The sequence below is a fragment of the Schistocerca serialis genome, chromosome 3, assembly GCF_023864345.2.
Source record: "Schistocerca serialis cubense isolate TAMUIC-IGC-003099 chromosome 3, iqSchSeri2.2, whole genome shotgun sequence".
In the NCBI taxonomy this organism is placed as follows: Eukaryota; Metazoa; Arthropoda; class Insecta; order Orthoptera; family Acrididae; genus Schistocerca; species Schistocerca serialis.
The window spans coordinates 106,922,104-107,210,461 of NC_064640.1; the positions used below are offsets into that span (position 1 = coordinate 106,922,104).

General features: G+C 42.9%; 1 protein-coding gene across 9 annotated transcripts; it reads right to left on the bottom strand.

The window, feature by feature from the left end:
* Positions 1-13,529: 13,529 nt before the first annotated feature.
* LOC126469786 (protein tipE) lies at positions 13,530-240,651 on the bottom strand. 9 transcript variants are annotated; one of them, XM_050097031.1, is made up of 3 exons: positions 240,546-240,651; positions 230,093-231,135; positions 13,530-17,412 (listed from the first exon to the last, which is right to left on the bottom strand). In XM_050097031.1, the coding sequence occupies exons 2-3, from the start codon at positions 231,067-231,069 to the stop codon at positions 17,349-17,351; spliced, it is 1,041 nt and encodes a 346-aa protein (XP_049952988.1). In that variant the 5' UTR covers positions 231,070-231,135; positions 240,546-240,651; the 3' UTR covers positions 13,530-17,348. The 9 variants fall into 9 exon arrangements, with proteins under 9 accessions (XP_049952988.1, XP_049952991.1, XP_049952987.1 ...); XM_050097034.1 differs by having other exon boundaries at positions 230,093-231,143; positions 240,556-240,610; XM_050097030.1 differs by having other exon boundaries at positions 230,093-231,143; positions 240,491-240,600.
* Positions 240,652-288,358: the final 47,707 nt, after the last annotated feature.

Genomic DNA, 288,358 nt, shown 5'->3' on the forward strand with positions numbered 1-288,358 from the left:
CGAAAACTTTTCACCGGTAGTGTAGACTCAGTCGTAGGAAACCAGATGCAGACTTCGCTTCATTGGCAGGATACCGGGAAACTGAAGTCAACTTACAAATGAGACTACTTACAAAAAACTTTCTCATCTTAATATATTTTCCACATGTCTTAATCCAGTCAACTGGCTGGCTAAATTTATTGTTCAATTCACTGTTCTCATTTCTTATTTTATTGTTCACTGTATTATTCTTTTTATTTTTTACTTTAATATCCATACAAATGGTCGTCTTAATGTGCTATTGCTCCTTTTAATGGCTCTTATCACAGGCCATTTTTACTGATCATTCTACGGCCCATTCCATCACACAATGTGCTGTTCATTTTTCTGCATATTTTATATCTATTTTACAACTAATCCACTTGAACTTGGTGTACATGTTTTCTTAGCTCCTCATCTGGACTAATTTAAATGACCAGTGCACAATAAATGTCAAATGTTTATGCCAAACGATAAATAAATAAATCTTAAAATATTGCTCACATGTGCAGGACCCGTACCAAATAGGACTAACAGAATATATTAAAAGTATGCTAGGAAGTGCAGCACGAATGGTTGACATACAGGAAATCGTCTCTGAGAAGCTGGAAAACCTTATCTGGCAAACGCTTGAAGATAGACGCCAGCTGTACCGCGATACCTACTTATAAAGTTTCAGGAACTAGTATTATGGGAGGAATCTAGGCATAAACTCAGGTGAGCCGAGAGCAATAATGCGCTGTTTCGTGGACTTGGGTAGGCGCCCCGGCCTCGCATCGAATCCGCCCAGCGGATTAACGACGAGGGCCGCTGTGCTGGCCAGCGTGGATGTGGTTTTTAGGTGGTTTTCCATATCCCCCTAGGTGAATACTCGGCTAGACCCCACGACCCACCTCACTTACACGACTCGCAGACATTTGAACTCGTTCGCACTATTTCATGTTTACACTAAACACAGACAGCTGGAGTACACCGATTCCGTCCCTGGGGGTACAGGGTCGTGACAGGAAGCGTATCTGGCCGCCTCATCAATTAACCATGCCAAACCCGATCGTAACCATGCCGACCCTGCAAAACCTGCGGGCCAAAGGCACAAGCAAAAGAAGAAGAAGAAGAATCTAGACATAAACTACAACCCCGCCGCCTCCCCCACTCCCCACACATATCGCTATTGTGGAGACTGCAAAGACAATTACAGTGCCCACAGACATCCAAGCAAATACTATTCCCGATCACCATACACGAATGGAACGGGATGAAGCCTTAATACACTACTGGCCATTAAAATTGCTACACCACGAATATGACGTGCTACAGACGCGAAATTTAACCTATAGGAAGAAGATGCTGTGATATGCAAATGATTAGCTTTTCAGAGCATTCACACAAGGTTCGCGCCGGTGGCGACACCTACAACGTGCTGACATGAGGAAAGTTTCCAACCGATTTCTCATACGCAAACAGCAGTTGACCTGCGTTGCCTGGTGAAACGTTGTTGTGATGCCTCGTGTAAGGGGGAGAAATGCGTACCATCACGTTTCCGACTTTGATAAAGGTCGGATTGTAGCTTATCGCGATTGCGGTTTATCGTATCGCGACATTACTGCACGCGTTGGTCGAGGTCCAATCACAATCCACAATATAGAATCGGTGGGTTCAGGAGGGTATGCCTAATAAGGAACATCGTGCTGGACCCCAACGGCCTCGTATTACTTGCAGTCGAGATGACAGGCATCTTATCAGCATGGCTGTAACGGATCGTGCAGTCACGTCTCGATCCCTGAGTCAATAGATGGGGACGTTTGCAAGACAACAACCATCTGCACGGACAGTTCGACGACGTTCGCAGCAGCATGGATTATCAGCTCGGAGACCATGGCTGTGGTTACCCTTGACGCTGCATCACAGACAGGATCGCCTGCGATGGTGTACTCAACGACGAACCTGGGCGCACGAATGGCAAAATGTCATTTTTTCTGATGAATCCAGGTTCTGTTTACAGCATCATGATGGTCGCATTTGTGTTTGGCGACATCGCGGTGAACGCACATTGGAAGCGTGTATGCGTCATCGCCATACTGGCGTATCACCCAGCGTGTTGGTATATGGTGCCATTGGTTACACGTCTCGGTCACCTCTTGTTCGCATTGGCGGCACTTTGAACAGTGGACGTTGCATTTCAGATGTGTTACCCCTTGGCTCTACCCTTAAAAAAATGGATCAAATGGCTATGAGCACTATGGGACTTAACATCTGTGGTCATCAGTGCCCTAGAACTTAGAACTACTTAAACCTAACTAACGTAAGGACAGCACACACATCCATGCCCGAGGCAGGATTCGAACCTGCGACCGTATCGGTCACATGGTTCCAGACTGAATGAACCCTTCATTCGATCCCTCCGAAACCCTACATTTCAGCACGATAATGCACGACCGCATGTTGCAGGTCCTGTACGAGCCTTTCTGGATACAGAAAATGTTCGGCTGCTGCCCTGGCCAGCACATTCTCCAGATCTCTCATCATTTGAAAACGTCTGGTCAATGGTGGTCTACTAACTGGCTCGTCACAATACGCCAGTCACTACTGTTGATGAACTGTGGTATCGTGTTGAAGCTGCATGGGCAGCTGTATCTGTACACGCCGTCCAAGCTCTGTTTGACTCACTGCCCAGGCGTATCAAGGCCGTTATTACGGCCAGAGGTGGTTGTTCCGGGTACTGATGTCTCAGGATCTATGCACCCAAATTGCGTGAAAATGTAATCACATGTCAGTTCTAGTATAATATATGTATTTGTCCAATGAATACCCGTTTATCATCTGCATTTCTTCTTGGTGCAGCAATTTTAATGGCCAGTAGTGTATCATCCATGGTCTCTAGTAAAGTACATTTACAATTTGCTTACTTTCTAGACCTAAAAACACTTTGTTACAAAAGTTGTTGATTCATTTACGGTATTTTATGTCCGATTTTCGCTCGTATCAGGAAGTGTCAGTTGCTTGCATATTTCTCAAGTATCTCTTTCCCCTACTTTCTATATCTTCAACTCTGCCACTACTCCTTCATTCCACTTAGATATTAAATAAATATATGAGATCATAATTAAACGACATACTATAAAAATGACAAATGGCAGATGACGCGAATATTTTTAGATCAAGTGGAGGCCAAAACTAGCTGTTACGTGGGCATCATGTACCCACACAAAAGCACACAAAGGCGCTTTTAGCCACAAGTATGTAAACAGACGGCAGTCATTAGACATTGCGTGGAGTTTCACATAAAGAAATGTGGGATTTGGCAATAATGCAGCAGTGCCAAACGAGGCAACACCTGCAAAAGCGCAGTCGGACGACGCTTCCTGATATGAACGGATATTGGACATAAAATACCGGAAGTAAAATCAACATGTTTTGTAACGAACTGCTTTTCTATATAGAAAGTAAACAAACTGTGAACACGTTTCATTGCAGACCGCTGATGCTGTTTGATATCAATAAAACGAAACGCGTTTGGTGACAAAATACGCGCTTTCTTGTTGTTGCACAGACGTATTTAAAATACCTTCTACAATTATATTCGGTCTTAGCAAATTTCTCTTTTTCGGGAACACTCTTTTCGCTCTTTTATTTTTTTGCTTTTGCCAGTCTCTATTTTGTACCTTCTCTACTTTGGTCATCGTCGATTATTTTGAAGATTAAGCTTATCCATGTTTAAGAACCCGTGACTGGTTGTTCTGTCTAAATACAGAAAACTGTAACCAGTCACTTTTTTAACATACTTGTTTATTCTATAAACCGGTTTTCAAACCTTTTCGGGCTCATCTTCAATTAGTCCACAGGAAATTACGTTACCATTTGATAGCATAATGCTGAGTGCTGTGACAAGAAGATGGAACATGTTTTAATGTACAAGCATTAGTAGTGTTTATGTAACACATCACTCGCTTTTTACAGGATATGCATTTAAATCCCAATAGTTACGAAACCTGGCCAGAATCCAGCACTTGCTGTACACCTGGTGCTTCCTACAAAGATCTTCATACGAAGACATAACGTACTTTGCTCAGGGACATTATTAGTATTTGTTTGCGTATAATACAGTCTATGTATGGGCAAAATGTTAGTCAAAATTCATGTACATATCAATAGCTGCAATTCTCTGCAAATATATAAAATTTTATTTTATTTTGTTTTTGGGCATTCACCTCAACCCCAGCTTCGATTAAAAAACCCATAGATCGACTGTATTACACGCGAACAAAAACTAATAATGTCGCTTAGCAAAGTACATTATATCTTCGTATGAATATCTTTGTAGGAAGTACCAGGTGTACAGAAAGTGCTGGATGCATGCTAAGTTTCGTAGCTATCGGTATTTGTATACATACGCTGTGAAAAGCGAGTGATGTGTTACCAACTGCCGGCCAGGGTGGCCGAGCGGTTCTAGGCACTATAGTACGGAACCGCGCGACCGCTGCGGTCGCAGGTTCGAATCCTGCCTCGGGCATAGATGTGTGTGATGTCCTTAGGTTAGTTACGTTTAAGTAGTTCTAAGTTCTAGGGGACTGATAACCTTAGAAGTTAAGTCCCTAGTGCTCAGAGTCACTTGACCCATTTTTTTGTTACCAACTGTCAATCAAAATGGAAGCTGATAGATGGATAACAATGGAAAAAGTCGCTCATACTGTCACAGTAAGGACAGAATTCATTTTTGTCCCCAAAAAATCCACATAAACAATACATCTACATCTACATCTACATTTATACTCCGCAAGCCACGCAACGGTGTGTGGCGGATGGCACTTCACGTGCCACTGTCATTACCTCCCTTTCCTGTTCCAGTCGCGTATGGTTCGCGGAAAGAACGACTGTCTGAAAGCCTCCGTGCGCGCTCTAATCACACTAATTTTACATTCGTGATCTCCTCGGGAGGTATAACTAGGGGGAAGCAATATATTCGATACCTCGGCCGGCCGGTGTGGCCGTGCGGTTCTAGGCGCTTCAGTCTGGAATCGCGTGACCGCTAGGGTCGCAGGTTCGAATCCTGCCTCGGGCATGGATGTGTGTGATGTCCTTAGGTTAGTTAGGTTTACGTAGTTCTAAGTTCTAGGCGACTGATGACCTCAGAAGTTAAGTCGCATAGTGCTCAGAGCCATTTGAACCATTTTTTCGATACCTCATCCAAAAACGCACCCTCTCGAAACCTGGCGAGCAAGCTACACCGCGATGCAGAGCGCCTCTCTTGCAGAGTCTGCCACTTGAGTATATTAAACATCTCCGTAATGCTATCACGGTTACCAAATAACCCTGTGAGGAAACGCGCCGCTCTTCTTTGGATCTTCTCTATCTCCTCCGTCAGATCGATCTGGTACGGATATATATACACATATATATGGAATTGTGGTCCATCTTCTTGTCACATAGACAGTACCTAGCATTACGCTATGAAATAGTCATGTAATCTCCTGTGCCCCATCCGAAGATGAGCCTAAAAAGTTCTAAAACCCGTTTATGGAATAAAAATATATTTCAAAAAACCTTTGATAAAGGTCGGATTGTAGCCTATCGCGATTGCGGTTTATCGTATCGCGACGTTGCTGCTCGCGTTGGTCGAGATCCAATGACTGTTAGCAAAATATGGAATCGGTGGGTTCAGGATGGTAATACGGAACGCCGTGCTGGATCCCAACGGCCTCGTATCACTAGCAGTCGAGATGACAGGCATCTTATCCGCATGGCTGTAATGGATCGTGCAGCCACGTTTCGATCCCTGAGTCATCAGATGGGGACGTTTGCAAGACAACAGCCATCTGCACGAACAGTTCGACGACGTTTGCAGCAGCATGGATTATCAGCTCGCAGACCATGGCCGCGGTTACCCTTGACGCTGCATCACAGACAGGAGCGCCTGTGATGGTGTACTCAGCGACGAACCTGGGTGCAGGAATGGCAAAACGTCATTTTTTCGGATGAATCCAGGTTCTGTTTACAGCATCATGATGGTCGCATCCGTGTTTGGCGACATCGCGGTGAACGCACACTGGAAGCGTGTATTCGTCATCGCCATACTGGCGTATTACTCGGCGTGATGGTATGGGGTGCCATTGGTTACACGTCTCGGTCACCTCTTGTTCGCACTGACGGCACTTTGTGTTGTGGATTGGCAAGAGAGCCAACCCACTATGAGAGGAAGCCGAAAGGCACGCGTTTTAGCTCACGTAGGCTGGCGTGAGGTCTGTAACAGGTCAAGGAAATGAGACTAGCAAAAAAGGACGTAGCTGTGGAATACTTAACTTTAATCCATAAATGGTGAACATCGCTCTTGACGGTACATGTTTTACAGCATCATTAGTAACTGGTAATGGCGCCTTGCTAGGTCGTAGCAAACGACGTAGCTGAAGGCTATGCTAACTATCGTCTCGGCAAATGAGAGCGTATTTTGTCAGTGAACCATCGCTAGCAAAGTCGGCTGTACAACTGGGGCGAGTGCTATGAAGTCTCTCTAGACCTGCCGTGTGGCGGCGCTCGGTCTGCAATCACTGATAGTGGCGACACGCGGGTCCGACGTATACTAACGGACCGCGGCCGATTTAAAGGCTACCACCTAGCAAGTGTGGTGTCTGGCGGTGACACCACACTTTGAACAGTGGACGTTACATTTCAGATGTGTTACGACCCGTGGCTCTACCCTTCATTCGATCCCTGCGAAACCCTACATTTCAGAAGGATAATGCACTACCGCATGTTGCAGGTCCTGTACGAGCCTTTCTGGATACAGAAAATGTTCGGCTGCTGCCCTGACCAGCACATTCTCCAGATCTCTCATCCATTGAAAACGTCTGGTCAATGGTGGCCGAGCAACTGGCTCGTCACAATACGCCAGTCACTACTGTTGATGAACTGTGGTATCGTGTTGAAGCTGCATGGGCAGCTGTACCTGTACACGCCATCCAAGCTCTGTTTGACTCAATGCCCAGGCGTATCAAGGCCGTTATTACGGCCAGAAGTGGTTGTTTCGGGTACTGATGTCTCAGGATCTATGCACCCAAATTGTGTGAAAATGTAATCACATGTCAGTTCTAGTATAATATATCTGCCCAATGAATACCCGTTTATCATCTGCGTTTCTTCTTGGCGTAGCAATATTAATTGCCAATGTGGAACAACGAGAAGCACCCTCTTCCATGCTCTTTACAGTGGTTTGCACAATATAGATGTAGATGTAGATCTATTCCGCTGCTTGTAGCTAACCGGAAGAGTCACACTTTATATCCGAGATGGTAAAGTTCAGAGGTCGGTGTTGCACCATACCTTCAGTTGTTCATTGCCATTGTATGGACACCTCAATGTCACATATTGACTTAAGAGTGTCCTGCGCAATTCCTGAACGTTAATTCGTTCTTACACTTACCGTTTGCATGATGTTGTGGCCCCCAGTATCCTGTAGAAAGTAGTTTCCTATTGTCTTTTCTTTGACATGCAAAAATTGTATCGTTATGATTCTGTGAATCGAGGTACATGATCCAGTCACATTAATATGACCACCACCTATGTTCGACGTCAACGTGCAAGAACCACTCACAGACAGCAGGTGCAGCACTAGCAGTGGCTGTCGTTGTCAGAGCCATTTATCTGACGCCAAGAAGGGCATGATCATTGGCTTTCGGGCCAAGGACAGAAGCATTTCCGACGTGGCTAAGTTTGTAAACTGTCTGCTTGCTGCTGTGGTTAATGTAAATTATACCTTGCATGAAAAAACAGCGCTACAGGAAAGCGGCGCCGAGGGAATTGTGGTCATAGATGACAGGGTTGAAAGATGGCTGCGAAGATGTGTACAGCCGAATAGACTTGCAACTGTTGAGGACCTGACCGCCCAAATTAAACAAGGAACTACCAATAGTGTCACCTCCACGACCGTCCAGCAAACGTTGTTGCGGATGGGTTTCCACAGTATCCGTCTGTTTCATGCATCCATGCTGACTGCTGTTCGTCGACGACAAAGGCTGGAATTTGCATTCCAGTATTGCAAATGGACGCGCACTGAGTGGCGACAGGTGGCCTTTTCAGACGGATCACGTTTTGTGCTCCATCGGACAGATGGCTGTTGCTGTTTTCGGCGTAAGACGTCTGAAAGCACACAAGGTAGGACCGCTATAGTCTGAGAAATGTTTTCGTGGTGGTCTTGCCATTCTGGAAGGCACAACCGGTCAACACAGGTATGCTTCTGTCCTTGGGAACCATGTTCAGCCGTACATGCAGTTCGTTTTTCCTCGGCCGATGGCATCTTTCAGCAGGACAATGTAATGTGTCACACAACTCGCCGTGTCCTTACATGGTTGAAAGGGCACCAAGATGAGTTTACCGTACCCCCCAGGCCACCAGACTTCCCGCATTTAAACCCAAAAAATGGCTCTGAGCACTATGGGACTTAATATCTGAGGTCATCAGTCCCCTAGAACTCAGAACTACTTAAACCTAACTAACCTAAGTACATCACACATATCCATGCCCGAGGCAAGATTCGAACCTGCGACCGTAGCAGTCGCGCGGTTCCGGACTGTAGCGCCTAGAACATCTTGGCCACCGCGGCCGGCCATTTAAACCCAACTCATAATGTATAGCACCACCCCGATTGGGCTGATCGCGCGACGAATCCTCAGCCGAGAACCGTGGCGCAACTGGCCACGGTACTGGAATCAGCATGGCTCCACATCTCTGTCGGTACCTTCCAGTACTTTGCTGACTCTCTCCCTATACATCTCACAGCGTTCCGTGCTGCAAAAGGTGGTTATTCAGGTTTTTGACAGGTGGTCACTGCATAGTGCAACTAATCATATAGGTTTCGCTTTTATAGTGGAACTGATTTCTGACATAAACACATCAACAAAAGTTCCGCATCACCGTTTTACTTCGAAATTCAAAGCACAGAAAACAAAAATTGGAATTGGATTGGACAGTTTGGGGGAAGAGACCAAACAGCGAGGTCATCGGTCTCATCGGATTAGGGAAGGAAGTCGGCCGTGCCCTTTCAAAGGAACCATCCCGGCATTTGCCTGGAGCGATTTAGGGAAATCACGGGAAACCTAAATCAGGATGGCCGGACGCGGGATTGAACCGCCCCCCCCCCCCCCTCCTACAAAATTGGGTCTGAGACGTGTGTATATATTAATATACAATGAGTCCAGGTCACCAAATCAAAAGTACAAACATTTGTGTAATGACAAAATCGTCTGTTTCCCATGGGATTTTTTCACAGCACTCGTGAGTAACATCAGTGCTTGGCATAACGTCCCTTTGCTCCGATGCAGGTTTAAAACTCTCATGGCATACCATCGATAAAATCATGAAGCTAGCAGAGGTCCAAACTGTCCCACTCTTCAAAGAAGAATCTGCGTAAGCCGCCCAGAGTTCGTGGTCGTTGACGATGACCAAAAATAGCTTGTTTCAATAGTCCCACACATGTTCGATTGGGTTCAGGTGCAGGGAACAGGCAGGCCACTCCATTCTGGAGATTCTAGCATGCTAAAGAAAATTGTTCACAGGAACAACACGCTGAGTACCCGAGTTATCATCTATCAAGATGAAATTGTTACCAAAATGTTGGCGGTACAGTTCCCGGTATTGTAGAGCAGTGAGACTGCCCTCAACAACCACGAGAGATGATAGTGAACCCACGTAATGCCACCGCAGCTCTGCTCCACGACCACCATGTTGCACACGCAGGACACCGTGTTTGAGGTCTTAGATATTACCGGGTTGTCTCCGAACGCATTGTCTACGATTATCAGGGTGTAAATAGCTGCGAATTTCATTCGTAAACAACACCCGACGCTAATCCATTCGGCATGATTTCTTACCCATCTATAATGGAGCCCATTGTGTCGAGGTGCTCACCATGGTCGTCGAGAATGGAGGTTCGCATCATGCAGTTTGATGGTATATATGACGTCTTGTGACCTCTTCGAACGCCGAATTCAGTTCTGGAGCACTCACCCTACGGTTCCTTTGAATCAAAAGTTGTAGATATAGATCATTCTGAGCACCTGTCGGACGTGGACAGTCTGTACCATCTAAGTCCTCAGCACTACCTGTGAAATGGAAGCGATTGCATGTCCGCATCACGTCATGTTGACTCCGATACACACGTTGAGCAACTTCTCTGGTTGCCAAGTCTTCTGCACGCAACGTGATGATGGGGATCCGATCACTGGTAGCGATTGTCCTTCGTGGCATGACGGATGTTCGCTCTACTGCTCCACAGACGTTTCTAATGCGGCCCTGTGAATCTTTACTTTCCACTGTAATGCTGCAATCCGTTCGAGTGTACTGTTCTACTCGTAGATTGCGCTCATAGTAACAGTGTGTAAGTTTATAAACAACGTCATGTGTGTCTTTCCGACCGGTACAGGAACAGTTGCAATAGCAATACACCTGCAAGGCATATAGGGATGATGCAAAACTTTTGTTGACGTGCGTAAATACTACGATCCATCTCCGAAGCACCTCAAAAATTCACTCTAGCACTTGTTGGGTACAGAAAACGGGCCTCATTCGCCGAGTAGACTTTCAGTTAGTGCGGTACATTTTATCAGCATAATGTCTTATGTCCAGAAAACAGCGTTTGACGTGGTCTGTTGAACCTTCTCTCTATGAATGTGTTACGTCAACATCCTGGCTAAGTTATATGCCATTGCGAATCATAAAAGATATCTTAGCAACAGTTATCATGTCCAACGAACTGCAACCCCGTAAGCTATAGCTAGACCTGTGTGTGCGGCCACTCCGACCTATCTGCATCAGGAGTGAGCACAACCGAATTGAAGAAAGCAATAGCGTGGAGTAGTTACTCGAATCACTCAACGCAGCAGGAGGCGAAATGGGCATACAGGCTGTATTTATAGATGAAGCGAATTTATTGCTCATTTTGTAAAGGAACTTAATTTTTTTGTTCTGCAACAACAGTATTATTGTTAGCAGTGTGTGTACAAATTGAACAGAGATAATATTTAAAACTAACTATTGTAATGATTATAAATTAAGGATGAGTGTATGGTTATGAAACCAAATGACAATAAAAACGACAAAACAAAGTTCTAGCTGCAAAATCAACCACTAAAGTGCAACCAACATTAGTTCCATTATACTAGCGAAGCGATATCGCTCAATGCCTAAACTACAAATTTGTAGAGAACTTCTAAAGCCTTTTTTGCACACGAATACTTACCTGGGCGATTATAAATCCAATTTCCCATTGCGTAATATCTATTCTGTCACCTCATATCGCCGGTTCAGTTGTCACTTCCCGTGCGATATAAGGGAAATAACAATTATGACAGTCATAAATATTATGCCGAGAGTTTGTCTTTCGTCTTTTGCGAGTTCATTTGGTGTGGCTGAATCTGAGTTACAGTACATACAGACTCTCTTATCTTTTGCAAGGATAATAATTGTGCTCCAGAACGTCTAGCATTTTCTGAAACGTAGGCTGAAACAGGCTATCTGCAAATAGAACAATAAAGCCAAAATTCGGTAATGAGCCCAGTAGTCGAGCATAAACTAGCTGAAAACAGCTCAAATAGCATTCGGAGACTAAATAACGTATCATATGTTGAGAATCTTAGCTGAGGAATTAATTATTTTTTCTCTTGATTTGATATTTGTCACATTGCTTATTCATTTTGGAAACAAATGATGCTAACGCAAAATGTAGTAAGTCAGTGGAAAACTGGGGACGGGACATGAAGTACAAATATCTTAGAGGTACATGATGCAAAAAATTTAAACTGGGAAACTATAGCTAATACCCAAAAAATGAAGATGAAAGGTCAATAAGCTAACGTATTCAGGGGTGGGTCTAATATATAGTACATTAGGCAAATTGTACCTTCGCACGAAAAAGTAAGTATAATCTGAGTTTTAAAACTTCGCCTTCAGCGAAACACAATGTTTTCTCTTTCCCAAATTAAATACGCAAACATGGAACAGTGGCAACTTGAACTTTCAACCTTAAATTATGTGTGGAGTTGACGTCTTGTACCTCACTGTTAGAACAGTTGGGGATGAAAGTTACCAGCTCCCAGTACATTTACTTTGTCTTTAAATTTATCCTCAACAATCCATTCGAGTTTAAAACTAGGAGTGATATTTGCAAATACAATACCAGAAGGAAACATGATCTAAGGCGATTTGTAATTTTGTTACAGCGTAGAAAATATATGATTCCATTGGCAGTATCCATGCAGCTACCTACAAGGAACTGAATAACTGGTTAATGGAAAAATACGCACTAAAACTGGAAAATAATTGAAGATATACCATAGTCAACAAATAACCTTATCAATTTCTTATGAGAATGATTTCGAAGGCTACTGGGCATATTGCCACTTCACGGTACTGTACAGATAAAATAATTTTCAACATAAATGTGTAGTAATTGTGGTAATAGGTTTACTGTAACAACAAATTATCCTCGAGACCACTGTGAATTTTTCATGACCATACTAGTTATGCAAATACTTACCCACAAGAACGTAGGTGTGTTTGGCGGGACGCTGGTTCATCGAGCTTGGAAATCTCAGCGACTGTGTTGTTCCTATAGTGTAGCTCGAACTCGCTTGTGTATGTGAAAGATGTTTGGGTGTTCGCATTACGCAGAAATTTTACTTTGCTGAAGAAGTAATGCCTTCAAGTCACTAGTAACTTTTAGTCCAAAGAAGTTCGAAGTAAAAGGTCAAGGTACCCTCTGTCACGCACTTTACAGTAGTATGTAAAGGAAATGTAGATAACATTGGAGTTTTAGTTGGGTTCAAGGAAGGTATATAGCAGTTTTTGAATGGAAAAATAGATTAATTATTAATCAATTAACATCAGAGTAAACAAAATGAGAAAATAAAGGAGAATTATATTATTTAAGAAGTAAAATCACACTAAATGTTTAAATTCAAGTACCAGGATTTACTTTGTATTTTACTTTTCAGAGTAAATTTTGAATCCCATTTCCCCAATGAAGTTGAATGTAAACGTGTAAGAACAAGAACGCTGAAAGCATCTGAGGCGTGATCTCACAGAACAAAGTTTAAAAGTGGACGCTCTGATGAGGCATAATCTGAGTCATCCAGGAATGGGTGAGAGGAGTGGATGTGAAATTGCCTTAAGGTAGCAAACATAAAAATGAGTGGAGGAAACTGTTTTGGATATAGGGTTGAGACAGGAAGGCGTAAGTTAATGGAAACGGTAAACTGTAAAGTATAGATACAAGGCTGACAACTAAAAGGAAATGATACTGGTGTTAGGAATTGAAAATTTCGTGTTTGTCGTGTGTGTCTTGTGACACTTTCACTTTAGGCTTAGAACATACCTTTGAAGACAGTGATCACATTTATTTCAGTTTTTCAATTTTTAAATATTGTCATTGCTTGAAGGCCAAACAACTTCCATTATAACGATGAAAACATCATGCATTTGAGAGACAGCAGTCGTTAATATTTATAAAAATTCATAACTCAGTCTGAAAGAATGGCAATTAATTTATTAATAACAATATGCAGAATATGATTCCTTACAAAAGCGAACTTACAAGTAACAAAATTTTCATAGTATAACCATGTGCCAGAACAATAAAAAACATTTGGACTTGATGATGGGCATAAAGGTACATATTATGTCTCCTCAGGATAGCAGGCATCCCATTTACAAATGCATTATGCACGATATTGCTTTAGTAATGAAGACCACTCAGTGGCATCCCCTAAACTCTATAGAATGATAAAAAAGCATCTCTTTTTTTACAGTTCACACACACACTGAATAACTGGTTGGGGAAGCTTGTACCATCATCCATAACAGCTTCGATTTCTGGTGAATTTCCAGTTAATTGCGAACTCATACTTCTGTTGTATAAAAGTACATCAAAAAATTTGTGATTGTTATATTATATTGCGGAAGGAATTACATCACGACCTGAGATTGGAAATATAGATGTGTACAATATAGAAAGAAATACACATTCTTGAACAAAATAAAACTGGGCTTTACACTAGTTTGTTTCATATGTTTAAATGAGCAACCTCTGAAGTTGCAAGGAAACAAAATTAATTTTCATGATAAAGTAGTCACTTCCAAATTAGAATACGTTCTCACATATAATGAATGAAAATAAAAGCTAAGTTGCAGTTACATAGTTTTCTATCGAAAACAATTCAAAAAAGAAATTCAAGATTAATCGGAGATATTGTACCTTTCTGCAGCATTCTGGTGTTAAATACATAAATGATACCATACAATCTTCTGGTGTTAAGAATCACATGCAAAGAGATCCAGATACATTGTGGACTAGTCTGGAGTTGCAGTTTATCAAACTGATTATTAAGTACATTCCATTTTCTCAAGAAACCAAAAGTTAAATCATGACATGAACGCATAACTGCAGATACACCAGAAGTCGTTACAGAAGTATACATTCTCATTAAAAATATTTCAGTGAGGTACTGAACGTAGCTACATAGTTAACAATTCTGTACTGTATCTTAAGCTCCAGTTCCGAAATTGACTGAAGCTGGAAATTGACCTCAACAGCAAAAATGACTCAGCTGTAGTGGTGTGTGGAATGCATTAGCAGAAGAGATTATATCATACAAAAGACTCCACTTCAGTTCCAAATATCAAAAGATATATTAAAAATAAAGGTAGCAAAATTCAACCAACAATGCAAGCGTCAACAACTTCATCAGAAGTATAATAATGTATTGCATTAGCCACATCACTTCCACGTCGTCATCCTTACATGTGCATAGCTACTACCATTCGCAAAATTCAGTGAAAATTTAACGTTCTTCTATTGAAATAGTGAGTATTATTTGCATTCTGTGAGTTTAAATAGACAAGATTTATTGCACTGAATCTGTCACGTTGGCATTGAAGAAGCGGTAGTCACAACACTAATACCACAAACTGGACCACATGTTTATTTAGTTCATAGAATACATTTTTCAGCCTTCTCTTGTGTGGTATAAACATTTTTTGTCGAAAGCTCCACGTACGTTGAATATTGTTCATTAATTTATATAATATGAGTTATAAAAAGCTAATATAATATATTTCACCCGCAAATTCTATGGCTTGAATCCAGAGATAATAATGACCTGTAATCATTTTCCAAACTTCTTTAAATGTCACTCCTGACAGGTATAAATAGTGTTTTCTGACACATGACTCACTTTTGTTCTACTATTATTACTGTTTTCTGGGTCATATATGCTCTATGAAGTTCTAAAATTCTAGGGTACTTAGCTTATTTCACAGCCAGCTGGGTGTGTTTCGATGCACAATTTTTACAGCTATAATAAGGTAGAGATAGTTACAAAAAATTTTTGAATCCATTCCCAGTTTAAGAACGCTTCCATAGAAACAAAGATACGCTCCCATATTTGTGATAAATTATTTTTTCGGAATGGTTAAAAGTTATTAAAAATGAAAACGTTTACAAAAATATATCATGCAACAATGCCACACAGTTTAAGGCTTTCTCAACACAAGTACGTTTCTTAATTTAGAAACAGCATAGCTAGTTGAGATAATTACATGAGAAATGAATTTCAAATTGATTTGCCTGTTACTATTAAGTGCACAAAAATGAGTGAGATGTGACACTACCTATTTACATTTAATTAATGAGAGCTGTTCTAAAACGGATTTCCGGTATATTTTTAATGTCTATTACTTATATAACTATAGAACAACGTTTGCAAAAGCCTATTGCTTCTATTAGCAGCACAACTAGATGAGATTCAGTTAACTGTTTATATTCATCCAACTATTCTGTCACATTTCTTACTTTGTACAGCAACAAATTCTTGCCACTGTTTTGAAGAGATTTGTAGGATGCAGCTCTGGACGGAATTAAATTTGTATTTAATTAAATGCTTTGAAATGAAGCCTTCATTGCAATTCAACAGGAATTATAGAACGATTAAACCTCTATCATAAGCTAAAATTTCTACTTCTAAGATTGCTTTACACAGTGAATTAGATTTTATTTATGCAAAACATTTATCATTGGAGAATGTTACCAGTGGGCGGTGTCAGTCACATAATAATTTCTAGCTGCTAGTTGGAGATCTGCATAATATACTAGTTTACCATTATTTGCTTACCATTTTTCTAATAGTCACACAGAGTATTTTAAACTGTTTCTAGATCACAGACTTTTTTGTCCTTACTCGATTCAGTGATGAGTAGTTTAATCTTATTTGGTGCTTAAGTTTACACTGAACAAGAGCTACTTATCTAAACGTTCCATCGAGATTGTCAGAGATAACTTCATTTCACTTAATGAAAATGATAAACAACAGATTCATATAAAAAATTTGTTGTTGGGCAGGCTTTGTTTTATGTTACTATAGGAAAACTGTAAATATTTGTTACTAAATCATACATGGCATCAAAAAGCACTAACTGTTACATTACACTTATTACAACAGCATCACTCAGTTTCATCATTCGACTTGTAATTAGTTTTATGTCAAAGCACTTTCATGTTGCTTGATATATATGCAGTATTGCAAGAGTTCGTTGGTTGCATCAATACTAAAAAGCTACAAACTCATCGCATAAAATTATTGTTTCAGTTGTTGATTTTAAAACATTTGTGATATTTACCATTTATGGAACAGTTTCAACAATTAACAAACCAGCACTCTTCTTATAAAGTACCAAAGTTAAAGATTCTGAACGACAGCAACATAATACATCACTCATTAGAATATGTGTTTATGGATAAAATATTTCACTATAAATCATGAACGTTGTGGGTTTTTCTCTCCACTCTTACGACAGAATATGTTCAACAACATTGTAACAGATGTTTCTTTGAAAAACATTGCTTCAGAAACCACTCAACTTGTTTGTTTCCACACAAATATTACAAATACAATTGCTAACTTTAGCATGAAAGACATTTTGAAAATATAACAATATGTCCATTATTTAGCAAGATAGCACCTATAGCAGTATCATCCGACAAAGTGACCAAACATGATTCACATTACATTCCTTACTGTGCCGAGAAAAATTTTGTATTTGGAAAGATAAACTGATTACTTATGGTCAGTAACGGAGAATACGGTCTTCAAAACCACTTCCCCCCCTAAAAAATAGAAACATGCAAAAGTGTGTCAAAAATTGTGTATTAGAACTCCTTAAAATTAACCGAATGAAATAGGTATGAAAGACGTGTCAATGAAAGAAAATTACTGTGCTCTCAGCAAGAACCTTCCTTCTCAATCGTTTAGTCTCTTCTGTGGTGTCTCACTCATTTTGGAGTGCTTGTCCTATACATCTGCGATGGGGCCGCCTGGAGTTGGAATACTAGTCGCCATCGTCTTTCCAAGGCTCCTGTAACCAAAACAGTAGTAAATCAATAAAAAGGTCTTAACTCAGAGAACAAGGTCATGATTGTGTAGTATACACAAAAAATTATAATTTTTTGTACTGGATGAAGTCGCCAAAATACAGTGTCTCAATTGCTTAGCACATACTATCTATTATTCTCATCATATCACATCAAGACCTCCATCTTCATGGAATAGAGATAGCACTTACAGAATAAGGTAAGTAATCCATAGATTTAATGAGCTGACACTCTCCCTTGGCGTTAGTAAGCATACAACATATCTGATAGTTGAGGACAAAACCCACTGGGTTCCTGCCAATACCTTGAGTTTTGACAGGTCAACCTCCAAAAGTCGAAAGTGCTTCTGTTGCAAGTAGCACCCGCATGTACACACGAAACACATACGTATATGTATAGGTATTAATCAGGAAAATAAACGGTCAGTTTGGGTGGCACAGAGAAAAGCAGTAATACTGCGACGTATTAATTACAGTGTGTCTATGTAGGCTAGGTGCAATTCTCTGATGGTTTACCATTAAGGTTGGCAATGTTGTGATGAAGGACGTTATAAATCGTGCGAGACCTTCTATAATCAGCATTTTCTCTGGTGTTGTGGGTAAGGTCAATTGAGGCACTGACATGGCAAAAGTAGTAACAGCCTTAAAGAAAACTTTTCAGGGAAACCAAACAACAAATGGTTCAAATGGCTCTGAGCACTATGGGACTTAACATCTGAGGTCATCAGTCCCCTAGAACTTAGAACTACTTAAACCTAACTAACCTAAGGACATCACACATATCCATGCCTGAGGCATGATTCGAACCTGCGACCGTAGCGGTCGCGCGGTTCCAGACTGAAGAGCCTAGAACCGCTCGGCCACTACGGCCGGCTCCAAACAACAAATTTATGGTTTCGTTTCCACTAACATTATTACAGACTGCTTGGAATGGGAGGCATAGACTCATGCTCCGTGCTATAAATAACATCTGGAAAATTTGGCGTGTTTTTGTCTATGAAATCCGCTTTCTGTATATTAAACATTCAGAGCCACTCCTTATCCAAAGTCAGAATTAAGGTTATTTGAATTTTATGGACAAATTTTCTGGTAAAATGCGTGACACTTCTCATCAAGGAAGTTCAACGCAGATGATAAGTGTTTTTACCCCGGTGATCTTCAGATATTTGCGCTCCCTTTTTCTTCTTCTCTGTCACAATGTACAGACATTCGTCTGATAGCCCCAACATATTTTTAAAAGATCTACTGCAAACTTGCTCATGGCCACTGTCGGAGGGTAAGCAGTATGTGACAAAAACTTGCCTCCTACTTAAGGTTCGATCATCGTATTTTCCTTCTCTGAATATTCACGATATGAATGAGACTCATTCCTTCTCTGTACATCAACTGTCTCTTTCCAAAATTCTGTACGGATTTCTTATACTCTCTCAAGTTAATTCACGACACTTGTACTGGCACTTATACTGTATAGTGCCTAGTAAAGAATTTTTTGTATAAACGAAGTTGCTTAAACACACACTACACAGTAAATTAAGAGTAAAGAGTCAGTAATTTCAATTTACCATTCTAAATGGGGGAGGTTTTGGGGGCATACTGATGTAGCAAAACAGATCTGTATCACAATTACTTGTTACCAACACGTCTAGACGTGCTCTGTTGCCGAGACTTACTACCTTGTCTGCGCCAACAGCTCTGCACATAACTACTTACGCTATCTATCAATTACGTTTTCAGCTAAGTTTGATTATATCTAGACATACTACCTTCTCCGTGCCACTGGCAGGCCCACGTACTATCTTCTCGATACAAAACCTGAATATTGGAATTTTTGTCAGCTACGACTATTCATATGTCGATGTCTCAGTTGTTGGATAGGATAAGATGGCAGCGGATGTGTGAACTTTTAAATTGCAGAAGTGCTGCTTGTAAGGTGACGAATGATGAAGAAGGTGCACATCAGATGTGTTTACTATAATGTTCAAATGGCTCTGAGCACTATGGGACTTAACATCTGCGGTCATCAGTCCCTTAGAACTTAGAACTACTTAAACCTAACTAACCTAAGGAGCCGGCCGTGGTGGTCTAGCGGTTCTAGGCGCTCAGTCCGGAGCCGCGCGACTGCTACGGTGGTAGGTTCGAATCCTGCCTCGGGCATGGATGTGTGTGATGTCCTTAGGTTAGTTAGGTTTAAGTAGTTCTAAGTTCTAGGGGACTGATGACCACAGATGTTAAGTCCCATAGTGCTCAGAGCCATTTGAACCATTTTTTTTTAACCTAAGGACATCACACACATCCATGCCCGAGGCAGGATTCGAACTTGCGACCGTAGCAGTCGCGCGGTTCCGGACTGAAGCGCCTAGAACCGCTCGTCCACCGCGGCCGGCTACTATAATGTGGACAGGGTTTTAGGAACAGTACGAGGGCTACAAAATTTTACAATGGAGGTTTGGACAGAATTTCAGTAAGAAGATTTCGCATATGAGGTCATGTTTGATACGAATAGTCGTCTTGGCTATTTACTGTCTTATGACGTTTATGTCGTTAGAAAAGGAACCTTAGCTCTAAAATGTCAAGAACGGCTAATAGTCCATAGCTTTATTGAATGAAAAATACGCTACAAATGCTGTAGGGAACCTGCAGAAAACCTAGAGCAGGGTGATCGGACAGATATTTATGGCCCCTCCACGCGAATATAAGCTCATTGTCTTAACACGTCGATCGCTGCGAGGCCACCGCCGTCCGCATGCTCTACTCTGGGAGTACAGCATATCGTTCGATATTGTGTAGAGTTGCGAAACAGTAAGTTCAAAACGTTGAACAAGGTATGTACCTGGTTTCCTGTAGACCCCGGCAAGAAGTACAAATTAATGCACAGTGCTGCACTATATCTCGTGTTGAACAGTGCGTAGCGTGTGGCTACCGGTGGGCACACGGCGTAGGCGTGAACCTCAGCGTGTCTGCCGGCGGTCTCACGGGAGTCAACGTGTTAACCATTACATCCCGCTCCGTATATTCGTGACGATTCACCAAACAGCATGCACGTACTGCGTCTCCGACGTCCTTTGCAACTTCATGCGTGGAAACGACCCGCTTGGTGTAAGTACCGGGTGGTTATAATCGAAGTTCAGCTACTCACAGACGTCCAGTGTGGGATGTAATTATCGTATGGCAGCGAAACGTGGTAGGTATTCTAATGCGTTAATGCTGAAACAATTTGCGCTGGAAAACAATTAGTTCCAGTTTTGGCCACCACGCGCAAATCTGGCGCTGTGAATGCAAGGAAGACGCGTAGGACTGTTTCCATATGTAATGGACTAGGGATGGGACATGGGCAAGAAGGTCAAACAAGTGAGAAACGCATAATGTTAATTTTGTTATTAGCCAACGTTTGCACAGTTTTGTTCAATACGAGCACCGGGGACGTCGACGAGATGCCGTACAGCACCAGACTTGCAGTTGGTGGCCAAAATTGGAACTAACTTCTTTCCAGCGTAAATCTGTTCCTCACCGACGGATTAGCGTATCTACCAAGTTTCGCTGCCATAAGATAATTACAGACCACACTGGACCTCCATGATTAGTTGCACTTCAATTATAACCACCTGGTATTATTTCAGTTGCATGGCTAAAGACTCTAGAAATGTCCGATAGACTGACAATTCACGGACTGGACCTCATTCTGTGAATGGGATTAGAGTGTATGGCGCCTGTGGCATTGTATAAGCGTTGTATCGTCCATGGTTTCCACGATATAGGCCGAGCGGCATAATTCAGTGAACACGGAGCAGAAGAACGTCAGTGAAATCGTGGGTGCGTAGTCCAAAGAGTTAGATAGGTTTGACCAACAATACCACATTACTTAAGAGATGACGTCTGATGTAGAATGTACAGTTATCATTGTTTTTAGGCGAACATGTTTTGGACCAAGGTTCTCAGGCAGTGTTTTGTGAGGAAACAAGAAAATAAAATGTTGATTAATGGAATTGCACAACTGAAGAACTAGCGGAAGTTTTTAAAGTCTTGGAGGTTTCAATCAAAGTACAATATGCGAACGACACTCTCCTACTGCAGATGTTATGACATATCTCCAGAGATTACTGCTAAAAGTGAGTTCTGCTAGCCAACAATACAGATTGAAGGTAAATTAAAAAAAAATTAATACTAATAACAGAACTCAAGGGCATCGCTAAGAGAAGAAAAACGTTGCTGTTGGGGGGATACAGTGGCACAGGTATATAGGAACATGAATAAATCTTGCGTTTCGTGCTACAGTCGTAGAAATTAAACAGTTTTTCAGAATTAATAACTGGTTGATAATAAACACACTAAAACGCAAATTCTGTTGAACGATATAGAAACATTACACTTAGAAGACGAAATTTTTTTAAAGACTGAAACTTAAAAACCGTGGATATATTGAAACAATCCTGCTAAAAGTTTTGGAAGAGAAGGTCCATGAAAGCGACTGTCCTAAACGTATGTGAAGGAAATGGAGGTTACAGAAAATCGATGCAAATAAGAAAACTAATAGTCTAGTTCACAGCATGAGAAGAAATCTTTCGTTTTGTACTTGTAAATTATAGATTTCAGCGATCAGTCGTACTATTTAAATTTTATTGTGCAGATCTAGATTTTGGCTAGAAGCTAGCCATTCTCAATGATATTATTTTCGCTCAATGCATGTAATTCCCTGTTGGTCGGGCTTCATCCACAGTTCAACTGTGGATGAAGCCCGACCAACAGGGAATTACATGGATTGAGCGAAAATAATAACAAAATTTAAAAAGGACGACTGATCGCTGCAATCTATAATTTACAGGTCAATATAACAGTCGCTGAGTGCAACAGCTTTCTGAATGGAAGGTAACCTGATGAAATCTTTCGTTAGTTTTAGAGACAATGGAACGCAACTAGTGTTTTCTTCGGTAATAATTTTTATTCTTACAACAACTGATCGATACATTGTACGCATAGGAACAGTGTAAACAGAGGTAATGTAAGCTGAACAAACAAATCACACTTCATTTAGGACAACTGGTAACAACCATTCTGGATGCATCCCATCGAGATAACACAGTGATACGCTCAGGAGTCATGTATGGTTCAGAAACCTGGAGCATGAGTAAACGAGAAAAGGGAAAACTGTTAACATTTGAAAGAAGAATAATGAGGGAGATATGAGGCCGATCTTAGATGAAGGCGAATGGAGGGGTAGAAAGAGTAAGGAAATCTGCCTGTTGATACAACAACGAACAATCCTACAGATGCAGGGGGCGGGCCATGTAGCCCGTATGCCAGAAGGAAGACAAGTGAAGAAAGCACTTGAGGTGAAACCAAACAACAGATGTCCCATAGGACGACCAAAGTAGCGCTGGATGTACGACCTGACCAAGGACCTGCCAACTCTGGGGACTGAAGACACCTGGAGGAACCGAACACAAAACAGAAAGGAATAGAGGCAGTCTGGGGAAGCAGCGCGTAGTCTTCAGAACCTGTGACTGCTGAATGTGTGTGTATGTACAGTATGTGTGGAAAATTTGGAAATTTGTGGTAAATTCCTATGGGACCAAACTGCTGTGGTCATCGGTCCCTAGGCTTACACACTACTTAATAGAGCTTAAACTAACTTACGCTAAGGACAACACACACACACCCATGCCCGAGGCAGGGACGGGGGGAGCCGCGCGAACCGCGGCTATGTATGTGTGTATGGTATACTCAGATGTCAACTAGCCCGCCCGGTTAGCCGTGCGGTCTAACGCACCGCTTTCCGGGCGGGAAGGTGTGCCGGTCCCCGGCACGAATCCGCCCGGCGGATTAGTGTCGTGGTCCGGTGTGCCGCCCAGTCTGTGGATAGTTTTCAGGGCGGTTTTCCATCTACCTCGACGAATGCCGGCTGGTTCCCCTTATTCCGCCTCAGTTACACTATGTCGGCGATTGCTGCCCAAAACTGTCTCCACGCACGCGTACACCATAATCACTCTACCACGCAAACATTTGGGGTTACACTCGTCTGGTGTGAGACATTCCCCGGGGGGATCCACTGGGGACTGAACCGCACAATAACCCTGAGTTCGGTGTGTGGCGGCGGTGGGGTGAGTGGACTGCTGTCGCCTGTTGTGGGGCTGTGTACCACTGAGGGCTACGGCGGGGATGAAGCCTCTCCGTAGTTTCTAGGTCCTCAGTTCAATACAATACTATACAATACAGATGTCAACTAAATCGTTGTTATATCTATAGAATTTTTCGGTAAGTTACAGCATATTACTAGGTGAGGTATGCTGCATGGTCAATACTTGAACCTTCCTTATGTATCAGGTATTAGGCAATTACGGCTTTTTAATTGGAATTATGCACTTATTTTTTACGGGATTCGAGAAAAGAGTACTACAGCAATATTACGCTTGTTACTGTTTCCAATGCAACCTTTCACAAAAAGATGCAAGCAGGTGAAAATATCCCCAAATCAGCACTGTTGTGCAAACGAACGGGTGGATACAGACATATAAGAAGACCTTTTAATACCTGGAAACGTTCTCTCTGCAGGGATCTTCAGTATATGGATATAAACTGAGAGGAAACTGAAAACCAGGCAGCTGATTGGGTTCGCTGGAGGAAATTAGTTGCTTGATATCCAACTCGGCATTGGAGAAACTACGTTTAAGCCCATGTGTGCTAAAAGTGAAGGCTAGGAATATGAGCGCGGATCAGTCCGGGAACTTAACTTCTTTGCTCTTTCCCCAGACAAAATCTGACTTCTTGTTAGGATTAGCGAGAGATGATTTCGTCTACGAACGGCAGTCACATATCTTTTAAGCGAGTTTCACCTTCGGTATGCATTCTCAAATCACGTTTATTTACTGTAGTATTTAACATTTAGAAACTATTTGCTTTTCAAAGAGGGAAGAGAGTGGTATTTCTCAAGTAGAATCACCTAATCGAAAAGTCACATCTTTTTAGTGGCATATTAAGACAACAGTTTATAAAGTGAAGATCACAAGCATCTATTTCTGTTATCAGCTAAGGAGTGTAAAGGACGAAAACAGATCTTCACTGTGCGACAGCTACGAAGCTTAAGCGAAATGTGCTAGAGAAGAAAATTTGTGGTAAGATCTTATGGGACCAAACTGTTGAGGTCATCGGTCCCTAGGCCTACACACTACTTAAAGTAACGTACCCTATGGACAACACACACACCCATGCCCGTGGGAGGACTCGAACCTCCTATGGGGGGAGCCGCATGGACCATGACAACGCGCCCCAGACCGCGCGGCTATTCCACGCGGCCTGCTAGACAAGGATATATATTGTGTAGTTACTTAACATTAGAGCCCAGCAACAATAATATCTCATATCTGCATGAATAGACCCCACGGAGATTTTGTTAATTCTCATAACTGTAGGAATGTAATTCCTGAATTTCTGGATACACTTTAAGGAGAAAAATGAAATCGAATAATCTTACCGAACGAGGTGACGATACAAAATAGTAGCCGGCCGCGGTGGCCGTGCGGTTCTAGGCACTGCAGTCCGGAACCGCGGGACTGCTACGGTCGCAGGTTCGAATCCTGCCTCGGGCATGGATGTATGTGATGTCCTTAGGTTAGTTAGGTTTAATTAGTTCTAAGTTCTAGGGGACTGTTAAGAAACCTGGCTAACACGAGAAAGGACTTGGTGTCCAAATACTCGTCCGTCCATATTAATTCAGGTTTTCCGTGGTTTTCCTAAATTTTTGCGACTGAATTGTTTCGTTCAAAAGTGCGCATCGAGCGTCCTGCCTCATCCCTACTCCAACCAGAGGTTATGATCCGTCTCGACATACTTTATCGCCAACGTTACTTTAACACTCCAATTTTCCTTCCTTTTTCGTATTACGGTGAAAATAGGCGTAAAAATTGTATTTTCCGCTAAAATACCTTTTTTAGATAACACGCCAGGTTTTTACTCATAGAATACCTCCTGAGACTGAGATTCATTTATTGTTGATCTCTGAATTGTGACCGAGCGGTGTGGCGCAGTTGTTAGCACACTGGACTCACATACGGGAGAAGGACGGTTCAGACCTGTGTCCGTCCCTCCTGATTTAGGTTTTCCGTAAATGTCGTGTGACTAGGGCCTACCGACAGGCAGACCGTTCGCCGGGTGCAAGTCTTTCGATTTGACGCCACTTCGTCGACTTACGCGTCGATGGGGATGAAAAGATGATGATTAGGACCCAGTCCCTGAGCGGAGAAAATTTCTGACCCAGCCGGGAATCGAACCCGGACCCGCAGGATTGACATTCTGTCGCGTTGACCATTCACCTACCGGGGGCGGACCTTCAGGTTTTCCGTGATTTCCCTAAATCGCTTCAGGCAGACGCTGGGATGTTTCCTTTGAAAGGGCGCGGCCGGTTTCCTTCCCCATCTTTCCCTAATCTGAGCTTGTGATACGTCTCAAATGACCTCGTTGTCGACGGGACGTTAATCCTAATCTCCTCAGAATTGTGATATCAGACGTGGAGGTAACTGAGTGATAAATATATATATGTTATTGTTTTGCTCATCTTATTTTCATCACAGGGTGTACTGCTTGTAACTCCGTGGCTCCTGTGCCAAATGTGGTGCCTTGTGGACTGCAGTGTTTCAGTATGATAACATATGAATACGCATTCCACATCTAGGAATTTACTGTATTTTAAAGTGATCACAACCCGTAATAAACTTCACTTTACTTAAATAACTGTGTAGTAGTCTGGATTTTGTATAAGAAATAGCAACAATGACATGTTCTGTAACATTGCTGTTCACTGCTGTTCATCAAGAAAGGTACATGACGTCGTACTGTCAAAGATTTATACCAAACAATTACGAAAAAAATTAAGTTGTAATAACAGCACAGGCGACCCAGTACATTATTAATAAAAATAAATGTCTGTTTTTCTAATGGTGAATTGTGTGTGTGTGTGTGTATGTGTGTGTGTGTGTGTGTGTGTGTGTGTGTGTGTGTGTGTGTGCGTGGGTGGTGTGTGTGAATGTGTGTGCTTTAGAGACAAAGAGGCAGACAGTGAGAGAAAAAAAAGAGAAAGGAAGAAGCGACATATACATTAACTTTAAGCTGCCTACGACAAATCTCAGCAAAGCGCTAGAACTGAGCAACTACAGTTACTTACAGTACGGGGATGCGACTGAGCTCACGTTTACAGCATTGTTGCTCAGCGATCGTTTATCACGCTGCAAAAGTTGTATCTGGCACAACGACAGACACAAACAATACAAAATGTACAATCATGCGCACATTTAACACATAGCTCTCCTAACGTGCTTCATAGGTTAGTTAAGAACAGCTCTTGCGGGACACAGAACAGAAGAACGTACACTATACTATAACGAAAACGATAATACAAAAAAATACTGGGAATAGTAGCTGAACATCTTAAAATAACATAGTTGCGTTTATCTTTGAGGTTCTGACTTTGTTTAGTGTGTGAGTGATACATTTAAACACTAGTAGCTAAAAAGAATAAATTTTGTACTTACGAGGTTATCTGTAATAATAAAAAAGCGACATTACTTATAAAGACTCAAAAATAAAAAATAAATCTACAAAAGTGTTTACATAATTTCGGACATACTTAAGATGACACAGCAGAGAAAGAGATAACAGGTAACTATCTAATACACTGAAACCACACAACAAGCATAAAAATCAAGCTACGACATCAAGCTTGCATACACGTTACAATTCTTAATAGAAGAAAAGAAAGATATAGGTTAGAAGTGACAGCCGACTGGAAGTCACAACAGAAAATGTAGTAACAACTGGAATTACGAATTAACTAAAGATCAGCTACGAAGTCCGACGTGGAAAGATGCTGTCTTTCGTACAGTTGCGATCACGACCTACTGTGTGAGCATGACAAACAGAAATAACTACAGTCTGTACACTGGTCTAACGCTCAGCGTTATTTATCTGCAACATCCACCTTTACTACTGAATACAATTCTTTTAAATATTGGCCAGAAGTGTTTCGGCTCATTTATTTTTGAAGTAACCTCTGTCTTAGGTGTGTGTGTGTGTGTGTGTGTGTGTGTGTGTGTGTGTATGTGAATTCCTAAGGGACCAAGCTGCTGAGGTCATCGGTTCCTAGACTTACACACTAGTTAGACTAACTTACGCTAAGGACAACGCACAAACACATGCCCGAGGGAGGATTCGAACATCCGGCGGGAGGGGCCGCGCAATCTGTGACATGGCACCTCAAACCTCGCGGCGACTCCGCGCGGCAGTGTATTAGGTAATACACCATTAGAATGAATACACTGAACAGAAAAATTAAATATTCGTTTTGTAAATAAAAACCACATTTTCTTGCTGCAGTGTATTTTATTTCTTTCAGCTGTGTTTCGCCTTTTACTTTAAGGTCTCTTCTGTGGACTTTAGAATGATATAATTTTATTCTAATATGCGAGATTTGTAGATTATGAAACAAAACGAATTTACGAAACGAATATTTGTGTGCTTGCTCCGGATGATGGCCACACAAACAAACTTATTAAGTTACAGATTTTTTGACATAGTATTTAGATTGGGTTTTCGGCGTTTGCTTCGGTTTTTTGTTGTAAATAACTTTTGAACTTTTTCAAGTTTTTCTAATTTCAGTTATACTGATGATACGTATTTTTATTCAACGAAGATTTGCTCAAAAGATGCACCGGCGCCAATAAGCAAAAAGACAACGAGAGATTGAACGCTGTATCGAATCTGTTTATATTTATGGCGGTTTTCAGCACCTTTATGTGCACGTATACGAACATTTCATTTTTTATAACTTCACATATGACAGAGACATTAATCTCTTAGCGTTTGCAGTCAAGTAGTCTGTCTTAACTGTGTTTTGGTGTCAACATACACTGCTGAGTAATCTTTTATATGTCATAGCTACAACATGTTTCAGCAGGGACGGAGATGACAGGAACATTAAAAGTTTCTAAATATTAAGTTTTGTTAAATGGCTTTATTTTGTCATTTAGTTTTGTGTGCTGGTTATTATTTATTTACCGGGTGAAATTTACAACTCTCAATAAATCATCAACACTTTGAAATAAATTGACAATAGTAAATACATTTTAGGTGGTCCAGTATTAAGTTACTGCAGATCATACCAAATTTTCTAAAACATTCAGCGTTAATTTCAGTTTATTTTAGTATCTTTTGGGAACATGTTTCGTTGTTCGTTTCGCATGGAACTATCCAACTAAAACCGAATAAATATAATTTTAAAATACGGATATGTGGCTGTTCTATTACTCATCAAGTTCGATTATCTATGAAAGTCTGCATTTGTCTAAAATCGATGTTTCAAGATTAAGGGGAAGTTGCGATCGAGGCAGATCAAAAAATGGAATTGTTTCACATAATTTGCATCCCTGAAGTATATGCTTGCCGTACGATTTTTTTATTGTGAAAACGCTTTGGAAGTTACAGCGTGTTGAATGGAACCGTGCGCCGACAGAAATAGGAGCAGCTGTAGGCGCTCGATGAATTGGCTCAAGAAAAGATTCGACCAGTATATATATTTTTGTCCAATGAAGATATGCTTAAAAGATGCACCAGTGCCAATACGCTAAATCACGAGAGTTTCAACGCGTGAATTTCCAAACTGGTACTGAAACATCTTCATTGTGGGGCAAAGACTGTTGAAATAGCAGCATACATAACTGCAGATGTATTAACGAAAGTTATTCATCTGTTCTGAAGATCATAAATGTGTTAGGAATCGTCATGGGGACGAACAGCAATACCTCAGCGGAGTTATTTGACAAGAAGTCTGCCTCCAGACCTGAGTGTTCAGCACGGCAGAATGCAATGCAAGGGGCCCGGGTTCGATTACAGGCCGGGTCGGAGATTTTCTCCATACGGGACTGAGTGTTGTGTTGCCTTCATCATCATTTCATCCTCATCGACATGCTGGACACCGAAGTGGCCTCATGTAATAGGACTTGCACCAGGCGACTGGTCTATCCGACGGAAGCCCTAGTTACATGCACATTCCATTTCTGACACGAAACGTGTGGCCGCCGAGGAGCAAGAAATGTCTCTTTGTTAAAAGAGCCCGCATGAAAAAATACAGAATCAAATTCAAAACAAGAGCAGGTCTGAAGAACAGGAAGAATGCCTATATGGTACAGCGGTAGCAGATTAACTGTAAGTTTTAAAACAACGTATTTTGTTACTCCAAACTTTAAAAGCGTTTTTCTCGAAACAGCATTTTTCAAAGCCTCGACAGATTAACAGATTCATTTCATTACTTTTTAAGTGAAAGATAATTAAATACAGGAGATCTTCCCGAGAGCTTTTTTGTATTCGAATTTTAGATATATTTTTTTAAACATTTGAACTTATGAAATGTGTTCACATATTGTGAATGTATATTAGCATCAGCTACTTGTGAAAAATGAAAATTTCTGCCAGACCGGAATTCGAAGACCGATTTCCCACTTGCCATGAGCCGTTGACTCAACCACTTTGGCTATCCGAGCACGCCCCCAGTGCCAGTCCAAGCCTCCATACGTCACGCAGTTACAATCCAAATGCTTGCCCATTCGTGAAACTAAGCATAGGAAGACCAATACTATTTTGTTAAAAAAAAATGGTTCAAATGGCTCTGAGCACTATGGGACTTAACATCTTAGGTCATCAGTCCCCTAGAACTTAGAACTAGTTAAACCTAACTAACCTAAGGACATCACACACATCCATGCCCGAGGCAGGATTCGAACCTGCGACCGTAGCAGTCCCGCGGTTCCGGACTGCAGCGCCTAGAACCGCACGGCCACCGCGGCCGGCTACTATTTTGTATCGTCATTTTAGCCCCGCCAAGTGTGAGTATATAATTAATGGTTAAAGTGTCTTGTTTACGGAATAACTGCATTTATTGCAGTACAGTGTCATACAGGCATGCATGCATGCATTGCTGCATAAACACTGTCGCCATTAATGACATTTGAACTTAGAAAAAATGCCAAGAAGTTATCATGATTTTGAAATAGCTGCAATTTTACTTTATCGAGGTAGTTTTAAAAACTACATCATGATGCACTATCCCCACAGATTCATTTTATTTTAAGAATTTTCTGTTTTTATGGGTTTCAGAAATAGCCATGAGTATGTACAACGCTTCGCGCAAACCAGTCGCATACTTTCACAAAGGCTGCAGCCACCATTTTTAACCTTTTACAACGTAACAAATTTCCTTTTCACACACATATATATGTATAGTAAATTGGTAAAGCTCCCATTTTAATATAAACAATTCTCGTATGAAAAATTCTGAACATCACCCATTTTTCATGCCTCTCGACCATAACCTCCCCTTAACGAACCTAACTACGTCAGAAGAACAAATGGCTGGAGACTCAATACCACGTAACATGTATGACCAACAGATTCACAAGACCCATACATGAGGCAGTATTTGGCATAAAGCTAATCGTTTGTCTGAATTATATATATATCTTAATACACACGGTACTTGCAGAGTCATATTTGCCAGTGAAGAAGTTGTTGACCTGACATGCGTTCTTCCCTTACACGTCATCAACTTGCAAATGAAAAGTTTCAATAAAGAGATGAAAATGTGGACCGGAGCAACTCGCGGTAAATGTCTGGATAAGGTGATTAGTGTGGCTTTTGCTATAGAGCTACTGCAGTGTGGACGTATGAGAAATGATGTGGCATATTTACATGTAGTCCTTCTCAAGTTTGCATATTGTTTCATTTCACTGCTTTAAATTATTTAATTGAAACTCTAAATTTGCACTTCGATGACGAATAAGGGAAGCAAGTACCACAACACAGCAACTTCTTCTTTGGGAAATATGAGTCCGTAAGCAATGCATGTTCAAATGTGTGTGAATTCCTAAGGGACCAAATTGCTGAGGTCACCGGTCCCTAGACTTACACACTACTTAAACCAACTGATGCTAAGAACAACACACACACCCATGCCCGAGGGATGACTCGAATCTCTGGCGGGAGGGCCGCGTAATCCGTGACATGGCGCCTTAAACCGCGGCCGCACTGCATGTCTCAAGATGTTTAGCCTTTTAGGAAATACTAGCTCATTTATCAGTCTTGTGTAACTGCTGGTGATAACTGTCTGTTACATGACATTTGACTTGTGCTTCTGCAGTCTTTAAAATGGTTAATCTTCAGACATAGATTTCATACAAATACCGAGCTATACACATAAACGATCTTGATGGGTGGCAGAACAGAAACAACTCTGTGTTTTAAAATCATTTTTGTTTGGTTTTAGCCGTTCGAGCTAAGTACTTCACTTGTCGGATAGACTGATAAATCTTGAACAGCAAACAGTCGAAGAAAGAAGAAATATATTTCGCAGAAATTTACTTGTAAACATCAAGAAACGATTTATAGAGAAGACTGTACAGGGTGTCACATATTCCTACAGAAGGCAGTATTGGTCAAAACTAGAACTAACTGTTGAGTTATGGGCCATTTCACTTTTGACGAGTAATGTGTAATATTCGATGGTCGATGCTGTAGGCCGTCTTAGTGTCGTAGTTCATTGCGCACTGGCATAGTAAATTACCACAATATATACGTGTGGGCAAGTGCAAATCCTCGAGCAATCGTGGAGTCAAGACATCAGGATTGCTTCAGCTTCAGTGTATGGGCAGAAATTGTAGGTGACAGACTCATAAGGTCATACACTTTACCAAGCAGTTTAACAGATTTTTTTTTTTTTTGTTTGTTTGTGGTTTTAGGGCGCAAAACTTCTATGGTCATTAGCGCCCAGCCCGTGACGTAGGAAACAGGAAAAAAACGAAATTTAAAACCAGCAGCAATGGGAACAAAGTCATAAAATTTGAGAAACTAAAGACAGAAGGAATGCTTAAAAATCCACTATAGAAAGGGGTTGGTTGTCCCTAAAAAAAAAAAAAGCTTCAAATGACTGACGTCATTTCACTGTCACTAATAAACTGGAGAACGCGGTCGGCTGAGCGCGTGTCATCTGCTAAAATTGACGATAGATCAGGCGATAGCTGTAGACGGGAGCGTAACGGATTAAAATAGGGGCATTCAATTAAAAGGTGTCTGACCGTCCACAGCTGAGAGCAGTGGGGACAGAGTGGGGGAGGATCACCGCTTAAAAGATGTCGATGGCTAAAAAGACAGTGCCCTATCCGGAGTCTAGCTAAAATTACCTCCTCCCGACGACGCGTTCGGGAGGAAGAGGTCCAAGCGCAAGGAAGGGCTTTCACTTCCCGCAATTTATTATGGGGAAGTGTTGACCAATGCGCATGCCATAAATGAGCAACTTGGCGACATAAACCGCTCCGTAGATCGGTAAACGGAAGCGACTGAATAGCTGGCCGAGGAAGAGAGACTGCAGCCTTGGCCGCTATATCGGCCGCCTCATTCCCACAGATACCAGCGTGTCCCGGGAGCCAGAGGAACGCCACCGAGACGCCCCCCAGGTGGAGCAAGCGCAGACAGTCCTGAATCCGGTGGACCAGAGCGTGCACAGGGTAAAGAGCTTGGAGACTTGGGAGAGAGCTGAGAGAATCTGAGCAGATTACGTACTGTATCCGCTGATGGCGGCGGATGTAGTGGACAGCCTGGAGAACAGCGTAAAGCTCCGCAGTATAAACCGAACACTGGATGGGAAGCCGAAAGTGATTTGGGGTGTCGCCAACAATATAGGCACTCCCTACACCTAACGATGTTTTCGAGCCGTCGGTGTAAATAAATGTGGCGTCCGTTCTTTGTGCACATAAAGCAGCAAATGCCCGACGGTAAACAAGTGTAGGGGTACCATCCTTGGGAAATTGACATAGGTCTCGGAGCAAGTCGATCCGGGGATGGAGCCAAGGCGGTGCTGTACCCCAAGTTGTCAAGAAGGTTTTAGGAAAGCGGAAGGAAAGAGAATGGAGCAGTTGACGGAAGCGGACTCTCGGGGGTAGTAGGGAGGAGGAGCGGCCTGCATACCCTACATCAAAGGAGGCATCGAAAAAAAGGTCATGGGCTGGATTAGCAGGCATGGAAGACAGATGGCTAGCATATCGACTCAGAAGGACTGCCTGCCGATTGGACAGCGGAGGTTCAGCAGTCTCAGCATAAAGGCTTTCCACAGGGCTGGTGTAAAAAGCTACAGACACTAAACGTAATCCACGGTGGTGGATAGAGTCGAGACCCCGAAGAATAGACGGCTGAGCAGAGGAGTAGACTATGCTTCCATAATCCAATTTCGAGCGCACTACGGGGCGAAGAGGCGGAGAAGGACCACTCGGTCCGCTCCCCAGGAGGTACCATTCAGGACACGGAGGGTGTTAAGGGAACGCAGACAGCGAGCCGAAAGATAGGAAACGTGGGAGGACCAGCACAGTTTTCTGTCAAACATAAGACCCAAGAATTTAGCGACGTCGGAAAACGGAAGGTTGACAGGACCTAGATGTAAGGAGGGCGGAAGAAACTCCTTACGTCGCCAAAAATTAACACAAACGGTCTTACTGGGTGAGAAACGGAAGCCGGTTTCGATGCTCCACGAGTGGAGGCGATCGAGACATCCTTGAAGACGTCTTTCAAGAAGGCTGGTCCGTTGAGAGCTGTAGTAGATCGCAAAATCGTCCACAAAGAGGGAGCCGGAGACATCAGGAAGGAGACAGTCCATAATTGGATTAATGGCGCTGGAAAACAGTACAACACTCAGCACGGAGCCCTGGGGTACCCCGTTTTCTTGGGAGAAAGGACGGGAGAGAGTAGTGTTCACCCGCACCCTAAATGTGCGCTCCGCCATAAATTCGCTAAGAAAAAGGGGCAGCCGGCCTCGAAAGCCCCAAGAGAACAGTGTGCGGATGATGCCTGTCCTCCAACAGGTATCGTATGCTCTCTCCAGATCAAAAAATATTGCTACCGTTTGGCGTTTCCGGAGAAAATTGTTCATGATATAAGTGGAGAGAGCAACAAGATGGTCAACTGCAGAACGATGCTTTCGGAATCCGCATTGGGCTGGTGTTAAAAGACTGCGGGATTCCAGCCACCAAGCTAAACGGTAATTCACCATACGCTCCAAAACCTTACAGACACTACTCGTGAGAGAAATGGGGCGATAGCTAGAGGGGAGATGTTTGTCCTTTCCAGGTTTCGGAACGGGAACGACAATAGCTTCCCGCCATCGCCTGGGAAAGGTACTGTCGGTCCAAATTCGATTATAAAGGCGAAGGAGGTAACGCAGACTATGGGTTGATAAATGCAGCAACATTTGGACATGGATACCATCCGGTCCTGGGGCGGAGGAGCGAGAAGAAGAGAGGGCATGTTGGAGTTCCCGCATGGAGAAAACAGTATTGTAGCTTTCGTGATTTTGAGAGGAGAGAGCAAGATGTCGCACTTCCGCTGCACGTTTCTTCGGGAGAAACGCTGGCGGGTAATTTGAAGAGCTCGAAATCTCAGCAAAGTGCTGACCCAATGAGTTAGAAATTGCGACGGGGACCGCTAAGGTATCATGCGCGACAGTGGGCCCAGAGACCGGGGAGAAACTAGGCGCGCCTGAGAACCGTCGAAGCCGACTCCAAACTTCCGAGGAGGGAGTGAAGGTGTTAAATGACCTAATAAAGAATTTCCAGCTTGCCTTCTTGCTATCGCGGATGACGCGACGGCATCGCGCACGGAGCTGCTTATATCGGATACAGTTGGCCAAAGTTGGATGGTGACGGAAAATGCGAAGAGCACGTCGCCGCTCACGTATTGCGTCACGGCATGCCTCGTTCCACCAAGAAACTGGGGGGCGCCGGGGCAATTCGGAGGTGCGTGGTGTTGAACGTTCCGCAGCTGTGAGAATAACGTCGGTAACATGTGTGACCTCATCGTCGACGCTGGGAAAGCGACGGTCATCGAATGTCGCTAGAGACGAAAAAAGTGTCCAATCGGCTTGGGCAAACTTCCAGCGCCGCGAGCGCATATATGGCAGTTGAGGCTACAGTCTAAGAACACATGGAAAGTGGTCACTCGAGTGTGTATCATCAAGGGCGAACCATTCGAAGCGCCGAGCTAGCGGAACAGTACCGACCGCAAGGTCCAAATGAGATAAATTTGTCGTGGAAGCAGACAAAAATGTGGGGACCCCAGTGTTGAGGCAGACTAGATCCGCTTGGTCGAAGACGTCTAGCAATAGTGAGCCACGTGGACAAGGATGCGGAGATCCCCAAAGCGGGTGGTGGGCATTGAAGTCCCCAACCAGCAAATAGGGGGGTGGAAGCTGATCAAGAAGATGAAGGAGATCAGCTCGTGCCATTGGTGTGGACGATGGAATGTATACCGTACAAAGAGAGAACGTGTATCCAGAAAGGGAAAGACGGACGGCGACAGCTTGGAAGGAACTGTTTAAGGGGATTGGGTGATAATGGAGAGTATCATGGAGCAGAATCATGAGTCCTCCATGGGCTGGAGTGCCTTCAACAGAGGGGAGGTCATATCGGACGGACTGAAAATGAGGGAGAACAAAGCGGTCATGGGAACGCAGCTTTGTTTCCTGAAGACAGAAGATGACCGGCGAGTAGGATCGTAAGAGGATCGACAATTCATCCCGATTGGCTCGAATGCCGCGGATATTCCAGTGGATAATGGACATAGGGTGAACAGAAAACGGAGGAACGTGACCAAGGGTGCTGTCAACTCAACGACTGCTCAGAGCTTGCGACCGACAGCATGGAATGGCATTCAGTCGAAGGCAGAAGATCCTGATCCATAGGTTGGTCAGGAGCAGCTCCTGCCACCAGCGATCGGCCGGTTGACCGGCCACCAGCAGTGCGCCTCGGCGACACAGAAGACGGCCGTGGGCGATTTCCGCCAGGTGGTGCTGTAGATGGGACACGCCTTGGCGGAGAAGGAGAGGAACTGTGTTTCTTCGTAGCCTTCTTGGAAGTATGATGTTTAGATGAAGGAGGAACCGATGGTTGTGAAGTTGCGGTACGTAAAAACTCTTCACGAGAATGCTCTTTTTTCGGAGACTTGGCGTCTGACTTTTGGGCTCGAGATTTAGCAGAACCCGACGAAGGGTGAGCCATTGAGTGGGCAGGCGAAAGTGGTGAGGTTGAACGGGCGATCTTTGCGCTGGCCGATCTGACGACCATGGTACTAAAGGTGAGGTCGCAAGTCTGCGTGGCCGCCTCCTTTGTTGGCCGAGGAGAAGCAAGGACAGTGCTGTATTTTCCTGTCTGAGGCACGGTGGGCTGTCGGCTGGCGAATAATTTTCGAGCAGCAAAGGTCGACACCTTTTCCTTCACTCTTATTTCCTGGATGAGCTTTTCGTCCTTAAAAACGGGGCAATCTCGAGAGGAAGCAGCGTGGTCACCCATACAGTTGATGCAGCGAGGGTATGGAGGTGGACAAGCACCCTCATGGGCATCCTTGCCACACGTAACACATTTGGCCGGATTGGAACAGGACTGGCTGGTGTGATTGAACCGCTGACATCGATAGCAACGCGTAGGGTTTGGGACATAAGGGCGAACGGAAATTATCTCATAGCCTGCTTTGATTTTTGATGGGAGTTGAACTTTGTCAAATGTCAAGAAGACAGTGTGGGTTGGAATGATGTTCGAGTCAACCCTTTTCATAACCCGATGAACAGCCGTGACGCCCTGGTCATACAGGTAGTGCTGAATTTCTTCGTCAGACAATCCATCGAGGGAGCGTGTATAAACGACTCCACGCGAGGAATTTAAGGTACGGTGCGGTTCCACCCGGACAGGGAAGGTGTGGAGCAGAGAAGTACGCAGCAATTTTTGAGCCTGGAGGGCACTGTGTGTTTCTAACAACAGGGTGCCATTCCGTAATCTGGAACAAGACTTTACAGGACCCGCAATTGCGTCGACACCTTTCTGAATAATGAAAGGGTTGACTGTGGAAAAGTCGTGACCTTCGTCAGACCGAGAAACAACAAGGAACTGTGGCAACAATGGAAGAACCGTCTGTGGCTGAGACTCAGTGAACTTACGTTTGTGAGCAGACATAGTGGAAGGTGAGGAAACCATTGCGGAAGAATCCCCCATGATTACCGGCGTCTCCAATGGCGCGCTCCTCCCTTGTGGGGGCCCTCACCGAGGGCACACCCGCCTTAGGTGATTGTTCACACCTCAGGTCACACCTCCCGACAAACGGACAGAGGGACCAATCGGCACTTTCGGAAGGTATCAGCTCGGGTAATCACCCCTCCCTGGGCCTGGCCGTTACCAGGGGGTACGTACGTGTCCTACCTGTCTACCCGGGGCGGGGAATTACGCGTTACCCCGTCACCGGCTACGCATGGAAGTGCGTGGGTCGGCCTTCAGACACGCACAGGGAGGAAAAAAGAGAAAGGGAAAGGGAAAGAAGAGGGGGTCTCAAACGCCGCAGCGGAGAAAAGGGCAAGGAGAAGAGGGAAGGAAAAGAGAAGGACAGAGGAAGGACGAGGACTTGCAAGTGTAGAAAGCAAGGAATTTGGAACAGTTTCGAGCGTCCGTCTCCGGACATAGGCAAAACCATACTCCCAGAGGGGGAGAAAGGGAAGGAAAGAGCCAGAGGTGAGGGGGGGGGGCGAAGATGGTGGGACGGGGAGGGATGCGGAAAGGGAAGGGAAGGTATGCAGCCCGGAAAGGAAGGAGGGCCACATTAGCTCGGGGTCCCGTGCTCGCTACGCACGTGTCCACAAAAGAGTTGTGGACCCCCTGGGGGGGGGGGGGTTTTAACAGATGTATCACCTGTTTTTGAACGATGAACTACCAGCCGCATTGGAGAAAGTTACCCTTGCGAAAAAACAACGCACGCAGTTTATGCGCGATGGGTCACCCAGCCATTTTATACGGATCGTAAGACAGAACCCACCGCAACATTTCATGGGCGATGGACTGGACGAGGACGTCCGGTAGCTTGGCCTCCCCGTTCACCGGACCTGAATCGCTTGGATTTCTGGCTATGGAGACATTTAAAGGTATTGTTGTAATTCCAGAGACAGGTGCAGTTGAAAGAGTACACGATTTACTGTGAAGATGGGCTGAAGGATGTGTCAGGATGCATCGACAGAGTATGTATGTATAGTCTCCTAGTCTCACATTGCTGCATAAATATCTCCGGTGAAATTTTAGTAGCTTCTGTAAAATATTTCAGTATACTTCTTTTCTATTGCCCGTACCTAGTCATTCTTTCTGCTCCAAATATTTGACCCATTTTCTTAGGTATTTATGTATATACAAAAAGATCAACATAGGGTCTCCCTTGTTCGCTCAGTGTAGCTCGACGAATATACTGGGTGTCCCTCCTACGAATCATCAGGCTCATTTTCTCTAGTATTTCGGTGCATATTTACAATTTCGCATTTGTGGTGTGTATTTGAAAAACCCCAAACAAATACTGGTCATCATGTCTTTCATGCGACGCCTAGTGTCGACGGAAAGCGTCGGTCTACTTGTCGTTACGGTCATAATGATTTTTAATGCGGGATTTTACGAACCCATTCCATGGACCGGTTCCAAATTAGTCTAGCGCGGTATTCGTTTTGTCGGTGCGTGTTAACAGGGACAGTAAAACTGGAAGAATAACCAGTACTCCAACAGCAGCTGGGTAGCACCCTGGCCCGCGATGACTACTACCACCACGCAGCAGCGCGTTCAGTCGCTGCTGGTGATCTGGTTATTCTTCGTGTTCTAATATCACTGTTAATATACATCGATAAAACGAATATCGCACTAGACTAATTCTGGACCAAATTCCGCTTAAAGTATCATTTTATTCATAACGGGCACAACCCTGCGCTTTCTGTCGACACTAGGCAACGCACCAAAGAAGTGATAAGCAGTATTTGTTTGGTGTGACTCCAGTTACACATTACAAAAACTGAATTGCAAAAATCTGTTGAAACACAAGAGAAAATGAGCCTGACGATAGGAGGAACACGCTGTGTATATATATTACCTTGGTGACTGTGATGACTAGACAAGTTTAGTGCTACTTGGAATGGACAAAGTCTTGAAACGGGGCTATAAATTTAACATCAACAAAGATAAAACTAGGATAATGGAATGTGGCCGAATTAATCAGCTGATGCGGACGGGATTAGATTAGGAAATGGGGCATTAAAAGTAGTCTATCAGTTTCGATAAAAGGATTGAAAAATAGTTAATATAAATACAGAAAACTGCAACCAGCCACTTTTTTGAAATATATGTTTATTCCATAAACGGGTTTTAGAACATTTTCAGGCTCATCTTCGGATGGTGCACAGGAGATTACATGACTATTTCATAGCGTAACGCTAGGTGCTGGCTCTGCGACAAGAAGATGGATCATGTTTTAATATATCGCCACGAGTATTGTTTATGTGGCATTTTCGGGTCCAAAAATGAATTCTGTACTTCTATTGTATTGTATTGTATGTTAACCGGGGGCCTAGAAACGACGGAGAGGCTCCGTCCCCGCCGCAGCCCCAGTGGACCACAAACCCACGACGACTACCGCAGTCCACTTCAACCCTCCGCCGCCCCACACCGAACCAGACTTTCAGGGTTATTGTGCTGTTCAGCCCCCGGTGAACCCTACCAGGGAACGTTTCCCACCAGACGAGTGTAACCCTTATGTTTGCGTGGAAGAGTAATGGTGGTGTACGCGGACGTGGAGAACTTGTTTGCGCAGCAATCGCCGACATAGTGTAGCTGAGGTGGAATAAGGGGAACCAGCCCGTATTCGCCGAGGCAGATGGAAAACCGCCTAAAAACCATCCTTCCACAGACTGGCCGGCTCACCGGACCTCGACACAAGTCCGCCAGGCGGATTCGTGCCGGGGACCAGGTGTTCCTTCCCAATCCGGAAGGCCGTGCGTTAGACCAACGGCTAACCGGGCGGGCATTCTGTACTTACTGTGACGGTATGGGTGACTTTTCCCATTAGTATCCATCTATTAGCTTCCATTGTGATTGACAGTTGGTAACACATCACTCGCTTTTCACAGTGTATGTATACAAATACCCATAGCTACGAAACTTAGCAAGCATCCAGCATGTGCTGTACAACTGGTGCTTGTTACAAAGTTCTTCATACGAAGATATAATGTACTTTGCTCAGAGACATTATTAGTTTTTGTTTGCGTATAATGCAGTCGATGTATATGGTTTTTAATCGAAGTTGGTGTTGAGGTGAATGCCCAAAAATAAAATAAAATAAAGTTTTATATATTTGCAGAGAATTGCAGCAATTTATATGTACAAGAATTTTGACTAAAATTTTTGCCCATACATAGACTGTATTATATGCAAACAAAAACTAATAATATCCCTGAGCAAAGTACGTTATGTCTTCGTATGAAGATCTTTGAAGGATGCCGGCTAGGTTTCGTAACTATTGGGATTTATATGCTTATCCCGTAAAAAGCGAGTGACTTGTTACCAACTGTCAATCACAATGGAAGCTGATAGATGGATACTAATAATAAAGCCGCCCACAATGTTGCAATAAGTAAAGAATTCATTTTTGGATAAAAAATGCCGTATAAACTCTACTAATGGTGGTACATTAAAACACGTTCCATCTTCTTGTCCGAGAGCCAGCACCCAGCATTATGCTATCAAATGTTAACGTAACTTGCTGTGGACTATATGAAGATGAACCTGAAAAAGGCTCGAAAACCGGTTTGTGGAGTAAACAAGTATTTTAAAAAAGTGACTGGTTACAGTTATATGTATTGAGACAATACGCAGTCACGGGTTCTTACGGTATTAAAATATATTATAAGCTTAATCCGCAAAATAACCGACGATGGCAAAAGTAGAAAGGGTATAAAATAGAGACTGGCAAAAGCAAAAAAAAAAAAAAAGAGCAAAAAGAGTGTTCCCGAAAAAGAGAAATTTGCTGACACCGAATGTAACTGTTGAAGGTATTTTAAATACGTCTTTGCAACAACAAGAAAGTGCGTATTTTGTCGCCAAACGTGTTCCGTTTTATTGATATCAGACAGCATCAACAGTCTGCAATGAAACGTGCTTACAGTTTGGTTTGCTTTCCAGATCGAAAAGCAGTTCATTACAAAACATGTTGATTTTACTTCCGGTATTTTATGTCCAATTTTCGTTCAAATCAGGAAGTGTCGCCCGACTGCGCATTTTGCAGGTATTCCCTCGTTTGGCACTGCTGCATTATTGCCTAATCCAACATTTATTTATGTGAAACTCCACACAATGTCGCATCACTATCATCTGTTTACGTACTTGTGGCTAAAAGCTCCTTTGCGTGCTTTTGTGTGGGTACATGTTGCTCACATAACAACTAGTTTTGACTCCCAATTGATCTAAAAATATTCTCTTCATCTGCCATTTGTCATTTTTATATTATGTCGTTTAATTATGTTATCATATATTTATTTAATATCTAAGTGGAATGAAGGAGTAGTGGCAGAGTAGAAGATATGGAAAGTAGGGGAAAGGGATTCTTGAGAAATGTGCAAGCAAATGACACTTCGTGATGCGAGCGAAAATCGGACGTAAAATACCGTAAGTGAAATCAACAGCTTTTGTAACAAACTGTTTTTAGATCTAGAAAACAAGCAAATTGTAAATGTACTTCATTAGAGATCACTGATGATATTTTCTGTCAATAAAATTGATGTATCATTGGTTTACGCCTATTTAGTCAGCAACACACATTACATCCAAGTTATGCGGTCAGCCGGCTTCCTAGCAGACGATACTCGAGGGCTGCCATTGTGCACTCGGCCACCAGATGGCAACCGAATCGCCACCAGAGGACGCTTGCCCCTTGGGCCTCTTTCTTACGCCGACCACATGACAGGAAGCAAGACAGATTGTATTTTGCCGCCGAGGGCTGTACTTACAGTGGCGCAAGGGACCTGAGAGGCTAGATCACTCAGAGTGAGTCCCGTGGGCCAGGCGCCGAATGCTGCTGCATTTCAACAATCAGGAGATGACTCCAGAGCCATCACCACGTTGGCACCGCCATTAATGCCAGCCTTCGTTTCCTGGAACCTCCACTTGGCCTTCCTTAAAAAAAACGTAGCCCCATTCTGGTGACAGGGAAACGGACTTTTAGTATTTCTGTCTCTGTTTTTAAAACCAGCTTCGCTGGACCTTACAAATTTATCGTTCTAAACTTTGACGTTGACTAATCCCATCTCGACTTTGATTCGGCACTAAGTCTGCAAAGACTTCAATTCAGAACTCTTTGTTTTTCACCAATAAAAGGACTTCTGCCTGAAGCACTGTTTTGTTTCCAAATCAGAAGTTTTTACTTTGTTCATGACTATTTTAAAATTGATTTTCGAGAGGGAAGACTGTGTTCTCTTATCTCAAAAAACTTTGTGTTCATCTATAACTGAACCTTAACTTATTTACCACCTGCAGAGGATACTTTAAAAACGAAGTGCGTTTGGTGACAAAAATACATACTGCCATGAAGCTGTACAGACGGATTTTAAAATACCTTCAGTAATTAATTATACATCCAGCGCAAACGCTATTGCCATAGAAATAAAGAATTTAAATTTAAGTGTTAGGAGTCTTTTATGAAGGTACCGTCTTGACTGTAGCCTTGTAGGAAGGAAAACGTGCAAAATACAGAGTTCGGACACGAAGAGAATGGAAGCTTCTGGAATATGGTGCTCCAAAAAATGCTGTAAATTAGATGGTTAATTCGAATAACTAATGAAGAGGTCTGAATTATTGAGGAAATCAACTTGTAGCAAAACTTAGTCACTCTAAAGAAACTTCTAAAGAAAGAGAGATTATTGCATAACAGGTGTAAAACATAACATACGGCTAGGTATAGCGAGGTGAGCACGTTTGGCTGTCAAGGTGGAAATGCATTAAGCCTTCAACGAATACCGTAACAGAATATTATCGAAGCATCTCACACGAAACCCAAAGAAATTCTGATTACCTGTAAAGGCTGTTAGTGGTACCAAGGTTAGTGTCCATACACTCATGGAAGAGACAGGAACCGAAATTAGGTGTAGCAAACCAAAAGCAAAAACGCTGAAGTTGGTCTTCAGATATTCCTCTACAAGCGAAAATCCAGGAGTATTGCGCCAATTTATTTCTCCTACTAGTGCAAAGAGGAGTGATAAACAGTTGAAATAGCTAAATTTGGTCAAAACTCCAGGGATCAATGGAACCCCTATGAGATTCTATATCGAATTTGCGCATGGGCTACCCCTCTTTTAACTAAAATCCACCGCAGATCCCACGAATTAAAATCTGTTCCCAGTTGTTTGAAGAGAGCGCAGGTTACACCAGACTACAAGAAGAGTAAAAGAAGTGATGCACAGAGCTACTGACCAATATCCTTGACAATCACTTGCTGTAGAATCTTAGGTCGTATTCTGAACTCAAATGTAATGCCTTTCTCCATGCCAACCAGAATGGATTCTGAAAACATTTATCTCATGAATCCTCACTCACAATTCTCTCACATGACATCTTGAAAGCATACATCAAGGCAATGAGGTCATTTCTCAGTTTCCGAAAATAATTTCTCTCGGTACCACACCTACGCTCACTATCGATCTTACGATCAAATGGGGTATCATGTGAAATTTGTGTCGGGATTGAGGATTCATTGGTAGGGAGGACGCAATATGTTATTTTGAATGGAGAATCATCGACAGAAGTAGAAGTAACTTCGGGTTTGCCCCAGGGATATGTGGTTTGGGCACTAGCTGTTCATTTTTTGTATCAATGACCTCGAGGAAAATACTAATAGTAACGTCAGACTTTCCACAGATGGTGCATTTATTTATAATGAAGTATAGTCTGACAAAAGTTGCACAAGTAGGCAATCATATATCGATAACTTTCTAAAGTGGTGAAAAATAGGCAACTTGCTTTAAATATTCAGAAATGTAAAACGGTGCATTTCAAAAAAGAAAAAAAAATTACGTAGTATCCTACGATTACAAAATCACTGAGTCACAGTTGGAATTGGTGAACTTATACAAGTAGCTGGGTGTAGTATTTTGTAGCTATATCAAATGATACGATTATGTATATTCAGTCTAAGTAAAGCAGGCGGCCCACTTCAGCTTACTGGCAGAATACTAGGGAAATGCGATCAATCTATAAAGGTGATTGCTTACCAACACTCGTGCGACCCATCCTAGGACAACAATGTTTATAACTGAAGACAGTAATCAGCAACAACTAAGGTTTAAAAAATTTACTTAAATCAAACCATTACCATTTACAGTTTGATTACAGATCCATCTTCAGATGGCTTTTACAGGTTTCCTTACTTTCCTGCGGGGTCCCCGTTTTGTAGTTGTTGTTAGTTTTGTGCAATGGTGTATATTTTTGTACGACAAATTTGTTGTGTATTTGTGTTATACATCGTAAAGCTAACACATTTTTGTACATGCACTATTTGAGTACTGGTAAATAGAATGGTGTGTGTTCAAGCAATTCTGAGTGAATTTGTAATAAATGCGAAACCTGTAGTGATTTACCTTAAATAAACGTCTTAAATCATGCTTGTGGTTGATTGTTGTCATAAATGATAAACCTTTAATTGTACTGCACTAACGGTTCTCAGAATACCTACTTTAGACAAGTTAGCGCCATCCTAGAATACTGCATGAGTGTGTGTAACCTGTATCAAATAGTACTAACAGAGGATATTGAACATATACAGAGAAGGGCACCACAAATGGTGACAGGTTTGTTTGACTTATGGAAGAGTGTCACAGAGATAAGAAAGTGAACTGGAGAGTGTTGAGGCGCGACCCAAACTATCCCGAGAAAGCATACTTAGTTTTCAAGAGCCATCTTTAAATGATGACTCTAGGAATGATCTGCAGCCCCCTATGTAACGCTCCTCCAGGGACCGTACGAAGAATATTAGATTAATTACAGCACGCACAAGTTAAACAGTCGTTCTTCCCGCGCTCCATACGTCAATAGAACGAAAAGAAGCTCTAATAAATGGTACAGTGGGGCGTACCCTCTGCCATGCACTTCACAGTAATTTGCGGATTCTGAAGTATATGTAGATGTAGACTAAAAGAAGAGATCTGGTGCTCATCCTGAAGCATCGAGGATTCGTCAGTTAATGGAGGGATGTGTGTTTGCGATAGTGTGGGGGAGGGGGTGGCTGTGTCAAACAGCACACCACTAATACTGTATTCCAGTCTTAAAGGATTCACTGTGTCCTATTCATCTGCGTAAACTTACATTTTTACTGCTTTTACTGTTCTGGTTTTACTGTTCTGTTTTTACTGTCCTGATTTTAATGTTCTGTAAAACATTGCACCAGCCACAACGCAGTCCCATTGTGAATGCTGTTCTCGAATACGTGATGAGTTAGTTGACGTTCGTGAGCAGCTGCAAATCCCCCTGACTACTGTCACACGATTGGAAGCTGCTGCGAAAGGGTTTGTCTGGAGGACCCCCGAGAGTGGAGTACCAGAGATACCAAAGGTACCCAAGTACTATCCTCTCCTGTGGGTTCTGTCTCCCTTACAGGAATTGGTGATGTATCACTAATTTTCCACTTGACTGTAAGTGTGTGTTAGCACAGGGCCATGTGCCATTACGCTGGAGACTGGAACCAGAAGTTACTCAGTGTGTTATACACGTCCCCCTAACAAACAAGCTCGAAGGGCTGACTTCCACTGAAACTGAAACTGGACCAGTGAGACTCACGTCACCTATCAGAAAATCTGTCGTTCTTGTGTCCAGAGGAGGCAAACGTAAAATTGTAGGACCTATTAATCTCCGTCAGTTGAAACGTACGGCTAATAATGTTGAATTACTTAAATTAGATTTATATGGTAATTTAAACAATGTTACATGCATTCTTTTCAAAATACAGTATGTCGCATGTAAGAATCATTGCCCATAGTTGACGCATGGGCGTTGCAATATAAAATACTACAATGTTGTTCGTGTGAGAGAAGAATGATTGGTTTTTTCAAGTGAAATGCTCTAAAACAGTTCCTTTTGGCACGAAGCACATTTAACAGTCTAAATCCCTGAGGGCAAAACTTTCACATTCCCTTTGACCCATACTCTGGCCAGTGGCCAAAACTGTCATATCGAACATCATTCACTGGCACAGAAGCTACTATTTTCTTCTTCTTCTGGACTTGTTGTCCGCCTTCTCTTCCCAGAAAACATCAGTCAATTTGCAACGTCACAGGTAAGAATTAGTTAACAGTCGAGTAGTAATTCACCTCCAAGATTTCATCTTTACGTTTATCAAAGAAATTTTGGTGCACAGTATAAAACATCTCCGCAAGATCGAATGAAATTACTACACCAGTAACTGATGCTGACCTGGCACGGTGCTTGCCAAAGATGTAAGTTATGCAGAAACCTCGTGCCAGAGAGAAATGAATATATCTAGATCAGAGATCTTAAACGTTGCTTGGAACCATCATTGTCCATCCAAGAACGAACTTGAAACATGTCGAAAAAACAACGTGCAATTTTAACGTTGCTTGAGACCAATACTGGCCAATAACGGACTAAAGGATAGGAAGAAACACCAAGTACACTCATTGTGTATCTTTGGGGGCGTCATTAAACATGTTGAAGATGCTATTCCTGCAGCCACTGAGGAAGCAGGGTGCAACCAACTACAGATTGTGGCCCATGTCGGAACAACCGATGCCTGTAGTGAATGACAGAACTGTAGGATCTCCCTAAGTAGCTAAAATGTGCATTACACATTAGGGGCTGTCACCCAGGTAGCTGACGGTGTGTGGGGTGCACACATGGCTCCTTTTTTAGATTAGGTGATTCTCCATCCACACGAGATAACAACAGCTATAGGGAACACCGAATTGTAAGCATTAGATCAAAACAAATGCCCACTACAGACGAGGGAATTAAAATTATAGTGATTAACTACCAAAGCATTCATACCAAAGTACCATAGTTGAAGCCCTCCTAAAAAGCAGTGGAACTCACATAATACTAGATACTGAAAGCTGGGTAAAACACGAAACTGATAGCTGTGAGATTTTTGGGACATTTTAAGTGTGTTAATGTTAAACAGGAGTGATGTATTTGTCATATAAACGCAAATTCAGCGAGACGGGGATTGAAAGTTCATGCGAGATTGTCTAGGCAAGGCTCCCCATAAGGTTTGGCTGAACTTACAGTAGGAACCTCCTATCGACCACCAGACTCACCTCCAGATGTAACCGAAAACTTTAGAGAAAACCTAAGTTCGCTCTAGTCGGTAAGTTCCTTAGTCATTCTGTCAGCATTGGAAGAGACTTTAGTCATTCAACAATCAACCGAGAAAATTACAATTATGTAAGTGGAGGGCGTGACAAGTGGTACTGCGAAACATTACTAAATGCTTTACATGAGAACTACATAAAACAGATTTTTCGGAAGCCCATGAGCAATGGAAATATATTTAGATCTAATGGCAACACATGGACATGACCTCTTTGAGGATATCCACATATAAACTGGGATGAGTAACCATGAGACAGTTGTAGCAACAATGATTAACAGATTAGGAAGGGCAATTAAAACAAGTAGAAGGATTTACACGTTCAGCAAAGTAGATATAGAGGTAGTAGTATCGTTTCTCAATAAGGAACACGAAATATTTAGCTCTGAAGAGGAACATGTAGAAGAACTGTGGCTCAGATTTAGAAGAATAGTTGACCAAGCGCTTGATAGGTATGTACCTAGTAGAACAGTTCGTAATGGGAGGGACCTCCGTGGTGTACATTCACTGTAAAGAAACTTCTAAAGAAACAGAGACTACTGTATAACAGATGTAAGACAAAGCATAGGGCCATAGATATGGAGATGCTGAATGAACACGTTTGGCTCTGAAAAGGGCAATGCGTGAAGCCCTTAACAACTACCGTAGCAGAATTTCATCGAAAGGTCTCTCACAAAACGAAAAAAATCTTGGTCACAAGTTAAGGCTGTTAGCAGCGAAAGTTAGTGTCCAGACTGTCATTTACGAGACAGGGACTGAATCGAGGGTAGCAAAGCAAAAGTAGAAACGTTGAATTTCGTTTTCAAATGTTCCCTTAAAAATTAAAATCCAGAGGTATCGTCTAATTCAATTCTCGCCCTTCTGTAAAGATGAACAATATAGATATTACTGTTAGTGGCGTTGAGAAACAAATGAAACCACTAAACCTGCACAAAACTACAGGACCATATGGTATCCCCATCAGATTCTATACCAAATTTGGGGCTGAGTTAACCGCTCTTTTAACCGCTGTTCTTCGTCCCAACGAAGAACAGTGCCCAACAGTTGGAAGAAAGCGCAGGTCACACTTATCTATAAAAATGGTTGCAAAAATGATCCACGAAACTACAGTTCAAACTCTCACATGACATTCTGAAAGTTATGGATGAAGGTAGTCAGGTAGATGCAGTATTTCTTGATTTTCAAAAAGTATTTGACTCAGTATTACATTTACCCTTATAATCAAAAGTACGATCGTGTGGTGTATCAAACGAAATTTGTAATTAAATTGAAGAGGACGTTGCATGTTATCTTCTATGGAGAGTCGGTGCCGGCGTAGAGGTAACTTCGATTGTTTATGAAATAATTTCTTGTGTTTCATGAACTTTTAATTAATATTTAATTGGTACGACGCGTTTCGGCAGCATTCTGCCATTATCTGGTGCATACCTGTTGCATGTTCATTAAATTAGTCTGACGTTTGATTAGGTTCATTAGCCGTGTGTGCCTGTGACATTATGTGTCGAAACTGTTGAGCAGCGATGTGTTGGTTACTGTCCTATGTGTGCCAGGCAACTAAATTTCCAACAAAAATGGTTGTATTTCGACACATAACCTCATTGGAACACACAGAAAGTGAACCTAATCACACTTCAGATTAATGTAAAGTACTTGTAACTGGAATGCACCTGATGATGGCAGCATGCTGCCGAAACGCGTCGTGCTAATCAAATATTAGTAAAAAGTGGCTGAAACAGTAGAAATTATTTCATAAATTTACAATACAGTCTCAGCCCTCATAACATTCCGTATAATATGGCAAACTTAAATTTAGCTTCGGGTATGCCCCTCGGATGTGTGTTCGGACCCTTCCTGTTCATGTTGTGTATTAACGATATTACAGACAATATTAATAGTAACCTCAGACTTTCCGCAATTGGTACATTTATCTATAATGAAGTACTGTATGAGAAAAGCTGGACAAATATTCAATCGGATATCGATAACAGAGTGGTACTAAGCTTGACAACTTGTTTTAAATTTCCGGATGGGAAGTCAGCAAAGCATAACTGAAAACTATGAACCCATACAGATGCCAGAGTATAACAATTTGTCGGGATATGAAATGGGACCATCACATAGGCTGAGTCGTAGATAAAACAAGTGGCGTAATTCTTTTCATTGATAAAATCAGTCTACAGAGGAGACTGCTTACAAGTCATTCGTCCGAAACACCCCACAACATTGCTCACGTGCGTGGGAACCGCAGCAAGTAGGATTAACACGGAATATAGGATTAACACGGAATATTCAACGTTTACAGTGAAGGATAGCACGAACGGTGACAGGTTTGTTTGACCAGTGAGAGATGCTCACAGAGATGCTGAAGAAATTGGCAGATACTTGAAGATAAACGCAAACTATCCCGAGAGAACCTACTTACAAAGTTTCAAGAGCCGGATTTAAATGTCGACTGTAGGAATATACTACAATTCCCTAAATATCGCTCCCGTTGGGATCGTGAGGACAAAATTATGTTAAATATAGCGGATACAGAGCCACTTAAACAGCCATTCCTTCCGCACTCCAAACGCGAATGAAACGGGAAGAAGCCGTAAGAACTGGTACAAGGGAAGCAACTTCTGCCATGATCTTCACAGTGACTTGTAGGGTAGGAATGTAGATGAAGACATACAAGTATGACTGTAACTGGCTTTAGTATCATTTACCTAGAAACAAGTGACTTGTCTAATGGTTCAAATGGCTCTGAGCACTATGGGATTTAACATCTGAGGTCATCAGGCCCCTAGAACTTAGAACTACTTAAACCTAACTAACCTAAGAACATCACACACATCCATGCTCGAGGCAAGATTCGAACCTGCGACGGTAGCGGCCGCACGGTTTCACACTGAAGCGCCTACAACCGCTCGGCCACAGCGGCCGGCTGACTCGTCTAATGTTTGTTTTCTGTAATGATAGCAATTTGTTAAAGTAACGTTCATAAGTGAATTTATTATTATATACTAGCTGTACCTGGCCACGCGTTGCTCTGTCTCAGTCTGATTAAATGGGAAATAAGATAAAGAGAAAGCACACATTTCTAATACGTTTGGGAATTGGATATAGGTCCTAATCTCCTTCTCCCCCTTATCGCTGTCCATTTCCTCCTCCTCCCCCCATCTCCCTGCCCATCATCTCCTCCCCCCCTCTCTGTGTCCATCTTATCCTCCTTGCTCCTCTCTCTGTCCCTCGTCTCCTCCCCCCTCTCTCTGCACATCTCCTCCTCCTTCCTCCTCTCTCTGTCCCTCATCTCCCCCACCCTCTCTCAGTCCATCTTCTTCTCCTTCCTCGTCTCTCTGTCGCTCATCTCCTTCACCCTGCCTCTTTTCATCTTCTCCTCCTTCCTCTTCTCTCTCTGTCCCTCATCTCCTCCCCTTCTCTCTGTCCATCTTTTCATCTTCTCCTCCTTCCTCCTCTCTCTCTGTTCCTCATCTCCCCCCTCTCTCTGTCCCTCACTTCCTCCCCCTCTCTCTGTCCATCTCCTTCTCCTCCTCTCTCTCACCATCCACTTCTGCTCCCTCTCTCTGTCCACCTCTCCCTTTCCACTCTAATTCATTTCCCCCCACCCCTCTGTCCCTTTCCTCTCCCACCCCCCTTTCACCTTGAGTCTCGTTTATTGCTATTGCATATTCAGATTTTACAGCAGTTTTGCAATGATAAGCCGATAAGCCACAAATGCAGTTTTCCTCTTTTCTGTTAGAACCGTCTGTGAGGAAGAAAACAAAGCCGCACAGCGTTGGCTGTACAGCTTGGGTTTAAAAATATATCTAATGAGATAGAACATACACTGATGAGCCAAAGAAACTGGTATATGCATGCGTATTCAACTACAGAGATATGTAAACAGGCAGAATACGGCGCTGTCGTCGGCAACGCCTATATAAAACAACAAGTGGCTGGCAGAGTTTGTAGAGCGGTTACTGCTGCTACGATGGATTTAAGTGAGTCTGAACGTCCTATTATACTGGGCACACGAACATCGTCGAAGTAGCGATGAAGTGCGGATTTTCCCGTACGACCATTTCACGGGTGTACTGTGAATATCAGGAATCCGGTAAAACATCAAATCTCCGACATCGCTGCGACCGATAAAAGATCCTGCAAGAGCGGGACCAACGACGTCTGAAGAGAATCGATCAACGTGACAGAAGTGCAACCTTTCCGCAAATTGCTGCAGAATTCAGTCCTGGGGCATCAAGAAGTGTCAGCGTGCGAACCATTCAATCAAATATAATCGATATGGGCTTTTGGAGCCGAAGGCCCACACATGTAGCCTTGATGACTACACGACACAAAGCCTTACGCCTCGCTTTGGCCCGTCAACATCGACGTTGACAGCCGGCCGGAGTGACCGAGCGGTTCTAGGCGCTTCAGTCTGGAACCCTGCGACCGCTACGGTCGCAGGTTCGAATCCTGCCTCGGGCATGGATGTGTGTGATGTCCTTAGGTTAGTTTGGTTTAAGTAGTTCTAAGTTCTAGGGCACTGATGACCTTAGAAGTTAAGTCCCATAGTGCTCAGAGCCATTAGAACCATTTTTGAACCGACGTTGGACAGCTGATAACTGGAAACATATTGCCTGGTCCGATGAGTCTCGTTTCAAATAGTATCGAGTGGATGGACGTGTCGGGTATGGAGATAACCTCATGAATCCATGGACCCCGCATGTCAGTAGCGGACTGTTGAAGCTGGTGGAGGCGCTGTAATGGCGTGGGGCGTGTGAAGTTGGAGTGATGTTAGATCCTGATACGTCTATATATGATTCTGGCAGGTGACACGTGCGTAAGCACCCTGTCTGATGACCTGCATCCATTCATGTTCATTGTGCCTTCCGACAGACTTGGGAAATTCGAGGAACACAATGCGACGCCCCACACGTCCAGAATTGGACAGAGTGGGTCGAGGAACACTCTCCTGGATTTAAACACTTCCGTCACTCACCAAACTCCCCAGACATGATCATTATTGAGTGTATACCGGATACTTTGCAACGTACTGTTCAGAAGAGATCTTCAGCCACTCGTAGTCTTATGGATCTATGTACAGCCCTGCAGGATGCATGGTGTCAGTTCCCTCCAGCACTACTTCAGACATTAGTCGAGTCCATGCCACGTCGTGTTGCGGCACTTCTTCGTGCTCGCGGGGGCCCTATACATTATTAGGCAGGTGTACTAGTTTCTTTGGCTCTTTAGTGTATATCGGAGAAACAATCTGTTTAATGGTTTAAATGCTCCACTATCGTAGCTAAAACTGTCTGCAACAGAGGAAACAAAATCGCACATTTTCACAGCAGAGCATTTTCTTTCTCGCAGTCAGTGTTAACATAAAAAGTGAACATTATCGTTTTAAAAAAATGCAAGGTTGTGGCAATCTGAATGCTTAAATCAGTAACCTTTAAAAGTTGAAATAAATCGGTCAAGAATTTTTTGAGATTTTTGCTCACAATTTCACTGTTATATATTTTATGTATATATTTGCGTATTATGTAAATTAAAAACACATATCCTACATTCGTCCAAGCATTTATTAGAGTGACGTGAAAAAATTTGCAGTAAATGGCTCAAGTACTTTGTGAGATTGTTTGATAACAATATTTTTTATTTATTTATATATTACATTTATTTAAAAGCAAGTATATAAAACATGTGCATATTCGAGTGGAACGTTGTGTCAAAATTTCAAGTCAGTCGACCGACCTCTTTTCGAGTCTCGCGAGCACAAACTCACACGGGCTGAAGTTTTATGTATAAAGAAGATGATGTCATTTGAATACGAAGTCGGACTATATGTGGCTGTGAGAATGTATCATCAGGCGGATGAAATAATAAAAAAATGCTCTACCGGCGTAAAAGTAGTGACAATAGATCAATAAAATTCTGTCAAACTGGAACAGAACGGAAATAAAAATCTAATCATTTTACAACCCATCAGATATGTTAGTAATGTATTCACATGTTCGGGACGTGGGTATAGCGTGTCGCATGTCAGCAAGGACGTTTTTTGTTGCCACGACGACGACCTAACACGCGAAAGGATCAATACCCGCCCACATAAGTTTGTTGGATCTTTTTATGACGAAGGCCATGACTCATTTTATAGGGGGAAGATATTCGACACAAGAGAAGAATATTTGTTATTTGTGACCACTGACAAATGCAAAAGTAGAAACATTACAAATAAAAAAATAGTTTGAAGATTCTATAACAACCAAAGCAGTGCAGAGTGAAATTTGAGAAGCAGTAGACGAATTAACAGGCTGATAGAAGTAGTCGAAGATGTAGAACGCATTGAGAAGGCCAAGACACTATACATAATTTAACAGGCGGAGACCTACAGAAAATATCACAGGCAGCAAAGTCCCAGTGCGATATTTTAACAACAGAATCCACAATGGATATTTATTTGTACATAAAACCACCAATTTATGAAACATGTAGTTCTTGATACTTTCGTGATGAAAGAATGCAACCGAACGTCAACAGCAAGCGAATGTAGCAGTGTGGAAACTTGATCAAAAGTTAGCGTGAAGAAAAATGCGGAAAAGCTGTCACTGTATTAAAAAAAAGTGCGTGGGTATGTTAAATGAAAGTCTGAGACACGATTTATTTTATTAGTTAAATTGACCTAAAACATTATTGTATTTCAACGTTGTATATAATGCCAAACTACGACGTCTTATTAAGTTCATGAATTCCTGCGGAGGAAAGAAGGATATTTTCTTAGTCTGAAAAGAAATAAATAAACTCATGTGAGGTGTGGTATATGTTTTCATTTTTTTCTCTCAATGGTCCTTTGAGCTGATCAAAGTAGCACTGATAGACGGAAGTAGATGGGAACACAGACCCATGTGATTCGTGGATGAAAATGACGCCCAAACCTCAATTACTCTACAGCCGCATCTATTGCATCGGTAGTACAGAATATTCCGTCATTGTTGTAAAATGACAGCCGACCACAATAATCAGTCCCGCTCCGATTCCACTGCAATACAACGCAAGTATGTTCGGAGATGTGAATGTAGTGTCCAGTCTATATCTGTACTAATATACAGGGTTAGTCACTAACTATTGCCACCAAGAATAACTCTGAAAGTATGATAGGAGCTGAAAAGTTTGTGGGACAAATGTTGCATGGGACAACGGGGGACATAATATGACGTTGGTTTTTTGTTGCTAGGTGGGGTCGCTTCAGAGATATGAAGGTCAACTTTGTTTTTTTTTAAATGGGATGCTATAGTTTGGTACTTATATTCTGATAGCGGCTATCGAGACGAATCCAATGATGTATAACAGTAAGGTCTTTGAAGGTCAACGAAGGTCAAAAAGGTGGCATGAACGTCCATTTACAGAAGGTATTCGAAGTGATGATCATTGGTATCAATGCAGTGTTGCAATCTTCTTATCATGGATTCAGTGGCATTCCTTATCACATCGGCACTTATCGAAGTACATGCTTTGACAATTCTCACTCGCATATCTTCAGGTGTAGTTGGAACGTCTTTATAAACAATGTCTTTTACGAATCCCCACAAGGAAAAAAAAAAAAAAAAAAACAGAGGCGTCAAGTCTGGCGAACGGGCCAGCCACGACACATCTCCTCCGCGTCCAATCCAATGATTTGGGAATTGTCACTGCAGCTCATTTCTGACCATCAGCGAAAAATGTGCCAGACAGCCGTCGTGTTCGTACCACATTCTGTCCCTTGTTCCTTAGGTATTTCTTCCAATAACAGACCTAATGTTTCTTGCAGGAATGTGTTGTACTTCCTATCACTGAGATTTCCTTCGATGAAATAGGGGCCTATAATTCTGTCCTCCAGAATCCCACACCATATATTCACCGACCACGGTTTTTTGTTTGCAACTTGCCGCAGCCAACATGGATTTTCAGTTGCCCAATAATGCGTGTCATGCAAATTAACATTTCCATGATTCGTGAATGAAACGTTGTCAGTAAATAAAATCTGAAGTTGAGCCCATGGGCAGAATTCTATGCGACGCATACAATCCGTACCAGTTAATTCTTGGTGGAGACTGATATGGTAAGGATGATATTTATGGCGATGCAGAACACGGACAACACTACCTTAGCTCATGCCAGATTCCCTTGCGATTTGACGCGAACTAACACAAGGATCTCGGACAACAGTGGCAAGAGTACCAACTTCCGTTTCCTCGTTAGTAACTTTACTTTGCCGGATATGTTTCCCATGCGTTAAAGATCCAGTTGTTGTCAATTTATCATACACATATTTAAATGTACGACGCTCTCACCGAATTTCGCTGGCATTCTCCGTAAATGAGAAGCACACTGACTTGTTCTTCGAGGGAATACCTCATTCACATTCGCTTGATTCGACGATACTAGTCTTACCGTTCCTATTAGTGTTGTATTGTGAAACCGTCGGATGGTGTTTACATGTCAATGGAACGTTAGATGGATACGCCGTATTCAGCGAATTTTTACTATTTGCACGATTTACGAGAGAAAATTGTGGAAGCATGTGCTTCGATAAGTGCCGAAGTGCTAAGGAATACCACTCAATCCATGATAAGAAGATTTCAGCACTGCATTGATACCAATGGTCATCACTTCGAAGCCCTTCTGTAAATGGACGTTCATGCCACCATTGTGACCTTCGTTGACCTTCAAAGACCTTACTGTTACACATCATTGGATTCGTCTCGATAGCCGCTATCAGAAAATAAGTACCAAACTAAAGCATCACATTTAAAGAAACAAAGTTGATCTCCATATCTCTGACGCGACCCCACCTAGCAACAAAAAACCAACGTCATATTATGTCCCCCGTTGTCCCATGCAACATTTGTCCAACAAACGTTTCAGCTACTATCATACTTTCCGAGTTATTCTAGGTGGCAATAGTTCGTCACTCACCTTGTATATAGACAAGTCGTTGTTTGTTGTTCTTGCCACAAAAATCGAAAAGCAGTTGACCAATTAACTTTATATTTTTGCACGACACTCTAACAAACGTTCGGAAGGACATAGGCTAAACATATTTTTAATATACTTGGTGCCGGCCGCGGTGGTCTAGCGGTTCTAGGCGCTCAGTCCGGAACCGCGCGACTGCTACGGTCGCAGGTTCGAATGCTGCCTCGGGCATGGATGTGTGTGATGTCCTTAGGTTAGTTAGGTTTAAGTAGTTCTAAGTTCTAGGGGACTGATGACCACAGATGTTAAGGCCGATAGTGCTCAGAGCCACTTGAACCACTTTAATATACTTGGTATACAAGTACACGACTGGCGATTAAAATTGCTACACCAGGAAGAAATGCAGATGATAAACGGGTATTCATTGGACAAATATATTATACTAGAACTGACATGTCATTACATTTTTACGAAATTTGGGTGCATAGGTCCTGAGAAATCAGTACCCAGAACAACCACCTCTGGCCGTAATAACGGCCTTGATACCACTGGACATTTAGTCAAACAGAGCTTGGATGGCGTGTACAGGTACAGCTGCCCATGCAGCTTTAACACAGTATGACAGTTCATCAAGAGTAGTGACTGGCGTATTGTGACGAGCCAATTGCTCGGCCTCCATTGACCAGACGTTTTCAATTGGTGAGAGATCTGGAGAATGTGCTGGCCAGGGCAGCAGTCGAACATTTTCTGTATCCAGAAAGGCTCGTACAGGACTTGCAACATGCGGTAGTGCATTATCGTGCTGAAATGTAGGGTTTCGCAGGGATCGAATGAAGGGTAGAGCCACGGGTCGTAACACATCTGAAATGTAACGCCCACTGTTCAAAGTGCCGTCAATGCGAACAAGACGTGTAACCAAAGGCACCCCATACCATCACGCCAGGTCATACGCAAGTATGGCGATGACGAATACACGCTTCCAATGTGCGTTCACCACGATGTCGCCAAACACGGATGCGACCATCATGATGCTGTAAACAGAACCTGGATTCATCCGAAAAAATGACGTTTTGCCATTCGTGCACCCAGGTTCGTCTTTGAGCACACCATCGCTGGCGCTTCTGTCTGTGATGCAGCGTCAAGGGTAACCGCAGCCATGGTTTGCCAGCTGATAGTCCATGCTGCTGCAAACGTCGTCGAACTGTTCGTGCAGATGGTTGGTGTCTTGCAAACGGCCGCATCTGTTGGCTCAGGCATCGAGACGTGGCAGCACGATCCGTTACAGCCATGCGGATAAAATGCCTATCGCGATAGGCTACAATCCGACCTTTATCAAAGTCGGATACGTGATGGTACGCATTTCTCCTCTTTGCACGAGGCATCACAACAACGTTTCACCAGGCAACGCCGGTGAACTGCTGTTTGTGTATGAGAAATCGATTGGAAACTTTCCTCATGTCAGCACGTTGTAGGTATCGCCACCGGCGCCAAGCTTGTGTGAATGCCCTGAAAAGCTAATCATTTGGGGGTTTGGTTGTTTGGGGGAAGAGACCAAACAGCGTGGTCATTGGTCTCATCGGATTAGGGAAGGATGGGGAAGGAAGTCGGCCGTGCCCTTTCAAAGGAACCATCCCGGCATTTGCCTGGAGCGATTTAGGGAAATCACGGAAAACGTAAATCAGGATGGCCGGTCGAGGGATTGAACCGTCGTCCTCCCGAATGCGAGTCCAGTGTGCTAACCACTGCGCCATCTCGTTTGGTGCTAATCATTTGCATATCACAGCATCTTCTTCCTGTCGGTTAAATTTCGCGTCTGTAGCACGTCATCTTTGTGGTGTAGCAATTTTAATGGCCAGTAGTGTATATACTCCCATGTAATATATAAAAGGGAAATGTGTTATAAAAATCTGGAACAGTTCTACGATTTATTCCAAAACTATACGTGATACTCTAATGAGCATTCGGACATACATAGGTTATATATACTTTTAAGTATATATGATACATAAATACAGATGTAATGTGCAAACAGGAAATGTAGCTCGAAAAGTTCTGGGATGATTTACTTCAGAGTTTTACGCAATAATAAAATTATAAACAGCCGACCAGTTGCAATGGATAAAGAAATTCTTTACCTAGGTTTCGACAAATATAAATTTGTCTTCTTCAGAGGGTAACAATTTTACATTAGTAAGGTCTAATGTACCATCGCCGTTTTTACAATTGTCGGCATAGATCCATGTGACAAAAATATAATATATCCCTGGAATTAGGGTTTGTCACGTTAATATAAAATAGCTCATGGATCTTGCAGAGCTCACAACCGAGTCGGTTGCGCTTAAGAAAACATTAAATGTGAAAGGATATGATCACACTATATGGCATTGTGTAGTGCGCGAAGTAGAGAAACAGTTTGGGGACGATGGTTGTTTGGAACAGCCTGCAGTGCACATTGTCGTCTATGAGGCAATGGTTTGTAGACAACAATGTTCCTTAAATGGTCTGGCCTACCCAGAGTTTCGACCTGAACTAATGGAACGCCTTTGAGATGAGTTATAATGTCAAGATTCGCTCCAGATTCCAGCGGACAACGTCACTGCCTTATCTGGTTTCGGTTGTTGAGGAAGAATGGGCTACCACTTTTCTGCAGACATTCAGACAGCTCAGTGAAAGCGTTCCCAGCAGAGTTCGCTCCGTCTTAAACGCGAAGGTTACACAACCTCATATTTATATCCATTAATAGGTATACAGGTACTGTTTATCACATAAGGTATATCACCATATCCCAAACTCTTCGATTCTCTTATTTTCTACTTTCCCCACAGTCCATCATTCACCGAATTAATAAATGTTGATTTTACTGCTGTTGCTGATTATTTCTCTCTTACGTTATTCTTGACGTTTTTTGAGTACTCTGGTACATGTTTATGTTATAGTTGGAATTTACAGTGTCTGTGTAGTAATAAAAGAAAGCAATCGTATGGAAACTGCACACAGCGCTTTTGAGACGGAGAAAATAAACACGTCCAAAAGTGAAGAAAACTGTGCAATTTATTTACGATGCTACATTCTTGTATGCTTATTTATGTCATTGTGCCTTAATACGCTCAACTTCAGTAATAAATCAACTAAAAAGGGGAGGCCGCCAATTGTGAAATTCAGATTCGATTCATACTGCGCATAATAAAAGCCCATGGCCAGAGGTGTAATGTGGCAAAGCACCAAGATGCACTTCTCAGCAGTTGTCGAGAAAATCGACAGTTAAAAGAAACCGTTGCGGTGAAGTACTCTCTACGATTAACAGCTTTCTACAGCGTCGTGGCGCAGCGATAAGCGCTCCGGTTCGTAATTCGAAGCTCGCCGGTTCGAATCTCGCGCCATCCAATTTTTTTTATTATTAGTTTTTTGTAATTCAAATATATATATATATACATACATATATATATATATATATATATATATATATATATATATATATATAATTCCCGGCAATCAGTTGCAACAATTATGCATATAATAAGTTGTTGGAAGTTGTTTGTCGTGGAAAAACTGGCGACTTCGAACATCATTATGTTTTCCGCAAACAAAGTTGTATTTCACAAATGTTATTAATTTTCTTCATAATGTTAACCACGTATAGTTAACGGAAGACGTAGAAACGGTATTCCGAAACGAATACGTATAGCGTAAGTCAAACGTTCGAATTAGTATAGAGACCCCACGAACACAAATTTGCTGCGGCATGTATGAAATATAAACTCCGTTACTCGCTCGTTACACTTGAAGGACAGGTGTTGAATGGGCCGAAACGAGCCGCCGCATAACAGCGTAGTTGCCTGCAAACTTCGAAAGAAGGTAGATGCGGTCCCTAGCGCAACTTATAACATCGTCGAAAATCAGTGCGGACGGGAGAGCTTTGGTACACCCTTTTAAAAAAACGAAAAATGGAAGCGGTACAATTGGGGAGCGATCCGCCTTCACCAACATGCATAAGCAATTCATTAATAGTATATATATATATATATATATATATATAAAATTTGCATGTCGCGAGATTTGATCCGGCGACCTTCGGATTACGAACCCGAGCGCTTACCGCTGCGCCACGACGCTGTGGAAAATTATTAATCGTAGAGAGTATTTCACCGCAACGGTTTCTTTTAACTGTCGATTTTCTCGACAACGGCTGAGAGGTGCATCTTGGTGCTTTGCCACATTACACCTCTGGCCATGAACTTTTCTTATGCGCAGTATGAATCGAATCTGAATTTCACAATTGGCGGCCTCCCCTTGTAAGTTTAGCTTTGTTTAAACGACATAGCTCAAGAAAATCCTTCTGAATGTCTTTTCTTATTTCAGGAGTGGATTAATTCAGTAGAGCAAAATACTAATTGCATCAGGGGACAATAAATAAACTGAAAAAATATTTTGTCCATCCTCACGACGTGCATAGCGTTTTTAAAAATCTGATAAACCGGCTTCAGTACTCTTTTGACCACTACATACACACCTGCGTAACCGAGATAAAAGTAAAACCTGACTGTCAGCGCAGTTCAGTGGAATGCACCATGAACGGGACGATGTGGTCTGTCTAAACTGTTCAGTCTGCAGCGTATCTCAAAGGGTCATTTCAAGCTTAGACAGCGCGCCTGTTGTCTCTTGTCGGCAGGAAGGAATGTCAGCACGCGATGTTACTGGCCAGACCGGTGCACACAACTACAACGTGATTCGAACATTTAACTACAACCGTAAGGCACAAAGCAGTGAAGATCTGCCTCTTAATGATTGCCTACGATCAACAACAGCTGATGACTGCTACCTACAAATTAAGGGTCCGAGCTACCACGATGGGATTGCAATAGAACCACACGTCAAATGTAAATAGAGCGACGGTAAGGACGCCAGATCTGGAGGAACAAGGTTCCAATTCCCGCCTGGCAAACCAGATTTAAATTTTAAATCGCTTAAGGGAGCTCCTGGGTAGGTTCTTTGAAAACAATATCGCCGATTTCATTCCTAACCTTCCCTACTCCGAGCTTACGACATTATCATCGACGATATGTTAGCCTCTAATATTCCTTCGTTCAAAAATAAACAGCAAGTAATTTGGAGGAGTCAAGCATAAACTATTCTCACAGAGCTATTTTTACTAAACATAAGACAAACGAATTGATCAGTAACGAATAAATTAATCCTGTAAGTTATTAGTTTAAGTAAGTAAATATTCGACACATTTATATCGTTAGATATGCTCTGCGAATGTGTGGAACGGGGTACTTTTTGCTGTGTCAGTTGCTACGTTTCCTGCTGTTCCATCTCTGGTGAAACATAGGAAGAGTGACTGCCTATGTGCCTTATAAGTCTAACTTTACCTTCACAGCTGTGCGGAATCAAAACGTAGAGTGCCGAGGAATACTTGCAGTTCCCGTCCTTAAAGACGGTTCTTGAAATTTTTAAATAAATTTTTATAACGCACAAAACATCTTTCTTCAGTGTTTGTCAGTTAAATATATTGTCATTTATGTTAATGTTTACCACAGATCAAAAATACCTGTCACCATTCGTATCGTCAGCCTTTGTACAAGCTTGATGTCTTCTGTTATCTCCGCTCACTTGAGCAGTATTCCAGACTACGTTACACACATGTTTCGTGTCTCATTAATTGCGTAGACTAAGGCTACTTCATAGCCATTTAGTTGCCAACGTTTATAAAAGCCTAATATTTAGCCTAGATATGTTGCTGCAATTTCACTCCGACCGAGTTTTCTCATAGATAAATGCAAATGGTTCAAATGGCTCTGAGCACTATGGTACTGAACATCTGAGGTCATCAGCCCCCTAGAACTTAGAACTATTTAAACCTAGCTAACCTAAGGACATCACACATATCCATGCCCAAGGGAGGATTCGAACCTGCGACCGTAGCGATCGCGCGGTTCCAGACTGAAGCGCCTAGAACCGTTCGGCCACTGCGGCCGGCAGATAAATGCATCATACGAGGAAAGTTCGAGATTTCAACTAATACTATTCACATCATCATTTACGTATAATAAGAACAGTTATGGGCCAGTTATCTTCCTTCGGGTACTGCACGTATTACTGCAGTGTCTTTAGATGTATCTTTATCCTAGATTACGTGCTTTATCTTCAAGATATTTTCAATTCACTCGCAGTTCTAATTAGATATCCCATGCTAACACTTTTCACTTAATTAGACTTCAGTATCATTAAAAGCCCTCAGAAAGTTTGAAGAAACCGAATCGTCCTGGTTACGTCTATCCAATGCCTTACAACATTGTGTGCGAGAAGTGCGAGTGCATGAGTGTAGTTCATTAGTAGCTCCCCGTCTGTAAGAGGGGAGTTGTTGTACACAATAGCACACTTCAAAAAATTAATTATTTATGCTACGCGGACACGGTTGCTTATGCTCCGCGCATACAAGTTTTTAGTTTCTTGTATTTAGTCCACCACACTACCCTTAGACTCAAGACCTTTCCACTAGGCCACAATCGGGAGGAGAAAAACATTGTAGCTCTTTTTTGAATCACTGTAACTCGTTAACTATTAACTACAACTAAATTGTTGAGAGGTTTATTGTGTGTTTTCTGTCGACGACAAGCAAAGATTACATCGTCTTTACCCTAAAATACACGTGTGTAATAGCTCATTTCATCGTGTAACTTTGAAGTAAACGCTTAAATTTTGTGTGTGCAGCGTGTGTATGGGGCAGAAAGGGACATTTTTCGGCACCATACAAAAACAACGGAAAGCAATGTTCATAACGGTGTATCTTCCAGAGTTCTGGTCGCAAACTCGGCTAATGTTGAATTTGACTGATCTCATACGGAATTCTATTTGATCGTTTCTCGCAGTTAAATGTGTCACTGTTTTTAAGTGTTCTGTGTTAATGTACAGTCTTTGATTGTTGACGAGAGGCAGGGATAAACAAACAGACCAGTATTTACGTAAATTCGTATGGGTCTGTAGGTACATAGGAGAGAGTCGGACAAAGTGGCCAGCTAAGGTATTTCTATTTTCTAAGCTGAGTGGCAATAGATGGAAATGAGCGTTTATAATCTACAGCTATCGAGGTATGATATGGAGCAATTTAATCACCTTAGGGTCAAATAAAGTGCTTGATACAATTCAATTTTCACAAAGTGGCAACATGGCCACTTTGCCTTAAATGAGTGGGCTAAATGGCCACTTAATTTTAAACTAATAAATGAGGGATGAAAAACTGTTTTGCATATTTTTGTTGTGAAACATGATTCGAATTAAATTATTTTCACGTTTCACAAACAAATGTCAAACTGGGTTCCTCAACTCCTGTACAGAGTTCGTGAGCTCAGAGGAAGCACATATTTGTATTTTAATCCACTGATCTTCTGGCTTTGAATATGAAAATTTTTATTCGCAGTACATGCACTCTGTGTCTCCATCTTTGTCATCAAAAAGAGCTCTTCTAGGTTTCGGATTCCTGCTTTTCGCACTCTTCTTTTTACTGCCTTCTTCTTTGTCGATTTCCGTCTTTCCTTTTTTATTTTCTTTTTCTTGTCTTTCGTTATTTTCCGCTTCTTCACTTCTGAGCCCTTCTTTCGGGCGCTGCTTTTACTCCCCCCCCCCCCCTCCCCTCCCCTTTTACACAAAGCGGCCAGATGCCACTTTGTCGTATTGACGCTTTTTAAACGAAAGCTGTATACCCTCTGATAACATGACCGAACTTTCAATAACTAAAGTAGGATTACGGAGTCAAGAAAATACACTTTCCATATAATTTCATTAAAAAGACGTAAGTCACAGTCCCTCTCCATAATAAATACACAAACAGGCATCAGGATAACTAAAAGCCACAAAAGTTATTATAACTCTGAGGTGCGACACAGCAAACAGGTTAGACGTCATGTTGTGACTGGGCCCTCCAGAGAGAGTAAGTTAAGGCATTTTCCCCGCGATGCCAGCCCCTCATAGTCCCCGGGGCCCCAACAGCCAGCCACTTATTCCACCATGGCCGCTTTGGCTGGCTCTCCCCAAACTGACATCGAATTGTATCTGGAATTGCAGGCTACTCGTACTCATCAAGAGATAACGTAGTACGCTTTCCTGAGCAAAGTGCTTGACGTCACTTTCATGTCGAGTTCTCTAAAGGAAAAGTGGAAAATGAAGGGAACGTACAGTCGACAACGAGGTCACTAGAGATGGGGCGTAAGCTCGGGTTGAGGAAGCAGAGGGCAGGAAATCAGTCATTTCATTTCCAAAGGAATCCTCGCAATATTTTCCTTAAGAGGTTGAGAGAAACCACAGAAAGCCTAAATCTGGATGGCCAGACTAAGATTCGAAGCGCTATCCTCCCGTGTGCCAGACCAGGTTCTTACCACTGCGCCGCTTCGCTTGGTGAGTTCATTAGGGGCAGAGGGCAGACTCAGTAGAAGCAGACCGAGTTACCAGCTCATTTTCTACATAAAGTGCTTTATAGATACCAAGGGGGCATCTAAATCAGCCGGATGCTGATTTGAACAATGATACATCCTAACACGAATCGTCCAGCACAGCAGTGTAACTTTTCTCGTTTATTTCCGATTGACGTCATAAAAGATCATCGGAAGAAAGGCCACTAGTTTTGGATTTATGAGAACGTATAAAGGAACAGCTAAGAGCGCTAGACCTACATAAGAAAGACAACCACGGATTCCTACTTGAAAGATTTCACGAGATTATTAATCGAATACTTTATGATACAGATACGTGAAGTATATTCTAGTAATGCAGACATTGAGGCTAGTTCTGTTCAAGTGTTACCGCTAAGAGGATGTCAGTGATCTGACGAATACACACATCAAAAAAAATTTAGCATCATCTCGGTTCCGAGAGTTCCGGAATCTGTACAGAAAACTGGAATAGAGATTAACATAAACTTCATTTGCGCCCTTTTTATCGCTCATGAAAACCACACATTGCATGTTGTACCACCGTACAGCGAGACCTTCAGTGGTGGTGGTCAAGATTGCTAATACCCAGTAGCACATCCTCTTGCATTGATGCATCCCCGTAGTCGTCGTGGCATACTATCCTCAAGGCAGTGTTGGTCCAGATTGTCCCACTCCTCTTCGACGATTCGGCGTAGATCCCTCCGAGTGGTTGGTGGGTCACGTCGTCCATAAACAGCCCTTTTCAATCTATCCCAGGCATTGTCGATAGGGTTCATGTCTGGACAACATTCTGGCCACTCTAGTCGAGCGATGTCGTTACACTGAAGGAAGTCATTCACAACATGGGCACAGTGGGGGCGCGAATTGTCCATGAAGACGAATGCGTCGCCAATATGCTGCCGATATGGTTGCATTATCGGTCGGAGGATGGCATTCACGTATTGTACAGCCGTTACGGCGCATTCCATGACCACCAACGGTGTACTTGGGTCCCACATAATGCCACCCTAAAACAGCAGGGAACCTCCACCTTGCTGCACTCGCTGGTCAGTGTGTCTAAGGCGTTCAGCCTGACCGGGTTGCCTCCAAACACGTCTCCGACGATTGTCTGATTGAAGGCACATGCGACACACATCGGTGAAGAGGACGTGATGCCAATCCTGAGCGGTCCATTCGGTATGTTGTTGGGCCCATCTGTACCGCGTTGCATGGTGTCGTGGTTGCAAAGATGGACCTCGCCATGGACGTCGGGAGTGAAGTTGCGCATCATGCAGCCTATTGCGCACAGTTTGTGTCATACCACGACGTTCTGTGGCTGCACGAAAAGCGTTATTCAACATGGTGGCGTTCCTGTCAGGGTTCCCCTGAGTCATAATCCGTATGTAGCGGTCATCAACTGCAGTAGTAGCCCTTGGGCGGCCTGAGCGAGGCATGTCATCAACAGTTCCTGTCTCTCTGTATCTCCTCCATATCCGAACAACATCGCTTTGGTTCACTCCGAGACGCCTGGACACTTCCCTTGGTGAGAGCCCTTGCTGGCACAAAGAAACAATGCTGACGCGATCGACCACGGTATTGACCGTCTAGGCATGATTGAATTACAGACAACACGAGGCGTGTACCTCCTTCCTGGTGGAATGACTGGAACTGATCGGCTGTCGGACCCTGTCCATCTGATAGGTGCTGCTCATTCATGGTTTTTTACATCTTTGGGGGGGGGGGGGGGGGGGGGGTTTAGTGACATCTGTGAACAGTCAAAGGGACTGTATCTGTGATACAATATCCACAGTCAACGTCTATCTTCAGGAGTTCAGGGAACCGGGGTGATGCAAAACGTTTTTTGATGTATGTGAAACAGTTAACGCTAGTACAATTCATCATACTATAAAAGAAAACAAAACATTCGAAACAGTAGTCGATGTTTCGACTTACACGCAAAGGCCTTCTTCAGGGCTGCAACACTACTCCACTCATCGTTGCGGGTATGCCTTAACCGAGAGGTGTCTAACATGAGACTAATGCAGGTGACAACGTATGCACTGTTAACCACGGAACAAAGTGGCACAGATGTCATGCCAGCTACATTGTTTTATCTGCTGCGAAAAAATGACACTCTCAGCTACAGACATTAAAGCAGAGAAAAAGCTATCATCTGGATTTAATAAATGGAACGCGACAGTGTCACCGAATAGTGATATCTGCTGTGGAAAAATTTGTCTTGATGTTGAGTAAATGTGAGATGTGCAATGTGGTTCACGCGCCGAGCATGAATAACGAGTAGAAACCACGTAACAGCTAAAGGTAGTATTATCATCTCACATGAAGCACGTGACCTAGCTAAGTGTTGCCGAAGCGATTTCCTCTCGACTTTTTCCCCACAAAAGTTCTGGCGGCTTTCTTAGACTTTGCCCACTAGTTTCAAGAATAGAATTTTTTAATGAGAAATTAATGGAACATAAATTAGAATTTCTCTGCGAGTTCGATTACATAACTTACATGACGAGAGAGCACGAATTGTAAAATTTATGGCTACCTTCATCATGTCAGTTGACGAGGGCCATTTTACACTCACTAGGATGTCGAAATAAGTGGGCCAGGATGTGCTTAGAATCAGGTGCAAAAATAGTATTGCATGATAAGAACTTTGGCACAAAGGTATGTCTGAATGTGACTTTTCCTGTGTTTTCCTACACGGTGTGTACAAACGAAAGAGGCGAGTAGCGGGCAATGAAAGAAGGACACAACCCTATAAATGTAGGTCCGGAAACCAACGGTTCCCCCTGTACGACGTATGCACAAGTGCACTCACTCCAATGTTACAGCGTCAATGTCTTTTAAGACTACGTTTATTTCGAAACTCCGCAAGTGAGGCGTAAATTACATTACTATACAAAAGTGATAAACTTCTCTCGTTTGATTTAATTATCAATTCGGATAGCTAAGTACTGTTAAATAGCGCCTCGACAATAAGTGTATCGGTCGTGACACGCCAATACCAAGGCCCCACAGGTCACCCCGTTTGAAGCCGTTGGATGTTTTTATTTGGGGACATTTAAAAACTTTGTTGCATTCCAGACCGGCTGACAGTGTCGACGAACTCCGGGAACGAACTGCGGATCGTTGTCAATGATTTCGGAACACGCAAGGGACTTTTAACATGTACGATAATCGATTAGGAGACGTAACTTACATGACAAGAGAGCACGCGTTGTAAAATTTGTGGCTACCTTTATCATACCAGTTGACGAGGGTCATTTTACACTCACTAGAGTGTCGAAGTAAGTGGGCCAGGATGTGCTTAGAATCAACTTTTATTGCATTATTTGTTTAATAATTTCCTAGCAGCAGGTTTGGCGGTGACAAGATAGCAAGATGACAACAAAAGCTATACAGTTGCGCACACGAAACAGATCCACCCACCAACTCTCTCTCCCTCTCTCTCTCTCTCTCTCTCTCTCTCTCACACACACACACACACACACACACACACACACACACACACACACACACACACAGAGAGAGAGAGAGAGAGAGAGAGAGAGAGAGAGAGAGAGAGAGTGAGAGAGAGAGAAAGACAGAGAGAGGGAGGCAGAGAAAAAGCTAGAATCCGTATTTAACAATGGCGCTAGACACGCCTTACTGGACATGTGGAACGCTTGTTATAATATATTTGTCCTTAAATGTATATCTGCAATGTGTATCCTCAGGGATGTACTCATGTGTGTACGTACTAAGGCATAATACGTCCATGGGGAAAATCATTCATTTCCGAACCTTGTTTAGTAGGATTATTTGCTTGTTTCACTGTCTTGTATTGGCCCATTTAATTTGTATGTGTAGCAGTAAAACACGTTGTATATGTTGGGGGATTCTATAAAAGAGTGCAAAAAATAAACAAGTTGCACAGAATCGGGGTAAACTAGTCCAATGGCATTCTCAACTTCGAGAATAGAACATATCATTCCGCACCATGCAACAGTATCTCCAAACGAAAACCAGAAACCTCAAAGGCAAGCGGAAGATCGGTGCACGAGATTTTGTCTTGTTATTTCTGGCATTCCTGCTGTATAAATCCCCAGATTTTCGGTGCCAATGTCAGGTTGACTAAAACCATACAGGACATAACACCACACGACTGAAATGTCAAATCATTATAAAACGAGACAATAGCGGATCAGCAGTCTGTTTTCCTGCTCTCATTTATCAAGAACAGTTAAAATGGTCCGCATGCTCACTAGGCTATAGCTTTTCAAGACACCAGTGCAGACGAATAAACAGACCGCAAAAGAGAACTTGATGACTGGCCAATGACGTCAAATACATTATTATCACTTTACGATCAAGTAAGCCAATTCTATGACTGGTAGACTTGTAAGCCCAAAGAAAGCCACTGCGAATGGATCGAAACGTCGGCTCTATTTTCCATACATTGTTCTATTTTACAGTGTGACGCATAATTACACGCTAATACGATTTTATTCGAATCGTTGTTGCATTTAGACTCTCGCTCCGGCCCCATGTGATGCTGTTAACTATATATATATATATATATATATATATATATATATATATATATATATATATATATATATTCACCGTGATGTTTTGAGAGCACTGAGTAAGAAAGATACGCTAGGACTTAGGCCGTCTAACACAGTGGGAGGTGGAATAAAGCCTTTTCCTCTAATCGTGCATCCAAGTAATGTAGCTCTGAAATGGTTGCGTACACCCTCTCGTGAAGTGGTATACTGACAGTCTGCAACCACTCCTATTGACTCGCACTAGCCCCAATTTACACAACATAAACAAGCTTGTACGTAAATGGCTGCATGTACAATGTAGTGCTACGGGCATATTGCCTACCCCTCTAAAATAGCACCAAGGGGACCACCAAAGCTTAACGTCCCAATACGACGGACATATCACCCGGCTACGGAGGCATGTACAGCCACAGTTGATGTAAATTGTAGTGATAGTAATATGCGCATATAAAGATAGCGGTAGTATTGCGTACACAAGGTATGAAAGGGCAGTACACTGGCAGACATGTCATTTATGCTCAAGTGATTCATGTGAAAAGGTTTCCGACGTGATTATGGAAGCACCAGGGGAATTAACAGACTTTGAATGCGGAATGATAGATGGAGCTATACGCATGGGATATTCCTTTTCGGAAATCGTTAGGGAATTCAATATTCCGAGATCTACAGCGTCAAGAGTGTGCCGAGAATACCACATTTCAGGCATTATCTCTCACCATTGACAACGCACTGGCCAACGGCCTTCACTCAGAGACCAAGGCCAGCGGTGTTTTCGTAAAGTTGTCAGAGCTAACAGACAAGCAACACTGCGTGAAATAATCGCAGAAATCAATGTAGGACGTCCGAAGAATGTCTCCGTTAGGACAGCACGGCGAAATTGTGCGTTAATGAGCTATGACGCGAATGCCTTTGCTAAAAACACGATGTCGGCTCCAGTGCCTCTCCTTGACTAGCCACCACATCGGTTGGCCCCTAGATGACTGGAAAAAATGGCTCTGAGCACCATGGGACTTAACTTCTAAGATCATCAGTCCCCTAGAACTTAGAACTACTTAAATCTAACTAACCTAAGGACATCACACACACCCATGCCCGAGGCAGGAGTCGAACCTGCGACCGTAGCGGTCGCGCGGTTCCAGACTGTAGCGCCTAGAACCGCTCCGCCACCCAGGCCGGCGCGACTGGAAAACCGTGATCTGGTCAGATGAGTCCCAGTTTGAACTAGTAAGAGCTGACTGTAGGGTTATAGTGTGGCGTAGACCCCGCGAAGCAACGGACCCAAGTTGTCAACAAGACACTGTGCAAGCTGGTGGTGGCTCAACAATGGCGTGGGCTGTGTTTACGTGGAATGGACTGGGTCCTCTGTTCCAACTGAACCGATCATTGACTGGAAATGGCTATGTTCGGCTACTTTGCGAACATTTGCAGCCATTGATGGACTTCATGTTCTCAGACAGCGGTGGAACTTTTATGGATGACAATGCGCCATGACAACGGACCACGGTTGTTCGCAATCGGTTTGAAGAACATTCTGGACAGTTCGGGCGATTCATTTGGCCACGTAGATCGTCCGACATGGATCCCATCGAACATTAATGAGACATAATCGAGAGGTCAGTTCATGCACACAATGCTGCACCGGTAACACTTTCGCAATTATGGACGGCTATAGAGGCAACATGGCTCAGTAATTCTGCAGGAGACTTCCGACGATTTGTTGAGTCCATACCGCCTCAAGTTGCTGCACTACGTGGGGAAAAAGGAGATCTGACACGGTATTAGGGGATATCCCATGACTTTTGTCACCTCAGTGTACGCTGAAGTGCGTAGAGACATTACTGGAAGTTAAGAAAACTAATAAACCGAATGGGTTACTTAATGCAGTGAAATGCACAATGTACTGGCGAAAAAATTTGAGTGCATCGTATTTAAGCTGATTTATCAGACACATTTTATATCTCAAAATGTCTGGTACAGTAGAGTATTGTCTATATGGTGTTCCTTTCAGTTATGTTGACCTTTACAGAACTGACCTATATCTAGACGAACTGTGAGGTAGTTTCCTTCTTTCGTGTCGAATGTACTTCACAAATATGAAATCGGCATACACACTCAAATGCATTTACAGTATTCATAGATTTTCTAGAATGAATATGTGTCCAGGTTCGAGTCCCGGTGTGGCACGCAGTTTTAATCTGCCAGGAAATTTCATTCATCGGTTTTATCGGTTTTATTTGTGCCTGTCTTAATGATGTAACATGACTAAATTTATTAAATACTACACTGTTGTTGTTGTGGTCTTCAGTCCTGAGACTGGTTTGATGCAGCTCTCCATGCTACTCTATCCTGTGTAAGTATCTTCATTTCCCAGTACCTACTGCAACCTACATCCTTCTGAATCTGCTTAGTGTATTCATCTCTTGGTCTCCCTCTACGATTTTTACCCTCCACGCTGCCCTCCAATACTAAATTGGTGATCCCTTGATGCCTCAGAACATGTCCTACCAACCGATCCCTTCTTCTGGTCAAGTTGTGCCACAAACTTCTCTTCTCCCCAATCCTATTCAATACTTCCTCATTAGTTATGTGATCTACCCATCTAACCTTCAGCATTCTTTTGTAGCACCACACTTCGAAAGCTTCTATTCTCTTCTTGTCCAAACTATTTATCGTCCATGTTTCACTTCCATACATGGCTACACTCCATACAAATACTTTAAGAAATGACTTCCTGACACTTAAATCTATACTCGATGTTAACAAATTTCTCTTCTTCAGAAACGCTTTCCTTGCCATTGCCAGTCTACATTTTATATCCTCTCTACTTCGACCATCATCAGTTATTTTGCTCTCCAAATAGCAAAACTCCGTTACTACTTTAAGTGTCTCATTTCCTAATCTAATTCCCTCAGCATCACCCGAATTAATTCGACTACATTCCATTATCCTCGTTTTGCTTTTGTTGATGTTCATCTTATATCCTCCTTTCAAGACACTGTCCATTCCATTCAACTGCTCTTCCAAGTCCTTTGCTGTCTCTGACAGAATTACAATGTCATCGGCGAACCTCAAAGTTTTTATTTCTTCTCCATGGATTTTAATACCTACACCGAATTTTTCTTTTGTTTCCTTTACTGCTTGCTCAATATACAGATTGAATAACATCGGGGAGAGGCTACAACCCTGTCTCACTCCTTTCCCAACCACTGCTTCCCTTTCATGCCCCTCGACTCTTATAACTGCCATCTGGTTTCTGTACAAATTGTAAATAGCCTTTCGCTCCCTGTATTTTACCCCTGCCACCTTTAGAATTTGAAAGAGAGTATTCCAGTCAACATTGTCAAACGCTTTCTCTAAGTCTACAAATGCTAGAAACGTAGGTTTGCCTTTCCTTAGTCTTTCTTCTAAGATAAGTCGTAAGGTCAGTATTGCCTCACGTGTTCCAGTGTTTCTACGGAATCCAAACTGATCTTCCCCGAGGTCGGCTTCTACTAGTTTTTCCACTCGTCTGTAAAGAATTCGTGTTAGTATTTTGCAGCTGTGGCTTATTAAACTGATTGTTCGGTAATTTTCACATCTGTCAACACCTGCTTTCTTTGGGATTGGAATTATTATATTCTTCTTGAAGTCTGAGGGTATTTCGCCTGTTTCATACATCTTGCTCACCAGATGGTAGAGTTTTGTCAGGACTGGCTCTCCCAAGGCCGTCAATAGTTCCAATGGAATGTTGTCTACTCCCGGGGCCTTGTTTCGACTCAGGTCTTTCAGTGCTCTGTCAAATTCTTCACGCAGTATCGTATCTCCCATTTCATCTTCATCTACATCCTCTTCCATTTCCATAATATTGTCCTCAAGAACATCGCCCTTGTATAGACCCTCTATATACTCCTTCCACCTTTCTGCTTTCCCTTCTTTGCTTACAACTGGGTTTCCATCTGAGCTCTTGATATTCATACAAGTGGTTCTCGTATCTCCAAAGGTCTCTTTAATTTTCCTGTAGGCAGTATCTATCTTACCCCTAGTGAGATAAGCCTCTACATCCTTGCATTTGTCCTCTAGCCATCCCTGCTTAGCCATTTCGCACTTCCTGTCGATATCATTTTTGAGATGTTTGTATTCCTTTTTGCCTGCTTCATTTACTGCATTTTTATATTTCCTCCCTTCATCAATTAAATTCAATATTTCTTCTGTTACCCAAGGATTTCTACTAGCCCTCGTCCTTTTACTTACTTGATCCTCTGCTGCCTTCACTACTTCATCCCTCCAAGCTACCCATTCTTCTTCTACTGTATTTCTTTCCCCCATTCCTGTCAGTCGTTCCCTTATGCTCTCCCTGCAACTCTGTACAACCTCTGGTTCTTTCAGTTTATCCAGGTCCCATCTCCTTAAATTCCCACCTTTTTGCAGTTTTTTCAGTTTTAATCTACGCTATGTGTGAGAAATGAGCGAATATAGAATGTTCCTATCCACGGCGTACACTAAAATGCCGCTTGGTAAACTGACGAGGAATGATTATTTCGCACTGTGTCTTTTCACTACATGCTGCCATGTGGTCTACGTGTGGGGCTATCACAGTGAAGTATGATTAATGTTAAGCAGGTGACTTGTGCTGTGGTGGCTCGCATAGCTCCATTAGGCCCCGGTGACTTTCGTCCGTCACTCTGTTCTTTTATTCCTAGAAAAGTCCGCGTGATTATGGAGGTGGTTGCAGATCATATGCTCTTTGGAGGAGATAGGTCAACCAGAACATCATTTCATCCATCGTATTAGCTGTCGACGAGAAATTAGGCAGAAAGAAAAGAAAAACGTCGAAGAATTTCATGACATCATATGAGCGCAAAAGCAAATTTGGAGATGAATAGTAATGTACGAAACCTTTTAACCGCGAACATTCTAAATTACATCTAACGGTGACTTTTATGCATATACACAGATAACAGTGGCCATTCGGTTTTATCCATATTTCCACAGGCCGGCCGGTGTGGCTATGCGGTTCTAGGCGCTTCAGTCTGGAACCGCGTGACCGCTACGGTCGCAGGTTCGAATCCTGCCTCGGGCGTGGATGTGTGTTATGTCCTTAGGTTAGTTAGGTTTAAGTAGTTCTAAGTTTTAGGGGACTGATGACCACAGATGTTAAGTCCCATAGTGCTCAGAGCCATTTTGAACCATATTTCCACAACGAGTTTCAGAAGACTATACCTCCAATATCAAGTGGATTTATTTACATTAATAAGAGAGATGCAATTTGACAGACAATCTTTTTAGGTAACTTGTGGCAGTGTCTGGCTGTGGAGGCAGAAATATATCACAGTACATGGCTCAAGGTTATGTGGCTGCTTTGATTGCATAGGTAAGTAACAATGGAAATCAAAATAACTTTCAATGGTCACAGGCTGCTTTCCTGAATCATATTTACATTACACACACTTCATATGAACTGAAAAAAGGAGTGACTGTGTGATAAGATCTAACGATTACAATGAGCGTTTCATATAATAGAGACAAATATCAAACTATTTTGTCATCATCTCTCTCTCTCTCTCTCTCTCTCTCTCTCTCTCTCTCTTCCCCTCTCTGCATATGTGTGTGTGTGTGTGTGTGTGTGTGTGTGTGTGTGTGTGTGTGTGTGTGTGCTCGCGCGCAGAGACTGAGAGAGCTTAGATGGGCTGTTGTGTGTTAGACTGGAAACAAAGTTTAATAAATGCTAACATATTGCAAAGCTGTGATTCCAAATGTTGGATACTGGTTGTGAGGATTCTAATGGGTGAACGTGTTTAATTATAGTGGAGAAGTGGCCATATTAAAACATATTATTAGACGACGTATATTAAGAAATTTCTTCTATAAATTTTTTCTATAAATAATATACGCACAAGACTTTACAAATAAGCTGACAGGCGATACAAAATGGTGATGTACAGGTGTATCTCTTGTGTTTTTACCGTAAGTAGAACTTGAAAGATGTATGTTTGGAAATACATCAGCTTAGTATGAAGGAGGAAAGTGGCGTGTTTGTGTCTTTTTGTCCATTAATAATTTAAACAGCTTCTAAAACAAAAATAATACTGCCGTACATATTCATATTTCTATCATTTAACGTGGAATCAGTTCCTTTTTATTTGGTTTAATACATACCGATATTTTGTCATTTAACATGCAATCAGGTTTCCCAGTCAGAGAGCTTCGATATCCAATGAATAGCTACTCTTTCTCAGTGTTGCCATACATTCTTTGAATGTAATATTAAATGATCTGCCTGTCTGATGAATGTAGAAGCAGTCCAATTTTAAACATTCAATTTTGTATGAACCTGCGTGGTTCAGTACGGCTGTTGTGATGCTGACCTGATAAAACGTCTAAGCAAGTTTGTGTTCTGCAGTGAAAGATGTGTGAATGTCTTTGTGTTGTATGATATTTACGATCTGGTATGAAATATTTATGAAAAAATGGCTTATGAAGGTTATATTCCCCTTGATTTTTATATTGTGGGCTAGCCAGCTATATAATGTTTACCATGATAAAGGATAATGTACATTAATTTGAAGTTTATCAGAAACCCCCTATGACACACACAGTCATCCACAACTCTTCTTATTACATCACAGCACACAAACTGTGAGAATTTGATAGAAGGTATACAGAACAGCCCAGTCACCATTATATGAAGAGAATTTTAGTAAGGAGCTGGAAATAATGAAACAGACATTGATTGAAAATGGCTACAACAGTTCCACAGTAAACACACTGAAAAACTCAACCTTGTCCAGACTAATATAGCACAAAGAACGCACACATATTACGCATAAAATCTTCTCCACAATTAATTTTCTTGGAAATATTTCACACTAGACTGAAAATGATCTAAAACGCAAAGGTAACAGGATATCCTTCCTCTCCCACACAAGTCTGGGCGTGAAACCATGCAAGTGTGTTTAGAATACAAAGAGGTGGATAATTTCGTATTAGGTTTAAAGAACATGAGATAGGACTGTGAAAAAAAGCACACATTTGAAGAAGTTACTCACTTACTTGAATCAAAATATAATTTTTTTCAGCGTAAATTTCAGTCATCAGTTGCAAATAAATTTTATTATGCCTTTACCGGTTTCGATAAATTAATTTGTCATCTTCAGTAGCCTAGCATAGGTTTGGCAGATGTCAATTAATTTGTCAAAACCGGTAAAGCATAATAAAATTTATTTGTAACTCACGACTGAAATTTACGCTGAAAAAAATTGTACTACAGTTGCTGAAATTTACGGCCATGAATAAAATAACAAAATATAATGTTGATAACACAGACGTCAATATTCTACATGTCCAACCTGAAACCAAAAATATGATTCATTTTTTCTGCTTACGTATGCAATGAAAGCATCCACACATCTTTGGGCCATGTATGAAAATATTTTTTATTTATTTCGCCGAAAAATCTTTCCTTACGTTTCCCAGAAAGGTTGTATTTCGTATGAACAAATCGTTTATGTCTTTTCATTCAAATAAATCAATCTGATAAAATCGATAAAATCCTCAAAAAGGCATGGTGTGAAGATTAATAAAAGTGACTTGTTATTTCAGCTGGTAAGAGAAGTTGTAGAACAGAAAATGCACATTAATAAGGTTACGAAAAAACTCTGCTCCAACCATCGTAAGTGTTTGTCCCACTCGCGAATGATGGAATTGGATGAGCAGTAAAAAGTTCGTTAAAAAGTCAGGATCCATCTGACGCAACCTTTATCATACCCTAACTTCGCAGGTGGAGGACAGGGCAACAAACATTTCGTAAAGGGAAGATCTTTAGTTACTATTACTGTAGAACCTACTACAAATTGTGTCTGTTCACATATTAGGTGGTCGGTTAAGAACCATCTATGGACAGTATCACAAATGTAACATCCCACCAAGGATGTTAAAGTCGCTTTCCAAAAAAGTTCAACCTAACGAGTGGTGGTAAGCAAACTACAGTATATTCCAGGGAATATTCAGTCCTTGTTTACTGCAAGCAGTGGTAGAACTGCATCATCGGAGTCTGGAGCGCTCAGACCATTATGTAAGGAAGAACTGGAGTTTCTTAAATCTGCAGTGACTTCTAAACACCAATGCTCTCTTGAAAATTTCCAGATTAAAACAGTTATCGAACGTATCAGTAAGATTTCAACACAGGGAGCCAGAAACATGGATAGGAATGCACGCTATGATTTATCAAAGAAAACCTGAAAACTAAGTTAAACAAAACGCTACAATGCTCTATGCGGCCTGCAGTGACACACACACACACACACACACACACACACACACACACACACACACACATACCCCCACGAACATTTGTAAATATTGCGACTCCAACACAATGGATATTATTTCTCTCAGACAAATAAAAAATACACATTAAGCTATCATCAGAGCACATGCAGCCATCATCAGCGTCATAAGGAAAGCTAGAAAAAGTTAAGTAATTTCGAGAAATCTTGGAACATAAGGCATAACACACACACAAGCAATGTTTGAAATTACTTGCAGCAGACTTAAATACACAAACTGGCAGAGCAGTGAAACCCAAAGCTTTCGTAGGTGGTTTCCCAGCACACAAACAAAAATGGTGAAAGGCTTATAAACTTCGCAGACAATTTTGTTTGAAACTACTGTAACATTTTTGCCGAAAATTTCCAAAGGGGACGTAAATCTAACGCGAATGTAAACCCAACGCTGCCTAAATGCAAATTTATGGTCAGATTAGTTGGATCGTTCGACACCAGACAAAGCTGTAGATATATCATAAACAGAAGTGTAAGAAATGGATCAACATAGAATGAGACCACTCTGTATCAGAGAGTAAAACCAAGTTTTACCTCAACTGATCGAAGTCAAAATATAAAAATGTTCCTGTAATTGATAAAACATTTTTCAGATAACGTGAAAGAATCGGTAAGATGGCCAAAGAAGAAGAATATGCATATTGCAGACCGTTGCACGTGAAGTAGCAGTGAAATATATACTTAGAGTGTGGAACACATGAAAACTTCGGAACAAATATATTTGTGGAGATTAGAAAGAAAAACATCCAGAAATAAAAAGATACACGATTAAACTTCATACAATAAAAAAGGAGGACCCATTTTCAGAAGCAATAACAACACTGCAATTAGTAAAATATTTTGCTCCTGAAGAACAGTGTGATAGGATACTAGGCAAGATGTAGAAGATGACAGGTAAGAGCTTACACAAAATTACCAGCCCATCATCTCACCTATACAAAAGAAGGCCGGCAGGGATGATGGCAGCCTCCTGCAACCAGAAAATTCTTTCAGAAGCACTTTTGAACGTGACAGGAAAACAGGAAGAACACACAATCCATGGAAAACAAGCCGAGTTCAGGTAAGGCAGATTTTGTCCCGGAGAGACATTCAACTAACAAACATATCTTATTATTAGAGCAGCGTATAACCTAAACACAAGCGTTATCTTCCGTTAATAAAAATCATTACGATGCCGTAGACAGAAAGAAGATATTCCTCACATTAAAAATGTTAGAGATAGAAGAAAAAGCAGAACATTTGTTGAACAAATACTCTCAGTTAGTACATCAAGAAACAAGTTTTTAAACGAAATTACGAAACGGTGAAAAAAATGAAATGAGCGTATGGCATCGTTGGCCGGGAGGCCCATCCGGGGATGGTCGGCCTCCAAGTCTTCTTTCAGTCGCCACCACATTGGGCGACTTGCGCGCTGGTGATGAGGATGAAATGATGATAACACAACACCCAGTCCCCGAGCAGAGGAAATCTCCAACCCGACCGGGAATCGAACCTAGGCCCGCTTGCATGGAAGGCGTGCACTTTACCACCCACCTAAGCAGGCGGACGAAACGATGAAAATTAAAACAGGAATCCAATGAAGTGATGATCCCATACAGATCCGTTTCAATTCGGTATTTAATTAAATCGCAAATGAATAGGAAAAAGCACTGTAACTGAAGTATACTGAAGGACCTATCACTACTCGTCTATTTGACCCCGAGTGGTAAGTCACTTGTAGGTCTAGAGGTCCTGTACAAGGAAGCAGAAACCTGGGAGATATCAAGGTACTACATTCATCCCCTTACAACAACTCAGATGTGTTGCGTCCTATTGAAACTGAAATTGAGCCAGTGTGACACATTTCACCAACAGGGAAACCTGCTGTGCCCAGTGTCACAGGGAAACAAACCCAAGTGAGATACGAATGATCAGCCTGAAGACTCTTTGTGTTAGCCTGTAGGCCTCCTGTGAACATGTTGAAGATATTTTCACGAAATTTCAATGTCTAACTTTCCCCTCTGAATGCGAAAATATTTTGTTGGCGCCATCCTACATATGGAGGAATGATTATCATAATAAAATAAGAGAAATCACGGCTTGCACGGAGAGATTTAAGTTCAAAATGGTTCAAATGGCTGTGAGCACTATGCGACTTAACGGCTCAGGTCATCAGTCGCCTAGAACTTAGAACCAATTAAACCTAACTAACCTAAGGACATCACACACATCCATGCCCGAAGCAGGATTCGAACCTGCGACCGTAGCGGTCGCTCGGTTCCAGACTATAGCGCCTAGAACCGCACGGCCACTCCGGCCGGCGAGATTTAAGTGTTCGTTCTTCCGGCGAGCTGTTAAAGAGTGGAACGGTAGAGAAATAGTGTGAAAGTGGTTGATTGAATCCCTGCCATGTACTTGAGTGTGAGTTGCAGTGTCGTGATGTAGATGTAGATGTAGATGTAGAGGCTATCGGCGAAGCTATTGAGAGAAGAGACTGCAACCAGCTACAAACGAAAAAATGGTTCAAATGGCTCTGAGCACTATGGAACTTAACTTCTGTGGTCATCAGTCCCCTAGAACTTAGAACTACTTAAACCTAACTAACCTAAGGACATCACACACATCCATGCCCGAGGCAGGATTCGAACCTGCGACCGTAGCAGTCCCGCGGTTCCGGACTGCGCGCCTAGAACCACTAGACCACCGCGGCCGGCAGCTACAAACGGTGGCGCACGTTGGAAGGAACGATGCCTGTCATTTGGGCTCTGAGTCAAACATGTATCATTCCAGCAACTGGCAGAGAAGGCTGACAAGACCAGCTTTATTCACGGAATTTCAATGAAGCTCATAATCTACAGCATTTTCCCAGTACTGTTCGTGGCCCACAGATTCCGAGTACAGTGGAAGGCCGGAATCAGAGACTTCGAAATGTCTGTGACAAGCTATTCTGCAACTTTGAAGACGTGCGCCACAGTGTTGAGAAATTAATGACCATTTAAATGATGTCCTTTTCAGATTAGACGACTGGCAATCTAGTCCAGATAATGATAGCTGCTGGAGACCCCAAAGTATTTGTGTGTGATTAACGAATTCCTCTTAGATGTGAGACTATTAAAATCCTAGCAATGAACTACCAAACCACTTGCAACAAATTCCCAGAGTGCGATGCACAATTAAAAACGCTGTAGAGCTCACATAATACTAGATACAGAAATGTGACGAAAACCCGACATTGACAGCAGTGGTAAATTGGGGTAAAACGAAATATTTGTTGAAAGGATAGACTAAGTGGAAATGGTGATGGCTTGTTCGACGCAGTAGACCAGAAACTGAGACCCTCCGAGATAGAAATTAAACTGAACATCTTGTTTAGGCGCTGGTCAACAGCGTGTACGAATCTTACAAAATGCATTACACTGTGCTGTCTGTGATAATGGTATGCGACATCCCGAGGGATGTCCCATCCAACAATGCCATACAACTTTTACACTCCTTTACATGAACGTGGAACTTCTCGCAGGAACGGCTACTCGGAGGCGCAAATAAAACTCGCTCTCAGGACAAATAGCTGGAAGAAAAAGGAAAAGACGACCTGGACAAGCTAGCTTGAAGGTGGTTCGCCGCCTAGGATGCGAACTTAAGATCACACTGTGCCCCAAAAAAGATCCCTTAAGACTAGAATAGAAACACCTGGTGCTTATGTCTTAATGTGTCAGTGTGGCCACCAATGCACAGGCCAAACGCAACGCTGCACCTCGTGCAGATGTGCAGAACACTCCAGGGAAGACCGCCTCGGTCACACAGAGAAGTCGACGCTCGCAGAGCAGAGCATCACAAATGGGGAGACATACGCTCAACTTTGAAGAAACAATGGTGTTAAGTCGGTCCAGGGATTTCTTAGATTCCGTAATTGAGGAAGCTATAGACATCTAGAAAATAGAAACCAGTTTCCATCTCAGCTCCACTTTGGACAAACTAATATCAACAATTCGCCAGGAGCGTTCCATGAGTAGAGCAACAGATGGGCGGCCTGGAAGCCCGACGCGCGGTCACTCACCCACAGCCTCTACCCCCACCATCTGGAACTCCCGTCGCCGCGATTGGCCAGCCTCGACTGACTCCAGGGAATGAGAGGAGCGACTCGGTACGTGAGCGTGAGACAAGAACTTGTCAAAACATAGCTCCGAAACGAACATATTCCTCTGCTTACTTCCCGAAAATAATTCATCAGACTCACCAGCAAAAGCACATTCTGAATGCTGACATGCCAGACTCCAATTCACGTAAATTTGCGAACGCGGACGACCTGCTCATCGCATATCAAAGCAAAAATTCGACAAAATGCCGAAAGTATTGAACACCTACTACTCCAAGTGTAATCTACATTTAAACCGTAAGAAAACAAACGGCACCATAATGGACCTTAACAACAGAGATACAAATATGAAACTGCTGCTCCCTATGGATGGCCAAGGCATCAGGCCACAATACTAGGGATTGTAATTCGATCGCACTCCGACGTATATCTCACATTTAGAAGATACAAAACGGAAACTAAAGTTACTGAAATCTGTCATTCCGTTTAGGCTGTTCCAAAAATCTTTATTCTTTATATATCACGATTGCAATTTCAACATTTTGTCCACATCATGTGGTCCGGAAGCAATCAGTCTCCACGAAAAAAATCACACGAAGTTTACAAAGTAGACCACGAAGAAAAATAAGAATGTACAATTACTTACATGGGGCAATGGTACCCACTTCACAACATGAAGCTCTACGTTGTTAAGTGGGTATCATTGCCCCACGTAAGCAATACTACATTCTTGGTTTTCTTAATCGTCTAATTTGTCCGCCGCGATAGCTGCGTGGTCAGCGTGACGGATTGCCGTCCTACGGGCCCGGGTTCGATTCCCGGTTGGGTCGAGGATTTTCTCCGCTCAGGGACTGGGTGTTGTGTTGTCTTCACCATCATTTCATCCCCAACCGGCGCGCACGTCGCCCAATGTGGCGTCCAATGTAATAAGATCTGCACAAAGGCGGCCGGACCTGCCCCGTAAGGGGCCTCCCGGCCAATGACGCCAAACGCTCATTTCCATTTCATGGTCTAATTTGAAAACTTTTTGTGGGGGATGATTGCTTCCAGACCACCTGATGATGACAAAATGTCGGAATTGCAATCGTGATATATAAACAACACAGATTCTTTTTTTACAGCCTAAGCGGAATAACAACCTCCAGTAACTTTACCAATATTCTGGACTCAATCCTTATCATAATTTAGAAACTTGTGTCCCGCAATGCTATCCTGTCGAAACTGGCTGGAAAGACGGAGGGTTGTCGAACGAGGGAATTGAGGACTTCAGCGCTAGCCCCTGTCTGTAGCGTAGCAGAATATTGTACACCAGTCTGGATGAAAGGTGTACACTAAAGTCGACGTCCAACTGAAGGAGACAATGCGGAAGATTTCTGGAACACTCAGGGCCTGTCCATGTGTCTGGATCCTGGTCCTAGTAAACACGGTGTCTCCCGAAATTGGGCGATTACAGTTAGCTACAAAAGCATACTGAAAAATCGTAGGAACACCAGAACTCGCTATACATCAAGACCTCGCACCTACAAACAGACTTCAATCTAAACCTTTTGAACGAACAGGGCCTATCATATAGTCCTGGATGTGAGTGCGCTGAAATCCAATCAATGAGCCAGTTTAGTGAGTGTGAAGTGCATGGCTGCGATGCTGAACTGAAGAACATACACAGACTCTCCGACTCTGCCATAGAGTGACTAAAGAATATTTGTAACGTAGTGCAGAATTATAAGAACATTTGTAAAGATTATTGTAATTCAGGACAAAGCTATAAGAATATTGTAGTTAATACATGGCGCTAAGCATTTAATGTGATGATTGCCTATGCAAATACCGAACGAGTAAGAAATAGTAAGTCACATATTCAAGCGGAATAACAACCATGTTAAGAAACAAAAGCTGAAATAAGCCAAAATGAGCGTCAGGAGAGCAGTGCGAGAAGCGTTCAGTGAATGTGAAAGCAAAATTCTGGCAACCGAGCTGACCAAAAATCCAAAGTAGTTTTCTGTCGGCCGAAGTGGCCGAGCGGTTCTAGGCGCTTCAGTCTGGAACCGCGAGACCTCTACGGTCGCAGGTTCGAATCCTGCCTCGGGCATGGACGTGTGTTAGGTTAGATAGGTTTAAGTAGTTCTAAGTTCTAGGGGACTGATGACCTCAGATGTTAAGTCCCATAGTGCTCAGAGCCATTCATTTCAACCAAGTAGTTTTCTCTTACGTAAAAATTGGTAAGTGGTCAGAAGTTATTTACTCAGTCGCTCAGTGACCATAATGGCAGTGAAATGGAAGATTACAGTGAGTATGACGTAATACTGCGTCGTATTAGTCCTGCGTTCAATCATCGTACGAACGGCAGATATGGAGATAAGTGATGGCGGAATAAGAATTCAACTAAAATCGTTCAACAGGAGAAAGGCAACTGGACCTGTGACGATACCCGCAAGATTGTACACAGATTATGCGAAGAGAACTTGTTTCCTTCTAACAGCAGCTTGTCGTAGTTTGCTGGAGCAACGAAGAGCATCAAGCGTTTGGGGGAAAAAAGCGCAGATTACTCCCCTTTCTCGCAAAGGATTGTCAGACAGATGGACACAATTAAAGGCATATATCACTGACGTCAACATGGTGTAGAATCATGGAAAACGTTTTATACTCTTGTATTATGACCTTCTTGGTAAACGAAAATTTTCATAAAAGTCATTATGGATTCTGCAAACAGAATCTTACAAAACTCAGCTGGCTCTGTTCGTTCACGAGATTCAGAACGCCGTTATCGACGACGCTCTGGTTCCTTCACTTACGCAAAGTTCCGTGCTGTGAATTGTCACTGGATTAGGACTCGCCTAGCACATGTAACTCATCACGTCGCTCTGAAAAGGATGAAATGAACAGATGTAACAGTAATTCCACGAGTACTCCAAGAGAATATTATAAGGCTCTTACTGCCTACAATATATACGGTGTTCCATTTATGTTGATCATATCAAATAACTTTTTGTCCTTGTTGATCGGAAGTAAAATAAAAAAATCTCTCAAGCATATGTTAGTCAGCTACAGGATTGTAACTAGTATGATTAACTTTCTTGTAACTTTGTTCGTTACAGCAATACGCCTTTTTTAAATATCATCATATAATCTTTATTCGCTAGCAAACTTCCTCTCCTCAAAATAAGTTCAAAAACGTATCACGTTTTCATGTAATCACAAATTCCACTAAATGATAAACACAAATGGGGCTAGTACTGTGGGTGCAGTAAGGAATATAACATTCAAAACTACTTAAAGTGGTGACCATCGGCAGCGATACATTGGTCCACGATTTGGATGAAAGAATTCAGAGTTGCTTCCAGCCTAGCCTGCTGAAATGAATTACAAGTAAGCACGATAGGGTCCTGCCCGTTCTATCGAATTGTTGCAATATCTCGATGGACAACACCTTTTATGCACCCCCAAAGAAAGAATTCCAGGGAAGTTAAGTTTAGAGACCAAGTAGACCAATCCATGACCAATCTATCTGGTAGGATACCTTCGAATCAGAACACGGCGTGCACGCAAGGAATTATATGCAGGACATTCATTGCGTTGGTACCAAATAAGCATTCTGCTTCTTAGTGGCACTTTACCAGAAGACGAGGAAGAAGTCGTGTGAGAAATCTGGCATACGTCCTGCCGTTTATTTTACCATTTCCGAAATAAGGCTCAATAATTATAATATCAAGTGTCCCACAGCAGATACTAACTCTCCATTGCCGCTGATGCGTCATCTCTCTAAGCCATCGTTCATTTTTGCTGAACCAATAATGCATGTTATTGTGCTTCTGGGCAAAATGTTATTTGAAGTGGTCAAAATAAACTGGACACTCTGCATAGGAAAGATGAAGAACAGTAGCAGCCAACCTCGTCGCTGCCCGCTAGTGGGCGTTTCAACTTTCACGATGGACAGTAGGGGCTTTAAAAATATTTTTTTTTGGGTTTTCACAAAATTCCCTGTGACAATTTAAGTTTCAAAATATATGTTATTTGTATTGCTCACGCATAAATTTGGTTCATCTTACGTAAGTGAAACTAAATGGGGCTATAATACGAACGCAAACAAAAGAGCCTCGACTCCCCCCACATAACTCCCATCTCCCCCCACATAACCCAGCAGCTGTAATATACAAGTAGAGCTGGTAGCTGGCGTCAATCCCATCCCCAACACAATCCACGACGCGCGAGAGGTAAGCACACACGACGATGCACGGTTCACTCTCTTTTGTTTGCTGTTGCACTGATCGCTACGAAGATTTATGGGCGGCCGCTGTGACCGAGCGGTTCTAGGCGCTTCAGTCCAGAACCGCGCGACCGCTACGGTCGTAGGTTCGAATCCTGCCTCGGGCATGGATGTGTGTGTTGTCCTTAGGTTAGTTAGCTTTAAGTAGTTCTAAGTTCTAGTGGACTGATGACCGCAGATGTTAAGTCCCATAGTGCTCAGAGCCATTTTTTTTTTTGAAGATTTATGAGAGTGAGCATAGGCCTAAGCTTCAAAGAAAATATTGTGAAATATTGTGAGCCAATGTTTCAAAAAAAAAGAAATATGTTCGTGGCGATTTGCCAGAGTGTCTGAAGATGGGTTTCATAGAATCTTTTGTAAACAACACCATCTAGCGTGTTTATTGTGTCGTAAGACATTAGCCAATGAGACAATGAAGCCAAGTCAATTGTAAGAACATATGATAAGGATAATCCGAGTGAATGTTTTCAGGAAAAACACAAAAAGGTTCAAAATCGTTCAACAATCGTTGCACCATTTAAGGAACAACATGCCGTGAATGAGAATGGATTAATTGCCTCTTACCGCATTTCACAGTTAATTAGAAATTGGAGAAACTGTAATAATGTCCTCTGTAAAAGAATTCGTCTGAACAGTAATGCATCATAATATACATGAAATTTTAAAAACATTACCCGTAAGCAACAACATATTAAAGAGACGAATTGAAGAAATGGCAGTTAATGTCGAAAAGAACTGTAAGATTAAAAAATCTTCATTTTCCACGCAAATGGACGAGTTCTGCCATTGCAGATAACATTGCGTTATTGATGGCATATGAACCTAATTTTTTTGAAAACAATGCATTGCTTTTTATTAGGTTAGTTTTACATACAGAAGTTCGGTGACTGTCAAAGCGCGCAGCCCTGGAGGATTGTATGATACTGTCATACAAGTTTTGGAAAGTGAGACCAATCTGTGTCAACAGTTAAAAACAGTAAAGAATGATGTCTTTTATTTGTCAGATATTTCCAAGAGATTTAATGATGTCAGTTTGCAGTTTCAAGCAGCCAATAGAGTCTTATAGGTTGTGAAAGTATTGTGTCATTTTTTATTGACATACTTGAACTACTTCGTTATAATTTACTAAAAAGAGAATTTTATAACTTCTGTGAATTATCACCCATAAAGGATGATGTAGTGCCAGATGATATTGACAGTTTCAGTAACCACCTCAGTAAACTTAAACCGGAAATGGAAAAATAATTTGAAGATCTATGAACGGATGAAAAACCCTTTTACCGCAAATACTGAATAGGCAAATACAACTTGCCAAGAAAAGCTGTTAGAAATGAGACATGATGGAGAAAGTAAAGATAAATTCGATAGTGGTGTATATGATAAACTATAGAAAAATTTAAAGAAATAAGTCTATTGTCCAAATATGTGGACAATGATACCCAGTTTATTGATACCTTTCCCTAGATCACATCTCGTGGAGTCAGGCTTTAGTGTTAGTCATACTATGGCCAAAGAAAGAAACCACCTGAATATTTGCGAAAGAGATGTATGTTTGTCCCTAGCAAAAGTTTGAGGCAGATATCCAATATTTTGTTTGGCAGGGCACTCATTAATAATTTGCTTACATAAATGTATCATCACCGGACTTAATGGTTCCATGTATTCTTCCAAACAAGTATTTTATAAGTAATTATTATTATATGCTTTAACTTGTTGTTACTCTACTTTATAAATTTTATAAAGTAAAGTTACTTCCCTTCTTTATAAACCAGCATTACTGTGAAACCAGTGAGTGGGTTGTTAATAAATTTTATTGCTGACAGAGCTACAAAAGTGGGCGGTAGTTATAAGAAAGTTTACTACCCCTGATCTAGAGGATGTCGTCAGAATCTGCAGGCTGTTCACGACCTGTGCTGTTGTACCTAGCATGGTTGCAACGCCAAAAGACTGAAGCAAAATGCAGGAAGAGCTGCAGCGAATGGTCGATTGGATAAGGACTGGCAGTTCACCCCAATGGAGTCCCATCACTGTTCGATTACGTTATTTTCGATACATGACTGGAAACTATAATAACCGCAAAACACAGAGGAGTAACCATCAGGAGCAACTTAAAGTGGAATGATCACATAAAACTACGATGGCGTGCTGAAAAGTAATGCCTCCGAATTTTTTTATTCTGTTCTCAATATCGGTTGAGGTATTACATGTCATGTTTATTACTCAGTCTATTTTTCCGCTTCATTGACGCAAGTGGCAACCCTCTCCTGCTAAAGGGCTCCGAATTGTAGCGTGTAACGTATGGGTGTGTAACGAAACTTTTACGGCGTGAAGTCAAGCGCCATCACGCCAGTCGGGAACGACAGAGAAGAGAAGGTTGTGAGAAAGAGTCAGCCAGTCACACACTGAGAGAACCTCCCTTCAGGACAACAACGCGACAGCAGCGGCCCCTATGTGAAGAGGACATAAGCGCCGCGACCGACTGGTGACGGCCCAGCTGAACAGCAGCTTCAAGATTAGCAAGTTCAATAGCAGCGTCACTTCGCTTGTACACTCTATGTAGCACAGACTTGGTATTGTTTCTACTGAAGAAGATAGATTATTTTGTATGTCGCCCTTTGCTTGCGACACATCTGTGTAATTGCTAAGTTAAGTGTTGTAATTTTCTTTTTGTAATAAAACTCATTTATACGATTTGTTTGAATGTTTATCTGGTTACCCGAGTATGCAGGCTTCCTAGACGTCATAGAAACTACGTCGGTGCGTGAGAAACAGCATACTGTAATCGAGTTTCTAATAGCAGAAAACGTGCCTCCAATTGAAATCTGTAGAAGAATGTAAGCTGGGTACGATGGTGGTAGTATCGACATGAGTAATGTGCGACTTTGATTGGTGCGTGTTCGTAATGAAGGAAACGATGGTGCTGAGCTCAACGTGTGTGGCAAAGCTCGAAGTGGACAGGTGTCTACTGTAATGCTACTTCAATTACGTAACCATTACGGCACCTCATCTCAACCTCTCGATACCAGCAATATTCTACTGTGTTTCTGTAAAGTAGTTAACATATTTCTGTGACAACATTCAGATTTGATTTCATTAATGTAAAGGTACTTCGATACATCGATATGTATATATTGCAATGATATTATTCTTATGTGTATTCTTTCTTTTGTCACTATGATCTTTGACGTACTTGTAACTCTGATTTTTGGGCACGTGAGCGGTTATTAGGGAGTCAGGCTTTGGTCGTCATGTTAAAAAGACGCAAATTGTAGTCAATTTATCAAATGTCAACTTAAACAGTGAGGAAGAAATTTTCAAGTATGTTTTATATTGTGAAGTGATGTTTTGGAACAAGTTACGTGAAACTGCAACAAAAGTAATTAAAAAAAGAAGTGTAACTTACATTCGGAGTGCTGATTGCTTTTTTACATCACCATTGTCCTAACTTGCAAAAGTTTAATCTTCAAGAATGGTTTATTAAACACATCTATAAAACTTTTGAATATCGCAGAATAACACCTAGGCCTCTTTGCATCCGAGCTTGGAATCATCACTACCTAGATTTTCGATGATTGAGCCATGAGTTCACAACGAGACCAGCGTGGGAAACACGAAAAGATGAGTGCCTAGTTTATCCGTTATTTCAAGAAGTGACTTTATTAACTGTGCTCTAATGACACCTGCCACATAATATAACTTTGTTGTTGCCCGAAAATGCAATATTTAGCAGCGTGAGCAACACTACAATCATAATTAATTTTTGGCCTTTGTTGTGGTAGGGTTGTTAGACTACCGCAAGCGACAAGAATCATCGGAATCGAGTTGATGAACTCATCTGAGACAGTCGTTGGTTGACACAGACACAGCTATTGGGTAAGTGTGGCATATCACGAGAGAGCGTACATACTATCATTGCAGAATTGTGATAGAAAACTGTGCGCAGGGTGGATGCCTCGATTGTCTCTGATGAGTTCATCAATCCGATTACAACAGGTCTCGCTGGTTGACATACTACGAGCTCTGTCACATACGTTGAGGTTAACACCACCATTTCCGTCATTAGGAGCACGAACAACCCAATGTTGGACATTACTGATGTCGAAACAGTCTCAAAGTACACAGCTTTCATTATTCTATGGGTTTCAATTGGAGGTACGTTTTCTACAGTTAGAAACTCGATTGCAGCACGCTGTTTCTCAGTCACCGACATAGATTCGTTACGCACCGTCGTGTTACACGCCAACATCCGTCGCGAATCGGGAAAGACGCCCGAGTAATACGCATGACATGTGATACCGCAACCGATAATGAAAACAACATACATATTTTGGAGGCATTACTTTTCGACAAACCCTTGTACTTGTAGGAAAAGCTGATGCCAGGCTGAATTTCCTTGGAAAGACCTTAAGAAAATGTAATTAATCCACGGAACAAGTGGCTTAGCGGATAAAAAAACCCTTATGCGTCCGTTTCTTGAGTATTGCTCGTCGTCGATTCATTTAGTACACACAGATTGTAATTGTAATACTCTCCCGAAAGCGAAAGACATTTTACGACTGCAGTAACACATCCTCGACTCTCTCCATAGAAACCGACCGCTGTGGCCGGGCGGTTCTAGGCGCTTCAGTCTGGAACCGCGCGACCGCTACGGTTGCAGGTTCGAATTCTGCCTCGGGCATGGACGTGTGTGATGTCCGTAGGTTAGTTAGGTTTAAGTAGTTCTAAGTTCTAGGGAACTGATGACCTCAGATGTTAAGTCCCATAGTGCTCAGAGCCATTTGAACCATTTCTCTCCATAGAAGATAACGCTGCACTGTAGTTAGACGTCAAAAATTAAATCTCCTATAATAAATTGGTTAATTCGATTCCCTCTCTCAGCCCACGTGTCCCACACTTTTCTGTTCACCCTCTAGTCGGCACGGTACGAAGGTGTAACTGAAATTTTGAATCCAGTTTTGCTGTAGCGATACGATTTTTGTTGCGTACTTCGCGAAGTGCTACCTCATAAGGACAAAACGATTAGAACTTGTTCTCCAACATAACATAGTATTTATTTGTATCAAACGAATTAATGAATTTTGGCACACATACGAGTAACTATGAATATCCTTCAAATAGATTCGGGATTAAATGTGCAGATTGAAATTGTTTAATGTAGTTTTTTAGCAATTTTAGGCAAAATTATTTCGAAGTACGTTAATCTAAGCTCGTAAAAGAGACAAAGTACGATGTATCAACTGATATTAATAACTGTGCTGATAGTATTGAAAATGTGATTGACAGTCGATTGCAGTATGTCAACAAGCTGCTTTCATTATTTCGCTGAAAATTATCAGTAACTCAAAATCATCTTACTGAAGATAATTTCGGATTTTATGCTGAATGAATCTTTTCTCATACGAATTGTAACTTTGAAATTGGAAATTTTTCAACACCATTGTCGCACTTTCCATGAGATTTTTCATGTCCCTATAAAAATAATATATAGGGTATTCTACAACTCATATTAAATACCTCTAGAAATTCTAGATGGAACATTTTCAATAAAGTTCTGCATAGCAACATATATAAGAACATAATTAAATAAACTCACTTTTCACCTCTCACGCTAATATAGGCATTTTGACGTGATGATCTACAAAACATGCTACTGGTGTACGGTACCATGTTACATAATGTAACCAAACACTGACGGAAGTACAAGCATAGTTCTTTCAGGTTTCCACCGGATTTTTTCACTTTATATGCGGATTTATATCAGAATATCATCTTGCGTATTGTCAAATGATTCGAACTTACTGATGTTAGCTGAATTCAATAAAATGCAAGTCAAACCTGATTACTTTTGTTCATGACCCCAGAAACGTGACTGTAATTCATAATACGAAAAGCAATCCTTTCTCTGAGGTAATTCGGGCAACGTTCTCAACGTACTTGTTTTCTGCCGCCTCCGTGGCCATTTGAACATAGGTTTCGTAAACAAGACTGCTAGTTTTCTCCAACAAGAAACAAATGTAAATACAGATCTCTTGAGGACCAAGCAAATTTTCTGCCTCGACCTACCCTTTTCCTAAAAGCTGTGTCGAGTTTGTCTCGGATGGGGTCTAAAAAATATGCTAGTGCACCATGGTTAGATCGTGATCATATGACGTACAGCAATGTCATTAATTCCGATGCAGTAGAAAAGGGAGATGATTTTCTTTTCCTCACACAACAGAAACGGACCGTTATCGACCGTTTATTCCCATGTAAAGCATTATACAGGGTGTTACAAAAAGGTACGGCCAAACTTTCAGGAAACATTCCTCACACACAAATAAAGAAAATATGTTATGTGGACATGTGTCCGGAAACGCTTAATTTCCATGTTAGAGCTCATTTTAGTTTCGCCAGTATGTACTGTACTTCCTCGATTCACCTCCAGTTGGCCCAATTGAAGGAAGGTAATGTTGACTTCGGTGCTTGTGTTGACATGCGACTCATTGCTCTACAGTACTAGCATCAAGCACATCAGTACGTAACATCAACAGGTTAGTGTTCATCACGAACGTGGTTTTGCAGTCAGTGCAATGTTTACAAATGCGGAGTTCGCAGATGCCCATTTGATGTATGGATTAGCACGGGGCAATAACCGTGGCGCGGTACGTTTGTATCGAGACAGATTTCCAGAACGAAGGTGTCCCGACAGGAAGACGTTCTACGCAATTGATCGGCTTCTTAGGGAGCACGGAACATTCCAGCCTATGACTCGCGACTGGGGAAGACCTAGAACGACGAGGACACCTGCAATGGACGAGGCAATTCTTCGTGCAGTTGACGATAACCTTAATGTCAGCGTCAGAGAAGTTGCTGCTGTACAAGGTAACGTTGACCACGTCACTGTATGGACAGTGCTACGGGAGAACCAGTTGTTTCCGTACCATGTACAGCGCGTGCAGGCACTATCAGCAGCTGATTGGCCTCCACGGGTACACTTCTGCGAATGGTTCATCCGACAATGTGTCAATCCTCATTTCAGTGCAAATGTTCTCATTACGGATGAGGCTTCATTCCGACGTGATCAAATTGTAAATTTTCACAATCAACATGTGTGGACTGACGAGAATCCGCACGCAATTGTGCAATCACGTCATCAACACAGACTTTCTGTGAACATTTTGGCAGGCATTGTCGGTGATGTCTCGATTGGGCCCCATGTTCTTCCACCTACGCTCAATGGAGCACGTTATCACGATTTCATACGGGATACTCTACCTGTGCTGCTAGAACATGTGCCTTTACAAGTACGACACAACATGTGGTTCGTGCACGACGGAGCTCCTGCACATTTCAGTCGAAGTGTTCGTACGCTTCTCAACAACAGATTCGGTGACCGACGGATTGGTAGAGGCGGACCAATTCCGTGGCCTCCACGCTCTCCTGACCTCAACCCTCTTGACTTTCATTTATGGGGGCATTTGAAAGCTCTTGTCTACGCAACCGCGGTACCAAATGTAGAGACTCTTCGTGCTCGTATTGTGGACGGCTGTGATACAATAGGCCATTCTCCAGGGCTGCATCAGCGCATCAGGGATTCCGTGCGACGGAGGGTGGATGCCTGTATCCTCGCTAACGGAGGACATTTTGAACATTTCCTGTAACAAAGTGTTTGAAGTCACGCAGGTACGTTCTGTTGCTGTGTGTTTCCGTTCCATGATTAATGTGATTTGAAGAGAAGTAATAAAATGAGCTCTAAAATGGGAAGTAAGCGTTTCCGGACACATGTCCACATAACATTTTCTTTCTTTGTGTGTGAGGAATGTTTCCTGAAAGTTTGGCCGTACCTTTTTGTAACACCCTGTATACAGGTCCCCTCGATAACCTCTAGAAGCGTGTAATAGGAACTGGTAATGCCCTGTATGTACCGAAAGAATCGTCCAGTGCCGGTTTTCAGATTCTCTAAAGGTATTTTCAGTTTTGGTTTCGCACAACATTGAAATATGGAAAGGTCCTGATTGCACAGTTCTTTATTAAGCGTTACATGCTTCAAAATTTCGTCATCAGATTCAAGATTTAAATCAAACTTAAGTACAAAGCTGACGAAAGTGAGCACATCGACTGAACGTAATACAGATCTCATCTCATATAGGCATATTTGACAGTGCCATTGTCTATTCGAAGAGTTATGCGCTAGTTCTCTTCGAATAGACATCGGCACTGTCAGATATACCTATATGAAATTAGATCTCTATTATATTCAGTCTATGTGCTCATTTTCGTGAGATTTTTACTAAAGTTTAGTTTAAATCTTCAGTCTGATAATGAAATTTTGAAACACGTAACGATTAATAAAGAATCATGCGATCAAGACCTTTTTGTATTTAAAAATAGCGCCAAATGTGAATGGTCGCCTGCCTCTACCAAGGATGTATTTCTCCACCAAGTAATGGACTTCTGTTTTCGTTTGGGAAGTGGGAGGAGGGAGAGTCAACCTAAAAAAATATGCTTAGGTGTCAATGGGAAGCGTCGTTTCGGTTCTCATACTAAACGAAATGTTGTCTAAATTGTACATTTTTGTGATCAGTTGACAGAGCGGTATCAAATTACTCTGGAGCGATATCCAGTTTAAGAATATTTATCGGTTATCATGCGAAAACGCATACCAAAGATAGTATTACAAACAGCAGTTTAGTATCGCTGCATTACCACGCACTGTGAAGAGGTTGAGAAGACAGTGAATCGCCGCACAGTAACCTATCCCGTCGCACCTGGAATCAATGCAATCCCAAAATTTTGTTTATAATGAGAATTTCGTTACCACTGGATACTGTACGTAGAGACTCAATAAACAGTCTTTCAGTGGACGACAAAAACAAAACTGAATGTCGAGAAAATCCGAAAAAAAAGTGCATCTGATGACTCTGACGGGTAACAACTTGTGACTGCATTAATATTTTTTGAAAATAACGATACTTAGGGGGCACGACCAAATTGCAATCTCAGAGCATGCGTGCAACAGCATAATAGCAGTAACAGATTACGGTTACAGCGAGATGGCGTACACATAGATCTAGCAGCCGTCCTTCCTGTGTGACCGGAAAAAGGGAAAGAAAAAAGGATGTTTAGAGTTAAACGTGCCGTCAATGTCGAAGTCATTAAACACCGATCACATGTAATACTTTAGTTGTGATATAATTATGTGAGACGAAGCAACTTCTACCTCAGGAATTCAGAAGTACACACTTGACGAGAAGCGGAAACGAGTTGGCACGCACGTTTCATGCATTGGCTGCTGTTTTAGGAATATTCACAGGAACTCTCAGATAAGCTGAGAGTTACGGATATTAAAGTTATATTAGTTTAGTTGCTTAGCTCGTCCTGGCAACACTAACACGATAACAGGCGCCATTGGTACTATAGCATGTGAATTTTATCGCCACTGTGAAAATCCCGCAGACGGGCGAACGTAGACAAGGGAATTGCAGGGGGGTAGGCGAAGGCTGTTGATCTTCAAAGTTTTACAGAGAAGGAGAACGTGTCCATAAACCCTACAAGATTGTATTAACAGTTTAGAAGTTTAGAAACAACCAGTCAGGTTGTTTTCCGATAGGGAGTGGGAAAAAGGTGATTGCTGAATGAGGAGGGAAGAGTACTGGGGGAGGAAAGAGAGACTGGTCAGACAGGAAAGTGGCAGTTGCCGAGTGTGTGCGGCCGACGTGAGATTGAAGGTGCTGTAAAATGGGCGAACGAGAGCAGGGTTGGGCAGAGAGCTGCCATCCGACAGACACAAAGGTAAAACTTGGAACAGCTGCACGTTTGTTAGACGAATGTGATTGGCTGTAAAGTGCTGAGGCATTCTAGAGTAGAGAGGACCGTAGTAAAAGAGAAGTGAACAGCAGAGCTTTCGATTGCACACTGGAGAGAAACGCACCACAGCTTTACTACGTTTCCTGTACTGGGGTAGCGTTCGTAAGCGTGGCGAAAACTGGATTATATTTTACTAAATGGATACGGATTTTATTTGTGTTAAAGAAGATAAAAGTTACCAGAATGAGATTTTCACTCTGCAGCGGAGTGTGCGCTGATATGAAACTTCCTGGCAGATTAAAACTGTGTGCCCGACCGAGACTCGAACTCAGGACCTTTGCCCGCGAAAGGCAAAGGTCCCGAGTTCGAGTCTCGGTCGGGCACACAGTTTTAATCTGCCAGGAAGTTTCAAGATAAAAGTTATTTTGTAGTGCTATTTCTGTTCATGTGTTTCGTTCTCTGTAGTTAGTCTACTGTCTTAGATTCCCTTAAGCTTTTTTGTATGTTTTATTGTCAACTCGATAATTTCCCTGCATTTATGCGATCCAACGAAAGAGCCGCAGATTTTCACGACTGAAGTAGTCAGAGGTCCTAAAAAAGTCTATAGCTCACACTTCTTAACTCATTACTGCATTAACGCTTCTTAGCAAAATTTATGGTACAGTCACAGTGTTGTGTTGAACACCATGAAGAAGACAGTGTAGCCGTTGAGGCCTCTATAAGGTTATTAGACACTGATTTGTCAGGGGCAGTTTAAGTTTCTATGCTAGAGGCTACTTGGCTTGTCTGTTGTGATTTCCAGCACTCAGTGGGGGACCGTGAACTTCTGGAATATTTGTATTATTTTCTTCTGTCAAGTTACGTCTTACTGACTTTAGTTCTGGAAGTTTATCACTAATCTTGCGCTTCACTTGCTGCAGTTATAATTTCCTCCATGTGATATTCTCACTCATGTCTCCACACACAGTCCACTCTAATAGCTGATTGTTTGTTTCTCTTTTGCTGTAAGTCTACAGCCACATGTTACCTAAAGAGTAGTAAACCACAGCTGTCTCAAAAAATACGCTTTCATGCAGCAACCCCAAACGCTTTTCCCATTCATGACTAACAGCTGTTGGCCTAATGAGTAAGTGTTCACTGCAGAGGGGACGCCAGAGCTGTGTGGGACTGTCTATTGATCGTCAGCGAGACGCGGGGGCGTGCGAGCCAACACATCGTGGCGCCCTCGTGAACTCGACGGCACTCACCCAACATTGCTTGACTCCAAGCCTTGTGAAAGCGTTTGCCTCGTTCTTGTTTTAATTTATTTCGTGAGAGCTTGGAGCTAGGTCACCGTCCTAATTAGTTTTTGACGTCGATGTAATATTAATCTTGTGTGATGCATTGACTTTTTTGAAGACAAACCAGCCAACTTCGCTTTTACCAAAACAAAGACAGTGAACGTAAAATTTACACTTCTTAACACATTCAGAACACTTCTTAGTGCAACCACTGGCCCCTTAAAATAAACCATACACATATCTTGTGTCCCATAATATACGTAGTATTTCATAAAATCTTCTCGCATGATCAGCTGAGTGGTGGTGTCGTATTGTCACTACGTTTCGATTAGTTTCGTATCCATCTTTGACATGAAATGGTTCAAATGGCTCTGAGCACTATGGGACTTAACTTCTGAGGTCATCAGTCCCCTAGAACTTAGAACTACTTAAACCTAACTAACCTAAGGACATCACACACATCCATGCCCGAGGCAGGACTCGAACCTGCGACCATAGCTGTCGCGCGGTTCCAGACTGTAACGCCCAGAACCGCTCGGCCACCCCGGCCGGCTTTGACATGAAGATGATGGGTAATAAACTCATAGAAAAGTTGCTACAAGACGCCACCGGGTTCATCACCCGAGAAGATTTTATCACTGAAATACGCCGAGAAAGCCTGCAATCACGTTCACGTAGTACTTAACCGTAAATATCGAAGAATAGTTTTCTCCTTGTCTAGGAATGGTTGTAATCATTTTACAAAACACGAAGCCACAGCTCTTTGAGTGAGGAATGAACGAATGATGTATGCGTGCAGAACTGGTAGCTTAGTATCTCCTCAGAAAAGTGTCGGGTTACAAATCCAAATTTTCTGAGTTCGAATACAGCTCTATCATATACCTCTTCTTTCCTCTTAATGACAGTTTTACAGTGCCAAACAACTATGTACATAAAAAATGTTACAATATGCTGTAGTTGAGTTTACATGTTTGACTATTGTTTTCACTGTAATTGGATAGATAAATTGGTCCACAGGCTTCCGATAGAGCCGGCCGAGGTGGCCGAGCGGTTCTAGGCGCTACAGTCTGGAACCGCGCGACCGCTACGGTCGCAGGTTCGAATCCTGCCTCGGGCATGAATGTGTGTGACGGCCTTAGGTTAGTAACGTTTAAGTAGTTCTAAGTTCTACGGGACTGATAACCTTAGAAGTTGAGTCCCATAGTGCTCAGAGACATTTGAACCATTTGAACCAGCTTCCGATAGTATCAGGCCTAAGAAAACACTTGGATGTTTCAGTTAATCATATAACATGCAGAGATCTGACCGCTTACTTCTTATGTATTAAAAATTTGGTGCTTTTAGTATTCTGCTACTGTTATACCAGAGCCACCGGGATTTTCAGGTAGAACGCTACCACACGTCATCACGATGGAGCGTTTGTTTAAAAGGAGAATATATGAGCCTTCAGTTCCAATTTTTGATCCAGCCATTCTCACTGTACGGCACTAACGAATATGGAACAAAGCGTCTGCGTCTACTTGGGTTAACTGCTCAGAAGATCAGCAGTCTAATTTTAGAGAGAGTCTACGAAAGACAAAAATTTCATTATTCATGGTGTTAAAAGGCATAACATATCAGCAACCCATCTCTAAATTGATCTCCCTCAATATATACTGATAACCTCAATGGGAACTTGGCAATACCAAAATGTCCAAATGTGTGTGAAATCTTATGGGACTTAACTGCTAAGGTCAGAAATCCCTAAGCTTACACACTACTTAACCTAAATTATCCTAAGGACAAACACACACACCCATGCCCGAGGGAGGACTCGAACTTCCGCCGGGATCAGCCGCACAGTCCATGACTGCAGCGCCTGAGACCGCTCGGCTAATCCCGCGCGGCTGAGCAATACCCCCAACATGGTGTTTCTTTGGCCGAGAACATCTACTTCTTCGATACATCCGAATAGTACACCAAAATGAAAGACACAATGATGTCCATTGTAAATTAACAGCTTCACCAGACATAATGTCTGGTATCACGAATATGTGAATGGTAGCACACCTCTACCATTTGAAGAGAGAACGAGCACACAAGTGTCGGAAAGAGAAGATAGCAACGCAAAAGAGAACTGCACAGGGAATGATAACATTCAGCACAAGATAATATGTACAAAGACTTGTACTGCCGAAAAGTGACCGTGCAGTTGCAATTAGAAGCAGTCTGCAAGCAACACAGTCCGACAGGCTTCAGGGATTCCAAACTAAAATAGATGGCTTGAATGATTCAATATCTTCGAGAACGTGCAAAAAGTAACACCTATGACTCTTTTATTTGAAAATTCTTAAAGATTTTTAAATAAAACAGACGTTATTAACATTCCACGTGTTTTTTTCTTCATGTCTAGATAGTTGCAGCTCTGTACTGCAAATGATACTGAATTGTAGTGTGTAACATGGCAGTGTTAATGTAACTACATCGGTGCGTGAGAAACAGCGTACTGTAATCGAGTTTCGAATTCGAAGAGTTCGTCCACATATGGAACATCCTCTCCCTCAGCATGATATTTGGAACATTCGGAAAGCAGAATGGCACAAGATTTCCAGAAGGTCGAGAAGCACGAACGAACTAAGTGAAAAAAAAAATCTTACGCAAATCGCGGGCGAAGACAGAGAGACTATTCACAAGTAAGAAGGAATCTGCGTAGGTTAACTTCAGCAAAAACCATACCTATCTTTGTTATTTGGCAAAGTATTAAGCGAATACGTCGAGACTTGAAGAGTGACAGTGAATAAGCGCTTCCGAAAAAAATAGTAGAGTGCTTTCTGTTACGACGGGCTCCATTAAGGCTGACCAACTTAAAGAATATTCGAAGAAGTATTACATGACTGTTGTAGAACTTAGCCGATATAACTATTTAATAGTTATATCCTTAGTACTACGAATAAATTCATCTTTGACAACACCATGCAAAAAACATCTGTGAAGTGTTTATAAACATGCTTGTGCAAATGTACATCTTGAATAAAGTGACATGTACTAAAACGACAGAGAAAAGAATGTTTACCGGTACTAAAACGTTAAAAATTCTTTCCTTGGATTATGTGGTAAGTATACACTTTTCATTTTCCACTATTTTGCACATACACTCCTGGAAATTGAAATAAGAACACCGTGAATTCATTGCCCCAGGAAGGGGAAACTTTATTGACACATTCCTGGGGTCAGATACATCACATGATCACACTGACAGAACCACAGGCACATAGACACAGGCAACAGAGCATGCACAATGTCGGCACTAGTACAGTGTATATCCACCTTTCGCAGCAATGCAGGCTGCTATTCTCCCATGGAGACGATCGTAGAGATGCTGGATGTAGTCCTGTGGAACGGCTTGCCATGCCATTTCCACCTGGCGCCTCAGTTGGACCAGCGTTCGTGCTGGACGTGCAGACCGCGTGAGACGACGCTTCATCCAGTCCCAAACATGCTCAATGGGGGTCAGATCCGGAGATCTTGCTGGCCAAGGTAGTTGACTTACACCTTCTAGAGCACGTTGGGTGGCACGGGATACATGCGGACGTGCATTGTCCTGTTGAACAGCAAGTTCCCTTGCCGGTCTAGGAATGGTAGAACGATGGGTTCTATGACGGTTTGGATGTACCGTGCACTATTCAGTGTCCCCTCGACGATCACCAGTGGTGTACGGCCAGTGTAGGAGATCGCTCCCCACACCATGATGCCGGGTGTTGGCCCTGTGTGCCTCGGTCGTATGCAGTCCTGATTGTGGCGCTCACCTGCACGGCGCCAAACACGCATACGACCATCATTGGCACCAAGGCAGAAGCGACTCTCATCGCTGAAGACGACACGTCTCCATTCGTCCCTCCATTCACGCCTGTCGCGACACCACTGGAGGCGGGCTGCACGATGTTGGGGCGTGAGCGGAAGACGGCCTAACGGTGTGCGGGACCGTAGCCCAGCTTCATGGAGACGGTTGCGAATGGTCGTCGCCGATACCCCAGGAGCAACAGTGTCCCTAATTTGCTGGGAAGTGGCGGTGCGGTCCCCTACGGCACTGCGTAGGATCCTACGGTCTTGGCGTGCATCCGTGCGTCGCTGCGGTCCGGTCCCAGGTCGACGGGCACGTGCACCTTCCGACGACCACTGGCGACAACTGTGGAGACCTCACGCCCCACGTGTTGAGCAATTCGGCGGTACGTCCACCCGGCCTCCCGCATGCCTACTATACGCCCTCGCTCAAAGTCTGTCAACTGCACATACGGTTCACGTCCACGCTGTCGCGGCATGCTACCAGTGTTAAAGACTGCGATGGAGCTCCGTATGCCACGGCAAACTGGCTGACACTGACGGCGGCGGTGCACAAATGCTGCGCAGCTACCGCCATTCGACGGCCAACACCGCGGATCCTGGTGTGTCCGCTGTGCCGTGCGTGTGATCATTGCTTGTACAGCCCTCTCGCAGTGTCCGGAGCAAGTATGGTGGGTCTGACACACCGGTGTCAATGTGTTCTTTTTTCCATTTCCAGGAGTGTATTTTCAGCGTTCGACTTACGAAATTCATAACATAACATTAAACCTTTTCGTGACAGCAATATGCGTTTCACCTCATTCAGGAGAAGAAATAAAACATGTACTAAGTGCAAATTACACCTGACGATGCATCGTGTAGTTAATAATACACGAAAAAGTTGTGACTGAAGGCGTTGTTTAATTCATACCTCCAAAGAATAGTCTCTCACCCAGTGGGTTGTTGCATCGAGAGTGTCATGTGAAATGCTTTGCATTGAGATCACTACACATCAAGATTTTATCAAATCGTTCATATATCGCCAGGAAGTCCTCTACAACGAATTGCCTGTTAAGGATGAAGTACATGGAGATAAGCGTGATGTGGCCATAGGTAGTAGAAATGGTGTTGCAGGTGGCTTCAAGGATTTCCAGTGCTGGGAGATTAATCGCAACGTAACTTTATGCGGAACGGAGGTGTGTTTCAGTAACAAACATAGTGTCTACGCGATGAAATAGGATACATTCTTCCAACTCAGTCTCCTTATCTGAAACTCCATTGGCATTAAGTATACAAAGTGAAAGGTCCCTTAACATGGTGAGTCTATGGGTCGGTGCAAACGGTGCCATGGCTCTTTCGAAGAGCGCCATCAGTTTGGAGATAATGCCTGGTGCTTCGTTATTTCAAAGTAGTCGTAATTGTGGCAAAGATGCTCCGTTGTTGTAAATTAGAGAGCAAGTCAGAAATGCTTGAGAAAGTCTTCAAAAGTTCGCTATAGTGGAAGGAGGACTGTTCTTGTGAAGCTACCGTTGGTGGTCGTCGTCCTCGTTGCCACACCGACTGTCTCGTTGAGGAGGCTGCCGGAGCCTGGCGGTTGGGAAGTCCATTGTACCGTTCATGAAGGTGGTGGAGTTGTTTTCGCCAGTTGCTGTTCTCGTACCTGTGCGGTTTGGCCTTGGGTCGTGTAGGTGCGCAAAGCTTAATGAAACGTGCTACAGACTCTCCTAGTGGCTGCGTCTTCTTCGCCGCAATTTGCGCATGTTGGTTTTTGAGTTGAAAATTTCGTACAATTCTGTGCTTGGTGGTGACCTTCACATGCGACACATTTGATAAGAAGTGAACAGTAATTTGCAGTACGGGAATAGCGCTGGCAACGTTTACATTGTGGAGGACCCTCCTTAGATTTGTATGTTTCCGCTTTCACTTTCGTGTGAATGACATGACGGATGTTGTAAATCAAGTCATTCGTTGGGACAGCAGGGAGTGATACACAGTAGACTGGTTGGCGTTAATCTATTTGTCTTTGCGTCCCTTGTCTTCTATTGTTGTATCACAGCTTGTGTAAAACCAATGGCATGCAAACCAGTCTCAACTTGGTCTAGCGTAATTTCGGCCGATGACGACCTTGAGCAAAAAAATGGCTCTGAGTACTATGGGACTTAACATCTGAGGTCATCAGTCCCATAGAACTTAGAACTACTTAAACCTAAGTAACCTAAGGACATCACACACATTCATGCACGAGGCAGGATTCGAACCTGCGACCGTAGCACTCGCGCGGTTTCGGACTGAAGCTCCTAGAACCACTCGGCCTCTGCGGTCGGCGACCTTGAGCCTCTTCTCACTTAGAGGATGGTGTGTAGAACGGAATTCTTGCGTTCTGGAAGAACTGCAGTGCTGTTCGTTGGTTCACCATGTTTTCGAAGGGGTACTTAATCTGATCCCATTTATGGATGGCCTTAATTGGTACAGCCACACGTCTCCACAGATCGGAGTTTAGTGGAAGATATTTGCCCATGTGCTGTATGGTTACTAGAGGAATTTTCGTCGATGGAAGATTAGGAGGCTATATTGCGGCAGAGGTTGAAGGCTGTCGTGCATCTTCCGTTCCTGGTTGAGGCGTCACTTCCATAAGTTCACCCTGTACTTGCAAGGGGGCGAATTGGTTGGAGACTGGCAGTGGAATTTGCCGCTTGGTGGCATCATAGATGTCTTGCGAGTTCGTCTTTCGACCGGTTCGTTTGTTTCGGACAGTTTTAGATCTTTCGTCTTTGGCATTGCCCGATGGATGAAGAAGTTCAGAATCAGATTCGGTGGTTGGTATTGCTGAGTGGTCAGAGTCAGAACAGTCACTGGCGTGGTGTCTTGGCCGTCCGCTGTGATCGAGCTGTTCTAGGCGCTTCAGTCCGGAACCACGCGGCTGCTACAGTCGCAGGTTCGAATCCTGCCTCGGGCATTGATGTGTGTGATGTCCTTAGGTTAGTTAGGTTTAAGTAGTTTTAAGTCTAGGGGACTGATAACCTCAGATGTTAAGTCCCATAGTGCTTAGAGCCATTTGAACCATTTTCGTAGTGTCTTGGCATGCTTTCGTCGCGTCTAGCGGCATTATCACGCAGCAGTTGGTCTTGCCTTCTTCGATCGTCGTTTGTTATCGCAGTTCTCGGTGCTCTTCAGTCAGTGTAATGTCGATAGATAGTGGAGTGTGTGTTCCTAGAGTGACTGTCCTTTCTGTAGAGCTGTGGCGGGTTCCAGACATCGATCGCTGACATGGAGGCCGCTGCCGGAGCCTAGGCCCTCCGTTGTTGTGCGTTTGCGCCATTCCAGAACATGCCTTGTCTGTGCCTGGGTCGTCGTCGCCGAATTTCCTTCCTCCATGGCCTAGGACGTCGTTGACGGGCGGTCGATGGGACCGCTGGTGAGACAGGCGCCGCCAGACGGCCATAAACCGACCCCTGGGAGCCCGAGGCGGCTGCCTCGGCCGCGCGCAATCTCCGATCCGCTCGCTTGTGCATCGGGTGCTCGAATGTCCATTTCTTGTCACCGCGGGAATGGAATAGTTGGGCTTGTCACGTGACTGTAATGTCTTCAAGCCTTGTTCTGGCTGTCAGCTCGACAAGGCGCCCTAAATGAGTGCATTTGATAGCGGTCGGATCGTAGGTGCTTGTCGAATGAGAGACTGCTTCGCCGAGGTCGGTATGTTGCGAGTACCTCGATTAGTGGGAAATCACTGCCTTGGGCAGAGCTGGTACTGAGTTTTACTTTCTTCATTTTCTCTCATTGTCATCAGAAACACAAACATGACACTTTTCTCCACATGCACGCATCACAGGCATCTAAACAGTACAATGATGCGTGATGAAGCCAACTCTTCATAGTGTTGTGTACATATTCCCACTAGAGCGCGCCCCGCTAAGCACAACAGTGCAGGCGCAGCGCTCGTCCGTCTCCGCACTACGAGATGGTGCTGCCTTAGAGACGGACCAAATTCTGCTTCCGCCGATCCGCGTATGAATATGTAACGCAGCCAATGAGATTGCTGCTAACATAGAACCTTTTCTCCTCGTGGATCACACTCGCGCAGTGATATCCGAACGCACGAGGTATTATAACGAGTGTACAGACCTCCGATTAGTCAGTCTGCATTATTATGCATTTGTCTGTACCAGTCTGCATTAGTCTGTACCAGTCTATAGTCAAGTTTCAGTCTGCACCTAAGAAGATTATCATATTCCTGTACATAGCCATGAAGATAAATGTATAGACACTTTGTCAAGTATTAGAGATATGTGAGAATAAGATTAACGTACCAAGACCAAAGGAACTTCAGATTGTCAATTGTAAACAGCATCCAGAATCAAGTTACGTAATGTATGCTTTTTATTATTTTAATAAATGTGTGTGAAAATTAATCAAGTTCTGTTTAAAGTTGGTCACCGTCAATCTGCTACTCTAAGTGTGCAAGTGACATTTCTATGTCTGACCTAACGGCAGAAGATAAACACGCCAGGATAAGTCCACGAGACATATTGCTGACACTCGCCTGCTTCGTTAGAGCGACAAGTCAAATAATCTGATGGTGTGTGTACTGAAGGTCTTACAGTATGCACACCACACATAGTTAATGTGAATAAAGAAACACGTCCAGCCATTGCCGACTTAAGCGGTAGGCAACGTCTCAACCAACACTGTAATATAATATAGTATTGCCTAATTTTGTTGCTTCAGTCTTCGTATTTCATTCACGAAGACTTCAACTTGCGTCATAGGTTAGATTATCCACGTCTTCTTTGCATATAGTAACTTCTTCTATCCGCCTGTTTACCAGACATGTCGCAGACTGAATCTGACTACTTATCATCACATGACAACTGAATTGTTAATATCGTCTTTAGTAAGTATCTCTGAAATACTTAACTGATTAGAATCCACGTGGCAAAATTAAATCTGACACACACACACACACACACACACACACACACACACACACACCCGGAGTGACCGAGCGGTTCTAGGCGCAGCAGTCTCGAACCGCGCGACCGCTACGGTCGCAGGTTCGAATCCTGCCTCGGGCATGGATGTGTGTTATGTCCTTAGGTTAGGTAGGTTTAAGTAGTTCTAAGTTCTAGGGGACTGATGACCTCAGCAGTTAAGTCCCATAGTGCTCAGAGCCATTTGAACCATTTGAACACACACACCAAACGCCTCATAGACCCGCCTGCAGTACTTTCTTTCAGGTACCTCCACAAACTATTGATTTTTGTTGCAGAATTGAATTTCGTTAATCATTTGTTTCTATCACAATTGGTCATTCACTATGCTACCAAATATAACTTTTTTTTGTACAAAAGACGCTACCCACGCTTTTTGTTACTACACTATCTTTTAGATGACATCATGGTCGCCTTTAAATTTAAAATTATTGATTTATTTATTTAAAAAATATCTGACATGTATAGATGTTGGCGTCACATTTATACGTTGGGTATCTAATGTTACCATTGTTATAATCTTTTACACAAATAACATCAAACCACGCCTCGTGTACACTGTGTAATTGTCATTTAGACAGCGTACACGAATTGTGGTTTCAAATGAGGAACGTAAAAAATGATAACAACGGTAACAATAAATTCGTAGCATATGGATGTGACTACGTCACTTACAGTATTAATATTAGACATTTTTTTAAGGTTCTCACCTGTGCTGAAGCATAGTTTTGAAGTATGCCACATGATAATGGCCACACAACACAAAGTACACCAGTGGGTGTTGTTGTTGTGGTCTTCAGTCCTGAGACTGTGTTATAAATAAATAATTTTACAGTCAAAGGCGACCATGACGTCATTAAAAAATTTTGCGTGACTGTGAACTGCGGCTACGAAATGTGTAGCTTTTAACTTGTGCGGAAGGTGTACTTCTAAATTCTGATGCGTTTCAATCTTGAACCACTGTGAACTGTTGTTGCTGCGCTTCAGTTCAAAAATGGTTCAAATGGCTCTGAGCACTATGGGACTTAACATCTGTGGTCATCAGTCCGCTAGAACTTAGAACTACTTAAACCTAATTAACCTAAGGACATCACACACATCCATGCCCGAGGCAGGATTCAAACCTGCGACCGTAGCAGTCGCGCGGTTCCGGACTGAGCGCCTAGAACCGCTAGACCACCGCGGCCGACGCGCTTCAGTAATATATGCTATTGTTCAAAGCGTTATATTATTATTATTATAACTATTATTTCGTTTCGCCCGTTAGTATTATACACTCCTGGAAATGGAAAAAAGAACACATTGACACCGGTGTGTCAGACCCACCATACTTGCTCCGGACACTGCGAGAGGGCTGTACAAGCAATGATCACACGCACGGCACAGCGGACACACCAGGAACCGCGGTGTTGGCCGTCGAATGGCGCTAGCTGCGCAGCATTTGTGCACCGCCGCCGTCAGTGTCAGCCAGTTTGCCGTGGCATACGGAGCTCCATCGCAGTCTTTAACACTGGTAGCATGCCGCGACAGCGTGGACGTGAACCGTATGTGCAGTTGACGGACTTTGAGCGAGGGCGTATAGTGGGCATGCGGGAGGCCGGGTGGACGTACCGCCGAATTGCTCAACACGTGGGGCATGAGGTCTCCACAGTACATCGATGTTGTCGCCAGTGGTCGGCGGAAGGTGCACGTGCCCGTCGACCTGGGACCGGACCGCAGCGACGCACGGATGCACGCCAAGACCGTAGGATCCTACGCAGTGCCGTAGGGGACCGCACCGCCACTTCCCAGCAAATTAGGGACACTGTTGCTCCTGGGGTATCGGCGACGACCATTCGCAACCGTCTCCATGAAGCTGGGCTACGGTCCCGCTCACGCCCCAACATCGTGCAGCCCGCCTCCAGTGGTGTCGTGACAGGCGTGAATGGAGGGACGAATGGAGACGTGTCGTCTTCAGCGATGAGAGTCGCTTCTGCCTTGGTGCCAATGATGGTCGTATGCGTGTTTGGCGCCGTGCAGGTGAGCGCCACAATCAGGACTGCATACGACCGAGGCACACAGGGCCAACACCCGGCATCATGGTGTGGGGAGCGATCTCCTACACTGGCCGTACACCACTGGTGATCGTCGAGGGGACACTGAATAGTGCACGGTACATCCAAACCGTCATAGAACCCATCGTTCTACCATTCCTAGACCGGCAAGGGAACTTGCTGTTCCAACAGGACAATGCACGTCCGCATGTATCCCGTGCCACCCAACGTGCTCTAGAAGGTGTAAGTCAACTACCCTGGCCAGCAAGATCTCCGGATCTGTCCCCCATTGAGCATGTTTGGGACTGGATGAAGCGTCGTCTCACGCGGTCTGCACGTCCAGCACGAACGCTGGTCCAACTGAGGCGCCAGGTGGAAATGGCATGGCAAGCCGTTCCACAGGACTACATCCAGCATCTCTACGATCGTCTCCATGGGAGAATAGCAGCCTGCATTGCTGCGAAAGGTGGATATACACTGTACTAGTGCCGACATTGTGCATGCTCTGTTGCCTGTGTCTATGTGCCTGTGGTTCTGTCAGTGTGATCATGTGATGTATCTGACCCCAGGAATGTGTCAATAAAGTTTCCCCTTCCTGGGACAATGAATTCACGGTGTTCTTATTTCAGTTTCCAGGAGTGTATTAATTAATATATTAATTAATATCCTTGTTTCTTGCTATCCTTCCAAAACTTCTTCGTTCTCTCACTACTAGTATGTCGCCTTTCACGTGTTCATTCGTTTTTGGGTTTCATATTTTCTTCTGCCAGTTGTTTGGACGCAAACTCAGGAGAGTCCAACTTCTTCTACCTGTATGTAGTCCGCGTAGTTGTCATTAAGTTAACAACGACGTCCATGAGATCATTTTGGGTGCCAGCCAGCCACCGTACGTTGGTATTCCTGGTCCCTTTTATGACGTGAAAATTTTCGTGGTTAATTGTGAGTTGTTATTTCGTTTTGAATCTTCGTAAGTTTTAGATCTCCTTCCCACGTAAGGAAAAAAAACCGGTCGGTCAGAGACTACAGTTCCTTTTACCGTTGGACAAAGAGCGTGAACATTTTCCTGAATACCAGTCCTTCTATTTTGTTGATGGAACTGCCACTGATGGGCATTTTAGGGTTCTTACGGAATAACGTGTGTCTGATAGTGCGAAGTGTTTCTTTGTAGAACGGCATTTCTTGTTATAGATGTTCCAGATGATTGTACAGACTTGGTGCAGTTTTTTTGCACAGCGCCTATGAGTCCCTCTCCCATTGCCAGAGTATCTTTGGACATTTGGAAAGCAGTTTTCATAGCAATCTCATAAAGCTTCGTTTAGCATGAGTGGTTCCGGTGAGAATCCTGGTAGTTATTATCAGAGTCAGTTCGAAAACTTTTCCATAAACTCGTTTTCTCAGTTTGCTCTTTCTCAAACCTAATAATGCCGTCTCTAAGCAGGGAGAACAGCCCCAGACCAACGACCACATTTAACGAGTTCCACGTTCGCCCCAACATAGTATGACAAACAGCATTCGCTTAGTGTCTTCCACATCAACACAAATCAATGTGAACACCTCACTGCTTGCAGTCATTCAGCACTCATACAGCCTTCTTCCACGTCGACACTATCCACTTGAGACACTGTTCGCACCACTCTTAGAGGCGTCGTGCTATCATTCTTGTAGTTAGTGGCCTGTTGGTAGCATCGCTAACGTCAAAACCGAGTCCAACTCCGTCTAGACGGGTAGTTCTTATACTGAACTCTGTACGTATGTTGAATAGGGAGTCCTTTGCATTTGCTGATAAGGATATGTGGCGGTTGGTTCGTGTATAACGCTTTAGATTTCGGCAGAAATTAACTGTCATTAACTTTCTTAGATCTATTGCAGTGATGGTTATTGTGTTCTGTGTTACACTGACCCTCCCTGTTAGCGGGTCTATGGCAAAGTAGGAACGCCACAAGATAATAACTATTTGCAATATGAGCTCCAGAGAATTAATGAATGGTGCAGGCTCTGGCAGTTGACCGTGGACGTAAATAAATGTAACATATTGCGCATACATAGGAAAAGAAATCCATTACTGTATAACTAAACTATTAGTGACAAACCGCTTGAAACAGTAACTGCCGTAAAATATCTGGGGATAACCGTCCAAAGCAATCTTAAGTGGAATGACCATACAAAACAAGTAGTGGGAAAAGGTGATGCCAGACTCAGATTCATAAGAAGAACTTTAAGGAAATGTAACTCATCCACGAATGAAGTGTCTTATAAGGCGCTTGTTCGGCCAATTCTTGAGTATTGTTCACATATCTGGGATCCTTACCAAATAGGACTGATCGAAGAGATAGAGAAGATCAAACGAAGAGCGGCGCGTTTCGTCACGGGATCGTTTAGTCGGCACGAGAGAGTTACGAAACTGCTCAATAAAATCCACTGGCAGACGTTACAAGAGAGACGCAGTGCAACACGGAGAGATTTACTATTGAAATTTCGAGAGAGCACTTTCCGGGACATTAAATACCCTCCACCACACACCTTTACGTGGCTTGCTCAGTATGATGTAGATTTAGATGCCTGGTTTGTAGACTCACGCTGACTTCTAAACCATTCAGCTGTCTCTGTTTCATTCGTTCTGATAGTAAACATGTTTAAAAGGGCTAGTTACAAGGTTTTCAATATCACCTCAAAAAATAAATTTACGTAATGATTTTTTGTTTACTTGCAGCTTCATATACTGAAGCGCCAAAGAAACTGGTATAGGCATCCGAATTCAGATACAAAGAAATGTAAACAGGTAGAATACGGCGCTGCGGTCGGCAACGCCTCTACGAGACAACAAAAGTCTGGTGCTTGTAAACTTCGAGAAAGCTTTTGACAATGTTGAATGGGATACTCTCTTTCAAATTCTGAAGGTGGAAGGGGTAAAATACAGGGAGCTAAAGGCTATTTACAATTTGTACAGAAACTAGATGGCAGCCGACGCGGTGGCCGAGCGGTTCTAGGCGCTCATTCCGGAACCGCGCGACTGCTACGGTCGCAGGTTCGAATCCTGCCTCGGGCATGGATGTGTGTGATGTCCTTAGGTTAGTTAGGTTTAAGTAGTCCTAAGTTCTAGGGGACTGATGACCACAGATGTTAAGTCCCATAGTACTCAGAACCATTCGAACCATTTTTGAACCAGATGGCAGTTATAAGCGTTGAGGGGCATGAAAAGAGGCAGTGGTTGGGAAGAGAGTGAGACAGGGTTGTAGCTTATCCCCGATGTTATTCAACCTGTATATTGAGCAAGCAGTGAAGGAAACACAAGAAAAATTTGGAGTAGGAATTAAAATCCACGGAGAAGAAATAAAAACTTTGAGGTTTTCCGATGACATGCAATTCTGTCAGAGACAGCAAAGGACCTGGAAGAGCAGTTGAACGGAATGGACAGTGTTTTGATAGGAGGATATAAGATGAACATCAACAAAAGCAAAACGAGGATAATGGAATATAGTCGAATTAAAACAGGTGATGCTGAGGGAATTAGACTAGGAAATAAGACACTTAAAGTAGTAGATGAGTTTTGCTATTTGGGGAGCAAAATAACTGATGATGATCGAAGTAGAGAGAATATAAAACGTAGACTGGCAATAGAAAGGAAAGCGTTCCTGAAGAAGAGAAATTTGTTAACATCGAGTATAAATTTAAGTGTCAGGAAGACTTTTCTGAAAGTATATGTATGGAATGTAAGCATGTACGGAAATGAAACATGGACGGCAAATAGTTTAGACAAGAAGAGAATAGAGGCTTTCGAAATATGGTGCTACAAATGAATACTGAGGATTAGATGGGTAGATGGGTTGCAACTAATGAGGAAGTACTGAATAGAACTGGGGAGAAGAGGAATTTGTGGCACAACTTCACTAGAAGATGGGATCGGTTAGTAGGACATGTTCTGAGGCATTAAGGGCAGCGTGGAGGGTAAAAATCGTAGAGGGAGGCGAAAAGAGGAATACACTAAACAGATTCAGAAGGATGTAGGTTGAAGTAGTTACATGGAGAAGAAGAAGCTTGCGCAGGCTAGAGTAGCATGGAGAGCTGCATCAAATCAGTCTCACAACAATGTACGCTTTCCTCGCTTGAAGGGGAAAAACGAAAGTGTGAAGCAACAACACGGACAGAGGTGCAGACTTTTATAAAGTGCGGCCAAACAAGTCTGAATGACGAAGGGCGAAGTGGCAGACGATCTGTCAATTGAGAAGCGGTAATCGCAAGAGGTGGAGGTGCTGGTGTTCGAAGACTGGTGTATCACAATCAAGACGATATTGAAAAAATTGAACACCATTCATGGATAAGTTTTCAACACCTTGCGTGACATTTTGTACGTGTCAAAGGAAGCCAACCGTCGGGCTGCTCACACCCACTGAAAAACCTCGCCAAACCGTGTCAGCAGCTAAAATGTCGCAGTTGTGTCAGGCGAATCCAGCTGACGTCTTTGGCTACCTAATCACCATGGACGAATGCTGGGTATAACACTACGACCGCGAGACGAAGAAACACAGCAAGCAGTGGGAACATGTGGATTCACCACCACCTAAAAGGGTGCAGTCCAAGTCATCGTCTGGCAATGGGATGCTTAGTGTGGGACTGCTGTGGTTCAGAGCTAACAGATTATGCTCGTAAGTGCAACGGGTCACAAGAGCAGACAACCAGAGTTTGCTGACGATGTTTCGGGAGCCTGTGAAGCAAAGTGTCGCGGGAAGCTGTCTAAGGGTGTGCGTTTTGGTTCCAAGACAATGTTTCGCTCATTCTGGGCAGGACACAGTCACACATGCTCCTTCTTTGTGAGAGAAAAGCTCTAAAATTCCCAGTCTCTGAAAAGGTACGTGCCCCAATAACTAAATTTGACAAGAAGTACACAAAAATTTTATTACTTCAAACGACCTCCTCATACGATTGCAACCAGGGTATCCAACGAGTTATGAAACAAAATTGGAGTACATTAGCAAAAACCTTATTAATGCGGAAACTGAAAATTAAAAGTATGCTAAGTCAGAACGGCTGTGCAAATCCTGTTGGATATCAACAAGAATAATAAACAAAAATTGGAAATTAATTATCCTCGAAGTGGATAAATTGGTAATAAGCTTCGTAACAGGCCAATTTAACTTTGATGATATCCACAATACTTTCTTGGCAGACAAAACTTTACGTTTGATCAAAAATGGTTCAAATGGCTCTGAGCACTATGGGACTTAACTTCTGAGGTCATCAGTCTCCTAGAACTGAGAACTACTTAAACCTAACTAACCTAAAGACATCACACACATCCATGCCCGAGGCAGGATTCGAACCTGCGACCGTGGCGGTAGCGCGGTTCCAGACTGCAGCGCCTAGAACCGCTCGGCCACTCCGGCCGGCTTACGTTTGATCACGTTAGTGGATTTATTCCATTATTTTCATGCTGCCTATCTTTTAATGTTAGCTAGCGTAGCTTATGTTGAGCAAAATGTCTTTTGAAAGTTATTTTTTGTTTGTTAGTCTCGTAAAGCCTAGGGTAATTATAAGATCAGATGATGATGGGAGATCTCTCAGAATCACCCTCAGATTGGCCGGTAGAACATGCCTTCAACAACTGAACCAATTGAGTCCTTGTCTGACGTTTGTCACATTATTGTGCAGCCATGCCAACTGGATTGCAGCAGTCGTCGGACTGCACATGGCGCTAGGTTCCACCCACAGGAGATCGAAAAGGTCTCAATTCGTGGAGAGAAAATAGCGGTTCTGCAGTCAACGGTTTAGCAGAGTGGCTAACAATAACTGCTGGAAACTGTTGAAAATATTGTAATAAATAAAAAGCCTGTATCTAGATTTCGGAAGGGGGCAAATGCACCCCCCTAGCCACCCCCCCCCCCCCCCCCGCCCGCCATCCAACTCTCCACTCCGCCTACGGACGACTATGTATAAAATTTTGTCTCACATCCGTATTCTCCTGAGATGGCAACCAGTGACCTCTTCCTCTTACCTTGGATGACGACCATCGTGTGGCAGACATTTGGAGAATGACCAAGAGGTTTTTTTTTTTTTTTTTAAGTGAAACACTTCCTGAACAACCAAAATGCTGACTTCTACAACGAAGGTATCCGTTATACACTCATCTTGGGGAAAAACGTCTCTTTTGAACGGTGAATATGTAGAGGAGGGCTAGCACCATCACCAGTTTTGAAGGTCGCAGCTTGAGGTTTTCAACATGATAATTAAAACATCATCGCTGCTACGAGTATAACAAATGGTTCAAATGGCTCTGAGCACTATGGGACTTAACATCTGAGGTTATCAGTCGCCTAGAACTTAGAACTACTTAAACCTAACTAACCTAAGGACGTCACACACATCCATGCCCGAGGCAGGATTCGAACCTGCGACCGTAGCGGTCGCGCGGTTCCAGACTAACGCGCCTAGAACCGGCGAGTATAAGAGTTTTTCGAAATTCATTCATCAGAGAAGACGAAGTAAATATTTCAGAATTCCAACCGGGAACAACTGTCAACATGAATAACTTAGAATTAGATATCCTTGGTGTATCGAAGCAGTTTAAAGCACTTTGTAAAGGCAAGTCTCCCAGTCCGGATAACATACAAATAAGGTTCCTTTCAGAGTATGCCGGTACAATAGCCCCACACTTAGCGATCATATACAACCGCTCGGTCGACAAAAAATCCGTACCAAAAGACTGGAAAGTTTCACAGGTCACGCTAATATTGAAGAAAGCAAATAGGAGTAATCCACTGAATTACTGACGCCGATTTCCAATAGAATTTTGGAACATATACTGTGCTCGAAAATTATGAATTACCTCGATGGTAACGGCCTATTGACACAGTCTACATCTACATCTACATCTACATCCATACTCCGCGAGCCACCTGACGGTGCGTGGCGGAGGGTACCTTGAGTACCTCTATCGGTTCTCCCTTCTATTCCAGTCTCGTATTGTTCGTGGAAAGGATTGTCGGTATGCTTCTGAGTGGGCTCTAATCTCTCTGATTTTATCCTCATGGTCTCTTCGCGAGATATACGTAGGAGGGAGCAATATACTGCTTGACTCTTCGGTGAAGGTATGTTCTCGAAACTTTAACAAAAGCCCGTAGCGAGCTACTGAGCGTCTCTCCTGCAGAGTCCTCCACCGGAGTTTATCTATCATCTCCGTAACGCTTTCGCGATTACTAAATGATCCTGTAACAAAGCGCGCTGCTCTCCGCTGGATCTTCTCTATCTCTTCTATCAACCCTATCTGGTACGGATCCCACACTGCTGAGCAGTATTCAAGCAGTGGGCGAACAAGCGTACTGTAACCTACTTCCTTTGTTTTCGGATTGCATTTCCTTAGGATTCTTCCAGTGAATCTCAGTGTGGCATCTGCTTTACCAACGATCAACTTTATATGATCATTCCACTTTAAATCACTCCTAATGCCTACTCCCAGATAATTTATGGAATTAACTGCTTCCAGTTGCTGACCTGCTATTTTGTAGCTAAATGATAAGGGATCTATCTTTCTATGTATTCGCAGCACATTACACTTGTCTACATTGAGATTCAATTGCCATTCCCTGCACCATGCGTCAATTCGCTGCAGATCCTCCTGCATTTCAGTACAATGTTCCATTGTTACAACCTCTCGATACACCACAGCATTATCTGCAAAAAGCCTCAGTGAACTTCCGATGTCATCCACAAGGTCATTTATGTATATTGTGAATAGCAACGGTCCTATGACACTCCCCTGCGGCACACCTGAAATCACTCTTACTTCGGAAGACTTATCTCCATTGAGAATGACATGCTGCGTTCTGTTACCTAGGAACTCCTCAATCCAATCACACAATTGGTCTGATAGTCCATATGCTCTTACTTCGTTCATTAAACGACTGTGGGGAACTGTATCGAACGCCTTGCGGAAGTCAAGAAACACGGCATCTACCTGTGAACCCGTGTCTATGGCCCTCTGAGTCTGGACGAATAGCGTGAGCTGGGTTTCACACGACCGTCTTTTTCGAAACCCATGCTGATTCCTACAGAGTAGATTTTTAGTCTTCAGAAAAGTCATTATACTCGAACATAATACGTGTTCCAAAATTCCACAATTGATCGACGTTAGAGATATAGGTCTATAGTTCTGCACATCTGTTCGACGTCCCTTCTTGAAAACGGGGATGACCTGTGCCCTTTTCCAATCCTTTGGAACGCTACGCTCTTCTAGAGACCTACGGTACACCGCTGCAAGGAGGGGGCAAGTTCCTTCACGAACTCTGTGTAAAATCGAACTGGTATCCCATCAGGTCCAGCGGCCTTTCCTTTTTTGAACGATTTTAATTGTTTCTCTATCCCTCTGTCGTCTATTTCGATATCTACCATTTCGTCATCTGTACGACAATCTAGAGAAGGAACTACAGTGCAGTCTTCCTCTGTGAAACAGCTTTGGAAAAAGACATTTAGTATTTCGGCCTTTAGTCTGTCATCCTCTGTTTCAGTACCATTTTGGTCACAGAGTGTCTGGACATTTTGTTTTGATCCACCTACCGCTTTGACATAAGACCAAAATTTCTTAGGATTTTCTGCCAAGTCAGTACATAGGACTTTACTTTCGAATTCATTGAACAACTCTCGCATAAGCCTCATCACACTACATTTCGCTTCGCGTAATTTTTGTTTGTCTGCAAGGCTTTGGCTATGTTTATGTTTGCTGTGAAGTTCCCTTTGCTTCCGCAGCAGTTTTCTAGCTCGGCTGTTGTACCACGGTGGCTCTTTTCCATCTCTTACGATCTTACTTGGCACATTCTCATCTAACGCATATTGTACGATGGTTTTGAACTTTGTCCACTGATCCTCAACACTATCTGTACTTGAGACCAAACTTTTGTGTTGAGCCGTCAGGTACTCTGTAATCTGCTTTTTGTCACTTTTGCTAAACCGAAAAATCTTCCTACCGTTTTTAATATTTCTATTTACGGCTGAAATCGTCGATGCAGTAATCGCTTTATGATCGCGATTCAGCACGGATTCATAAAATATCGTTCTTATGAAACAACACTAGTTCTTTATTCGTACGAAATACTGAGTGTTATCGACAGGGATTTCTAATCAAATTGCGTGCCCATGGAGCATCGCTTCACTGTCCGACTGGATCCATGTCTCAGAAAGGTCACAGTCCGTAATCGGCGGAAAAACATCGAGTAAAACAGAAGTGATATCCTGCGTTCCCCAGGCAAATGTTATAGGCCCACTGCTGTTCCAAATCTACATAAACGATTTAGTAGATAATCTGAGCAGCACTCATAGATTGTTTGCAGATACTGTCGTCATGTACCGTCTACTAAAGTCATCAAGAGATGAAAACTAATTGCAAAATGTCTTAGACACGATATCTCAATGGTGCGAAAAGTGGCAATTTTCACTCAGTTAGGAAAAGTGTGACGTCATCCAAACGAGTACAAAAAATCATCCGTTAAATTTCACGGTAAATCACACAAATTTGGAGGCTCTCAATTCAACTAAATACCTAAGAATTATAATTACGAACAACTTAACTGTTCAGATTCAAAGAAGGACAGCTCTTTTTGTATTATCGCGAAACGGGAGAGAGTGTCCCGGGTTTGATAAGCGAGTTGGGATGACAATCAATAAAACAAAGGATTTTTTCGTTTCGACGAGCTCTTTCCGCGAAATTTCAATCATCAACTTTCTCCACTGAATGTGAAAATATTTGTTTTGCAAATAAAAGCCACCTTTTCTTGCTGCAATGTGTTTTATTTCTCCCAGACGAGTTTCGTCTTTTACTTCAAGGCATCGTCAGTGGTATATTTCTTCGCGTTTTTGGTTGGCATCTGCGTTTCCTCTCATGTAGTCACATGGTGAAGATCGCACTATAACTTCACTTACGACACGTAATTGTGAATAAAAAAGTTCATAACATGAAAACGTGCTTCTGTGTCGCAAGTGAAGTTATAGTGCGACCTCCACCATGAGGCACAGATGCCAACAAAAAATGCGAAGAATTATTCCACTGACGATGCCTTAAAGTGAAAGGCGAAATGCGTCTGGAAGGAATAAAATACATTGCAGCAAGAAAAGGAGGTTTTTATTCAAGAAACGAGTATTTCTATGCTTGCTGAGAATGATGGCCACACTTAAACTAGTGTAAATATTTTGTTGTTGTCAACCTGTATATGGAGAAATTATCATCATAATAGAACGAGAGAAATCAGAGTTCGTACAGGAAAGATTTAAGTGTTCCTTCTTCCCATGCTCTGTTAATGAGTAGAAAGGTAGAGGAATAGTCTGAAAATGGTTCGAAGAACCCTTTGCCAGGGGCTTAAGGGTAAACTGCAGACAATCCACGAAGATTTAGATGAATGTTGATGCATTTTAGCTGCAGTTAGACAGCCTGACATCATACAACAAGAATATTAATGGGTTTATCTGGAGGCTTTCAACCACGTATCGAGCATGGGAACAATTACGTGTTCTCCTGATGATTTCTTCATGGTATTCCAGTAGTTTTGCTTTCTAGTGTAATTCTCTGTGGTGTAATTAACGAAAGGAGTACGTGATGAAGGATTCCGGTCACACCCTGCACTGCAAGACAACAGTGAAGATCACTTACTGTTTTTCGGTGCTGTGGAATATTCGTCGCAGACGAATTTTTGGCTGCAGAGGTAAAAAAGATTCTCGTGCTGTAAGTCTAAGTGTCGCATCATTGCACAGGTAACTTGCGGCCAGTATTCCCTGATATTTTAGAGTGGGCAACGAGCGGAAGACACGCGATATGCCATGACTCCCTGACTTGGCTGCTTCGTGTCGCAACAGCCTTTTTTTCCTATCACGCAAATGCGGGCATTCAGTTTTGTCATTACAATAAAGAGGTCTCCAAGTTGTAGCTAGAGTTTCTAAGTATTTTATTTTTTTTTACGTTCTACGCACTGCAGTAACTTCTTTGGACAGTTACTAGATTTAATTTAACTGCGGTTGCTTAAAACGCAAGAGATTTAATACGACACAACCCGGTAGCAAACGAAAACCCAAATTCGACCAATATTTCTTGTCTGTAGATCATGGTAAATATTCATAAACGCTCCAGGCTTATGCGGATAGAAAGGTGTTATGTGGCACGAAAAGGATTACGCCTAAAATTCCGAGAACCTATATTCCAAGATGAAGCAAGAAATATATTACTTTGTCTCATTTACCTCTCTCATAAGTACGTCGATGTTGTATCTTTTACAGAATTTGACTATACTGAGAAGTAACTACAGTTGTTCGCCTCGTGTAGTTTTCCTGAATTGGTAGCCTCAGCTACAATCAGTGCAGTGACTTCTGGAGTGCTCATGTATTACTCATCGAAGGAAGAACAGTTAATCTTCCGTCGACATCGAAGTTATTTCAAACGGTGCACTAACTCATTTGGCGCAGAACAGGGGAAGTACTTAGATGTGGTTCCGTTGAAGGAATCGTTCCAGTATTCTGCTGAAGAACTTTTGTGAAATTACTACACCAGGTAGCTTCACTGAAGATCTGAAAAAATCTCTTCCATAGAATGAAGCCAGTGTCATAATTACTGTGACATCTCGGCTTTTGTGACGAAATCGATATTAAAACCATGTATGATTTGCAAGTCTAATTTGTTACTAGCGGCCCCTGAATCATTATAACAATACATATGCATATTTAATTATGATATTTACGATTGAGAAATATACATAGAGTTTCTTAGTTTATAACACTCCACGAAGAGAATGCTGTCGCACGAATCACTTGTGGCAAATGTTATCTTTAACTGAGGAAAATGTTGACAGCATTCTAATTATCCACCATTTTGATGAAATTTTTTATTAACATTGTGAGCCATATACACAAATGAGCGACAACACTATGGCCAATGCCCACCTCGCGACTGCATACCGCCTGGCGACGTTACGATCACGAGACGCGGCAAGGGAAATACACAGGGTTCCCCAAAAAAACACCGACAGGTTCCTTATACAGAAATAAGTAACAAATACCTAGTAAACATGGGCTGTAAAACGCATACCTTAAAACGAAAGGTACGAGTACTTGTTCATCTTCGATGCTATGAAGCAGATCTCTTCTACTGCAAGGCCTTTGCTTTCCATATTTTGGGGGGACGATATATTGACTAAACCAAGAGGAAAATGTCTAATAAACATGTGGTCTAAAATGCATACTTCAAGAGCTATGAGCACTTGTTCATCTTCGCAAGTGTGAAACACATCTCTTCTATTGAACAAGTGCTCATACATTTTAGAGGCCATGTATGCTAGACATTTTTTTCTTATTTTCGTCCATATTTCCTCCTCCCACAATATGAAAAGCAAAAAGCTTGCAATAGACGAGATGTGTTTCGTAGTATCAAATGGTTCAAATGGCTCTGAGCACTATGGGACTCAACTGCTGAGGTCATTAGTCCCCTAGAACTTAGAACTAGTTAAACCTAACTAACCTAAGGACATCACAAACATCCATGCCCGAGGCAGGATTCGAACCTGCGACCGTAGCGGTCCTGCGGTTCCAGACTGCAGCGCCTTTAACCGCACGGCCACTTCGGCCGGCGTTTCGTAGTATCGAAGGTGAACAGTTGCTCATAACTCTTAAGGTATACTCTTCTAGAGCCCTTGCTTACTAGGCTTCTTTTCGTGTAAGGAACACGTCCCCAAAGTCTATCGGCATTTTTTGTTTTTGTTTTTTTGGGACACCCTGCATAATCGGAGCAGCGACGAATGGGGAATCATTCCAGCGACGATACGGGCCGCACATGAGGAAATCCACTGACTTTGACAAAGGACAAAGGGGAGATTGTTATGGGCCGACGCCTATGTACGAATATTGCGGGAACAGATGTAGAAGTCCGATACATAGACGAAAAGGGTGCGAAGCACACTCAGTTAGAAATATTAGAAATTAAAAAACACACACAATTAAATTATTCAGCACTTTTACATTATGTTGCAACTGCTACATAGGTGGGGAACCTTAGTGCATTCATTCACAAATAAGCAATCGCACAAAATCCATTGTTATGCACACAGCTCTACTGCAGTGTATGTTTATTCATATTCAGAATATGTGCTGCCCCCAAGGACGTCATAAGGTTATGCAACAGAAATCTAACTGTGTGAAAACAGTCAATAGAGGTAACTTTTATAGTTCAAGTCGAGAAATAATGGATGAAGAAGTTGACATGTGTTTTATCATCTCTGGAATTAGTTTTTTACTGGAAAATGGGTTCACAACCCGAAACCTAGAACATACAAAAATAATAAAGTTCTTGCACTATGTTTGTAGTTTGCCTCAAGATAATAAGAAAACTGTTCATTCATTTAAACTTGCATAAACTATTGCTGCAGGCAACTCAGGTGTTCATATAGTACAACTCAAAATTTTATCTGACTTAGAGTCTATGTCGTAGCTAAGGTGGCCAACTATCCCGTATTTCCCGAGGTCTCCCGTATTTGAACATATCTGTGAATCATTGTTCAAGATTTTACGGTGAGCAGCGAGGACGAAGCTAAAACTCCACCAAAACAGAAAACAAAGTATATGTGTACATGTCTTCGAAGTGGGAAGCTTTACATTCCTGGATTAGACCAGCACGCTCAAAGTCTTATAAACCAAACTGCTCAATCTGCAACGTTAGTTTAGCATCGCACGGTAGAACAATTGTGTACAGCACATGAATACTGTAGGTAATAAATTACTATGTATTCTAAAAAAATATATTCCTTACAGGTCGTAGTAATTAGTAATTGGCAATTTCCTGAGTTAGCTTCTTGTATTTGCTTGTAGGTCACACAAGCAAAGCAAATGATGTCACTACTTCATCCAAGATAACTACTTTCTTCAGCTCTCTTCACATGAGCAAAGGCCGAACAAACGACGACGCGAAAACCATTGCTGGTGAATGTTCATAAGTGTACCGCTCAGTACAACACAGGACGGTGCGGTCAAACTTCCAAAAAACGTATTCAGTGAGTCTAATGTGTCAATAGATATATGTTGCAGACGAACTAAAGCTGAAATGATCAAAATGAACGTATTGGCCCCAAGAAGTGTGAACGATTTGTTAGTATTTTTAAATTACTCCAGAAAGGGTGGTATGTTCTTTTCTTAAGACACAGATGCCTCCAATCACCTAACCAGAAAAATGTTTCCAGTTGTTCAAATGGTTCAAATGGCTGTGAGTACTATGGGACTTAACATCTGAGGTCATCAGTCCACTAGAACTTAGAACTACTTAAACCTAACTAACCTAAGGACATCACATACATCCATGCCCAAGGCAGGATTAGAACCTGCGACCACAGCGGTCGCGCGGTTCAGACTGAAGTGCCTAGAACCGCTCGGCCACAACGGCCGGGCTATCCAATTGCAATACGACATTTTGATGCCTTTAGTGGAATCCAAAACAAAGTGTCGGATTTCGTAGAATAGGCAGGTGAAACTGCAATGGATGTCCATTATGTTGTAAGAAAAAAATAAAAAATAAAACCCTCACTGACGTTAAATAATTGGAATGTCAGTAATATATCATTATACTGTGCTGATGGTGCCAATATAAATTAGGTCAAGCCCCATTCAGTCATGAAACTATTAAGTAATGAGAATGGAAAAATCCTCAAAGCCAGTCTCTTATGAATAATAAGTGGGCAGATGTAAGGAATAGAAGTAGTACAAACCTAATCAAATCAGAAATGCAAGTTGACATGAATTTTACTTATTCACGTAGTGAATTATTTGAATTTGTTAAAAATGATATAAAACAACTGACTGAGGCAAAATCTGTTGCAAAATTATGTAAGTATTTGCGATATGTAATTAAATAGTTATCTTTTACAAATACTGCTTTGATTTTTGGTGAAATTTCGCCGTCCTCTAAATCTCCCTTATTTTTTGTCAAGAATATAAGTATCTCTCATATTTTCTTTTTAAAAAATTTGTCACCTTAGTCGTAGCATTTTGTATAACCAATTCCATTTATGGATTCAATATTTCGAGTGACACAAATAGCGTTGGAACGTTTGGCGAAGCTGATAAATTAATTCGAAAACTACACGGGTTGTTTGTCTCCGTAGTTTCAAAGCAAGGTATAAAGCTTGCTTCTTTCTGGTGAATTCAGGCCATTTGATAAATTTACTTTTCAAATGGGATGATTATACTCGTGAACTTATCGTGTTTCCATTTTGTTAAGTAAAAGGATTGGCTGCTTCGGTTGTCCGAACGACCCAGAGGGTAGGTTAGGGGTAGAGGAATCCCCTGTGGGTGCTTTCCTGTCCTGCTCACGGAAGCCTCGATACATGCATTTCCCCACAGTCCATTACGTAATTCGTGGAAGATAATTTCAGAACATGGAATAGTCACGCGGAAAGTATGAATTATAATATGAGCTATTTTTATAGATTCCATAAATCCATTTCATTACATCTACTTCTAAATCCGTACTCCGGAAGCCATTTGACGGAGTGTGGTGGCCCCTTTCCTACTAGTCACTAAAACGGCAAACCATTTCATCTGAATAGACATAATGAGAGTCTGTATCGATCAAAAGAACGGTCTTTCAAAAGCTTCCATCATCGCCTGAATGAAAAAAGTCCAGCGGCTAACAGAAATGCATTACCCATAGCGTAGACCTATAAGTTTTCAGAACAGTTGAATAAATCGTTGAAACCTCCTTAACGATTTCAACAGAAGTTATCGGGAGCAATCGAAGGGATGAGGAAATTACAAATTCTGAGAGAGTCATGCGTAGAATGTGGGAAACAGAGAAAACTTACTTGCAGTTATGTATTACAGATTCCGAAGTAAAAGAAATAGACAACCTGATTATAGTACGTCGATGACTCATTTATTAATTTATTTACATAACGATACAAGCGCGTATCTCATACTTAAATTAACGTAAATTTTTGTTCGTGTCAAGTTATTATTTAATTATTTCTATACCCCAGTTTCCTATAGTATAAATCCATACAATTTCTGACCTTGGCCTTCCTTTCAAGGTTCTGGCAGAAATACCAAGACAGCTGTTCTTGCAGTTAACTGGTGAATCATCATTAGATGCCAAGTCCTTTGCCTTCCAGTTCGTGTATCGGTCAACCTTCATCAGCTTCAAAGTAAACTTTTCTCTATAATTCAGAATTTGTAGTTTGACTCACTCAACTGCGTTGAGCTGGAGTACATCAGCCTGATGCGACAGACCTGTATAATAAAGTGAATTTCCGCACAATACAGAAATCGGTTGAATGATTGATACAGATAAATCTTAATAGATTCAAACTATGTGCCCACCCTGGATTCAAACCACGATCCTTGGCATTAGCACGTGGGTGAACAAATTGTTTACTAAGGATTTTCAATGACATACACTGCTGGCCATTAAAATTGCTACACCAAGAAGAAATGGAGATGATAAACGGGTATTCATTCTACAAATATATTACACTAGAACTGACATGTGATTACATTTTCAGGCAATTTGGGTGCATAGATCCTGAGAAATCAGTACCCAGAACAACCACCTCTGGCCGTAATAACGGCCTTGATACGCCTGGGCATTGAGTAAAACAGAACTTGGATGTCGTGTGCGGGTACAGCTGCCCAAGCAGCTCCAAAAAGATACCACAGTTCATCAAGAGTAATGATTGGCGTATTGTCACGAGCCAGTTGCTCGGCCATCATTGACCAGATGTCTTCAATTGATGAGAGATCTGGAGAATGTGCTGGCCAGCGCAGCAGTCGAACATTTTCTGTATCCAGAAAGGCCCTACAGGACCTGCAACACGCGGTCGCGCATTATCCTGCTGAAATGCAGGGTTTGGCAGGGACCGAATGAAGGGTAGAGCCACGGGTCGTAACACATCTGAAATGTAACGTCCACTGTTCAAAGTGCCGTCAATGCGAACAAGAGGTGACCGAGACGTGTAACCACTGACACCCCATACCATCAAGCCGGGTGATACGCCAGTATGGCGATGACGAATACACGCTTCCAATGTGCGCTCACCGCGATGTCGCCAAACACGGATGCGACCATCATGATGCTGTAAACACAACCTGGATTCATCCGAAAAAAATGACGATTTGCCATTCGTGTAGCCAGGTTCGTCGTTGAGTACACCATCGCAGGCGCTCCTGTAACCGCAGCCATGGTCTCTGAGCTGATAGTCCATGCTGCTGCAAACGTCGTCGAACTGTTCGTGCAGATGGCTGTTGTCTTGCAAATGTCCCCCATCTGTTGACTCAGGGATCGAGACGTGGCTGCACGATCCGTTACAGCCATGCAGATAAGATGCCTGTCATCTCGACTGCTAGTGATACCAGGCCGTTGGGATCCAGCACGGCGTCCCGTATTATCCTTCTGAATCCACCGATTCCGTATTCTGCTAACAGTCATTGGATCTCGACCCACGCGAGTAGCAATGTCGCGATACGATAAACCGCAATCGCGATAGGCTATAATCCGACCTTTATCAAAGCCGGAAACGTGATGGTACGCATTTCTCCCCCTTACACGAGGCATCACAACAACGTTTCACCAGGCAACGCCGGTCAACTGCTGTTTGTGTATGAGAAATCGGTTGGAAACTTTCCTCATGTCAGCACGTTGCAGGTGTTGCCACCGCCGCCAACCTTGTGTGAATGCTCTGAAAAGCTAATCATTTGCATATCACAGCATCTTCTTCCTGACGGCTAAATTTCGCGTCTTGTAGCACGTCATCTTCATGGTGTGGCACTTTTAATGGCCAGTAGTGTATTTTAAAAGCTTGTGTATTCTGGAAAACAATGTTGAAAATCATAATTAATTGAAATTCTCTTAGGAAAATAACATTTATTTTTTTCAAAACTTAAGTTTCTCAGAAACAAAATGTCTTGACCAATTATAATGTTTTTAGAAGTCAGATATTTACTTTAAACTAAAAATCCTCTGGGAAAGTGAAATTAAATCGCCTTGCAGGTTAATGCCTTTTTGCAATCTACAATCTTCTCGGAAGATAAGCTTCTTTATCCAAAGGTAAGGTATTATTAAATACGCTGTGAGAAAAGAGACAGAGAGAGATAGAGGTAGAGAGAAAACGCGGCGCACCAAGAAGGATTTGTGAAAACTTGTAAAAAATTGATATTCATGCAGCTATCGAGGGAAAATGCAAAACTGTAAACTTTGGTGGTCGATGGATAAGTATATGGCGCAGGTTCGTCGCATAGATGGCAAGGATAGTAAACAGGTGACATGTCTGTACCAGAACACCAAGTCTTCACGGATTTCATTCCGTATACTCAGTTGAACACTAACTACGTTTTGCAGGGTCGTCCCTACCTTGGCCAGCAAGGTCTCCGAATCTCTCCCCAGTTGCGAACGTTTGAAGCGTTATGGACAGGGCCCTCCAATCAGTTCGGAATTCTGACGATGTAACGTACAGCTGGACAGAATTTGGCACGATATTTCTCAGCATGCCATCCAACAACTCTGTCAATTACTCCCAAGCCAAATAACTGCTCGCATAAGGGCCAGAGGTAGCCCAACGCTTTATTGACTTGCTGAATTTTTTAACATCATTTTCTTGAATAGATCATCCAAGTTTTCTAAAATTGCAATAATTTATTTAACTTTACATGTATTTCACATCTACCGATGTCCGTCCCATTCATATAGTTCCTTCGTGATGCGTGTTTTTTTCTCTTAGAGTGTATACGAAAAAAAATAAAAAGTTCTTATTCAGTGTGGAATGAACATGTATTAGGTATCCAAGGCCGGCCGGAGTCGCCGAGCGATTTTAGGCGCTACAGTCTGGAACCGCGTGACCGCTACGGTCGCAGGTTTGAATCCTGCCTCGAGCATGGATGTGAGTGATGTCCTTGGGTTCGTTAGGTTTAAGTAGTTCTAAGTTCTAGGGGACTGATGACCTCAGAAGTTATGTCCCATAGTGCTCAGAGCCATTTGAACCATTTTTAGGTATCCAAGCACGACTCACAACCCACCCTCACAGCTTCAGTTCGGCCAGTTCCCCTCTCCTACTTTCCACATTTTTAAGGCTCTTTGCGGTACGAGCGCACCCAACAGAAATAAATAAATGTCGTGTGACTAGAGCCTCTCGTCGGGTAGACCGTTTGCCGGGTGCAAGTCTTTCGATTTGACGCCACTTTCGGCGATTTGCGCGTCGATGGGGATGAAAGGATGATGATTAAAACAACACAGCACCCAGTCCCTGAGCAGAGAAAATCTCCGACCCAGCCGAGAATCGAACCCGGGCCTTGAGAATTGACATTGTGTCGCGCTGACCACTCAGCTACTGGGGGCGGACACCCGACAGAAATGATATCACGCAAAACCGGATTAGCCACAGCCTGGAGGCTGTGTCCAAAATTAATATTCCAGTCTGCGCGGCTGTAGAGGGTACGTGATGTTATTTCACTGATCACAAAATTGGGTCAAATTGCTAAAGAAATTGGCAGTAAGAGCCCTCTCATCAGTTCGATGTAGCACCCTGTGGCCTGGATGCATGCACTGATTCGGTTGGGGAGGGTGTCATAAAGAAATTGTATCGTCTTCTGAAATAATCTGGCATAAAACTGTCGTAACCTGTCCTTGACATCCTTAATACTGACACTGGCATGGAGTTGAAGCACGAGCTGGTCCCAGACATATTCTATCGGGGATCCATCTGGAGATCTTTCTGGCCACAGGAGTACCTCAGCATCACGTATACAGTTAATAGAGACTGGTGTCACGTGAAGATGAGCATTGTCCTGTTGAAAAATGGCACCACGGTACTATTGCATGAGAGTTACTACAAGAGGACGCAAGATGTCCTTGACGTACCGTTGTGCAGTCAAAGTTCTCTCAATCATCACCAGCCGTGAACAGAGGTTACTTGATGCCTGCCCACACCACGACGCCATGAGTAACACCCCTGTGTCTCTCAAAAAATTGGAAGAACGGGACAGATCACCGACATGCTCACTGATGTCATCCGGGGTAGTGCGGATTCATCGCTCAACATATTACGACGTCCTGCATCAGCAGTTTCCTTACCGCGACACTATTCCAAGCGAAGCAGTTTGTGTTGTGCTGTTACCATAAATCTACGCATGGGACGATAACTCCGCAGGCCTGCTGCTATTATTCTCCGACCAATGGTGCGGCATGACAGAATATTGCAGGCAGTTCATTATTTGTTGTCGGATGGTTGGCGAAGATGCACAATACGGCGATCCTCCGTTGTGGTAGTCAGATGTGGTCGATCGAAACCTCGACAATGAGTATGCCTGCCCCAACGTTCCCTTACAGTGCAACATTGGGTCACTGTCACAGCGGAATGCCACACAAACCTGGATATTGCACGATTCGACCAGCCGCCCAAATAGATCCACAATGAGGTATCTTTCAAACTCTATCAGGTGCTGATAACGCTGTCTCAGACGAGTACGCGCCATCTGCGTATTTTCAGTGATCACTCAACATCTGAAGCTGTTCACGCCCCTTATTTACCCAACCAGGCCTGGCAAAAATAGTAAACATGGACAACACAAATAGAGTCTCGTGTCCGTTCTATCTGTCACAGAGGATTGGAACCGTAATCATTTACGTACCCGCCGATGACGTGTCCGTGTAAGAAGCAACATTGACATCCGCACATGGATTCTGGGTGCTTCACTTTTTTTGTCCGGCAGTGTAGTTTCAAACAGTACACACTACACTACAGAATTATGTATTTGTAAGTCCTAAACGTTTGCAATTTCTGTGAAACTACTTATCAGAATTGAAAACCAGAAACTCTGTTGAATTCCTCTCTTTGCGATATGAGATGCTAGCAGCAGAAATAACCATCTTTCAGTTTTATAAGGCATTGTTAATACCGGTATCTCTGTAATTAAATACCTGTGACACGAGACTATGTGTTGTAGAGTGAAGACTTTCTTGCAGTTCATTTCGGTGGAAACAGCATCTCGATATCTTAAATCGTTTCTGAAATATTTGAGGTGAAGTGCTTAGTCGAAACTCCCTGTATATGCTACATAAACGTAAGCTATCTGCGTGTTTCAAAAAAAAAAAAAAAAAAAAAAAAAAAAAAACTCGTGTGTAAATACACTCCTGGAAATTGAAATAAGAACACCGTGAATTCATTGTCCCAGGAAGGGGAAACTTTATTGACACATTCCTGGGGTCAGGTACATCACATGATCACACTGACAGAACCACAGGCACATAGACACAGGCAACAGAGCATGCACAATGTCGGCACTAGTACAGTGTATATCCACCTTTCGCAGTAATGTAGGCTGCTATTCTCCCATGGAGACGATCGTAGAGATGCTGGATGTAGTCCTGTGGAACGGCTTGCCATGCCATTTCCACCTGGCGCCTCAGTTGGACCAGCGTTCGTGCTGGACGTGCAGACCGCGTGAGACGACGCTTCATCCAGTCCCAAACATGCTCGATGGGGGACAGATCCGGAGATCTTGCTGGCCAGGGTAGTTGACTTACACCTTCTAGAGCACGTTGGGTGGCACGGGATTAATGCGGACGTGCATTGTCCTGTTGGAACAGCAAGTTCCCTTGCCGGTCTAGGAATGGTAGAACGATGGGTTCGATGACGGTTTGGATGTACCGTGCACTATTCAGTGTCCCCTCGACGATCACCAGTGGTGTACGGCCAGTGTAGGAGATCGCTCCCCACACCATGATGCCGGGTGTTGGCCCTGTGTGCTCGGTCGTATGCAGTCCTGATTGTGGCGCTCACCTGCACGGCACCAAACACGCATACGACCATCATTGGCACCAAGGCAGAAGCGACTCTCATCGCTGAAGACGACACGTCTCCATTCGTCCCTCCATTCACGCCTATCGCGACACCACTGGAGGCGGGCTGCACGATGTTGGGGCGTGAGCGGAAGACGGCCTAACGGTGTGCGGGACCGTAGCCCAGCTTCATGGAGACGGTTGCGAATGGTCCTCGCCGATACCCCAGGAGAAACAGTGTCCCTAATTTGCTGGGAAGTGGCGGTGCGTTCCCCTACGGCACTGCGTAGGATCCTACGGTCTTGGCGTGCATCCGTGCGTCGCTGCGGTCCGGTCCCAGGTCGACGGGCACGTGCACCTTCATCCGACCACTGGCGACAACATCGATGTACTGTGGAGACCTCACGCCCCACGTGTTGAGCAATTCGGCGGTACGTCCACCCGGCCTCCCGCATGCCCACTATACGCCCTCGCTCAAAGTCCGTCAACTGCACATACGGTTCACGTCCACGCTGTCGCGGCATGCTACCAGTGTTAAAGACTGCGATGGAGCTCCGTATGCCACGGCAAACTGGCTGACACTGACGGCGGCGGTGCACAAATGCTGCGCAGCTAGCGCCATTCGACGGCCAACACCGCGGTTCCTGGTGTGTCCGCTGTGCCGTGCGTGTGATCATTGCTTGTACAGCCCTCTCGCAGTGTCCGGAGCAAGTATGGTGGGTCTGACACACCGGTGTCAATGTGTTCTTTTTTCCATTTCCAGGAGTGTATATCGTGTAGATATAATCAAGTAACAGCGTTTGCCTGCAACGAATACTACAAGAGCTACAAAACAATCTAAATTTACATGGCTTTCGACATAATGTGTCTGAAGACATAATTAGGAACTTTCTGAAATTGAAAATATAAATTTAAAAAAGTAACAAAACCGAAAACATCTTCCATAGGAAGAAAGCAGTTGATACAACAGTATACGACGAAGGATGAATATGGTTTCATTATTATTTCTCTCGTTACGTTTTCCTCTCGAGTGTGGTGTTTGGGAACAACGACAGTTTGGAGGCCATCGTATGTAGTCCAATTTTTTGATTTTATCTATGTAGTCATTACATGAGAAACTTAATATATCGTCCGTCTCTTCTTGGAACGTATGCTCAGGGAATTTCAATATTAAACCTCTCCGTGGTTCACAGCTCTCTGTTGTAAAGTTTACCACTTGAGCTCGTTGAACATCTCCGTTACATTAGCACGCTTTTAAATGATCCTAGAAGAAACGTGTCGTCCATCGCTGGATCTTCATTATCTCGTATATTAAGTGATAAGGGTCGCAGAGTGATGAACAATAGTCAGGAATCCGGCGAAAGCGTGGTCTGTACGCCACATTTTCATGTCTTTAACATCTTTTCAACGAATCTCAGCCTGGTATCTGCTTCTCTTAGAACTTACACTGTAGGAAACACTGCAGGTAGCAAGAACTTTTTTTTAAAATGATTTTGTTGTACCATTACTAGTTTCGGCTCTGGGCCTACCGTCAAATGGTAGCGTTGATTTCTTTGCAAGTTTTACATTTGAGTCCTAAAATGTAACAAAAAACCTTGTGGTGGTTGTAATATTTCCTACAGTGTAATTTACGAAAACAGCTGCAGTGTTCTCTAACCACAATGGATAAAATAATTTTCGTAGAACAATTGTCATTCCAATTTAGGTCACACCATGGAAAGTTAACTGCTGTATATTTCATAGTTGTTACCTCTTCCAGCGATTTATGGACAATAGCATAATCTCACAGTAATGTATCTCTCCGTCAATTTATGCGCCGCACCTTACATTTACTCATGCTCCGGGTCAACTACCAGCGTCTTCACATTTTGTCGATACGCTGCAAGTCCTCCTGCATTTCGCTTCAGTTTTCTGGAGTTACAACCTTCCTATAGATAACAGCATCGCCGACCAAACGCCTCGCAGACCTTCCGACGTTGTCCACTAGCTCTTTTATATTGTAAACAGTAACGGTCCTTTAGTAGTTCCCTGGAATATTCCCAAAATTACTTTTACATCAGTCGATATTGTCGCGCTCAGAACAACATGCTGAGATCTGTCTGCTAAGAAGTCCTGAACCCAGTCACAAATGTGGGCGGATACTCGTATTATGTTGACTAATCGAGAGTGAGGGACTGAATGGAACGCGTTCCATAAGGCGACGAGGACGGCATCAACCTGTGTGCAGTTGTCTACAGCATTCTGTAGTTCATGTGCGAACAGAACAAATTGTGTATCACAAAATCTATTTTAGCAGAATCTATGATGAGTTTTACAGAAATGGCAACCCCATTCACGATACAGGGCTGTATGGAGCTGTGCAAGAGTCATTGCTGGCAACAGACATGCTATGGCGAACAGCATGGCTCTTGACAGTAGCCTACACAGGTTCAGAGCCTCCGTTTGTCACCCATTGCTAGGAATATGGTAACATGCGAGGGATTCATCAACTGGAACAGCTCGATACAGACGGGCATTATGGTCCGTAACAAGGAAGTCTGGGTGAACTTCACAACTGTCAAATTTCCCATATGATTCCGATATTTCATCTCTAAACCTGTGGGTGTTAACGTAACCGTCATCCAACATGACCGGTCCTCGTAACCGATCTTCTCCATGACCAGACCGCTATCTTTCCATTATGTTTCTGTGACAGTACCTGTTACTACCCTTTATCCATACGAACAATCGACCAGAATCTTTCTGAAACATAGTTGCGGTCTATCTGTCGAACAAAATCTTCCATTCATTCATATACATGTGTTTTCCGCAAACGACCGTACGGTGTTGTATCTAATGTTTGGTTTCCTACACACTAATGTCTCTTGTGGATGCTAGTCTGTTGTTTCTTGACGGTGGCCCAATAAGCCGAAAACCAGTTAAATGTAAATAAATATTAGCAGAACAAAAACACTATTTGTTTTGTTTTTCAACCTTGTATATGAAATTGTTCTGCCAAGAAGTAACGAAGAATCAATAAACAGGACAACAGATGCATCATCACATCTGCTACCTGCCTTAGATTCAGTTATTCCAGTAAAATGGGGAGACTTTGAGATGCCCTTCATGACTTACACTACTCTCACAGAGGCGCCATCACAATCTCTTATTGTTTAATTAATTATATTGTCACAAAGCAGAACAGGTTGAAGTTAAAATGTCTTAGACATCATCCGATTGTCATTACATTCCGATTTTATAAATAATAATTACGATTTACTGCATTGTTTACATGTAAGTAACTTATGCCATGACAGATATGAAGACGGTGAAATAGTGTAACACAATGTCTACCATACTTAACGCCTTCGTAGCAGCGCTTAGACAAATAACTTGGGCTCAGTTCTATTACGGGACAGCTTTGACGCCTTCAAGAGAGGCAACCTCATTAACTCTTGATGGCACGCGAGACAGTATACCATTCACTGCGAGAGTTTTGCAGGTAATGAGCGTGCCTTATACGGCGTCATTGAGTTTGAAGCAATTCTTCCTTACGGCACGTAATATACACTCCTGGAAATTGAAATAAGAACATCGTGAATTCATTGTCCCAGGAAGGGGAAACTTTATTGACACATTACTGGGGTCAGGTACATCACATGATCACACTGACAGAACCACAGGCACATAGACACAGGCATCAGAGCATGCACAATGTCGGCACTAGTACAGTGTATATCCACCTTTCGCAGCAATGCAGGCTGCTATTCTCCCATGGAGACGATCGTAGAGATGCTGGATGTAGTCCTGTGGAACGGCTTGCCATGCCATTTCCACCTGGCGCCTCAGTTGGACCAGCGTTCGTGCTGGACGTGCAGACCGCGTGAGACGACGCTTCATCCAGTCCCAAACATGCTCGATGGGGGACAGATCCGGAGATCTTGCTGGCCAGGGTAGTTGACTTACACCTTCTAGAGCACGTTGGGTGGCACGGGATACATGCGGACGTGCATTGTCCTGTTGGAACAGCAAGTTCCCTTGCCGGTCTAGGAATGGTAGAACGATGGGTTCGATGACGGTTTGGATGTACCGTGCACTATTCAGTGTCCCCTCGACGATCACCAGTGGTGTACGGCCAGTGTAGGAGATCGCTCCCCACACCATGATGCCGGGTGTTGGCCCTGTGTGCCTCGGTCGTATGCAGTCCTGATTGTGGCGCTCACCTGCTCGCCAAACACGCATACGACCATCATTGGCACCAAGGCAGAAGCGACTCTCATCGCTGAAGACGACACGTCTCCATTCGTCCCTCCATTCACGCCTGTCGCGACACCACTGGAGGCGGGCTGCACGATGTTGGGGCGTGAGCGGAAGACGGCCTAACGGTGTGCGGGACCGTAGCCCAGCTTCATGGAGACGGTTGCGAATGGTCCTCGCCGATACCCCAGGAGCAACAGTGTCCCTAATTTGCTGGGAAGTGGCGGTGAGGTCCCCTACGGCACTGCGTAGGATCCTACGGTCTTGGCGTGCATCCGTGCGTCGCTGCGGTCCGGTCCCAGGTCGACGGGCACGTGCACCTTCCGCCGACCACTGGCGACAACATCGATGTACTGTGGAGACCTCACGCCCCACGTGTTGAGCAATTCGGCGGTACGTCCACCCGGCCTCCCGCATGCCCACTATACGCCCTCGCTCAAAGTCCGTCAACTGCACATACGGTTCACGTCCACGCTGTCGCGGCATGCTACCAGTGTTAAAGACTGCGATGGAGCTCCGTATGCCACGGCAAACTGGCTGACACTGACGGCGGCGGTGCACAAATGCTGCGCAGCTAGCGCCATTCGACGGCCAACACCGCGGTTCCTGGTGTGTCCGCTGTGCCGTGCGTGTGATCATTGCTTGTACAGCCCTCTCGCAGTGTCCGGAGCAAGTATGGTGGGTCTGACACACCGGTGTCAATGTGTTCTTTTTTCCATTTCCAGGAGTGTATGTCCAATTCACTTGCCCCTGTTGTACAGTAGTACTCGCCAACATTCAGCGCCCGTTATTTCACAACATGCCTTCGTTTCCCATGCGCCTTTACATGAATTGTCAGTTATGCTGGAGAAATGACTGTTGTTCTCTAGCCGGTGACAAAAATCACTCATAAGTCAAGCGTAATAAGTTAAAATAGGAAAACATACGTATTAAATGAGCTAAATTAAATTTGTGGACAGCAAAAGTTCTTAACTGTCCACACTAACGCCAGGTTACAAACCTGGCTATTTATCACAGAAGGAATTTCCTTTTCGATCAAATCCTGTAGCTAAGCACCTTGTAAAAACGGCTGGAGTATGAAACTTCGTGGCAGATTAAAACTGTATGCGGGACCGGTACTCGAACCCAAGACTTTTGCCTTTCGCAGGCAAGTGCTGTACCAACTGCACTACTGAGTTCGTAGAGCACTTGCCCGCTGAAGGCGAAGGTGCTGGGTTCGAGACCAGGTCCAGCAAACAGTTTTAATCTGTCATGAAGTTTCATATCAGTGCACACTCGGCTGCAGAGAGAAAAATTCATCCTGGAAGACAGACTATGATTTTGTATGTCGAGTGAGGTGTTTTTCTATTTTGCTGCAAGACTGTAGCCGGCCGTGGTGGCCGAGCGGTTCTAGGCGTTTCAGTCTGGAACCGCGCGACTGTTTCGGTCGCAGGTTCAAATCCTGGCTCGGGCATGTGTGTTTGTGATGTCCTTAGGTTAGTTAGGTTTAAGTAGTTCCAAGTTATAGGGGACTGATGACCTCAGGTGTTAAGTCCCAGCCGGCCGCTGTGGGCGAGCGGTTCTAGGCGCTTCAGTCCTGAACCACGCGACTGCTACGGTTGCAGGTTCGAATCCTGCCTGGGGCATGGAGGTGTGTGATGTCCTTAGGTTAGTTAGGTTTAAGTCGTTCTAAGTTCTAGGGGACTGATGACCTCAGATGTGCTCACAGCCATTTGAACCATTTTGTTAAGTCCCGTAGTACTCAGAGCCATTTTTTGCAAGAATGTGGAAAACAATTGAGACAGCCTTATTAGTTACACTGGTGTGTAAAACGTAAGGACGAAAATAACTTTCGCATGCCAAGTAACATACCTCGTTGACATTTTTCCAGAATTGTCGACTGGACATTAAAAATGGAGGGACGTGGTCTTCAATATGGTGCGTGATCACCACGGACGGAATGCACGCTCTGCAACGTGCTTCCATGCTGCTCTCAAGGTTGGTAAGGAGTTCTTGTGCTAGGGCGATCCTTTTCTCCACCTGCGAGGTTGCCTATTTCTGGATGGTCTTCGGTGGATGTGGACGTTCTGCAGTCCTCCCGAACACATCCAACACGTGCTCGATGGGATTTAAGTCAAGAGAACGGGCAGGCCAAGCCACTGGCCGAATGCCCTCTCTCTCTCCAAGAGCTGCTTCTCCTCTTCTTTTTCCTCCTCCTCCTCCTCCTCTTCCTCCTCCACCTGTGCTGTTCGATGCGGTCGCACACACTGTCACCAATTGAAGTGAAGTCAGTGCCGAATGCCCCACTCGACGCCCTTGGGAAGGAATATAATGTCACAGTAATGTTCACTGGTGAGTGTACAGGAAGATTTGGAGGTCAGTACATCCACACAACATGATGACTCTTCGTACCGTAACATCTGGCTCAACAAAACGATCATGTTTGACAATGCTGGACGTACCCTTATGTGACGAGAGATGGGGACACGTAATACATCTAGGATCATTCTTGAAAATAATCGTTTTGGTGGTGCAGGTGTTATGGTGTGAGGAAGCGTAATGTTGCATGGGCTTACTGCCCTCTAAACCTTCGACCACGGCACATTCAGCGGTCAGTGTCATTGTGAGACTGTACTCCTTTTCTAACCGCGTCTTTACAGGGGAGGATTCGGCCCTGATTACATTTTTATGGATGACAATGCGCGACAACATTGAACTGCTCATATGGAAGAACTCTTGGAAAGAGAGGATATTCAGCGAATGGACTGGCTTGCCTATCCCATTAAGAATGTACGAAATGCGTTGGGGAGATGTACTGTATTGCAGCACGTCCACATGCACCAACGACCATCCAGCAGTTGCCAATTTCGCGAGTAAAGGTTGGAACTCCCCAGCATAAGAACTTCTTACCAACCTCAAGAGCAGCATGGAAGTACGTTGCGCGATGATTTCAGTGTAATTATTGTGTTTGAATAAATGTGTCATTTCTTTCCATCTCACCGGTCCCTGTGGCCGATCGGTTCTACGTGCTTTAGTCCGGAACCGCGCTGCTGCTACGGTCGCGGGTTCGAATCCTGCCTCGGGCATGGTTGTGTGTGGTGTCCTTAGGTTAGTTAGGTTTAAGTTGTTCTATGTCTAGAGGACTGATGACCTCGGATGTTAAGTCCCGTAGTGCTTAGAGCCATTTGAACCATCTTTCCATTTCACTGCATATTTCTTTCAGTTACGTTGTGTACTATGCTGTAACAGTTGTTTCTACGGACGCTCCAAATTTTACTGAGGTTTGTTACTTGGCAGTGACACATCATGCGAAAGTTACTTTAGTCCCTAAGTTTTGTACTCCAGTATATTACAGAAGAGTTAAGTTGGCAGTAGGGAAGTCAGTGGTAGAATGATCGGCTGAGATGCGGCAGTTCTCAATTTCCATGACTATGCTGCTGCACAAAACTAGCCACACGAATGATTGTTCAGTATTATTTGAAGTGAAGCAAACAACGTCGCCATGTTTGATTCGGGTATAAAAACGTTTTATTCGTCGTCACTGCTGAGTTTAACAGTGATGAGTCGCGGTATATGATCTGTAATGAGCGTGTATGGCCGTGGTGAATGGTCAGTGTGTTGAGGTAAGTGTGAAATTATATGGACTAATGTTACAGTGTGGGACTTTTTTTTCCTTGGTATGGGGTCGGACCATTACTTTTGCCCAATGATTTAATGACTGCAGGTGTTTTTGAAACCTTTCGTGACAATAGTGCCCTCCCACATCGTACCAAAAGTTTTTAATCGCACATTTTATATCGGCATGATAATGATTAAAACCTCAAAGAAATATGAAGCGCATATGGATTTAGTGGACTGATTTGTTCAATGCACATCTAACATCATAGGGATGAACTGGAACGAAGAGTGCAAGCCAGATCAATAGTATCAAAAATATGGTTTCACGTGTTATTTATTACGACAAGTAGAAATGTATGTTTAGAGAGTGCTGCCCATTTAGTGTAAACGATTTGTGCCAAACTCATGTACCTCGTTGCCCTAAAATCAATAATGTTACAGACTGGAATACATTACTGTCAGTGCCCTACTACAAATTCCACTTTTAAATAAACTGTTATTCCGCCTAGAAAGATGGAAGAGTACATTAAGGAATATCGTAACAATAAAAAGAAGTGCTTGAGATAAAACAGAGGAAACATCGGAGTATACTATTTGTTATACAGAAGCTGATGTGTACATTCATACTCTAGTAACAAGTAAGCCTATCCGCTTTTGTAAGACGAAAGGACTGTTTTTCTCCTCAGAAGGTTCTGTCGACTTCTTCTTATTGTGACTGCTTCGTCTCTGGAAGCTGCGTAAGTTGTCCACACGTATCTTTCTTGCCATTGTTGAAAGTTCGAGAAGTCGGCAAACGAAATATGTTAGAACTAGGGTTGTTGCTCTGACCTGGAAAGTAAATTTTTTGGCTTTTTCCAGGAAAATCTCCCCGTCATTCGTTTCAAAGAGTGTAGAAAAGTCACACGCACACGTAAAGAGCATTGTTCCACCATATTGCAACCCAATTTTTACGCAGCACCCCTACGCTGTAAATCAAAAGTCACAGTGACTCTCATACTTCTCAACGAGCTTTGAGGACAATGTGCTATCCCGCGCACAGTCCTGGTCGCGGTCATTTGATGTTTCCTGCCTCCAACCTCTTGCAAAGTGCCAAGTGCGTATCTGTACCGTGTGGATGAGTGTCATGACAGCTAACGCAGGAAAGCTGTATTATTAACTTGTTATGGATTAGAATAGAATGATGGGAAGTGCTTCTGTACGAAGCGTTATGTTTATACAGGATATATCATAATTAACAACGAAAACGTCGCTGGTGGAAGTATACTATAGAAGATGCAAAAGATATTCCTGTTAATATGGGTTTGTTGGTGGACCCATGTTTACTAGAACGTTCTTGCTTCTATTATCACACTTTTCAGCCACGTCAGATTTTCCTATTAATTTGATAAACCTTGTATTACGGATTATCCAACGTAAGGATGTGAAATGCATGGTGTAGTAGACAGTATATTCCGCTATAGTATCATCAACGTGGTCACCCTGCTTAGCGTCCTTATCCGATGAATGATCTCGATAAAAAGACATGCCTTCACTTCATGAGACTCTATGAAAATATTTGGGATTTAAAGGCATTATGGTATAATCTTTTACACTATACCTCTCTTCCCTTGCCGACCAAATAAATATGCTGGAAACTTGTGGCATCACAGGGAATCGAAGCGACCACCTGGCAGATTGAGCGTACTGCACTACCGTGCATCAGCGCTCTCGCCGCCTGAGGTGGCATTCGTTCGATAAAACATTTATAATTAACCCGTGTGCCAGACATCCGCCAGAAATAGCTCGATTTAACAGTCTGACGCCACTGGAGAGCCGTGTTCAATAGTTCAGACTGCTGTTCAGTCTGACGCCGCTGTCCTGTCGTGTTCAATAATTTTCTGTGTGCAGAGTTGCTGTTTTGGGAGCTGCTGGACCTAGCCTTGCTGCCGTCTTTCACTATGTGTAATGTATAAGGCTGTGCAACTGGCATGTATCTGAAAATCTAACGAACAAAATTTGTCAATAAATGGGGTAAAATTAGTACATGAGTCCATGATCATAATAGCACTAATTAACAGAATTTTTCGTGTTGATCGCATTTTTTGTTTTATTGAACTATGCAATAGCATGTTCCATTTTCCCAAAGATTTTCATATCTACATGATTACTCTGCAATTCACATTTAAGTGCTTGGCAGAGGGTTCATCGAACCACAATCATACTATCTCCCTACCATTCCACTCCCGAACAGAGCGCGGGAAAAACGAACACCTAAACCTTTCTGTTCGATCTCTGATTTCTCTTCTTTTATTTTGATGATCATTCCTACCTATTAGGTTGGGCTCAACAAAATATTTTCGCATTCGGAAGAGAAAGTTGGTGACTGAAATTTCGTAAATAGACCTCGCCGCGACGAAAAACGTCTTTGCTTTAATGACTTACATCCCAACTCGCGTATCATATCTGCCACACTCTCTCCCCTATTACGTGATAATACAAAACGAGCTGCCCTTTTTTGCACCCTTTCGATGTCCTCCGTCAACCCCACCTGGTAAGGATCCCACACCGCGCGGCAATATTCTAACAGAGGACGAACGAGTGTAGTGTAAGCTGTCTCTTTAATGGACTTGTTGCATCTTCTAAGTGTCCTGCCAATGAAACGCAACCTTTCGCTCGCCTTCCCCACAATATTGTCTATGTGGTCTTTCCAACTGAAGTTGTTCGTAATTTTTACACCCAGGTACTTAGTTGAATTGACAGCCTTGAGAATTGTACTATTTATCGAGTAATCGAATTCCAACGGATTTCTTTTGGAACTCATGTGGATCACCTCACACTTTTCGTTATTTAGCGTCAACTGCCACCTGCCACACCATACAGCAATCTTTTCTAAATCGCTTTGCAACTGATACTGGTCTTCGGATGACCTTACTAGACGGTAAATTACAGCATCATCTGCGAACAACCTAAGAGAACTGCTCAGATTGTCACCCAGGTCATTTATATAGATCAGGAACAGCAGAGGTCCCAGGACGCTTGCCTGGGGAACACCTGATATCAGTTCAGTTTTACTCGATGATTTGCCGTCTATTACTACGAACTGCGACCTTCCTGACAGGAAATCACGAATCCAGTCGCACAACTGAGACGATACCCCATCGGCCCGCAGATTGATTAGAAATCGCTTGTGAGGAACGGTGTCAAAAGCTTTCCGGAAATCTAGAAATACGGAATCAACTCGAGATCCCCTGTCGATAGCGGCCATTACTTCGTGCGAATAAAGAGCTAGCTGCGTTGCACAAGAACGATGTTTTCTGAAACCATGCTGATTACGTATCAATAGATCGTTCCCTTCGAGGTGATTCATAATGTTTGAATACAAAATATGCTCCAAACCCCTACTGCAAACCGACGCCAATGATATAGGTCTGTAGTTGGATGGATTACTCCTACTACCCTTCTTAAACACTGGTGCGACCTGTGCAATTTTCCAATATGTAGGTACATATCTATCGGTGAGCGAGCGGTTGTATATGATTGCTAAGTAGGGAGCTATTGTATCAGCGTAATCTGAAAGGAACCTTATCGGTATACAATCTGGACCTGAAGACTTGCCCGTATCAAGCGATTTGAGTTGCTTCGCAACCCCTAAGGTGTCTACTTCTAAGAAACTCATGCTAGCAGCTGTTCGTGTTTCAAATTCTGGAATATTCCATTCGTCTTCCCTGGTGAAGGAATTTCGGAAAACTGCGTTCAATAACTCCGCTTTAGCGGCACAGTCGTCGGTAACAGTACAATCGTCACTGCGCAGCGAAGGTATTGACTGTGCCTTGCCGCTTGTGTACTTTACGTACGACCAGAATTTCTTCGGATTTTGTACCAAATTTCGAGACAATGTTTCATTGTGGAACCTATTAAAGGCATCTCGCATTGAAGTCCGTGCCAAATTTCGCGCGTCTGTAAATTTTAGCCAATCTTCGGGATTTCGCGTTCTTCTGAACTTCGCATGCTTTTTCCGGTGTCTCTGCAACAGCGCTCGGTCCTGTTTTGTGTACCATGGGGGATCAGTTCCATCTCTTACCAATTTATGAGGTATGAATCTCTCAATTGCTGTTGCTACTATATCATTGAATTTGAGCCACACCTCGTCTACATTTGCATAGGAAGTTCGGGAGGAATGGAGACTGTCTCTTAGGAAGGCTTCTAGTGACACTTTATCCGCTTTTTTAAATAAAATTATTTTGCGTTTGTTTCTGGGGGATTTGGAAGAAACGGTATTGAGCCTAGCTACAACGACCTTGTGATCACTAATCCCTGTATCAGTCATGATGCTCTCTATTAGCTCTGGATTGTTTGTGGTTAAGAGGTCAAGTGTGTTTTCGCAACCATTTACAATTCGCGTGGGTTCGTGGACTAACTGCTCGAAATAATTTACGGAGAAAGCATTTAGGACAATCTCGGAAGATGTTTTCTGCCTACCACCGGTTTTGAACAAGTATTTTTGCCAACATATCGAGGGAAGGTTGAAGTCCCCACCAACTATGACCGTATGAGTGGGGTATTTATTTGTTACGAGACTCAAATTTTCTCTGAACTGTTCAGCAACTATATCATCGGAGTCTGGGTGTCGGTAGAAGGAGCCAATTATTAACTTAGTTCGGCTGTTAAGTATAACCTCCACCCATACCAATTCGCACGGAGTATCTACTTCGACTTCACTGCAAGATAAACCACTACTGACAGACGCAAACACTCCACCACCAATTCTGCCTAATCTATCTTTCCTGAACACCGTCTGAGACTTCGTAAAAATTTCTGCAGAACTTATTTCAGGCTTTAGCCAGCTTTCTGTACCTATAACGATTTCAGTTTCTGTGCTTTCTATTAGCGCTTGAAGCTCAGAGACTTTCCCAGCACAACTACAACGATTTACAACTACAATTCCGACTGTTCCTTGATCCAAGCACGTTCTGTATTTGCCATGCACCCTTTGAGATTGCAGCCCACCCCGTACTTTCCCGAGGCCTTCTAACCTAAAAAACCGCCCAGTCCACGCCACACAGCCTCCGATACCCGTGTAGCCGCCAGCTGAGTGTAGTGAACTCCTGACCTATTCAGCGGAACCCGAAACCCCACCACCCTATGGCGCAAGTCAAGGAATCTGCAGCCAACACTGTCGCAAAACCGTCTGAGCCTCTGATTCAGACCCTCCACCCGGCTCTGCACCAAAGGTCCGCAGTCGGTTCTGTCAACGATGCTACAGATGGTGAGCTCTGCCTTCATCTCGTAAGCAAGACCGGCAGCCTTCACCAAATCAGATAGCCGCTGGAATCCAGAGAGAATTTCCTCAGATCCAAAGCGACGCACGTCATTAGTGCCAACATGTGCCACCACCTGCAGCTGACTGCACCCTGTGCTCTTCATGGCATCCGGAAGGACCCTTTCCACATCAGGAATGACTCCACACGGAATGCACACTGAGTGCACACTGGATTTCTTCCCCTCCTTAGCAGGCATATCCCTAAGGGGCCCTATTACGTGTCTAACATTGGAGCTCCCAACTACCAATAAGCCCACCCTCTGTGATTTCCCAGACCTTGAAGGCTGAGAATCATCCTCTGAAACAGGGCAGGCAGCTGCATCTGTCTCAGCCAGAGACAGTACCTAAAACCTGTTTGTCAGACGCACTGGGGAGGCTTTCTGATCAGCCTCCAGGGACGTATTTCGCTGCCTGCCACGCCTTGGAACGACCTCCCAATCAACCACAGGCGAGAGATCAGCCCCACTGTGGGCAGCAACTGGGGCCACCACAGCGGCAGACCGATCTGGGGACAGACGGGACGAGGTTGACATCCCCGTGATACCCAAGTCCGGCTCCCCACAGTGGTGCCCATTGGCAACAGCCTCAAGCTGCGCGACTGAAGTCAGCGCCGCCTGCAGCTGTGAGCGAAGGGATGCCAACTCAGCCCTCATCCGAACATAGCAGTTTGTTTAAGCACCGAGTCTCACAAGGAAACATTCCCAGGTGCCAATAAACGATCTCGATTAAACTTGGCGGGTGTGCAGAGCGAGCAAAATAATGCCATACGTATTTTCTTATTTCTGCAAAGTTTCCCATTTAAGGTGTAAAATATACCCTGAAAAGTAATTTGGCATATCTGGTTTGGAAGGAATATCTTCGAAATTATTATCTATAAAAAATGTTTCTCATATAACAATTGACACATAATTAGCATTCTTGAAAACTGTATACCCTAATTTTGTAATTATTTGAAATTTTGCAAAATACCCCGTGTGGATGGCAAAGGCAATATATGCACTTAAAATTTTCCTCTTCACTAAATGGTTGAATATTCCTCAAAGAGAATTAAAAGCGAATGTAAGTAAAATAAATAACTGGATTAATAATGAATGTTTAGATATTGTAATTAGGTATGTTGAAATGGACATTATGTACAGCTTATTTTCCACAACTGCTGTGTCAGAAACCAGCCTTATTACACATGGATGTATGTGGCTTGAAAGTTTCTTTAATTTAAGTTTTAAAAAAGAGTTTTCATTTTTCAAAATTAAGTAACAGTGGATGGGCATTTTGCAAAATTTCAGGGTATTACAAAATTCGATTATTCAGTTTTCAAGAACGTTAATTACGTATAAACTTTTATAAGAGAAACATTTTTTGTATATCACCGTTTAGAAGAGATTCCTTCCGAAGCTAATATGTCAAATTATCTTTTGGGGTGTGTTTTACCCCTTAAAATTGAAACTGGATGCAAACAAAAAAAAATACTTAATGAATTGGATTGGGGGTGGTTGGGGTTGGGGGAGGAGACCAGACAGCGAGGTCATTGGTCTCACCGGATTAGGGAAGGATGGGAAAGCAAGTCGGCCGTGCCCTTTCGAAGGAACCATCCCGGCATTTGCCTGGAACGACTTAGTGAAATCATGGAAAACCTAAATCAGTATGGCCGGACGCGGGATTGAACCGTCACCCTCCCGAATGCGAGTCCAGTGTGCTAACCACTGCGCCACCTCGCTCGGTGCTTGATGAATTACTTTGCCCCTCTACACACCCGCCAAGTTTATCGATATCGTTTATTGACACTTGTGAATGATCCCTCGTCAGTGATGTAAAAGATATATATGCCAAATTTCAAGAAGTTTGCATAATATTTAGAGGTTGCAGTCATTGATCAATTTTATCTTAAAGTAATAAAATTTCGAACATTGAAATGTTTTTCACTAATGGGCTTCTCATGTATTTCCTTCATATTTTTCGGGTAATTGAACTTTAAAATGGGAACCAAAAGAGCAATTTCGCTCCTAGAAAAGGTGCCTAGTGATTAGTTTTTAGAAGCTCGGCTCTCTTCAAAGGAACAAGTACTTTTAGTTGCATATTTTTTCCGCCACATAATGTTCGGGTTTGGCATGAAGTAACTGTAAATTCATGGGCTCCAAAGAATAATGTGGATATACTACAGCTTCCGAGCATTTACCCAGACGCAGGCGTCAAAAAAAGGTCTCACAGTTGCTAAGGCACGCCTTTGGTATCTGTCAAAAACAAACGTGGGATTGGCTTCTTTGAAACATATTCAGGCTGTTAATGAAAATATGACTAAATATTTAGAAACCAAACATGTAAATCAAAAGAAACTGAAATGAGCCATTTTTTACGAGTAAAACAAAGGCGGTCTTTGAACTGACAGAATACTACAGTGATTCTCTGAGAAGCCATGTGAACGCTCCTAGGGTGGCAAATGATAACGCAGAAAGAGGAATTTCTCTGACAAAAAAGTTTAATGAGTAGGTCAGGGATGAACAATAACAACAATTTATTCTTGTTGAGGATAGCCGAGCATCATAGGAAAGTCGTCAGCAAGCGAGTAAAAGAAGGGATTGCATTGCTCAAAGTTAGTTAACATAACACATGTTTTGCTTATCATTATACCTACTAGTCTTGGTGTCTACTTTCAATATTATTTTAAGTTTATGATTTCTATGTTCCCAATAAAAGTAATTAACATTGAGAAATCGTATTCTTTGCCTACGTTTACAAAACTGATAAAAGACTTCTAAACATTATCCAATCTTATTGAAATTTGGCGTATACATTTTTTACATCACTGAGACTCGGGGCGTAAGCAGAGTCTGCAAAAATTTTACATTTTATATTTTGTCTCACAAAATGAAACATCTTACTATACAACATTACTCTTGTCGGCATAAGCCACCACAAAATCAGTCGGATAATATTAAATTTCTTCTAATTTATTAATCGTATTTAAAATTCGTTTCGGAAACAACGAAAACTGTGTAAGAATTTTGCCATTTTTATTAGTTGCAAACACATATTTCAGAATCTTTCAACAATGCAAGGCAACTACGAATACTATGACCACACAAATAAAGAATTTACTCCTGCTTAGTTATTTTCTATCTGATGAATCCTGACAGTAGCTTAAGCCGAAACACTTAAAGTCGGATAGCTTATAAAATGAAAATTCTGTCGAGTCGGGAAATTATATTAATGAAAGACCAAAATTTTTGGATGGATGGTGATTTCACAATGACGAACGCGGCAAACAGTGGCCCAAGAAATGGGTTTCCATCTACAGGCAAAGGAAAAATTTGCCTGAAGTTCAACAAATCTTTCCATAACATACAGTTTTGTCCAGAAACCTGCTGATTATATTTTAAGTTACGCTGCATCACCATCAATAAATATTTGGTACACTGGAATAATTAAATGTAAATACTTGCTAGGTGCTTCTCGAATCGATCACTGCTTTCTGGAGGTATCACATGGCAGGGAGGAAGTTCCGTACAATCATATTAGAAGTAATGCATGTAGACACACCGTTTATCCTTTAATAACTGAATTGCCCCAGAGGACATTTTTTGGCTATAACTCATAATTTGTAAAAAAGAATGACGAACTAGGAGTCTTATACGACGTTCACTAAGGAGAATATCTAGATCCTTTATCAGTGCTGCGTCAGAGATAAAGTGGAGGATTCACTAAAAAACAAGCTGCAGTTCATTTTTTTGTTCGTATTATAAAGGCCGGGAAACTACAGAGTCCATTTACTGTAAAACGTTAGTGCAAACCCGAAATTACAAGCAAATTTATTCGATTCTACTCTGTGAAGAATGACAGAAAATATCAATCACACTTCATGCGTTATCGATGGGTTCTTCTATCTTGTTACTTGCTATAAACACGCACGTCGTGTAGGAAGATAAGTGAACTTAGGGAAGTAAGCGCAACTAATTTCGACACATCGCTACCAATACTGCAAGTGGAGATGCAAGTGGACACATGCGCGCATTGTTTAATGCAGTGTCTGCAATATCGGCAGCCCCGGGAAAATTTTGAAGATGTCAAAATCTGTGTCGATGCAAATGAGCAAACGATTTGGCTCTCACTGACACCACAATGAAACGAAGTTGACTCGTTCAGTATGTTTTTCCTTATGTTAAGTGAGTAGCATTACGCACATAGTAAATTAGCGCACATATAAATTATTACAGTTTACCTTTTGGAGCTATTCGTAACATTATATTGCACGGAGACATCATTAATTTAATGTAAGACACAAAGATCTACAAAGTTTGGAAAGTAAGAAAAAATGGCACTTATTGTTTCGAGGCCAAATCGAGTCAGTTACCTTAAATTACTTTTTTAAATAGTAACAATTATAGCGTTTAAGTTTCGAGCTGTGTGAAGTGATTTACACTGCCTGACAAAAAAGTGAAGCAGCTGGAAGACATGGTCGGATGTTAATGTAACTTCGTGCAATACACACTATCAGCGGGTACGTAAATGATTAGAATTGCAGTTCTCAGTTGACGGGTAGAACGGACGCCAGAGTGCATTACTGTTGTTCGTGTTTAGCGTTGTTACCAGGCCTGGCGGGGTGTACATGGAGTGTGAACAACAGCATGCTACGTACCTTGTTCTCCAACTGCCTGTTCAAGAAATTTGAAATCACGATGGTGTTTTGGAAACACTTAGATTAACCAACAATATACTTGGATCCATTAGAATAACGTATGTCTGTAACAAGCAGCTGAACTCACAGGACCTGTAAGCAGATTATTAGCACCACCCTTCCACAGAAATTTTAAGGCGTTTCCCAACTTCTGTAACCATAATGTCCTAAATCAAACAACTCGCCTAAAAGTAATCTGCCAAAGGTTTAGATAATGCCTCGTAGCAATTTGCATAATGTCCGTAAGGAAGTGGCAAGGGCATAAGAAAGAGAGAGAAGATCTCTACTAAATTAAAAACTAGCACATTATCAATATTGTAGCATGTCAAGTGTATGCATGGGGGATATCTAGTCACAAGGAGAAGTCAAAGTCTGATTCGGTACAAATGAGCAAAATATTCGGCACTCGCTGACACCTGTGCGATATTGGGTGATGACCACAAACTATACCGTTCTTTTTCAATGAAATAAAGGTAAATTCGCATGTGCCTGACCTACCAGGTGCTTTTCTTTGAGAACATAGTCTGGATCCCAAATCTCGGAAAAGAAACTAATATGTTTATTGAAAATTACAGTTTGTAAGTTAATCAGCGACAGTGAAACAGATATATTTTCTTTTATATGACTGGCAGCTCGCCTAAACATCCGAATTACCTTCTCATTTTCCCTAACACGGCGATCCATCTCCCGTAACGGTGGCCCAGATCGGGGATTACAATTGCACTTCTTCTCCCGTCCCTTCTCACTGAACTCGAGTCTTTCCCTCTAACACCTCTCCTACGGGTCTACTCACGTACACCTCCATGACGTATACCTCGACCACAGTTTTGTCTGGACCTATCACAAGCCCCAAAAGACTCAGTTCATCCTGTGGCCCTCCCCCGCCTGTTTCTCTCTGCCGCGCGGGATAGCCGTCCGGTCTTGGCCGTCTTGTCACGATTCGCGCGGCTTCGGAGGTTCGAGTCCTCCCTCGGGCATGGGTGTGTGTTGTCCTCAGCGTAAGTTAGTTTAAGTTAGATTAAGTAGTGCGTAAGCCTAGGGACCGATGACATCGGCAAGTGGGTTCCATAGTCCTTACCACAAATTTCCAAGAAAATGTTTCTCCCTAATCTTGACGCGTCCCAGGGTTCAGAGGTTGTTTACACGGATGGGTCGATGGTTGGTGGTCACGTTTGGTTCGCGTATGCTCATGTAGGACACATTGAACAGCGCTCATTGCCAAATGGCTGCAGTGTTTTCACTGCAGGGAGTCCTTCCACATTTGTGGCGACTCGCTGAGCGCCTTACAAGTTCTCTCATTTACAACGACTCGTTGAGCGCCTTACAAGTTCTCGACCAATACCTAAAAAAAAAAAAAAAAAAAGTTCAAATGTGTGTGAAATCTTATGGGACTTAACTGCTAAGGTCATCAGTCCCTTAGCTTACGCTCTACTTACCCTAAATTATCCTAAGGACAAACACACATGCCCGAGGGACGACTCGAACCTCAGCCGGGACCCCAATACTACCCTCGACATCGTTTGGTAATGGCCATCCAACATCCTCGAACAACATGGACGGTCAGTGGTCTTCGTATAGAGCCCAGGACACGTCGGAATCCCAGGAAATGAACTTGCCGACAGGCTAGCCAAAGAGGCTACAAGAGGCACACCCCACCTCAGTATTACAAGTATATATGCCTACTAGCTCCGCAGATGATGAGGAAGCTTGAAGAAATGAATGTTGAAATAAAATAATTATTCAGTATGTTCAGGGAGATGAAAAATTAGCTGTAATGGGGGACTGAAATTCGATGGTAGGAAAAAGAAAGAACGAAAAATGATTGGAGAATATGGACTGGGGGAAAGAAATGTAACGGGAAGGCTCCTGGTAGAACTTGCGCATAATATAATTTTATTATTGCTAACACTTGGTAACTATCATGAAAGAATGTGAGACCTGAGTCTATCCCGACAGTGTTCAAATAACTTACGGGAATGCAGCCGCGTGACGTCGTCGACAGCCATCCCACCTGCCATTTCAAAAAAGCTGCAACAAGTAAGCACTGTGCAACTGAATTTAAAATCTCGGTTTGCAGAGCAAACACACACACACACACAATACTGTAAAACACTACCGCCAGGACAAAACTAAAGATGACCGACACCAGAAGTTATCGACAGCGAAAATTACTAAACAACGGGTGAGGAGAGAACAGAATTCCACGTGTAATATACACTACTGGCCATTAAAATTGCTACACCATGAAGATGACGCGTTACAGACGCGAACTTTAACCCACAGGAAGAAGATGCTGTGATATGCAAATGATTAGCTTTTCAGAGCATTCACACAAGGTTGGCGCCGGAAGCGACACCTACAACGTACTGACATGAGGAAAGTTTCCAACCGATTTCTCATACAAAAACAGCAGTTGACCGGCGTTACCTGGTGAAACGTTGCTGTGATGCCTCGTGTAAGGAGGAGAAATGCGTACCATTACGTTTCCGACTTTGATAAAGGTCGGATTGCAGCCTATCGCGATTGCGGTTTATCGTATCGCGACATTGCTGCTCGCGTTGGTCGAGATCCAATTACTGTTAGCAGAATATGGAATCGGTGGTTTCAGGAGGGTAATATGGAAAGCCGTGCTGGATCCCAACGGCCTCGTATCACTAGCAGTCGAGATGACAGGCATCTTATTCGCATGGCTGTAACGGATCGTGCAGTCACGTCTCGATCTCTGAGTCAAAAGATGGGGACGTTTGCAAGACAACAACAATCTGCACGAACAGTTCGACGACGTTTGCACCAGCATGGACTATCAGCTCGGAGACCATGGCTGCGGTTACCCTTGACGCTGCATCACAGGCGGGAGAGCCTGCGATGGTGTACTCAACGACGAACCTGGGTGCACGAATGGCAAAACGCCATTTTTTCGGATGAATCCAGATTATATTTACAGCATCATGATGGTCGCATCCGTGTTTGGCGACATCGCGGTGAACGCACATTGGAAACGTGTATTCGTCATCGCCATACTGGCGTATCACCCGGCGTGATGGTATGGGGTGCCATTGGTTACACGTCTCGGTCACCTCCTGTTCGCATTGACGGCACTTTGAACAGTGGACGTTACATTTCAGATGTGTTACAACCCGTGGCTCTACCCTTCATTCGATCCCTGCGAAACCCTACATTTCAGCAGTATAATGCACGATCGCATGTTGCAGGTCCTGTACGGGCCTTTCTGGATACAGAAAATGCGTACTAGCTCCGCAATTGATGAGGAAGCTTGAATAAATGTATTTTGAAATAAAATAATTATTCACTATGTTCAGGGAGATGAAAAATTAACTGTAATGGGGGACTGAAATTCGATGGTAGGAAAAAGAAAGAACGAAAAATGATTGGAGAATGTGGACTGGGGGAATGAAATGTAACGGGAAGGCTGCTGCCCTGGCCAGAACATTCTCCAGATCTCTCCCCAACTGAAAAAGTCTGGTCAATGGTGGCCGAGCAACTGGGTCGTCACAATACGCCAGTCACTACTCTTGATGAACTGTGGTATCGTGTTGAAGCTGCATGGGCAGCTGTACCTGTACATCCAAACTCTGTTTGACTCAATGCCGAGGCGTATCAAGGCTGTTATTACGGCCAGAGGTGGTTGTTCTGGGTACTGATTTCTCAGGATCTATGCACCCAAACTGCGTGAAAATGTAATCACATGTCAGTTGTAGTATAGTATATTTGTGCAATGAATACCCGTTTATCATCTGCATTTCTTCTTGGTGTAGCAATTTTAATGGCCAGTAATGTATGTAAAAACCTCCATCTCCATTTGCAGGCTTACTTATTAATTTAATCTCAACTGCTTCCATAGTAACACTATGCCAATAGCTGGAAGTGCGTACTAGAATCTCCGTGTTTTTGTATTCCATAGGATGGGCACTGCCAAGGCATTGCTCTGCAATAACCGATTTGCTCGGCTGTTGCAATCGAGTATGACGTTTGTGCTCAGTACGCCGGTTCTTTACGGTCCTGATAGTCTGACCAATATATGAAATGCACAAGTGCAACTGTAACTGGAAGACCGGTGCACTGAGCATAAGCGACATACGCTTATAACAGCCGAGCAAATTGGCTATTGCAGAACATTGTCTTGACACAGGTCATCTTACACATAGATTCTGGCAAGCACTTCCAGCTATTGGGATAGTGTTTTTAAGGAGGTAATTGAGATTAAATTAGCAAGTAAAGTTGCAAATAGAGAGGGAGGTTTTTGCGTAAATTCTGCATGGAATCCTGCTCCCTCCCCTATCAAAAAACAGAGGGACAGAGTTGATGCTACCTCACCTGTTGTTTAATAATTTTCACTGACGATAACTGCTGGCATCAGTCAGCTTTGATTGTATGTTGGTGCTAGTGTGTGTGTGTGTGTGTGTGTGTGTGTGTGTGTGTGTGTGTGTGTCTTTCTGGAATCGCTCTCCAAATCGAGGTTTTAAATTCAGTTCCACAGGGCTTACTTGCTGCAGGTTTCGCCTTGAAAATGACAGGGTGGTTGCCTGTTAAAATAGCGACGGTTGTTGACGACGTCAGTCGGCCTCATTTTGAGCATGAAAGAAATGTGTATATGTGGAAAAGACCTGGATATACCAGAAGGTTTGGGGCCGATTATGTAACGGAAAGCCAGAGATAGCAACCTGATTTTAAACTGCAAAACTTTTCCCATAGCAGATGTGGACTCTAACCACAATTTATTAGTTGTGAAATGCAGTTTGAAGCTAAATAAATTGCAAAAAAAGGTAGGAAATTAAGATGATAAGACTGGATTTGTTGAAGAGGGAGAGGATGCTGAGAGCATCAATACTGATGGAAATGAGCTCTTTGAAATTCTGTAGGTAGCAAGGATGAAATGCAAGGGTAGGAAGATCATATACAGCTTGTACAGAAACCAGACTGCTGTTATAACATTGAAAAGACATGAAAGGGAGGCAGGAATTGAGAAGGGAGTGTGATAAAGTTTTAGTCTATCCCCGATCATATTTAATCTGTACACTTAGCAAGCAGTAAAGGAACCCATGAGAAATTCGGAAAGGGAATCTTGTAACGGTACAGACGATGCTGTTTCAGTATCGACTTGGCCTTTACACACCACTCCCTCGTAGACGTAGAGCTGCTGATTCGGGGAACCTTCATGATTACAGAAGCAGAGTTTAGGCGCCCGCCGGTATATAGGGCGCGGGAAGGCAGTTTGGCAGTAGCGAGCGACGTAATAAGACAGAACGGTGGAGCGAATGCCTAATTACTCGGATTATAGCGGCAATGGTTACCTCTACATCTACATCTACATCTACATCTACATCTACATCCATACGCCGCAAGCCACCTGACGGTGTGTGGCGGAGGGTACCTTGAGTACCTCTATCGGTTCTCCCTTCTATTCCAGTCTCGTATTGTTCGTGGAAAGAAAGATTGTCGGTATGCCTCTGTGTGGGCTCTAATCTCTCTGATTTTATCCTCATGGTCTCTTCGCGAGATATCCGTAGGAGGGAGCAATATACTGCTTGACTCTTCGGTGAAGGTATGTTCTCCAAACTTTGACAAAAGCCCGTACCGAGCTACTGAGCGTCTGTCCTGCAGAGTCTTCCACTGGAGTTTATCTATCATCTCCGTAACGCTTTCGCGATTACTAAATGATCCTGTAACGAAGCGCGCTGCTCTCCGTTGGATCTTCTCTATCTCTTCTATCAACCCTATCTGGTACGGATCCCACACTGCTGAGCAGTATTCAAGCAGTGGGCGAACAAGCGTACTGTAACCTACTTCCTTTGTTTTCGGATTGCATTTCCTTAGGATTCTTCCAATGAATCTCAGTCTGGCATCTGCTTTACCGACGATCAACATTATATGATCATTCCATTTTAAATCACTCCTAATGCGTACTCCCAGATAATTTATGGTATTAACTGCTTCCAGTTGCTGACCTGCTATTTTGTAGCTAAATGATAAAGGATCTATCTTTCTGTGTATTCGCAGCACATTACACTTGTCTACATTGAGATTCAATTGCCATTCCCTGCACCAGGCGTCAATTCGCTGCAGATCCTCCTGCATTTCAGTACAATTTTCCATTGTTACAACCTCTCGATACACCACAGCATCATCTGCAAAAAGCCTCAGTGAACTTCCGATGTCATCCACAAGGTCATTTATGTATATTGTGAATAGCAGCCAGGGGACCTATAGAGACATCCAATTACCATGTCTGAGCCTGCTTTAACTGTGACCTTCACCCAAATCATTTCACATTTCGGATCTCCGTCAATTTCCTTCGATACTATTGCACTTCTTATCGCTATAAACACGCCTCCCCCTTCACTGTCCAGCCTGTCTCTGCGGTATACATTCCAATCTGAGTTTAGGATTTCATTACTATTTACGTCTGGTTTCACCCAACTTTCTGTCCCTAGTACTATATGAGCGTTGTGACCGTTTATTAATGAGAGCAGTTCTGGGACCTTTCTATAGACGCTCCTGCAGTTTACTATTAGCACATTAATATTGTTATTCCCTGTTGCATTTTGCCTACTCGTACCTTGCTGCGTCTCAGGAGCATGTGCGCTCCACACGTACTCCGCTACCCTTGTAGCCGCTTCCGGCGTGTAGTGCACGCCTGACCTATTCAGGGGGACCCTACATTTCTCCACCCGATAGCGGAGGTCGAGGAATTTCCACCCCAGATCTCCGCAGAATCGTCTGAGCCTCTGGTTTAAGCCTTCCACTCGGCTCCAAACCAGAGGACCGCGATCGGTTCTGTGAAATAAATAAAAAGCTCGTGTGAAAGTGCTTGTTAGTATGAAAGATCTAAAGCAGACAGGGAATATAAGTACGATATTAGTTTCTCGAATAATAAAAAGACGGTGTTTCAATATCCAGTCTTTATGTTGGCCGCCCGTTCTCGTTACTGATAATTATTTGGAATCAGCTAAAAATTATCCCCCTTTCAGCTGTCGAACTGAACTTTAGTCCGCTTGTGTAAGATAAAACAGACAGCTTGGAAGAACTAGAGGAAATTATTAAAATAACGGAGAGGTCAGGGGGGGGGGGGCGGAGATCTTATATACTTAATAGACAGGAAGCAAAAGCTTTGAGGTTTGCCGAAGACGTAATGCTGTCAGAGATTGCGAAGAGCTTGGAAGATCATTTAAACGGAATGGATAGCATCTTAAAAAGAGCTTATAAGATGAACAAGGGTAATGGAATGTAGTAAGAAGATCAAATAATGCTGACGGAATGAAATTAGTAAACTAGACACTAAAAGTAGTAGGCGAGGTGTGCTATTTGAGAAGCAAAATAAGTGGTGATGGCCAAAGGAGAGAGGATATATAAAGTATACTTGTAATAGCAAGAAAAATATTTCTGAATAAGAGTAATGTGTTAGCATCTAATTTAAATTTAATTATTAGTAAAATGTATCTGAATGTATTTGTATTGAGTATACCCTTATACGCAAGTGAAATATGTACGATAAAGCGTACAGTCAAGGAGAGAATGAGGGTCTTACACAAGAATGCTCAAGATGAGATACATAAATCAGATAATTGTTTATTTAGACACAATTTGCCTTAAGTACAGTGTGAAGAATCTAAGTTTTCTTCCAAACATTTCGCTCGAATTTTATAGGCACTGTCTCAGAAAGGAAATGATTCTTGGAAGCATCGTCAGGAAATTATCATAATGGAATTTTAAGCTCTGTTCCCGTGCTTGCAGAAAATAATAAAGAATTAATTAGCTAAAAAAGAAGAAAGATATTTAGAAAGTTTTGAAATTTGGCTATGTAGAGCAATGCTTCCCGTGAAGTGGACTGACAGGCTGAAGAATAAAGAAGTAATGTAAAAAATAAGGTGGCCAAAACAGGAAAAAAAATTGGCTGGGAGATGTACTGTGTAGAAACTGTTCGCATCAAAGAATGAGAGAGGAAAAAGTGAAAAGAATGAGAGGAAGAGATAGGAAGAGAATTGGAATGACAGATGACATTAGAAGAGGACGAACATACAGACCGATGAAGGAAGATACTCTTAACAGGACACGATGGAGAGCCTCCAGTTGAAACCGGTCTCAAGACAGATACATTAAACGAGAGGAAGGTGATCAGTTTCCAATAAGTGCGCTTGTCGTATAGTGACTTTATGGCTCTTGCAGTGCATGCTGCTACAACAGCGATTCAAGTCTGGGGTCGCACGCAGGAAGGAACTGTTACAGGAATACGCAATGCAACCACGTGATTGTAAACAGAACGTGCAACAATGTTCACAGCGTCAGCTTGACGCTGCAGGGCTGCAGCAGGCGTGGACCTGGCTACGTGGCCGTCTGCTTTGAGGAGGGCTAGAGGCACGTGCCCTTTACTGGTGCAGGAAACGCAAATGTGTCGCACAATAAGAGCACTTGAATGTTGTCAATCACTTTCTTATTTACGATGTATGGTGTTCTCAGACGAGTCTCGTTTAAAACTATGACACAGTCGTGCTACATATGTGCAGTTGGCGCTAGCATGGTCATCGAAGTATGATACTGCTCATTGGTTTCGCTGACAAAAGAAATGTGTTACGGATTGGTTTACCACTGGATATAATGTGCGATCTCAATTGCAAGTGTTGTCTCTCCTTCAGGCAACTATACTAGCCGTATTTCAGTAGGACATTGCCTAACAGTATGTGGCGAGGTACATGGGAGACTTTTTTTCAAAGAACGACAAGTACCACTGCTTCCCTCGCCCGCACGTTCAACCTCGATATCGCCCATCAGACATAAAGCCCAAAACATGTACACGAAGATCTCGCTGCCGTCTGATGATGGACTTGCGGCCGAAACTGTTTACAGAGAGATAAATCATTCATAAGAAATAATGTGGCTTATTGGAATTTTCCTCCTCACTGTTATTTCCAAAAAACATCCAAGGTGCTTTTAAACCATTATGGCTTAGGGGATACGCAGGATCCTGGTACCATTCATTTCTGTGCTTCGACGTTGAGGAGCTACGTGTGCAGCTCATATTTCTTCACACCATACCACATTCTCAAACTAACAGATCATACATAGGTCTGTGCCCATAATTACGTGAAAAAAAAACATTAGCACCTGTTTACCAGCATGTGGGACCAACTTTGGAAAGCAATACAGCAGCTATTCTGCGTGTCGTCGATTCTAAAAGTTCTCGGTAGTATTCCTGAGATGTGTGGCACCGGATGTCTAGGCGAGGTCAGGCATTCCCCGAAAATTACGGGTCGGTGGTATGTGGGCTCGAAGTTGGCGTCCGACAGCTGTCACATGTGTTCCATCTGGTTCAGATGGAGTATTTGGTGGCCGAGACAACAAGAGTTCATTATAATACTCCTTAAAACATTTTTGCACGATTTTGGCCTTGTGACAAGGACAGTTATCCAGCTGGAAGGTGCCATCGCTGTCGGGAGAGACATCAAGCATGAAGGCATGCAGGTGGTCCAAATAATGTTCACGTACTCCACAGCTGTCATGGTGCCTCCGATTAATACCATAGGTCCCATGGGAGCCCAGGAAAATATCTACCATAACAGAACTCTGCCCCCCAATCGCGTGATTCCGTGACGCGGTGAATGTTCCGAGTAGCCGTTCACCTGGATGACGGCGTATCCGGACACGACCATCGACCTGGTGTAACAAGAAACGCGATTCATCACACCAAATTACACATCTCCATTGGTACGTGGTCCAGTGTCGATATCCCCTGCCGACTACAATCGTAACTGACGATATTGCTGGATCAACATGGAAATACGTAGGCGGCGTCTGCCGCGGTGCCCAGTGACCACAATGTGCGCCAGCATTGTATTCTGTCAGATCTGCCATAGATAGCTGCCTATCCTGCTTAACATAGCGGGAAAGCCTTCGACCTCGACAGTTTGTGATGATGCATGGACGTCCAACATCGTGTCGCCTAGTCGTGGTAAAACCAGTCTTCAGTCACTTTCCACAGATTGTCACGACAGTATCACGGGAACAGTCGACCATCTTCACCGTTTCTGATATGCTCCTTCCCAGACACGAAGCAATAACAATCCGCTCTTTGTCAAAGCTACACTACTAGCCATTAAAATTGTCACACCAACAAGAAATGCAGTTGACAAACGGGTATTCATTGGACAAATATATTATACTACAACTGACATGTGATTACATTTTCACGCAATTTGGGTGTATAGATCCTGAGAAATCAGTACCCAGAACAAACACCTCTGGCCGTAATAACGGCCTTGATACGCCTGGACATTGAGTCAAACAAAGCTTGGAAGGCGTGTACAGGTACAGCTGCCCATGCAGCTTCAACACGATACCACAGTTCATCAAGAGTAGTGACTGGCGTATTGTGACGACCCAGTTGCTCGGCCACCATTGACCAGACGTTTTCAATTGGTGAGAGATCTGGAGAATGTGCTGGCCAGGGCAGCAGTCGAACATTTTCTGTATATCCAGAAAGGCCCATACCTGCAACATGCGGTCGTGCATTGTCCAGCTGAAATACAGGGTTTCGCAGGGATCGAATGAAGGGTAGAGCCACGGGTCGTAACACACCAGAAATGCAACGTCCACTGCTCAAAGTGCCGTCAATGCTAACACAAGAGGTGACCGAGACGTGTAACCAATGTCACCCCATACCATCACGCCGTGTGATACGGCAGTATGCAATGACGAATACACGTTTCCAATGTGCGTTCACCGCGATGTCGCCAAACACGGATGCGACCATCATGATGCTGTAAATAGAATCTGGATTCATCCGAAAAAATGACGTTTTGCCATTCGTGCACCCAGGTTCGTTGTTGAGTACACCATCGCAGGCTCTCCCACCTGTGATGCAGTGTCAAGGGTAACCGCAGCCATGGTCTCCGAGTTGATAGTCCATGCTGCTGCAAACGCCGTCGAACTGTTCGTGCAGATGGTTGTTGTCTTGCAAACGTCCCCATCTGTTGACTCAGGTATCGAAACATGGCTGAACGATCCGTTACAGCCATGCGGATAAGATGCCTGTCATCTCGACTGCTAGTGATACGAGGCCGTTGGGATCCAGCACGGCGTTCCGTATTACCCTCGTGAACCTACCGATTCCATATTCTGCTAACAGTCATTGGATCTCCACCAACGCGAGCAGCAGTGTCATGATACGATATACCGCAATCGGAAACGTGATGGTACGCATTTCTCCTCCTTACACGAGGCATCACAACAACGTTTCACCAGGCAACGCCGGTCAGCTGCTGTTTGTGTATGAGAAATCGGTTGGAAACTTTCCTCATGTCAGCACGTTGTAGGTGTCACCACCGCCACCAACCTTGTGTGAATGCTCTGAAAAGCTAATCATTTGCATGTCACAGCATCTTCTTCCTGTCGGTTAAATTTCGCATCTGTATCACGTCATCTTCGTGGTGTAGCAACTTTAAAGGCCAGTAGTGTACTTATATCAGTGGATTTCCCCACTTGCGGCCCGTATCTTCACTAGAACAATACCCATTCGTCACTGTCCCGCTATTGTCCTCTTCTTAGCGCTTCACGTGCCTGTAACACCACCAGGAGTCATTCAGTTTCGCGGTGGGCAGTGGTCATTATGTTTCAGCTCATCAGTGTATATTCGACTTGGTGTTGCAATATTCGTAATGTCTGGTGTAATTCCGTCTACTGACGTACTGGTACGCTTTCCAGATCACGATTAATCTGATGCTTAAGAATCCTGCGCTTGTGGCATAGCTGGCATCTGTCTTAGAAAGAAGTTGTGATTTCCTTCCACTGGAATCCTGAATCCGCCGTCACCCATTCTTCTGTCAGGAATGATGGGGAAGGAAATTTCCACAGTTCTTCTCGTAAACTTGCTTGATAATTTTAACATTAGGTAACTGGACGCAAAAGAGGAAGTGTTAAGCAATCCGAGTTTATGCGAAATAATGTTTTAATCTTGGAGAGAAAACGCATTAGTTCGAAACCCTTTGTGTGCCATATGAAAAGATGGACATCTAAAATACGCACAAACCTTTGACCAGAAATCCTCCATGAAGGGTAGCCACAGAACCACATGATTACCAATAGGAAGTCAACATTTTGCTTCACTGAAAGAAAATTGGAAGACTGACAGGTAAACTACTTTGGAAGCAATGTGTACACAAATCTTCAGTTCATTGGTTCAATTTTTGTAGGTGTTGTGATCTTCATAGCCGTGAATGTATACTTTCAGTAAGTACCACTTTCTTACGTCAATTTTTCCAAGTGCGGTGATCAAATGAACTTATTTAGTTGACATGAATCATTCCTTATTCCCCCAGAAGGTCTTTATGTTCTTGCTGAAGCAGCTGCTACGTTGTTTGTCCCAGATTTTATCAGATCTAGTCCTTGGTTCTTCTGCATATCGATGATTGTAAATTAGAGTTTGAATGAACTCTAAAGAGCAAAAGAAATTCTTGCACGTGCCTAATATCGTGTAGGGCCCCAGCGAGCACGCAGAAGTGCCGCAACACGACGTGGGATGGACTGGAATAATGCCTGAAGTAGTGCTGGGGGGAACTGACACATTGAATACTGCGGGGTTGTCCATAAATCAGTAAGAGTACGAGGAGGTGGAGGCATCTTCTGAACAGCATGAAGCAAAGCATTCCAGATATGCTCAATAATGCTCATGTCTGGAGAGTTAGGTGGCTAGTAGGAGTGTTGAAACTCAGACGAGTGCTCCTGGAGCCACTCTGCAGCAATTCTGGACATTTGGGGTGTCGCATTGTCCTGCTGGAATTGCCCAAGTTCGTCGGAATGCACAGTGGACATGAATGGATGCAGGTAACCAGACAGGATGCTTACGTACGTGTCACCTGTCAGAGTCGTATCTAGACGCATTAGGAGTACCCTATTTAGTCCAAATGCACACTCCCCACACCATTACAGAGCTTCCACCAATTTGACCAGTCCCCTGATGACATGCAGGGTTCATGGATTCCTGAGTTTGTCTCCATACCTGTACACGTCCATACGCTCGATATACTCTGAAACGAGACTCGTCCGACCAGGCAACATGTTTCCAGTTATCAGCAATCCAGTGTCGGTGTTAACGGCCCCAAGCGAGGCGTAAAGTTTTGTGCAGTCATCAAGGGTACACGAGTGGGCCTTCGCTCTGAAAGCCCATATCGATGATGTTTCGTTGAATGGTTCGCATGCTGACACTTGTTGATGTCACAACACTGAAATCTGCAGCAATTTGCGGAAGGCTTGCACTTCTGTCACGCTGAACGACTCTCTTCAGTCGTCGTTGGTCCCGTTCTTGCAGGATCTTTTTCCGGCCGCACGATGTCTGCGATTTGATGTTTCACCCGATTCCTGACACACGGTGCACTCTTGAAACGGTCGTACGGGAAAATCCCCACTTCATCGCTACCTCTGAGATGCTGCGTCCCATTCTGCCTGTTACATATCTCTGTATTTGAATACGCATTCCCATACCAGTTTGTTCGGCACTTCAGTGTATTTCATACTGTATGATTTAATTCTTGACATGTGTTTCCTGAAGATCTGTTACTACTTCCCGAAATTGTTGGAAATTATCTCAGTATGAATCACTTGAATGATGACTCATCTGAACACGTCCGTCTACTTTATTCATTGGTAGTATATCTTACAATGCTTCGCCACTATGAGAGTTGTGTTTACGCCTTGTCTGTAGTATTTGGTAGTTTCGAGATTGTTATGCGGCTTCAGATGTTCGGTTTGGGCATCTTGCGTCCTGCCATATAGCTTCAGTTTTCCGGTATTTGTGTCCAACTTTCCAAACCCTACAGAGCACTCCTTGCTAGGCTATTACCCCTAATTTGGAGACTTAAAGACGCTCTGACCCAAAGTACGTAGTGTATTCATCAGCTATGTGTCGTACCTTTCCGCAACTTACTTCAGGGATCAAGGGTGTAGTCCCAGGTCTGTGATACTAACATCGTTACAACTGGGAACGTGCTGACAGATTAAAGCAATGTATCGGGGTTGGATTCGATCCTGGAATCTTGTCCTACTCGGGAAGCGCGCGATAGGACGCTGCTACCCAGCCATGACTCACTATCCGTCATCACGACAGAGGAGAAACTTTTAAAAACGCGCAATGTCGCAGAAAGTACAATTTTCAGGAGAAGCGAAAAACTTGTACCAAAAAAGTATTTTATTAATTTTTTCGAATTTTATATATGATACTCAAGTAGGGCTTGTTATAAAAATATGTTCATTGCAAGATAAATTTTTGTTTTACTTTCAAAAGATGAGGACTTTTGTGATGTAAAAAATACAGTTTGATGTGTTCCGTTGGACAATAAGCCTTTTGATGTAAGCTATTCTGGGCATAATGCACTCTGATCAGTTTTCAGTAACGTAGAACTGGTAGATACATTTTGATTTTCGAAAGTTTACTTTCTAATTATCAGTAAAGCGTTTCAATATCAGAAATAGAAACAAAAACATAAATGTGCTTCATTTCCAACAATAGCGTTCACATCATTTTTCCAACAATAGGATTATCTTCTAAACAATGACAAATAATGTCTCGTGCAATAAGTTCGTTGCATGGAAGGCTGATAATCTCGGTGAAGAACATACGTACATTATTTTCTCTCCAATTTTCTCCAAATCTGAAGCTTAACTGTTTTTCTACATTGTCTTTCTCTTCTTCTTTAATCCGCTTCGATGGTGACACTTCAGATATGCCTCCCCAAAACATTGGAAGCATGGGACCTCTCCCCAGGTAACCAACATATTCGCCAACGATGGTCATCTGGGGCAATGCAGAACCGTGATTCATCACTCAACACAAAGCGACGCTATTCATCAACAGTCTATGGTTCCCGGTCATGGTACCACTTCAAACGAAGCCGGTAGTGTTGTGGTGTTAAGAGCAGCCTAAACATGGGACGGTAATTCCCTAGTCCGGGTATGCTACTCTCGGACAAATTGTGCGGGGATGACGCAAAGTGTATCAGGGCGACCATTACTTGTTCTTTTCAGTTTTGAGTGAACAGTGAGCACGTAAAGATGCGTAGGGAATAGCGCCCCCCGCCAAGTATGAGGGCCTGGTTAGAGATTTCGCCTGTGTCATGCAGCCTACATAACACAACTGTCGAGCAGTTCCTTCTTCATGCCAATTCTCGGCCGCACACTGCAGGGGCAATGAAGACGCTCCTGCAGCGTTTCCGATGAGAAGTGTTTGATCACCCACAGTACAGTCCGTAATTGGCTCCCCCTGAGTCTCATCTCTGCTCACAAGAACCGCTGGCTATGAAGACACATTTTTTCCACAGACAACGAGCTGCAGACCAGTGCAGATAACTGGCCGAAACTACAGGCGGCTGCTTTCCATGACGAGGATATTGGGAAGTTGATACAATACTACGAAAAAAACTCGAAGTTGGAGCGGCGACTATGTAGAGAAGTAGGTGGAAGGTGTATCTAACTGTTGCAAATAAAACGTGTCTGGTTTTCATCGTGGTTTCCATTTCGCGACCGATCGGACCTTACTTTCTGGACAACCCTCGTATTAAAGGGTTGCGATGTGCTTGGTGCACAATGCGGCGATCCACCGCTGTGGTGGTCAGACGTGGTCGAACAGAACCTTCACGACTAATGTGCCTGCCCTCATATTCCCATGCAGCGAAACATCGGATCACTATCACACCTGAATTCCTCACAAATGTGGATATTTCACGATTCGAACAGCCGACCAAATAGAGACTCACATTGAGATCCCTATCAAACTCTGTCAAGTGCTAATACCGCTGTCACGTGACTAAGAGGCATCTCCATGTTCTTGACAGTGATCACTCAACATCTGACGCAGTTCGCGTCCCCTTATATACCCTACCAGGTCTGGTAACAACAATGGACACGAACAACACTAATGCACTCTGATGGCCATTCTACCACTTACAGAGAACTGCAAGTCTACTCATTTATATACCCGCCGATGGTGTGTACGTGTAAGAAGTTATACTGACACCCGATCATGTACTTGGATGCTTCACTCTTTTTGGCATGCAGTGTACAGTGTGGTCGGAAATTCCCATCACAGACTTCTAGGACTTGTAGAGGGGAGTGAGTACATCGTATTTTCAATAAGAACCCATGTCCGGAAACGTCATCCAACGAGACTACAGAGCGTCAGAGTTATAGGCGCGGGCGTCAGTAAATGTACGTATACACGGGGTGATTCCGTGATGATGTTACAGAATTTCTAGGATGAAGGAGAACGATACTTGTATTAATTTGAAGTAAGGATCCCCGTACCGGAAACGAGCGAGTCGAAAGTTATCAGCAAAAACCGTTCTGATACCTCTGACAATTGAATACATGTAGCGATTCTTGTGTTGCGAAGAGTGTAGGGCTAGTAACTTTCAGTGGTGGTAGTGTGGACAAAAACGAGAAAAAATGCTCAATAAACGTGGGCTCTAAATTGCATACCTGAGGAGCTATGACCATTCGTTCATCTTCGCTAATGTGAAACACATCTCCTCTACTGAGCAAGTGTTCATAGCTGCTAAGGTACGCACTTTAGAGCCCACGTTTATTGGACATTTTTTCTCGTTTTTGTCCACACTACCACCATTGAAAGTTACCAACCCTACACTCTTCGCAACACAAAAACCGGTACATGTATTCAACTGTCAGAGGTATCAGAACGGATTTCGTTTATAACTTTCGACTCGTTCGTTTCCGGTACAGGGATCCTTACTTCAAACTAATAAATTTATCGTTCTCCATCATCCTGGAAAGACTGTAACATCATCAGGGAATCACCCCGTGTATACGTACATTTACAGACACCCGCGATTATAACTTTGACGCCCTGTAGTCTAGTTGGATGACGTTTCCGGACATGGCTTCCTGTTCAAAATACGATGTACTCACTCCCCTCTACAAGTCCTAGAAGTCTGTAACGGGAACTTCCGACCACCCTGTATAATGTGAGGAACGTAATGCTCACTGTAAGGATAGACGCCTCTGAGAAATCACCGCAACGCGAGGAACTCTTTAGGCAGGCCAAAGTTCATTTCCACTGTAGCAGTTGAACAGCGGAGTAGACAAGAGCGTCGAGTTCCACTCTCGTCGCCTGAATCGATGACACTCTGGCGCGCCTTGACAGCACTCGAGTCCCACTCCACTCAGACGTCTGGCCGACAGCCTGAATGGCTACTTGCGATATCACACAGTCACTGGCCGCCGGCCGCTGGAAACCAGAGTGCGCCACTACACGACCACACTTTCATATATCTACTGAACAGCTTTCTTCCTGTTACTTCCCAGTCAAATTGCAGTTACTATTGTTGTTATTATAATTGTGCAATACCGGAACTAGTGTCTATGAGAATGATGTTAGTGATACAACTGCGTCTTGTCACTGCTGTAAGCTACGTTCTTTGACAATGAAAAAGGAAAAAAGACACACATACTGAGTTGTAGTTTTTGTTAACCCAAGTGGGTGTACGTGGTCTAGTGAACAGGACGCAAGACTCTGGTCCTAGATGTTTCTGGTTGAGTCCCTAACAGTGGCGGGGATTAATCCTCGCAAGTCCTTCCACTACGCCCCAGGTCCACTCACCATGCTATCATATGAGTACGAGGATCCTTCCCTGGGTTAAAAGGTGGCCGGGGCGATGGACCCGCCGCCCTCCTCATCCTAGTGCCGCGGCGAGGAAAGGTTGTATTCCACCTACAGTCACAGCCCAGTCATCAGCTGTGCACCACACACTTTACCTTTCAAGTCGAGGTAAGGGAACCCAAAGAAGAATAAAATTCTGATGTCTGCAGGTGACATTTTAATGCTGTCAGAAGCCGTAAAGGACTTGAAAAGCAGATAAACTGAATGGACAGCGTCTATAAAAGAGTTTATAAGATCAGCTGATGCTTGGGGAATTAGATTAGGAAATGAGATATTTAATTTAGTGTGAAGCGGTGGCCTGTTTGAAACTTGTCTTCACATATATCCCTTGTTTTGCACATGCGATTAAGTAATTTACACTTTGCATATTTCCCACAACTTATTCTCTCAGATAATTTGTGAATCGGTGACGAGGCTGGTTGGAGCGCAAGTGCAGTGGGTGCATTGTGAGGGATAATCAATCGGTATCTTATTAAGCATACATAATATGATCTTATACACTGACGGACAGAGAAATCGCAACGCCAAGGAGAAGTTGTGGGCCGGGCGGAGTGGCCGAGCGGCTCTAGGCGCTACAGTCTGGAACCGTGCGACCGCTACGGTCGCAGGTTCGAATCCTGCCTCGGGCATGGACGTGTGTGATGTCCTTAGGTCAGTTAGGTAAGTTTAAGTAGTTCTAAGTTCAAGGAGACTGATGACCTGAGAAGTTAAGTCCCATAGTGCTCAGAGCCATTTGAACCATTTTTCTGACAAGATGTGCGACATAAACAAAAGTTGGTAGGATGATGTCTATTTAAATTTCGCATCAGTCGCATAAGAGTTAAATACACGTTGTGACTGCCGTGAGAGTTACTTACGTCTGCGATTTGACGTGGTGAACAGATGTTAGTGAAGAATGCCTTTAAGTCGACAAAGACGGCATTATCAACACCTCACTGAGTTTGAACGAGGTGGTGTAATAATACGGCTACGTGAAGCTCTTTGTTCCTTCTGCTGTATTGCAGAAAGACTTGGCAGCCGCCGGCCGGTGGCGCTGCTGCTACTGTCGCAGGTTCGAGTCCTGCCTCGGGCATGGATGTGTGTGATGTCCTTAGGTTAGTTAGATTTAAGTAGGTTTAAGTCTAGGGGACTGAAGAAAAAAAATGGTTCAAATGGCTCTGAGCACTATGGGTCTTAACTGCTGAGGTCATCAGTCCCCTAGAACTTAGAACTACTTAAACCTAACTAACCTAAGGACATCACACACATCCATACCCGAGGCAGGATTCGAACCTGCGACCGTAGCGGTCGCGCGGTACCAGACTGTAGCGCCTAGAACTGCTCGGCCACACCAGCCGGCGGGACTGAAGACCTCAGATGTTAAGTCCCATAGTGCTTAGAGCCATTTGAACCATTTGAACTGGGCAGGAATGTAGCTACTGTACATGATTGCTGGCAACGGTGGTCACGAGTATGTACGGGCGCAAGAAGACCAGGCATCGGACGCGGTCACGTGGAAATACCGAGAGGGAAGAAGACCGTCGTGTTCGGCGTATGGCTCTGGTGCATCGTTCTGCATCTGCAGCTTCAGTGACACAACGAACTGTGAGCAATCGGTTAGTTCAAGAACAGTTCCGAGTCAGACGTCCTGTAACGTGCATTCCACCGACCCCAAACCGCCATTTGGGGCTTCAGTGGTGTCAATCGAGAGCTCTTTGTAGGGAAGGGTGGAGATCTGTTGTGCTTTCTGATGAAATGTGGTTCTGCCTCGGTGCCAGTGATGGCCGCTTGTGGCGGTTAGAAGGAGGCCAGTTGAGGGCCTGCAGCCAGCCTGTCTGCGAGCTAGATACACTGGACCTGCGGGGAGTTTATTGTCTGGAGTGCGATTTCATATGACAGCAGGAGCATTTACGTGGTTATCCCACGCACCAGGACTGCAAATCTGTACGTCAGTCTGGTGATTCGAACCTGTTGTGCTGGCATTCATGAACAGCATTCCAGGGGGTGTTTTCCAGCAGGATAACGCCCGCCTAGATACCGATGTTGTAATCCAACATGCTCCACAGAGTATCGACATGTTGCCTCGAGCTGCTCGATAACCAGATATGTCTCCATTCTAGCACATATGGGACATCATTGGACGACAACTCCAGCGTCATCTACAAACAACATTAACTGTTCCTGTGTTGACCGACAAAGTGCAACAGGCATGGAACTCTATCCCACAAACTGACATTCGGCACCTGTACAACACAAGTGTGCTGGTTTGCATGCTTGCTTTCAACAGTATGGCAGTTACACCAGTTATTAATGTATCAGCATTTCACATTTGCAGTGGTTTATCTCGCAATGTTAATCACTTAAATATCTCACCGAGACAAATGTACTCCCAAAATTTCATTACTGTAGGTTAATTGTTTTTTGGCGCAAAATGGTTCAAATGGTTCTGAGCACTATGGGACTTAACATCTGAGGTCATCAGTCCCGTAGAACTTAGAACTACTTAAACCTAACTAACCTAAGGACATCACACACATCCATGCCCGAGGCAGAATTCGAACCTGCGACCGGAGCGGTCGCGCGGTTCCATACTGAAGCGCCTAGAACCGCTCGGCCTGTTTTCTGGTTTTGCGATTTTTTTTTCCGTCAGTGTCTACTGCTGAGTGCATGTTAGTCCAGAGGAGAAAGTTCCTCTTGGAGTGGAGCTGCACAGTGTAGAAACAGCGAACCGGGTCGTCCCGAGAATGGGACCGGAGAGCACTAGTTGCTGGCGATCAATGAGCAACACAATAGACCTCGGCCGGCGACCCATTCGCCTGTGCCACTCTGTTGGGGCCCTGGACACGATAACATCCCTTGGACTACCGACTCTGGATGTTTCCACGCAGGGGTTCCCCTTTGTCCGCCTCGAGTGCTGTCTTGCTGTTCTGGATATTTTGCTTCTTGTGAGCTCTAGAACTCTCCCAGCCATAGTGCGTGAGAACGATGTAGGGGAACCGTTACAAACATTCTTCTTAGAAACGAGCCGAGCGCGGGTTTCTCACAGAAGATGTTCAACCACTTTCACTGGCGGTGATACGCAGCTCGACTTGGTGGTGTCCTAACAAATTTCCATGCTTCCGACTGGCTGTTCAGTTAAGCCCTTTTTGCTCACTGGCTGTTTCCTGAACGAGATGTGTGGTTCCGATGTGTAGAGGAGACGAGGAGGAATTTTTGTAGCAGTACCGGGAGTATTTTCGCTCGTGTTCGACGTTAGTTTTTGGACTTACGCCTTATGCCTAGTCACTGACAGTGTTGGATTTATTTCTGCTGCGACTGTGATTTCTCATTCGCACCGGTTTTTTTGGGAAAGACAGCGAGGAGATGCCCATGCAGTCGCTTCGATCACAACAGATACGGTAGGGCAGCACTTGCGTTGTAGTTATGACCTTTCAGGGCATGTGCCATGCAAAAGAAAGGGAGGTTTAACCTCTGACCACAACTTTAAATACAGTTTAAAGTTGTGGTGGTCGAGATGTCGCGCAGCTGCTTCCTACTAAATCAGTTTAACTTTGTTCATAATTCTTGTTGTCCGCAACTTAACCATTCATGTCTTAATTATCGCGTCACACTATCAGTTGTAAACTTACGGCACGACAGTAATTTCCATGTGCACTTTATATTTCAAATCGTTTCCTGTTCACATTGAGGTTATCATGGGAAAGCGATACGCACATTTACAGATGGCGGTAGAATCACGTACAGAATGTACAAAATGGCAGTTCATTGGTGGAATTGTCATTTGTATTCAGGTGATTCATTTGAAAATGTTTCAGACGGGATTATGGCTGCAGGACGGGAATTAAGACTTTGAAGCGGAATGGTAACTGGAGCTAACCGCGTGGGACATTACATTTCGGTAATTTTTAGGAAATTCAATATTCCGAAATCCACAGTGTTAAAAGTGTGTCGACGATGCCATATTTCAGGCGTTACCTCTCACCGCGGACAATGTAGTGGCCAACGGCCTCCAGTTAACGACCGAGAGCAGCGGAGCTTGCGTAGAGTTGTTAGTGTTAACAGACAAGCAACACTGCGTGAAATAACTGCAGAAATGAATGTGGGACGTAGGACAAACGAATCCGTTAGGACAGAGCGTCGAAATTCAGCGTTAATGGGCTGTGGCAGCAGACGACCGACGCGAGTGCCTTTGCTAACAGGACGACATCGCCTGCAGCGCCTCTCTTGGATTCTTGACCATGTCGCTTGGACCCTAGACGACTGGCAAACCTTGGCCTGGTCAGATGAGTCTCGATTTCAGTTGGTAAGAGCTGATGGTAGGGTTCGAGGGCGGCGCAGACCCCACGAAACCATGGACCCAGATTGTCAGCAAGGAATTGTGCAAGCTGGTGGTGGTTCCCTACTGGTGTGGGCTGTGTTTACATGCAATGGACTGGGTCCTCATTCGAACGAACGATTTAGCCACCCAGTTCGCCCGACATGAACCCCATCGATCATTTATGGGACATAATCGAGAGGCCCGTTCGTGCACAAAATCCTACCCAGACAACACTTTCACAATTATGGATGGTTGTAGAGGCAGCACGGCTAAATATTTGTGCAGAGGCTTGCAGCAACTTGTTTAGTCCATGCCACGTCCCGCTGATGCACTTCACGGGGAAAAAGGAGGTACGACAAGATATTAGGAGGTATCCTACGACATTGTCACCTCAGTTTATTGCATTGTTGGTATTAATGCAGTCTCTACCCTATTTTACATCACGGTCGAGATCAAGAATTGTGTGCCTAGAAATTATTTTTGGTCAGTATTTCAATCAAACTTTCCAGTAAGATACTGGTGACGGTCCTTTTGTTATAATTAAACATACATAAATTTGTCTATGGAAATCACATTTGTAGTCATTTAAATTCACTGCTGTTCATGAGTTTTCCTTCTGTTTGAAATTCGTGAATAAAATTCAACTATTTATTAGATCAAACCCCTTTTATTTCGTAATGAATAAGATTACCGATAACTGAATCCCCGAATTCTCGAATCATAAACAGGTTGACAAGGCGACTGCAAAATGCAAGATACTTAGTTGGCGTTTCACAGTTGAACCTTCTCGTATGTGCTCTTGTTTCGTGGGGTAATTTTGTCATTATTCATGATCTGTGGTCGGAAAACTGCAAGCCTTGACCATTTGCATACCGTTTGAGAATTCTTTCAAGAGATACTTCGACTCTATCAACACCGACTTCTGGCATAATTGCCGCCCCTTGTCAGTTCTTAGTGAGAGGATACGATAACGGACATGCTTCTCTGTGATGTAGTCAGACCTCTAATTTTCTTCTCCCTCTCTCTCTCTCTCTCATTGCTTATGTGAAACATACTCAATTTGGGTACAACAGAGCACACCACTACTAGTTCGGGTCAAAATTTTTCTTCCTCTTCTTTTCATGATTTCTTATTAGAGTTAAGCGCAGAGCGATTTTGAGCTTGTGTGTTCCCTGTCAGCATGTGTTGCCGCCCATAAGGTTGCGACATTCTTTCGGCTTCATTAGGAACAAGGTGCAGGTATTCTCCTTGACAACGTCCGTCGTAGGCCTAGGCAGGTGCTACAATACCGAGCCACGCGGGGTAGCGGTGATGTCTTAGGCGCCTTGTCACGGTTCGCACAGCTCCCTCCGTCGGAGTTTCGAGTCCTCCCTCTGGCATGTGTGTGTGTGTGTGTGTGTGTGTGTGTGTGTGTGTGTGTGTGTGTGTGTGTGTGTGTGCGTGTGTGTGTGTTGTCAGTGTAAGATAGTTTAGATTAGATTAAGTAGTGTGTAAGCCTAGGGACCGATGGCCTCAGCTATTTCGTCCCGTAGGAAGTCACCACAAAATTCCAAATGTAATACCGCATGAGAGCTAGCGGGCAATCTAGCCGCGATGGAGCAGACAACGGCGCTACATCATGTCGATGCGGAACAGGAGGTCGGTGCAGTGACAGTGAAATCGATCAACTTGCAGTCTCAGGGGGACAGCCGCGCTGAGACAGTCAATTACCTTGTGGGTCAAGAGCAGTCCCAGTGTGCCACAGATAATGCCAACAGGGAACAACGTGATAGAGTGGTTGACGATGGAAGATCGCACGCATACAGTAAAGTGGGTGAAAACAATAGAGTACACGGTACTGAAGACGTAGAAAATCAATTGAGCTCACCCCAAAGATTCGGCCACTCAAGATTTTAGTCCACACATTGGGGAGTTTGATTTCGGTAAGCTATTTCAGCTGCTCTCAGACAAAAAGCAAACATTGAAGCGAATCGTAGAGAAAGTGGCGAACGAGAACAAAAACAGTAGGATATAAACAAAGGACGTGAAAAAGCGTATGTCGCCCTACTCAAGGAACACACGAAGAAAACAGAGGCCAAAATTAAGTAAAACGCAAGGGCAATAGATGACGAAATTGAAACAAGTGTAGCTGTGCAGAAACAGCATTTAAATAAGAATACAGCGCAGATTAAGGAACACAAGAGGATCACCGAAGCCGCTACTGAATAACCAAAACTGCAGAACAAAGTAGTTGCAGATACTCTTTCCAGCCATAAACAGCGTATCACGCAAATGTCGGATGAAATAAAAGAAATACCGGACGCTATCAAGGAAACAGAAACGGTCGAGGCAGCATTAAAAGAAATTCCAACGGAAATACAGTGCCAAGTGTCCAGAGCTGCACGAAACATGTAAACGGGTTCCGATAGGACGTCTCCTGACCCAATCACAAAGTCACAAGAAGTGCACGATCTATTAAATTATTTACAGGAACACGGTAGAGCGTTAACGTGGTACACAAACGAACTGAGGAGGCGCTCATGCCGGAACATGCAAATCTGTAACGCAATTTGTCGCAAGCGCTCTGTGCCGAGAATAGCGCAACCGCGCCTAACGGTAACACTCGAGCTTGTTTAAACGCTACGATCAGCAGTGTTCAAGACAGGGCATTACCCAGTGTAGAAAGTGAGCCAGCACGCGTTATGTGTGGCGCACACTTTCAGCAGCGTTCGCGGAAGTAGCACATCCAATGGAAGAACAATCCTTTGATCACACCTACCTTCTCAAGCTGAGGAAATTTCAGGTGTGCAGAGAGAATAACTTGAACTTTCACCTGAAAGCCTGGGACGAACAGTTTGCTCATTCTCTACCCCTATCATGGCCAGTAAGTGTTCAAATCCATTTTGGCTGCAGTTGTTTTGAAAGCGATGCAGCAACGAGAATGCGGTCGTTCGCACAAAACTGCCAGACATATGGCGAACTCAGTACAAAGTCCCTTGTGATCTACTAGTCTCAAGGGAGGCAGGCAAGGATGAAACTTCCTTAACTCCGGAATGCACAGTCCCATAAAACACTTTAAGAAAAGTCTCAGAAAAGACAATTATTGGACTGTCCATTCACACCAAAAGATCTTAACTGGATTTGTTGTAGCAAACTTCCACAGACGTACCAACAAGCACTACTTGAGCGCTTTAGGGATAACAAAGAAACGTTCAAAACGCGCTCCAAGACCTTGAGCATACCAACTCTAATTTCGGCAATGACAACCCACTGTGGAACAACAAACAACCCATTGTTAGACAACGACATTTCGTCGAAATCAGGGACGAGAGAGGGCGGTCATGGGCAAGGCAGCCCTATCATGCTAACCAGCCCGACAGGCACAATTGGAGGAATGGAACAACCGGAAAAATTGGAGAGACAGGATTCAGGACAACCACAACCAAAGACATTCGCTCAAATAGTGGAAGAACGATCACCCGGCCTACGACCTAATCAGTCACAAACATGAAATAACTTACAATTACAATAGTCGGCCACGGGACTGGTCTCTACAGACGAATCCATGGAATTCAACTGCGAAGATGTTCGTGACCGTGAAGACGTGGTAGACAGGGGTAACCTTTTTGGGCTAGGGTACAGGGCAGTGACAAAGCACAGACAAATGTCTCTGCTTGTAATTAGTTTTTTTTGTGAGGGGAAATGCTTGTGGGATCTTGTCGCAATAGTTCATTTGATCTGTCTTTGGACTGTCCATATATTTATTGTTGTTCTGTCTCTTGGGGTTTCTACGGTGATTTTGTCTTGCTAGACACTTTTGTAAATTGTTCTCATGGGCTATTTCCTTGCATAACTGATTTTTTTCCTGGTATCTTGTCCCTGTGAGTTACCACCAGTTCCCGTTATATCACCGAAATTAAGCGCTGTGAGACTTGGCTAGAATTTGGGTGGGTGACCGTCTGGGTCTGCCGAGTGCTGTTGGGCACGCAGGGTGTACTGAACCTTTGTGAGGCCAGTTGAGGAGCTACTTGATTGAGAAGTAGCAGCTCCAGTCACGAAAACTGACAAGGGCTGGGAGAGCAGTGTGCTGACCAAATGCCCCTCCGTATCAGCATCCAGTGACGTCTATAGGCTGAGGATGACACGGCAGTCGGTCGGTACCGTTGGGCCTTCAGGTTTTACTGTAATGGTGTGTACCTCGCAGTATGAGGTATGTACTGGGAGGCTTCACTTAATATTCTGGCAACGAAATGTACGTGAGTGATAATGGGAGTCTCCCGTGCGTTACATTCTATGGCCTATTTTTACGGTAGTCCTGCGGGAGAAAGGCCTCATAATTTTGGTTTTTATAGTGGGTCAACGCGAAGATACTTCCCCCTGCAGAGCAATCAATAACGCAGCAAAATATTGTATATGAGCGTAGAAGTTCTGCCAACAGAGAATGAAGATGGTTGGATTCTTTTCGCGACTCCATCAAATGTGGATGAAACGCTGACAAGGATGGATACGGATATTATGATGCAGCGTTTTCTGAATTAATTTCTATGTCCACAACCTTATGCAGTACGACTGCATTGACGGAAGATAATCTAGGTAGGTCTGCGTCACAATACGCTGTGCTTTTTTATGTAACAAAGTGCTGTTCACTCTAGAGAAGTGAACTGTCAAGTTTTTGGGTAAAGATTTAGGGATCCGTTTACGGGATAAACGGCTGTGCCCGTTCCAAGGCGGAATGATCTCACTGTACAGTGTATGAGATGGGCGGCTACCACTGCTTTTTCCCCTTGCTTGATTAAGCGTAAGGTCTTGCTACGTGTGTTTTGTTGTGATAATCACTGTCGTGCTGACAGTGTACGGTAAGCATTTTATTCCCACCGAATAAAGTTCTGTTCCAACGACGTCTGTTCCAAGGAAAATTTCTGTTCCACTGATGTCTGCTCGAAGAAAGCATTCGAGTAGAAATGGCCATGAAGTTTCAGGAGGTAAGAATGACAGCCTCTTAATTAAACCATGCAGAAGCCTAGGAATAACACCAGCAAGACCAGGAAGATGGATAACATAACCGAAAAAAAACACAAATGACAGGAGGTACATCTACGGAACGTTATCTTCTGTTTCAGGTTTCTTTCCTTGTCTAATGCACAAGCTTCCCTTTTCCCCTTTTCCTCTCTCGCTCTCTCTCTCTCTCTCTCTCTCTCTCTCTCTCTCTCTCTCATTCTCACACACACACACACACACACACACACACACACACACTCTTGCTCCCTCTTTAGAGTGCGCACACATAGGATGTACGTTGTTTAGCTGTACGGACGTTCTCTCCCGTCTTTTTAGAGACTAGTGAAGTTTTTTTTTATTTTTCTTCTCTCTATCTCCATATCTTCGTTTCATGGGGACCATGTATAGCTTATCATGTGCTTGTATGTTTTTCCACTTGAATTTGGTATTAAATTGTCATGTGCTCGTGCGCTCTGCGCATTTGTAAAAAGTTGTGTTACAGAGGCACCATAATGCAGATGTAATAGGCGATGACACCTTGAGAATCAGGATGAGCACGTAGAAGACGTTAGTTTGTTTTGATGGCATGCAAGCAGAGAGCGCTCGAAATAATATTTAGCCAGGGAGTATAAGTATCGCCCCATCGATGTCGGCAGGGAATGGCATGGTACTGATAATGCACACGATCAGCAGCATACATTGCTGGTGTATTTGCATGTCTAGTCAGTAATTTGTGTAGCGTGGGATGCTCCGTGGGCTGCTTGAAGCATGAAATAAACGCTAACCAGGAGTTAACCTGACTTACACTGATGAGGGATGAATGAGGATTCACCTGTCTCTGTACGTTCTTGTCAAGATTTTGTCGTATGATGTCCTTTTGTACAAATCTACTAGCTAATACTTAAATATGCTTTCAAAATTTGTACGATTATTTTCTCATTATTAATGCTGTACAGCATTCATTTTAAATAAGTAACACAATGAAAACATCAGTGTCAACCTTTGATTTCCCATTTAAGTGCACAAGTAAGAACCATGGTGCTCCACTTTTAGTTAATTTTTGCTCCTTAACTTTTGAACTTCAGAATATCAGTTACAGTTTCATGTAAAGTAGTAAGAGAAATCACTGCCAATTGGCGTAAGATCTTTCTTTTTCTGAGTTTTTGGGAACATTTTTAGGTTTCCTGTATTACTCGTTAGACTTCGTAGCGTAAGTTGAAATTTGGTATTTGTAAACATGTACGGAGGGATGTTGACACGATGATGGCACACGCGCAAGCGGCTTCGACTATGGCACAGTGCGGGTCATCTGACGCGGCAACGAGATGGCGAAACAGCAGAGTAGGGTCATGCACCTCCAGGTGTCAACACAGCCGGACACATTACCATTGGGGCCAAGCATCCTGAGCAAAAGGGCAGCTGCACGTGGCCAAACATAGGACCGTATGCGGTCGCCACCACCTGGGCACTTTGTTTTGGCGGTGGCGCGTCTGGCGCCGGTCGATGATGGGTCAGACCATGGACCCTCAGAGCGGCCGGTGTAACCTCACTCACCAACGGCCAGCCTTATCCAGACGTACAGCCGACAGCAGAAACTCAAGCAATACTGCGCTTGGATCAACGTCGGTCAGTCCAAGGCAATACGACAACAACCCCTCTCCATAGTCTAGCAAGCCACAACACTCGTGGATGTGACGCCTCAAGTTCCCTGCTGTAATACTGCCTTACCAAATGTATTCCAGCCGCGAGGGGTTAGCCGAGCGGTCGGGGGGGCTGCAGTCATGGGCTGTGCGGCTGGTCCCGGCGGAGGTTCGAGTCCTCCCTCGGGCATGGGTGTGTGTGTGTGTGTTTGTCCTTAGGATAATTTAGTTTAAGTAGTGTGTAGGCTTAGGGACTGATGACCTTAGCAGTTAAGTCCCTTAAGATTTCACACACATTTGAACAATTTTTGAAATGTATTCCACCAAATGTTCCCCACCTCTCGCGACGTTCCACAAACACTGGATTGGGCGTTTCACCACTACGATAATCCGTGTGGTACTTGTGTGAGCCGGCCGGAGTGGCCGTGCGGCTCTAGGCGCTACAGTCTGGAACCGGGCTACCGCTACGGTCGCAGGTTCGAATCCTGCCTCGGGCATGGATGTGTGTGATGTCCTTAGGTTAATTAGGTTTAATTAGTTCTAAGTTCTAGGCGACTGATGACCTCAGAAGTTAAGTCGCAAAGTGCTCAGAGCCATTTGAACCATTTTTGAACTTGTGTGAAGAGCTTTGTTCAATACATTTCTCGTGTGCTGCTGGTGGAAGAGGACGCCGTAAGGTTCAGCCTTTATGAATCCAAGAGCGGAGCTTGTTCATGACTAGTTCTCATAAAGTGGCATTTGTTTCTCAGATTTTCTCGTTTTGTTTTCATGTACAGCAGACTATATTTTCTCTCTTAGATAATCCGGAAGTATCATGTTGCTCTTGTTTGTCTATTGTTCTTACTTGTATTTCATTGTCATTACATGTTTCTTTTACTATCGTTGGTCCTCGCCACACGACTCGCAGATAGCGAAATCAGACCATTTTCAGAGTAAAGACACTTCGACTATCAAAATTTTATCAGTATATTCTCGAAGTATTGGTAACAAAGTGCACGAATTTACTGCCCTTCAGGAAAGTTCTCGCACTCCTATTATTCCTGGGGCCGAGAGCTGGCTGTAACCCGAAATAGAAAGCTCTGAGAAATGTAAATAGTCACGGAACGTGTATCGGGAAGGCAGATTAGACGCTATGGGAGGAGGAGTGTTCAGTACAGTTAAAATATTGTCTGTACTGAGGCCGAATTCAAGTGCTACAGTGAAGTTATTTGCTCGCGTATAACAGGTTTAGGTGTAATCAAATTAATTACTGGACATTTTTTCCGGCCACTTGATCCCGCTCTGGCGGTTTTAGATGCATTCGCATAATGACAGTAGTGTGTAAATACCCAGCTCATAGAATATCAGTTAGAGATGAGTTTAATTTACCGAGTATAGACTGAGACGTCTATGGAAACATTGCGGGAGCTACAGACAAACAGTACTGCGAAGTTCTTTTGAACACGTGTACTGAAAACTGTCTTGAGCAGCTACTTTAACAGAAAGCATGCAACGAAACTATTTTAGACCTTGTAGCTACAAACAGGCATGACCTAATGGACGGGGTCAGTATGGAGACAGGGGTTAGCGACCATGATATCACCATAGCCACTTTGGTCACAAAAATTAATAAATCAATCAAGAAGGCTAGGAGAGTATTTACGCTAGAAAGAGCAGATGGACAGATGTAAGTGTCCCACTTAGACAGTGAATTGACATCACTGGGCCGGACGCTGTGGCCGAGCTGTTCTAGGCGCTTCAGTCCGGAACCGCGCTTCTGCTACGGCGCAGGTTCGAATCCTGACTCGGGCATGGATGTGTGTGATGTCCTTAGGTTAGTTAGGTTTACGCAGTTCTAAGTCTAGGGGACTGATGACCTCAGATGTTAAGTCTCATAGTGCTTGGAGCCATTTGAATTTTTGACATCATTAGTTCCAATATAAATGCATTTGCACCTGCGGTCTGACAAGCATTCTTCATTGCTATGTGCAGATATTGCAATTTTACAGCTTGAATTTATGAGCCGGCCGTTGTGGCCGAGCGGGCGGTTCTAGGCGCTTCAGTCTGGAACCGCGCGACCGCTACGGTGCAGGTTAGAATCCTGCCTCGCGCATGGATGTGTGTGATGTCGTTAGGTTAGTTAGGTTTAAGTAGTTCTAAGTTCTAGGGGACTGATGACCTCAGATTTTAAGTCCCATAGTGCTCAGAGCCATTTGAACCATTTTTGTATTTATGAGTCTGTATGGCTTTAATACTAGCACTGATTATGGTCACGCAGTGATTGAAATCGATTTGCAACAGAAATAAGATTTATACTTCAGCGACCTATGCTGACCCTCCTTTTGTTATTAGTTACAAATAACTTAGATAGCAACGGTCATATAGATAATGTTGTGGGGAAGGAAAACCAAAGCCTGCGTTTTAATGGCAATACACTTAGAAGATGCAACAGGCCTACTATAGATACTGCCTACACTACGTCTGACCGTCTTCTGCTAGAGTGCTGCTGTGCGGTATGGGATCCTTACCGCACAGGATTGACATCGAAAACGTTCAAAGGAGGGCTTTATTTTTGCATTACCGCGAAATAAGGGAAAGAGTGTTGCGGATATGATAAGCGGGTTGGGGTGGGAATAATTAATACGAAGTTATATATCGTTGCAGCGAGATCTTTTCACGAAATTTGATTCACCAACTGTCTCCTCTGAATGTGAAAATATTTTATTGACGCCAATCTACATAGGAAGAAATTATCATCGCATTAAAGTAAGAGAAAACGGAGCTCGCGCAAAAGATGTTCAGTTTTCCCACGCCCTGTTCGAGAGTGGGATGGTTAAGACAAGGTGTGAAAATGGTTCGATGAACCCTCTTTCTGGCAGTTAAGTGTGAATTATAGAATTGTCATGTAGATGTAGAACTGTTACTAGTGAAATGAAGTTCATTCCTATAGTGTCATGTTATACAGAGATAGTATTGTATTGGCAAGGGACGAATTATATTCTATAGACATATAGGACGGTGAACAGCCACAAAAGTGTAGGCTCCAGGTAATAACATTGCGCTCGCATCGCAGAGAGGAAACATCAACTATGACACTCCAGTCTATTAATCAAAATACATTTTCGTAACAAGGGTTAATCAATCAACTTCATGTGATCAATCTCTCGACCCGTCAGTTCATTATTTCTCTGGTAAAGGAAAACTGTGTCGCTGCAGCTGCAGCATTACTTTATGTTCCGATAAATATAACTCATTTGAGAATGTGGTCATTTCCGTTTGATATATGGTAACGTGCATGCCTTTTAGTGCGTGTCACAGCCCCCTTCGATTATTGCAGTTAGGGCATAACTGCTTTACTGAGTGAAACTAACACAATAAGTTTAATTAAGAGAATAGTGAGTCCTGATAACTAGTTTTATTCAGCAACTATCACTTTCAAAATTCTGATACAACTTTGTCGACTCTTACGCTGGCAAACCAGCAAGTTTAAACGTGATTTTTATGGTAATTTCCATTTTCGGCCAAGGGAAGCTAAGTAATTTCTTAATTACCAAGCAAATTACTGTTAACGAAGCGCTCTGGATATTTTTATCACGTAATTATTACGGTTGCTTCAATTTCCGTTGTGTGGTTACTCGACTCAACGTTTGATCGTCACTCGTGTAGTCAAAGACTACTGCATGTTTGCGTTTGTTGAAGCGAACCTCTTAATTTCTTTCGGGTCAGTTGCTCATATTTATCCATGCTAATAACTTGCAATCATCTGACAGAGTATACGAACACTTTTTTCCGTAACGCTTCATTACAACAGTTTCTGAGGTCATAGGTTACGCAGCTTAAAACGTTGATAAACACTCAGCACACATTTGCTGGTCTTAAGTCCGTTTTACACGAGCGACTACTCGAAATGCGTGCGCCTTTCGTACCTGCGTGTAAATCAGCAACTAACCATGTCTATGACGTCAGTGATTTACAGATTGTGTCGAGTGTGAAGTTGTAAATTTCCGAATATGCTATATGCTACACATGCGCAGGGACAAGGGACTATGGCGCCGTCTGCTTACATCGGAAGTTGTAACCTATTCTGGTCGAGCTCACTCCTATTTTAGAAATAGTTTTTGTGCGTTCGTGTCTTCATAAACTTTATTATGCTGCATGCTTTGCTTTCGTGGCAACTTGAAAAGTTTTTTTTAATACCAGTGTTCTACAAGAGAGACGAAGTACAGAGTGACATTTATTGAACTATATGAAATAAAATCGTCATAGCTTCTGAACGGTTTGCGTTAGGACGTTCAAACAGCACGGTTGGCTGCGGGGTGTGATGAGAATTACTATGTGCATGCATGTTTGGTTTAGCGACGAAGCCCACTTCCATCTGGATGGTTTCGTCAATAAGCAAAACTGGCGCATCTGAGGGACTGAAAATACGCATTTCACGATCGAGAAGTCTCTTCGCCCTCAACGGGTGACTGCGTGGCGTGCAGTGCCCAGTCACGGAATGGCATGGTGACTACTGAACAGTACATGAAGGTTTTGGAAGATGATTTCATCCCCATTATTATCCAAAGTGACCCTGATTTCGACAAGATGTGGTTCTTACAAGACGGAGCTCGACCACATCGCAGCAGGACAGCGTTTGATGTCCTGGAGGAGCACTAGGGACCGTATTCTGGCTCTGAGGTACCCAGAGGCCACTGTCATGGGCCTCGATTGGCCGCCATATTCTCCGTATCTGAACACATGCGACTCCTTTTTGTGGGGCTATATTAAAGACAAGGTGTACAGCAATAATCCCAAAACCATTGTTGAGCTGAAAACAGCCATTCAGGAGGTCATCGACAGCCTCGATGTTCCGATACTTCAGCTGGTCAGGCAGAATTTCGCTATTCGTCTGCGCCACATCATCGTCAATGATGGCAGGTACGTCGAGCATGTCATAACCTAAATCCGAATATCTGTAGTGACATTTGCATGGTGAATAAAGTTTGTGCACGCCATAGTTTGCAACTAATTTACCTTTTTTTCCTTGTTTGGATGACATTGTTCCTATTCTTTGGGTCTCAGGAGTGTAGAGAAGTTAATTACCACACACCCTCTGACAAGACCTTTCACTGTGAATTCTGCTTTGGTCATCAATAAACCCTATTATTCATTGATTGTTCTTACAGTTTATTACTATATACTATTTTTCCGTAAAAAGGATAGTCCTTCATAACCTCACTTTCATCGCTCAGATGCCAAACTGCGCAACAGACAGCTTTCAAACACACTCGCTATTTTGGCACTGACGTGTAAACGAAATTGACCTCACAAAACAGACAAGACTCAGTATAGGAATAAAACGCCGGGGTTGCTGCATAGACGCACTTTTCTCGAGTAGTCAACTGAGAAAAGAAGTCGATCGTGTAAAAAGAGGCTTTAGAAGATGATATTGTGACGGGAGAATTAGTGAGGCTTTAACCTGAGCAGATCGGTATACTCCATATCGATCATTCTTCGATTTAAGGAGGAATGCGGCGAACCTGCTAACTTGACCGCAAGAATTGTTCCGAGGTTATTTGCAAACAGCGAACGGCTGTGTATCAGAAACTGCAAAGTGTTACTTGCCTCTTAAAGGTAGTATTTGTGTTTTTCAGGCGACAGCTGTACCGGGAAATTCACTTAGGAGGCGCAAGCAAGGCGGCGGTGCAGAAGGAAGCCGAGTGATCAACTTGAGCACGTATCTATGGCTGTTTATGAGACAACTAATCAAAACAGTGAAGAGGCCGAAAATGAGTATCGTGGACCGGAGGTGGAAGGGAGCAAAGTCAGTCAGTTTTGACGTTGGCTACCCGAGGATGGACTGGCGATTGTGGAGTGCGACGAGAGATGGTGCGTTGTGCGAAGGAAGGGGCTGGGAGTAATATCTGGAGTGGCGGAGAGCGAAGACGCGCCGTCTGAGTAACTCAAGCTGCAATGATGAGGGAAATTCTTTGTAGTTAGTATACAAATGGGAGTAAAAATCTGTGCTCGGTAAAGGACTGCCTTATCTGTAGTTCTTTGTTACTGTTATTATTTTACAGGCAAAGCAATGAGTTACTAAGTGTGTTACTGAGACTTGGTAATGTTTTAGAAACTACTTGAATGAAGATACGAAGGCAGGAATTGCTGGGCGTTAACTTAATAGTATAACTTGGAATTTAAAGCTTCACCCTTAATTTATGTTGTGTCTTCATTGACAGTACTTCCTTTCTTTAAAGCGTTTTGAAGTATTTTGTGTTGTCGCTACATTCCACTGTGCTTTGTAATTTTTGTGTGCGGCAGATGTTAAGTGTACGGAAGAGTTGTTCATTTAATTATATTTAATTTGTGCATTTTCCGGTGTTGATAACCCTAGGATCGCCGATCTTTTGAATACCGTTTGCGGCAGGGTATCGACTGACACCAATTTTCTTCCAGTCAAGGACTGAATTCGATCAAAATGTTATTGTTTATCACGGTACTTGTTCTAATTGCGTTGTGCGTACGAAAGAGAATGTAATGAATATTTAAAGTCATCGTTGGCGCTATACCTGCACAGGGCGTGAGAACTGTGCGAAACCGTCACAGACGGCACGAATGTTAACTAACTATACTAGTTGACGTTGGGTCGATACCAAAACCGGGGAGATGAACCCTGGAAGTAAAGAATTTCGACATGGGAGTCAGTCTGACGGGGGGCGGTTGGACGGGGGGACATTTTGAAGCTTCGGCTTGATGCCGTTGTAGTGGTAGGAGTCTGTTGAGTAGAAGTTCAAAATGATTCAAATGGCTCTGAGCACTATGGGACTTAACATCTGTGGTCATCAGTCCCCTAGAACTTAGAACTACTTAAACCTAACTAACCTAAGGACATCACACACATCCATGCCCGAGGCAGGATTCGAACCTGCGACCGTAGCAGTCGCGAGGTTCCGGACTGCGTGAGTAGAAGTGTATCGTGGCTTGTAAGGACAAATATTATATATTTATCGGAGCATATATAGTATTTATTAGTCTCAGTTGTACTGGACACAGATTCCAGTATACGTGAAGGAAAAAGAAGAAGAGTGACGCAGCGTTTAACTGCACAAATAAATTCGAGAAAGGAGGCAATATTACCTTCCATAGCTACGCGGAAATTTTTAGGTGTTTTCTATCTTAATGCTCTTGTCTGATAAAAGTATCTACAACGTGATATCAACATAGTGAACATGCATTTTTTTTCTAGGTTTCCTGTTTCCAAACCACAGGTTTTAGAAAAATGGTTAAATGCTGTCGGAAGGAATGTTTCGGACCGACTGAAAATCATTTTCTATATTTGGAACCTTTCAGGGAAGATGTTTCTTTGCGGGCTATGTAAATTGCAGAAGTCTGAAAGATGGTACTGTTTGATCTATCTTCTGTGAACCACTGGAATTGACGTATTTTATAGAACGTTAAAGATCCTAAGACGCAAGCAACAGGAGATTTCACGCGAGAGTTTACCACCAAAACAGCCGCTATTCAATTTGTCCGTTGTTCACCGTAGACCACTTACGGGGTCCTTGGTAACAAGTGACAGGCATTGACTTGCCGCACCTCTCTCCCGCGAGACTCACGCCAGCTCATTTGCGACCATATCGATATCCTCTGGCGGGAATACTACAGTTAGAAAGTGCCCAATGAATAATAAAAAACAATTTTTTTGCGAGACATGACGCTTTTCTTGTTCACCTGAAAACGAAGTATGTTGTGTAGTGTCTCATATCGAAGTCCACTGTGTATTTAAGACAACACTCACGTGCCAATGAAGAAAGTAAAAAAGAAAGAGAATCCTAAGCGGTTGAAGGTTTTGGCCACATGACGCGGTAAGGAAAACACACATATCAACAAAGCTTTCGCGTCACCCTGATATGCTGTGTACATGCATTTATATTGTGACAGTTGCTGTACCGATCGGAAGATCACACCTTACGTTGTTTATAAACATAGACACAGTTACCATTAAGCGCTCTCTATGGCTAGAACGCCACACTCGAAACATCACGCCAACATGAACAATCACAACCAGCGATCATGTGCACATCATTTCGTTGCAGGCATAAGGCATGTCAATTAGGAAGTTACTCAACAAGTTCAAAAATGGTTCAAATGGCTCTGAGCACTATGGGACTTAACATCTGAGGTCATCAGTCCCCTAGAACTACTTAAACCTAACTAACCTAAGGACATCACACACATCCATGCCCGAGGCAGGATTCGAACCCGCGACCGTAGCGGTCGCGCGGTTCCAGACTGAAGCACCTAGAACCGCTCGGCCACACCGGCCGGCTACTCGACAAGTGCGCTGGAGTCAAAATGATGTGGTATGGACGTGGAATCGGGCTGAATTTTCAGATAGTGCCGATGACTTACACCGCACAGGTCGTCCGAGTGCGAAAAGTGCACAGGATGATCGATATCTACCAGTTCTGAGTCAAGGAAACTGTAAGTTGCGTGCATGAGAACTTGAATTTGGCGTTCGAAGAGGCTACAGGACGTCTTGTGTCGTATCAAACTGTTAGGAGACGACTGCGCGCTGAGGATCTCCATTCCCGACGACCATGGCGAGCACCACACCGTATACCACAGCGCTGTGGACACGGTTACAGAAAGGCAAGAAATCTTGCAAAATGGTCGCCTCAGGATTGGCGTCGTGTGATGTTTACGAGGGAAACTCGGCTCTGTTTGTGCACTGATAATCGCAGACAACGTATTTGGAGACAACCCGGTTCTATCGAACGCCTTCAACATTGTGTCTAACATGCGCATGAAGGTGGTGGTGTGGTCATGTGTTGGGGTCGCATTACATGGTTACCATACACCTCTCTTGGTCGCTCAGGGCAATCTCACTACTCTACGGTACAGAGACGAGATACATCAACCAATAGTAAGTCCCTGTAGCCTAGATTTTGGTGACAATTTCATCTTGATGGGTGAATACTTACGTGCTCATCGTTCTGTTCTCGTGAACACGTTCCTTCATGATTCTAGGATCACCATTATGCCTGTTCCCTGGACATTAACCCAACCGAACAAGTGTGGGATCGACAGGATAGAGCTGTTCTTGAACTTCGACAGCTACTACGTACTCTACGCAGCTTTCGCAGAATCGCCATTAAAGGGTGGGACAATCCGGACGAGGTTTCGCTAACGATCTCATCTATGGTGTACCATGATTGATTCAAGACTTCATTGAAGGTGTGGGACGTTCCACCACGTACTGGCGTTGCTCGGGTGTGTTGTGAAAAACTACCCATGGGAAACAGACGATTCTGTCGTTACACAATGTTTTTTTTTTTCTATCTGGTGATCTGGATAATTTGAAAATGAATGTATACGCATGCCTCAGAGACAGTTTTTGTTTTTAGTGCCACGAATTTCGAAATAAAAGTGTGATGCAAAACTTTTGTTGACGCGTGTATATAAGCGGAGCAGAGACTAATGGGGGCGATACGGGCCACAGTGGCAAAAGCGACTTTGACAAAGGGCAGATTGTTATGACCATTGTCTGGGAACGAGCATCTCGGAAACGGCAGAGCTGGCTGGCTGTTCCCGTGCTACTATCGTGAGCGTCTATGGAAAGCGACTGAACGACGGTGAAACTACAAGAGGGTGGCAAGGTGTTGGAAGTCTACGCTTCATCAAACAACGAATAGGTTGGAGGACCGTGCAGTTTGTAAACCTGGACTGTCGGCGATTTGTGACGGATCTGACGACAGAGTACAGTGCAGTACAAGTGTTTCGGATCACAGCGTTCAGCGGACGTTGTAGAATATGTGGCTACACAACAGACGTCTCCAAGGTGTTACCATGTAGTAATTGACGGAAAGTCATCGACTAAAACAGAAGTGATTTCTGGTTTTCCCCAAGGTAGTGTTATAGGCCCTTTGCTGTTTCTTATCTATATAAACGATTTGGGAGACAATCTGAGCAGCCGTATTTGGTTGTTTGCAGATGACGCTGTCGTTTATCGACAAATAAAGTCATCACATGATCAAAACAAATTGCAAAACGATTTAGAAAAGATATCTGAATGGTGCGGAAAGTGGCAGTTGACCCTAAATAACGAAAAGTTTGAGGTCATCCACATGGGTGCTAAAAGGAACTCGTTAAACTTCGGTTACACGATAAATCAGTCTGATCTAAAAGCCATAAATTCAACTAAATACCTAGGTATTACAATTATAAATAACTTAAATTGGAACGAACACATAGAAAATGTTGTGGGGAAGGCTAACCAAAGACTGCGTTTTATTGGCAGGACACTTAGAAAATGTAACAGACCTACTAAGGAGACTGCCTACACTACGCTTGTCCGTCCTCTTTTAGAGTACTGCTGTGCGGCGTGGGATCCTTACCACATAGGACTGACGGAGTGCATCGAAAAAGTTCAAAGAAAGGCAGCACGGTTTGTATTATCGCGAAATATGGGAGAGAATGTTACAGAAATGATACACGATTTGGGCGTTTTTCGTTGCGACGGAATCCTCTCACGAAATTCCAGTCACCAACTTTCTCCTCCGAATGCGAAAATATTTTTTTGTCTCCGACCTACACAGGAAGGTACGATCACCACGGTAAAATAAGGGAAATCAGACCTCGTACGAAAAGATATAGGTTTTCATTTTTTCCGCGCGTTATACGAGATTGGAATAATAGAGAATTGTGAAGGTGATTCGATGAACTCTCTGCCAGGCATTTAATGTGATTTGCAGGGTATCCATGCAGATGTAGATGTTGTCCCAATGACATGGTGAATTACGATTATAGGGACACGGGATCATCGAAAATGGACAAGTGGCCGGTTGCTGTTTAAATTATAAACCTTATAATTAAGGACGAATCTCACGTCGGTAGTCGTGCCCAGATATGCCGCCGTATAGGCAAACGGTTGTCTGTAACATGCAATGCACCACGGAAGCAGGCTGGAGGAAATAGTACAATATTACGCTGTGGGGGACATTCACCAGGGTTTTCATGCAACCTGCGGTAGTATTCGAATGCACCGTGACAGCTGTGATTAGGTGAACATTATTGGGAATCACCTGGACTTCTTCACGCTCAATGCCTTTCCCGATGGCGATGACATCTTCACAGGCATTGGTCGTCAACGCGTCCCGTATACATTGGAAACGAAGTATAGGATCAGTAGTCTTATTAAAACGACGGAAGTAGTATAGAAATGTTGGCCGGGACGCCCCGAGGTTAATTTCAGCAGCCTGGGGACAATTTTTTTTCTTTGAGCACATTAAGACCTTTCCTTCGCGTAGTTTTGTTCTATGTTAAGTGTAACTGTTCACTGAAGCTGGAATTAACGAGTAAAGAGGGAAGCGTAGCGCAGTGTTTCTGCTGTTTATCACTATGAGACGCAAGGAAAAGAATGAAAACTGCTGCGTAATATGCTTCTCCCACATAACACTTAGGCGGGCACTAAGCTTAAAAACGTTTACTCTGTAAGACGCTGCGAATAGGTTTGAGGTGTAACCCAGTACAGTGGAATGTAGTCCGCTGGTGGCACATAATATGCTTCTCCCACATAATACTTAGGCGGGCACTAAGCTTAAAAACGTTTACTCTGTAAGACGCTACGGACAGGTTTGAGGTGTAACCCAGCACTGTGGAACGTGGCCAGCTGATCACGAACGTGAAGTCACCACCTCTTTTCCTCTTGCCAATTATATCAATGATGAAAATTTCTTCGACCACCAATATTCAAACTGGCTATCTTTGTGTCGAGCACTAACATTCTAGCTTTAGTTAGTGATCTCTTTTAAGGATGTGGGTTAATTGCTACCAGGTAAGTGTCTCTAATTAAGTTATTGCGAAATGTAATGTCCCCTGGAGGAGCCTGTAACCCCTAGAGGGCACGTCCCTATGTTGTCGATAGAAGTTGCCTCTCAGATATGGGTGGCTGGAGGAAAATGAAATACCTCTCGCTATACAACAGGCGAGCTACATCCTGTAGTTAGATGGTGGATCAGCAAGGACTAGGCCCGTAGGTTGAAAATGTGACGTACATGTGTGAGAGGTGGGCTGATTAAAACCCTTGTCACGTCAGCCTGGCTACATGTCAACATTTAGGAACCGGAATAAAAGTTAGCTCTGGGGAGCCGTAAAATAGATCGCCAGACGTGGTTGTGGACAGGAGGTCTTAGCATCAAAGAGAGAGTGAACGAGGAGTACTATCAAAAGTTCCTTGCTTCGAAAACATTGAACCGCGTCAATCAGTCCGCGTCTCTTACAATTTTGATGGTTTTGCATTATCAAGTTCGACAGAGTATCTTTTCTCTGCTTGCATTTGCTCGTATTTTACACGCACATATTTCCCATGCCGAGGACGTCATTTAGGCGCGGCACTGTGCCGCCAGACACGGCCGCGCGTCTCCAGGCGATGAATTTCTTGGCTATTTTCGAATCTGAGGCTTGGGACGCGGTTTTCAAAATTCCAGTCGTTGAACGGAATGAAAAAAAAAAATTAGGCCGAGAAAAGCGGACGTTATTTTTCCTGTCGTTTGATTGGAAGAAAAACGCCTGCTTTTTCGAAAAGAAGCAGTTTGGGGATTGGTCAATATTCCCACACCAAATTTTGACGCTGTCTGGGCGCAGAGACGAGGCGATCCAAGTTGTAGAGAAAACTTACCGGGACGAGGAAAAGACCAGTTGCAGCTAGCAGTTGCTACTCTATGGATGGGAATTGGATAGATTTCGACTTAGGTGTCACCGTGACGATGCAACTCCATCTTTAGGAGCACCACGGAATTCTCGCGAGAAATTATTTCAGTACTCTCCGATGGAACCAGATTCATCGTCTGATCTGTCATGAAGCACATCATATAACGTACGCCCCGCTGATTGTCATGATTATTTTCACTATAAGCCACGAGCTGGCTTTGTGTGTGAGTAATTGCGCGTCCACGTTGCGTTTTCGTTATTCACCCAACCCTTTGCTGACAAATAATCGGTGCGTTAGTTGAACCACAGGTTTAGTATTTTGATGTGTGTTCCATGTAAATGGAAAGAGTACGCTCGTTCTGTGCAACAAATGTTAATAATGCAGCTACGTAGTTAGTTAAACTTCGCCCCAAAGTGCGCGCCAGCATGTCTTCCCATACCCCGAAATCCTTAACTTCCTGTATCATGTGAGGGAAATTATTTAATATGTTTAACAAAGTATGGACCTTGATTGGTAGTTCTGGAGTTCACTAATTAAAATACCGTTACACAGTTTTCACTTTAGGATAGAGACTAGAACTAATAATCAATTAAAATTCATGGAATTTCAGACGGTTTGGCACTCAGGGCTGAATAAATGATGTTAAGCACGTTTTATGTGGACAGTTAGCACTCAGCTACCAAAATTCCTTGTTGCAAGACGAAGTGAACTTCGGTATAAAACCCAAAACTCACTTTTAACATCGAAAGCTGAACGCTTACTATGATGCTTGACGTGATGCAAAGAAGGCTGTTGCAGCAACTAAATCAGCCAATTACAGTAAGATCTATGCAAGGCTTGACACACTAAATGGTGAGCATGATATCTATCACAAGCAAAGGAGTGGTATAGGGCTATGGCAGACATAGAGAAATTCTTTGGCATCAGTTACGAAGAAACTAAACTTATCGTTGACTGAAGAAGGCAGCTGAACACTGGCGACGATACTCTGGAGGAATATCCAATGAAAAGTTCCCACATTCTCTCCTGTACATAGTTGGCACTCTTTCAAGAACTCATCACGTCGATCATCAAGCCTGAAGTTCTAGAAGTCATAGGGGATACAGAACTTGGGAAGGCGAGGTAGCGAGATGATCTGCTAGCAGAACTGTGGAGATAAAGGCACTGGAATATTGCTGAATGGCTGACAGATTCGCTCAAGAAGATACCAAAGGAATGGAGAGTGAGCACTACATGCCCAATTTGGAAGCAGAAGGGGAGTCCGGTTGAAAGTTCCCAGTGTGGCTTTGTAGAAGACTGTGGGACCACTGACGCTACTGCAGGCAACTCACTCGTTTATTGAGAAACACTGTAAGAAGTCTACGCATCTAAACTTCGCTTTACTGAATATGGAAGAATCTTTTGATCGAGTACCACGGAATCTAACATGGTTTGCTCTCCAAGAGCATAAAATACCTGAAGAATTAATTGAACGGGTCCGACTGCTCTACCACAACCATAAACGTTGAGTAAATTCTGCTGCTGGAGTATCAAATGACTTTCCTGTTTCTGTTAATAATAGACACGGTTACCAGAGATCTTCAGAAATTACCACCTTGGTCCTTGTTGAGTGCTGACGATGTTGTACTGGCTACCGAAGACAAGAAAGACTTTCAGCGAAAAGCCCAATATGGAAGATCCGCCTTGAACATTACGCAATTGTTCGCTATGTAAAGAAAACAAAACAGTTGTCAACAGATGCCAATAATACGGACACAATCGAGATCGACGGTATAGACTTGACAAAGGCAAACCTCTCCAAGTATTTCGCTACCGATGGCTCACTCGTTCCTGAAATCCATACCGTTTGAGCAATGCATGGCTTAAATGGCGAGCAACGACTGTTGTGTAATGAGAAGATCCCGGACCGACACAAGTCGAAAATCTACCGCACTGCAACCCGCCCAGTCAGCTTGTATAGTGCAGGATGTTGGCCCACAACAAAAGAAGCAGAGTAATCACTTGCTGTAATGGAAACCAAAATGCTTCTGTGGACATCTCGCCTGACACTTCCTTTTCATGTGATCAGTGATAAAAGTCGCAGGCGATATGGAGTCACTCCTATCGTTGACCGGGTTGGGGATTTTTCGCTGCCCGGGGACTGGGTGTTTGTGTTGTCCTCATCATTTCATCATCATCATTTGTGACAGTGGCTAGATTGGATTGTCAAAAATAGGGCCGTGTAAAAATTGGGACTTTGTACGAGCACTGATGACAGCGCAGTTGAGCGCCCCACAAACCAAACATCATCGTCATCCTATCGTTGAGAAGATGAGGGTAAGTCGTCTACGGTGGTATGGACACTTAACTACAATAGCAAAACGCGAGTTTTCGTTGAAAGTCAATGCAAAACATCTATTGGGACAGCGAGGCAACGGTGACTAGATACCCTCCATACAGACCTCAACACAGCGGGTCTCCGCCCTGACCAAGCGCATGATCGTATCACGTGGAGACAGAGAGCCAAGTAAGCGGACCCCGCTACTTTGCGGCACAAACACCGAGGAAGTAAAAGGCGCTGTACCCGTGTGTGGGAAGATAGCTGCAAAGGAGCGCAACATTATGCCTCTGAGGACCCCCACATAGGTGCAGCATGATAGCCTTAATCGTACTGAAACAATGAACTGTCTGGAATCAATTACTTTATTGTTAGTGTCGGCAATCTACCAACGATTGTGTCACTGTAACCAGTAGACATCGAGTATTCACTGTCTGTTACACAAAAACCTAAAAACAAAGCGCTGTGCTATGCCAGCGGAGAACTTGGAACTCGTCCTCCATTAGGTGAATGAGGAGTCAGCTCTCGCTTCCTGTCTGGATCGAAGACGCAGTTGGAGCGGGAGGGCCATTACTTGTAATTACGTAACTGCCGCCTGGCTGGGCACCATCTAAATCCAGAGATCTGCAGCGTAGAACGCTATCGGAATTCGTCCTGCATTTGTGCGTATTCTTTTTCGTCATCTTAGAGGACATTGGCGAAGAAAAGAAAATGAGAATAAAAACAAAACAAATATTGTTAAAATTGTATTACACTTTCCGTAGTTACTGATTCACCTCGTCCTATCCCCTCCTTTTTAAGTGCCCTATGACCATTAATGACAACGACTTCATTGTTTTGTCATGCTGAAGGTATAGGTGCCGCGGTAATAATTTATTATTTGGAATGCGCTACTAGTATACTGCCTTTGCCAAGATTGAAATATCTCAATTAAGAAAAACAGTTCCGGAATGTGTTCTTGTGTGCTTCAGACGTAATGACACAGAAGATAGAATGAACGCATTAAGAAACGGGTTACGTTAACAAAAAAAATCAGGTGCCACAGAAATGGTATACTGAAAACATATTCCAAGTGATAATGCTTTCAAGTTTCTTTGTGTGGCTATCATCCGCAGCAAGCGCTGAAATATTTGTTTTGTAAATAAAAACCACCTTTTGTTGCTGCATTGTATTTTATTTCTCCTGGACGCGTTTCACCTTTCAATTTAAGGCATCTTCAGAGGTATTTAGAATGATACAGTTTTATTTTGATGTGTGATATTTGTAGATTATAAAACAGTTCAAGTCTGGTTTTTTTTTGTAAATAAGTGATTACTTACAGTTCTTCTTATCGTAGATGAGAGGAAATGCAGATGCCAACCAAAAACGGGGAAAACTGTAAGTACTCACTTATTTGCGTAAGAAACGAGGCATGAACTGTTTGATAATCTACAAATATCAATACAAAACTGCATCGTTGTAGATCCGACTGAAAACGCTTTAAAGTAAAAGGCGAAACGCGTCTGGGATAAATAAACCACTTTGCAGCAAGAAAAGGCCGTTTTTATTTACAAAACACAGACATTGATTTCTTTGAGAGTTTGTAGTAGAGTGATGGTTCCGCACGACACGTAGCATTCATATGATATATTGTTGCGCGGGGACAGTGAGTTCACTTGTAAAAAAGAAAGTCTTTTTGCATTGTTGCCTGGGATGGCTGGAAGACCCAGAAGGGCAGGTTAAGCAGCCTAACTGGAAAAAATTTTCTGTCTTTCGGGTACAATGGTATTTTTCTTTTGCGGAGTGTGAGGCTTGTGTGTTTAAGTTTATCTAATAAGGGGAGGTCACTGTGTGGAGTGGTGCCATGTTAGTGTTGGATAATTAAGAAAGAGGCTAAAATCCGGTACCGACACATAGCCTACGCCTCTCGGATAGCACTAAGGGGCCCTTCGAGATTAAAATCCCCATCCGACGAACAAATCAGCACCAACAGTGTCACATGTCCTCACTTAATGAGGCACTGCGGAAAGGTTCGGAATTTCATCCAGAACATTGGCTCAAAGTCAGGGGTTCATTTGTGACAGAGTAAGATCAGTAGAATCTTGGGGCTCTATGGGTGTACAAATGATAGTTATTTAGATTAGTAAGGACAGTACCAGGACAGGATAGTTTATACATGAATCACGCTAACATCTAAATGAAGCATTAAGAACGTAGACACACACTGTACTTGTATAACTCTGGAGTCACATTACATGTGTTTCTGAAAAACGTATTGCCAGCAAGGCTTTTAAAAGTGAGAAGCATCACCACAGTGTACACATAACTTTGTATAAGTCCTGAGGAAACAGTAACGCTAAACTAAACTAAATTCCGTGATACCGTCATTCAAATGCTCACTGAGCTGCCGAGCGGCAGTTGTTTCACCCTCTAATAGGTGTACAGAAGGAAAATTGGAGGGACGTCTAGCTACCTCCCGCCCCCAGAACGGTAATGTCAGTTACCTTGTGACACTATTCCGTATTTTAAACGTAAGCGGTTGAAATCCGCCAGTAGAATGTATCAGCGATCAGTTCTATATGACGTAAAACGCGACATAGGAAAGAAGAGTGTTCCTACAGGTATCTCACACCTGAACAGAAGTCGTCAATTTCATTTTAGTTATAGTTATCTATTGGTCACCTAACTCTTACTTCATAACGTTTCTGTTCAAGCAAAAAGGCAGTTCTTGATTACTTTATAGAAAGTACAAAAAATTAGTTGTATGTGGTGGCTTCAAAATTAATTTTATAGATGACTGTGCAAGGAAATGACTGTTGAGGGATCTCCTAGTTTCATATAATCCGAAGAAGAGTGTATTCTTTCTAGCCAGAGTGCAGAACAGTAGCACAACTAAAGACTACTTTGTTCACTCTTCATTAATAGAAGGGCACTTCGTTAGTAAAACTGTTAATGGCCTTTCAGATCACGATAAACAAATTTTAAAACTAGAAAGGAATTTGTGCTCTTACACATGTAAAACATAATTGTAAAGTACACCGTCCAGTCACATTAACGTGACCACCGGCTATGTTCGGCGTCGACGTGCAGCAACCAGTCACAGGTGGCAGGTGACAGCACTATATAAAGCGTGTCGGGGGAGGGGTGGGGGGACGCGGAAAACAGTGCAGTCGTCATAATGTGGAAACGGACCAATTTATCTGACATCCAAAAGGGCATGATTATTGGCTTTCGGGCCAAGAGTGGTAGCATTTCCCAAACGGTTAAGTTTGTAAACAGTTCGCGTGCCGCCGTGTTTAAAGCATACCGTGCATGGCAAAATGGCGCTGCCCAAAACCGGCGACGAGACAATTGTGTTGCACCACGAGTCATAGATGAGAGGGGCGAACGACGGCTGTATAAATGTGTACGGGGCTACCAACAGTGTCTCATCAACGACCGTTCAGCGAACGTTGCTGCGTATGGGCCGCCGAAGCAATCGCTTAGTTCATGCACTCATGCTCACTGCTATTCATCGAACGCCCACTGAGAGGACACAGGTGGCATTTTCAGATGAATCACGTTTTGTGCTACATCAGGCAGAGGGGCGTTGGCATGTAAACCTACGGCGTGAAAGTCTGAAAGCAAACTTCCTGCAACAGCCATCGGAAGGTTCCCGGCCGGAGAAGGGAGCGTTATGATCTGATAAATGTTTCGTCGCATTTCCTGGGTGAGCTCGTCATTCTGGAAGCCACAGTGGATCAACAGATGTATGCATTATCCTCGGGGACCATGTCCACATATGCCGTTTGTGTTTCCACAGCACGATGACATCTACAACAGGACAGTGCAACACGTCACACCACTCGTACTGTACGTGCGTGGTTGGAGAAGCACCAGGATGAGTGTATCGTACTCTCCTGGCCACCAGACTCCCTGGATTTAAAGCCAATAGGGAATCTGTGGGCCATCTCGATCGGGCTGCTCACGCTATGGATCCTCAACCCAGAAACCTAGCGCACGAGCCCTGGCACTAGAGTCGGCGTGGCTACGCATCTCTGGCGGTACCTTCCACAACCTCACTAACCCTCCAACTGCACTTCTTGCAGCGATCCGGGCTGAAAAAGGTGGTTATTCAGGCTTTTGACTGGACAGTGTGCTTATAAATGTTAATTCAGTGGCAACAGATACTTTTTTTACCTCATTAAAGAACAAGGGCGGCAGGATGCTTATAATGCTGACAACATCGAAGGTACATATAATGCTTTTCTCAACGTATTTCTAGCGTTCTTTGAAAGTTGCTTTCCATTAGAACGTTTGAAACACGGTACTGTCACTACGAAGCAACCAGGGTGGCTGAGGAATGCGATGCGGTTACAATGTAGAAAAAAATGGGAATTACATCAAAGCGGTAGACAATCGAGCTAAAGTAGCCCATTACAAAAACGAAGAACAGTAAGCTGCTTAAAAATGTTTTTAGGAAGATAAAAGCATGTCGTATGCAAATAGAGCAGCTAAATCTCAGGATAATATTAAAACCATATCGACAGTCGTGAATACAGTATCTGGGAAACAGGTCGATGATATAAGCTGTGGCCAAGTGGTTCTAGGCGCTTCAGTCTGGAACCGCGCTCCAGCTACGGTCGCAGGTTCGAATCCTGCCTCGGGCATGGATGTTTGTGATGTACTTAGGTTAGTTAGGTTTAAGTAGTTCTAAGTCTAGGACACTGATAACCTCAGATGTTAAGTACCATAGTGCTTAGAGCCATTTGAACCATTTTCGATACCGGACGGTGTGGCCGAGCGGTTCTAGGCGATTCAGTCTGGAACCGCGTGACAGCTACGGTCGCAGGTTCGAATCCTGCCTCTGGCATGGATGTGTGTGGTGTCCTTAGGTTTCTTAGGTTTAAGTAGTTCTAAGTTCTCAGGGACTGATGACCTCAGATGTTAAGTCCCATAGTGCTTAGAGCCGTTTGAACCATTTTCGATTATATAAAGTCAGTACGTAGTAAAAATGCTTACTACGTTTTGTTACTGAGAAGTCAGATAAATGTACAGTATTTAACAAGCACTCTCCGATTATGGCAGGTACTCAACATTATCATCCCGTGTCGTCGGAACTTCTTCGATGTATCGACATACATATCTTCTCCATCAATTTGGGTCGTTAAACTTCTCTCCCTCATCGATGATATTAGAGGTATGTCCTCTCTGCTCGGTGTCGGACTTCCCCATATCATTGTACCTGAGTGTGGGTCTACCTCTTGGTCTTTTATCTCTGAGTTTTAAATCACACACTACTAATGGCAGCCTGTTAATAACCATGTGTCACATATACACATACCACACCAGTTGATGCGAGGTTATTTTGTCTTGAAGTCGTACAACTTGAGTCTGTTTTCCACATTTCGGATTCTATCCCACCGTATTTTTGCGACAATGCTATGGATAAACTTCATCTCAGCTGCCTAAATTCTGCTGATGTCTTTACTGCTACTTACATACACCACCTCACTTACTTGAATTTATCGCTATTATCTCAGCCCGTGAAAAGTTCCAGGCCACAAGAAGAAAGGTAATTTCTGTTTATAAGAAAGTTATAAGAACGGTCCCACAAAATTACACACTATATTCTGGACATCAGTATGCTTCAGAGTTCTTTAACATATTCTTATGGGGTTCCCCTTAATAGGTCAGGTGTGCACTACACTCAGGAAGCGGCTACTAGGGTAGCGGAGTATATGTGGCGTACACGTGGGGGTTTTTTAGGCTAAAGCAATCCTCCATTGGGATCAAAGATGACTTGCCTGCCGAAATCGAAAATACACCTTTCATATAATTCTCACAGAGTGCTCGCCGCTACAGACCGGAAACAGAAAAGGTTAATGGAAACAGAAGTAAAAAACTTCAAAATGCCACGGGATCGCTCTTGTAGACCATTTATTCAGATAAGCGTTTCCGGCAAACTATGTTGCCATCTTTGGATCTTATGCTCTACACTTCAAGATGTCTTGTTCACGTGTACAGTAGTAGCTATTAAAATCCATGGAGAAGAAATAAAAACTTTGAGGTTCGCCGATGGCATTGTAATTCTGTCAGAGACAGCAAAGGGCTTGGAAGAACAGTTGAACGGAATGGGCAGTGTCTTGAAAGGAGGATATAAGATGAACACCAACAAAAGCAAAACGAGGATAATGGAATGTAGTCGAATTAAGTCGGGTGATGCTGAGGGAATTAGATTAGGAAATGAGACACTTACAGTAATAAAGGAGTTTTGCTATTTGGGGAGCAAAATAACTGATGATGGTCGAAGTAGAGAGGATATAAAATGTAGACTGGCAATGGCAAGGACAGCGTTTCTGAAGAAGAGAAATTTGTTAACATCGAGTGTTGATTTAAGTGCCAGGAAGTCGTTTCTGAAAGTATTTGTATGGAGTGTAGCCATGTATGGAAGTGAAACATGGACGATAAATAGATTGGACAAGAAGAAAATATAAGCTTTCGAAATGTGGTGCTACAGAAGAATGCTGAAGATTAGATGGGTAGATTACATAACTAATGAGGAGGTATTGAATAGAATCGGGGAGAAGAGGAGTTTGTGTCACAACTTGACAAGAAGAAGGGACCGGTTGGTAGGACATGATCTGAAGCATCAAGGGATCACAAATTTAGCATTGGAGAGCAGCGTGGAGGGTAAAAATCGTAGAGGGAGACCAAGAGATGAATACATTAAGCAGATTCAGAAGGATGTAGGTTGCAGTAAGTACTGGGAGATGAAGAAGCTTGCACAGGATAGAGTAGCATGGAGAGCTGCATCAAACCAGTCTCAGGACTGAAGACCACACCAACAACAAAAAGACATTCCAAGACTATGCATGGCATAGTGTATCGGCAAGCAAACAAGACGAGGGGTTTACTAGTTATCGGGAGCTCCAGTGTTAGACGTGGTATGGAGCTCCTTAGACAAATAGCGTTCAGGGCTGGAAAGAGAGCCCCATGTGCGCCTCGGGTGTCTGCCAGGGGAACTCATCCAAGATGTAGAGCCGGCCTTGCCTGCGGCTATCGAAGTGAAGGGTGCAGTCGTCTGTAAGTTGTGGCTCACAGCGGCACCAACGATATCTGTCGCATGGGTTCTGAGGCCATAAACTGTTTATGTAGGGGTCTGGCGGAGGTGGTGAAAACTGCTAGAGTTGATCGGGGTCCTTTGGTTTGGAACAGAGTTTAGGGGTTCAACTAACGGTTTCGTCGACTCTGTGACGCTCTTAGCTGCAGATTTCTAGACCTGCGTTATCGGGTGGGGATTTGTAGGACTCCCATTGATAGTGCACTACACGAAGGAAGCAGCTACTCGGGTATCGGAGTACTTGTGGAGTGCCAAGGAGGGTTTTATAGGTTAGACGGTAGTTTGAGGTACTCTGATGAACATCCGCCAGTCCATACGCAGCAAGGGAAGTCAGACCGCTTTCAGAGTAAAGACACTTCAACTGTCAAAATTTTATCAGCAAACTGTCGAAGTATTCGTAACAAATTTCCCGAATTTACTGCCCTGCAGGAAAGCTCTCGCGTTCGAACTACTCGTGGAACCGATAGCTGGTTGAAACTCGAAGTGGAAAGTTCTGAAATATTTAGCACGTCGAGGAACGTATAACGGAAAGACAAAAAAATGGTTCAAATGGCTCTGAGCACTGTTGGACTTAACTTCTGAGGTCATCAGTCCCCTATAACTTAGAACTACTTAAACCTAACTAACCTAAGGACATCACACACATCCATGCCCGAGGCAGGATTTGAACCTGCGACCGTAGCGGTCGTGCGCTTCCAGACTGTAGCGCCTAGAACCGCTCGGCCACTACGGCCGGCACGGAAAGACAGATTAGTGGCCTCGGGGGGAGGGGGCGAGAGAGTGTTCATTGCAGTTCATAAAAGGGTTGGCTCTATTGAGGTCGAAGTTGAGTGAGCCGAGCGGTTCTAGGCGCTCAGCCCGGAACCGCGCGACTGCTACGGTCGCAGGTTCGAATCCTGCCTCGGGTATGGATGTGTGTGATGTCCTTAGGTTAGGCAGGTTTAAGTAGTTCTACGTTCTAGGGGACTGATGACCTCAGATGTTAGGTCCCATAGTGATCAGAGCCATTTGATCCATTTGAAGTTCAGTGTGCGCGACTGGTCCCGGCGGAGGTTCGAGTCCTCCCTCGGGCATGGGTGTGTGTGTTTGTCCTTAGGATAATTTAGGTTAAGTAGTGTGTAAGCATAGGGACTGATGACTTTAGCAGTTAAGTCCCATAAGATTTCACACACATTTGAACATTTTTGAATTTGAGTGTGACATGTTACAATCTGGTCGCGCATAACAGGTCCAGATGAAACCAAGTTAATTGTTGGATGTTTTTACCGGGCGCCCGATTCGTTAGCGTCTCATTTAAAGAGTGAACTGACGCCACTTAGTTCCAGTAAGATGGGCGTGAAGAGACTATGGGCAAAGTTAAAGCAGATTGTAAATCGTGGTCTGGAGAGTTGTGCCCAGTAAGTAGATGGAAAAGACCCACCATGGTTTAATAACGAAATTCGGAAGATGCCTAGGAAGGACAGGCTGTTCCACTCTCGGTTGAAAAGAGAACACACAAATGACGACAAGAGAAGCCTGATAGACATTCGTGCGTCTGTGAAAAGATCTATGCGCGACGCATACAGCTACTACCACCGTTATACCTTAACGAAAGATCTGGCAGAGAACGCGAGAAAATTCCGGTCCTATATAACACCGCTAAGCGGGTCTAAGGCTTCCATTCAGTCCCTTGTTGAGCAGTCAGTTGTGGCAGTTGAAGATAGCAGAACGAAAGCCGAAGTTTTAAATTTCAGGTTCAAGAAATCATTCAAACTGGAGAATCATCTTGACCACCGAATAGACTCCCGTATGGACGACATAGTAACAAACATCCCTGGCGTAGAGAAACAACAGAAAGATTTGAAAGCAAGTAAGTCACCAGGTCCGGATGAAATCCCAATTCGATTTTACAAAGGGTACTCTACGGCAGTAGTCCCTTACCTAGCTTGCATTTATTGCGAACCTCTCGCCCGGTACAAAGTCCCAAGCAACGGGAAAAAAAACGCAGGTGACTCTTGTATATAAGAAGTGTAAAAGAACGGACCCGCAAAATTACAGACTAATATCCCCAAACTTCGATTTGTTGCAGAATCCTTGAACATATTTTCAGTTCTAATATAACAAATTTTCTTGGGGCTAAGAAGTTTATGTTCACGAATCAGCATGGTTTTAGAAAGCATCGCTCGTGCGAAACTCAGCTTGCCCTTTTCTCACATGATACACTGCGAACTATGGATGAACACAACAGGCAGATTTCGCATTCCTAGATTTCCCGAAATTATTTGACACGGTGTCCCACTGCAGGCTGTTAACGAAGCTATGAATATATGGAATATGTTCACAGATATGTGAGTCGCTTGAAGATTTCTTAAGTAATATAACACAGTAAGTTGTCCTCGACGGCGAGTATTCAACAGAGACAAGGGTGTCGTCAGGAATGCCCCAGGCAAGTATGATAGGAGCGCTGTTGTTCTCTATATACATAAATGATTTGGCGGACGGAGTGAACAGCAATCTGTGGTTGTTTCCTGACGATGCCTTGGTATACGGTGAGGTGTCAAAGTTGAGTGGCTGTAGGAAAATACAAGATGACATAGACAAAATTTCTAATTGTTGTAATGAATGGCAGTTAGCTCTAAATGCGGGAAAATGTAAGTTAAAGCGAATGAGTGGGAGAAACAAACCTGTAATGTTGAGTTACAGCGTTAGTGATGTCCTGCTTGACACAGTCAAGTCGTTTAAATATCTGGGCATAACATTGCAATGGGGTATGAAATGAAACGAGCATGTGAGGACTGTGATAGTAAAGGTGAATGGTCGACTTTGGTTAACTGGTAGAATTTTAGAAAAGTGTGGGTCATCTGTAAAGGAGACCGCACATAGGACACCGGTGCTGCCTATTCTTGAATACTACTGGAGTGTTTTGGATCCGTACCAGGCCGGATTGAAGGAGGACATCGAAGCAATTCAGAGCCGGGTTGCTAGATTTGATACCGGTAGGTTCGAACAACACGTTAATTGTTACAGAAATGTTTCGGGAACTGAAATGGGAATCCCTGGAGGGAAGGCGACATTCTTTTCAGGGAACACTATTGAGAAAATTTAGAGAACCGGCATTTGATGCTGATTGCCGAATGATTCTACTGCTGCCAACATACAGTGCACGTAAGGGCGATAAAGATAAGATACGAGAAACTAGGTTTCATGCGGAGGCATATAGACAGTCGTTTTTCCCTCAGTCAGTTTGCGAGTGGAACAAGAAAAGAAATGGCTAGTAGTGGTACACTATACCCCCCGCCACGCACCCGTTCGGTGGCTTGGGGGAGTATGTATTTAGATGCAGATATCAAAAGTAAAACAATAATTGTATAAAATATCATACACAGTGTACCGAATATATGTGCTCATGCTCGCTTAAAGGCCGGATACAGTTTGTGTCGATTAAGGCAAATACCTGAACGGTTCCTTTGAAACGGCCTCGACTGAATTCGTTCCCAATACTTCTCCGGTTTGAGCTTGTACCCCGTCTCTTATGATCTCGTCGTCAATGGGGCGTTAAATCTTATCCATCCTCATCAGCACTGTAGGAAGCTCTGATTAAATCGCTAATCAGTAGAGAGAAAACCCATCATAAATTTTAATTAATGATTAAGACCGTGCTGCAGTGGAACAGGCATAATGCTGATATTTATCTCTACCGTTCACCGAGGATTCTTCTGAGGCCTATGAATTTTTCTTGCCACATGTGAGCAGCTTCTCCTGATCTTACTTATCAACCCGTGAAGAACACTTTCCTAGAGTAGACCATGGGTCTTCTTAGGTCACGCGCCTTACGTTTCTCCTTTAATTCTGTCTTTCTCAACCATTATAATTAAATAAAAAAGGATTGCATTTTGTTAACTGCATTTCCATACTGAATACAAACTTAATGATGTAATTGATGTCAAGGGAGACATACAGTTCTTGTGAAAGAATTAATGTGTTATTACAGCAAAATTTTAATCGCATGAAATTACAGCATAATTTATAAAATATAAAATGAGGAAGGTGAAAGAGTACTGGAAGAAAATAACAACGAATAAGGAATTGAAACTGGCACGCGGTCTTTAGTTGGGCTATCCGAGAAGACAAAAATGGGAAAAGAAGGAAGTACAGATTGTGGTAATATTCTGCATAATGTAGCACACTACTCAGCTACTACATTGGTGCTCCTCTTCCTTGGAGAAATAACAAAGCTTCTGATTCAGAATTTTTGGCAAAGAATAGCTTTCAATGACGTAGTTATCGAGAGCAGCCATCACGGTTCACAGCTTTCAGTAATCAGCAAAATGGGGAAACCTGAAGAATGACGACGAAGACTCTAGCAGACAATATATTGTTAGACGTGCACCACTCATGGTAGAAAGTGCGCTTTGACGATTTGCTCGTACTGTAGAAGGAATAAATATGGAAAATTAGGGGTCAAATACCAGGATAGAACTAGGATGGGAAAGGATATGTACGATATCTTTTTCACAGAAACTACAACGCCATTTCTCTTAACCTGTCTAAAGAAGTCTGAGTCGCCGGACTGGGATTTGAACACCACTTGCCCCAGATGCGAGTCTGGTGTCATAATCAGCGTGATTGTCACTCGGCCAGCTCGTCTGTGTCAGAAAAAACAACTGCAATGGGGACATGTTCGTGCGATCTGTCGGAATCGTTTTTTGGTTTTATCTCAGGGTCACAGTTCAGTTACCGCCACTGTTCCTAGTTTTGATCTATCAAAACGTTTCATTCCAAATACAATTCCGCTGCAGGGGGATGTATTTTTTTTGGACTTAGCAATTCTCAGAAGGTACCATGAAAAGGGGGGAAGCAGAAAAAATCATTCACCACGCGACTCAGTCCGTGCTCTAACCAGGAAACGTGCAAATCTGGTGACTAACCGACAAAGGCACACGTGGTTTAGGTTTCAAAGTCCCTCACTCCATGTTGCTCCAGTGGATGTCGGGACCACCGTTGTGCATTTGGTTGTTCCATAATACCATATGAAACGTTTCTCACGGTGGATTTCATCCACAACGGACATGGCGCTTTCCATCAGGATAGTTTTCTATGCAACAAATCCAGCATCTCTTACAGTGTTTCGAGAAGAAGAAGATACGTTACAGTTCACCTGCATACCTTTGTACAGGAAGTTTCACGTACGACGCAAGAGATGTGTCGGTGTAGCGCGATTACTAATACGGGAGAACTAGGCCCCCACTGCCGTTGCAGCCCGACCCGTTCCTTAGACTCTGGGAGACTGATTGTCCGTTGTAGCCCAACTAGGTGAGTTATGTGTGGATCTGAAAGGAAATCCAAGAAAATTGTTGTGCCATTTAGCAGAAGCGTCCACTCACAGGACTGAGCACAAAGCAAAACTGAAGCCTTACAAAGAAACAGTAGTGCATCGACTCATCGATTGAGATAGTCTTGCTCGACGTCAGTACTGCAACTGGCTATTGCTGTCCTTGCGTGAGAGAGAGGGATTGACTCTGCTATGCTCTGTTTTTATGAAGAAGAGCGGCTGCATTTATCAGGGCAATTGAATTAGCAAAAATGGTTGAAATGGCTCTAAGCACTATGGGACTTAACATCTGAGGTCATCAGTCCCCTAGACTTAGAACTACTTAAACCTTATTAACCTAAGGACATCACTCACGTCCATGCCCGAGGCAGGATTCGAACCTGCGACCGTAGTAGCAGCGCCGTTCCGGACTGAAGCGCCTAGGACCGCTCGGCCACAGCGGCCGGCAATGAATTAGCAGACCAGTCGACTTGGGAGTTGTGAAAATCCTCATCAAGAAACTCTACATCATGTGAAAACAGGAGCGCGGTGTGAAATTAAAGTAATGCGAATTATTAGACAGATTTTTTTTTCCACCACTTCATACATTTTAAAGGTACAGGGGTTGGACAAAAATATGGGAACACCGCGAGAAATGCATGCTTGATGTAAACGCAGATGCCGGCGAAAAATGCAGGTTGCACTGCTGTATTTGATCACGAACGGCACCTGTGTAATGCCCTCAGTACGTTGGAAGTGTCAGTCGTGGACAGAACAGTGTCGGAGCAAAGAGACTTGGAAGGTAGAGAAATTGTTGGTGCTCGTACGGTTGATGCTACCGCAAACAAGGTAGCCGAAGTGTACGCTGTTTCTAGAAGCACCATATCTAAGATTTATACCGCATGCAGGGAAAACGGAAAAATATCATCCAATAAGTCACAACGCGGAATAAAGTGTTTATTGAGTGATATTGACAGACGGTCTCTGAAGAGGAGTGTGACAAAAAATTAGAGTAAGACAGCTGCAAAAGTCACTGCAGAACTGGTTGCCACACTCGCGAGCTCTGTCAGCTCCAATTCAGCACGAACGAGCTCCAAAAGCAGGGAATTAGCAGGGCTGGCTGGAATTCGAAAATCACTCATCAGTGATGCAAATGCCCGTAACAGGGAAACGTGGCGCAGAAGCCACTAAAACCTGGACTATGGATCAATGGAAGAATATCATTTGGTTGGATGAGTCTTGTTTCTCACTGTTTCCAACTTCTAGCTGAGTTTACGTCCCAAGAGTGAAACGTGGGAAGGATTCGGTGACGATTTGGGCAGCCATATCTCATTATTCTCGTGGTTGCTCTTCAAGGTAGCAGTCTTGCCACGGATTATGCGACCAATTTGGCTGATCTGGTCCGTCATATGATTTTAATGTTTGTTCCTCAGTGATGATGCCGTGTTCCAAGATGACAGCGCCTCTGTTCACACACCCGCATCGTTCAGGACTGGTTTTGTGAGCACGAGGATGCAGTGTCGCAGCGCCCTTTGTCACTGCAGTCACCAGATCTCAAAATTATTGAGCCTTCGTGGTCTACTTTGGAGAGGAGGGTACGTGATCACTATCCACCTCTACCATCGTGGCCTGAACTTTCCACTATTTTGCACGAAAAATAGCATATGATTCTTTTAAAAACCATACACGACCTGTATTTATCCATTCCGAGACGACTGGGAGCTGTTTCGAATGCCAACGGGTTTCCTATATCGTATTAGGCATGGAAATGTGTTGTTTTCTGGTGTTTTTAATATTTTTGTCCACTCCCTATGTGTCTGCTGTAATGGAATAAAAAATAACTATGCTTTCACACCCTGTACAGCTCTTGTTAGGTCATCGGGAAAAAATGTGTGAATTCTTTCAGAATAAAAGGTTAGACAAGTATGACAATTCGCAGACGCAAATCGAAATTTCATTCGGAATACAGTGTGAAACTGAATCTCTAAGTAGTACAGCTAAACGCAGTTTAAGTACGAGTTATATCATTACACAGTAGTTCGATGCTTAACATTTTGAAGTCTTCAGTGACGCAGAATGTTAACGGAAGCATACGTTAAGGGATTGAGTAATGTGTCGCAAACGATCCACAAGTAAAGGAAATTTTTCTTGTAGGTATCTACCTCGAGGAAACGTTCTGATACATTTTCAAATATGGTGTTGAACGTAAGGTTCAATATTCAGACTTCAGTTTCGAATCTTAGACCTTAAAGTGTGTTATTACTGACTCTTACCGGTACTAGCGCATTATCCTAACGAAAGAAACATCAGACACTTAGCTCCAGTGGGTCAATGAACGAATCCAGCGGCGAGAGATGAAAATTTGTGCAGGACTGGGAGTCGAATCCGGATTTCCCGTTTTACGCGAACGGTCGGTTTAACCGCCTCAGCTATCCATGCTCGTAAACCGTCGTACCCAAACCACCATATGCCGCACGATACAGAAGAGCGCCCTCTATCCATTAATCCATTTGATCGCAGCTTAACTGTATTCACGCAAGGGTACGGATGTTTGGTGGGAATTATGTCGTCAGAGACAGATAATTTACTGATGACAGCTGTTCAGAAAAGAATGACTAAGACGCATTTTTTTTATTTTTTTGGGAAGTCTTGTCGTTGTAAAAAGTACATGAAAGAATATTTGCACTCTAATACCCTGCTTCAGAAGCACTGACTTTCGAGCTGGTATGCACTGAAAAAAGTTTGCAAACAAAGAAACTGAGTTGAATTTATGGATTACTGTCTAGGGGAAACCAAGTTGGACATTTCATAAATGGGACGATATGCGCAAGCTTGTTAAAGCCTCTTTAGCACTGTGTTACGCAAGGTATAAGAGTACACATTTTTTGAAATAACGAACCCAGTTTTTTATTCTACGAACATTTCAACCAAGCACGTCTCAAAATTCAAATAAGAACTGTAAAACTGAGATGTTTCCTTATAAATTGCCGGTTCGTTTTGGCACACACAGCAAGTGGGAATTTCAAATACTAGGATATACCAGAAACAGGATATTTCTGAAAGTCCAGTGATGTGTTCGTATTCAGCGACTCTGGCAATGAAAAATCTCTACATGAGCGCAACAGGAGATATCACGTTGTTACCGGGTAACACTGCCTGAATCTTCGATAATGGCCTAAACTCTGTGATGAAGAGGATCCACGACTTTTTCAAGTATGCCATACCCAGCTGAAGCCATTCATTTAAGATTATATCTGTAGAGCTACCAACTTATGGAGATGGTAAGTACTCCGTTTCACCCCCTGTTCAAAATTATTCTAGACATTTGCTATGTGATTCAGTTCGATTGTTTTAGCGCGCCCGTTGATATACTACAGGGTACCCGAGTGTTCGACGAATCAGAAACGTATGCATGAAGCTCTATAAACACAGCTGTTCTCATCTTTGAAGACAGGATCGTCTGCAGTGTTGTCATCCTCAATATATGCCAAAAAATGTGACACTGGGTCACTGAGAATGTTGAAATAAACATCCTCGTTCACGTTCACGGTAACGTGACTGATTGGGCTCAAATCATGATACGAGAAACACCCCAAAACGTCACAGAACTGCCTCCGACCTGAGCCACTGCGGATTAAACTCCTTATTGGGCCGTCGATGTACCCCAAGAATTGCATCACTTGCAAATCGTCGTCGTCACTCTTAGAATTATACTACACTCTCCTGTCAGTGACTGTTCAGTTTGTGTTTTTTGGCCCATTGGTGGAGTGCAGCTGTACGTGCCATTGTGAGCAACGACCTTTAGCAAGGTACCCGACTCAAATGCCTATCGTATACAGCTCCTTTCTCAACGTCTGCGCGGAAAGTGGTTGAGACGGATCTGCATTTACTGACGGCTGCGGTACCTGTCTGATGAAAAACCAGTTTCAATTGACAAAGCGTGACAGTCGTTTCCAGACCCTGTCGGTCAGCGAGTGCACACCATCCCTTGCAGACACGTTGGACAGTTCGCGATGACACACCAACAAATCGCGTAAATTTATTCACGGTGTGATCATGGGTACGTCCATACACAATACTTTCCTTCTGCCCTCCTCTCACGTCCTCACGTCTTAGTGCGACTGACCGACTGACACATAGGCACCGCTTGACTTTCATCATTTATGTCAGCGGTGGAGGTTCACTTGACGGCCTGGTAGCAGCTGTACACCAACTACAGGCCTCCAAAGCGACCAGTGTGCGCTTTTATGGGGTGACTAATACATCACAGAACTTGGGAAGGAAAACATAGGTACAAAGAGGATAGCTGCAAAGAAACCATGGGTAACAGAAGGAGATATACTTCAGTTGATTGATGAAAGGAGGAAGTACAAACATGTTCCGGGAAAATCAGGAATACAGAAATACAGAAATACAAGTCGCTGAGGAATGAAATAAATAGGAAGTGCAGGGAAGCTAAGACGAAATGGCTGCAGGAAAAATGTGAAGACATCGAAAAAGATATGATTGTCGGAAGGACAGACTCAGCATAGAGGAAAGTCAAAACAACCTTTGGTGACATTAAAAGCAACGGTGGTAACATTAAGAGTGCAACGGGAATTCCACTGTTAAATGCAGAGGAGAGAGCAGATAGGTGGAAAGAATACATTGAAAGCCTCTATGAGGGTGAATATTTGTCTGATGTGATAGAAGAAGAAACAGGAGTCGATTTAGAAGAGATAGGGGTTCCAGTATTAGAATCGGAATTTAAAAGAGCTTTGGAGGACTTACGATCAAATAAGGCAGAAGGGATAGATAACATTCCATCAGAATATCTAAAATCATTGGGGGAAGTGGCAACAAAACGACTATTCACGTTGGTGTGTAGAATATATGAGTCTGGCGATATACCATCTGACTTTCGGAAAAGCATCATCCACACAATTCCGAAGACGGCAAGAGCTGACAAGTGCGAGAATTATCGCACAATCAGCTTAACAGCTCATGAATCGAAGCTGCTTACGAGAATAATATACAGAAGAATGGAAAAGAAAATTGAGAATGCGCTAGGTGACGATCAGTTTGGCTTTAGGAAAAGTAAAGGGACGAGAGAGGCAATTCTGACGTTACGGCTAATAACGGAAGCAAGGCTAAAGAAAAATCAAGACACTTTCATAGGATTTGTCGACCTGGAAAAAGCGTTCGACAATATAAAATGGTGCAAGCTGTTCGAGATTCTGAAAAAAGTAGGGGTAAGCTATAGGGAGAGACGGGTCGTATACAATATGCACAACAACCAAGAGGGAATAATAAGAGTGGACGATCAAGAACGAAGTGCTCGTATTAAGAAGGGTGTAAGGCTAGGCTGTAGCCTTTCGCCCCTACTCTTCAATCTGTACATCGAGGAAGCAATGATGGAAATAAAAGAAAGGTTCAGGAGTGGAATTAAAATACAAGGTGAAAGGATATCAATGATACGATTCGCTGATGACATTGCTATCCTGAGTAAAAGTGAAGAAGAATTAAATGATCTGCTGAACGGAATGAACAGTCTAATGAGTACACAGTATGGTTTGAGAGTAAATCGGAGAAAGACGAAGGTAATGAGAAGTAGTAGAAATGAGAACAGCGAGAAACTTAACATCAGGATTGATGGTCACGAAGTCAATGAAGTTAAAGAATTCTGCTACCTAGGCAGTAAAATAACCAATGACGGACGGAGCAAGGAGGACATCAAAAGCAGACTCGCTATGGCAAAAAAGGCATTTCTGGCCAAGAGAAGTCTACTAATATCAAATACCGGCCTTAATTTGAGGAAGAAATTTCTGAGGATGTACGTCTGGAGTACAGCACTGTATGGTAGTGAAACACTGTGGGAAAACCGGAACAGAAGAGAATCGAAGCATTTGAGATGTGGTGCTATAGACGAATGTTGAAAATTAGGTGGACTGATAAGGTAAGGAATGAGGAGGTTCTACGCAGAATCGGAGAGGAAAGGAATATGTGGAAAACACTGATAAGGAGAAGGGACAGGATGATAGGACACTTGCTAAGACATAAGGGAATGACTTCCATGGTACTAGAGGGAGCTGTAGAGGGCAAAAACTGTAGAGAAAGACAGAGATTGGAATACGTCAAGCAAATAATTGAGGACGTAGGTAGCAAGTGCTACTCTGAGATGAAGAGGTTAGCACAGGAAAGGAATTCGTGGCGGGCCGCATCAAACCAGTCAGTAGACTGATGACAAAAAAAAAAAAAAAAATACACTGACGGAAAAAATTGCGAAGACAAGAAATAATTAATGTAGTGTAACGAAATTTCGGGAATATTTTTGTCTAGGTAAATATTTAAGTGATTAACATTGCCGGATCAAAGGTTGCGAGATAAGCCATTGCAATTGTGTAATGCTGGTACATTAATAACCGGTGTAACTACTAACACGTTCAATGCAAGCACGCAAACGTGCGTGCATTGTGCTGTATAAGCGCCGGATGTGAGTTTGTGAGATGGAATTGCAAGAGTGTTGCACATTGTCGGTCAATACTGGTTGTGGATCGTCCGATGATGTCCCACGTGTGTTCGATCGGAGACAGATCTAGCGATACAGCTGGCCAAGGTAACGTGTCAACACTGTGTAGAACACGTTAGGCTGCGATAGCGGAGTGTGGGCGAGAGTTATCCTGTTGAAAAAGACCCTCTGGAGTGCTCCTCACGAATAGCAGCGCAACAGGTCGAATCACCAGACTGACGTACCATTTTACGCTCATGATGCGTGGGATAACCACGAGACTGCTTCTGCTGCCATATGGAATCTCGCCTCAGACCATAACTCCAGGTACAGGTCGAGTGTGTCAAGCACGCAGACAGGCTGGGTATAGGTCCTCATGTGGCCTCCTTCTATCTAACACAGTCATCACTGGCACCGAGACAGAACCAGTTTGCATCAGAAAAAACACCAGCGCTCCACCCTGCCCTCCAATGAGCTCTCGCTTGACACTACTGGTCGCACATGGCGGTGGTTTTGGGTCAGTGGAATGCCCGCTACGGGGCGTCTGGCCCAGTGCTGTCTTTGAAGTAAACGATTTGCAACAGTTGGTTGTATCACTGTGCTGTCAGCTGCCGCTCAAATAGCTGCTGTAGATGTGGCACGATACGACAGAGCCATACGCCGAACATGATGGTAGTGCCACGTGGCAGTCCAAAGCCCAGCCTTTTTGCGACCGTACGTTCTCGTGAACCCCTCTGTCAGCAGTCATATACGGTGACTACACTCCTGCCAAGTCTCTCTGCAGTATCGCGGAAGGAACATTCACCTTCTCGAGGCCTCGTACAAACTCAGTGAAGTGCTGGTAATGGCGCCTTTGTCGCCCTAAAGGCATTCTTGACTAACCTCAACTCACAACGCCCAATCTCAAAAGGTAACTAACGCTCACGATCGTTACAGCGTGCATGCAAAGTAAACCTGATTTGTATCCTCATAGCGGCACCGTTATTGTTACTCTGTTTATGATTTTATTGCTTGCATATGTTTCTCTTAACTGAATCCCTTATACTTTTTCTTCTCATTGTTTGATAATTTTGTCTAAGACCATGTTGAATAAAAGCGGGATCGAGCGAGGTGACTCGCATTCGGGAGGACGACGGTGCAATCCCGCGTCCGGCTATCCTGATTCAGGTTATCCGTGATTTCCCTAAATCGCTCCAGGCAAATGCCGGGATGGTTCCTTTGAAAGGGCACGGCCGACTTCCTTCCTCTTCCTTCCCTAATCCGATGAGACCGACGACCTCGCTGTCTGGTCTCTTCCCCCAAAAACAACAACAACAATAAAAGCGGTGACAGATCAACCTATCTGAGCCCTGTATGTATCTCGAATGGGTCTGAGATTTCTCCCATAAATTTTGTTTTGTATGTGGTGTCTGTACGTGTCTGTTTATGAGTGTCCTAGTTTTTCTGTCTGTTCCGTATTCTTCCAGTGTGTCAAAGAGAGTCTGTTGGTCTATGGAGTCGCAGGCCTTCTTAAAGTCCACGAATGTGACTACAATGTTACTTGTCTGTCTGACCTGCAGGAGCATTCGCAGGTTCCAAATCTGTTCAATACAGGATCTCCCTCTTCTGAAGTCTGCTTGGTGTTCACCTACCTTTGTATCAGCTTTTGTTTGTAGTCTGTTGAGTAATGCCTTGGACAGAATTTTGTAGGTGACCAGTAATAATGAGATACGTCTGTAATTATTAGGGGCTGTCTCGTCGCTCATTTTGTGGAGTGGGTGAACAACGCACATTTCCATTCCTTTGGAATTTTATCTGTGCTCCAAATTTCTGTGAGAACATTATGAATATTCTTTGTGATATTTTGGTCTTTAGTTTCCATACCTCAGACGTGGGGTTCTGTTGGTTTTTAGTTGTATTATGATCTCCTCTACCTCCGTGATACTAGGCGGCTTCGAATCTGGGTTTGGTATTGTTTTCGTGAAGTATAATTTTTCTTTAGGATTCTCGCAGTTGAAGAATTCAACAACGTATTTTTTTAAGAATTTTGTCGTCTTCTTAGTATTTGCTTCCAGAGATACGGCTGTTCTTTTGGAGCAGGTGTTTGGGGGCTGATAACCTTTCACATTTTCGCTGAATATTCTGCAGAAATTTCTCGTATTATTTCTCTTAAAGTCGTCCTCGATTTTATTTAGTTTACTTTTGCCATATGTCTGTTTCAATCTTCTAATATCTTTTGAGGACTGCTTCTGGATTTTGTTGAAATCCTTCCGTGTTTATGTTTTTCTGTCACTGCTAAACTTCTTCCATGCCAGGATTCTACGTTCAGTGGCATGGTCACAAGCTACGTTCCACCACCCATGTTTGCGTTTTCCAGGAAATTGATCCCAACGCATTCCATTGTGAATTGCCTTTGCGAGGTCTGCCCAATTTTTTGTTGTATTTTGATTAATTTCTTGAATAGTTTGTCTTTGTTTATCGCCTGGCTCTGGTTTTATAATTTTGTTCTGTGTTGTCTTTCTGTTCTTGGGATTGGCCTAATCTATACTTGTAGCAAGTAACAGTCGGACACTAAGAATCCCTTCCTTGTTCTCACGATAGGAATTTCTCTTCTATTTTTGTTTGTTATGACTATGTGATCTATTTGGAATTTTTCCCATATGTTTTTGGCCATTCTCCACATTGTGAGTTTTCGTCTTGGCTTTTGGAACTGCGTTGATATTATTTTTAAGTTAAGATTTTGATAGTAATGTCTGATATATTTCCCATTCTTGTTGGTGCGTTTGTGTGCTATGTATGGGTTTGTGATTTGCTCTCGCCTATTATTTGTCTTAGGAAGCGAAAAGTGTATACAAAAAGAAAAAAAAACGCAAACTTAGCAGGCCTCTAAAACCCCAGAAAAGCTGATCACTTGCAGCGGGTGACCCGTCAACATGGAAAACGCCCGGAGGAAATAAGAAACGAAAAATGTCGTGCTTACCGACACTACCATCACTCTACTCTAAAAATGAAAGTCAGTTAGTCTGTATTTTATCCCATAATATTCTTTCCATCTAGTCTATTTGTTCAAGATTTTCTTTTAGATGAAGTCGCGGAACCACTACGTAATTAGAATATTCTGGGACAAATCAGCTGTGGTACAAAGAATACTTTTCATTCCAAAAGCGAGGAACCATGTCCATATGTGGTGCTGTTCCACAGCGCAGATTTCTCTTCAGCGAGCTTGTGGGCCCTCCACTGACATCCCAGTCTATTTACTCGCTTACAAGATTTCTACTTGCAAACATGATCTACTGTAAAAAGAACATCAGCATTCAAATTGTGAAATAATTCAGGACGGTTATGTTTAGAGCACGACATTAAATTGCGTTTAGGAGATTATTTCACATAAATTTTCCAAAGATTTCTAGAAAGATGGGGATTGGTCATACAGAAACACGTTTTTCAAACACTGTTTTAATACATTTCTCCTAGAAAACTCCTTGTATTTTCGGCAAGGCTACTTTAAGTTCACTTAATCACGTTATGGTAATTTTCATTCAGTAAAACGAACGGGCCGGCCCCCCTATGCAATACGAATCTTGCCGAGGCTTGCGTACCTCAACGTTATAGACAGCCGTATCGCAAGTACAACCACAGAGGAGGGGTATCTACGCAGTGACCACGCAAACATGTCGTTTCTAAAGAGGAACAGGAGGCTTTTCAGTAGCTGCAGGGGCAGCAGTCTCGATGATTTACTGATCTGGCATTGTAACGCTAGCCAGCATGGCAGGGCTGTGCTGGTACTGTGAACGGCCCAACGCAAGGCGAAACTAAAGCTGTTATTTTTCCTCAGGGTATGAAGCTCTACTGTATGGTTAAACGATGACGTCATGCTCTTCGGTAAAATATTGCACAGGTAAACTAACACTCTTTGGACCTTCGTGGCGATACTGTCGAGGAGGACAGCGTCATCAGGAAAACCAGAACTGGTATTCTAAGGGTCACAAAGTTGAAATGTTAGATCTCTTAAGCAGGCATGTAGTTAAGGGAGTTTAAAAAGGGAAAGTGGTTGGTTGGGAATTAGTTAAGTTCGGTGACAGGAGAGTGTGTGGTTAAAAATACAAAATCAAAAAGGGGTATTACAGGAGTAGGTCTAATAACGAATAGGACAACAGGAATGCTGATAAGCTACTACGAACAGCCTAGGCAACGTGTTATCTCAACCAAGATGTATACGAAGCTTCTGTACAAATATCAGCTTGGATTTTGAAAGCATCGCTCGTGCGAAACTTAACTTGCCGTTTTCTCACTTAACATCCTGCGGACGATGGATGAAGGGCAACAGGCAGATTCCATAGTCCTAGATTTCCGGAAAACGTTTGTCACGGTGCCCCACTGCATAATGTTAAAGAAGATCAGAGCGTACAGAATGTGAGTACATCGAAAATTTCTTAAGTAACAGCATCCAGTACGTTCAAAATTGTTAAGGCTCTCGTGGCCACTTTTTGACAAACTGCCTATTGGCTTCTGTCTCGGGTTCTTCGGCCGACGTTCATCTAATGATTTTACTGACGTTTCGCCAGCACGAGTGGCTGGCATTGTCAAAGCTTCACCCTCCACCGGCAAGGGAGGGTGAAGCTTTGACAATGCCAGCCACTCGTGCTGGCAAAACGTCAGTAAAATCATTAGATGAACGTCGGCCGAAGAACCCGAGACAGAAAGAAGCCAATAGGCAGTTTGTCATTCAGTACGTTGTCCTCGGCGACGATTGTTTTTCGGACACAAGGGTATCATCGAGAGTGCCCCAGGGAAGTGTGACAGAATCGCTCTTATTCTTTGTATACATGAACTATCTGATGAACAGGATGAGCAGAAACCTGTGTTTGTTTGCTGATAACGCTGTGGCGTATGGCAAGGTGTCTTCCTTGTGTGACTTTAGGAGGATAGGAGATGACTAAGACAAAATTTCTAGTTGGTGTAATGAATGCAGAAAATTGTAGTTTAATACAGATGAGTAGGATCAACAATCCCGTAATGTTCGAGTATAGAATTAGTAGTGTGCTACTTGAAAACGTCAGGTCGATTAAATATCGAAGCGTAACATTGCACAGTGATATGAAATGGAACGAGCACGCAAAGGTTGTGTTGGGAAAGGCGGATGGTCGTCACTGGTTTATCAGGAGAGCGCTGGGAAAGTAGAACACTAGGACGACCCGTTCTTGAAACTGCTCGGAGGCGTGGGATCGCCACCAGGTCGGATTAATGGAAGACATCGAAGCAGTTCAGACGCGTGCTGTTAGATTTGTTACCGGTAGGTCTGATGAACATGCTAGTATTATGAAGATGCTTGGTGAACTCAAATGGGAATCCCTGAGGGGGAGACGATGTTCTTCTAGCGAAACACTACTGAGAAAATTTAGAAAACCGGATTTTTCAGCTGACTGCAGAACGACTTTATTGCCGCCAGCACCACGACCACAAAGATAAGATAAATAAGGGATCGTATAGAGGCACATTGACAGACGTTTCTCTCTCGTTCCGTTTGCCAGTGGGACAAGAAAGGAAACGAGTAGTAGTGCTACAAAATTCGCTCCGCCATGCACCATACTGTGGTTTGCGGAGGATGTATGTAGACGTAGCACAAGTTCAGAATATGTCTGTAGAAGCCACTTACTACCTGTATTAAATAAGTGCTGTTGCTTTCTAATGTCGCAGTAATACCTGCCAGTTCCCAGCTATCGAGTTGTGTACAACGACAACAAATCGTCCCGGAACACAGTACAGGCTGCATCACATCCACATCATAACAGATGTTCAGAGTGTCCTCCATGGGAGTGAAGGTGATAGGGTTAGTAGCGGGTGTCATGCAGGATACAAATAATCGTACTTTGGCTAACATCATGGTGGCGGGCCACGTAGCTGGAGTTTGTACTGGGGTTCGTCTCAGTGTCTTGTAGAACCCGGTCCGCCAAATCTGGTATCTGGTGTACGTCTCCCTGCTCGTTCGTCTGTCTGAAAGCACCCATGATCACGCAAAAGCCCAAGAATGGAAATGTTGTGTGATTTGGTTGGTGTCTGTGAGGGTACTGGTTTTGGTAAAGCCGTGCTACCTCTCGAGCGTTTCCATCTAATTGGCCTTACACAGACACTACCTCGGCTTGTTCCCGACATGAATACCGGATCGTTCTGCTGCTTACAGTACGCTTCGTTAAGCGCACAGCCTGCGACACACGAGAAACACAAGGCACGTTCGCCAGCGCCATCTACTGGGGCAACGATGCATTTCCGGACACATCTTCAGAGGACACCTTTTCCTCCATTTCCGTCCTTGCAGTTTGTCGGTTTTATTAATGTTCAGCCTGCGTACACCAGCTTTTTATACTAAGAGTAGTGTTGCCCATATTATGTTCAACATTAAAGACAAGATTCTATCTTCAGAACAGAGTGGAACTCAAAGGATTTCCTACAATCTGTGTGGCAAATTATATGTAGATCAATCAAGTAGGGCTTAACTACTAGACTTACTGAGCATGAGGGAACTGCAGACTGAGAAAGAAAGATTCCACCTATATTTAACACGCTCTGAATGAATGTCATTCTTATAATATTAAATTTGATGTTCTTCATGGAGGAACTGAAGACAGAAATCTACCATCCTCGAAATTCTGACTATTAATGAATACGAATCAAGGTATCTTGACCTGGTACTTAATGACCAAATACAGTTTCATTATTCACTCTTACTAAAGTGGCAGCATCCATTTAATATTTTCCTCACCATTACATAATATGCTTGTTATAGCTGTTCACTGCCCACATTAAGTTGATTATTTTCTCTCCCCCCCCCCCCCCCCCCTTCCCACAGGTTTTTTGGCTTTTTCATCAAATTCACCAGTTTTTCCGTGTAGCATTACTCACTTGTACAACGTTTGTGGCTTATACATTCCCATACTTTTAATCCTTGGGTAAAAGTTATATAAGAATTATTTTTTCAGACTTTCTTTGTGAATATAATTATGCTTGTGTTTTTGTATCTATATATGGTCGTAAAACGTCACACATCTTCGAAATACAATTTCTGTACAGCTATGAACGCTGGCTGATATTGTGCAGAGTATTTGTTTAGTATCAAGTCATCTGAGTATTGCTTAGAAAGCCGAAAGCCGGTTGATAACGAACTATTAAATAAATATTATTCAGGAATATCAATACTGTGCGTTTAAGTTTTTAATATGTCTATGTTTGTCCAAGTACCGACGGAATATTCCATAAATATTAAAGTTCCCGTGTTATAGATCCTGCGTGATACGATTCTGCAGTTGGCGTCTTACCTTCCGTTTAAAGATGACGTAGACAAAAATATATTAGAATTTGTATTGAGGTGTACAATCACTATCGCTCGACTGACAACGGAACCAACATACGCTATAATCTTGTATGAAAGAGAAGGTGGAAAAACAAATGAAAACGTTATTCTATACTTGACTGCGAGAGACAGAACACAAGCAATTGCCACTTGACGAAACAAGAAACGTACAGTGCAGAAGTTCTAAAGAAATCGTCGTCCGGAATGAAAGATCGTCCCATCGATAAGCTATAAAGCACGAAAGGGTAATTGAAATTATGAAGATGGACAGAATACCAGAAAGCAAACTGTATTAACACTAGTGTTAAACGAGATGGGTTTTATGGAAAATTCGAGAACAAAAGGTACTGCCCTCATTTTGCATGTCGTACACATTTTGCAACAGAGACATTAGGGCCAGCAGGTAAACCCGAATCAACAGTGTTAATGATCCCATTACCCAACTACCAAACAAGTTGCCGGTGTGTCAACGTGCTGAACTCCTATTCGGTAGCAGCACGGTACTTACACGCTGAACTAGGTTATCCATGGATTCTGGAAATAACTTAAAAGTAAGTGTTAGCACGTCTTATTCGGTACGCTGCCTTGCCATCTACCTGTAGAACTGAGCTCGCACTGTGTACCTAATGATCTCAATATTGGCTAGACGGTAAACTGTGACTTTCCTTCTGCTAAACAACTGTCTCTTTATACTCACATTGTAACCAAATATACCTCTGTTTGTACCTAAAAAATTGAGAAGGTATTCTGATGCCACAGCCTTATGCTTCTCATCGCATCACCGCAAAATGTAATAGGAGAAATTAGAAAATGTTGTTGTTGTGCTCTTCAGTCCTGAGACAGGTTTGATGCAGCTATCCATGCCACTCTATCCTGTGCAAGCTTCTTCATCTCCAAGTACCTACTGCAACCTACATCCTTCTGTATCTGTTTGGTGTATTCATCTCTTGGTCTCCCTCTACGATTTTTACTCTCCACGCTGCCCTCCAATACCAAATTGGTGATCCCTTGATGCCTCAGAACATGTCCTACCAACCGATCCCTTCTCTTCTCCCCAATCCTATTCAGTACTTCCTCTTTAGTTATGTGATCTACCCATCTAATCTTCAGCATTATTCTGTAGCACCACATTTCAAAAGCTTTTATTCTCTTCTTGTCCAAACTATTTATCGTCCATGTTTCACTTCCATACATGGCTACACTCCATACAAATACTTTCAGAAACTACTTCCTGACATTTAAATCTATGCTCGATGTTAACAAATTTCTCTTCTTCAGAAATGCTTTCCTTGCCATTGCCAGTCTACATTTTATATCCTCTCTACTTCGACCATCATCAGTTATTTTGCTCCCCAAATAGCAAAACTCCTTTACTACTTTAAGTGTCTCATTTCCTAATCTAATTCCCTCAGCATCACCCGACTTAATTAGACTACATTCCATTATCCTCGTTTTGTTTTTGTTGACGTTCATCTTATACCCTCCCTTCAAGACACTGTCAATTCCGTTCAGCTCCTCTTCCAAGTCCTTTGCTGTCTCTGACAGAATTACAATGTCATCGGCGAACCTCAAAGTTTTAATTTCTTCTCCATGGATTTTAATACCTACTCCGAATTTTTCTTTTGATTCCTTCACTGCTTGCTCAATATACAGATTGAATAACATCGGGGAGAGGCTACAACCCTGTCTCACTCACTTCCCAACCGCTGCTTCCCTTTCATGTCGTCCGCAGCTCGTGGTCGTGTGGTGGCGTTCTCGATTCCCGCGGGGTCAGGGATTTTCTCTGCCTCGTGATGACTGGGTGTTGTGTTATGTCCTTAGGTTAGTTAGGTTTAAGTAGTTCTAAGTTCCAGGGGACTGATGACCACAGATGTTAAGTCCCATAGTGCTCAGAGCCATTTGAACCATTTGAACCCTTTGATGTCCCTCGACTCTTATAACTGCCATCTGGTTTCTGTACAAATTGTAAATAGCTTTTCGCTCCCTGTATTTTACCCCTGCCACCTTCAGAATTTGAAAGGGAGTATTCCAGTCAACATTGTCAAAAGCTTTCTCTAAGTCTACAAATGCTAGAAACGTAGGTTTGCCTTTCCTTAATCTAGCTTCTAAGATAAGTCGTAGGGTCAGTATTGCCTCACGTATTCTGATATTTCTACGGAATCCAAACTGATCTTCCCAGAGGTCGGCTTCTACTAGTTTTTCCATTCGTCTGTAAAGAATTCGCGTTAGTATTTTGCAGCCGTGACTTATTAAACTGATAGTTTGGTAATTTTCACATCTGTCAACACCTGCTTTCTTTGGGATTGGAATTATTATATTCTTCTTGAAGTCTAAGGGAATTTCGCCTGTCTCATACATCTTGCTCACCAAATGGTAGAGTTTTGTCACTACTGGCTCTCCCAAGGCTCTCAGTAGTTCTAATGGAATGTTGTTTACTCCCGGGGCCTTGTTTCGACTCAGGTCTTTCAGTGCTCTGCCAAACTCTTCACGCAGTATCTTATCTCCCATTTCATCTTCATCTACATCCTCTTCCATTTCCATAATATTGTCCTCAAGTACATCGCCCTTGTATAGACCCTCTGTATACTCTTTCCACCTTTCTGCTTTCCCTTCTTTGCTTACAACTGGGTTTCCATCTGAGCTCTTGATATTCATACAAGTCGTTCTCTTTTCTCCAAAGGTCTCTTTAATTTTCCTGTAGGCAGTATCTATCTTATCCCTAGTGAGATAAGCCTCAACATCCTTACATTTGTCCTCAAGCCATCCCTGCTTAGCCATTTTGCACTTCCTGTCGATCTCATTTTTGAGACGTTTGTATTCCTTTTTGCCTGCTTCATTTACTGCATTTTTATATTTTCTCCTTTCATCAATTAAATTCAATATTTCTTCTGTTACCCAAGGATTTCTACTAGCCCTCGTCTTTTTACCTACTTGATCCTCTGCTGCCTTCACTACTTCATCCCTCAAAGCTACCCATTCTTCTTCTACTGTCTTTCTTTCCCCCATTTTTGTCAATTGTTCCCTTATGCTCTCCCTGAAACTCCGTACAACCTCTGGTTTAGTCAGTTTATCCAGGTCCCATCTCCTTAAATTACCACCTTTTTGTAGTTTCTTCAGTTTTAATCTACAGTTCATAACCAACAGATTGTGGTCAGAGTCCACATCTGCCCCTGGAAATGTCTTACAATTTAAAACCTGGTTCCTAAATCTCTGTCTTACCATTATATAATCTATCTGATACCTTCCAGTATCTCCAGGCTTCTTCCATGTATACAGCCTTCTTTCACGATTCTTGAACCAAGTGTTAGCTATGATTAAGTTATGCTCTGTGCATAATTCTACCAGGCGGCTTCCTCTTCCATTTCTTAGCCCCAATCCATATTCACCTACTACGTTTCCTTCTCTCCCTTTTCCTACTGACGAATTCCAGTCACCCATGACTATTAAATTTTCGTCTCCCTTCACTATCTGAATTATTTCTTTTATTTCATCATACATTTCTTCAATTTCTTCATCATCTGCAGAGCTAGTCGGCATATAAACTTGTACTACTGTCGTAGGCGTGGGCTTCGTATCTACCTTGGCCACAATAATGCGTTCACTATGGTGTTTGTAGTAGCTTACCCGCATTCCTATTTTCATATTCATTATTAAACCTACTCCTGCATTACCCCTATTTGATTTTGTGTTTATAACCCTGTAGTCGCCTGACCAGAAGTCTTGTTCCTCCTGCCACCGAACTTCACTAATTCCCACTATATCTAACTTTAACCTATCCATTTCCGTTTTTAAATTTTCTAACCTACCTGCCCGATTAAGGGATCTGACATTCCACTCTCCGATCCGTAGAACGCCAGTTTTCTTTCTCCTGATAATGACATCCTCTTGAGTAGTCCCCGCCCGGAGATCCGAATGGGGGACTATTTTACCTCCGGAATATTTTACCCAGGAGGACGCCATCATCATTTAACTATCAGGAAAGCTGCATGCCCTAGGGAAAAACTACGGCTGTAGATTCCCCTTCCTTTCAGCCGTTCGCAGTATCAGCAGAGCAAGGCCGTTTTGGTTATTGTTACAAGGCCAAGTCAGTCAATCATCCAGACTGTTGCCCCTGCAACTACTGAAAAGGCTGCTGCCCCTCTTCAGGAATCACACGTTTGTCTGGCCTCTTAACAGATACCCCTCCGTTGTGGTTGCACCTACGGTACGGCTATCTGTATCGCTGAGACACGCAAGCCTCCCCACCAACGGCAAGGTCCATGGTTCATGGGGGGAATTAGAAAATAAATATTTTATTAAGAACGTCCTAAACGCCATGCCAGGGAACCGACCGGGTGTAAGTGGGAATAAGAAAGATTTTGTTCAAAGAGTCAGTGAAGCTGAGACACTATGTTTTATTTGTAATAATACGAGTACAGAAATAGAGCAGTAGGTTTTTAACTAGTAGAGCTGTAATCAACAAAAACCATTTCTCATATCTTCAAATTTTGGACTTCCAGAGAGAAGCACTACCTGGCACAAAGACCATGCGGCATTTACCAACGCATGTTTTAAACAGTTTCTCCATGATTTGACACCTAGATCAAGGCTTGGGACATGCAACAGAGTACCGAGATCATAATACCACTAAAAACGCATTTTGTGAAAAAAATGTCACGTAGAACGTTTTCAATTTTCACTCTTCATATACAGGGTGATTCCGTGATAATATTACAAGCTTTCAGGGATGATGAAGAAGGGTAAATGTATCACTCTGAGGTAAGGGACCCTTGTCGAGAAACGAACGAGTCAAAATGTGTAGTTGTTGCTAAGATTGTAGAGTAGGAAACTTTCGGAGGTGGTTGTATGGACCAAAACAATTAATAAAATGTGTAGTAGACACAGGCTCTAAAATACAAACTTTAGGAGCTATGAGCATTTGTTCGACCTCGATTCTGCGAAACACATCTCTTCTATTGCAAGCTCTTTGGTTTCCGTATTTGTAGGAGGTGTTGTTGACCGTAAGTTACAACGTCCAGCAGATATTGACTCTAAAATGCATACATTAAGGGCTGTGAGCACTTGTTCACCTTCGCTGCTGTTAATCTATTGTACTCAACAAGTGCCAACAACTTTTAAGATATGCGTTTCAGAGAACATGTTTACCACACATTTTTTTGTTGTTTTGATCCACACTACCAATTCCGAAAGTTACGTACCCCTCACTCTTAGAAACAACAGTACTGCTATATGTACAGGGTGCGGAGCTTAAATCCGGACAAATTTCAATTTCCCGCCATATCGTAGTTCCGCCGGAGATCGCAACTGGTGTTCTTGAAAGCCATAGGCATCTAGTAAACAGTCAGACCTGAAAATGACGGACAAGTGCGGAGTACAGCTGCAGAGCCGCGATTATCGGAAGTTCTAGCGCTGGTCGTTCGTCCACTGAAATAGTTCGAGTCTTCGGGTGCCCGAGGCCAACTGTTTACGATATTGTGGTCAAGTGTAATGTTTCGGAGAAGTCTGGGGAACGTTCCGCTAACCCGGCGAGGAAACCTCATTCGAGGAAACGCGTGTCACAAACTGAGGCAGCCATCGAAAGGCTCAGCGCTGATTTGGGAGAACCCGGAACAGTCTCTGAGGAAAATGGCGTCAGTATTGCATGGAAGCGAGCGAACAGTGCGTGAGATGGTAGAGGAGGACCTCATTCGATCCATTTAGTCCAAAACTGGCTCTCGGATAACGTTGACATGTTCTGGTCAAAGGAGTTCTGGCCGCGAATTGCCTGGATTTGAACCCCCTCGACGACTATGTTTGCAGCGTAGTGCAATGCGTTACCAATAAGACGAGGCACCCTAATGTCACATTTCTACGCACCGCTATCGAAGTAGCATTCGCGAATATGGTTCAAATGGCTCTGAGCACTATGGGACTCAACTGCTGAGGTCATTAGTCCCCTAGAACTTAGAACTAGTTAAACCTAACTAACCTAAGGACATCACAAACATCCATGCCCGAGGCAGGATTCGAGCCTGCGACCGTAGCGGTCTTGCGGTTCCAGACTGCAGCGCATTTAACCGCACGGCCACTTCGGCCGGCTTCGCGAATATGGACAGCGCTGTTCTGAAGAGTGCGTGCGATCGCTTCAGGACAAGATTGGAGGCAGTCATTGCGGCTGAAGTGCGTTGCATCGAGTAATGTTATGGCTCTGAGCACTATGGGACTTAACATCTGAGGTCATCAGTCCGAGTAATGTTACTCGTGAAAGATACCACTACTTATATGTAAAAGAATTTTCATTATCATTTATATTTCATTTTAATAAATATGTTTTATAAAAAGAGTTTCATTTGTCCGGATCTAAGCGACATACCCTGTATTCCAGTGTCAGAGGTATCAGAACGATTTTCGCTTATATCTTTCCACTCGGTCGTTTCCGAACCAGGGTCAGGTACCTACAGTTCATACATCTACCCATATGCATCATCCATGAAAGTTTTTAACATCATCACGCAATCACTCTGAATATCCTAACTTTTCCCCATTTCCCACTATGTTGTGACTGAGTTAACCATTTCTGCCATTTTAATTCCTCGCTCAAATCAGCCGGCGTGAATTTCACCAGCAAGCGTCTTTAGACACACTACTTTAAAAGTACCGGGAAAGAGTACACAACGAGATTTGACAGCATCTCTTTTACACTGTTTAGTCACATTAATATGATCGCCACCTAAGTTCGATGTCAACGTGCAATAACCAGTCACAGACGGCAGACAGCGCCACTAACAGCTGAGGGAATATAAAACGTATAGGAGGGACGAGGAAAAAGACGCAGTCGTTGTCGTAATGCGTAAACGGAACAATTTATCTGATGTCCATTAGGGCATGATCATTGGCTTTTGGGCCAACGGTGTAAGCATTTCCGAAACGGCTAAGTATGTAAACTGATCGCGTGCCGTAGTGTTTAAAGTACGCCGCGCATGGAAAAATGGCACTGAACAACTGTGGTTCACCACGGGCAATATATGTCAGGGGTCAACGATGGCTGGGAGATGTGCACAGGCGAATAGACATACAGCTGTTGAGGATCTCACCATCCTGATGAACGAAGGGGCTACTAACAATGTTTCCTCAACGACTGTTCGGAGAACGTTGCTTCATATGGACCTGAGTAGCAGGCGCCTGGTTGATGCACCCTTAGACCCTACGTCGTAATGACGTAACGCTACGTCATCGTGACGTAAATAACCTAAATCGACCAAATGAGTCGGATATCGATCTTTGCAGTTGTACCGATAACGTCAAAGCTAAATGTAAATACATGTGTACAAACGAAGTGGCAGGAGTTGTGTGATATGCTCATCCCACCTGAATGAATTGTTAAATGCAATCCCAACAGTTTGCGACGTTATTGTGTATTTCATGAACATAATTAATGTCTGAGCGAAGGAGCCATAACTAAATCAAAAAAAGCTTGTCATTCTTTTTAAATCCGATGAATCGTGCATAAATCGTGTGGACAGAAAAGTGAAGTAATTAGTTATTAAGCTGCAATCCAAAGAATGTGGGGTGTTATTGTGTGTTTCGTGAACGTAACGAATATCTGTATGAAGGAACCATAACCATAACGAAAGTTAAAAAAGTGTCTAGTCACGTTTTCAATCCGATTAATATTGAATAAATCACGTGTATAAAAACGTGAAATAGGAAGAAATTAAAGTGTTTCGTATTTTTATAAAATCCAATGAATTGTACATAATTCATGTGGGCAGAAACGTTAAACTGAGAAACTGAAGTGGTTCTGCAGATAATTCCGAATGTTGCTAGAAACATTAAACCAGCTAGTTCCATGTAATTTTGCCTTCGTGTTGTCAATCAACTAAGAAAGATAGTGAAATCTTTCAGACTATCTTCATGGATCTGCTCGAAAGTTCTCTCATCACCGTTAGAGAACATGTCCAGAGCGACGTACACGCTAGCAACACCGGACAACTGGACAATGAAAGCACATAAACAAATAACAATGCAGATTCAAGACGCACGCAACAGTCGATATATACAGAATGCACACAACAGTCGATAGGACAACTCGTGAAACTCATGATGAGGCGTGCCTACGTCACTATGACGTAGGGCTCTCCTCACCTAGCGTGAGATGAATGCTACCCGCCTGGTTGTGCACCCTTGCTGACTGTAGTCTATGGCGGCGATCACTGGAATTTACACATGCCAATACCGCAACAGAACATCCACAGAGTGACGCCAGGTCGACTTTTTAGATGAATCACGTTCTATGCTCCATTGAAAAGATGGCCTCTGGCATGTACAGTCACGCGGCAGTCATCGGAAGGGCGGAGGAAGGAGCGTTATGATCTGGGGAATGTTTTCGTGGCATTTCCTGGATGAACTCGTCATTCTGGAAGGCGCAATGGATCAACACAAGTATGTATCTATCCTTGAGGAGAATGTTCACCCCTGTCCGAAAGGTCACAGTTCGTAGTAATAGACGGGAAGTCATCGAGTAAAACAGGTAATATCCGGCGTTCCCCAAAGAAGCGTTATAGGCCCTCTATTATTCCTGATCTATGTTAACGACATAGGAGACTATCTGAGTAGCTGTGTTAGATTGTTTCCAGATGATGCTGTCATTTACCGTCTTGTAAAGTCATCAGATGATCAAAACTACTTGCAAAATGATTTAGATTAGATATCTGCATGGTGCGAAAAGTGGCAATTGACCCTGAATAAAGAAAAGTGTGAAGTTATTCACATGAGTACCAAAAAAAAAAAAAAAAAAAAAAATCAGCTACATTTTGATTACGTGATAACTCACACAAATCTGAGGGCTGTTAATTCAGCTAAATACTTACGGATTCCAATTACAAATAACCTAAATTCGATCGAGCACATAGATAATACTGTGGGTAGAGCAAACCAAAGACTGCGATTCATTGGCTGAACACTTAGAAGGTGCAACAGGTCTACCAAAGAGACTGCTTACACCACACTTGTCCGCCCTATTCTGGAGTACTGCTGTGCAGTGTGGGATCCGCGCCGGCCAGTGTCGCCGAGGGGTTTTAGGCGCTTCAATCTGGAACAGCGTGACCGCTGCGGCCGCAGGTTCGAATCCTGCCTCGGGCATGGATGTGTGTGATGTCGTTAGGTTAGTTAGATTTAAGTAGATCTAAGTTCTAGGGGACTCATGACGTCAGATATTGAGTCCCATAGTGCTCAGAGCCATTTTTGTGGGATCCGCATTAGGTAGGAGTGACGGATGACATCGGAAAAGTACGAAGAAGGGCAGCTCGTTTTGTATTATCGCAAAAAAGGGGAGATAGTGTCACAGACATGATACGTGAATTGGAGTGGCAATCATTAAAACAAAGGTGATTTTCGTTGCAACGAGATCTTCTCATTAAATTTCAATCACCAGTTTTCTCCTTCAATCGCGAAAATATTCTGTTGGCACCCACCTACGTAGAGAGAAATGATCATCACGATAAAATAAGAGAAATCAGGGCTTGCACACAACAATTTAAGTGCTGGTTTTTCCCGAGTACCGTTCGAGAGTGGAACGGTAGAGAGACAGCATGAAGGTAGTTCATTGAACCCTCTGCCAGGTACTTTGTTGTGAATAGCAGAGTAATCACGTGGATGTAGATGTCTATGCAGTTTGTTATTCCTCAGCAAGATGGCATCTACCTGTAGGACAATGAAACTTGTCACACAACTCACAGTATATTGGTTCAAATGGCTCTGAGCACTATAGGACTCCACTTCTGAGGTCATAAGTCCCCTAGAACTTAGAACTACTTAAACCTAACTAACCTAAGGACATCACACACATCCATACCCGATGCAGGATTCGAACCTGCGACCGTAGCGGTCGCAAGGTTCCAGAGTGAAGCGTCCAGAACCGCTCGGCCACACCTGCGGGTCTCAAAGTATATGTTCATGGTTCAAAGAGCACCAGCATGATTACTGGCCTGCTCACCAAATGCCTCCCCCCTCCCTCCCCCGTCCCCTTTTCCGGATTAAAACCCAAGTGAGAATCTGTCAGACTGCCTCAATTGGGCTGTTTGCGTTAAGGATTCTTAACAGTGAACCCTACTGCAGCTGGTCACGGCTGGCGTGGCTCCACATCCCACTAAGTACCTTCCATAACCCTCTTCTTGCACGTCCGCACTGCAAAAGGTGGTTATTTCGACTTCTAACAGGTGGAAGGAGTATATAGAGGGTCTATACAGGGGTGATGTTCTTGAGGACGATATTATGGAAATGGAAGAGGATGTAGATGAAGATGAAATGGGAGATGTGATACTGCGTGAGGAGTTTGACAGAGCACTGAAAGACCTAAGTCGAAACAAGCCCCAGGGAGTATACAACATTCCATTAGAACTTCTGACAGCCTTGGGAGAGCCAGTCGTGACAAAACTCTACCATCTGGTGAGCAAGATGTATGAGACAGGCGAAATTCCCTCAGACTTCAAGAAGAATATAATAATTCCAATCCCAAAGAAAGCAGGTGTTGACAGATGTGAAAATTACCAAACTATCAGTTTAATAAGTCACAGCTGCAAAATATTAACGCGACTTCTTTACAGACGAATAGAAAAACTGGTAGAAGCCGACCTCGGGGAAAATCAGTTTGGATACCGTAGAAATGTTGGATCACGTGAGGCAATACTGACGCTACGACGTATCTTAGAAAATAGACTAAGGAAAGGCAAACCTACGTTGCTAGCATTTGCAGACTTAGGGAAAGCTTTTGACAATGTTGACTGGAATACTGTCTTTCAAATTCTGAAGGTAGCAGGGGTAAAATACAGGGAGCGAAAAGCTATTTACAATTTGCACAGAAACCAGAAGGCAGTTATAAGAGTCGAGGGACATGAAAGGGAAACAGTCGTTGGGAAGGGAGTGAGACAGGGTTGTAGCCTCTCTCCGATGTTATTCAATCTGTATATCGGGCAAGCAGTAAAGGAAAGAAAAGAAAAGTTTGGAGTAGGTATTAAAATCCATGGAGAAGAAATAAAAACTTTGAGGTTCGCCGATGACATTGTAATTCTGTCAGAGACAGCAAAGGACTTGGAAGAGCAGTTCAACGGAATGGACAGTGTCTTGAAAGGATAGTATAAGATGAACATCAACAAAACAAAACGAGGATCATGGAATGTAGTCGAATTAAATCGGGTGATGCTGAGGGAATTAGATTAGGAAATGAGACACTTACAGTAATAAAGGAGTTTTGCTATTTGGGGAGCAAAATAACTGATGATGGTCGAAGTAGAGAGGATATAAAATGTAGACTGGCAATGGCAAGGAAAGCGTTTCTGAAGAAGAGAAATTTGTTAACATCGAGTCTAGATTGAAGTGTCAGGAAGTCCTTTCTGAAAGTATTTGTATCGAGTGTAGCCATGTACGGAAGTGAAACATGGACGATAAATAGTTTAGACAAGAAGAGAATAGAAGCTTTCGAAATGTGGTGCTACAGAAGAATGCCGAAGATTAGATGGGTAGATCACATAACTAATGAGGAGGTATTGAATTGGGGAGAAGAGGAGTTTGTGGCAGAACTTGACTAGAAGAAGGGATCGCTTGGTAGGACATGTTCTGAGGCATCAAGGGATCACCAATTTAGTACTGGAGGGCAGCGTGGAGGGTAAAAGTCGTACAGGGAGACCAAGAGATGAATACACTAAGCAGATTCAGAAGGATGTAGGCTACGGTAGGTACTGGGAGCTGAAGAAGCTTGCACAGGATAGAGTAGCGTGGAGAGGTGCATCAAACGAGTCTCAGGACTGAAGACCACAACAACAACAACAGTGTCACAGACATGATACGTGAACTGGAGTGGCAATCATTAAAACAAAGGTACTTTTCGTTGCGACGGGATCTTTTCATGAAACTTAAATCACCACTTTTCTCCTCCGATTGCGAAAACATTCTGTTGGCACCCACCTACGTAGGGAGAAATGATCATCACGACAAAATAAAAGAAATCAGGGCCCGCAATGAAGAATTTAAGTGCTCGTTTTCCCCGCGTACTGTTCGAGAGTGGAACGGTAGAGAGACAGCATGAAGGTAGTTCATTGAACCCTCTGCCAGGCACTTTATTGTGAATAGCAGAGTAATCACGTAGATGTAGATGTGTATGCAGTTTGTTATTCCTCAGCAAGGTAGCATCTAACTGTAGGACAACGAAAAGTGTCACAGTATATGTTCATGGTTCAAAGAGCACCAGCATGATTACTGGCCTGCTCACTAAACGCCTCCCTCCCTCCCTCCCCCGGCCTCTTTTCCGGATTAAAACCCAAGTGAGAATCTGTCGGACTACCTCAGTTGGGTTGTTTGCGTTAAGGATCCGTAACAGTGAACCATACTGCAGCTGGCCACGGCATTGGAGTTGGCGTGGCTCCACATCCCACTAAGTACCTTCCATAGCCCTCTTCCTGCACGTCCGCACTGCAAAAGGTGGTTATTTAGACTTCTAACAGGTGGTCACATCAATGCGACTGGACCGTGCAAGTAAAACTGTCATTAGCTGCGATTTATAATTTGAGTTCACCAAAAAAAAAGATTAATAACCCTTACATACTATAATTAGTGATGAAAAATACACGGCGTCCTAGGGCCCCCAAAAAGTTGTAGAAGTGTGTAGACTCACCCGGGGACGGATGTGGAGTTGGCGACGACGTCGGGCACGCTCTCGCGGCTGAGCTCGTCGGCCATGGCGACCTTGAGCTGGTGGCCGAAGCTGGCCAGGTCTTCCCGGAAGGCGTCGCTGGCGGGCGTCAGCGCCGGGGGCAGCGGCGTCGCCGTGCCGCCCTCGCCGTCCACGTCCGCGTCGCCACCTCCGTCCACCAGCGCTTCCTCCGGCTCTTCGTTGTAGATGACGAAGTAAGCGAACGTCAGGTAGATGACGGATATTATGAAGGAAGGTATGGGGATTGCCATGGCGTACACCAGGTTCATGTACACCTGGTGCATGTCGAGGTCGCTGATGACGAGCCCGGGGTCCACCTTGCTGTAGTAGCACGAGAAGTTGGTCCCGGGCGTCTCGTACAGTCCGACGAAGATGGTGCAGTTGAGCATCGGCGGGTAACCGCAGCCCTTGACGTTGGGGAACAGCTTGGCGAAGGTGAAGTACCACTCGGAGTCGTTGCCCATGAGCCCCGTGCGCGGCTCGAGCGGCTGGTCCTCGTCGCCGGAGAAGTCGGCCTCGTCGTCCTCCTCCTTCTGCGGCTCGAAGTACTCGTAATCGCGCAGCGCGCGCTCCACCCGCGCGTCTCCGTCCTCCTCGGCCTTCCTTTCCTCGCCTCCCTCTTCCTCTTCGGATGGTCTCAGCTTGTAGTTTACCCGGATCTGCGTGCACTCGTACACCTCCTTGGTGCAGCCCTCGCGGCACGAACTCCAGGTGCAGTTGGACACACCTTGTTGCTTTAGCGTGTCGACCGTCTGACACCACGCCGGGTTCGTGTCGAACTCCATGAAGATTGTGGTGAAGGCCGGATCGATCACGAAAGGCACGAGGAAGAGGAAGGCGAAGAGGCTGAAAGTCCCGAGGAGGATGAAGAACGCAGTGGTGTAAAACAGCAGTTTCTGCAAGAATGTCGGTGGGATGACCTCGGGTTCCTCCGCCATGGCAGTGGTAGTAGAAGTCACGGCTCCCGCATCGCCGCGCCCTCAGCGATCACCGCTCCTCCATGCCTGCCACACTACACCACATTCACAATCTCGTACACACTACTCTGTGGCCCGTACACGAATTCGACGTGCTGCGCATATTAGTAACTCTTACATTAATCGATATCTGATGTACTTCTGTATCGGATAATGCCTAAATGAGGCATAATTCTGTGTCGTTCTAGGGGACTGATGACCATAGCTGTTAAGTCCCGTAGTGCTCAGAGCCATTTGAACCATCTGAACGACTATATGAGGCATACGTCTCTAGATTTGTGACTAAGAAATGCTTCCGTGAGTATAACTGTACATTTTTAGTATTTCCTCGATTATCTGGTGTTGGATGAGTGGGAATCAATGTGCTTGATCAGAGATTTCTGTTGTATCCACGGACCCAACCAACTCGGGCACGCGCGCCCTGACCGTGACATCGCTGGCCACAGTTCCTGTCGGGCCGTCGGCGTCTCAGGGCGTTACCGCCGACGGAAGAGGTCGCGCCATGGCTGAGCTCGGGTCCGCAGCGCCCTCTGCCTTTTGCATATCACGAGGAGCGCTGGCCCCGAGACGGACAGTCTATCGTCGATTGTCTATTGCTAGCCTTTCGTGGAGTTTATAGCGGAGCCATTGCAGTGTGATATTTGCTATTATATTAGACTAGGCTCAGTACACGGATTACTCCTGGATATTACTTGCACTTGTATTGCTGGTACACGTTTCGTCAGAAATAAAGATAATTTGTCTCTTCATTGTAGCTGGCGCAATTCTTGTCATTAATTATTTTTCGTCCAACAGACATAGCTACATCCTGGTCACTACCCACGCTTTATACAATTTGTGGTGGCTGCCCCAAAAGTACCGCCGAGGACCTTGGGTTTGGGAGCCGTCACAAAAATTTCAGGTTTTCTATTCAGATAAGTTTTGAGTTATTTTATGGTACTTGTGACTTCAAAAAATGGTTCAAATGGCTCTGAGCACTATGGGACTCAACATCTTAGGTCATAAGTCCCCTAGAACTTAGAACTACTTAAACCTAACTAACCTAAGGACATCACACACACCCATGCCCGAGGGAGGATTCGAACCTGCGACCGTAGCAGTCCCGTTGTGACTTCACCTTGGGGAAATAGTTGTACCTATATACGGTACAAAACAAGTAGTGAAGTATTTGTTGGTTCCATCAACGAAGGAATATCACACGGTGTTGTCAGCTGTCGCCGTGCTAAATACATTTTCAGTTCAGCTAAACAAAAGGTAAATTTGCCATCCACAGTGCTTTCCTAGGCATGGCCCTATTGCTGTTGCCTCCCTCTGACCTTTGAACTGATATACCCAGTCATTTACAGTTTAATATAGACTCTGAGCCATGAAGTAACTTGACAGATAAAAATCCTAAGACTGACTGGGGATAGAACCCGAGAGGTTTGGATCTGTAGTTTGGCACTTTACAACTGAGCCAGCCACGTACATTCAGCTATGTTATTTATTCTGTTATTGAAATTTTACTCTAGTTGATTTCTGAGATGTAAGATTCCATCTTGAGTCACTTGTAAGGGACACTTCGTGATACCAAGTATCCGCGTGTGAGTTCTAGCGCAAGAAACCGGTAAAGAGGAATACGTGCATGACTTTAACCTTAGAACACTGAAGAGGGGAAATGTTACGTTGTTACTAAACTATCGTATTTTACAACACCATATTTTATTCGCAGGAAGTCATAATTTATAGTTCGTGCGGTAGTTAATTTCAGGTATAAGATCTCCAACGGTATGTCACATACAAAATAAGTGCAAAATGTTCGGTTTTGCACTCTATACTAACAAATGGCGGGAACCACAAATTGATAACAACTGCAGTCGTAAGTTTGAGGGAGGTTAGTAATCTAGCGTTAAACAAACGCCAGCATGTACCAGGATCAGACTGCTTTCATAGCAAAGCGGTCAGCGCGCCTGACTGCTATGCGAAGAAGGCGGGCTAAATTCCCGGAACTGCCAGGGATTTTTCCTTAGTAGGAGGACGGGAAAGGGGTCAAATCAGCCTTGTGAGGTCAGCTGACAAGCTACCTGAATGGAAAGTAGCGGCTTAAAGGTTTGTAAAGCCTACAACGCTAGGAAGAGCAATGTGCAGTCACTAGGCAGACACCACGCTCGTACATACCGCATCTGAATGACACCACACGGCAGAGGATAACACAGCGGCCAGTCGGCTACGAAGAAGGAAGGAAGTAAGATTGGGTTGAACGTTCCGTCGACATCGAGGCCATTAGAGACGGAGCACAAGCTTGGATTGAGGATGGGGAAGGAAAAAGGCCGCGCCCTATCAAAGGAAGTATCCCGGCATTTGTCACAGAAAACCTAAATCTGGATGACCGGACGTGGCTTTGAACCGTTGTCCTCCCGAATGCGAGTCCATTTTGTTCGGTGTCGGCTTAGAGCGGTCCTCTGGGCCTGTTTGAGGATGTATGTATTTTTTATGTACCATATCACCACCAGCTGAACTGATCGTAGTGGGGTCAAGAGGGACACAAGTTATGAAGCCTGGTGATGATTCCAGAACATGCCGGTCTCTGTCGCAGAATGTGTGAATGTTTTCATCCTTTCTGATTTCTTGAGAGAGTGTTATCTTGCGTATTCCGATTTCGCAAATCGTCCTTTGCTGATTCCGTAGGTCAGTAGTCAGAGTGACTGGTTATTACGCGGAGAACCCGGGTTTAATTCCTGCTTCTGCCAGGGATTTTTCCTCGGTGGGAGAAGTGGAGAACAGGACGCACGCAGCCCCTTGATGCCAGCTGAGCAGCTACTTGAATGAGAAGTATGACTCGAAGGGGAAAACACACACACACACACATACACACACAGAAATTCTGGAAGAAATATGTGCTGACACAACGCTCCTCCATACCGCATCCGTCCGAATAATGCCATTTTCAGAGGATGATACGGCGGTCGGTTGGTTCTGACTGGCCCGTCTGCGTCAGAACACGGAGCTTTGCTTTGTCTTTACAGGGGACTCAAGATAGAATCATACGATTCCGATATCGATTGCAGTGCAATTTCAGCATCGGAATAAATTCCACAGCTCAGGTATAACATGGTTGGCCAAATAAATAAGTTCTAACGTGATTTTACTTCTGTGTTGAACTGTAGGTGTTTCAATAGTTGGCTGATTAAGCCTTCTTAGATGCCAGAAGAATGCGAGAGGAAGAGGGACAAATCAATTAAAGCATTATGATATTGATGGCTGCTTTTTTTTCGATAGATGGTCATCTTTCTTTAGGTCAACATCCAGTTGAATTGTAACCACTCCACTTGTTCCTCGAACTCAAAATGAAGAAAGAAATAAACTGTGACTTTTTTGAAGGAACCGTTAAATACGTCGTTTCGATAGTTCTGTGGAACTAGAGAATAGTGGGACATAGCTATTAGCGGTTACGTGTCTCAGTCGTATATTCGCGCAACTTGACTTTGTGAGATACACTCAAGCTTAACGACTTTTTTGTAGGTCACATCTATGACTATAACAGAGGAATTGTAACCATAGTAATCCAAAACCAGGTTGAAAAAAGTTGCATTATTCTTGTATTTATTTATTGCATATGGCTGGATGCCCCTAAACGAAAATTTCATACTGTTAGTTCGACATCAGTACGTTCGAGGAGATTAGAATCACAGACGAAAGACGGTTAATAAAAATATACATCCATTGACTCCTCATTATGCCTTTGCAGTAATTTGTAGTTAAAAAGAGATTCCATCGTATATGCCCTGACTGAAAATGTATTGTATCTGTTACTCTGGGAAGATTCATGACACTTCCGAAATATTTTATAAATTTGTTACATATGAATACAAAAGACTTTTTGCGACTATATTTTACTGATAATTTAATGGGTGTTCGGTTAATCTGTTTATAATTAATTAATTAATTAATGACTTTAACGTATGTATATTTATGATTCATGTGTCGTAATTAAGATACGCAAGTCCACTCTAACCACAAATGAATGATTCAGCAAAGTAGCACTAGCTTTTTACATTGCTTCTTTGCAAGACTGTGTAAACAAAACAATATCGTAAACTAAAGACAAAAAGAACAAAGTTTTTAACATCTTGTAACAGACTAGCGTAGTAGTCCGGAGGTCGGAGGCTCTCTACGTCCAATCCAGCAGTTCTGATTTTGGTTTTCAGTGGTTTCTCTAAATTACTTCGCCAAATGTCGGGGTGGTTCATCTCCATCCTTGTCAAACTAGACCTGTAAGTACGTAAATGTCTGTATGTATGAATTATATTTTTTTTGTTCTTGAACTGTAATACCATGCATATCCAATGTCCTTGTTCTACAGTCACGTTTAAGTCGTCTAGGCACACAAGTTACTAATGCAGCTAGAGAAACTTAATATATGGATCGTTCAACGCATCTACGGACAGCTCTTTCCCAATCATCGCGTTAAAACACTGAAGGCAGCTTGACTTTGTCCTACAACATCTGTGAGATCACTTGAGATTGCGCACGACACGTGGAGGCTTGCAGAGGAATCAAACAAAGAGACCCGTAGCTTGACATGATGCAGCTGCCAGCAAGGTGCATTCGCAGACTTAGAATTTACGTGTGCTCTAAACATATTAAGTTCCTCATGAAACAAAATGGTTCAAATGGCTCTGAGCACTATGGGACTTAACATCTGAGGTCATCAGTCCCCTAGAACTTAGAATTACTTAAACCTAACTAACCTAAGGACATCACACACATCCATGCCCGAGGCAGGATTCGAACCTGCGACCGTAGCGGTCGTGCGGTTCCAGACTGAAGCGCCTAGAACCGCTCGGCCACACCAGCCGGCTGAAACAAAATGTTTAAAATTACTCCACCAATTTCATGTCTGCAAAACCGTTAAATAGTTGAATCCAACGATCGTTAAACTAATTTATAAAATTAATTTATCACAGGAGCAATTTCTCTGAAAAAATTTATTAAAATTCTGTTCCTTTTTACGCGCCTGAGAGAAAAGTTACTTACAGCCATTGAAACGATACAAAACGATTAAAAAGCATTAGTTACTAATAGATGTAATTGTACGCAGAGTATTTTTATCGGACCAAGAAAGGCTTACATTTCTGTGTTCGCATGATTATCGCGATGTGCGATTTTTGTCTCAGGAGAAAATATATTAGATGAATGAATTTCCAGTTCATAAGAGATTGCCTGTAAGCCACTACTTAAGGTGAATATGCGATCACAAAGGCGCGAGGAAGAAAACTGTCGCAATGGCACTCTGCAGATGGAATTTACTTTACCATTTAGTAAAGGACAGAAAACAATTTGGATAAACCTTTTCGCTACTTACGGAACGTATTTGAGTCTACGTAAACAGCTATAGTTAGTTTTCATTAACTTTCTGCCACTCGTTAAAAATTAATATTTTCCTTTTGAAAAAACCGATCACTAAATGAGTTATCAGCTTTAAGGTGTAAGAATTAGAGCCACTGTGGATAGGTGATTATTAGCGTGACGAATTCAGCTTCCGTTTTGCTGAATGGAAACGTCCAGTAGAGAGCACGTGCTTCCTGCGTCTGTGACGATGGGAAGTGGCTTCACACTTACTAATGTGAAGTTCTGCAGACAGCTCCACGAACACAATGGAGGTGAAGTAAGTTTCGCTCACACTGTATAATCCATCTTCCATTCATGAGGCGGGGTGGAAAAGGAAGTGTCATTTCCGACATGGACAAAAGTATGGGGACACTTCACACCAGATACTCATTAGAACATGCTTTCTTACTTAATACTAATTTCCCCTTTCGAAAAAAGAAGACAAATTTTCATCCGTTACCTTTAACCAACAAGTGACGACGTAGTCAGACAGATATTAATGCACTTTAAACATAGTGACCAAGAATGCAAAAAATTATTTGTTATTATGATATACGCCGTAGATGAAGAGGAAAAAATAATCTGGCTTTGATCGTGTAAAGTGCAATCAAATGAACACAAAGATTGAAAGTTTATTTTCGGGATAGGTTTGCGGTTTCAGCCGTGGTTTGGAGCCTACGTTAAACTATAGGTCCGACATAAATTGGTGGAAAAGTCAGCTCGAACGTCGGGGGGAAGGCAACGCATACCACCTCCAGCAAGACCATGCCTAGTGAAGCAGTCTACTACTCAAACCAATCTTCGAGCTGATGACAACATTACAATCTCATCCGAACCCATCACAGCAATATTAGAAAAACTGTAATAAAATTATTCATTGAATTAAATTTTGGAAACAATAGTTTATATTTATCTTCACAATGTACTTACTTTGGCACTGACCAGTAAATTTTATGCTTGGTGAATGTATTTTTTTAAAAGTATCTTGATAAATTAATTGAGTTCACAAAACGTAAAGTTAGTTAGACATGGAAGGAACACATCAAAAATGGCAGAGGCCTCGAGAGACAATATTTTAACTATGAAAAGTGTTTTACAACACAATAAATAGTGAGGTAATTAATTCATTTTAGATGTAAATTAGCATCGATGCAGTACAGCCAATTACTCGTAGCTAAGATCTACTCAGTTGAAAGAACTATAATCATGTGTGCAAAAAAGAAAACAGGGATTGCTGCGAATAAGGATAATTCCATTGACTGTAGAAGATTACTCTGACTTCAAAGAAGCTGCAGCACAATGTGACGAGAGTTTTTGTTTACTGAAACGTTACAATTACATTTCATCGGTCAGGAAACAGAGAAGAAAAAACGAATCAGACCATTTGCACATATTTTTAGGCATCTTTATGTGTTCGTTTCCTGCTGCTAGTTATCAGCATTAAAAGGCTTTTTGTGCTCACTTAGTAGAGTTAGCCATTATTTTAAGGAACATATTCATAACATGTAATTTTCTTAGTTCGAATTTAACAGGAAGAAACAAAACAGATTCTTATAAACATCGCATTCCGGCGACCAAAAGGGAAAATGGTGTTTTGTGTTTTGAGAGGTCTCAATTCTTCTCTCAATTCAGCCTTACACATATAAAACTGATAAGTTATTGTGTTTTGGTGGAGATGAGACTGTAGTATGACATTGAAATTAGAGACAAGGAACTTGAGATTCACAAGTACTGATAAGCCCATATGTTGAAAGTGGTCATAAGGCAGTTGCTCACATTTCAAATTTATTCAGGGTTAGCACAAGTTTTGCCTGACCCACGCAATTTAGAATTAACCTCTTAATTTCACATAGTCTCCACTAATTAAGTTTGAGAAACTCAGTTTCAGCTCTACAATTAAAAAAACACACTATAAGCTCATATATTGGACCATGATCTGTGGATGTCTGTGACTGAGATGACATCACGTGTGTCGTACATAGTAGGCGACGTCCTTCCTTTGTCTCTTATCGTTTCTGTTTATTACACCGTCTATAGCAGGACACAAGTAAGAAGTCCTAAGTACCCGTATTTGAAGCTAATTTCTGTAAAATTACAGTTTTAAGTGCTTCCTGAACTAGTCTTTGACATACAAACGCCAACAGAATGAACATCTAAGACATATGCACAGCACAAAAATTATCTCCATTAGACATTTTGTCACAAATGAAAATAATTTTTTTCATATATGGGCCACAGAATGATAAGTAGCGGTACTTATAAAATAACAAAAAAATATCATCTAGAAGTGGCATATGATAAGTGTAGGAAAGGCGAATAAGAAAACAATAAAATAATACGCTGTGCAATAGAATAGAGTGCAAGGCAATAAAGAAATAAAAGAAGAGAAAAAAGAACTAAGTTAAGTGCAAGGACACAACTTTGTGTGTTTCCTAACACACAGGTACAAAGAAAGAAAGTTTGATGGTTTAGTTTCTATAGGTTACTTACTCGTAAAATAGTGACTACAGTAACATGCACCTAAGGTTAATTTTGCAGTAATACGAGAATTGCAGTATTCTAAATTGCCCAAAAAACTAATGATATAATCTTTATTTAAGAAAACCAAACCAAGCATAGCACTTTGTTAACAGAGTGTGAAATTTGTGTAGTGTTTAATCGTAATATAACTAACATTCATTATAGTAGCATTTACATTCTGTACACTGAACTGATTGATGGTGAGGTGCATGTTATAACATACAGATATGGAGTAGTCAGAAATCTTAATACGCTACATATCTGTAGGTTATTGGTGCTGAAATTGTGTGTGATATTGATATTAATGAGGATAAGAAACAGTTATTTATTTAAATCACAAGGGGATCATTTATGCATTCCCATAATAGTTGTTCTAGACGATTACAGGGCAGCCAATTAAAGAGTAAGAAGAAAGTTCAACGGTAAGCCTTAACGAAATACATCTACTGCTGGCCTCCCTAAGGTTTTTTGGTCTGATGTAATTATATTTAGTGTAGTATACGCTTACAGCAAAATCTTTAATGTATAACAGTGCTGTGTAACAAAATCAGTGACAATAACTGTTCACTGACGATAAAGCGTTATTTGTAGAAAATTGCATTACCTAGTCACCAAGTAGTACAGTGTGCTATTGCAGATATAGAAAAATAATGTAGCTGACTACAGACGATAGTAAACAGGCGCTGATTAGTTTTGTATTATATTTACATTCTCATATTAATAGATGCAAAGCAAGCTTAATTATATTCATGCTTTTTCAAATGTAGGTAATGTTTTTTCGGTCTTCAAAAAATGGTGGTGCTAAATCCTCGAATTTATACTTTTATGGTAAACCAAGAATTGCTAGCCAAAATCGATGGACAGAAATTGGACTCTAGACAGCAACAGTAAATGATCCCTCAGACTGTCGACATTTCAGTAGAGAATAGCTCGCCTATTCGAAAAAACCGAATACATTTTTCTCATTTCCTTTTTTACTTCAATGTTACTGGCATAAAGTTATAATTCTGCACGAGTTCTTTCCGTGCGTCCCTCTGCTGGTGTTACAAATTTTCGTTCCGTATTATCTACTGCAGCTTGCAGCACACAGGGAGCCGTACATTACTAATGATCATTCAAGCAAATATATTTCAAATGAAGCGGTGCAATGCAGGGGGTGTAATCCTATCATGCACGCATAGTTATAGCTTGGTTTTAAAAGAGCGAGTGGTAGTTTTTACTGCGGTTGCTACAAAGGGAATGTAGTAGGTATATTGACTAAAGTACTTCATCGCTTGTGGGCTGCACCCAACGACTTCCGTTACCTCGTAAAGCTGCATCACGAAACTGTCTGAATAAACTGGAGAAACATATTTACAACGTAAGAAAAGATTATGGCAATACTGTAGTAAAATGTTTAAAGAAGCATTCTGTCGGAGGCTACGTAAGAGAGAGAGAAAATAGTAGTAGGCCTGTACGACTGTTATACTCAACCACTGATAACTGTAATTACGTGTAGGACAGAGATGTTGTGAGTACACTGGCACACAACACAGAAGAGAACAAACCAGTAGTTACAGAGGGAGCAGGCGCGACTGAGAGCCACGGCAAGCTGGCGGTTTGCGGGGCGAATGCGCCGCCGCCGCCACGGCGCTGCCGGCAGCGCCACAGCTGCGCCACGCCGCCGGCTCGGCACGGCACGGACCGCCTCGCCGCCACCGCTCCCCTCACGACCGGCTCGGTACGGCTCAGCCGATCGTCCCACAACACCATCGATCTGCTGCCTCTGCACTTAACCTCTTTTTGCAAGAAAGCCGCGATGTCAGGTATCCTTCACTCGCTGCTCCTCCTAAGCCTATTACTCTTAAATGGCTCTTCGGGCTGCTCGTGGACCGCCTCTTTTCTTTTATGTACACTAGCGCCCGGGCTTATACGGAGTAGCGGATGGGCTGGTGGAAGACCGTCAAAGCCAGTGAGGCGCCAGATGCGATCGATGGATCACTTCGTCAAAGGGTGGCTCGTAAAATGTTTATTTTCACGCAGCGAAGTGAAGCAGGTAGCTACGAGGGTATTTCCACAAGTACGTAGAATTAACCAATTACTTTGTACAGATATTAAGAATCGATATTATGTTTACTGGAATGTACAATTAGAAAGCAACACAGCCGGCCGAGGTGGCCGTGCGGTTCTAGGCGCTACAGTCTGGAACCGCGCGGGTGCTACGGTCGCAGGTTCGAATCCTGCCTCGGGCATGGATGTGTGTGCTGTGCTTAGGTTGGTTAGGTTTAAGTAGTTCTAAGTTCTAGGGGACTGATGACCTCAGAAATTAAGTCCCATAGTGCTCAGAGTCATTTAGAAAGCAACAATTTTCCCGTAGTGCATTTTCGGACTGTTTCAAACACAAATTACGCTTTAGTCAAGAAAAGTATACAAATAACCTTTAGTAAATTATGTATAAATTTATTAATCACCTAATAATGTTAAATTATTGCTATAGAATTAGAGCTACTTATTACTAACTTTACTATCAGACCAATTCATATCTTAGTTTTGATTGGTTCCTCTATAAACTGATGATAAATGTGTCAGTTCTGAATGATGATAAAATTACATGTAGGCAGCAACAAGGAAACTCATTACTTTGTAAATGACTATTGTTTCATCCATAAACCATGACTGTGAAAATAAGAGGAGTTGTCCTATATGTATCAGGGACCGATGGCCTTTGTGGTCTGGTCCCGTCAACCCCCACAAAATAACCAACCTATATGTATCACATATCAGTTAGTAGGATAATTGGTTATTGGTAGATATTCAGCATGTTTGGGCTTATTAAAGTAACGTCAGAAAGCAAGGGTGCTTGTTTACATAGTAATATCAATATATGACAGATACCTTATTCAGTTATCATATACAAATGAAACCAACAAAATTCGCAATTACACATTTACAGGATGTTGATATGATAATGAATGTCTTTACATAAGAGCTAAAGCCCTGGGGAAGCAGTGATTCCTAGATGAAGACTGAGATAGTAAAAGCGCTATCCAAAAGACAGTAGAAGGATTTAATTATTAAGGTTTCCATTTAATGCTGTCCTGGAACTGTCAAGAATACCCAGTAGGGTTACCATGGAGTAAGGATGGTACATCAACAAAGATACAAAATATTTCTATGGAAGTGCTGCTACATAAATATCTGTTGACAAATATAAGTAATTTATCTTAACCAGTGTGAAATGCAAATATACACTGTGACATTTGTATATGATTATTTCACTGAAATGGTCATATGGACTGCTACCAAAGGGAAAGTATTGAAAACTAAGTTTATGATTTGGAATATGTTGTATTCACTTTCCCATCAGATTATGAAAAATAAACATTCACTTTCAAACTCATCTCAACTTAAGGAATTACGTTTGAAAACTGAATAGCCAAATCCCCATAGATTTGTAATACGTTACACTGGTTTAATATTAGTCAAAAGGACAGATAAATATGAAAATGATTGTTACATAAACAAATAAATGTTTTAAAGGTGGCAAACAAAACAGTTATCTTAGGACTCACTTTATCTTATATAAATGAATTATCAGATCTAATATCTGTCGAATAATAAATTTACAAGCATAAATCATTTATAGGAAAGGAAGCAGTCAAAATGCAGGAGTGAAAAATGGAAGTATCTGTTTGTAAACAGAAATATGTATAAAGTTATAATATGAAGTAATATGTTATCATTTGTGATAAAAATATGAATGAATCGTAAAAACCTACACACACATTTCTAGCTATAATTTTGATAGTTAATTAAGATGTACCAACAGATAGATGTGCTACAAATACTTGTTTCCATGTATTCATAAATTTAAAGATAATTTTAATGGGATTAATGTCAGAAATGCATTTTTATCCATTTCAAGTACCGCACCACAGAAATATCTTAGCATGTTGCTTACAGAGTAGGCTTCAAATGGCTCTAAGCACTATGGGACTTAACATCTGAGGTCGTCAGTCCCCTAGAATAGAACTACTTAAACCTAACTACCCTAAGGACATCACACACATCCATGTCTGAGGCAGGATTCGAACCCGCAACCGTAGCAGCAGCGTGGTTCCGGACTGAAGCGCTTAGAAGCTCTCTTCCACAGCGGCGGGCAGAGTAGGCTATTCTGACTACAACTGTAACTGATGCCACAATCACATCTCCATGTTCAGCGGATTTCTCGTGTTATGTGAATGGAAACTGGTGTCATGGTGGATAATTTATCCTAATAACCGACTGTCGATCACTTATCTAATTATTACTTTCCAGAAGCTTGAAGAATATTATTTCTGTGCTTCTATGATACATTTCATGGATCAGAGATATAACACAGCCGGAAACTGCGGACCTGTTGGGCTGAACAAGGTATATTCTGAGCAGCACACGTCAATGGTTTGAATGGTGTGCTCTATATAACTCAAACCACGTTATCGGATAATTCTCTACAAACTAAACATCAGAGGCCGTTATCAAGCTATGTGAAAGATGCACTGTGGTTTTCTGAGATCAGAAGACACTCCATCCAGTCGAGTTAATAATAACTGTAGGAGATAGCAAAATGTTAGTATACGATCCGTAGAAATGCTCCACACGGGCGTGAATATTAAAATCCTAGTGACCAAGTGTCGGAAACTTGGCAACAAAATGATTTTGAAACGCTCTTAGAAAGCAGTGCAGCTCGCATAATACTAGGCAGAGAAGACTGGCTACAACCAGAAAGTGATAACTGTGAGATTTTTGGGGTAAATCTAAATGTTTATTAAAAGGTTATACAAATGAGAAGTGGATGTGGTGTGATGTCCCAGGTTTTCTCAGCGTACTTGTCGCATTAGACATGAAACTCAGATCTGTCGGGGTAGAAATGTAAGTCGCTTACAAGATTGTTTCGGCAAGATAGACAATGAATTGTGGGCATAAACTGACGGTATAATTGTATATTGCTATCGACCAGCAGACTCACCCCCAAGGTGTAACCGAAAACCTTAGAGAAAACTTCAGATCACTAGTACACATGCTCCAAAATCATACTGTCATTATTGGAGAATTTTAATCATCTCACAGTCAAATGGGATAACTAAAGCTTTGTAAATGGTGGACGTGACAAGACATGGTGCGAAACAGTACTAAATCCCTTTTCTGAAAACTACCTCGAACAGATAGATCGGAAGCCCATTCATTACGCAAACGTATTGAACATAACGGCAACAAATATATCTGATCTCTTTGAGGATGTCCGCATTTAAACTACTTTTAGTTACCGTAAGACAGTTATAGCAACAATGATTACCAAAGTGCAAGAGGCAGCTAAAGCAAGTAGAACGATTTATGCGTTGAGGAAGCTACTTAAAGAGACAGTAATGTCATATCTCAGTGAGGAACTTGAAACACTCAGCTCTGAACAGGAACTGTGGCTGAAGTTGACCATGCACAGCATTCACTTTACAACGTTCCTTTCTTGCAGCTCCCCTACCGATGGACTGTTTCTATCGTGATCAGTAAGCGTGAAAGGAAGCTGCCATACAGACAGAGGGATCTATATTTATACTTGGCAGAACTAATTAAATACTGACATAATCGTCGGTATTGCTTAGCACATAATAGAACAGTCCGTTACGGGAGGGACTCTCCATGCCACATAGTCTCTGTAAAGAAACTTCTGCAGGGACGGCGAGTACTGCAAAGAAGTGTATAGTGCTATAGATAAAGAGCTGTTAAAACACGTTTGGCTGTCAGAAGTACTAAGCTTGCAGCCTTCAGAGACTACAATAGCAAAATCTCATCAAAACACATTTCACAATCCCCAAAGACATTCTACTCACACGTAAAAGCTGTAAGTAACATCAAACTTAGTGTCCGGAACCTCGGAGATCACACAGGAACTGAAATTAAGGGTAGGTCCTTTGCATGGTAATCAGATATATTGATGGCTCGGCTACTGAGGTTGACTCCAAATTCGTAATGCTATAGCTAATAATAAGGGTGACTAAATACAATCAGAAACGGAATGATATATTTCTAACAGAATGCCCCCCTTAGTGCCAACCAGGATGGACTGCGAAAAATCGGAAGCATAATGAGATATCTCGAACAGAATAGCTTCCTCAGTGCCAACCAGGATGGATTGCGAAAATATTAGGCATATGAAACAGAGATATACGAGTAGCGTTCAATAAGTAATGCAACACTTTTTCAGGATGGAGGTTGGTTTTATTCAGGATTCCAATACACCATACTATTCCCTGCTGTTTTGGCTACAAAACCCTGTTTTTCATCAGAACTTCTGTTCAATGGGACGGCCTCCGCCACCATACCGGGAGGACCTGTATGCCCTTATGGTGCCACTCTATTGGTCGATGTCGGAGCCAAAGTCTTACAACATCAGTAAACTCCCTATCATTCACGTACTGCTTTCCACGGAGTGCATCCTTTATTGGACCAGACAGGTGGAAATCGGAAGGTGCCAAATCCAGGCTGGAGGTTGGATGAGGAAGAACAGCCCAATGAAATTCTATGTGCTCTTCGCGGGTGCTCACACTTGTGTGAGGCCGTGCGTTGTCATGGAGAAGGAGAATTTCGTTTGTATTTTTGTGGCGACGAACGCGTTGAAGTCGTTTATTCAATTTCCTGAGGGTAGCACAATACACTTCAGAGTTGATAGTTGCACCGTGAGTGAGGGCATCAAACAAAATAATCCCTTCAGCTACCCAGAAGACCTGCGAATGCCGGACATCTGCCACGCCGGACATTTGCCAAGCCGGACATTTGCCACACTTGCCCCTTCGCCAGGTAGGTTGAGTAGCGATCCCTCAGGTAAGAGATGCCCTTCCTCGTACTTCTTCTGCTGGCTTTCAAACCGCCGTCTCCACATCTTACTCGATACAACCAGTACGTAAGGGACCTTCTTCTTCGACATCTTGGCGAAATACAGAGATTCTTTTCCGAAATCGAAATATTTATAACTTTTGGGAAACGTAAGCAATACCGACGATTATGTCAGTATGTAATTTGTTCTGCCAAGTATAAATATAGATCCCTCTGTCTGTATGGTAGCTTCCTTTCACGCTTACTGATCACGATAGAAACAGTCCATCGGTAGGGGAGCTACAAGAGAGGAACATTGTAAAGTGAATGCGAATGTACGCTAATCATTTCTTTTTGATCACTGCATTTGTGCCTGCTTTAATTAATACAACTGCATGCCCAAAAGACAATAAGGAAAGAAGAAGTGGGAATGTGAATGTTTGAAAAGAAGAACGACATACTCCATATTAATTTACTCTCTAAAATCCGATATCCCTTGCGGCGAAACATTAGTTAATAAAGTGTAGCGGGACAATGTTCAAAACATGACTGAAAACAGGTTCACTAAATAGAGATAAGAACATCTATGATTGACATGTCATCTAAAGTCGACGCACAATTTTATAATGTTAGAAATAAGGAAATGAAGTAATACAGAATGCTATGCTTGTAACGTACGTTGTTGTTCTACATTGTGAAGCTCTGGTATTTACAGGGTCACAGAGAAAGCATCCTAGGTTTTGGAGGGAAAAGCCGTAATTGTAATGATTTGCACCACAATGAAAGAAGAAGCACAACTTAAGGAAAAATAATGTAATGTGTGTTTGAGCTCACAAGCGACATTGAAGCAGATAGTTCCTGTGACTTAGTATGGGCAGAGGTTATATTCGACAGCCGGAATAAATTAATAACTGGCTCCTTTTACCGACCCCCGGTATCAGATGAAACAGTTGCTGAACAGTTCAAAGAAAACTTTAGTCTCATCACAAATAGGTACGCTACTCATACAATTATAGTTGGCAGTGACTTCAATCTACCTTCCGTATGTTGACAAAAATACATTTCCAGACCCTATTGTAGATAGAAAACAACTTCCGTAATTGTTCTAAATGCTTTTTTTAAAAATTATTTTGAACAATTAGTTCACGAGGCCATTCAAATTGTAAATGGTTACGAAAACACACTTGACCTCTTAGCCACAAATAATCCTGAGCATCACGACGGACACAGGGATTAGTGAACACACAGTCGAGCGAGGCTCAATCCCATAACAAAGAAATTCACCAAAAGTAAAAGCGAAATATATCTACTTATAAAAGCACCTAAAAATTCGCTTGACGTCTTTCTAAGAGACAGTCTCCAATCCTTCCAAACTATCTAAGTGAAGACCATATGTGGCTTCAGTTCAAAGAAATAGTATCAACAGCTCTCGAGAGATTCATACCAAATATATTAATAAGAGACGGAACTGCTCCCCCGTGGTACACAAAACACGACAGAAAGCTGCTGCAGGAGCACCGAAAAAGGCACGTATAGTTTAGACGAACGCAAAATCTCCAAGATTGGCGAAGTTTTACTGAGGCTCGAAATTTGGTGCGAATTTCAGTGAGAGATGCATTTAATAGTTTCCACAACGACAGTCTCTCTAGAAATGTGGCGGAAAATCCAAATAGATTCTGGTCCTATGTTAAGTAAACCAGCGGAAAGGCTCAGTAAGTACCTTTACTGCACGACAGCGATGAGGAGGAGGAGGGGGAGACAAGGGACCCAACCCTTCGGAGCAGGTAAAATGGTAGTAAATGTCCGGCGTGGCAAATGTCCGCACACCGACCTGCGCCATAATTGAGGATGCGGCTTTGAACTTTTTTTTCGGAGGAGAGGTGGTGTCTTGCCACTCCATAGGTTGCCGTTTTCTTTCCCTTTCGAAGTAATAGTTTCATCGCCTCTGACGGTGTTCGACAAAAAATGTCACGATCAGCCCCGTAACGCGCAGTAGTTCCACACAGATTTCCTTCGTTGCTCTCTAAGGTCTTCTGTTCGGCAATGAGAAATCTAGCGGATACACATCTTCGAGAACCCCAACTGGTGGACGAGTGTGTCAGCACTACCAACAGAGGTGTCCAGCTAAGCAGTGAGGTGTTTGACTGTGATCCGATGATCACCTTGAGTGAGAGTGTTCGCACGTTCCAACATCGCAAGAGTCACATCTGTGTGCGTCCTGCAGGCACGCGGGAGGTAGGGCATGTTTGCGCGACCTTATTGCGATGATGGCAGACGCCTCGCCCAACAACTCACCGTGCTTTTGTTCACTGCCAGGTCTCCGAAGGCATTCTGAAAGCGTCTATGAATATCTACGATGCTCTGGTGTTCCGCTGTAAGAAACTCCATCACAGCTTTCCGCTTGGAACGCACCTCCATTACAGATGCCATTTTGAAGGTTGTGTATAACGGTGCCACCAGTCGGAACTTCATGAAACTATAGGCGCTGAAGCGGGAATATTCCACGATATCCCACAACAAATTCCGCATTTCTTCAAGCGAAATTGGCAAAAAAAAATTGTTGCACTACTTATTGAACGCCCTCGTAAAATGGAACGATCACATAGCTCGGACCTAGGTAATGCAGTAAGCAGATGGCGATTCATTGGCAGGACACTACGAAAATGTAATCAGATTGCTTGAAAAACAATTGTGCTACCTGTCCTAGAAAATTGCTCAAAAGCGTCGGACCCATAGGAAACAAGCCTGAATGGAGGTATTGAGTGTGTACCACGTAGAGCAGCGCGGGTAGTCACAGTTTGCAGAACGAAATTTCACTCTGTAGCGTAGTGTCGTTGATCTGGAACGTCCTGGCAAATCAAAATTGTGAACTGTGGCGGGAATCGAATCTGGGATCTTTGCCTTTCGCAGGCGAGAGGTGCTGCAGGAAGTCAAGCTATAACAACGGGTCGAGAGTCATGTTTGGATAGCTCAGTCGGAAGAGCACTTGCCTGCGAAAGGCGGAGGTCACAGGTTAGAGTTCCGGTCCGGTACACAGTTTTAATCTGCCAGGAAGTTTCGCTCGCAGGTTTATTTGACCCATGGGAGAACTGACTAACGTGAACTTAAAGACGCTTCAAGATCGACGCAAACTGTCCCGTGACAATCTACTTAGATATATTATAGCTCCTTACGCATACCTCCCGTTGGGATCGCGAAAACAAGATAAGACTATGTATAGCGTGCAGAGAGACGTTTAAGCAGTCATCCTTCTCGCGCTCCATACGCCAATGGAACGAGAAGAAGGTGTATGAGGTGGTGAAATAGGGATTACCCTCTGTCATGCATTTCACAATCCTTTGCAGAGTGTCCATGTTGATGTAGAGGCTTTTTTATTTTTTTTATTTTTTTATTTTTTTAGGAAGGTAAAACTCACAATGCACTCGGTACTTTTATGGTTCCGCACCTCAGCTGGTAAAAACGGAACCCTTATAAGATCACTTTGTTGTCTGTATGTTTGTCCATCTATCTGTCTATCCCACTGTTAAGAATGCTTTTTCTCAGGAAGGGGTAAACATATCAAGTTAAAATTTATATCACGTACTGCGGTCTACGGTCCCGTGGCGGCGTAAAAAAATTTAAGCGTAAGTCAATTCAGACAAAAGATATGGCCATTTACGACATATATTTTGGTACTCGCAAACTAACTCATCAAAACCTATAGAGTACTTCCAGTTGACCTAGAATCATGAAAGTCGACAAGCAGCAAGGTCTCACAGTACAAGTAAGGAAGATTGTTAACTTGTAATTGTTTTTTTTCGGCCTGTCCATTTATTAAGGCCCGTATTTATCAGGAACGGGCAGACGTATTGGGTTCAAATTTATGTCACATACGAAGCTCTATAGTCCCTTGGCGGTGTAAAAAATTTAACCCTCTAAGTCAGTACAGTTAAAAGATACAGTCATTTATGTCACATATTTTGCTACTTGCAAATTCACCCATCAAAACCTACAATCATGACATTAGGAAAGAAGCAAGGTTTTACAGTACAAGTAGGGGAAAAAAACCGAAAATTGTTAATTTGTAATTATAACGCGAAAAAATATTTTTTTCGTTTGTTATTAGACTTTTTTGGTAAACATTTTTGGAATACAGTGATCAATAGATTATTATATTTTGACTAAATTTCAGTGTTAATCACACCATTTATGTTTCAATGACATAGGTAACCGGTTTCGGTTATTTTTACATAACCATCATCAGACCTGTGGATTAATTTTAGGAAATACTAGGAACCAATCTTTAAATAAAATAAAAGTATCTAATGACGTCAAAATTTAACAAGATAAAATAAAATTAATTATACCCATGGCTCCCTTAGGATGGTAGGCGGAGCTCTCCTCAGCTGCTACGATGTCAACTGATGGTTATGAGTGCTACGCACTAGCTTAAGTATGCAGAGGCTCCGCCTGCTTCCTGTCACACTACTTCACAACTGCCAATCAGCGTTCATAATATGACGCCATCGTCAAAGTATAAGAATAGGAAATACACTAACAACATAAAATAGATTCATTTAAAATGTCTGATTACCAGCTAGTTAGTATGTGTACAGCTTATTTGTATTTTAGATAAAAACGGTAAACTACGATGTGTAATAGTTGCGCTCTCTATGGGCAACCTTAATACTATTACAGTGTCAGTTACATCAAAGATGTGAAAGTCCTTGGAGTTGTGGTATATATCGATTATACCGAGTCGCCTACATCACAACTGCATCTTTGTTGGATGTTGCAGAATCGTCTTACTTTAACTGTAGTTTTCATAGCAGTTTTCTTTATAGCAGTAGGGCAGCAGCCAAGAGTACGTTCCGCATTATGTATGTCTGAATAACTGATGAGACCGCTGATTAAATTTTTAGAACTCATCGATCTAATAGTTTATACAATAATCAATGTCAATTTAATAAAAATTTTTATATGTTGTACAGCATATATTACCTACATAGCTTTTGCCATGGGCATAACTAGTCTTATATTTTAAAACAAAAGAGTAGGTGCTTTTATTATAAAATTTCGTCAAAAAGGTCGTAAAAATATTTTTCGCGAAAATCTAATTTTCATTGAGCAGCATTGATGATTTGGTTTTCAAATGAGCATATATCTCGATTTCTTCTAAGATATATATATAAGATTGGCCGATGAATATTTTCTCACAGAGAATGGAAAATTTACCAGATCAGGAGTGTACAAGATCCAATGTAGAGACTGTGAGAAAATATACATCGGCCAAACAGGTCGAAATTTTGCAGTAAGGTACAAAGAACATACGTCGGGTACCTCACGAACAAAGTCTGTACTCGGCCATCATATAGCATTCAATAATCATGCTGAGGGGACAGTAGAGCAGAATTTACAAGTTATTCAATATGCAAATAAAGGCTTACTTATGAATATCTTAGAAGAAATCGAGATATATGCTCATTTGAAAACCAAATCATCAATGCTGCTCAATGAACAATTAGATTTTCGCGAAAAATATTTTTACGACCTTTTTGACGAAATTTTATAATAAAAGCACCTACTCTTTTGTTTTAAAATATAAGGCTAGCTATGCCCATGGCAAAAGCTATGTATGTAAAATATGCTGTTCAACATATAAAAATTTTATTAAATTGACATTGATTATTATAAAAATTATTAGATCGATGAGTTCTAAAAATTTAATCAGCGGTCTCATAAGTTATTCAGACATACATAATGCGGAACGTACTCTTGGCTGCTACCCGACTGCTATAAAGAAAATTGCTATGAAAACTACAGTTAAAATAAGACGATTCTGCAACATCCAACAAAGATGCAATTGTGATGTGGGCGACTCGGTATAATCGATATATACCACAACTCCAAGGACTTTCACATCTTTGATGTAACTGACACTGTAATAGTATTAAGGTTGCCCATAGAGAGCGCAACTATTACACATCGTAGTTTACCGTTTTTATCTAAAATATAAATAAGCTGTACACATACTAACTATCTGTTAATCAGACATTTTAAATGAATCAATTTTATGTTATTAGTGTATTTCCTATTCTTATACTTTGACGATGGCGTCATATTATGAACGCTGATTGGCAGTTGTTAAGTAGTGTGACAGAAAGTAGGCGGAGCCTCTGCATATTTAAGCTTGTGCTTAGCACTTATAACCATCAGTTGACTTCGTAGCAGCTGAGGAGAGCTCCGCCTACCATCCTAAGGGAGCCATGGGTATAATTAATTTTATTTTATCTTGTCAAATTTTGACGTCATTAGACACTTTCATTTTATTTAAAGATTGGTTTCTAGTATTTCCTAAAATTAATCCACAGGTCTGATGATGGTTATGTAAAAATAACCGAAACCGGTTACCTATGTCATTGAAACATAAATGGTGTGATCAAGACTGAACTTTAGTCAAAATTTTATTAGACTGTCTTCTTGTTAACACCCATTTTTCTCAAGAATTACAATAAATATGCGAAATTACACAAAAAATGTAAACTTATTCTCCGAAGTCTTGGAATTCCTTGGATCGATATCTTGCCAGTAACGATAGCAATAACAAGCAAAAATCGTCGAGATTTTCAATTCCCAGGATTGGTGATGGCACAATGCGGGCAAATCGGCCAATTATACAGGGTGTTACAAAAAGGTACGGCCAAACTTTCAGGAAACATTCCTCACACACAAATAAAGAAAAGATGTTATGTGGACATGTGTCCGGAAACGCTTAATTTCCATGTTAGAGCTCATTTTAGTTTCGTCAGTATGTACTGTACTTCCTCGATTCACCGCCACATGTGTGGGCTGAAGAGAATCCGAACGCAATTGTGCAATCACGTCATCAACACAGATTTTCTGTGAACGTTAGGGCAGGCATTGTTGGTGATGTCTTGATTGGGCCCCATGTTCTTCCACCTACGCTCAATGGAGCACCTTATCATGATTTCATACGCGATAATTTACCTGTGCTGCTAGAACATGTGCCTTTACAAATAAGACATAACATGTGGTTCATGCCCGATGGAGCTCCTGCACATTTCAGTCGAAGTGTTCGTACGCTTCTCAACAACAGATTCGGTGACCGATGGATTGGTAGAGGCGGACCAATTCCATGGCCTCCACGCTCTCCTGACCTCAACCCTCTTGACTTTTATGGGGGCATTTGAAAGCTCTTGTTTACGCAACCCCGGTACCAAATGTAGAGACACTTCGTGCTCGTATTGTGGACGGCTGTGATACAATACGCCATTCTCCAGGGCTGCATCAGCGCATCAGGGATTCCATGCGACGGAGGGTGGGTGCACGTATCCTCGCAAATGAGTACATTTTGAACATTTCCTGTAACAAAGTGTTTGAAGTCACGCTGGTACGTTCTGTTGCTGTGTGTTTCCATTCCATGATTAATGTGATTTGAAGAGAAGTAATAAAATGAGCTCTAACATGGAAAGTAAGTGTTTCCGGACACATGTCCACGTAACATCTTTTCTTTCTTTGTGTGTGAGGAATGTTTCCTGAAAGTTTGGTCGTACCTTTTTGTAACACACTTTATATATATATATATATATATATATATATATATATATATATATATATATATATAAATTTTGTACGAACGGGCAAATCGGCCAAGATATGTCAAGTTTGTACGAGTCCTACTAGCACTTGTCCGACTTTTTAATTTGAATTCTTCCAATGTTCAACCTGATGTTGCCCCCATATGAAGTTGTGCCATGAGTTTTGCTTTGTTATCCTCCGTTTCTAATTATTGTTTAGCTCTTTCTGCATGGAGAGTCCATTTACATAAAAAACGAAGTTCACTTACTCAGATGTAAAACTGTCTCAATATAATTATATCGAACTGCAATTTGTGTATGAACCAATGGATGACAGAACCTTGTTGCGTCTATGACGGCAAGATGAAAATTTCTCTCTCTGACACAGAGATGAGTACGATATTAACGTTCTTCCTCATTATGGCGACATGCAGACTCAGTGTCTGAGACAGACGATTGGGAACGAACAAAGAACATAACTGCATGGCAGGGGTATCATCGTGGTCTAGGTGTCATCCGAAAGGACGTGCAGTTTGTGCAGTTAGTGCAATGTTTGCTGTCACTCTTGATGAGATGTGAGTAAATGATGTAACATTAGTTCTGGAGATAACTAGACCCGTACGTAATTTTAGACTAGCAATATGGTAACTACTACGTATCAACTTGGTCTGCAGAATTTCTTTAAACTACTCGTCGTGTGTACGTTTGGTTCTAACGGATAAACCACAATGTCGTTACACAGAAAGAGTATTTATTTCCGTCAATTTATGGCTAATGGAATATCATAAGAAGTTTGTGGAGATTTATGAAGAGTCTCATCTTTCACTTTCAGCAACTAATAAATAGGAAACTGAAATAAAACCCGCTTTACCTCTTTTGATGGCGATCACGTGAAAGATGTTCCAAAACTGCAGCTTCAAATAAATACGTTTGCAAATTGCACAATATGGTGTTGGATGATCGGTGATAAAATAGATATACGAAATAGCTGACGCCCTAGTTACATTGTAAGTAAGTAATGCTACATAAAGAATTACGTAGGAGAACACGTATTTCAAAATATGTGCCACATTTGTTGAATATTCACAAAAATGCAAATAATATGTTATATCCGTTTTAAAAACAACCCAACTGATTTTATACGCCCATTCGTTATCTCACACCACAAGCGAAATAATAATATTCAGAAAATTTAGAGAAGCGGGATTTGCGGTTGACTACTGAATGATTCAACTGTCGCCAACGTGCATTTCTACATCTACATCTACATTTATACTCCGCAAGCCACCCAACGGTGTGTGGCGGAGGGCACTTTACGTGCCATTGTCATTACCTCCCTTTCCTGTTCCAGTCGCGTATGGTTCGCGGGAAGAACGACTGTCTGAAAGCCTCCGTGCGCGCTCTAATCTCTCTAATTTTACATTCGTGATCTCCTCGGGAGGTATAAGTAGGGGGAAGCAATATATTCGATACCTCATCCAGAAACGCACCCACTCGAAACCTGGCTAGTAAGCTACACCGCGATGCAGAGCGCCTCTCTTGCAGAGTCTGCCACTTGAGTTTGTTAAACATCTCCGTAACGCTATCACGGTTACCAAATAACCCTGTGACGAAACGCGCCGCTCTTCTTTGGATCTTCTCTATCTCCTCCGTCAACCCGATCTGGTACGGATCCCACACTGATGAGCAATACTCAAGTATAGGTCGAACGAGCGTTTTGTAAGCCACCTCCTTTGTTGATGGACTACATTTTCTAAGGGCTCTCCCAATGAATCTCAACCTGGTACCCGCCTTACCAACAATTAATTTTATATGATCATTCCACTTCAAATCGTTCCGCACGCATACTCAGAGATATTTTACAGAAGTAACTGCTACCAGTGTTTGTTCCGCTACCATATAATCATACAATAAAGGATCCTTCTTTCTATGTATTCGCAATACATTACATTTGTCTATGTTAAGGGTCAGTTGCCACTCCCTGCACCAAGTGCCTATCCGCTGCAGATCTTCCTGCATTTCGCTACAATTTTCTAATGCTGCAACTTCTCTGTATACTACAGCATCATCCGCGAAAAGCCGCATGGAACTTCCGACACTATCTACTAGGTCATTTATATATATTGTGAAAAGCAATGGTCCCATAACACTCCCCTGTGGCACGCCAGAGGTTACCTTAACGTCCGTAGACCTCTCTCCATTGATAACAACATGCTGTGATCTGTTTGCTAAAAACTCTTCAATCCAGCCACACAGCTGGTCTGATATTCCGTAGGCTCTTACTTTGTTTATCAGGCGACAGTGCGGAACTGTATCGAACGCCTTCCGGAAGTCAAGAAAAATAGCATCTACCTGGGAGCCTGTATCTAATATTTTCTGGGTCTCATGAACAAATAAAGCGAGTTGGGTCTCACACGATCGCTGTTTCCGGAATCCATGTTGATTCCTACAGAGTAGATTTTGGGTTTCCAAAAACGACATGATACTCGAGCAAAAAACATGTTCTAAAATTCTACACCAGATCGACGTCAGAGATGTGGTCTATAGTTTTGCGCATCTGCTCGACGACCCTTCTTGAAGACTGGGACTACCTGTGCTCTTTACCAATCATTTGGAACCTTCCGTTCCTCTAGAGACTTGCGGTACACGGCTGTTAGGCTGTTAGAAGGGGGGCAAGTTCTTTCGCGTATTCTGTGTAGAATCGAATGGTATCCCATCAGGTCCAGTGGACTTTCCTCTGTTGAGTGATTCCAGTTCCTTTTCTATTCCTTGGACACTTATTTCGATGTCAGCCATTTTTTCGTTTGTGCGAGGATTTAGAGAAGGAACTGCAGTGCGGTCTTCCTCAGTGAAACAGCTTTGGAAAAAGGTGTTTAGTATTTCAGCTTTACGCGTGTCATCCTCTGTTTCAATGCCATCATCATCCCGGAGTGTCTGGATATGCTGTTTCGAGCCACTTACTGATTTAACGTAAGACCAGAACTTCCTAGGATTTTCTGTCAAGTCGGTACATAGAATTTTACTTTCTAATTCACTGAACGCTTCACGCATAGCCCTCCTTACGCTAACTTTGACATCGTTTAGCTTCTGTTTGTCTGAGAGGTTTTGGCTGCGTTTAAACTTAGAGTGAAGGTCTCTTTGCTTTCGCAGTAGTTCCCTAACTTTGTTGTTGTACCACGGTGGGTTTTTCCCGTCCCTCACTGTTTTACTCGGCACGTACCTGTCTAAAACGCATTTTACGATTGCCTTGAACTTTTTCCATAAACACTCAACATTGTCAGTGTCGGAACATTTCGCGTAAGGACCGCAACTACTAACACAGGCACTGCAATATCGTATTTATCCGGCGACACCGGGCAAGCGACTTTCAAGTAAAATGTCTCCCCTGCACGGGAATATACGTAATGGATGTACGAGTACAGGGTGAAGACACATTGTTGACGACATGGAACTTTTGATCTGGCTAAGAGTCGTGCTCGGATAGCCAAATGGTAAAGCGACCGCTCGGGCCAAATGGGAAATCCGGGTTCGAGTCCCAGTCTGGCACAAATGTTCATTGTCGCCATTCGTTGTACAGCTGATGGTTGACCGTATTCGAAACTGCGAATATATTTAATGCAAGGGAAAATAGGATTCGTATGGAGCCGTATAGATAGTCGTTTTCCCTCGTTCCATTTGCGAGTCGAACGGGAAAGGGAATGAAAATTAATAGTACAAGGTGCCCTCCACTATGCACAGCATTGTGGCTTACGGAATATCTATGTAGAGGCAGATATAGATATACAAGGTGGTCATAAACAGTCTGAAAAGCCTGTAAAGGTGATGCAGGGCAGGTTGTGCTGAGAAATAATTGTTAAGAAAAAAATCCATACGTTGTGCCGTTTCCGAGTTAATTATCATGGAAGTTAGCTGATCAGGCCGTTGAGCGCGCAAATTGAAGCGACCCCACGATGACGGCGTCGCCAAACGTGTGCTTCGTTGGATTTCCTAAAACTGAACAAGAGGGTGATACAAAAATTGGAGATGGGACAGTAGTAAGGACGGAACTCGGGCCAAAGGCTGACCAGTCTCGTGCGCTATCGCCTACGCTATCAGAACAACTGACACTAGTTGCACCTGGCCGACCGCTTCAACTTGAGCACACGACGGCCTGATGGCTAACTTCAGTGTAATTAACTGTCAAACGGCTCAACGTATCGTATTTTTTCTTAACAATTATTTTTTAGCACAACCTAGCCTGCAACATCCTTACACCCTCTTCAGATGTTGCTCACCACGCTGCAGGGTACTCAAGCAATGGGTGCAAGAGGGTGTCTCTTCACCATAAGAAAGTGAAACTGATTTACTCTGCCGCAGAGGTTATGGTCAATATTTTGTCGGATCCGACACGGGTTTATTTCCCTGCTAAGGGTAAAATTGTAATTATGAAATATTATGCTATTGTGCCGGACTGGCTGCATAAATAATTACATGATTGCAAAATGCAAGATGTAGTCTATCTTCAGTACAATGCAGCTGCCCACAAAGACCGTTTGGCAAGCGGAAAATTTAGGGACTAACTGTCGGTACATCAACCATACTGACCATTTTCAGCACCATTAAACCTTTTGTAGCTGGAACACGTTTTGCCCCCATTAAAACAGAGATGGCACCTGAAGATGGGTACTTGACCGACTTTCTTCAATCACACTACCGGGACGTACTACTCACTGAAAGTGTTGTACAAAGTGAATGTCCTAAAGAAGGATTACGTTGGAGAGTAAGTGGATTCTGGTCTACAAAAACACAGGGGATAAATATTTATGTCGTCCTTGCCCCTAAAAATTATCCCAAGATGCTATTCACTTTTCGTCATAACAATACTTTCTACACTTAAGACTTGTGAGACAATGATGAGTGATGCGTATGCTGCGACAAGCACAAGCGCAACTGAAATTACTGTGTAGGCCACCCGCCGAGCAGTCCTATGCACTAGCCGAAAAACGTTCCTGTTGATTAATCGTACCTAACCTGAATTTTCAGTCCCAAATTCTTCATAATGTTTCTGGTGACAACTGTCAAGCCAGGAACGCTGTGTAATTAATTTAAAAAATTGAAGAAATGTAAATTTTTTTTTCAGTATACGTTTACAGCACAATGACTAGTTTCGGTTGCTTCCTACAATCTTCTTCAGATCGTTCCGATCGTAAAGAAAGCGGTGCACATGCGTTGACAAACAGCATCACTAACTGTAGTCATGCAATGAAATACATTCGTATTGTGGGCCAACAAGATTATGACAGTATGTAGTTGAAAATATCATCATGAGCGAGCCACGTTGTAGACCAAAATATCGAAAGATGACGGTAATCAACAAGGAAAATTGCCAGGTGCCTTAGTAAAACTTGCATTACATGCCCATCATTTGCAATTGTGCAGCAGGTTTTATAGTGAGCACAGTATATGCAATGGTAGAAGAATTGTCAGCTGTTCCATAGGCTGCGTTACAAAGGAGTGACCCAGCATGCAGTATAAAATAGTCATCTTCGAATTGTGCACAATTTAAAAAGATCACTATTTTATACGCCTAAAATGGAATAAAAGGTTTTTTACATTTAAACTTTTAGGTTTTTGTAATAAATGTCGTACACGTTCATAAACATTATTCAGCTGCTAACACGAGATAGAATTATCAACTATCACGTCACGTCATTCTGTACTGTCAGCTCTCACACCCATGTCCTAAAAATGAGACAGCTAAATTTTTCAGCAATTGTACTACAGTTTACAGGATAACAATCACAGTCTGTTGTCTGTGAAACTGGGATGTCTTGGAAGAGAATTTATTAAAGTGTGTCATCCTATACTGGAAGCATCGCAAATAAAGGTAATATCAGCGGTAGGGACTGAGTGATGTGACGCAATGTTAAGGCCCCAGACTCGTGTTTGGTAGTAGGAAGTTTTAAATCCTCATCTGCTCATCGTGATTCAGGGTTTTTGTGATTCCAGTAAATGGATTAGGATGAAAGCCAGGATGGTTCCCTTGAAAAGGACACGTCTTGTCTCGTCGTTGTCCAGTCTGACCATTTACTGAGTGTCTAATGATTTCGTCGTCGACCCTAATCATCCTGAATTTTGGGGGAGATAATTCCTTATTTAAAAATATCATCGAAATTCTGCGTCAAAATTAAAATCAATTTGCTTTTCTCCGAGTCGAAGATTTATGGACCTTCGTAGAATTCAGAGTACGGTAGATGTAATGATAGTACTTGTTGCAACCGGCGGCAAATCACTTACATCGACTCCCTGTAATCACCGAGGACAGTGGTCTTCAGACTTTGTAGTTCAAGAGCGATAACTCGGCTCACATATGTACCGAACTAATTATTAATTGATAACCTGCATAAATGTGCACGTTACGTCGGCCCCAAGTGCTGATCGTCAAATTCGGTACTAATCGGAACACTTAGTGTCGACTGTTCTGTTTTCAGATTTCTTCCACCCTCAATGACCCCAAACTTGTGACGTTGTAACTGCATGATGAATATTGCGTTGTCTGAGTGAGCGGATGATTTATGGATTAATAACATGGCTCTGAGCACTATGGGACTTGACATCTAAGGTCATGAGTCCCCTAGAACTTAGAGTTACTTAAATCTAACTAATCTAAGGACATCACACACATCCATGCCCGAGGCAGGATTCGAACCTGCGACCGTAGCGGTTCTGGACTGAAGCGCCTAGAACCGCTATGCCACAGCGGCCGGCGATTAATAGCAATAACAATCTCACAGCTTTACGAAATGTTTTGGATGACAGTTTCCTTCTCATTGCATTTTATTTCGACAGCCTTAATTTAATTTCATATTCTTGCCTGCAAATATTTACCTCATTTGAAGATGGCCGTACCTGTATTCACGAGCCCATGTTACTTCCGTTAGAAATTATTACCACAGCACGTGATCGATACGAATCGCACATGACCTTCAGTTGTCAGAAGATTAACAATGAAACATTCCTCCTCACACCCCTCTAATCCTAGTTGTGGTCGGGTTACTTACCCTTTGCTCTTAGGTAAGCGGCCAACTTTACTTAGTTCACGGTCGAATTCACCAATGTCAATTACAATTACGCTCATCTTAACATACTGCTGTCTCTGTAGGTATTTTTGTTAACGAACATCCCTGCGAAGCTCTTCACGATATTAAATGTTTTTGTATTCATCTACTAGTCGCTAGATGCATATTATAAAAATGGATGTATGTGAATATGTTCCACATCCCCTCCTAAATCACTGGACCAATATCAACCAAACCTGGTGCATATATCACGTACTGTCAGGCAACAGTCGCTTTGGGGGTAAGAACCACATGTCTATCATCGTTCAGAAGATGTGACGTCATAAAAAAATGAGAAGCGTGGAAGAATGCAACATCACGCATGAAGTTTTAATACATTTATTCTTTATTACTAAAACGCTCCTACAGTGGAGTCATGTTAAGAAAATCCCTGGCACCTGGCAGCTTTCAAATGCGAAGCGTTAACGGCTGCAGGTGAAAACAATAGCCATCTATAGAGCTAAGAAGAGACGTTGCCACAGAGACTTCCATCTATAGAGCTAAGAAGAGACGTTGCCACAAAGACTTTTACAAAATGCCGTTGTAGACACGCGAACCAGCTGCGCCCAACGTATAGAAGTAGTCTGCGCTCTTTTACGACTGTTTCATAATTTCAAAGATGCCTTCACGAATACATGGAAATGAATTTTTTTATATTACACTACAAACACAGTTCATTTTTTTGTTTTCGTTTCTAATATAACATTGGCAAAATGGGCCGCACTAATACTTGGCTTGCGCCGCCTGACGACCACTGATCTAGGGCTATGCTTGGTTCCTTCTGGACACTGGCGGTTGTGTCGAATACAGATAATCTCACTCTTGGGGTCACAGGGCAGCTGTCAATTTGAAGCATCGTCGCTATGAATGATAGGGTGCTCAGGGCTGCAGCTGAGTGAATAATCTAAACCAGAGACTGGAATAAGATTGGCGGTGGATGCCACAGCTGTTTCAATGTATCACACGTGCACTGCGCAGGGGAAGTGGCTGTTCGGATGCCCTTTATCGTTCTTATGTTAGACGAAACTGAGAAATTCAACAAGTGTACGCAAACAGAATAGTGCAGTGAGTGACTATCATCGGTGCGAAGCACCTCCGTTCATACACCATTGAGTGACTAGGTGACTATATATGGCAGTGTAGACGATTCAACTGAGATATTACGACTGACAAACTCATACCGTGGGAACTAACCATTTTTGATTCACTTTAACAATTTCTCTCATTTTTAATGATGGATCAGTTCTTTGAATACTGAATTTTGTTCCCAATGCAATCTGTGTGTCAACAGCAACTAAAGAAACAAAACAACTGTAGTGTTGGCAGAAGAGCCAACACTGTTTTTCTAGAGAAGGCCGAAATGCACGCGTTTAATTACACGCTGACTGGCGTGAGGTCTGGAACAGGACAATATCTTGAGAATTGCAAATAAAGTACGTAGATGATGTAATACTTAACTTTAATCCACAATTGTAGAACATCTCTCTTGATGATACGTGCTTTACATAATAAATATCAATTGAATACGGCGCCTTGCTAGGTCGTAGCAAATGTAGCTGAAGGCTATGCTAACTATCGTTTCGGCAAATGAGAGCGTATTTGTCAGTGAACCATTGCTATGAACGTCGGCTGTACAACTGGGGCGAGTGCCAGGACGTCTCTCTAGACCTGCCGTGTGGTGGCGCTCGGTCTGCTATCACTGACAGTGGCGACACGCGGGTCCGGCGTATACTAATGGACCGCGGCCGATTTAAAGGCTACCACCTAGCAAGTGTGGTGTCTGGCGGTGACACCACAACAACAACTAACTAAATAACTTTCACCATAGATTCCCTCCTGTAGTTTTACCTAATGAAGGATTAGTGAGTAGCTCGTAAAGCTCGAAGTTTCCCATACCTACACAACCTGTAAACAAATCTCCATCAAAACTACTGTTGTACTATTGTACATGGTCCCCATTGGTATACGAGTGCGTCAGCAATCCTTGAGTCTCCTTTTTGTTGATTACCATTCAGAAATGATTAAAAATTACAATTACGTATTATGCAATCTTTACATCAATAGTTCGAACTGCAACAAAACAGTAGTATTACTGTTATAACAATAATAACGGCGTTTTGGTGACTGAAGCAATAATTACATAAAGAAACTTCATCTTATATTTACTTTTCGAATGGAAAATACTGCTAACAATACACTGCCGGAGAAAATCGCATCTCCAAAAAATAATTAATGTAGAGTAATGAACTTACAGGAATACAGTTGAATAGGTAACATATTTAAGTGATTAACATTGCGCGGGTTAATGTACGAACCAGATCAGCTATTGAAAATGGGAAATGCTGGTACATTAATAACCTGTTCAGCCGACAGAATGTTGATTGCAAGCATACAAATGTGCATGCTTTATGCTGTACAGGCGCCGGATGTCAGTTCGTGGGATGGAGTTCGATGCCGGTTGCACTGCCGGCCGTGGTGGCCGAGCGGTTCTATGCGCTACAGTATGGAACCGCGCGACAGCTACGGTCGCAGGTTCGAATCCTGACACGGGCATGGATGTGTGTGATGTCCTTAGGTTAGTTAGGTTTAAGTAGTTCTAAGTTCTAGGGCACTGATGGCCTCAGAAGTTAAGTCCCATAGTGCTCAGAGCCATTTTGAACCTGTTGCACTTGGTTAGTCAATACACGGACGGTTAATGTTGGTTGTGGATGACGCTGGAGTTGTTCGTCCGATGATGTCTAATATGTGCTCTATTGGAGACAGATCTGGTGATCGAGTAGGTCAAGGCAACATGTCGACACTCTGTATAACATGCATGTGGGGTTACAACGACTGTTATGTGGACGAGAGATATGTGTGTGTGTGTGTGTGTGTGTGTGTGTGTGTGTGAATTCCTAAGGGACAAAACTGCTGAGGTCATCGGTCCCTAGACTTACACACTACTTACACTAGTTTAAGCTAACATATGCTAAGAACAACACACATACCCATGCCCGAGGGAGAACTCGAAACTCCGACGGGAGGGGCCGCGCAGTCCGTGAAATGGCGCCACAAACCGCGCGGCCACTCCGCGCGGTGTGGACGAGAGATATCCTGCTGGAAAACGCCCCCTGGAATGCTGTTCATGAATAGCAGCACAACAGGTCGAATCATCAGACTGACGTACAGATTTGCAGTCATGGTGCGTGGGTTAACGAGGAGGGTGCTCCTGCTGTAATACGAAATCGTATCCCAGACCTTAACACCAGACGTAGGTGCAGTGTGCCTAGACTGTAGACAATCTGGTTGCAGGGGTTCACCCGGTCCCCTTCTAGCCAACACACGACCACCACTGGCACCGAGGTAGAACCAGCTTTCATTAGGAAACATAATAGACAGTCACCCTGCCCTCCAATGAGCTCTCGCTAGACTCCACTGAAATGGTGGTGGTTTGGGTTCAGTGGAATGCACGCTACAGAGCGTCTGGCTCTGAGCTGACCTGGAAGTAACCGTTCTGTAACAGTTCGTTAGTCACTGTCGTGCAAGCAGCTGCTCAGATTGCTCCTGCAGACACAGTACCCTGCAACAGGACCACTCGCCGAACACGAAACGCAGCGAGTTGCTCATAATGACATCTTTTTCGCCTTAAAGGAAGGCATTCTTGAATAACATCAACTCACCACGTCCAGTCTCAAAGATAACAAATATTCAGGAGCGTCACAGAGTGTATGTAAAGCAAACCTGATTTGCATTCTCGTAATGGTCCTACCAGCGCCTCTGTTATGCGGCTGGTGCGAATTTTCAATAGGCATCATCTTTCAGATGTAGAAACACGTCAACCAACTTTCGTCTATGTCGCACACTTCTTCTATGGGTTGCGATTTTTTTCCGTTAGTGTAATAATAATAATAATGGGTTAGTAAGGGACTACGAGATCTTGGTAAAATCTCTAAAAAATTTTGTCTAGTCAACAAAACGGTCATATGTAGAATAGTATATACACTGGTGTAAAATTTTGATGGAACCTCTCTGAAGGGATTTGAGGCGAAAACAGGGATCACTTAAGGTAATTGGTCTCCCAATTTATGTACAATTATTTCCTTGAAATAAGAGTAAGGCAATGGTGCAGGAAACTAGCTAGTTTGAATGTCTAAATCGAAATCCGATTGAGATAAGGCGGGATAGTAGACTATTGGGCTACTACAGACGATATAGTACTGATGGTTGACTTTCTGGAAACAACGGTAATTCAGATCAGTTACCTGAATAGGTAAGGGGGCGGGCTCCTCAATATAAGAAGCCCAAAAGTATGGTATCTACGAAGAAAGTTATGGCAACAATCCTCTGGGACATGTAGGATGTATTTGGCGACTTTCTGCAACCAGCAACAATCTAAGTCTATTATTTGGATAAGTAAACAGCCAATGGAAGATTTAAAGTTTCGCTAAATGGAAACGAGTGCTTAAGGGGAGTTGGAATGCCCTATCTCGCCAATGTTAAATTTGCTAACTTTGTGTACCTTTTTCTTTGGAACTATTATCTTCAGAACTTTGAAATTCTGGCAGAGGTTTTCAGCATATATTGTGAGCCCACTGAACTAGAACCAATGTTTTCTTTTTGTTGGTATAGTATTTATGAATTTTTTACCATTAAGCCATTTTTTATTGGAAAAAGTAAAACATAAACTTCCCTAGTTCAGAGAATAAGCCAGTTCTTGTCATGATTCTAGTTCAGTGGCCTCTTTGAACTGTTTTGCAGCATTTCTGAAAATTTGAATGTTGTTGGTTGAGTGGTTTATGAGATAAAGGTACATGTAACACTAAAAATGTCAAATGCCAGAAAATGCGATTAAAGTAATTTATTATGAAAATTCACAAATACCTTTTATTCTATTATCAAAAGTGTCCAGCAGAGTAATCAGGGTCATCTTCTAGTTCTTCTTCTTCACCTAGAAGCTTTCTTCTCCTTGCTGCCCTTGCTTTTTTTGTATTAAATTCAGCTGCATACTGAGCCTTCCTTACTCGCACGCTGTCCAGAAGCTGAAGACCTCTGATGGTGTTGATACCAGGAGCAATGCCGAGCCTTGCCATGACCTTTAGCCTACCCATATGACCATCATTGAATGAAATAACAGCATCACTGACTCCCCATTTCAATGTTTTTATCCCAACAAATACATTCTTAGGTACACGAGTCCAAATGAGGTTGTTGAACGACTCGTTTTGATTCTGGGTACAACCATGAAGACATTTTCGCAGAAGATCAGGATGCCCCAAGTCTCTATATATTGGTTTAATTACTTCCATAACAGCCAATGGAATATAATTTTTATGGTGATAAGGATCCCCAGTAGCTTGAGATTTTCTATAATTGCACCATGACTGAGGACCATCTGGACAAGCAAAATGTTGAGGATTATCATCAGTTGATGATCGATGTAAATATGTGGCCCATACAGCTTGTCTCATTTCCTGCAAATTATTTGCATTATTTCTTATTGCCATACCATAGTATTGTTGTAATTCATTTATAATTTTATCTGACAGGCGACCTCTAATGGTTTTACCATCTGACAAAATTTTGTCCTTCAGATTCTGTTTCAGTTTCCTTAGACGAGTGCCCATTCGTTTCTGAACATGACCGACACATTCTAGTTTAGTTATTGTCTTATTGACATATGGCATGGATTCTGTAACACTTTTGTATGCCTTGGAGTCCCCATCTCCAAGGAATTTTGTGTAAAATACTCCCCGTTCTTTTTCTGATCTGCTAAACATTTTCACAGCAGCGGCAGCCTCCATGCCTCCACTCGTACCTTCATAATTCTTGCTACATATGTGAGCTGCTTCTATCTTACCAGATGCACAATGGTAACAATGTTTAGTGAGCACTTCATAGTCCAAAACTTTACCGCTGTCCACACTAGTAACAGTAGCAACAGCATTTTTGGATGTGTGACCCCTTTTCTGCCAGGTTCCATCAAAAGCAACAGGGATATCTGGGTTTCCTTCATTTATATATTTTGCTTCACTGGCAGCAGCTTTCATTGATAAATCTGCTACAGACTGAACAGCATCTCCTATCACTTCAGTGTAATTGTCAATTTTAGCAGGTGGAGGTGGAAGATTCATTATGGCACAAAATGTTTGAGCAGCAGTATGTCCTTTACCAATTGCTCTCATTGCATACATTAGCCTGATATTACTCTCAAACAAATTGCTACTGCATGTTTTAGAGCTCCAAAAACAGGTCTCATTTTCACAACTGGCACAAACTATAGCAATTTTGCAGGAAAGTCCTATAGATTTTGTTATGTTCATATCAAAAGAACCTCCACAAAGATTACAACACAAACATTTCTTCATAAACTCAGTAAAAACAGGAAAGTCGACTAAAACATATTGTTCATTAGAAGCTTCATCTGTAATTTCACTTGCACAGTTTGATAACTTCTTTTTTGATGCACTGGTGGGCGTGTCTCCTTCACACATCTCAGCTGTACAAACGTCAGAACTTTCACCAGCATCAACAGGTGCTGAAGCAGAATCACTTGAACAAACGTTATTTGTAAATCTATTACCGCGAAACTTTCGCTTTTTAAATAATGATGCACTCCTAGGCATCGTAGAAACTACGCACTCACCACTGAAAGTCAAAACAAGACAGATAACAAACTCCAAATGAGCGACAAACTAAACTCGAGGCTCAAAACAAACACTCACAGATCAAAAACTGAACAATAAACACAGCTAGTCGTAAAAACAATGGTACCTATGGAAGGATCAAAGATTCTACAACTGAAGAGTGAAATCCACAGCCTTCTATATGTAATGTTTTCGGAAATGCGAAGATTTAAATGTGTACAAATCACAAGATGGGTAACTTTGCTGGGCGCACATGTAATTTTGAAAAATTAAATAAAAATACTTCCAATTGGAATTTCTTAACAAATTTTGCACCATTTTAAGCAGAAAATTTCAAATTAAGTTATAAGGTTAAAAACTGAAAATGTGAATTTTTTCCATTTTCCGGCATTCCAACTCCCCTTAACCCACTTCAAATAGGATGACAACGTACTATCACTGGAACAGGGATAAATCAAGAGAACAGAGAAATTTCACTATCTCTGTGAATACGCTATAGGTCAGCTACAACCGGCTGAGTAGGTAGATCAGAGAAAGACGAGATGTGTGTCTATCAACATACTATGGTTTTCAAACCAACCCTTCTGATTGAATACCACTTTACTTTGTTCCATTTGTGTCTACATACAGATGTTTCACTCCTTCTTCACCTCCCCCCTCCCCCCTCCCCGCTCTCTCTCTCTATCTCTCTCTCTCTCTCTCTCCTACATGAAATATTTCTCTCTCTCTCTCTCTTTTGTTTAATTGCCATAAAATAGTGCTGCTAGAAGAATTATTGCGTTCTCGTGTGGAAATGAGCTTTAGATCAGATACTCAAAATAATTTTTAGATTCAGTCAAGATTTTGCTCCCAGGTGGACAATTACAGCGCTCCGCAGCACTATTGCCCCACGCTATTGTTGCTGAGCGTTTCTGTCAAGAGCGAACATGTCTATACTTGAACGACCACCTCTGTTTGATATCACAGCGCTAGCACGCTTGAGTTTTAGCTGTGCTTGAACATTCTATACTGATAGGATCACATGGTCATGGATCTAGTATCTGGAACGAGATCAGTGGTATTATTCCAAAGATAAATTGTTCCTATCTTTAATAGTGTTAGGGTTGCGGATACCATTAATTTCCAGGATGGTTTCTAAACCAGGATGGTGTGTGCAGACAAAGCTAATTGGCCCACATGGAACGGGTGACATGCGTGGAATAAGCCTTAAAAAGGAATAGTAGGAAATTCCCTTCACAGATTTGATTCATATTGACATGGTGTGCAGTGAACGGCTAGAACTGAAACGTATGTAAACAGAAAGACGCAACTCTCAACCGTTTTCGAGAAAACTCGATTTTGAAAATTTTAGGCGTACTTATATACTTTGTATATTCGCTAGTATCCAAGATGTCCGCAGCAGAACAAGTAAGCACGTAGTTTCATAAACACCAGGTACTTGGACTGAATCTTGCTACCAGTACCTTTTTCCTCATTTCCACGTAATTCTAACAATAAACTTATTGTGACTGTGCATATCACCAATATTTAATGAGGCATTTGTTATTTTTCTAATCTTTATCCTGAAAAAAGAAGAAAAAAATTTCTTGAGAAGAAAGGAAATAAAAAGGAATACACGAGAACTTTCCATTAAATCAGTATAGTCATTTTGTTTATATTATTCTATTTACACTTGCTACAAATATGATATACACATCAAAAAAAGTTTTGCATCACCTCGTTTCCGAAAGTTCCGGAACCTGTACAGAAAATTGGAATATACATCAACATAAACATCGTTTTTGCCTTTTTATTGCTCATGAAAACCACACATTGCATGTTGTACCACCATACAGCGAGACCTTCAGAGGTGGTGGTCCAGATTGCTGTACACACCGGTACCTCTAATACCCAGTAGCACGTTCTCTTGCAGTGATGCATGCCTGTATTCGTCGTGGCATACTATCCACAAGTTCATCAAGGCATTATTGGTCCACATTGTCCCACTCCTCAACAGCGATTCGGCGTAGAACCCTCAGAGAGGTTGGTGACTGACGTCGTCCATAAACAGCCCTTTTCAGTCTATCGGAATGTACTAGTCCTGAGGGCATATACAGACGCACCGTATCAGAAAACGACCGACGGGAACTGAGAGAAGGGCTTTTCTCGCCTCTTAATTTAGATGGGACGAGAAATGGCCGCAACACGGATCAGAATAGTGTGTTAGCGCGCATTTTAAGTCGTCTAAATGACATGAAAACGGAACTAGGGAAGAAAGTAGATAAAACACGCACTGAATTACAGGCTGAAATAACTAAAACTCACAACAAATTAGATAAAACACGCACTGAATTACAAGCGGAAATCAGCCAGTCACGAAATTAGATAACAAAAACACGTTCGGAGTTGCAAAAAAATATGGATAGAATTGAAAGTCAAATGAAAAGTTACCGTGAAGAAATGAAAACGGAGGTTGCGAAAGTGCCAAAACGAGCGCAAGAAGCCAAAATAGTAGCGCGGAGTGCAAAGCAGATTGCACAAGAAACTAGGACGGAGACACTCACGACTGCCGAAGCAGGCAAAAGAGTACTCAACAGAATGCGTACACGTATCAGGAAGTTAGAAGAGGAAAAGACACATTCTTCGGAAATGTCTGCCGAAAATCAGCAAGAAAAGTATAAAGAAATAAAAAGAAGTTTAGAGGATAGGCTGCGCCTTCTCTTAGAAAGAAATGACGCATCTATCGGCTCGAGGGCAGAGGCGCAAGAACAAGGGGAGGACAGGCGCGACACTAATGCTGACGTTGAGTCGCAGAACAGAGAGAGAGGTCAACAGTCAACACGCGTGATAACGGAGCTAGGCGACGAAACAAGTTCAAGACAAATGTCAGTACAGGTGGCCGGAAGCAGGTACGCAAGAATCCGTACACATGCACACATACGGTAGGCAGTGCGAAGGAATGACGCGACAGATGTGAGTACCGCATTGGACAGAATCTATATCACAAAACACCTTACCTTGTACGGGAAGCAGCCAAACAACTGAAATAAATATAGAGCCAGTGATGCAATCAGTTTCCAACTGCATACCACTGCGACGTTCAGACTCCGACGTTACACGTGTGACCTCGTCACACCCGATTACACAGAGTACGCGAAGGAGCTTGTGTCCCTTCTTGCAGCCGTGTACCGTAGGTCTCTAGAAGAGCGAAGCGTTCCAAAGGATTGGAAAAGGGCGCAGGTCATCCCCGTTTTCAAGAAGGGACGTCGAACAGATGTGCAGAACTATAGACCTATATCTCTAACGTCGATCACTTGCAGAATTTTGGAACACGTATATGTTCGAGTATAAAGACTTTTCTGGAGACTAGAAATCTACTCTGTAGGAATCAGCATGGGTTTCGAAAAAGACGATCGTGTGAAACTCAGCTCGCGCTATTCGTCCATGAGACTCAGAGGGCCATAGACACGGGTTCACAAGTAGATGCCGTGTTTCTTGACTTTCGCAAGGCGTTCGATACAGTTCCCCACAATCGTTTAATGAACAAAGTAAGAGCATATGGGCTATCAGACCAATTGTGTGATTGGATTGAAGAGTTCCTAGATAACAGAACGCAGCATGTCATTCTCAATGGAGAGAAGTCTTCCGAAGTAAGAATGATTTCAGGTGTGCCGCAGGGGAGTGTCGTAAGACCGTTGCTATTCACAATATACATAAATGACCTTGTGGATAACATCGGAAGTTCACTGAGGCTTTTTGCGGATGATGCTGTGGTATATCTAGAGGTTGTAACAATGGAAAATTGTACTGAAATGCAGGAGGATCTGCAACGAATTGACGCATGGTGCAGGGAATGGCAATTGAATCTCAATGTAGACAAGTGTAATGCGCTGCGAATACATAGAAAGAAAGATCCTTTATCATTTAGCTACAATATAGCAGGTCAGCAACTGGAAGCAGTTAATTCCATAAATTATCTGGGCGTAGGCATTAGGAGTGATTTAAAATGGAATGATCATATAAAGTTGATCGTCGGTAAAGCAGATGCGAGACTGAGATTCATTGGAAGAATCCTAAGGAAATGCAATCCGAAAACATAGGAAGTAGGTTACAGTACACTTGTTCACCCGCTGCTTGAATATTGATCAGCAGTGTGGGATCCGTACCAGATAGGGTTCATAAAAGAGATAGAGAAGATCCAACGGAGAGCAGCGCGCTTCGTTACAGGATCATTTGGTAATCGCGAAAGCATTATGGAAATGATAGATAAACTCCAGTGGATGACTTTGCAGGAGAGACGCTCAGTAGCTCGGTACGGGCTTTTGTTGAAGTTTGGAGAACATAACTTCACCGAAGAGTCAAGCAGTATATTGCTCCCTCCTACGTACATCTCGCGAAGAGACCATGAGGATAAAATCAGAGAGATTAGAGCCCACACAGAGGCATACCGACAATCTTTCTTTCCACGAACAATACGAGACTGGAATAGAGGGGAGAAGCGACAGAGGTACTCAAGGTACCCTCCGCCACGCATCGTCAGGTGGCTTGCAGAGTATGGATGTAGATGTAGATGTAGATTAGCCGCGAACGGATAGAGTTGGAGACGGTAATCAATCATGAGCAGTATCTTGCAATTCGAAAATTCTTTCATTCAGAGAGGAAGGAAATACGCTCCATCCTCGTCGCTTCCTAGTGCAGTTCACAGAAGCAGTACCACCATATTGGCCGGAACAATAAAAAAATAGATTTCGTATGCGCACACATAGACGGGACGGTCACAGAAACGATGAGAAAGACAGCACAGTCGTGCAAAACGTATGATGAATTCCGTAATGCAGTCTTGAATCGGTACTGGTCGAGAGTAACACAGTACAGGATCAAGCAAGAACTAATGATGCATAAAGACGTGGAAGGGTCAGGCTTTAATAGCGCAATAAAATTCTTTGACCAAATGGTTAAGAAAAATCACTATTTAGATATGCCTTCCGGCGAAATAATCCGACTGTGTTTTGTGAAGCTGCCTCCAGCGTACCAACATGTCCTTGTAGGAAAATGCGGAGATGACATTGAGGGTTTTCGAGCGATATTACGAGAAACAGAATTCGTGATAACGCAAGAGCAAACAGAGATCAAGCTTAAACAGAAAGAGAACAGCGGCGAGCAGTCGCAAGGTAAGAATCAGCAGAATAGTAGTAACGGTAATCCGGTAAATAATCTGAACTGGGGGCCAAATAACTGGCGCGGTAATGATAATCGACAACAGTATAATGGCCAAATGTTCAGCAGACAAAACGGGCAAAACGGCAATTGGAACGGTAACTGTAGAGACAATAACCAGTACCGGAATAATAGGTTTAATAGCCAAAAAAATGTACGGGACAGAAATTGGAGCGGTAACCATGGACACGGGAACCAATTCCAGTACAATTGTTTACCGTACCAAGCACAAGAGGGCGGACAGGTTGTTGAGATCCGCCCGCCACACCCTGGGCGAGTGTAACAACCGAACAGCACGCATAATTGACAAAGACTGACAACAGATGGACTACACCTCCTCCCGGATACCAAATCGGTAATAGTCACATTGGAATGCTAGATTATGATGATGTAGATGACCTACTTATGGAAAAAGCGGAAATCAAACAAAACCATGATTTATACCCCATGGTAGACATAATAATTGGGGATGTTAAAGTCAATGGGATTCTGGATAGTGGTAGTCAGCTGTCCGCTACCTCAGAGCAACTATATAAGTCATGTGGTGCGTGAACAAATGCACCAACGCTAAAAATTCAGAGGACCAGAATTCGAGGGGGGGATCTCTGGCAGAAGCACGAAAATAACGCGTCAGATAAGATTAGAATTCATGTGCCAGGGTAACCCTATCGTGGCAAATCTTTTTGTCGTGCCCAACTTGACTACAGGCGTCCTCCTAGGAATGGATTTTCTTACGGCTCAAAAAGCAGTAGTGGATATGGGTCCTGGTACCATTGTATTAGGAAAATGTGGGGATATCCGTACCCGGTTTGACGAGGAAGTCGCCAGAGGTCAAGCTCCGAATCACTGTTTAAGAGTAGAGAATCAGGATAATGAACAAAATGACGAACATTCACGCTACAACCGAGGGTTAAGTATCAATACCCAGGCTGATACACCGGTGTGTGAAGTCCATCATGCCATTGATGAAAAATTGCGTAAGTTGAAATAGGCGAGAGAGATAGAGCAGAATTAGAGGAAATACTCAGGCGCAACGCCGAGGTATTTCTACCGAAACCTGGGTCCATCAACGTATTTCAGTACCGGTTCCAGGTAAAAGAACACTAACCATTTCGGCTATTCCCCTGGCGTACCGAGAAAAAGTACAGCTGGAATTCCAGAACATTATAGTGGATGGTACAACAGAATATACATCAACTTATAATAGCCCGGTGCGGGTCTTAGATACGCGAGATAGGAGTAGCCGCCTAGTCCTCGACTCACGCCAGATAAACACAATCATTGTAGAGGAAACTGACCGGCCAGATAAACTGGAGGAGCTACTGCAGCGTTTCCATGGCGTTTCAGTACTCACATCCATCGACCTTCGGAGCACTTTCTGGCAAATTGAGTTGGCGCCGGAGTGTCGGAAGTACACAGCCTTCATTGCGTTTGGACGATGTTTCCAATTCAAACGATTAACATTCGGCCTAAATGTATCCTCTGCAGCGTTTATTCGCGGTCTGGGAACGATTTTGGATGATAATCTTCGGGAACAGATAACTTGCTATGTGGATGACGTTTTGATAGGAGAACGCAATTGGAGTAGGCACAACGAAGTACTTGGTGCACTGCTAGACAAGATGAGAGCACATGGGGAAACAGTTAATATCACAAAGTCTAGTATAAGGGCCAATCAGGTACTTTTCTTGGGGCATACAATTTCAGGTGATGGAATATCACCAGACCCAGAAAAGTTGGCGGCCAAAGCGGAATTCGGGATACCCCAGATTAGAAAAAAGCTCCGCCGATTTTTGGGAATGGTAAAATTTTTGTAAAAAGTTCCTTTTTATAGAACAATTAGCCACCCCAAAACTATGTTCCATGACCAACAAGGAAACGCCATTTGTGTGGGACGAGATAGCGGACCGAGAATTTCTCAGTTTAAAGGCAGCTTTGGTTGCGGCCCAGATCTTGTCACACCCGAACCTGTCGGAAGACTTCTGCATGGCCACAGACAGCTCACAAATAGGTCTCGGTGTTATCATCTTTCAGGAATACATGGAGAATGGGAGAATGACACACAAAACCATCGCCTTCGGAAGCAGAGAGCTCTCGAAGTGCGAACGAAACTATCCCGTAACAGAACTAGAAGCTCTGGCAGTGGTCTGCGCATTCCAGAAATATAGATATTTTTTATTTGGGCGAAAGACGCGAGTGTACACAGTCCATAAGGTCTTGAGTTTCTAGTGATGGCGAAGTTGACGACAGGGAGACTGAGACAGCGGATTTCCACACTCCAGGAGTATGACCTCACAAAGATCTACGTCCCCGGCCCCACAGACATCATCGCTGAAGCTCTGTCTCGATCTCCCATCGAAGCTACGAATCGAAAGGGTAGAGATGCTGAGGACGAACTCTTCTCCATTTATTATATCAAAAAGGTGCCATTCGAAAACTTTATTATAGCATCAATGAGGAATATACAGGCGGAACAAAATGAGGACCCAAACCTCCTCAGTGTGAAAGAAATTCAGTCTGGAACCGCGTGACCGCTACAGTCGCAGATTCGAATCCTGCCTCGGGCATGGATGTGCGTGATGTCCTTAGGTTAGTTAGGTTTAAGTAGTTCCACGTTCTAGGGGACTGATGACCACAGATGTTGAGTCCCCTAGTGCTCAGAGCCATTTAAACCATTTTTTTGTGAAAGAAAAATATGGAGATAGGACACAGTCGCAGCTCAGGCATCATTACCTTCTCAGGAAATGAGTGCTTTTCTACAGGTATAGCGTGAATAGCTCTGTCTGAGTAGTGTGTGTGCCAGATGACATTCTAAACAAAGTAACCTGTTACACGCACCTCAGTAGTGCTCACTTTGTCCCGAAAAAGTGCTTCTTGAAGTTGAAGAACCTGTGTTATTTTCGAAACATGGAGAGGAGAATACGCAAAATACTGGACATTTGCAAACACTGTGAAAGGGCAAAAATACTAACGGTACTCATGCAGGCGCCAATGTTGTTCCCTCCAAATTGTGGGAAATAGCAGTGTCAGATCTCATGGGACCCCTGCCTAGAACATCACGAGAGTATATATACACTGTGGTTGTACTTGAGTTGACGGCCAAGTTTGTGACGCTGACACCTCTAAAAAAGGCAACAGGTACGTCCATCAGCAACGCATTGCGTCGGGACTTCTTGAAGCAAGTGGGGCGCGTCGAAAGAACCTTGTCAGATAATGGTCCCCAATACCGTTCCCAGAAGAGGCAGGACACATTGCAACAGTACAACATCAGACCGATATACATCAGCAGATACCATCCTAGTTCCAATCCAAGTGATAGCGGTATGAAGGACCTGGGGGCTCTTTGCAGAGTGTGTTGTGCTAAGAAACACGCGACCTGGAATATGTACTTGTGAGACTTACAAGATGTAATCAATGAGTTGCCACATGGCACGACAGATTGCCCTCCGGTCACAGTGCTGAACAACAAGCACCCTCTGGAATTAATACATGGCATTGTAGACTTCCCACCAAGACCCAGACTTAGGCACAAGGAAACAGTTACCCAGGTGCTCCAGAATATAAAAATAACAGTACAGAGACGCAAAGAACAAGCAGAGAAAAAGGCAACACTAAGGGAATTTCAGATAGGTCAGAAAGTCCTCGTGAAATCCCACCGTCTGTCTAACCGACAGAAAAGACTGTGTCATAAATTCTTTACGGCCTACTATGGACCAGTACGTGTATGTAGGATCGCCCATGCAGATTCTGTTCAGCTCGAAAGCCTGCAGGCCGGAAAATCTCTTGGTGTACGTCATGTCACCTACTTAAAGATATACGTAGAATAAATGTGTAGTAGTTAATAAGTTAGTTATTTTCTCTTTTAGTATTAAGATACATATAATTCTAGGTAAATGTGAAATGTAAGTGTACAGATGCGCAAGTCAGGATTTTGTTTGAGTTAACATATCACAAAAAAATTTTAGTGTATATCATTGTTGTTTAGGGTAAACTATGAACTGAATAATTTTGTTTTTGAAGAGTAAATTCATATTTTTGTTTTGTGTGGGCACACTGGGTTACGTAGTTCTCTCTCTCTCTCTCCCTCTCTCCCTCTCTCTCTCTCTCTCCCTCCCTCTCTCTCTCTCTCTCTTTTTATATGCATGGTAAGCCTTGACAAAACGGTTTTGCAGAACTACGAAGAATTCGGGCTACTGAATAGTCAACAAAGATGTTTGGTGTGCCTTGGGCAAGCCAGCGACTTGTGTTTATTTATTTATTTATTTATTATCATAAAGGGTACCTTCACTGCCAAGACCCGGCATAAGGTAGCTCAATGGAAGTAGGTGGGTCTTTGCAGAAGCAGGAGCGAGGTTACGGTTTGCCTCAATGCCAAGACCCGGTAAAGACAACCACGGTGTTCTAAGAAGGTGAGCAGGAGGGCTTGACGCATTGCGCGGAAGCGACAGAAGAATGCAAGGTCACAGGACATTAGACGGGAGAGGAAGAATAATTTGTGAATGGCAAAACTGTATAGTCAGGTGCACTAATCGTGGGGATAATTAGAAATTTCGGGGACATATCTTTATGTATGTAATCCATCACCAATTCGACAACTAATGTTTAAACAAATTTATTTCACACGAAAAAGTACATAACAGTGTAATTCGTATAAGCAGAGGAAGCAGTGGAGACAGCTGTTCTGACCATTGGAGTAGCTGCACATTAGACAGCAAGAGAGTTGTAAAAGGAAGTTTACATTTTTCTTAGAACAGGACTAACTAGTAGTTTGTGTGCATGACTTGCATGGTAGATACCACTAACACATTAACATCTGTGTGTGAATGTGACGGAATGGAGGGTCCTCACCTTGTGTCTTTTCATACTTTTACTGTCCGCCCCAGTAGCTGAGTGGTCAGCGTGACGGATTGCCGTCCTCTGGGCCCGGGTTCGATTCCCGGCTGGGTCGGAGATTTTCTCCGCTCAGGGACTGGGTGTTGTGTTGTGTTCATCATCATTTCATCCCCATCCGGCGTGCAGGTCGCCCAATGTGGCGCCGAATGTAATAAGACCTGCGATATGGCGGCCGGACCTGCCCCGCGAGGGGCCTCCCGGCCAACGACGCCAAACGCTCATCATCATCATACTTTTACTAAATATATTTTCTTAAGCAGTGAGACGTTTAATTTTTATGTTTTGAGCACGTTACCATTACTCTGTTATAAAGCGTAACACATGTTGCCATAACAAAAGTTCACGATTAGTATTGATGTTTGGGGCACTAATTGCCATTACCCTGTTATAAAGTTTGGGCATATGTCGCACATTGCAGAAGTTCACTATTAATTTTGATGTTTTAGGGTAATATTTGTGTTTTTAGTTTACCATACGAATTATATGTTTCCACAAGTTAGTCTTGTTTTGGGCACTAGTTGCCATTATCATGTTATAATTTCTATTAATTCTGACGTTTTGTAGGGTTATTTCCAAAGGTGTTTCCATAATGTTTTTACACATGTTTTTGGACAAGAGTGATTTACATTTGGGATTTGTAATGTCTTGTCAAACATATTTTGTTTTACATGGGAACATTTTCACATAATTTCTTAATGTCTCATCACAGATGTTTTTTTGTTTTACATGTTACCATTTTCATATAATTTCAAATCTTGTGCAAAATGTTGGCTGTATTTTGGTGTTTCCTTATACTTTTGTTTAATGTTCCATTCAGTTCATGTAAACTACTTTTATTTTATGTTTCGATACAGATATTAGATTTAAATGTTGGCTAGTAGAAGCCCATATTCTTGCAGATAATACTGGTAGCGCAAATGTGCTCTGTTTAGGATGTTTGCTGGTGATACTCTTTTAATCCACGTAACACCTTTTCAATCATTCAACAAACGTAAATGCACATCACGTAAGAAAATGCCATGTAAAGTTGTTACCAGCTGGTGATGTTGCTTGTTTGACGATTTAATACCGCTCCAGAAAAGGTATGCAGATCACCATAGAATCATTGTTTTAATTTAACTGAAGTGATACTGTTTGGGTGTAAAGTTTAAATTTTGAGTCACATTCAATATCAAAATAATAAATTTGAGGGTGGATGGCGACAGTTAATAAGTAGTCATAGGTATTAACCTAAGTGAATGAGTGTGGGAGCTGTTATGTATGAGGTACGTCTGATGCCTCATATATGTCGGTGGGGGACTACCATTGCAGTACAGACAGACAGCTACATTGTTTACTATTAGTCTGATATGTTTTAAATATTTTTGATACTTTATTGCTCTGGGTCATCTGGATAGACATGTATCCATGACGAGTCACAGAACAAGATGTTCTATCAAGAGGTGACCAGTAGACAAGTAATTGATGACCACGGTTTAAATTTTTGAATGTAGAATCTTTTGGAGGTAGTCTCCATGCAAATCTGGATGAATGTGGTAGATTGGCACAATGGAAGTCAGTAAAAATAAATAAAATAAAAATAGAGTAATTTCGAGCCTGATCAGACAATACTACCAGTATTCGCCAGATTCAAGTCGAAATTTGTTTGCTAAGCGGTATGTTATGTAAGGTGGCAGATTTTAGCACCTTACATGATATTTATTCAGAAAATAATATATGACAAATACCACGCGGATAGAGATGGTCATTTGACAGAACGATACTAGTATCAACATATCAAGGTTAATACTGGTACGTAAGATTTCAGAACCGTACATATTATCATTGGGAAGGTGGTTTGGACGGACACAGGAAAGAGTTGTTTGTGATGTCGAAGAAGCGAGGTGGCCGGTAGATGGGCGGTGCTTCACACGGCCGCTGCTTTGTCGGTTGAGTGGCACTTGTGATCACAGGGGCTATTGGGGGAGCCTGAGACCTCACAGGTGGAAGAAGACAGAGAGGGCTATGTGCGAGACAGAGAGACTGTTTCCCGCCGTTGCGGCTAATAGGAAGCAAATACGGCGCGCCCATGAAAGGTGGGAGATTCGCGCGAAATTTTAGAATACTGATTGGCCGAAAAGCGTAGGTATACATGTGCGAGGAACGGCACAGTTTGGCGGCAAGAAGATCGGGACTCTGGTATCGGCGGTGGTACTAGGCGGACGCAGAGGGTCTGCTCCACAAGAGCTCTTACAGGGGAAAGGCGACATCACGCTGGTGCCTGCGACGACTGTTGTAATCTACGTGCTGAATTATGGTGGTATTAGAGCAAACAGCTGGCAAATTAAGGCACTGTAACTGAAATTGCGTACGCGTTCCACTAGCTATTTGCTTGAGCTCTCTGATTCTGTGTCCGTCTAAGTGGAACTTCAGTAAAACCACTTGCGTGGCCAGTTTTAACCTACGTAAATTGTGGAAAGGGGCGATTAGGGATAGAGTCTCCATTGTGCCAATGGTAGGATAGTTAGTTTAGGGAATTCATTTGACTGTAATGTTTTAGGTTAGAAATATTGCTCATCCTGTTTCTAATGAGTAAATGTAAGATTCAATAACAGACCATAATCAAAGTATTATCATTTCTGTAGGTAACAAACTACTGATAGAATAAGAGGTTTATTAATAAAATATATTATCATATTAATTCTTTGCAAAAGGTACTGGGGGTACATTCGCGCACTGAAACACAACTGAGGCCAGGTAGCAGTAATGAAACAAGACGTTTCATATTCATTATATACCCGTACGTTGCAGGAGAATTGTATTCACGTATCATACAGCTGTTACGGCGCCTTCCATGAGCACCAGAGGCGTATGTCGGCACCACATAATGCCACCCGAAAGCAGCAGGGAATCTCCTCCACCTTGCTGCAGTCGCTGGGCAGTGTGTCTACGGCGTTCAGCCTGACCAGGTTGGCTCCAAACACGTCTCCGACGATTGTCTGCTTGAAGACATATGCGACGCTCATCGGTGAAGACAACGTGATGCCAATCCTGAGCAGTGTATTCGGCATGTTTCTGGACCCATCTGTACCGCGCTGCATGGTGTCGTGGTTGCAAAGATGGACCTCGCCATGGACGTCGGGAGTGACGTTGCACATCATGCAGCGTATTGCGCCCAGTTTGAGTAGTAACACGACGTCCTGTGGCTGTACGAAAAGCATTATTCAACATGGTGGCGTTGCTGTCAGAGTTTCTCCAAGCCATAATCCGTAGGTAGCGTTCATCCACTGCTGTAGTAGCCCTTGGGCGGCCTGAGCGAGGCATGTCATCAACAGTTCCTGTCTCTCTGTATCTCCTCCATGTCCAAACAACATCGCTTTGGTTCTCTCCGAGACGCCTGGACACTTCCCTTGTTGAGAGCCCTTCCTGGCACAAAGTAAGAATGCGGATGCGATCGAACCCCGGTATTGACCGTCGAGGCATGGTTGAACTACAGACAACACGAGCCGTGTACCTCCTTCCTGTTGGAATGACTGGAACTGATTGGCTGTCGGACCCCTCCGTCTAACAGGCGCTGCTCATCTCTGTGTCAGTCAAAGTCTCTGAACAGTCCAAAGGGACTGTGTCTGTGATACAATATCCACAGTTAACGTCTATCTTCAGGAGTTCAGGGAACCGGGGTGATGCAAAACGTTTTTTGATGTGTGTATGTAACCTACGGGGCACTGCACGAAATAGGATAATACTGACCGTGGAAACATGAAAAGCAATAGTTATTGTCACATACAGCACATATCTCATGCGTGTACTGAAAAAAAATAAAAAGCCTTAGCTTAAAACCATAAACGATTCTTGGTCGTCACACAGATCGAAGCATACCAGCAGAAATGTTCGATCCAGAGACCTCACGCTTACGAAACCAAGCGCTTATTCGCTTAGCTATGGACTCCTTAAATACTAGCGATCACAGAAGAATATAAACGCGCCTCAAATTTTCAAACTAGATTTTTTCGAAAACGGTCGAGAGTTGCGTCTTCCTGTTCACGTATCGCACACCGGCAAGAAAATTGACAGAAATAGAAAAACGGCAATTTTTAGTTTGTGTCACTGAAAAATACGTGTGATGTGCCCCAGTGTGCACGAAGAACGTCAGATCTCAATGTCGCAGTTTGTCCACTTTAGGGCAGTTGTGTCAGTTTTTTGTAGGCTGTTCACGATTCGCCTCGGAAAAACAGTGTCGCTTCAGCGATGGTACTGGCAGAAACAGCGCGTGGTCGACATGGCCTGTGACCACTGGATACGTACCTATGTGTGTATGTATTTATAATTAAAATTTCTCTGTTTGTACAGTGTCTAGAGCTTACGTTACAATGTTCCTCAGCCATGCATGCATGTCTGAAGAAGCAGACGTTGTTTTGGATATTAAAACTGTTGTAAATATTACGAAATTTCGTGCGTTGGAGCGTAGAAGGAAAAAAAATGAAACTTTCTGCTATAAAGGAAGTTCATATTGAATCCCTTTTCTCGGTGAAAGGTATTCCTATATTACATAAGCCCATTCCTGATTCTATGCTTTCGTACAGTGTGTTCTTTAAATTGGACCGAATTGATGTTTCTTATCAAATTGTATTAATTTTCATAAATTATAATTTTGTGTTATTCTAATAAAACATTTCTAATTTTTTTTTATTTTGTATTCTATTTTAAGTACTAATTTAGAATGTCGTATTATATTACATTAATTAAAAGAAAACTATTATTTTGGGTGGGAAAGTGGCAAAAGTATCACAAGAGGGGTCATAACACAAACAAGAAAGTTTTAGAAAAGGAAGAAAAGTGACAACCCGGAGACATAATTAATTATTATCTGATAAGACCTCACATTCGACGAGAACAGAACTACATGCCCATATTACTGTTCTGTACAATATAATCGAATTTACTGCCAAAAATACTTACTTAAAATTTACTATTTCAATTTTGCAGAATTCTTTAAATCGATTTTTCTCAAGTGCTGCATTTTTTAATTGTGTCACTGTTCTTGCGGCGCACACACGGCAAAATGACTACTTTAGGCGGCCAACATTCAAATATGTCAAATAATATGTGCTTTTATACTTAGAAAGGCTTCTGGCCTTAGGGTTGATGTGTATTCGGACTTGCCAAGATTGTGAAAGTACCTACCAACCCAAAAAGATGATTTATAGGTAGCTAAAAATGAAAAAGTAGAATGAAAATCAAATTAGTATATTTTACTTAAAGTTTACAGACAGTAAGACAGTCAGTATCTCTCATCATAATCATACATTGTTCCGTCGTCGTCGTCGTCGTCATCGTCATCGTCATCGTCATCATCATCATCATCCATTATTTCTTCGTCACCATTATCTTCAAGCATTTTCACAACAGGTTCTTCTAACATTAACAGTACCTCCTTAGGAAAGGGTTTTCTTTTTTTAATGTGCCACCTCCTCTTGGACGCAATGATAGGATCTGATGCTATCACCATCCAGTGGACAATATCCGCATTGGTATGTATTCTTGAAGTTTTCCTTGCATGGAAAAGTCTTAAACCTTAATATTCTTTCTGACTAGATTCCAAGACATCTTCTGAAAAAAGCCACACAGGCAAAAGTAGTTCCTTTACTATGTCTGCACCATCTATTAGCAGCTTGTGCACTGATGCAATCATTTTGTACCACTTGTACGTTTCTAAACAGATTTTTGCTGTTTCGAGGCAATAATTTTTAAAATTACTGCAATTAACATTAAATCCGCAAGACAAAACGCTTAGGATGTTTGCAAATCTTTGTATAATTTCGGGTTCTAGGCCTGTTATAGTCGCAGATTTCGTGGGCTCTGCAAAACATTTTCTTGCAGTATTCCCGTCATTGGTGTTACTTCCTTCTTGCATAGGCTGATCTACCACTAATCCCATTTCACGATAGAATTTAGTGGTTATTTCTTCTTTTTATGTTTTCTTTGGCTTCTTTACCTCTTGCTTGCCACTGCTTCAGTTCCAATTTATATGATATATGTAACAAGTACTCGTAACATCTAAGGTATGAGTGTAAAACAGATATCTCAAACTTAAATGAACTAGTCGTAGAATATTGTTTCTGCAAAAGTAAGTCAAGGTTGTTGAGATCTTTGGGTGTTGCCTTGCACACATTACACGCTTGTGTTGACGAAGTGTCTGTGAGCACATTACACGTTTTTCCGTCCATCATTGTACATACAGCACGATGTTTAAATGTGTAAGATTTATCCCCAAGGGTCACCTCAATAGGCTGCAAACTTGATATTTGTTCCTCAGTTACTTCGTAGTGGAGCTTTACTGATTCCTTTGTCTCCTTTTCAACCTGCAGGCGAATGATGCGATTATATCTCGACGAAGAAGGACTCGGGTTTTGTCAGAAAATCTGTTTACCATTCGTTGTGACCTCTGACAATTGCGATGGAACTATAGTACATAGAATTATGTTGAGATCTCCATACGGTGAGTTGTTGGCAACACATTGTTTGTAAATGGAATGTCCACCACTACCGTCAAGGACCCACTTGTAGATAACTTCAATCGCTGAGTTTGCAGTGTGATCGTGGTGTAGCAGAAGTACATCCTGCTGTACATGGTCAAAAATATCTTGAACTGCAATTTGCACTTCGGTCTCCGTGATTGTTATGTTACTCGGGTAACATTGCTTCTTTGTTTGTGCTATGACATTATAAGGTGGACAGATGTTCGCGCCTCGAGATTTTGCCCCTTTTTGTCAATGAATATAATCTTCTTTTCCCATGTCAGAGTCAATAATGAGCGCTAAGGCTTCTTCGGGTGAGTAAGGCTTCATAACCGAATATGATGGCTTTTCGTGAATGTGTTTCATACGTTTGTATCTGCGAGGGCTTGTGATTGGGGCTAAGTTTACTACTTGTGCAGCTGTTCTTTTTCCACTCTTATTAAGGCTGCTTTCAGCAGCAGTACACAAAAGCTCTGGGGTTGACTCAGCAATAATTAGTTGCACTATTCTCCCTTCTGATCGTTGAGAGCTCTCTTCAAAAGATTTTGCAGGTCTTCCTCTGAGTTTTTTCACGTGTAAATCTTCGTTTGTGGTTGTAGTGCTTAGAGCTGGCAAGACCAAGTCGTTTTTTAACCATTCTGAATTGGATTTGGTAAATCTTTCCATAATCTAATTGGATTTTTTCCACTTTTGTATCAATTTTGAGACAAACACTTTTAAAATTGACTTAATTTTACATACATTGTCTTTCGACATTCACTAAATTTATCCAATATGTGAGTCGTTAATCGTTCTATACACTTAGACTGTGATTGTTTGTAAAAGTTCTCCTAGATCTATTTTCCTCATACTTAATTCCGAGTGACTTGGTCCACTCCGCCTACCTGTAAAGGAAAGTGTCTGGTGTCACAATGCGTTGGTTTGAGTTCCTAGAATTTACAATACTAATACTCAACAAATGCACAAGTGTAAACATTTAGGATAGAAAGCGGTACTAAGCGGAACTTTTTTTGAAAGTCTAAGGAAAAATATTTTTTATAAAATCGTCATTTACTATTAACAAGGGTAAAAAAAATAATTGTAACGTTGTCTATTTAATAAACACACCTGTGGCTTCCACTTCCATGATAAATATTGAGATTTTTGTATGAGATGATCAAAAAATTCACGTTATAATACTTTCGAGTTTCGAATGCAACTTGCCTGTCAGACCCTCACACGCCTTTATTATCAACATAACGAAGGATATTTTACAGCAGTGCGATTGACCAGTTACCTGAGGTGAAGAATATAAGGACCTTTAGACCTAATCTGTAAGTGTGAAAATCGATTTTTGGCCGCCTAAAGTGGTCATTTTGCCATGTGTGCTGCGGTGCGATAAGTTGAAGTCCTAGTCGCACACTACACACTGTCTTAAGGCGAATTAAATCCGCGACGAGAAGATCGTGCGGTCCCTTTGTTAGCGCTGGTAGTAGTCGAAGTCAAGATACCGCTAGGCTCTGAACGGCTTGTATTTAGAGTGGCTTTAACCAACTTTATTGTGACAGGGCCCATTTTCCGTCACGTACGGACACATGAGGAAATTTAGCTCGCCGCTGTGTCGGCCTCCTCACGGGTTGTGAAGTCTGCACGTGGGGTGTTGCTGCAATGTAATTTTTATTACGACTACTTGTTATAGAATTGTACCCAGATAAATATTGTAACAAGCTGAATTTCACAAAGAATATAACGCTCTTAGTTAACGTAATCCATGGAGACGAAGTCCAAACAAGCACTTTAGACTCTGTAGGATCGACCAACGTTACGTCATAGAACTTAGCATTCCTACGAGGGTGGTCACGATGCTTGATCACAGCCCCGCAAAAATAAGGTTACGTAATTAATTTCTTGTTGTTCGCAGCTACATTTCTGGAGTTGTGAGAAACAGTGGAAAAACCTGTGTCAAAGTACCGCCGCTCTCCCCTAGAAGAACCAAAACGAAAAGGCGCAGGCCATCTGCGCGTTATCAGTGGGCTGCGCCAACGTGCTTTTTCATCTCCAGCGGTGGCTACGGTGCTGCGGCGAATGCATTACGACGTGTGGCAGGGCTTCCAGGATTGCTTTAAGGCCAAACCGCGAGGGACACTAGAAGTACCTGAGTGCAAAATTTACGTACAGGGTGCACCACAGTTAGCATCTTCTACAGATGAAAGTATACGGTAACACAAGCAAAAACGATCCAGTAAAGATGAGCCCGAAAACGAGCCGTGCGGAGGATGTTTGTGAATGTGTGGTTACGAGCCGTGTGCAGCATGTTTACGAATGTGTGGTTACGAGCCGCCACTGAGTCCCCTATCAAGTATTGCCCTAGTTAGTTATTATTTATTATTATTTTGAGCTTTTCCTCATTACAGAGGCTTATCTCCAACACAATAATTTACTTGGAAATTACAATACAAACAATAAACGTTCTTAAACTATAATCTCAAAATATTTCTCCAGGTGTTTCGATCTTGTGTGTCTTCTTCCTCTGCGCCCATTCTCCTCATTGTGTGATGTACATTTTGGAGCCAGGTGGTCATAGGTCGTCCTCTTCTTCTTCTCCCCTCCGGTTCCCACTCCAGTATCAATTTTGGTATTCTGGTTTTCTCCATTCGTCGTACATGCCCGTACCACTGTAATTTCTTGCTATCCATTACGTCATATATTCTTTCTTTTATTTCCATTCTCCTTATTACTTCGGTGTTCCTTATCTTTTCTTCCTGGAGATTCTTGCCGATCTTCTCCAAAAGTCCATCTCTAGAGTTTGTAATTTTTTTATGTGCTTCATGTTAATTGTCCAGGTCTCCGTTCCATACAGAACCACACTCTCTAATATGGATTTGTATATTAGTTTTTTAGTTCTGCTCATTACATTCCTGCTCCATAAGACTGAGTTAAGCATCCCAATGACCCTCCGTCCGCTACTAATTCTTTTATTGATTTCTGACTCTGATTTTCCCTCGATTTCTAAAATGGATCCTAAATAACAGAAAGTGTTTATCTTTTTGATTTTCTTTCCTTCAATGTATAGCTCATCTGAATCATTAGTCAAGTATTCTGTTTTTTGGTAATTAATCTTCAAACCCCAAGTTTTGTATGCTACTGCTAGTTGATTGCACATATAGTTAGCATCCTCCCCATCCTGTGCTACGACTACTTGATCATCAGCAAATAATAAATGATGTAGGTAGACTCCATCTCTTATTTCTAATCCCATACTATTACATTTACGAGACCATGTTCTAAGGCTAATATCTATATAGATTTTAAATAATGATGGTGACTTGGGACAGCCTTGTAAAAGGCCTTTGCTTGTTCTAAATTTCTGTGAAAGTTTATTACCAACTTTCACTTAGCAAATGTTATCTTTATACATCTGTTGTATTATTTTAATCAAGGGAGGGTTTATGTTTGCCATATGTAGTGCTCTCCAAAGTAATTTTCTTGGAACAGTATCATATGCTTTTTCTAGATCTATGAAAATTAATCCTATATTTTTGATTTTTCCCTATGTTTCTCCAAAATCTGTCGTAATGTGAAAATATGGTCTACACATGATCTCCCAGCCGTGAATCCACATTGTTCTTCTTGGGTTCTAAAATTTTGTTCCAGTTTGTTTTTAATTACTTTCGCAAAAATTCTCATTAATGTGTTCGTAACACAAATTCCTCGATAGTTTGAACAAATTTTGCGATCCCCTTTCTTAAATATTGTATTAATGTAACCTAGCTTCATCTCGTTGGGTATTGAATCTCCATGTATCATTTTGTTGAAGAGCTGTGTTATTAGTTTCACAATTTTGTCACCACCATATTTCAGACACTCCAGATTGATATTGCCTGGTCCCGGTGATTTACCATTCTTTCCTGTTCTCAACGCCTGAAGTACTTCACTTTCTAAAATCTGGATCTCATCATCTTCATGTCCTTTATCTTCCCCTGTTCCTTCTTCTAGATATTCTTCTCTGTCCTCATTTAATAATTTTTGGAAATACTCTTCCCATTCCTTTTGTGTTATCAGTTGGAGATTAGTTTTGCTTTTTGTATCCTGTCGAAGCCCTTTCAATACTGACCATGCTTCTTCTGCTCTCCCAAATCCTAATTTGCTATTCACCTGGGCACGTGTTCTTTCCCATGCTTCATTTTTTGCCATCCTTATTTTTTCCATCACTTCATTCTTCTTTTCCTTGTATATTGATCTTGTTTCTTCTGATTTATCATTCAACCACTGAAGGAACGCATTTCGTTTTTCTCTAACGAGGACCTCTAGTTCCTCTGACTACCACTCTGCTGCACGGTTGTGGTAGCTATCTTTTTTACCCAACACCTCCGTTGCTATGATTTTCAAATTAGCTTTTATATAGTCATATATTTCCTCTGTACTTCCTTCAAATGATTCAACCAGTTTCCTTTCCATCCTGGCCGCAAAGAGTGTTCTGATACTTTCGTCTTATAGGCTGTCAATATTAAAAGGTAAATTTTCATCTTTCTCAGTCTGGTTTGTTTTATTTATGTTACTTGCAGCACTCCTTGCATTCTTCCATGCCCAGAAAGACTTCATTTTAACTAGATAGTGGTCTGATCCACACTGGGCTCCTCTATAAGATCTGACGTCTACTGCTTTGAAAC

Bases quoted from the DNA above. Each gene is read 5' to 3' on its own strand.
- LOC126469786 (XM_050097031.1), bottom strand. From the start codon at position 231,069: ATGGCGGAGGAACCCGAGGTCATCCCACCGACATTCTTGCAGAAACTG. The intron at 17,413-230,092 runs GTGAGTCTACAC...TTTTGGTTACAG, and splicing joins AACTCCACATCCGTCCCCGG to GAGCCTTGGAAAGACGATGG.